This window comes from Budorcas taxicolor, chromosome 8, assembly GCF_023091745.1.
Source record: "Budorcas taxicolor isolate Tak-1 chromosome 8, Takin1.1, whole genome shotgun sequence".
In the NCBI taxonomy this organism is placed as follows: Eukaryota; Metazoa; Chordata; class Mammalia; order Artiodactyla; family Bovidae; genus Budorcas; species Budorcas taxicolor.
Genome location: NC_068917.1, coordinates 65,127,134 through 65,415,491, shown reverse-complemented (window position 1 = coordinate 65,415,491; position 288,358 = coordinate 65,127,134). Strand labels below are relative to the sequence as shown.

Genomic DNA, 288,358 nt, shown 5'->3' with positions numbered 1-288,358 from the left:
TCTAACCTCTACTCTAGATTTTTAAACTTTGCTTTTTTATATTTGTTATCAATTTTGTACCTTTAAGAATCTAATTTTCAGTATCTGTTTTCACTTAGGGGTGTGATTATTGGCTTGATTGCTCTCTGCCCTTTTGACTTTCTGTTTTCTCCCCCAGTCACCTCTGTCTCCTCCTTCCTCTCTGGGTGTTCCAGGATGTGAAGAACACTTAGGGAACTGATGACTGGCTAGATTGCTCTCTCCCCTTTTGATTCTCCCTCTTCTCCTCCTGGTTACTCTATCTCCCTCCTCCCTCTTCTCTTCTCCATGTAACTCTGTGAACCTCTCTGGGTGTCCCTCACTGTGGAGAATTTTTTCACCATTAACCTAGGTTCCTGTAAGAATAAGACCGAAAGCCAGAGGCAGGAGGCTTAAATCCAAAACTTGAGAACACCAGAGAATGCCTCATTCCAGAGAACATTAATAGACAAGAGCTCGTCCAAAAGCCTTCCTACCTACAATGAAACCAAGCTCCACCCAAGAGCCAAAAAGTTCCAGAGCAAGACATACCACGCTAATTCTCCAGCAATGCAGGAACACAAGCCTGAGTATTAAAATACAGGGTGCCCAAAGCCATATCAAGGAGGAAGAGAGACAAAGAATTAACAATAATGATAGTAAAGATGATCCAAAATCTTCTTAAGAAAATGGAGTTACAGATAAACAGACTAGAGACAAAGATTGAGAAGATGCAAGAAATGTTTAACAAGGACCTAGAAGAAATTATTGCCAAATTCAGACTTAAACTGAACAAAGTAGGGAAAGCCATGAGACCATTCAGGTATGACCTAAACCAAATCCCTTATGATTATACAGTGGAAGTGAGAAATAGATTTAAGGGACTAGATCTGATAGAGTGCCTGATGAACTATGGACGGAGGTTCATGACATTGTACAAGAGACAGGGATCAAGACCATCCCATGGAAAAGAAACACAAAAAAGCAAAATGGCTGTCTGAGGAGGCCTTACAAATAGCTATGAAAAGAAGAGAAATGAAAAGCAAAGGAGAAAAGGAAAGATATAAGCATTGGAATACAGAGTTCCAAAGACTAGCAAGAAGAGATAAGAAAGACTTCCTCAGTGATCACTGCAAATTAAACAGAGGAAAACAACAGAATGGGAAAGACTAGTGATCTCTTCAAGAACATTAGAGATACCAAGGGAACATGTCATGCAAAGATGGGCTCGATAAAGGACAGAAATGGTATGGACCTAACAGAAGCAGAAGATATTAAGACGAGGTGGCAAGAATACACAGAAGAACTGTACAAAAAAGATTTTCACGACCCAGATAATCAGGATGGTGTGATCACTCACCTAGAGCCAGAAATCCTGGAATGTGAAGTCAAGTGGGCCTTAGAAAGCATCACTACAAACAAAGCTCGTGGAGGTGATGGAATTCCAGTTGAGCTATTTCAAATCCTGAAAGATGATGCTGTGAAAGTGCTGCACTCAATATGCCAGCAAATTTGGAAAACTCAGCAGTGGCCACAGGACTGGAAAAGGTCAGTTTTCATTCTAATCCCAAAGAAAGACAACGCCAAAGAATGCTCAAACTACCACACAATTGCACTCATCTCACACACTAGTAAAGTAATGCTCAAAATTCTCCAAGCCAGGCTTCAGCAATACGTGAACCGTGAACTTCCAGGTGTTCAAGCTGGTTTTAGAAAAGGCAGAGGAACCAGAGATCAAATTGCCAACATCTGCTGGATCATCGAAAAAGCAAGAGAGTTCCAGAAAAACATCTATTTCTGCTTTATTGACTATGTCAAAGCCTTTGACTGTGTGGATCACAATAAACTGTGGAAAATTCTGAAAGAGATGGGAATACCAGCCCACCTGACCTGCCTCTTGAGAAACCTATATGCAGGTCAGGAAGCAACAGTTAGAACTGGACATGGAACAACAGACTGGTTTCAAATAGGAAAAGGAGTACATCAAGGCTGGATATTTTCACCCAGCTTATTTAACTTATATGCAGAGTACATAATGAGAAACGCTGGGCGGGATGAGGCACAAGCTGGAATCAAGATTATCAAGATAAATATCAAGAAATATCAAGAGAAATATCTGAGAAATAACCTCAGATATGCAGAGGAACTAAAAAGCCTCTTGATGAAAATGAAAGTAGAGAGTGAAAAAGTTGGCTTAAAGCTCAACATTCAGAAAACGAATATCATGGCATCTGGTCCCATCACTTCATGGGAAATAGATGGGGAAACAGTGGAAACAGTGTCAGACTTTATTTTGGGGGGCTCCAAAATCACTGCAGATGGTGACTGCAGCCATGAAATTAAAAGACACTTGTTCCTTGTAAGAAAAGCTATGACAAACCGAGTCAGCATATTCAAAAGCAGAGACATTACTTTGCCAAGAAAAGTCCGTCTAGTCAAGGCTATGGTTTTCCCAGTGGTCATGTATGGATGTGAGAGTTGGACTGTGAAGAAAGCTGAGCACCGAAGAATTGATGCTTTTGAACTGTGGTGTTGGAGAAGACTCTTCAGAGTCCTTTGGACTGCAAGGAGATCCAACCAGTCCATTCTGAAGGAGATCAGTCCTGGGTGTTCATTGGAAGGACTGACGCTAAAGCTGAAACTCCAATACTTGGCCACCTCATGAGAAGAGTTGACTCATTGGAAAAGACTCTGATGCTGGGAGGGGTTGGGGGCAGGAGGAGAAGGGGACAACAGAGGATGAGATGGCTGGATGGCATCACTGACTCGATGGACGTGAGTCTGAGTGAACTCTGGGAGTTGGTGATGGACAGGGAGGCCTGGCAAGCTGCGATTCATGGGGTTGCAAATAGTCCGACACAACTGAGCAACTGAACTGAACTGAACTGAGAAGAAATAAAAAAAAGCCAATCAATAATGAACAGCACAATAACTGAGATCAAGAGTACTCTGAAGGGAACCAACAGGTGAATAACTGAGGCAGAAGATAGGATAAGTGAGGTGGAAGACAGAATGGTGGAAATGAATGAAGCAGAGAGAAAAAAAGAATTAAAAGAAATGAGGACAACCTCAGAGAGCTCTGGGACAATGTTAAATGCCCTAACATTCAAATCATAGGAGTCCCAGAAGAAGAAGACAAAAAGAAAAGGCATGAGAAAATACTTGAGATAATAGTTGAAAACTTCCCTAAAATGGGGAAGGAAATAGTCCAAGAAACCCAGAGTCACAAATAGGATAAACCCAAGGCAAAATACCCCAAGACACATTAATCAAATTAATGAAGATCAAACACAAAAAGCAAATATTAAAAAGCAGCAAGAGAAAAGCAACAAATAACACACAAGGGGATCTCCATAAGGGTAACAGCTAATCTTTCAATAAAAACTCTTCAGGCCAGAAGGGAATGGCAGGACATACTTAAAGTGATGAAAGAGAGACACCTACAACCCACATTACTGTACCCAGCAAGGATCTCATTCAAATATGAAGGAGAAATCAAAAGTTTTACAGACAAGCAAAAGCTGAGAGAATTCAGCCCCACCTAACCAGCTCTTCAACAAATGCTAAAGGATCTTCTCTAGACAGGAAACACACAAAAGGTTTATAAACTTGAACCCAAAACAACGAAGTAAGTGGCAACAGGATAATACTTATCAATAATTACCTTAAATGTAAATGGGTTGAATGCCAAAACCAGAGGACAAAGGCTGTCTGAATGGATAAAAAACAAGACCCCTATATAAGAGACCCACCTCAAACCAAGGGACACATAGAGACTGAAAGTGAAGTGCTAGAAAAAGATATTTCATGCAAATGGTGACCAAAAGAAAGCAGGAGTAGCAATACTCATATCAGATAAAATAGACTTTGAAATAAAGGCCATGAAAAGAGACAAAGAAGGACACTACATAATGATCAAAGGATCAATCCACGAAGAAGATATAACAATTATAAACATACATGCACCCAACATAGGAGCAGCACAACATGTAAGGCAAATGCTGACAAGTATGAAAGAGGAAATTAACAGTAACACAATAATAGTGGGAGACTTTAATACCCCACTCACACCTATGGAGAGATCAACCAAACAGAAAATTAGCAAGGAAACACACACTTTAAATGATACAATGGACCAGTTAGACCTAATTGATATCTACAGGACATTTGACCCCAAAACAATGAATTTCACCTTTTTCTCAAGTGCACATGGAACATTCTCCAGGATAGATCACATCCTGGGCCGTAACTCTAGCCTTGGTAAACTCAAAAAAGTTAAAATCATTTCAAGCATCTTTTCTGATCACAATGTAGTAAGATTAGATATCAAGTACAGGAAAAACAGCTATTAAAAATACAAACATATGGAGGCTAAACAACACATTTCTGAATACAACAAATCACAGAATAAAAAAGAAATCCAGTATCATGCATTGAACCTGGACTGGTGATTCATTTCATATATGATATTATACATGTTTCAATACAATACTGTAAAGTAATTAACCTCCCATTAAAATAAATAAATTTATATTAAAAAATAAAGCAAAAAATAAATAAATAAATTACCCTAAAAAAAAAAAGAAATCAAAATATGCATAAAAACAAGTGAAAATGAAAACACAACAATACAAAACCTATGGGATTCAGTAAAAGCAGTGCTAAGGGGAAGGTTCATAGCAATATAATCTTACCTCAAGAACAAGAGAAAAATCAAATAAATAACCTAACTTTATACATAAAGCAACTAGAAAAAGAAGAAATGAAGAACCCCAGGGTTAGTAGAAGGAAAGAAATCAAAAAAATTAGCGCAGAAATAAATGAAAAAGAAACAAAGGAGACTATAGCTAAAATCAACAAAATTAAAAGCTGGTTCTTTGAGAAGATAAATAAAATAGACAAATTACTAGCCAGACTCATCAAGAAACAAAGGGAGAAAAATCAAATTAACAAAATTTGAAATGAAAATGGAGAAATCACAACAGACAACACAGAAATACAAAGGATCATGACACTACTATCAGCAACTATATGACAATAAAATGGACAACTTGGAAGAAACAGACAAATAGTTAGAAAAGCATAATCTTCCAAAACTGAGCCAGGAAGAAACAGAAAATCTTAACAGACCTATCACAAGCACAGAAATCAAAACTATAATAAAAAATATTCCAACAAACAAAAGCCCAGGATCAGATGGCTTCACAGGTGAATTCCACCAAAAATTTAGAGAAGAGCTAACACGTATCCTGCTCAAACTCTTCCAGAAAAGAAGAGGAAGGTAAACCGCCAAACTCATTCTATGAGGCCATCATCACCTTAATACCAAAACCAGACAAAGATGCCACAAAAAAAGAAAATGACAGGCCAATATCACTGATGAATACAGATGCAAAAATCCTCAACAAAATTCTAGCAAACAGAATCCAACAACATTTTAAAAAGATCATACATCATGACCAAGTGGGCTTTATACCAGGAATTCAGGGATTCTTCAATACTCACAAAACAATCAATGTGATATACCACGTTAACAAATTGAAAGATAAAAACCATATGATTATCTAAATAGATGCAGAGAAAGCCTTGGACAAAATTCAATAACCATTTATGATAAAAAAAAAAACCCCTCCAGAAAGCAGGCATAGAAGGAACACACATCAACATAATAAAAGCCGTATATGATAAACCCACAGCAAACATTATCCTCAATGGTGAAAAACTGAAAGCATTTCCGCTGAAGTCAGGAACAAGACAAGGGTGCCCACTCTCACCACTACTATTCAACACAGTTTGAATAGTAGTTTGGAAGCTCTGGCCACAGCAATCAGAGCAGAAAAAGAAATAAAAGAAATCCAGATTGGAAAAGAAGAAGCAAAACTCACTGTTTGCAGATGACATAATACTCTACATAGAAAACCCTAAAGACTCCACCAGAAAATTACTAGAGCTAATCAATGAATATAGTAAAGTTTCAGGATATAAAATTAACATACAGAAATCCCTTGCATTCCTATACACTAACCATGAGAAAACAGAAAGAGAAATTAAGGAAACAATACCATTCAACACTGTGATGAAAAGAATAAAATACTTAGGTTTAAATCTACCTAAAGTAACAAAAGATCTATGTATAGAAAACTAAAAAACACAGATGAAAGAAATAAAAAATGACACAAATAGATGGAGAAATATACTATGTTCATGGATCAGAATAATCAATATAGTGAAAATGAGTATACTACCCAAAGCAATCTATAGATTCAATGCAATCTCTATCAAGCTACCAACGGTGTTTTTCAGAGAACTAGAACAACTAATTTCAAAATTTGTATGGAAATACAAAAAACCTCAAATAGCCAAAGCAATCTTGAAAAAGAAGAATGGAACTGGAGGAATCAACCTGCCTGATTTCAGACTATACTACAAAGCTACAGTCATCAAGACAGTATGATACTGGCACAAAGACAGAAATATAGATCAATGGAACAAAATAGAAAGCCCACAGATAAATCCACGCATCTATGGGACCTTATCTTTGATAAAGGAGCCAAGAATATACAATGGAGAAAAGGCAATCTCTTTAACAAGTGGTGCTGGGAAAACTGGTCAACCACCTGTAAAAGAATGAAACTAAAACATTAACACTGTACACAAAAATAAACTCAAAATGGATTAAAGATCTAAATGTAAGATCAGAAACTACAACCAGAGGAAAACATAGGCAAAACACTCTCTGACATAAATCACAGTAGGATCCTCTATGACCCACCTCCCAGAGTAACGGAAATAAAAGCAAAAATAAACAAATGGGACCTAATTAAACTTAAAAGCTTCTGTGCAACAAAGGAAACTCTAAGCAAGGTGAAAAGACAGCTTTCAGAATTGGAGAAAATAATAGCAAACGAAGCAACTGACGAAAGAATTCATCTCAAAAATATACAAGCAGCTCATGCAGAGAAGGCAATGGCACCCCACTCCAGTACTCTTGCCTGGAAAGTCCCATGGATGGAGAAGCCTGGTAGGCTGCAGTCCATGGGGTCGCTAAGAGTCAGCACGACTGAGCCACTTCACTTTCGCTTTTCACTTTCATGCATTGGAGAAGGCAATGGCACCCCACTCCAGTATTCTTGCCTGGAGAATCCCAGAGACAGAGGAGCCTAATGGGCTTCCGTCTATGGGTTCGCACAGAGTCGGACACGACTGAAGCGACTTAGGATAGCATGCAGCTCAATACCAAAACAACAAGTGACCCAATCAAAAAATGGACCAAAGAACTAAACAGACATTTCTCCACAGAAAATATACAGATGGCTAACAAACACATGAAAAGATGCTCAACATTATTCATTATTAGAGAAATTCAAATCAAAACCACAATGAGGTACCATCTCATGCTGGTCAGAATGGCTGCTATCAAAAAGTCTACAAACAATAAATGCTGGAGAGGATGTCAAGAAAAGGGAACCCTCTTGCACCGTTGGTGGGAATGCAAACTAGTACAGCCACTATGGAGAACAGTGTGCAAATTCCTTGAAAAACTGTAAATAGAACTTCCATACGACCCAGCAATCCCACTGCTGGGCATACACACCAAGGAAACCAGAATTTAAAGAGTTACGTGTACTACAATGTTCATCACAGCACTGTTTACAATAGCTAGGACATGGAAGCAACCTACATGTCCATTAGCAGACGAATGGATAAGAAAGCTGTAGTACATATACACAATGGAATATTACTCAGCTATTAAACGCATTTGAATCAGTTCTAATGAGGTGGATGAAACTGGAGCCTATTATACAGAGTGAAGTAAGTCAGAAAGAAAAACACCAATATAGTAAATTAACGCATATATATGGAATTTAGAAAGATGGTAATGATGACCCTATATGCAAGACAGCAAAAGAGACACAGATATAAAGAACAGACTTTTGGACTCTTGTGGGAGAAAGCGAGGGTGGGATGATTTGAGAGAACAGCATTGAAACATGTATTTTACCATATGTGAAACAGATCACCAGTCCAAGTTCAATGCATCAAGCAGGGCACTCAAAGCCAATGCACTGGGACAACCCTGAGGGATGGCATGGGATGGAGGTGGGAGGGGGGTCTGGGATGGGGGACACATGTACACCCATAGCTGATTCATGTCAATGTATGGCAAAAACCACTATAATACTGTAAAGTAATGAGCCTCCAATTAAAATAATTTTAAAAATTACAAGGCCTTGAGAAAAAAGAGAACAAATTATACCAAAAGAAAGTAGACAGAAGGAATTAATAAAGATGAGAGCAAAATCAACACTGACACATCAGTAATGAAATAAGAAAAAAGAGTAAAGAAAAAAAATCATGAAGCCGAAATTGGTTTTTGAAAATATCAATAAAGCTGGTAAACTTCCAGGTAGATTAATCAAGGGGATAAAAAGAGAAGATACAAATTACAAATAATATGATCAAAGAGGGGGCCACGACCCAGAGGGATGGTATGGGGAGGGAGGAGGGAGTGGGGTTCAGGATGGGGAACATGTGTATACCTGTGGCAGATACATGTTGATGTATGGCAAAACCCATACAATATTGTTAAGTAATTAACCTCCAATTAAAATAAATAAATTTATATTAAAAAAAAAAAAAAGAATGGCCTGGTTGGATCTCCCTGCAGTCCAAGGGACTCTCAACAGTCTTCTCCAACACCACAGTTCCAAGCATCAATTCTTTGGCACTCAGCTTTCTTCACAATCCAACTCTCACATCCATACATGACCACTGGAAAAACCATAGCCTCGACTAGACAGACCTTTGTTGGCAAAGGAATGTCTCTGCTTTTCAATATGCTATCTATGTTGGTCATAATTTTTCTTCCAAGGAGTAAGCGTCTTTTAATTTCATGGCTGCAGTCACCATCTGCAGTGATTTTGGAGCCCCCCAAAATAAAGTCTGACACTGTTTCCACTGTTTCCCCATCTATTTCCCATGAAGTGATGGGTCTGGCTGCCATGATCTTTGTTTTCTGAATGTTGAGCTTTAAGCCAACTTTTTCACTCTCCACTTTCACTTTCATCAAGAGGCTTTTTAGTTCCTCTTCACTTTAGAATTTTAAATTTGTAGTTAGAAGCCTTCACACAAGGAAAACTCAAACCCAGATGGCTTTACTAGCAAATTCTAACAAACACTTCAGAAGGAATTAATACCACTTCTATACAAACTTCCAAAAATGGAACACTTCTGAATTCATTTTATAAGGCCAACATTATAATGGTACCAAAACCAAGGACATTACAAAAAAAGGCACAGACAGATCAATATCCCTCATGAAACAAAGTGTAAAAATCAAACAAAATATTAATAAATTAAATACAAAAATATGTAAGAGAAATAAGACATCATGATTAACTATGGTTTTACTCTAGGAATGCAAGGTTGGTTCAACATTTATAAGTCAATCAATGTAACTGACTATATAAACAGACTAAAGGCAAAAGGAGAAGGTGCACCAGAGGAGGAGGTAGGTAGACGGAATCACCGACTCAAATGATGTGAATCTGAGAAAACTCCAGGAGACAGTGGAGGACAGAGGAGCCTGGCATGCTGCAGCCCATGAAGTCTCAAAGTCGGACACCAGTTAGTGACTGGACAACAACAACAAAGGAGAAAAATCACAATATCAATAGATGAAGAAAAGACTTTTGATAAAGTTCAAAATCATTTATGTAAATAACTCTCAGAAAATAAGAACAGATGGGAACGTCCCTAACCTGATAAAGAATATCTGTGAAAAACCTTCAGCTAACATCATATGTAATAGTGAAATGAATACTTTCTGCTTAAGAATGGGAACAAGGCAAGAATGTCCATTCTCTTCACACCTATTCATTACCATACTAAGGTCCTAGCTGGTGCAGTCAGGCTGATTTCAACACTTATCATAAAAGCATATTAGTTGAAATAGTGTGATACTAACAAAAGAACAGTCACATCAATGGAACAGAATGGACTCACACATAGTCAACTGACTTTTGACAAAAAATAGCAAGGAAATTCAATGAAGGAAGTTCAATGAACAGTGCTAGAACACTATTCATCTACATACAAAAAAAATAAACCTCATACACAAAATTCAATCAAAGTGAATCATTAGGTCCTACATGTCAAAGTTAATACTATAAAATTTCTAGAGAAAACAGGAATAAGTCATTGTGACTGTGGGATAGGTAAAGAATTTTTAGAGCCATGAAGAAAAAAAACTGACAAATTGGATCTTATTAAAATTTTAAGTTTCTGCCCTTCTAAAGGCCATTAAGAAAATGAAAAGACAAGCCACAAACTAAGTGAAAAGATTTTCATAACACACCTGGTAAAGGTCTCTTAACTTGCACATTTAAACAATACACAAAAATTCAGTAATAAAAAAAAGAATACAAAAATGTGCAAAACATCTGAACACATACTTCACAAGAGTACAGATATAGACAGCCAAAAACACATTAAAAGATGCTCAACAGCATTACTCATTAGGAAAATGCAAATTCAATCCACAATGAGGTATTACTATACATCCATTACAAATTTTTTAAAAAACTAACAATATGAAGTGCTGATGAGAATTCAGAGCCATCTCATACATTTCTGGGGGGCGGGCATGCAAAACAGTACTTTAAAAAACAGTCTGGCAATTTCTTATGAAGTAAAGCATACAATTCTCGTATAATCAAGCAAATCCACTCTTCGGTCAAAATCTGTACTTCAATGTCATAGTAGCATTAGTCATAATTATCCCAAACTTTAAACAATCCAATTGTCTATCAACAGGTGAAGAGATAAGTAAATATACATCGAGACAATGGAATAATACCCAACAATAGAAAGAAGACTGTTGATACATAAAACCATATGAATGACTCTCACAAGCATGCTAAGTGAAAAAATCCAGATAAAAAGGCTATTCACTGTATCATTCTATTAATGTAACATTTTGGAAAGGCATAATCACAGGCACAGAAAAATTTCATCAATGGTTGCCAAGGGCTTGGGGTTACTAGGGCACAAGGCAATTTTGGGGGTGATGGAGATATTCTGCATCTTGACTGTGGTAATAGTTATACCAAGATAATGCTCAAAATCCTTCAAGCTAGGCTTCAACAGTATGAGAAGCAAGAACTTCCAGATGTACAAGCTGGATTTAGAAAAAGCAGTGGAACAAGAGATCAAATTGCCAACATCCATCCATTGGATTATAGAAAAAAGCAAGAAAATTCCAGGAAAACATCTACTTCTGCTTCACTGACTACACTGAAGCCTTTGTGTGAATTACAACAAAATGTGGAAAACTCTTAAAGAAATGGGACTACCAGACCACCCTACCTGCCTCCTAAGGAACCTGTATCTAGGTCAAGAAGCAACAGTTAGAACTGGACATGGAACAATGGGACTAGTTCCAAATTGGGAAAGGAGTATGTTAAGGCTGTATACTGTCACCCTGCTTATTTAACTTTAATGCAGAGTACATCATTTGAAACGTCAGGCTGGATGAATTACAAGCTGGAATCAAGACTGCCAGGAAAAATATCAGTGACCTCAGATATCCAGATGACACCACTCTTATGGCAGAAAGCAAAGAACTAAAGAGCCTCTTGATGAAAGTGAAAGAGGAGAGTGAAAAAGCTGGCTTAAAACTCAACATTCAAAAAACTAAGATCATGGCATCTGGTCCCATCATTTCATGGCATATAGATGGGGAAACAGTGACAGACTTCATTTTCTTGGGCTCCAAAATCACTGCAGATGGTGACTGCAGCCATGAAATTAAAAGACACTTGTTCCTTGTAAGAAAAGCTATGACAAACCGAGTCAGCTTATTAAAAAGCAGAGAAATTACTTTGCCAACAAAGGTCCGTCTAGTCAAAGCTACGGTTTTTCCAGTAGTCATGTATGGATGTGAGAGTTGGATCATAAAAAAGGCTGAGCACTGAAGAAATGATGCTTTCAAATTGTGGTGTTGGAGAAGATTCTTGAGAGTCCCTTGGACTGCAAGGAGATCAAACCAGTCAATCCTAAAGGAAATCAACCATGAATATTCATTGGAAGGACTGGTGTTGAAGCTGAAACTCCAATACTTTGGCCACCCGATACAAAGAGCTGACTCACTGGAAAAGATCCTGATGCTGGGAAAGACTGAGGGAAGGAGAAGGGGATGACAGAGGATGAGATGGTTGCACAGCATCACTGACTGAATGGACATGAGTTTGAGCAAACTCCAGGAGATGGTGAAGGACAGGGAAGCCGGGCATGCTGCAGTCCACCAGATTACAAAGAGTCAGACATTGACTGAGCGACTGAACACCACCACCACCTACAGACCTATAAACTAAAAGTGGTGACTTTTACTTTACATAAAGTAGATCTCAATAAACCCGAAAAAAAAGTTCCTTCAAGCTGTGCCCTTCTGCAGTCAACTTTCTCCTCATCACCCATATATTGTCCTGGTTCCAATCTGTCCAGTGATCTGCTGTTAGTACAGGTTAGGACTGACTAGTGTTCTTGAGTATCATCCATGTTACTACAGCTAGCAGGAGTTTGTTGCTTTTTATTGATGAGTAGTAGTCCACTGTATGGATATACCACAATTTGTTCATCCATTCAAATGTTGATAGACATGTCGGTCTTTTCCAGTTTTGGAGTATTAAAAGTTCAGCAGCTTGCACTGATTACAATATGTAGGACATGGAGGCAACCTAGATGTCCACTGGCAGATGAATGGATAAGAAAGCTGTGGTACATAAACACAGTGGAATATTACTCAGCTATTAAAAAGAACACATCTGAATCAGTTCTAATGAGGTGGATGAAACTGGAGCCTATTATACAGAGTGAGGTAAGTCAGAAAGAAAAACGCCAGAAAAACACCAATATAGTAAATTAACACATATATATGGAATTTAGAAAGATGGTAACGATGACCCTACATGCGAGACAGCAAAAGAGACACAGATATAAAGAACAGACTTTTGGACTCTGTGGGAGAAGGCGAGGGTGGGATGATCTGAGAGAACAACATTGAAACATGTATATTACCATATGTGAAATATATCACCAGTGCAAGTTTGATGCATGAAACAGGGCACTCAAAGCCAGTGCACTGGGACAACCCTGAGGGGTGGGGAGGGACGAGGGAGGGGGTTTCGGGATGGGGGACACATGTACACCCATAGCTGATTCATGTCAATGTATGGCAGAAAGCACTATAATATTATAAAGTAATGAGCCTCCAATTAAAATAAATAAATAAATTTTTTAAAAAGGTCAGGTGCTTTCCACTATGCAAAACAGTAGAGTTTCTTCAGAAAACTAAAATAGAGTTATCATACAATTCAGCAATCCCATTCCTGGGCATATATTGTGACAACTATAATTCAAAAAGATACTTACACCCGATATTCATAGCAGCACTATTCACAATAGCCAAGACATGGAAATAACCTTAATATCCATAGACAGATGAACAGATAAAGAAGACGTGGTACGTATATACTATAGAATACTGCTTAGCCACAAAATCGAATGAAATAATGCCATTTGCAGCAATATGGATACAAGTAGAGATTATCATATAGGTGAAGTAAGTCAGAAAGAGAAAGATAAATATCATATGATATCATTTATATGTGGAATCTAAAATATAGCACAAATGAACATATCTATGAAACAGAAACAGACTCACACACGTACAGAACAGACTTACGGTTGCCAAGGGGGAGAAGGGGTGAGAGAGGAATGAACTGGGAGTTTGGGGTTAGCATTAATAGATGCAAACTATTATGTTTAGAATATATAAACAATAAGGTCCTGCTGTATAACACAGGGAACTATATGCAATCTCCTGAGATAAACCATAATGAAAAAGAATATATAAAAAAGAAGAATGTATATATGTGTATAACTGAGTCACTTTGCTGTACAGCAGAAACAACATAGAACAACATTGTAAATCAACTACAGTTCAGTAAAAGAGTAAATAAAGCTGATCTGCAAAGCTATTTTTCTTTCTCTTGTGTAAATTCAATTTTCTGAAAATTTAATATCCATAATAACTACCCAAGGAAAGCATTATCCTCATTCTGCAGATGAGAAAACCAAATTCAGAGATGTTAAATAATCAACATATTACAGGATATATGGAAGCCAGGATTTTGGTCCTGGTCTATTTGATGCCAAAGCTCAAATTCTTTCTATTATTTTACCCTGACTGGTGCTGAAAAACAGAACTTATGCTTGCCAAGGGGGAGAAAGGTGGGACGACACTAAAGCCTTTGACTATGTGGATCATAACAAACCTGTCTCCTGAGAAATGGGTCAAGAAAGAATAGTTAGAATCCTGTATGGGACAACTGACTGGTTCAGGATTGAGAAAGGAGTATGACAGGGCTGTTGATTGTCACCCTGTTTATTTAACTTATACGCAGAGCACATCACATGAAATACTGGGCTGAATGAGTTACAAGTTGGAATCAAGATTGCAGGATAAATATCAACAACCTCAGATATTCAGATGATACCACTCTAATGGCAAAAAAGATCTTCATGACCCAAATAATCACAATGGTGTGATCACTCACCTAGAGCCAGACATCCTGGAATGTGAAGTCAAGTGGGCCTTAGAAAGCATCGCTACGAACAAAGCTAGTGGAGGTGATGGAATTTCAGCTGAGCTATTTCAAATTCTGAAAGATGATGCTGTGAAAGTGCTGCACTCAATGTCAGCAAACTTGGAAAACTCAGCAGTGGCTACAGGACTGGAAAAGGTCAGTTTTCATTCCAATCTCAAAGAAAGGCAATGCCAAAGAATGCTCAAACTACTACACAATTGCACTCATCTCACACGCTAGTAAAGTAATGCTCAAAATTCTCCAAGCCAGGCTTCAGCAGTATGTGAACCGTGAACTTCCAGATGTTCAAGCTGGATTTAGAAAAGGCAGAGGAACCAGACATCAAATTGCCAACATCTGCTGGATCATGGAAAAAGCAAGAGAGTTCCAGAAAAACATCTATTTCTGCTTTATTGACTATCCCAAAGCCTTTGACTGTGTGGATCACAATAAACTGTGGAAAATTCTGACAGAGATGGGAATACCAGCCCACCTGACCTGCCTCTTGAGAAACCTATATGCAGGTCAGGAAGCAACAGTTAGAACTGGACATGGAACAACAGACTGGTTCCAAATAGGAAAAGGAGTATGTCAAGACTGCTTATTTAACCTATATGCAAAGTACATCATGAGAAACACTGGGCTGGAGGAAGCACAAGCTGGAATCAAGATTGCCGGGAAAAATATCAATAGCCTCAGATATGCAGATAACACCATCTTTATGGCAGAAACTGAAGAAGAACTAAGGAGCCTCTTGATGAAAGTGAAAGAGGAGAGTGAGAAAGTTGGCTTAAAGCTCAACATTCAGAAAACTAAGATCATGGCATCCGGTCCCATCACTTCATGGCAAATAGATGGGAAAATTGTAGAAACAGTGGCTGACTTTATGACTAGACTCTGTCTAGTCAAGGCTATGGTTTTTCCAGTGGTCATGTATGAATGTGAGAGTTGGACTATAAAGAAAGCTGAGTGCCAAAGAATTGATGCTTTTGAACTGTGGTGCTGGAGAAGACTCTTGAGAGTCCCTTGGACTGCAAGGAGATCCAACCAGCCCATCCTAGGAAATCAGTCCTGGGTGTTCACTGGAAGGACTGATAGTGAAGCTGCAACTCCAATATTATCACCACCTAATGCGCCACCAGCTGACTCATTTGAAAAGACCCTGATTTTGGAAAGACTGAAGGCAGGAGGAGAAGGAGACAACAGAGGATGAGATGGTTGGATGGCATCACTGACTCAAAGGACATGAGTTTGGGTAAACTCCGGCAGCTGGTGATGGACAGGGAGGCCTAGTGTGCTGCAGTTCATGGGGTCGCAGAGTCAGACACGACTGAGCAACTGAACTGAATGGCAAAAAGTGAAGAGGAACTAAAAGACTCGATGAGGGTGAAGGAGAAGAGTGAAAAAGCCAGTCCCATCACTTCATACAAATAAAAAGGGAAAAGGTGGAATAAGTGGCAGATTTCCTCTTCTTGGGCTCTAAATCCACTACGGATGGTGACTGCAGCCATGAAATTTGAAGACGATTGCTTCTTGGCAGGAAAGTTATGACAAACCTAGACAGTGTGTTAAAAACCAAAGACATCACTTGGTGGACCAAGGTCCATATAGTCAAATGTATGGTCTTTCCAGTAGTCACGTATGGATATGAGAGCTGGACAATAAAGAAGGCAGTGTTGACTGTTAGCCGCTCAGTCATGTCTGACTCTTTGCAACCCCATGGACTGTAGCCTGTCAGGTTCCCCTGTCCATGGAATTTTCCAGGCGAGAATACTGGAGTGGGTTGCCATTTCCTTCTCTAAATAATTGATGGTTTTGAACTACGGTGCTGGAATTAAGACATTTGGAAAGCAAGGAGATCAAACCAGTCAATCTTAAATGAAATCAACACTGAATACTCTTTGGAAGGACTGATGCTGAAGCTGAAGCTCCAATACTCTGGCAATCTAATGTGAACAGCTGACTCATTGGAAAAGACCCTGATGCTGGGAAAGACTGAGGGAAGGAGGAGAAGGCGACAACAAAGGATGAGATGGTTGGATGACATCACCAAGTTCATCGACATGAACTTGGGCAAACTCCGGGAGATGGTGAGGGACAGGGAAGCCTGGCATGCTGCAGTCCATGGAAAAGTTGGACATGATTTGGGGACTGAATAACAACTTCCTGACTTAAATGTAAGCTCATGGAAGCAGGGATTTGGATGGGTTTTGTTCACTGCTGAATCCCTAGTGCCTAGCCCACAACCAGAGCTCAGTAAATCCTGAGTGGATGAATGAAAAATTCTCCATCTAGCTAACACCACTCCTTTTCTCTCCTATTCACTAAAATAACAGCATAGTGTACGTGGGCAATTAAAGGAATAATCCTCAATTTAATTTAAAAAATTATTTTCAAATTTTAATGGCTGTTGTAAACTGATTGAGACAGTTAATCATGTCAAGCTGTGATTGAGATCCATCACAGAGATTATTTCTGGGCCTTTCCACTCTGAGTCCAAGCTCTCAATGAGCAGGCTCAGGTCTGGGCCGTAGAGTTACTGCAAGAAGTTCACACACGTCGAAGTGTAAGCAAGCACTGCTTGCACACTGGTAAATGTCTCATACTAACATACATTCGTATTCCTCAAACAATATGCAGATACAGCTGAGATTCAAAAACACAACTTTGTGAATGAATTGAAAATTCATTCGTTTCAATTCATTCAGTTCAAAAGCTATGAATTTTCAATAGCTTTTGGTAGTTATATATTTTGTCAACCAATGGATATTAGAAGTACAACTACTTGTGTGTGAAGTTTCACAAAGTTTTTTTTAAAAATTAAAAAAAGCGCCTGACACTTGAGGAGACTGGGAAGCAATACTTGACATGACTAAAATCGAAAGCATTTCTCTCCCTCCCCTTTTTTAGGCATGCTATTTTCATGGAATACTACAATTCTCTATTAGTAAACAAGTCTTTGGAGGGAAGGGCAGTCCACTGGACTATAAGACTGAGGACTTCAAAGCTGGTGAGAAGTGGAAGGGTGAATGTGGTTGTGCATCCTGTCTGGATGAATGTCTTACTCTCAGGTCTGTGTTCTCATGTCTCATGTCTGTCCAGTTTGCAATTTCTCCTACATTAGCAATATCAGTTCAGGCACTGAACAAAAACAATGTTACAACTAACGCTCAAAAAATGTAATGTTATTTTCTAACCTACTATACTGCTGTAGAATGCTTTAACTTTTGTTAATTCCTTGGTTATCATGGCATTTTCTCAGCTTTCCTGAAGATGGCAAGTTATTCTCAAGAACTTTTATAAAAAGTATACACAGAAGAGTACTTTCCTCTAACTATAAAAATCAAGTTTATTATCTTGGATGTCATCCATTAGAAGCGTAGAAGAAAGCTTACTATGGGAATTTCAACTCAGTGCAGAGCCGCAACAGCAATCCCTCCAAAGTGGTTCCCAGACTGCTTAAGCTGCCATTTTGTTCTTTCAATCTTCCTCCTTATTCCTACTCTCTAAAAGTGTTGTGATAAATATAATTTAGAGTTTAAGAGAATTCAATTTATTTTGAGAATGTTATGCAAGCCCTGATGATGGTAAGTTAGGCTAGGCTGGGAGAAATAAGGTTGGTCATCTTTTAAAATCCAGGTTAGAATTCTTAAGGGTTTCCCTGGATAATAAAGGGGCTGCTTGAGCTGAGTAAGAATCCCCTGCTTAAGCAGAGTAAAGTGGAGGTGAATCTGGGGAATTATTTAATCAGAATACTTTAATCTCAAAAACTGACCAAGGTCAGCTAGCAAAGACTTCAGTCAAGGAGGAAGAAACCAGCCACAATGATCACAACAGACTGCACTTGACTTTCATGGCCTTCTTCTCACCCTTTCTCCTCCTTTCCTTGCCTCTCTTTCTGAATGGTAAGTGTCGAAAATAGAGTTATATGTGCTTAGCACAATACTTGGCATTCAGTGGTTATATTTTCCTGGAAGCCTGGTATGGATGGGAAATACCTATGAATATATGCATTACATGGCTAAGAGTGCAAAGATACAGGCATTGGTGTACTGGAGACATTTCTAGTACAGCATCAAATCTGAAACATTATAACCTTCCCAGTTTTCATACTTGACCAGGCAAGCTTAGTAAAACCACCAGATCTCCTCTAAGATTTCTCACCTAACTCGTACACAAAAGTCACTTGACTGCTATGTCAATACAATGTCCCTGAACCAATGAATGGCAGCACAGGGCGGCGGCCTGACCTCAGAGTGGGGAGCTGAGAGAAGCATGGAATGCTTGTGGGCACCTTCTCACCATCTCCAAACTGCTTAGTTTAAAAATGAGGAAACTGAGGTACAAGGTGATTATTCCAGGACTCACATATTTTTATGGCCAGAACCACAACAAGAATCCAGGTCTGGCTCCCAAACCTAGGGCTTGCTTTCAGACAGCTGCTCCAAATGTATAGCACTGGCTTCTGAAAGTAAATTTGACTTGGAGAACATGGAGAGCAACCCTGAGGCGTATTTAGTGACTAGCTGTTAAAGTGGCATGAAATGAGGATCTGTCACATTCTGATTTAAGGGTGTGGCACTCAAATCCAAAATACTTTTCAACTGCTGTAAAAATTCAATCCTTTTACACTATTCCTTTTCTATTTTGCTACACAATTAATCATGAGTACCCCGAAATGCTAACAATGTGCACCAAGTGGGGCAGGGAGTAGGCGAAAGTAATGACAACCTTTTGGAAAGCAAGGTTTAAACAATGTAAACAGCCTAAAATAACTTTCACTTTCAATATTATGTTTTGTAAATTCACAGTTTTTCTGATACACCTGAAAATGGTCTCTGGAGAGTCTTATTCTGAAGAAGCAGGTTTTGGTGTCCTCTGGATACCTGCCTTTACCATTAGCTGACACTCCCTGGCTCAGTCTTTTCACATCTGATCTGCTTTCCGTAGCTTCAGTTTCCTTAGTCCTGCTGCCCAAAGACCTTTGGCCAAGCTGGTCATGCTCCCATCTATGCTTTCTCCTCTCAGTTTCTCTTTTCTCAACTATTTCCAACTATATGATTTGATTCATTGTCCTTGTTGCATTTTTTTGTGTCATAAATTTGAGTAGAAGAGTGGCACTCAACCCTTAAATAAATGTAAAGAATTATTAGGGTAAACTGAAATCACCAATCTCTCTTATCCTCTTTAGTCAGCTACTCAATTTTTAGTGTCTCCTTAGGGCACATCCTTCTGGTAAATGGCTGCCCTTCTCCATGAAGATATTACTTAAGCAATGAGTCAGGCCCCTAAAATCCAAAATGTGTGTGCTGAAAAGACTTTAGGCATCATCTAGTCTATCCCAACCCCCTCATTATGCATCAATAAACTGAGCCTAAAAGAAGGAAGGTTTTTGTTTAAGACTCTTTGGAGGCAATTTCTCATCCGGCAACAGTTTACATGTTATCTTTTATTTCCAATTACAGTCTATTTGTTACTACCTGAGTTACTCCTTTACCAACTCTTTTTTTTTTGAAGATAGTAATTAATGCCCTCAGGTGGTGATATACTTCCTTCAGAGGGCAGTTTTCATTTTTATTACTGTAATTTCAACTTCCAAATTATACATGCATTACTAATTACATAGTATGAATAAATAACAGCTCTCCATAAATCTACATACTGGAGAAAAAGCTCTGAGATCATAAGTGGCTTAGTTAGGAGTTTGGGCCTTAATCCCAGCTCTGCTTCTAATTAGCTATGACCCTTTGAGGAAGTCACTTCAGGTTGTTTTTTCCATATGGAACCTAAGGAAGATGGGCAAGATCTATGGTTCTCAACCTTCCCTGGAGTCCTTCAAGTGCTGAAATAGGGTCCAAAGATCTAATGAAAATGGGTTTGCTTCCTCTGGACAAAGCTGCAGAGCTAAAATACTGAGTTTGCTTTGGAGTCACATTGAGTATTTTGTGCCAATCAGAAGCTTTAACTGCCACATATCCTAACACACACCTTTAGCTAAAAATGATAATTACTTTTAAATAGTTTACTTGAAAGACAAAATTTTTTTAAAAATTGGCCCAATGAAGAAAGAGTGAAAAGAACAAAGCTTTTCAAAGCACAAAGGTGGGAACAGAAGGAGAAAGTCGGTTTTACATAAAGAAAGAAAAATCAGTTCATATAAATATGAAATTAGATTGCACTCCAAGCACCAAGGAACGGTCCTTTCTGTATTTATGTGCTGACCCTGAAAGTGTCCAGAAGCAAAGTGCTCACTCTTCGTAAAATCTTAGACCTTACAAATAGCAACTGATCAAACACAGAGTAGGCACTTAAGAGTTAAAATACATATAAACTGTTTTTTTCTTACATTCATATTAAGTCTCCAGCTGGATTATACTGCACAGAGAATTTAAAGAGAGGTCCTTCAAGAAGTTTAAATCTCTTGGTACAAAATACAATAGTTAATTCAGCCATGTTCAACCGATACACTTACAAGGGTATTAGCAGGGATTACATTTCATTTCCAATCTACAGGGACTGAAATTCGAAGGCACCACCAACTGCTGCTTCACAGTCTCACTGTGTTGAACTAGCAGAGAGGCTGTAGGCCGGCAAAGGGCTCTGCACAAAAGATATGGGTTCTAATCCAACTGGCCCCAGAACAATTTCCTTCCCCGAGCTGGCACTGTGCATGTAACTGATGCTCTACGAAGGTTAGTTGAGTGAAACTGCAAAAATCTCTACTATGGGCCATTTTATCTTATATAGAGATCTTAAAAATGTGTCCCTGCATGCAAGAAAACTGAAATCCAATTATGTAAAATATAGGAAGTTTGGTGGAAGGAAGAGTTAACACTTCTTGGCTGTTATTCTGAGCCAAATGAGTTGCAGTAATTAAATCTAAGAAAAGCCTTGCAGGGTAAGTTAAATATTTCCAATTGATAAAGAAAAAATTGGGCTCAAAGCAGCCGTGTGATTTGTTCAAGAGCATACAATTAGTGCCTGAAGAATCGCAGGGACGGGGGAGCCTGGTGGGCTGCGGTCTATGGGGTCGCAAAGAGTCGGACACTACGGAAGCGATTTAGCAGCAACTGCAGCAGCAGCAGCAGGATACAATTAGTACGTGGAGAAACCCAGTTTCCAACGTGAACCTGCAAAGTCCATGCTATCTGCAGTATGCAACACCTCCACATCAAAGCAGCTAAGAGTTGGTCTAAGTTTCACTTCTGTCGTTAAGTTGTATATCACTTAGGCAGGGCACTTTTCTGCAGTCTTTCCACCTGCACGAAAAGGGTGGCGGGTAGGGAGGGAGGGATGACCCAGGTCAGTGGTGTTTTTGTTTCTGTTTTGTAGGGTGGCTTTCAGAATTCGGCCAAGGCTGTTTCGAACAAAGGTATTTCCTTTTCTGGTTCTTTGAAATTGTTTGGGAGGGAGTGGTCTCTTTGGTTATGTATGGCAATGTACCTATCCCCTCAAGGAAATGGGAGCAGAACAGTTGTGTGGGCTTCAAGCTCCCTCCCATTAAATGAAGACTGAGAACCTGATCCTGTTGGGGGATTTGGTGAAAGTTAAGAGATACTGACTATGGATTCATATTTCCCTCCTAATTTAAAGCTCTGTACCCACCCAGGGTTCAGGGTGCTCACGGTTTAAGAGAAACGGATAGTGTTTGTGTCCTGCATTGCTTAAGCGGCCTGCAGAGGCTAGTCTGTAAAGAGAGGAACTTAAAGAGGACGGTGTAAAATACGCGAGCTCAAACAGCCAGGGGGCTCGGATATCCCTTGCTCCGGGCGGGCCGCCGAGGCCGGTCGCGCCGGTGCCGGGAACCACTTCCTGGTCAGCACCACCCGCCCCTTGTCCACACCCACCGCGCGGTATTTCCCTCTCTGCACTGAGCTTCCCAAGCGTCAGAGGTCCGTCTGACTCCGGGGTGAACACCCAGACGGTCCCGTCAGAGATTTAAAACACAACGCTCTGGAACTCCAACTCCCCTGGCGCCCAGCCTGCTTTGCTTAAGTGGGGACCGGGGCATCCTCTGCGGCTACAGGGAAGAGGCCCCAGCCCGTTGGAGTCCCGTTCGGGCTACTGTCCCGCTAGGAACACAGGTGTGCCGCGCTCCCCGCAAACCTCGTCAGACCTCGCCTGGCACCTGTCGTTCCCGCAGCCAGCAGGACCTGCGCTCACCTCGTCCTGAGGGCTCGCGACCCGTCCCAGCGCCTCTGGGCCCGGCTCCCGCCGCCCTCGTCTTCACGGCCACAGCCGCGGCAGCCGCCCACTTTCGGTTTCCCCGCACAGCCTGAGGCGCCGCCGCGGCTTGGGAAATCACCTCAAGACCCCGCCCCGCCCCGCCCTGCTCGGCCCCGCCCCGCTCCGCCCCGCCCCGAGTGCCGCCGACCTCGGCTCTGCGCACGCGCGGGCGCCCTGGCCGCGTCAGCCCACGCCGGCGTCCGCGCGTGGGAAGGGAAACCGACGCCGTCTAGCGGTTTCTGCGCGTGCCCACGCACGGGCCGACGGAGAAAGGAGACGCGGGGGGCGGCGCTTCCTCGTGGACCATGCAAGGACTGACTGGCTGGGAGGGCCTTGGACCCAGCCAATGTTATTAGCATTTATGCGCTCCGGCTATTGCGTTCACTCGTCTTAAGTTTCATTGAAGTCTTGCTCATTCTTTTCTTCAATTCTAGAGCAGTTACCTTTTATTCTCCTAGACACCCACCTGGCCCATTCATTTCTTTTAGGTCTTTTCTTAGGCGTCACCCTGGGAGAAGGGTGGCCACACTCTCAAAAATGTCAGTCTCCTTCTCTGACAGTCCCGGTGGCCCTTCTCAGCTTTTTCTCGCCTTGGCACTGTCTAGCACACTAATATGTGTTTTACTTGTCTGTTTACTCTCCTCCTCAAATTAAAGCTCTGTGAGCTCTGGGATCTTCGTTTTGGTCCCTAATCCCTGGCAAACAATAGGCTGATTTAAACATTTGTCAAATTCATTCATTTATTATAAAATTATTGAACACCTACTATTTATTCACTTGTTTCTTCTATATATTAATTATACCAACGATTATTGGGCATATTGGTTTGTGTCCCTTAAACCAACGTTGCACATTTCTCTACATTCATTCTATATGCATTTACAGAGGGCCTGCTCTTTATTCAAACTATTTTTCACAGCTTTATTGAGGAATAATTAAACTCTACTTGTTTAAAAATATGTTTTGATATATGTATACAGCTGTGAAACTATCACTCCATAAAAATAATGAACTTATCCATGACTCCAGAAGAGTTTCCCATGTACTTTTATTATTGTCAAACTATGTGCCTTACTGTCCTTTGCCCTCCCAACTGCTGGTTTGCTTTCTGTTGCTATAGATTAGTTCGCTTTTTCTAGAATTTTATATGCATGGACTCATACAGTGTGTGTGTGGGGGGGGGTGTCTTTTTCAGGGGGTGGAGTGGGGCAGTATCCAGCTTCTTTCACTCAGCATAAGCATGTTAAGATTCATCCATGTTGTTGTGTGCACCAATAGTTCATGTCTTTTTATTGCTGAGTAGTATTCCCTTTTATGAATCTACTAAACAGAGTGTTAGTCATTCAGTTGTGTCTGACTCTTTGTAATCCTGTGGACAGTAGCCCACCAGGCTCCTCTGTCCATGGAATTCTCCAGACAAGAATACTGGAGTGGGTTGCCATTCCCGTCTCTAGGGGATCTTCCTTTTGACCCAGGGATCAAAACCAGGTCTCCTGCATTGCTGGCAGATTCTCTACCAACTGAGCCAGTATGACCCAGCAATTCCATTCCCAGGGTTTATCTGAGGAAAATGAAAGCATATGTCCACACAATGACTTGGACAAGAATATTCATAACATACATACATAACATACAAACATATTCTTGTTTGTAATAGCCAAAAAAGAAAACAATACAAATGTCCATCAGTAGGTGAATGGACATTTGTACATATCTATAATACAACCAGTTTATATTGAACAACTGCTGTTAAGTGTTTATGGAGGACTACTTGTTGTGAGGCACAGGCCTGTGCTTGAGGAGCTTCTGCTTTAGTGAAAACGGGTAGTGGGCAATGAAGAGGGAGATAGGAAGTAGATTATGGAAGACCTGATAGCCCATGATCAGGAGTTTGGGCTTCTCCTCAAAGGCAATGAGAAACTGTTCAAAGTCCCCTCTGAACAATGCTTGCTCTCTTTAATACTCCTACATCTAGTCCCTGACAAAGTCTGCTGAAATGTCTTTCCCTGGCACCTGTTTCTATCCCTGCTGCTGTATTTCAGTCTATTTCAGCTCTCTCTCTCTTCCTTCTCTCCCCTTCAGTCAGCTCCAAACACTGCAGTGGATTTAATAGATGTAATATACAAGTAGACACAGCTTGGACTCTGCAGTGCTCATAACATCTTCTGGCTCTACCCTGAAGATGGGAAAGATGAAAACAGCAGCTCCCAATTGAAAGAGTGCCAGTTGGAGTAGGAAATTAGGACAAACTCCAGAGTCCAATATGTAAAATAAATCATAAAATGATGTGCATTGACCCCAAGTCTGAGATCCTTTATCCTTGCAAAAAAGAATTCCATGTTTGAACTGTCCTATATATAAAGTAAATGCTTAGCAGCTAGTTTTTTTTAAATCAGCCATGTTGATGAATAGTTTACATATAATAAATATTTTAAATTAGTTTGATGAATTTTCACAAATATATTTCATCATGTGTTTACCACCACAATCATTTATTGAACAAGTTCATCATTCCAAAAAAAATTCCTTGTGGCCCTTTACAGTTAATTTCTTTCTCCTACCTCCAGGCCCTGGCAGCCACTGATAATGATTTCTGTCACTACAGCTTTGCCTTTTCTAGAATGTCATATGAATGGAATCATACAATTTGTAGTCCCTTTGGCTTCTATCCCTTGGCTAATGCTTTTGAGAATCACCAGGTTGTAACATATCTCAGTAGTCTTTTCCTTTTTATGTCATCAAATGTATAGATGTGTCATAGTGTTTTTATCTATTTACATTTGACATACAATTGTGTTCTTTCCAATATGGAGCGGTTGTAAATAAAACTGCCATACCAATTACATGCAGGTCTTTGTGTGATCATGTGCTTTTCCTGCATGAAGACTTGGGAATAGAATTGCTAGCTGTAAGATAAGTGTATGTCTGACTTTTTAAGAACTGTCAAATTGTTTCTAAGGTGACTATATCATTTTGGGCTCCCCTTCTTCTAACTTTGAATGAGAATTCCAGTTATTCCAAATCCTCTCTAATACTTGGAATTGTCAGTCTTTTTAATTTTAGCCATTTCAGTGGATGTATAAAGATATCACATTGAGATTTTAATTTGCATTTCCCCATAACTAATGATGGGGCTTCCCAGGTGGCGCTAGTGGTAAAAAATCCTCCCACCATTGCAGGAGACATTACAGAGGCCAGCTCAATTCCTGGGTCAGTCAGGAAGATCCCCTGAAGAAAGGCAGGGCAACCCACTCCAGTATTCTTGCCTGGAGAAGCCCATGGACAGAGAAGCCTGACAGGCTACAGTCCATAGGGTCGCAGAGTTGGACATGACTGAAGCAACTTAGCACGTTCGTGTATCTAATGACACTGAGTATCTTTTCATGTGCTTATTGCCCCTTTATATATGTTTTTGGGTGAAAAGTCCATTCTACAGATTTTTGGCTGACACATATCAGGAGATTCTCAGAAGTCCTTGGATAGCTGGCATTGCAAGGGCAGACTAGGAAGTTGTGTGTGTGTGTGTGTTTTAATTTTCTTTGGGACTGGTCCAAGGTCCAGGGAATTTAAACATTAACCTCCATGCCCTGAATATAATTGGATTTCAGGGGAATTAAGGGACATCAGAGATAACACAAATTGATTACTCTTTAAACAACGTTTCTTACCATTTTGTGAGGGGTGGGGTCAGAATATGTGAAAGCAACACATAGATACAAAATATGACATATGGTTTTAGAGGTTTCAGAGTTCTTGAAGTCCTACTATGAACTTGTGTTAAAAACTTCCTTACATGAAAGCCTATGTTATGCAGCTGTGAAGCAGAATTTTCAGGATGAACAAGAGGCATCCATTTTCTGCCTCTTGCAAAGGCATTCTCTCTCAGCAAAAGCTCAAGCTCAAGCTTGGAAGACAGGAGCTGGGGGCAGGAACACCTGGGTCACTCTTTCAGGAAAGGCAGACACACTTCCCAAGGGCTGTCAAGAGGTCCTTAGTGATGTCAAGAGTGCTCAGGTGGCTTTCAGGGGTAGGCAAGATGGATAGTAGGGGGATCAAAAACAGCTGGCTAAGAAACTATAAAACTCCTAGAGGAGAACATAGGCAAAACACTCTCTGACATAAATCACAGTAGGATCCTCTATGACCCACCCACCTCCCAGAATATTGGAAATAAAAGCAAAAATAAACAAATGGGACCTAATTAAAATTAAAAGCTTCTTCACAACAAAGGAAACTATAAGCAAAGTGAAGAGACAGCTTTCAAAACTGGAGAAAATAATAGCAAATGAAGCAACTGACAAAGAATTAATCTCATACAAGCAACTCCTGCAGCTCAATTCCAGAAAAATAAATGACCCAATCAAAATATGGGCCAAAGAACTAAACAGACATTTCTCCAAAGAAGACATACAGAGGGCTAACAAACACACAAAAAAATGCTCAACATCAGTTATTATCAGAGAAATGCAAATCAAAACCACAATGAGGTACCATTTCACGTCAATCAGAATGGCTGCTATCAAAAAGTCTACAAGCAATAAATGCTGGAGAGGGTGTGGAGTACAGGGAACCCTCTTACACTGTTGGTGGGAATGCAAATTAGTATAGCCACTATGGAGAACAGTGTGGAGATTCCTTAAAAAACTGGAAATAGAACTGCTTTATGACCCAGCAATCCCACTGCTGGGCATACACACTGAGGAAACCAGAATTGAAAGAGACACATGTACCCCAATGTTCATCGCAGCACTGTTTATAATAGCCAGGATGTGGAAGCAACCTAGATGTCAATCAGCAGATGAATGGATAAGAAAGCTGTGGTATATATACACAATGGAGTATTACTCAGCCATTAAAAAGAATACATTTGAATCAGTTCTAATGAGGTGGATGAAACTGGACCTTATTATACAGAGTGAAGTAAGCCAGAAAGAAAAACACCAGTAACAGTATACTAATGCATATATATGACATTTAGAAAGATGGTAATGTTAACCCTGTATGCGAGACAGCAAAAGAAACACAGATGTATAGAACAGTCTTTTGGACTCTGTGAGAAAGGACGAGGGTGGGATGATTTGGGAGAATGGCATTGAAACATGTATAAGATCATATGTGAAACGAATTGCCAGTCCAGGTTCGATGCATGATACAGGATGCTCGGGGCTGGTGAACTGGGATGATCCAGAGGGATGGTATGGGGAGGGAGGTGGGAGGGGGGTTCAGGATGGGGAACATGTGTACACCCGTGGCAGATTCATGTTGATCTATAGCAAAACCAATACAATATTGTAAACTAATTAGCCTCCAATTAAAATAAATAAATTTATATTAAAACAAACAAACAAACAGCTGGCCTGTAGGCAGCAGCCTGACAGGCTCATCCAGATAGTTCTCAAGAGAAGTTATCATGGAAAGGGTATGCCCAGGTGAGAGGCCCAAGGATGAGGAAGGAAGATGGATTTGTTGCCAGTTTATCCGGGCTGAGAAAGGTGGAAATATCTCAAGTGTGAAACCTTCATCTAAAGCCCTTCAAGCATTTTTATCTCTCTCTGGGGAGCCTATTCATTTGGAAAGAGCCACCACATTGAACACAAGCCCCAAAACACCTGTAAGAACCAGAGAGAACTAAAGCTGTCAGTGGAGTTGAATCTCTTCCTTTTCTCAGTTCAGCAAGCACCCTTTAGAATCAAGGGGAGATAGTGACGATGTTCCAAGAATACACAAATAGCTCACCTTCTTTTTATCTCACCTGATGGATGTTTTGGTGTTTGCAATACAGCCCAAAATTGAGAGCGGTGACTTCAGATACCCCTGGTTACCCTCATCTCACTTCTAATCTGAACTTACCTGTTTCTTTATACTGTCTCCAAAAAGAAGACCAAAACCAAAACTCTCATTTCTATCACTTTGTTGTTGAGTTGCCCAGTTGTGTTGTACTCTTTGTGACCCCATGAACTGCCGCACACCAGGCCTCTCTTCCTTCATCATCTCCCGGAGTTCGCCCAAGTTCATGTTCATTGCATCATTGATGCCATCCAGCCATCTCATCCTCTGAGGTCCTCTTCTCCTTCTGCCCTCAGTCTTTCCCAGAATCAGGGACTTTTCCAATGAGTCATCTATTCGCATCAGATGACCAAAATACTGGAGCTTCAGCTTCAGCATCAGTCCTTCCAGTGAATATTCAGGGTTGATCTCCCTTAAGATTGACTGGTTTGATCTCCTTGCTGTCCAAGGGACTTTCAGGAGTCTTTTCCAGCACCGCAGTTTGAAGATATCAATTCTTTGGTGTTCTGCCTTCTTTACGGTCCAGCTCTCACAACCGTACATGACCACTGGGAAGACCATAGGCTTGACTAGATGGACCTTTTTCAGGAGAGTAATGTCTCTGCTTTTCAGCACACTGCCTAGGTTTGTCATCACTTTCCTGCCAGGAAGCAACTGTCTTCTGATTTCATGGCTGCAGTTACTGTCCACAGTGATTTTGGAGCCCAAGAAGGGGAAATCTGTCACTGCTCCCACCTTTCCCCCTTCTATTTGCCATGCAGTAAACTCTGGGAGTTGGTGATGGACAGGGAGGCCTGGTGTGCTGTGGTTCATTGGGTCCCAAAGAGTTAGACACGACTGCGCGACTGAACTGAAACTAACTAATGGGGCTGGGTGCTGTGATATTAGGGTTTTTTTTAATATTTAGTCTTAATCCACCTCTTTGACTCTCCTCCTTCACCCTCATCAAGAGGCTCTTTAGTTCCTCTTTGCTTTCTGCCATTAGAATGCTATCCACATATCTGAGGTTGTTGATGTTTCTCCCGCTTATCTTGCTTATAACTTATCCAGCCTGACCTTTCTCATGAAGTGCTCTGCGTATAGCTTAAACAAACAGGGTGATAACAGACAGCCCTGTCATACTCCTTTCTTGATCTTGAACCAATCAGTTGTTCCATACAGGGTTCTAACTGTTGCTTCTTGACCCTCATACAGGTTTCTCAGGAGACAGGTAAGATGGTCTGGTGTTCCCGTCTAAGAGCTTTCCGCAGTTTGTCATGATCCCCACAGTCAAAAGCTTTAGCGTAGTTGATGAAACAGAGATAGATGTTTTTCTGAAATTTCCTTGCTATCTCTATAATCTGGTGAATGTTGGCAACTTGATCTCTAGTTCCTCTTCTTTTTCTAAACCCAGCTTGGACATCTGGAAGTTCTTGGTTCACATAATGCTGAAGCCTATGTATCTATCACTTTATGTACCGCAAAATGAGCCCTAGGGACTTGACTGTGACATTATTCAGTGTCTTATGTAATTATTCTCCCAGGAAATCTTCCTTGAGGCCCCAACCTGAAAATGATGCCTCCTGTGGCTGAGCTCTTGGAGCCCCTTTTTTATCCCTCAAACTTGCTCACTGTGGAGGAGGATGTAGGAAGTGATTCCATGTTTCATCTCCCTGTAGACAACTTGAAAAGACTTTAGATTTAATTCATCTTTCCCCCCTGAGTTATTTAACTGCAAATAATCTTTAGTAATAACAATTTTAACTCCTTCTTGAAACTAAACAACATGTTCAAAGGTATGTATATGGATGAAACCCAGCCTCCTTTTTGCTTTCATAAAAGGTCAGGAAAAATAGATCCATGACAAAAGGAATCTTTAGACAGATCTATTTTTGGTTAATCATTAACATTATGATCATTCCCTCTCCCATCAGGTATTGCTTCATGAACAAATGCAGAGAAATTTCTAGACAACGGCATTCATTTTAACTGAGTAAGGAGAAACAAAACAAAACAAAAAATAAAAGGGACAGATTCCAGGAACCCTGCTAAAATCCCGGCTCTGGTAAAGCTAAGGATGTGCTGATCAAGCAAAACTCCCTAATCTGCCCACAAAGGCCTCCAAGGTGAGTCAGCTGAAAGAGGCTAATCCCTAGAAGAGACTGATAGCTAAAGCTGTAGAGGCCACACAGGCACCGAATACTGGAAAACAGGGGATAATGAAAGCTGTAAGCCATATTGTATAGAGAAAGGTCATAGAACGACAGGGGAGAGTCATGGCTCTCTAAGAGATTGCCTCTATCCCTTCTCAAGCTGTAGGTCATTTACACAGCTTGGCCTTGGACAAGGCCCATATGTAAGGATGATTCCAAGGATGAAACCTGTATGAGGGTCAAGACGCAACAGTTAGAATCCTGTATGAGTTCGCAGCTGGTTAAGGGCCCAGTTTTGGGGTAGGGCATGAAGGTAGGGTAACAAATACTGCAAGCAAGGCAGTTAACTACAACATTACTGACTCTGTAACAGTCCATAAACCAGTTGGTACAAAGATTATACTGTATTAGGTGCTAGGGAGGAGGAAGAGAGGAAGCAGGGAGAAGAAACCACACAAGAGGTGCTCAAGTACAAGTTAGCTGATCCTGAAATCAAAGAAGCAGACAGTATTCACAAAGTGTGGCTTCAGATTAAAAGTATACTATTCAGTGAGGACCTTTGTCCCTGTGCTATATGACTTTGGATAAATCATCTGGGGCTTGATCTTTTGTTAAATCAGGAGCCCTTTGGTCTTGTTCTAGCCTCACCTTCCCTTAAGTGACCAAGTTAACCCAATAAATAGCAAAAGAGCTTCTCTTGGGGCTGTTTGGTCAATTCACATTCATCAGTGGTTCTCTACGGGAGCAACTTCTCCCTTCAGGGGCACTTTGGATTTTCATAAGGTTATTTTTGGTTGTCACAATGATCAGGGGCATTTAACGGGCCAGCTGGATGCTAATTGTCCTGCTGTGTACAAAAGAGTCCCCCACATCAGAAAAGTTTTCTCTAGCCTTGTCTTTGTCCTAGTCAACATGTGAATGTCTTGCCAGTCACTCCGGTAGAGGAGAAAAGCTCTGCTTTCCATATAAACGCAAGTAGCTTTTTTACAATTTCACTATACAACTGATTTTCTAGGTTATTTTACCTGTGAATTTCATTTCAGGAGAGTAGAAGAGGGCAATTACAAAATATTTGTTTTAAAAGAGTCATGTAGGGTTGGGTGCTGCTTTTAGAAACTCCCCAGCAACCAATCCCACCCAAAGAGAAGCTGAACAAGACATTCTTATTTACTCCACAGACACAGGGATGGACACATGTATTGCTTAGGATTCTGCATCTCTGTACTACAAAATCACCTGACATTCCCTACCACTCACCATCAGTTGAGGAAGTTGAAACCACTCTTAGAGGGGTCCTTCCTGGAGTTCACTTTGCACTTAGTCGTATCTCCCCACCTTAAGTAGAGGAGGTGGTCTGCTGCCCAACTGTCTTCTCATCCCCTCACACTTGACTTTTTTCATTTAAAACTGGGTTCCTCACTCTCAGCAGCAACTTCCTTAAAACAGGATGTTTTATATTTGCAATTAGAAGTTTATAGTCCTGGGGACCAGCTATTGGCTAAGAAAGGAGCTAGCAAACTGCTGGCTAGAGTAAACCCCCAAAGGAGATTTCCTCTAGGAAAGTGATACTTAAATCTGAGAGCAGTGCAATATATTAGCATTAACATGGCATTTCCCTCCCTTTGTGCAGTACATGTTGCTGAAAATGTGTTTGAAGGTTGATCTATAAGCCACTTGTAAATATCACTGAAATTATGGGAGCTCTATTTACAAAGCATATATATATATCCCTAGTCATAGTCACCACAGTGTTCCAATACTTGGCATGTATTGGCTTGTAACAAACATTTATTCAAATGTCAAGTCTATCCTCCTCCTACAATGCCATGCCACCTTTTTATATACCTGGTGAATTAAATAAGGGGTTTAAGAAACAAATGAAAGAAAATGTATAAAAAGCATAACGACAGAGTAAAAAGCTTTTTCCCCTATCAAAACCTCTAAGAGGAGCCATAGATCTGTATAATATAGATTAGCAGATAGCTTGCACCAAATCCAGAAACCAATTTCTGGGCTGAAAATTGTTCAGAAAGAGCCTTGAGTTTTACTTTGTTACTCTTTATCCACAGAATATCTCTTTTCAGATAGAGTTCAGAAAGTTTCCAACTCATTTTGATTTTTTTCTCTGCACCTTTTCCTTCCTAGGGAAGTTAGATAGGCTCTTTGTTCACCTCCAGGCCTGGTGGGTCTTGGGTGGTACAATGGAGAACAGGCTGGAGAACTGAGACCTACTTTTTCTCCAGACTCCTGTTGACATTAACGTGTCAATCAACCGGGAGCCCTTCTTGGCTAGTTCCAATATGTCACACCTCTTTATGGACCACCTCTGTGTCACTGGGGAACTTCCCCTTGTGTGTGAGCCCTGTCCTTATTGGGCAGGCAGTTCTGAAGGTTAAAATGCTATGGTGATCTCACAGACCCCTCTCTAGTGTGTCTGCCCATGGGTCCTAATTCCACCTACTGGCTAAAGAGTAGAATCCGTAAGGAGTGGGGCTTGTCTGTTATTTGGGGAATGCTGTCACAATTTTTCTATGTCTTATCTTGGCTATGTGTCACATTTTCCTCTTCTAAGCAAGCTTTAATCAATCAAATGATGTCTTTCTTGAAAATAGCACCCAGACAAAATTCTAAATTCCAGTTGTTTATTTCCTTGCAAATAAACAAGACCCATTAAAAAGATATTTGTAACTTAGACAGTGGCTGGATGTTTTAAATAGCAGAATTAGCAACTACTTGGTCAAGATCTTTCCTTGGAGTTATTTGGAGCCATAATGCTAAGGCTGAGAAAAGCAGGGCTCTGGATGAGGTCAAGTCATCCTCTCTCAGTCCTGATCTTACAATGTGTCTGAGAAGGTCAACTGGTCGTTTTATTGTTCAAGGTGGAAAATAAGGCAAGTTGTAATGACTAACTCAAATGATGGCTCGCTAAGATCAAAATCAAGTTAGACCAACAATAAGTGAAAATGCAGACAGTTTACTTGTTTTGTCGGGTTTTTTGTTTGTTTGCTTAAACAAACTATTACCCATGTAGTTCAATTTTCTGGCTCAACCTCAGCTCTGTGAGGATCACTGTATCTACACACATCTAGTCAATCTCTGGTCCATTTTCCATGTTGTTTTTCATGAGCATATTATCATCTAAAGTTACCTGTTTGTTTCCTGATTCTCCCATTCCTCATCCCCCACCCCCAATACAAATCAGGAAAGGGTAGAAACCTTGTCTATTTCTTCTACAACACTGAACCCCTGGGACACAGAACATGTCGTAAATAATAACTACTTGTTGAATGAAGTAATAAATTTAGTTTGTAAACTTATTTTGCTTTTCAGGGTTGTATAAGGGACATAAGGACATGCTGTCTACACACATTTAAGTAGTAGGATAAATGTAATATGGGAGCTTGAAGCCATGCATGCATGCATGCTAAGTCATTTTAGTTGTGTCCGACTCTGTGTGACCCTATGGACGGCAGCCCACCAGGCTCCCCGTCCACGGGATTCTCCAGGCAAGAATACTGGAGTGGGTTGCCATTTCCTTCTCCCACTTGAAGCCATATGGGAAAATAAAGATCTCCAGTAAAGGTAATTACATAGTTTAATATAAAAGGAAGTATTTTTGTACTTTAGGTTTGTAACTCTTTTTTCTTACATAATTTAAAATACAAACAAGAAATAATTATAAATCTATGTTACTGGGCACATAAAAGGCAAAACTTGTGACAACAGCATGAAGGAGATGGGAGCGAGAAGGAGCTATATAAGGAGCAGAGTGTTGTATACTATTGAAGCCAAGTGAGTCTCAATTCGAACCAGATTGTTATAAATTGAGAATGCCTAGCACTGAGAGCATCTCCAGGCTCTACTGGCAACACCGACTTGCACACGATCACCGTGCCACACAGGCTTACCTCTGAGGCAGTCTGCAGAGAGAGGCAGATGCAGTCACTCAAGGACGTTCCCAACTCAACCCTGCATACCTCTTCCTGCAGTCCATCCTCTAGCCTCCTCACCCAAAGGCCATGCAGTCCCATGTCTGAGAAGACTGGCTTATGTTTTTCCTTCTGCCTGGCAGGACTATCTTTATTCCTGTTGACCTCCTATTCACTGTGCCATGCCCAGTTCAAAGATCAACTCCTCTGGCAAACTTTCATGCTCTGCCCTGGGTGTGGCTAATCACTTCCTCCTCTAGGTTACTACTGCCATTGACATAGTAACTGTTGTCTCAGGACAGGTAATGATGACAACTTATTTAAGTGTGTATTTTTTTTCTTCCATGATGGAGGTTCCCCAAGGGTGGTGGTTAGAGATCATTCTGCCTCAACTTTACTCTGCCTACTCATAGCTAGGATGCTGCAGGTGCCCAAGAAATGTGTGTTGAATTGAGTGGGTCAAGAAATAGCACTAACCACACAGTATATGCTATTAGCCAGCCAGAGTAGCTTGCTGTGGCCATCTGAGACTTAAAAAGAAAAAAGAGAGTTAAGAAATACATATAAGATAGTTTTGAGGAGAACTACAACTCATGAACTTCCAGATGTTCAAGCTGGGTTTAGAAAAGGCAGAGAAACCAGAGATCAAATTGCCAACATCTGCTGGATCATCGAAAAACAAGAGAGTTCCAGAAAGACATCTATTTCTGCTTTATTGACTATGCCAAAGCCTTTGACTGCATGAATCACAACAAACTATGGAAAATTCTTAAAGAGATGGGAATACCAGCTCACCTGACCTGCCTCTTGAGAAGTCTGTATGCAAGGTCAGGAAGCAACAGTTAGAACTGGACATGGAACAACAGACTGGTTCCAAATTGGGAAAGGATTATGTCAAGGCTGTATATTGTCACCCTGCTTATTTAACTTATATGCAGAGTACATCATGAGAAACACTGGGCTGGATAAAGCACAAGCTGGAATCAAGATTGCTGGGAGAAATATCAATAACCTCAGATATGCAGATGACACCACCCTTATGGCAGAAAGTGAAGAGGAACTAAAAAGCCTCTTGATGAAAGTGAAAGAGGGGAGTGAAAAAGTTGGCTTAAAACTCAACATTCAGAAACTAAGATCATGGCATCTGGTCTCATCACTTCATGGAAAATAGATGGGGAAACCGTGGAAACAGTGACAGACTTTATTTTGGGGGCCTCCAAAATCACTGCAGATGGTGACTGAAGCCTTGAAATTAAAAGATGGTTGCTCCTTGGAAGAAAAGTTATGACCAATATAGACAGCATATTCAAAAGCAGAGACATTACTTTGCCAACAAAGGTCCATCTAGTCAAAGCTAAGGTTTTTCCAGTAGTCATGTATGGATGTGAGAGTTGGACTATAAAGAAAGCTGAGCACCAAAGAATTGATGCTTTTGAACTGTGGTGTTGGAGAAGACTCTTGAGAGTCCCTTGGACTGCAAGGGACTGCAACCAGTCCATCTTAAAGGAAATCAGTCCTGAATATTCACTGGAAGGACTGATGCTGAAGCTGAAACTCCAATACTTTGGCCGCTTGAAGCAAAGAACTGACTCCTTGGAAAAGACTCTGATGCTGGGAAAGATTGAAAGCAGGAGGAGAAGGGGACAACAGAGGATGAGATGGTTGGATGGCATCACCAGGTCAATGGACATGAGTTTGAGTAAACTCTGGGAGTTGGTGATGGACAGGGAGGCCTGGCATGCTGCAGTCCATGGGGTTGCGAAGAGTTGGACATGACTGAGAGACTAAACTGAACTGAACTGAACAACTCTGATGAAAGAAACCAAAGAAGAGCTAAAGAAGTGAAGAGATATTTTATGTTCACGAATAGGAAGACTCAAAGTAGTCAAGATGTCATTTCTTCCCGAACTAATCTATAGATAAAATGTAATCTCAATAAAAATCACAGCAAGTAATTTTTTGAATATTGACAAACTGGTTTTGAAGTTTATATGGAAAGATAAAAACCAAACCAAACAACAACAATAAAAAAATAAACCAGAACTAACCCAATACTGAATGAGAAGAACAAAGTTGAAGAACTGATACTACCAGACTTTAAGACTTACGATAAAGTAGAGCTACAATAATCAAGCAGTATGGTATTGGAGAAAGAAAAGACAAAGAAATCAGTGGAATAGAAGAGACACCAGAAATGACCTATACAAATATAGTCAATTGATCTTTAACAAGGAACCAAAGGCAGTTCAGTGGAGAAAGATAGTCTTTTCAACGAAGGATTTTGGAATAACTGAACATCCACATGTACAAAAACACTTTGACATAGACCTTTCACAAAAACTAACCCAACCTGGTTCACAGACTTAGACGTAAAATGGAAAACTATTAACTCGTAGAAGATAACATAGGAGAAAATCTAGGTGACCTTTAGGTTTGTCAATAACTTTTTAGATAAAACACCAACATCTTGATCCATGAGAGAAAAAGTTGGTAAGTTGGAGCTTCATTGGTATTAAAAACTTCTGCTTTGCAAAAAACACTGTTAAGAAAATGAAAAGATAAATCACAGATTGGAAGAAAATATTTGTAAAACATCTATTTGATAAAGGACTATTGTGCAAAATATACAAAGGACTCTTCAAACTCAACAATAAGAAAACAAACAATTATCCAATTTAAAAATGGTTTAAAGATCTGGATACCTCAGCAAAGAAGATATAAAGATGGAAAACAAGGATATCCAAAACATATGAACCCCTAAAACTCAACAAAGAAGGTCTCACAAACCAAAGAAACTCTCAAACTCAAGAAACGAAACTCAAACAATTTTTAAACGGGCAATAGATCTGAACATGGTATCGAATCAAAGAAGATAGGCAGATAGCAATAATCATGTGAAAAGATGTCTAAATCACATGTCATTAAGGAATTTCAAATTAAAACAGCAATGAAATATCACCAATATATACAGCCCTTCTGTCTCTATCAGAAGGGCTAAATGACAACATCCAATGCTAGTGATGGTATGGAACAACATTGTTGGTGGGAAGGCAACAATGGTATGGTCACTTTGGGAGACAGCTTGGCAATTTCTTGCAAAGCTTAACGTAGTCCCACCATATGGTCCAACAATCATGATCCTAGGCATTTATCCAACAAAAGTTGAAAACTTATGTCTACTGAAAAACTGTCACACAAATACGTAACAGCTTTATTCATAATTGTCCTAAACTGGAGGCTACCGAGGTGTCCTTTAATAGGTTGATGTATAAGCAAACAGTGATATGTGCATTCACACACTGGAATATTATTTAGCAATCAAAAGCCACCAAAAGACTTGGAGGAACTTTAAATACATATTGCTTGGTAAAAGCAGCCAGTCTGAAAAGACCACATAATGTGCAATTCCAACAATTTGACACACTGGAAAGAGCAAAACTACACAGAGAGTGAAAAGATCCTAGTTGTCAGTGGTTTGGGGGATGGAGAGAGGAAAGAATAGGTGGAGCACAGGGGAATTTGAGGGGGGAAAACTATTCTGGGTGATACTGCAAGGATGGATACGTGACATTTTGAAATTGTCAAAATGCATACACCCCTAAAACTATGGACTTCAGTTGTTAATAATGTACCAATATTGGCCCATACATTTTAGCAAATTAACTGTATTACTGCAAGATTAAAAATAGAGTAAATTGAGAAGAAGGGTTAATGAGAAGGACTATATGGGAACTCTGTGCTATTTGCTCAGTTTTTCTATAAACTTAAAACTGCTCTAAAATATGAAGTTTATCAAGTATTTAAAAAGTAAACTAATGTGGAATCTAAGAGATGACACAAATAAACCTATCTATGAGACAAAAATAAAATCAGAGACATAGAGAATAGATTGGTGTTTGCCAAAGGGGAGGGAGTGGGAGAGGGTTGGATTGGGAGTTTGGGATTAGAATATGCAAACTGATAAAAACATAGAACAGATAAACAAGGTCCTACTGTATAGCACAGGTAACTACATTCAATATCCTGTGATAAACCATAACGGAAAAGAATTTGAAAAAGAATGTAGGTTTCCTTGGTGGCTCCGTGGTAAAGAATCTGCCTGCCAATGCAGGAGACACAGGTTCAATCCCTAGTCCAGGAAGATCCCACTTGCAACTAAATCTGTGCACCACAACTACTGAGCCTGTGCTCTAGAGCCTGCGAGCTGTAGCTAATGAGCCCACGCCCTGCAACTACTGAAGCCCACGTGCCCTAGAGCCTGCGGTCCGCAGCAAGAGAAGCCACCGCAATAAAAAGCCTGTGCACTGCAACAAGAAAGCAGCGCCTGCTCTCCGAAAATAGAGAAAGGCCCATGTAGCAAAGAAGACCCAGCACAGCCAAAAATAAACAAAGAAAGAAAATAAAGACAAAGAACATATTACTGAGTCACTTTGCTGTACAGCAGTAATTCACACAATATTGTAATTCAACTATACTTCAATAAAATAAAATTTTAAAAGTACATGAGATAATATTATATAAAGCATATAACACAGAAAACCAATTCCAGTTTTCCCACTTTTATTCTTAATTCACTGAAATTATTTTTGTCAGGAGCATTTTTTAAGTGTAAACTACTTGATTTGGGGTCCACATTGCAATTTATTGACTATGGATTCTGCTATTGTAAATGTTAGGGATCATTATTTTTACTAAGTCACTTTTCTGGGGTCAAATTATGCATGCAAAAATGTTTTCAAATATAGTTTTCCTTCTGTTAATTTTTAGTTAATGATACATTCTACCATGAGCAGTTTTAACCACTATCAGTTTTATTTTTTGTGGATTATCCTTCCTATCATATTTACCATGAGCATCAAAAAGGCTGCAGAAAATGTATTTTATTCTTTGATTTACAGAGAAATAATTCTGAATAGAGTTTTAATAAACATGCTGCTTGCTTTTAAATCTCCACAATCCCTACCCCACCCCACTTATGAAATAGAATATAATTTTCTTAGATCTACTTACAAGTGACAAGCAGACGAGCCAATAGTGTGATTTTGATAACCTTTCTGGGAACTAAAAGCAAGAGTCCCACTCATATATCCTGGTTTGGAACCAAGACTTTTTGTTCTGTCTGTGAATGAAAAACACCAAGACAAGACAGGCTGTGGTAGGTAAATGCCCAGTGCCTCCGAAAGTAACCCGTCTCCTACTCTTCATCTTGGAGTTCTATGTAGGAAGAGAGCACTGGTTGTTTCCATAGTTTCCATTCTTCCCTTGCTTAAAAACAGAGATAGTTTGAATATAGGCAGCAATTCACCAAACTAAAAAACTAGAGTTCCCATTCTCTCTTGCAGCTAAGAGTGACCAGACAAAGTTTAGGCCAATGACATGTGAGCAGAAGTTTGGTGTGGGACTCTGGGGAGGTCAGGTGGTCAGATGGAGCTGCCAAAGCTGAGTCAGTCCCCTTTGCCTTCATGCCTTCCTCCCTCCTGTATCTGAAAGGCAGCAATGGTGGCAGGTTCAGGCTGGAACCCCAGCAGCCACTTTAGACCATTTTGATGATAGAAAGTAGGATCTTGGTTCCCCAATCAGGGATTGAACCCGGGCTACAGCAGTGATATCCTGGAATCCTAACCAGTAGGCCACCAGGGAACTCCCAACCAAAAATCTTAGGAAACTACCTCCCTGGTGGCTGAGATGGTAAAGAATCTGCCTGCAATGCAGGCGACCTGGGTTTGATCCCTGGGTGGTAAAGATCCCCTGGAGAAGAGAATGGCTACCCACTCAGGTATTCTTGCCTGGAGAATTCCATGAACAGAGAAACCTTGGGGGCTACAGTCCGTGGGGTCGAAAAGAGTCAAACATGACTGAGCAAGTAAACCACAATACACACACACACAACTCTTAGGCAAGTCTATGATTAACCAGCAGAAAAATTTTTACAATCACATGCTGCGGTACTGGAACAGGACAGATCACCCATCACCTTCCATGAAGAGCAGCCCAGGATGAATACAGACTGCCTGCCTCTAGGGTTCTCTGGTATGAGAAAAATATAAGCCTCTCTCCTTTGTCTATGCCATTATTTTGGGTTTGCTGCTGTATGTAGCCAAGTCTAATCCTGGCTGAAGTATGAGCTTTGCCCTTGGATTACTATGTGACCTTGGGCAAGATAGGTCTCTCCTCTGACATGTATCCCCTTGTCAAAGCGGCACAGGCACCACAAACCAAGTCCAGTGTCCAGGGACAGGGCTAGTCTTTCTTGGACCCTCGGGGCTCTCACTTGGAAAGAGGGTGGGCCTCATCCTGGCTCAATCGAGGATTCTCATGCGTGAAAAGAACACTTGGGGTGGACAGAGAGAGTGGCCAGTGAGGCTCCCAAGGTGGCTGGTGCTTCCTTTGGGGCCTGAAGGTCCTGCTTCTTTGCTTATCTGGGACTCAAGAGCCATTGCCTTGAAAGTTCACACAAGTAAGTATGCTTGTTTGGTTTTGTGATGGTCTTTCCTAGGGCTGCAGTTCTGGTTCTGGACACCAGGGGGCAGGCAGCCTCCTATGTCTGAGGTGCCCCCTGAGCTTTTGTGGGGAGCAACTGGGGCAGAAAGAGTTATGCATAGGTCATTCTGGCTGACCCTCAGCCTCAGAGCTAACTTGATCTCCTGTTACTAGCATTCACCTCCAGACTCAGCTGGTCAAAATCAGGAAAGGGTTTCCTCCCACTTCATCACCGAGCAGTCACTCACCTTGCTCCAGCTGCCCTGTAGGTCGGGTGTGATGCTGAAGACGACTGAGTGGTCTCTGCCTGCCAGGAGCTCACAGTCTGGAGGGATATGGACAAAATCATGAAACCAAGGACATGTGAAAGGAGAGGGCCTTTCAAGTGCCTGGGATGAAGCTGTGAGGAAGGACTTGGGAGGGACTTAGTAGGAGAATCCGAGAGACCTCCCTGGGGTGAAATTGGTAGGGACCAGATGGAACTTCCGTGATAGCTCAGTTGGTAAAGAATCCAGCTGCAATTCAGGAGACCCCAGTTCAATTCCTGGGTCAGGAAGATCCGCTGGAGAAGGGGTAGGCTACCCACTCCAGTATTCTGGCCTGGAAAATTCCATGGATGATATAGTCCATGGGGTTGCAAGAAGTCAGACACAACTGAGCAACTCACTTCACAGAGGACAAGAGGGAGAAGGCACCACTAGGGCAGAGACTGGCAGGCAGAGGTGAGTATGGCCAGAGGGGTAGGAAGGTAGTTGGTACAGCTGGAGTGAGCCCAGGGAGGAGGAGGAGGTCACGAGGAGGAGGGTCGGACTGGATCCCGGAGCCTGTAGACTGTGTTAGCTGTTGGGTCCTCATTGCTCCAAAATTTAGCACCTTAAAACTACAAATATTTAATATCTAACCCAGTGTGGTCTGGGTATCTGTTCATGGCTTAGCTAGATTGCTCTGCTTCTGGGTGTCTCACAGGCAGGTGCTGTGGCTTCAGTTGGCCTCAACTTGGGGGAGGATTTGCTCCCAAGTTCATCCACAGGCTGCAGCACTATGTTTGGACTGAGAGTCTGAGTTCCTGTCTATTGACCTGAGTGCTCCCTCGGTTCTCTCCTTGTGACAACTACTCAGGGCAGCTCATAACATGGGTGCCTGCTTCCCCAGGTCCAGAGATAGAACAGAGAGAGAGAGAGAAGTGGGAAGGGAGGCAGTGAGCAGGAGGGAGGGTCAGAGAGGGAACACAGGAGAGAGCAGGTAAGAGGGAAGGGACAAATTCTTTGTCATTACATTTTGAAAGTGACCTCCCATCATTCTTGCTGCATCTCGTGGGTCACAAGCCAGTCACTAACCACTTAGCTGTTGCACTCTAGAGGAAAAGTTAAAATTTTACATATCCTTCTGCCTCTGTAACTCAGCTTGCTCCTTGCAAAGTCTGGATCACATAGGTCACGTAGTCTCAGAAAGTGGGGACTTACAATACTAGAAACTGAAGCTTATCTCACTCACCCTTGTCCTGCTGTTTGCAACCGCCCAGCCCCTGCAAACCTGCTTAATCATGCCTGTCCATGTATAAAAACTCTGTAGCCCCTTTGTCTGGGGCTCAGAGCTTGGAGTGTTAACTCCTCTGGACCCACCGATGTAATAAACCTGAGTTCGCCAACTCTCCAAGCGTGGTTCTTGTTTCTCGATTACTGGTTTCTGCCACAGCAGAAGGAGTGGTGTGTCTTAGCTAGACAGGGAACATGAACTATGCCCCCTGGAGAGGCCCAGGCGGTCGTGTTCAGCAGGCTCACCCCAGGACTGGGAAAAGTGGCCACATTTTGGAAATGACTCGGTGATGAAAAGTGTACCTTCAGTCATCATTAGAAAAGTAAGACTTTTGAATTACATGTCATTCGTCATCTGCTGAGTCAGCAAAAAGAAAAAAATTTCCCCCAAAGCTGCTGTAACTACACTGCTTGGTGTGGATGAGGATTGTGGCTCTGAGTCCTCAGTGGTGGGAGGGACCCCGAGTCTTCTCCTGGAGGGTGATTTGTGCCGGGTCCCCAGATGCCCTCCCCTTTGACTCAGGGAGTCTGCTTCCAGAAGCCAGAGGCAAGGGTTAGAGATGTGCACAGAGTCCATGTGGGTGGATGGATGCCTTGTACCTAAGAGCCCCACAATGGACACCCCGCCTTGTCCGGGAGGGGACCTGGCTCCTCTGGCAGTGGGACACTGCAGACAAGACCCCTTAGTGGGCCATGAGCTGAGTTAGGGGATTGAGTTAGGGTCCAGAACAAACAAAACTATTGGAGAGCAGTCCTCCCTGTAAGGATGGGTGTTGCTTCCGGACTCGGTCTCAGCTATGGGGGCGTGAAGACACTGACACATGTGAGGTCCACTCCACATGGTGGGCAGAGGTGGCAGAGTATGGAAACCAGGGTGTAAGTGGCTAGATATGGCGACCTTGTACCCAGCTGACATCTCAAAACCGATTTATACAACCAAATGCACATTATGATTCCATTTGGCAAATATCACACACACACGCAAAATGGTGTAGGGAACAGCTGTCTCTGGATGCCAGGGTTCTTCAGTCCAGTTCAGTCCAGTAGCTCAGTCATGTCCGACTCTTTGCGACCCCATGAATCACAGCACGCCAGGCCTCCCTGTCCATCACCAACTCCCAGAGTTCACTCAGATTCACGTCCATCGAGTCAGTGATGCCATCCAGCCATCTCATCCTCTGTCGTCCCCTTCTCCTCCTGCCCCCAATCCCTCCCAGCATCAGAGTCTTTTCCAATGAGTCAACTCTTCACATGAGGAGACCAAAGTATTGGAGTTTCAGCTTCACCATCATTCCCTCCAAAGAAATCCCAGGGCTGATCTCCTTTAGAATGGACTGGTTGGATCTCCTTGCAGTCCAAGAGACTCTGAAGAGTCTTCTCCAACACCACAGTTCAAAAGCATCAATTCTTCGGCACTCAGCTTTCTTCACAGTCCAACTCTCACATCCATACGTGACCACAGGAAAAACCATAGCCTTGACTAGATGGACCTTTGTTGGCAAAGGAATGTCTCTGCTTTTCAATATGCTATCTAGGTTGGTCATAACTTTTCTTCCAAGGAGTAAGCGTCTTTTAATTTCATGGCTGCAGTCACCATCTGCAGTGATTTTGGAGCCCCACAAAATAAAGTCTGACACTGTTTCCACTGTTTCCCCATCTACTACCCATGAAGTGATGGGACCAGATTCCATGATCTTCGTTTTCTGAACGTTGAGCTTTAAGCCAACTTTTTCACTCTCCTCTTTCACTTTCATCAAGAGGCTCTTTAGTTCCTCTTCACTTTCTGCCATAAGGGTGGTGTCATCTGCATATCTGAGGTTATTGATATTTCTCCTGGCAATCTTGATTCCAGCTTGTGTTTCTTCCAGTCCAGCGTTTCTCATGATGTACTCTGCATATAAGTTAAATAAGCAGGGTGACAATATCCAGCCTTGACGTACTCCTTTTCCTATTTGGAACCAGTCTGTTGTTCCATGTCCAGTTCTAACTGTTGCTTCCTGACCTGCATATAGGTTCCTCAAGAGGCAGGTCCCTCCAACTTAAATCCTTGAGTCTGAATCTCTTGCTCAGTTCAGTTCAGTCGCTCAGTTGTGTCCGACTCTTTGCGACCCCATGAATCACAGCATGCCAGGCCTCCCTGTCCATCACCAACTCCCGGAGTTCACTCAGACTCACGTCCATCGAGTCAGTGATGCCATCCAGCCATCTCATCCTCTGTCGTCCCCTTCTCCTCCTGCCCGAATCCCTCCCAGCATCAGAGTCTTTTCCAATGAGTCAACTCTTTGCATGAGGTGGCCAAAGTACTGGAGTTTCAGCTTTAGCATCATTCCTTCCAAAGAAATCCCAGGGCTGATCTCCTTTAGAATGGACTGGTTGGATCTCCTTGCAGTCCAAGGGACTCTCAAGAGTCTTCTCCAATACCACACTTCAAAAGCATCAATTCTATGGCGCTCAGCCTTCTTCACAGTCCAACTCTCACATCCATACATGACCACAGGAAAAACCATAGCCTTGACTAGACAGACCTTAGTCAGCAAAGAATGTCTCTGCTTTTGAATATACTATCTAGGTTGGTCATAACTTTCCTTCCACGGAGTAACCGTCTTTTAATTTCATGGCTGCAGTCACCATCTGCAGTGATTTTGGAGCCCCCCAAAATAAAGTCTGACACTGTTTCCACTGTTTCCCCATCTATTTCCCATTCTTATAGTCTTCTTTTTGCTCCTTTGGTCCTGTATTTCCTATAATGAATGTCTTTTCCTTTTGGAATCATAAGGAAAACAATCAAAGGCAGCACACTAGGTGGGGAATAAGAAGTGGAACGGGCATGGCTTTTGCCTTGACCCCTCAGCTTTGTGGCCTCAGTTCCCAAAGGCTGGCCCAGCTAGGCAAGCTGGGTCTCACTGGGTGCAGTGGGCTGGAAGAGTGGAGCCTGTGTCCCCACTGGACTGGCGAGCAAACTGGACTCAGAGGGGCACACAGTGGGGTTGGCCCAGGCCTCCCAATTCTGCACCCCTTCTGCTCCCTGGCTCCGCCACTGTTTGCAGGCTCTGTCTGGGCTGTGGTGGGCCCCCAATACCCGCCCTAGTCCTTGTGTCCCCCTCCCAGTCCTCCTGCCACAGCAGGCGTGCTTCCTCGAGCCTTCTCTGCCAACTAGGACCTCACCAACATGGAAGTGGAGCCTGACCACAGGCTGTCCTGTACCCACACCTACACCCTGTTCTCCATACATGCTGCCCCATGGCTGGCAGGAGGGGGTGGTGGTACAGAGACTCCAAGGCTGGCAGAGGGGAGAGGGAGCACCCCTCATTTTTCTGGGTCCTTTCTTACTTACAAAGTACCCAGGTGTATTCATTCCAGGCTGAGTTTCAGGGACAGCCAGAGCCAGGCTGGAACACTGGAGATATATTCTTTTTTCCAAGTTTCAGCTTCTTTATTTACAAACTAGGGGTTACATGGTGACTGCCACCCTGTCCACAGTAGGACTGAATTAGAGCATGCACCTGCAGAGCATGCCACAGGCTGGAAGGGGCTGTGCAGACATCATTTGCTACTTTGAGGAGACACGGTGCCATGGCAGAGTGGTACATAGGGGCCTGGCTTCAGGCTTGGAAAACGGGAGGTGGTGATGCTGCACTCACATCCTCTTGGCTTACCTGAGTCCACCTGCAGCTGGGGAGCTCGTTCCAGCCAATGTAACTCGGGACTCCCCTGCCTGAGGACTCTTTCTGGTATCACAGGAGATTCCTGTCCTGCAAGCTGGCACGAAGGTGGCGCTAATACCCAGGTAACTCTCTACCCACATGGACAGAGTCCAATCAGGTGGGAGGCTGTTTTCCAGTCATACAGAGCCTGGTCACCCACAGCAGGGGCCACTCCTGAAAGCCCCTTCCAGTGACTTTTCTGCTTTCAGGCTCCTTTTTCCCATGTCCTCACTCATGCTTCTTGGAATCATCCCCAAAACAATGTGCCTCCAAGTCCTTGGCTTTGACCTTCTGGACTTGAGTCTCCACAACTGTAAAGTGCAGGCTACGCTTACCTCATCAAGTCGAGACAAAGTGCATGGAACTGCAAACTGAAGCCTACAAACCATACCGGCACAGCAGGAGCTCAGGAAGTGGAGGAAGGACCATGAGCCGCCTGCCCACAAGGCGCAGACAGCTGCTGACAACTGCCTCTGGTCATAGTGAGGCTGTGGGGCAATCGAGGAAGAGAAAGGAGACAGGGAAGATGGTGGGAAGCAAGCTTCCAAAGACAGTGATCTGAATGTCACAGGACTAAAGAGACCATTAGTCAAGTTAAGGAGGCCTAGAAGATTTCTGCCAAAAGGCTATCATTGGTCATGCAAATAACCAGATACCCCGTCAACACCGGCTGAAGTCTTTGTTGTGCCTAGGAATCAGCGCACAGTTGCAATGAAAACTCGCATTTTGTTAAATGTGCAATACACTCTTTCCTATAAGTTTTAATTATTTCATTTTCCAAGATGAAGTGCCCATCATGCCTTGTGGAAGTTATCTCCCCTGAACTATGAGTCTCTATTTAGGTTAGCCATCCCTGTTATCCACCATCCTAGCTGACCAGATGGAACACCCCCTTTCACCTCTGTCTGCCTCATTGGAAGTAATCTCCATGTGGGCAGGAACCATGCCATATCCTCGTCACTGTGAGGCTACAGCACTGGGCAGAGACAGATGGATGGAAGGGTGGGTAGAGGGGTGAAGGAATCTACACAAAATAAGCCATTTATTTAAGAAGGGTTGAGAGTGTCACAAGTACAGGCCCTGGATGATGTTCACGGAATGTTTCCAGCTGTCCTTCCAGCGCTGAGCCTCTTTCACCTGCAGTGCGGTGTGCTCCTGGACCTTCTTCAGCTCCTCTTCAAATGATGCTAAATATTTCTGGGAGGAAGCAGCAGGAAGAGGCTGCATGAGGAAGGACTTCTGGACTGTGTCTCCTAGAGGACACTCTGTGCTCTAGAGGGATGCTGTAACCCGCTGGTGGGTGGCTTGCAACCCATTCCAGGCACTGGCAAGAGTTCCACAAGTCATTTCTCATGAACTCTGTCCACTAAAGCTCAGGCAGGCCTCGCTGTTTTCCACATTTTATGGATGGGAAAACTGAGGCTCACAGCCTCGCCTGAGGTTATTTAACTGAGAAGAGACTGAGCGTGACTAGGCTCCTGGTCCACCTGATTCTGGACTCTGCCCTCCTTCCTGACCACCACACTAGTCTCCTTGAAGCTCAGGGGTCCTGGCTTCCTCGAGAGGCTGAGCCCACTAGGCCTTAAGTCCTCACTGAACTCGGCAGGGGAATTGTGCCCACTGCCTGGGGCTTAGCTTGGTGGCTGGGGAAGGGCCTGCCTAGGCACGAAGGGGTCTCCAAATACCAGGGACAGTATATCTCTGGGCAGTACAAGGTTTCTCTCTGGGGTACCAGAACCGTAGGTCCAGACATCCTTGGAGCTGCGAGGTCCGGCAGGCAGCCTCAGGTGCAACTTCCTCTTTGGGCAGCCCCACGGGTCTAACGGGCCTTGGTCCAGTCCTGGCTGTCACTCTTGGTGGCATAAAGGGGACACACTTTATGACTCGGTGTCTTCTGCGCTAACATGGGGACCATTCTACCTTCCTCATGGGCTTGCTACAAGGATCCAGTGGAAGCCTTGTGTTGAGAACAGAAGATGCAGCAGCTGCTCAGTACCTATCCCACCCATCATCACTCACTGCTCCCATGGCCTCCGAGCCTCTGACTACTCTGTGCCCTTGCACAGTCTCGACTGTTCGCTGGAGAGCCTTCCTTTGCCCTCCAGTCTGGGCTCCTGAGGCACTGGGGCTCACGCCATGAGACCTGAACTATTGCTGGAACTGGACAGGAGCTGTGGCCCATGTCCCGGTGCCTGGGAATGTTGGCTGTCACCAGTGCTGTGCCCTGGGGTACTCTGATGTGGGTCATGCGCTCCATCTGACCAGACGCCAGGGCACCTGGTGATGACAAGCTCCCTCCCTCCTTCCCAAGGCAGCACACCAAGCTGCTTGTGCTCCCTGGGGTCACCCCCTCCACCTCGCCTCTTCGCTCACCAGGTAGACAGCATCTCGGGCTTCCACGGATGCCAGGTGGCCCAGTGTTGTTTTGGCGGTTGTGATACATGGTGTTTTCCGGAGGAGAATCTTGTTTTGGATGGTGACTTCAGTAGGTTTGATTCCTGGCCACTTTCTACAAATAAACATGCATGAAAAATCCTGCAGGCTTAGCTTCATCATTTACTGTGCACCCTCCATCTCTGGTGGAAATGGTTAACACTTCTTTAAAAAAAAAACATGCTTTAAATGCCTTAATTAAAAGAAAAACTCTACTGAGCATTTAAGATTAAGCTTCTTCAAGTTCTTTTTGGCATTTTCAAACAGCTTATATCCATGTGTACAGACAGCTGGGTTCTGCATGGGGAAGGGAAATCCCACGCCTCTAGGGGTTTTCCTTTTCTGGATCTCGGTTTCCTTATCACTCGCCCAGCCAGATGCCAGTCACCAGTTCCTGGCTTGCTCTTCCTACCATGATAAAAAACCACTGCTGACAATTTAGCTGGGTAAATCACTGCCTTACTTCTTCCAGAGTCACATTCCTGGGGTACAAGGGACAAGCACTTCTATAGCTCTTGTCATACATGACAGACAGCTGTAGTGAGTCCCAGTACTGCCAGCAATCTGAGAAGGTACCCCACACTAGGACAGGCCTCTCTTTATTGGGGGGGGTCCCTTCATGCGTCCTTATCACACAAACAAACAGCTGCTGAGCTCTTAGTAGGTGCCATGGGCACTTCAAGCACAATTTCATCGAGCTTTCTCTTCATAATATCATGTAAGGGAGGCTGCCATGCCCATTTCACAGATGAGGAAACTGAGGCTTAGGACACAAAGCCTTTCCAAAGTTATCAGGTCTGTCTGACTTCAGAGCTCATGCCCCTCACCATTCCACCACACCACCCCCAGCAAACACTGCCATGTGTGGTATTCACCCCTGCTCTCAGCTCTCACCTGCTCCCCCGTTCAATCAGGGGCTTCTCACTCTCTTCCTCCAGGGACAGCCCGGTGAGTTTCCTCCGTATTAAGATTGAGGTTTTCTGTTTGGGGGGCTCCATCTCTGGCAAGCAAGAGATAGGTTACTGATGGGGGCCTCACCCATAGCCTGATATAAAGGGGACCCCCGACCTTACATTTACAGAAATGAAAACTTGCTCCCCTCTTCCACACTTACTGTGTAACTTATATTGAGTCTCAGGCAGGAGGGTTAAAGCTGGAATATGTGAGGTGTGGTTTGGGTGTGCATCCCAGCTCCAAAATGCTCTTTCTCGCAGCTTCTATGAGCTCCTGAATATGCTCTTTGGAGACTTCTTTGGCTTATACTAGCTCAAAGGGGTCCTGAACTAAGAATTTCTCCTGGAATGAACACATTCAAGGATGTCTGTCTCACGTCTGACTCACTGACCTGCCATTTGACATGGAGAGAAAGGGGCTCTGTTCCTGGTGTGAGACCAGCAGGCCAGAGCAGCTCTCTGCACCCTGGTCTGCAGGCATGGCAGGGCCAGGCCACTGGGCTCAGAAGCCCTAGTTACAGAGCAGGTGAGGACCCCATGGGCCTGATGTAGGGGGTCTTCCTGGCCCAGGGGTTCCCTCCAAGGTGCCGAGGCTGCCTCCCTATAGGCTCCACTGCCTGTTCCTTCTCTAGTCTGAACCCCAGTATCTCTGCAGGCTCCACTTTCCCAAACCAGGCTCACACTCGCCAAAGAGACCTCCACTTCTAGACAGTGGCCAACACCCCAGTATGCATATACATTTTGACCTAGAAAATCCGCTTCTAGGAAGTTGTTGCACCCAAATAGGGAAATATTGAGGCAGATGTTCCTTCCAGCACGATTAGAGGAGTGAAAAGATAGACATGGCCCGTATGCACCAGCAGGGGACTAACTAATAAAATAAGATGCACAGCACCTGGAAGTGCTCACGGAGACGGTGACTGGCTTGGCCAGCATCTGCCCAAGGGGAAATTAGGTTTCAAAGGAGCACACACCTGTGATCCACCCTCCCATCTCCCCACTGACATACACACAGGCCTGTGACCAAAGGGAAATGACCAGGAGGAGGACAGCCAAAGTTACCAGCACCTATTTCTGGGAGGAAGGACCATATTCTTCTCTTTCTTTTTAACTCACATTGAATTTCTTATTTTACTATAAAAATATTCATTGTCTTTGCAATCCAAACTTAAAAAATAGAAATAATATATTTTAATTACTTAATAGAGGAGAGATAAATGGACAATATTTAATATATGATTTGAGTCTTTGCATAGTTATAGAAGCAATTCACACAGTATAAAAAATTTAAACATCATCTAATGGGGAAAAAGACTTTAGAAATCTTTCACAATCCCACTCACCAGAGGTGGTCATCAACAGTCGGGTACCTGTTTCTCAGGCTCTGCTATTCTCATTTTGTCCCTCCTTGCCTCTGTTTCTCTCTCACACAGATTCGTTTATATACAAGTGAGGGTACACGTTTATGTCACCTATGTGTTTTTTAAAATGGTATTACAGGTAAGTATAATTGTCACCTTGCTTTTTCCTGTGACAGTATTCCTTCAGGTGTTTCCAGCTGGCACATAGAGACCTACCACACCCACCTGAACAGTTGCACAGAATTCCCTCCTATATCTGGACCATAATTTATCCAATCCTTTATACACGGATATTAACACTGTTTCCAATTCTTTGCAATTTCAAGCATTGCTGTGAAGAATATGCTTGAAAATATATCTTTGGAAAAGTATGCAAGTATGTCTGCCAGATAAGTTCCCAGGGTTAGAATGGCTAGGTCAAAGCACGCACGTTCAGGACTTTGAAGTCACCGACAGAGGGTTCTCCAAAAGAAGGGGTGGAGGTACACTTTTCCGAGGGGCTCTGCGGTGCTGGGGCCTCCTGCCTCACCAGTGCTGGGTGTCACTGAATTTCAAACCTTTGCCAGGCTCTTGGTGAGAAATGATACCTTAACAATGTTTATATTTGCACTTTTCATCATTGGTGAAGTCAAGCATCTTTCAACATTTATTGACCTTTTGAATTGTATGTGTTTGTCCTTTTTACAAACTTGACCTGTTAAGAATTCTTCATACCACAGGAATATCAGGCCATTCTCTGACCTATTCGTTACTAGAAATATTCTTCCAGTTTGTGGTTTGTCCTTCCATCTTTTGACATTTTCCCTTACTTTTGTTTTGGCCACAGGGATAACACACCATTCCTTTACAGCTTCTAGCTCTCAAACTTGGGAAAGTTGTCCTTACCCCAAGATTATGAAAATATTTAGTATTAGGATTTCATTTTTTATATGTAATCTGACTCATTGGGGACTTGCTTTTTTAGTTAAAAAAGATAATTTTAATTTTAAAAAAAGAAACAAAAAATTCATCAGTCCCCGCAATAGAGTATCTATTTTCATCCTGGTGGAGTTGGGGGAAAGCAGACTCCTCCAGATCCATCACCTATGTCACCAACCCCCTGGAGCCAAGGCACAAAGGCCAGTGGGGAGCATACTTGCAACCTGGACATCATCAATGGTGACCACCTCATCCAACTGCAGCAGGAACTTCTCGGTGAAGGTGGCCAAGCTGGCTATGAAAAACCGGGCGTACTTCCTTGTGGATTCCTGGAAGAAACACGGGGAGCATGGTGCTATAAGGAGAGGACCCTGCCTCCAAAGGCAGGCCGAAGATGGGTTTGGAGAGCAATGCATGAGACAAAACCAGGGCCATGAGTCAACTGTGTCCAAGTTAACAGGCATCTGGTCTTTCTCCAGGAGGCTTCTCCTAAGAGTGACTTGAAGACAGGAAATGATTCTGCAATGGCCAAGGGACACACACAGACAATTTACCAAAGAGGAAAGAAAACTTGACAGTCAGGATCTTGGGAGAAAAAAAATATCTCATTACTAATTAATTAACTTAGAAATTTTAAAATGCAAGTTAAAACAGCCAATAAAGACCATCTCCACCTATAAAACCTGCCCACTTTCATGCCCTGCTTTAGCCAGGGTGCCAGCATAGGGCTGGGCTCAGTGCTGTTGGTGGGCTGTCAGCTGGGGTGACCTTGGGAGGGTAGGGCAGCCCTCAGCACCTAAACACCGGAGTAGAAGGCACTACTGACCTCCAGCTTCTCCTTGGTTACCACAATCAAAGCGTCCAAATCTCCCTGCCTCTTCTCTTCCACTTGACATAGAGACTCCAGATCTTGGAGCTGTGCAGGGTGTCCGAGATTTGGGTGGAGCTTCTGGGCATTTTCATCCTTCAGACAATCCAGAAATCAGTGGGTTTTTTGACCTGGTCTTGAGGACTAAGAAGTCACTGGCCTATGTCCTCTGCCAATTATAGCCATGATGTGTGCGTTGACCTGGGTGTGTGTGAAGGGCTGTGGATATGCAAAGGAGTGGCAGGGTACGCAAGACTGAGGCATGGCTGGAGCCAACTCCGAGGGTTAGGAAGTGGGAGAGCTGAGCATCTTCCCCGGAACAACCAGGGATTCAGTCCAATACAATCAACAGCATGAACGTCCCCTGGTTCCAAGGACCAAGTGGACAATCATTGTTGATCTCAAGGTCCACAGCCCTACAGAACCAGCCAACCTACCTGTTATATCCGAAAAGGAATGTGCCGAATCCTTTCCATGAAGGAGCTGTTGGCTCGGCTCTTATCTCTCCAGGGTCTAGTGTCTCTCATCCCCACCCAATAATCCCAGGCCTGGCCCAACTCCTTCCCTGGGACTCAGTTCTGCTGATGCCCCGCCTCTATGTCTGAACTCCCAGGGTGATCCCGGGGGCCCCACCTTCCTTTTCTCCAGCTCTTCCTGGTGATTCAGGAACTGTCCTTGGATCTCTTTGGTGGAAGTACAACATTTTTTCCAATGGTGCTCCTTGAAATTCTCCATCACCAGCCAACACACCTGGGGCAGAAGCTCCTCAAATCTTCTCATCTGGGCCCGTAATTCTGTAGGAATTGGGGGTGGGGGCCAGGGGAGAGGACTGAGCAGAGCCAAGTTGCTGAGGCCATCTCTCCAACAAAGGCTTAATGCAGTTTCCCAAAGAGAAAGGCTTGGTCTACGGTGCGGTAATAGCTATTCCATCAAAAGGGGTCCTGTGGGCAAACTGGTATTAAACATACTGGACTAAGCAAGATCAAAGGACTCACACTGTAGGGCTTCCCAGCACTTTATAAACCACACTGTGTCTTTCAGCAGTTCTATTTCACCCATTCTCTCTTCACATATTACCTTGACCCAAGTCTCCTCTTCTCCCTCTGGACCTCTGTGTAGCTGCACGCCAGACCTACTTTTTCCTTCACCTCTCTTCATCTCTTTCCTGTATTTCTAGTCCTTTGTTTTTCTGTGTTGCATTTTTGGTTATTTTCTTTGGCACTAAAGCCACTCATAATTTTAAAATATCAACAATTTATTTTTCCAATATACATAAGCTTTATTGGTTCTCTTTTTATTTGGTTTCTCTTTACTTGGTTCATATTTACTTGCTCATTTTAATAGTCTTTTGTGCCTTACCCATATTTCTAATTTCCTCTTTTATTTAACCCAAAATAATTATTATATTTTATATTCTGTGTCTTGATACATTCAATATCTGAAGTCCTTACTGATCTCATTCTGTTGCCTCATGCTGAAGGTACCTTTCTGCTGTGGTGTGTGTGTGTGTGTGTGTGTGTGTGTGTGTGTGTGTGTGTGTATTTTGTTTTATGGTGAGCTCTTATTTGGGGCATTCTTTGTGTGGGAATCCCTAGAGGCCTGAATTGAAGGTAGCCTTCTCTGGAGAGGATCTGTAGTATCTCTACTAAAGAAGCATCTGGGCATGACACACTCAAAATCATTTTAAGCTATCATCTAGAAATCTTTTGGATGATCCACAAACACAAAGTTGAATTCAGGTTTATCTAAGTGCAACTTCAGTTTAAACACCACAAAAGGGCTGACTTATAGTTATAGATTCTCATTAGGGTTTTTCTTCTTTGTCCAGTGCCATGGCTTATAACAAGACACGTTCCTTCTAGTCAGTGGGGGAGGAGGTTTTGGTTTCTGTCTCGTTCCCCTGACTCTGCAGATGGAGCCCGGTGGAGTCCCAGTTTTCTGTGGCTTGTGCCCTTTCAGGCTGCACACCTTGGGTGATCTGGGGCTTGGTCTCTGTTCCCAGTGACCTGGAGGCCATGAAAACATAGGCTCAAGTGGACCTGAGAGTCAGCCAAGCCCTCAAGGCAATAGCCAGAGTTACTGCTCACTTTATCTGTGTTCCTATTCTCACTTAATCTTGAGGCCTTACGTGTTTCTTACTCTATAGCTAGCTCATCCATGCGTTCAAAAGTTTATCACAAGACAGTTATATCCAGGATTTTTACATGTTTTCCGTGGGAGAGTTGCTCAGGATACTTGACTCCCAGTAGGAAATGGAAGTCTTCATTTCACGTGAACTGTCAGCCTTCCTGGGAGGGGCATGATCTGCAGCATTTCCCAAACCCATGTGGCCATGGAACCTTTCTTTTGAGGAAGATCACATAGGATGGAACCCCACAGAGTTCAAGTGGGGAAGCTCTGAGCTAGAGAAACCAAATGCTGCCTGTGGTTTCAATTCCAGTCATTCTACAACTACAGGAATGAAAGCCATTGTTGATTTCCCCTGTATATGGCAAGGCTGTGAGGGGCTTAGTCCTCAAAAAAGCCTTGCATGGTGGTTGTTATCCTTGTCTCCATTTACAGGCAAGGGGAGGTGACTTGGTCAATGTCATACATCTGGGGAATGGCAGTGCTGGGTCTTGATCTCAGGTCTGGCTATCCCCTAATCCTCTCCCTCTTCTACCCCTGCTGCCCCTCAACCCATAGCAGGCCTGTAATGGACCCTTAGGTTCCCTGTCTTACAAGTAGAAATAATTAGGACTTCCAACGACTGCAAAAACACATACGGCTGTGGACATGGAGAATTGGGCAAGGAGAGGGGCAGCTATGGGTGTGTTTTCACAGCTCCTTTTATCTTGTTATAATCAACATAAATGGCAAGATACATCCTGCCTGCCTGTTTTCATGTCCCTGCTCTCTAGGAGGCTGTGTCTATCAAGTTCATCACAGCCCAGGCACACGGTAGACACAGTGGAAGGATTCTTCAAACGATAAAACACAGAGGCACCGTGTGACCCAGCAATTCCACTTCTAGTTTCACACCCAAGAGAGATGAAATCTTACATCCACACACAACATGCACATGAATGTTTAAAGCAGCACCATCCATAACCGCCAAACCGTCGATACAGCCAAATGCCTATCACTGAACAAATAAACAAGCTATGGTATATGCACACTATGGAATATGATTCAGCCATAAAAAGGCTACATGACACACACTAACACTGGATGAACAGAGAGCAGGTTAGTGGTTGCTGAAGGCTAGGATCATGATTGAGGGACAGAGGTTCTGAAATTCACAGTGGCGATGGTTGCACAACTCTGTGAATATATTAAAATCCACTGAACTGCAAAGTAGCTTCCCACTAGCTATGTATCTTACATTTGTGTGTGTGTTCAGTTGCCTGGCCATGTCTGATTCTTTGCGACCCTTTAAATTGTAGCCTGAATTGTAGCAGGCTTCTCTGTCCACAGGATTTCCCAGGCAAGAATACTGGAGTGGGTTGTCATTTCTTCCTCCAGGGGATCTTCCTGACCCAGGGACTGAACCCACATCTCCTGCACTGCAGGCAGATTCTCACATGGTAGTGTATATATGTCAATCCTAATCTCCCAGTTCATCCCACCCTCCCTTTCCTCCCTATTTTGTTGAGTGAATATCTCAATAAAGCTGTAAACAATTTTCGAAGGGTGAAACATTTTTAGTGATACAAATCACCATTTTTCTCAAGAAAAAATCGACTTTTGGTGGGGAGGGCATCGTTTTTTCCCCAGTTAAATCTACCAAGGTTTTTACCTAATTCTAAGATGTCAGTTTCTCACAGGGAGTCTCTCTTCTGCCTCCATGTGACCTCCAGGTCAGGAGGGCATCATTCAGGCTGTGAGTGGCCACCACCTTTCTGTAGCCCCACCTGCCACCTGCCTACTGGGCACACCTACCTATGAGGCAGGAGTTGTAGTAATCGTCTGTCTGGCTGTGGTACTCCAGGATCTTCTTGCAGATGTTCTCTGCGCACTGGTCGAAGGTTTCGTACATGCAGTCGGGCCTGGTGACTGTGCGTTTCTCTTTGCGGTAAAACTCCTACGGGAGAGGGTTGACAGTGTGGGTGCCAGGCCCCTCTCCAGGGGAATCTGGCCCAAGATCCTGGCATCCTCCTCTGTGCTCTCCTCACCCCTTGGTCTTCTCAACTGCTGTCCCCTACACCGGGGTCTCTCCTCCTCTCCCTGTCTGTCCTCGTCACCACTGTTAGTGTCCTAGGGCTACGCGAGGCACAAGTCAATGGTAAAACTCTGTGCATCCCTCAGAACTAAGATGGGTCTTCCACCCATGAGACGAAGAGCTTTCTATGGAGTGCCAAGCTGGGCCACTAACACAGATGACCCAGAGCTCTGCTCCAAAGACTCACACTCAGGGGTGCCATCACATGTCATTCTCTGATGGGTGCTGGCCACTCAGGGGCAGAGACCAGGCTTGTTCCTGGTATCGGGTATGCTAAATATCTGACACACAGGACCCAAGAAATGTTTGGTGGCTGAATAAATGGGTAATGGATGAGCTTTAATTCTATGATGAAAAACACCACACAAGGTGACAGAAGCTGGATAGCTGTGGTCACGGGGGCGGTAGTCCCCTTTATTCAGCTTTACCCAAAGATATTGGCAGAAGGCAGGGGGGAGAGCCCACCGGGGGCATGTGGCCAGCAGATGGCAGAAGGGCAGACAGGGTCCTCACCTCGGCGACCGCCAGCATGTGCTCGTTGCTCTCCCAGAGGAGGCTCAGGACAATGCCTTTAAAATCCCTGCAACACACAGGAGGCACATCCCTGAGAGGGCTTGTCTAATCACACTAATTGGTGTGGACAAGACCAAACGGACACAACATTCCAAGTACTCAGCAGCCCAGCCAGAACTGGACTTGGACAGCTTGGGATGCCCAAGCATGCTCCCACCTCGTATTTCTATTTGTCTAGTTGATTGCCTCTTGCATGCGCCAAGCTGTGTTTGGCCCCTTCCAAGTGTCTCTGTTCTCTTTTGTTCCTCATTACTCCTTGGAATTACTCACTCTTGCCCCAGGGCCACTGCTCACACTGATTCCTCTCCAGGGAACACAAATAACTTTCCTCTTGGTTACATTTGCTTTTCCTCTGGCCCTGGCTCAGTGTTAATCCCTGACTGCCTCGTTCCAATGCCCTGAGCAGCTCTCAGCTTTATAGCCTCCCCAAAAGGGCTCTGGGGATTGATACGTGTGACTGGCTGACTGATTAACCCCATCTCTCCCAGCAGCTGGTAAAGTTCACCAGGACACACACTGTGTCTGTTTTCGTTCACCATGAATCCCCTGACCAGTGCCCGCACCTATCAGTGTCTCTGTCTTGGCTGAGAGAAGAATGATTTCTTATAAATATGAATCAAATGAGCAGGACTGCCTGTAGGACCAAACATCCTCTTTCTGATACATCTGGCCTTTAGGCTGACTACGTACACCAGGTGCTTGACTCAACAAATCTGCCCAGATCTAGCGAATATTCCTGTCAGAAAGGTCAACTGTCTCAATACCAAGAGTGAAATAAGGGACTGACGTGTTAGAACTGCACATACCTGGAGGACAACTATTTTCCCAAAATTTCTGTAAAGTGATGCAGTGACTGTTTTACACACACATCATTTTTGACCGGTTTCTAAAATACATGTATATATATATTTAAATTCCCTCAAATTTAAAAAAAAAATGGAGAAGGAAATGGCAACCCACTCCAGTATTCTTGTGTGGAGAATCCCATGGACAGAGGAGCCTGGCAGGCTACAGTCCATGGGCTTGCAAAGAGTCAGACACAACTTAGAGACTAAACCACCACCAAGTTAAAAAAGGGACTTCTCTGGTGGTCCAGTGGTTAAGACCCCGTTCTTCCACTGCAGGGGGCACAGGTCCAGTTCCCTGCTGGGGAACTAAGATCCTGCATGCCTCTTGGCCAGAAAACGTGTGTGTGTTTGTGTGTGTGATGTGATCTTTCATTTACAAATTCACTCATCATAATTAAAGAAAATTAGAAATAAGCTGAAAAGCAAGATGGAAAAATTAATGCTAACATGTACTGTATTTCCTTCTGCTGATGTTGAAATTGGTTTGGAATTAGGTTCATGTGCTTTTTACATTCCACACCCTTTAAAGTGTTCCCCCTACATTATGCTATCATTTTAAATGGCTGTGTAGCACCATTGGGTATGTATGTACTGTGTTTACAATCCCCTATTTTTGGACTTTAGGGTTTCCCCCCATTTTTAGCTAGGATAAAAAGTATTGCATGGTACGTCTTCATGTAAACGTTTCCTTCCTGAGAGATGGTTTCTTTGGGAGAGGGACCCATGGAGCTGCACAAAAGGTATAACTTCATGGCTTTCGCCACTACTTTTCCCAACCCTTTCTAGAAAGAGAGTTTGCTCTCTGTTGACTTTGACAAAAACTGCCTTTGAGCAAACATCAGGTTCTTCTATATGCGTTCACTATACTTTCCCCAATTTCTGTTGCATGACTCATACTCCCGGCACGGCTTTACTAAGAATAATTTGGAACTTTATTGGCTTCTTGTGTAAACAAGATCTCCCTAAACTGGCTCCTCTAAGACCTCTCCCTCCCTGCCCACAACCCCCCCACCCCCCATCAACACCTCTGCTCCTTCTTCCCCATTTTGCCACCTTCCGCCTTCCCTTCAGTTGCCTGGTTTCCTCTGATATGTCCCCCTCTAAACCGCTACCTCCTCCATCTCTCTGTCCTTCCTGTCAGACCTTTCCCTTCCCACTCCAGCCCTCAACTCCCTACAGCTGCTTGAACTAAGTTTAGGCCCCTGACCCTATCAAGGCTCTCAAGGGACTGAGGGACTCCTGAAAGCAACTGCCTGAGGCTAAAGGGGAAAAGAGGCTAGTGAGAAGCATGCTGGACATTTCACCCACTCATATGTGCTCCAGAATTCAAAAACTCTTATAATTATTTATGTGAGTTCAACAAGAAGTTGTCCTCCTTGCAATGGGACATAATTGGAAACACTGATAGATAGATAAAAGAGGCTTTGACTGAAATGTCATATGGACAACAATGTATAAGATCAGACGTGATCAAACATTTTAAAGAAATTAAGGTTGACTTGATGGAGACAATGCTTTTAAGCCCTCTTTGGAAAATCATCCTGGCACCTGGTTTATGGGGTTCCCAGCTTCATAGGTGGGTAAGGAAAAACCTTACAGTATTGTGGGGACCTTAAGAAGAGAGGATTTCACCCAAATCTATAGGTACTGTGGGTGAAATCTGACTTGTCTTCCTAGTCTCAAGAGGCTTTTAAGAGTCTAATCTGAGATTCTTTATGAAAAGCTCCAGCAATGCAAACATAAAAGTTTTAGTGGTCAGTTACCACTCTTGCTGCATTTATATAAATAATCAGGCCAACTCTAAAGAGACCAGACTTGTTTCATAAACAAGAATCAAAAAGAAAGGCAACAGAAATTTTATGTTTCAATAACTATAGCCCTCTCTTGTGATTAGTAGATCCTAACCCTATTTGTTAAGAAGGCTGAGCGCCGAAGAATTGATGCTTTTGAACTGTGGTGTTGGAGAAGACTCTTGAGAGTCCCTTGGACTGCAAGGAGATCCAACCAGTCCATTCTGAAGGAGATCAGCCCTGGGATTTCTTTGGAAGGAATGATGCTAAAGCTGAAACTCCAGTACTTTGGCAACCTCATGCGAAGAGTTGACTCATTGGAAAAGACTCTGATGCTGGGAGGGATTGGGGGCAGGAGGAGAAGGAGATGACAGAGGATGAGATGGCTGGATGGCATCACGGACTCGATGGACGTGAGTCTGAGTGAACTCCGGGAGTTGGTGATGGACAGGGAGGCCTGGCGTGCTGCGATTCATGGGGTTGCAAAGAGTCGGACACAACTGAGTGACTGAACTGAACTGAACTGAATCCTATTTGTTAGCTTTGAGGATTCATGACTTCCCTGGAAACTGGACCAGATCTTGCCATCACGCACACTTTGTCAATTCTTATCAAATCTCAACTCTTCTGTTGTTGTTTAGTCACTGAGTCATGTCTGACTCTTTTGTGAGCTCATGTACTGTAGCCCACCAGGCACCTCTGTCCATGGGATTTCCCAGGCAAGAATATTGGAGTGGGCTGCCATTCCCTTCTCCAGGCTCAATTCTTCTAGCCTCCTTTATATTAATATTTCTAATTTTTCTCCCACCCTCCTGACTTTATGTCACTGAGAGCTGAACCCTAAATGTCTAGGTCCCTAGTAGGACTCGCAGTTGTTCTATAGCTGGCTTTTCCTCCAGGATCCAAAGAAGCCCTGCCAGGTGGAAGTGGGTGATGGGCAACTGGAATGCCAGGAGCTGCTCCCAAGTGGGCCACTCTGGGGCTTCAGGCCCAATGTCTAGAAAGCTCCTTGACTGGCTGCCCTACGACCAAGCCGCAAGAGATGGAGCAGCTGGCCTTGAATAAACAAAAGGCGACTGAACAGAAATAAACAGATTGTTCAAAGGAAAGAAGAATGTCTTCTTGATGAATGCCTAAATTTGGTGAAAATGTCTCTCAATAAATTTAGGTGAAATAGGCTGAGACAAACAGACCTCGGCCCTTACCAGTCCCCCCGCAGACCTCTCCTGCTCTGTCCCTCTACAGCTTATTTTCCCCTCAGTTGAGTCAGATTTAGCTGCCAAGTGACAAAGATGGCAGGTTAAAATGGAGCTAAAGGAAATGGCATTGACACTTACTCTGCCGGAGGGGGAGGCTTGTCGCCGAGCACCTGGTACTTTCTATCCAGTCGGTTGGGCTTGGTGTACCGCATGATGCTGTGGGGCAAAGGTGGGTTAGCGCTCTGCAAGCTGGGGACAGACACGAGCAGATCTGAGTCTGTGGGAGCCCTACCTGGACTGCCTGTGCAGCCCAGCCCTTCAAGCTGCTGCCCCACCCCTTGACAGCTCTGCACACAGCCTTATAGTAGGGATGGAGCCCTAACCGCTGAAACCCACACAAGGCCGAGGGGGAGGGACGGGGGGGCTCCAGCCCCGAAAGTAGAATCCTTGCTTCCCTGTGGTGAGGACCCAAAGAAACACAGATTGAGAGCCGCAGGTAGGGATGCCAAATTTTCAAATAAAAGCACATATTAAATTTGAATTTCTTAACACATCATAAACCAGCTATACTTCAATTACATAAATTTTTAAATAAACTTGAATTTCATATAAGCAATAAGCAATGTTTTGCATACACACCATGTATTACATGGGACATACTCAAATTAAAAAATATTATATGTTGTTTTTCTAAAATTCAAATGTAACTGGACATCCTGAATTTTCATCTGGCAGCCTTAGCAGCATGTATATTTCACTGGTAACCACTGAGAGATTGATTATACAAATGGACAATGGCTATACCGTATATATATAGAGAACCCTGGCTGATAAGTGGTAACAACCTGCCTAGGACACCAAGCCCTTAGCTACAATAAACAACTCAGGAAGCCGGCCTGCTGGAAGTCCAACTTGCAGGAAGACAATTGTTATCTTTAGTAACGATCCAGGAAGCCAAATAATACCCCCTGTAACAATCAACCCTACAGGGCCAGGACCTGCTCAGTACCTGACAGCTCCCTTAGATTTTGTCCCTGCTTCCAATTTAGGATGAACAAGTCAAAGATGTACCCCTAACCAATCACACAAGATGCCCACTGCACTTGGGCCTCCTCCAGCCTTCCCAGGGCAACCACCACCTCCTCCAGCCTTCCCAGGGCAACCACCACCAACAGGGCACATCTGAAGCCCTCCCTTTTCTCCATTACACCCCTTTCCCACTCCCTCGCCTGCCTTTGTGTCTGTGCTAAAATGCAAGTGATAGTGGCTGATTCCCTGGTTGTAGCAAGCTCTGCATAGTTTTTGCTCTTCCCATTTGGTTGGTCTTTGTTTATTTCCACACTGCAGATGGCATGCCTGTTCAAAAAGACTTTCTGGATGTATGCAAAGTAGGGATCTCTTCAGTGTCACTTCTTCAAAACCAAGAGTTAAACTGGGTCAATAATGGCTCATCAAAGACTCAGAAAGTCAGGTCAGCCATGTGGCTTCTGTCCTCCACCTTCTATAAAATCGGTGTCAGGGGCCATCCAGGGCCCACGTTCACTGAGCCATGAGTCTAACGACCCTGACCGGGCATAGTGGGCAGAACACATGGCCTGGATGCAGAGAGCCAGGGCTCCCAAGACTGTGATGTCATCCAAGGAAAGCCACCTCCAAGGTCACATCCTCTGACAGACACAGTGTGTATGGGAGGTAGCTGTCACTGTGGATGACCACCCAACGCCCTGACAGGTTCTCAGGGTGGAGGGCTGTGAGAGTCAAGCCACTGGGCAAGGATGAGAAGAGACCTGTGTAAAGCTGGCTTTGGAGTTGGCCCCTTGTGGGGTCCCAACTTGAAAGGTCCCTATTTGGAGAGTCTGTGAGCACAGGAGGCGCATTCTGAGGACGTGGGCTGGCAAAGGGTAGCCTCTGGCCTCCATCTGGGGGTCGGGGTTGAGTCTGAGAAGGGGAGACTGCAGGCAGCCTAGCCTCTCTACCTTGCTACCGAGGTGGCACTGGCGATGGACAAGTCTTTCTTCAAGGAGTGCTCTGCTCGGTTCCGGAGTCGCCTCAAGGCTTTGGGTGATGGGTACCCAGGAGAACAACAGAGAATCCAAGGTGAGGAGGGACAAGGTAGCACCCCCAGCTACCCCACTGTCAGCGCCTAAATCCACAGGCCTGTCTGCCCCTACCTGTCTGGGACCGTTCTTTGTCGCACTGATGGGTTGAAGACTTTGAGTCAGGAAACCTGAAACCAAAGGAAAGGATGTGAGCTTTTCCCCAGTGACCAAGAGGATGGCTCAGGCCAGGCACTGGGCACCATCCTGGTTAGCCCACGATGCCACACGAGTCTGCCCAATCGTGAACTCTACTTCAGAGGAGGAAGCTGAGGCTCTGAGGGGAGAAGGAAGCCCCTGCACAAGGTCACAGCTGTTAGGGTGGGCTCACATGGGGACTGCCCCCTGAAGGCTTGGACCCCACTGTTCACACCCGGGCCACTCACTGCAGGATCCTCTTGACCACCTCCACGGCTGGGTCTTCAATCATGGACTTCCCCATGCGGCTTGGCTGGGCAAAGGACTCAGGGGTAACCATGTCTACCTTAGCCTCTTCTTCATAGACTTCTGAAGATAACAAGATGTCACTCTCTACCTCCAGGTCAGTCAAGACGTTGTCCTGCAGGCCAAAGAGCAGGGTCTGATTGTGGGTGTCAGGGAGGCAGGCAGTCTGGGTTCCCATCCCAGAACCACTTGGCCCAGGTGCTGCAGGCTGACCACTTTGAGCCTCTCTTGCCCCTTCTGTGAAGCAGCAGGGATCATATATACCTTAGAGGGCCATTCATTCATTCATTCATGTGTACATGCTGAGACCTTCAAGAGTACTTCTTGAGTGCCTGCTTTCTGCAAGGCTCTCCCTGGGCCTGGGACACAGGGTAAAGGGGCCACATGTGACTCTTATCCTCATGGAGCTTATAGTCTGGTCAGAGAGACAAGACATTGAATATGGACGTCTACAAATAAATGGTCAAACTGGGGCCAGTGCAATGAAAACAAAGTTACAGCATCTTCCCTGAGGCTGAGGGTCATGAACTGGGCTACTCACAAATGTGCCCAGGTGGTGTTTTGGAGCAAAGGACAAGTAAACAAATGAGTGCATGGATAATTGAGTGGCCACCTCCACCTTGAGTTGGACCTTAGAGAAACAGTGAGTGAGGGACCCACCACGAGCACTTGGTTGAGCTATGCCCTGTTTCATTCTGTGTCTTGGCTGCGCTGTAAGCCCTGGAGGGAAGGACTCCAGCAGGACTCCTGAGTTTCATCTCGTAGGGCTCAGTACTGTTGGTGTGATGAAAGCTTAGTGTTGGCAGCACAGCAGGAAGATCCTCCCCACAGAAGGAAGGGCTGGTTCAAAGCATGGCAGTGAGAGGTGGGGCCTGAGGGTGGGCAGAGCACAGCTTGAGGGGCATCCAGTTATGTTGCCATTGGCTCTGTGACAGGTCCTCCTGGAAGCTGGCTGAGACCTCTGGTGAAAGCTTGGTGAGAGAGGGTGAGTGTGGGGTGAGGGTGACAGGCTCTGCCCTCTTGGGGCACACAGTCTAGGGGAGACAGCTCCTAAAAGGGGGACCTCACTGAAAGATCTATGGGTTCACGCAGAAGTAGAACATGCCTCGGGGGTCAGGAGATGCTGGCTCAAACTAGTGGTTGAGTGAGGGCCTGGGGAAAAGTGAGATCTTAGGGGGACCAGAGAAATGAAGGGGTCAAGGAAGGCCTGGTGAGGATCTGGATCTTATCCTGAGGACAGGAAAGGGCCACGGGCAGACTGGCCTTCTCCAAGAGGCCCGGCTGCAGCTCAGGGAATGGGTCACAGGGGGAAGTGAGAGGATCAGGACAGCCATATGCACAAAAGATGGGGGGCTTGGACGGGTAGTGGAAGTGGGATGGGGAGAAGCTGGCGGCTGCTAATGGGAGTGGGTGCGAAGGAAGAGGCTGAGGGGTGAGACTTCCCTGCGAGCTGAGAGCCCTGATGAGGTGGGGAGGTGCTGCCAGGAGGTGATGGATCTCCGAAGGGACCAGTGCATGGAACTGGCCCATATGGGATGTGAACCCAGATCTGATTCCACAGTCTGTGGCCTTTCTAAGGCATCCCTGCAGGCCTGATGTCCAGCAGGGGCCTGGGAGGTCTTCTCTCCCTGGGATCTGCTGAACCCTGTGGGATACCTGGGAGCCCAGCCCAGCCCCCACAGCTCAGATACTCTTCCCCGTGGCTGCCCCATCCCATTCCTTACGGGAAAGACCAGATGAGTCATGGATATCGTGTCCAGCTTGCAGTTGAGATACTCAATCCTTTGGCTCAGTTTTTCTTTCCAAGTTCGAATAAGGCCAAGGAGGTCTTCTGTGCTCACTACCTAGTGAGAACATGGAGGAAAAAAGCCACAGGAAGCAGGCTGCAGGTGGGCAGGCTAACTTCATATGGACTGTGGGAACTGGCTGGCTGGTGAGGACACCTCTTGGATCCAGGGAGGGCCCCCTCTTGCAGGGAGGGCCCTGGAGGAATGAGGAGTCCTGGGCCAGCTCTCTTGGGTGACTCTACTGGGGCAGTGGGTCCTTCCTCGATGGGGCATCAGGAGTTCTATTCCTGGTTCTATGGGTTTGTTCTGAGCTAATGTTTTAAACTTACTTGACTTCCTTGGTGGCTCAGAGGATAGGTAAAGAATCTGCCTGCAGTGCAGGAGACCTGGGTTTCGTCCCTAGGTCAGGAAGATCCCCTGGAGAAGGGCAGGGCAACCCACTCCAGTTTTCTTGCCTGGAGTATTCCATGGACAAAGGAGCCATGGGCTCAGAGGCCATGAGGTCGCAAAAGAGTCATACACAACTGAGCAACTAAACAACAACAAACAATGATAAAACTTCAACTCGGCTACTGAAACGAAAGAGAAAAGATCTTCTGGCCAGGACACCAGGTTTACAAGTGCCTGGCTGGGCTGGGGAGAAAAGTACTCAGAGTGGCCAGGACACGCTGGCCACAGGGGTGTCACAGGGGACAGAGACAGGCGCTAGAGGCAGGAGAACAAGCAAGTCAACGATGTAAACATGCAGAGACCTGCTTTGCTGATCAGGGCCTGGTAGGCACTTCGAACCTCACTTCTCTCAGACTTCATTCCAATTTGGACTTTTCACCATTTATACATAGAAAATGGAAGTAATCAGTTTATGCACACTGGTCAAAACAAAGGGAAAATCAAACAAAAGACGGTTGTTCAGAGGGAAGAGTCCTGCTTCTGTTACTCATCCAGGGCTGCTTTCTAATTATAAGGAGGGAGGCCTCGTGACATCAGAGTGGGAGGGAGGCCAGACTCAAGCCCCCATGCTTGCTGGCCTCGACATGCTTGCCAGGGAGGTGCTGGGGGCCAGGGGCAATAGCTGGTTTCTCTTCTCTTCCTTAATTCCATTGAATAAAATAGAGGTGAAGTAGGAAGGCTCAGAGGCCCTGCTGGTGGTAGAGAATTCTAGACCACAGATGTGAGTTTATTTCCAGTTAACAATTCTAGCATGCATCTTTACTATCCACAGCTTAGCATCTACTGAACACTTACTTGTTTACTCCCTTTTGAGCTTCGGCACATTTGTACCTTGCTTTGAAGTTGTTCTAGAGAAGAATTTAATCCCTCTGTCTGCAAATTGGATTTTGCCACCTAGAAAAACCAGCGGTTCATAGATTAACTTCCAGAATACTTATTTTGATCAAGAAAAAGTTTAGCAAATCATTATCTGAGAGATGGATTAAATATGAGAAAAATGAAATCGGAGGGAAAATGCAAAGCTGTATTAGAAACTAGACCAATGCAAATTTAAAAGATTTTTTTTTCTGCCAAATAAATAAGTTTCAAAAATAAAACTGGTGATCTGCAGTACTGGTTGTGGGTGTTAGGACACACTCAGGCCCTGTTGGTGAGGGGGTATCTGTACAAGCCACCTGGAAAGCACCAAGAGCCTTAAAATACTCCTGCTCTAGCCCAGGAATTCTAGCTCTGGGAGGTACCCTATGAACATCATCAGGGCTTCCAGTAAAGTGAAACCCACTAAGAATTCCTCCAAAAAGGAATGGTCAAATAAAAATGGCAATACATTTGGGAGAGAGAAGCCATCAAAGTGATGTTTTTGAAGAAACTTTTCAGCTTAAAAAAAGTTTTTACTGCAGCTTAAAAAATTGTAATCAATAGCACCCTTATCCCCACTGGCCTGACCCTCACTCCAGTGCCACTAAGCCCAGCTCATGGGACCCTGATGTCAGCCGCATTGCACCCCCAGCGTTTTCTTCTTTGAGCTCTCTCTCTCTCCTTGGCTCCAACTCCCCCAGGGTTTTTTTGATGATCTCTCCAGGACACTGCTCCACACCATCCTGCCCGGCTGGCTCCTCCTTCTCCATCAAGCCTTGGGAAGCACTACTTCCCCAGTCCAGATGAAATCCTCTCCTCTATGTCCCCACGCACCTTGTGCGGCCCTCTTGTCTTCTGTAGCCCAAATAGCCTGGCATTTCCTGAATTTCCGGTGTCACAGACATGGGTTCACATGTTGGCCCCACAATTTAGGAACATTGTGTTCTTAATGACTCTCTGCCTCAATTTCTTTATTTCTAAAACGGGCTAAGAACAGCTCTTGTGAGGACTCATACAATTCATCAAAATAAGCCCACTAAGATGCATGCTGCATGATAACTCAGTGCATGTTAGAAGCTATTATGATTTAACCTCTGACTTCCTGGCCGGAGTGCAAGTCCCAGGGGGCAGAGACCTCGGCTGTATCCCCAGCACCTGGGACAGTGCCTGGGGTGCAGGTGTGTGATAAACATCCAGCAGATGGAGAATGCATCTGTCCTACCTCGCACTTGATGTTTACTTGCAGATTCGTCAGCAAGCGCTGGATTTTCTCTATGAAAATAAGGTCCACGGACAGGTTATGGAATTTACTTTCAAACTTGCTGATGAACTCATTAGCCTTAAAGAAAGAGAAAAAAGTAAAGGAGTGGGGCTTAATTTGGAATTTTTGGAATTTAGGAAGTAGAGGAGAAGGAAATGGCAACCCACTCCAGTGTTCTTGCCTGGAGAACCCCAGGGACGGGGGAGACTGCTGGGCTGCCGTCTTTGGGATCGCACAGAGTCGGACACGACTGAAGTGACTTAGCATGCATTAGCATGCAGGAAGTAGAGGGGGACAAGCCCAATTAATGGGTGGAAAGGGGGCTTAACTGGCCTATTAGGCAGTGAGCAAGGCAACTATGTAACCGGGTGTCACAGGAGTCTGGCTAGGGTGTGGCCTACTCACCTGGTCCAGGTAATCACTCTCCATTTTTTCCATGTTGATCATGATTAAATTTTCAACAAACTCTATCCGGGCAGCTTCCTTCTCTAGTCGATGACACAGTGAGTCAATTTCTTCAGAAGAAAAGTTGCCTCCCTCTGAAAACAATCTGAAAATAATTTGGAAGAAATGAAAGCCATTGATCAGCCCTGAACCATTCCACCCATCCCCACTACTGTGGTAGACAAGGCTTTAGATTAAAAGTACAAGATCATGGAAAAAGTTCAAGGACACAAGCAGGGAAACAACCCAAATGTCTATCAAGGGATGAATGGATAAACACATCATACACAATGGAATATTATTGAGCTTTAAGAAGGAATGAAATTCTGACACACAGATAAGCACTGAAGACATTATGCTAAGTGAAAAAGTCAAGCACACAAAAGAACAAATGTGCTGTGATTTCACTTCTATGAGGCCCCTGGAGTAGTCAAATTCATGGAGACCAAAAATACTAATAGTAATAGTGGTTCCCAGCGGCTGAAGAAAGGCTAAACGGGCAGTTAGTGTTTAGAGCTTCAGTTGTGAGGGTGAAAATGTTCTGGAGATGAATGGTGGTGATGGTTGTACAATAACGTGAACGTACTTAATGCCACTGAACTACACATACAATGGTTAAGATGGACAGATTTATGTTATGGATATTTTGTCATAATTGAAAAATGAAGAGGCAAACAAGACCACCTCTCAACAGAGAGAGCCCAGAGGCCCACAGGGGGCCCGGATGCTGGCTCCCACCTGCAGTGCTTGATGAACTCAATGTTGGTATAGCGCAGCTTGCCCAGGCTCTCTTCCAGGTACTGGCGGAAGCTGCGCAGCGACACCTGGATGACGTCGACATAGCTGAGCAGCTCCCGCTGCAGAGTGCTGCTGAGAGTCACCAGCCTGGGGGACACAGGAGGGCAGGGTGGTGACCTGGGCACGGGAGGGCAGCCTGGGAGATGACTTGAGTACCGTGCCCAGCTGTGCGGTCACCAGAACCATGCCTGTCTTCACTGGGTAGACAAAGAGGCCTTAGAAGGAAGTTCAGAATGCCAGTGTGTGAAGACACAGTGTGGGACTCTCAGTGAGCTGGGTCGGAGGGCACCTCTCTTCAGTCTGGCTCCTGCCACCAAATTGCTAAGAGAATTCTCAGGTCCTCCCCTTACCGCCACCCTCTCTTAACTCCCAGAAATGTGGTTCCTATGCCCTGGGACTTCCGGAAAGAGCAGCCTGTGGGTTTCCTCTTTACATCCCAGTCTACCCTAACCAGCTGCCTCTTGGGTACCTGACCACGGTACAGACACCTCTGAAGTTTCCTCACCTGTGACCAGATGGAGGCCTTCTGGGGCCTCACCCAAACCCCTGAATGGCCTTCCAGGAAACCCTGGTTCTACCCTGAGCACATCCCCACCTGGAGCTGGGCCAGTGCTCCTCTCTGGTGGGAGACTTTTGCCTCCTCCTCACCTCCCTTCACTCCATGCCCTAGGGCCTCCTGCAGGAAGCTCGTTCTGATCTCCCTGGGTCTTTCCCACCATGGACCTGTCAGGGCACATCATTTGCATCCCTGCACTCTTGACATTTGCACCCTTTTCTCTCTCTGGCTGCTCCCCCACCCCCAGAACCAAGCCCCTGGCCAGATGCATCACTGTAGCTGGACTCCTACTCTCATGACGAGATGAAAATCCTTCTGGAAACCCTGACTCTTCTGCTGTCCACAGTGAATGGGAGGACTGCTTCTCTGAGCACAGGCATCTGGCCAGGGTTCTAGGGCTGCCAGGCCATGACTGAGTCCCCCAAGACCCTTACTTCTGGCTCTTGGTGGCGTTCAAGAAGATGTGCTCCATGTCAGAAATCTTGCGGCGGAAGTGTTTGCTCTTCAAGTTTTGCTCTTCTTGGAACTGGCAGAACATCATCCTCTCCTTCCTCAGTGTCTCCATCACCCCTGCACAGTGGCTGTCCAGCCGTTCTTGATGAAGCAAGAGCTCAGCTGAAAGAGGACATAGGGGCGGGGGGTGCTGAGGTCCTCTGGGACCCTGGGTCAGCTCAGGACAGTGTTCTCCTGGATAGTGACCTGCCTCTCCCAGGCTAGCTACAGAAAAAGGACTTTTTAGGCCAACGTCCAGTCCCCACTGCCCTCCCCAGGGCTCAGCCTGGGAGTGGACTCAGATCTCAGGGGAACCAATCTGAGACAGTCCCAGTGTCCTTAATTGGAGAGGAGGCTCTGGTTGGCTGTGAGTGCTGGAAATACCCTGCCTGTAGCAGAAGGGAACAAGGCCTGGGAGCTAGGAGAGCATCTCCCACCCTGGGAGCAGGTGGGATGGATGTTGGGGAGGGCAGGGATTTTGGTGAGAGGGTCTGGGAGCAAAAGACCAACACAAAGTTTGGCAGTTGGCATCTGACTCTTTATATCAGTGGTTACTCATTTCCAATAAGCCTGAATCACGGCGGACTTTAAGAGCTCCATCATAGGCCTTAAGAGCTAGCAGAGAGCCTTGGGTTACCTCATCTGACCTCCTACTGCCTAGATTGGAAGATGTGCTGTGGGCTCAGCTCTGCCAAAAACAAATGGCGGGACTCTGGGGCTTCACTTCTCTGGCCTCCATTTTCACATTGTGCATTGGGCCAGGAGCCAGGGAAGAGAAAGGAAACCGGACTTCAGGGAGCATCTTTGTTTATATTTATATTTAATGCACGCATTTCCCAGATGAGGACAACGAGGTCCCAAAAAGTCAAGCAGGTCTCCTAAGGTGACAGGAAGCTCTCAGGATCTATGATGAAGTTTAAAGTATGACTCAAGTGAAAACCTGATGGGCACCACTGAAGCTTTCAAATAAAAGTGCCCTCCTCCCAAATAATGGAGGCTTCTGCCTTAGAAATGGCATGTCTTTTTAGGTATTACAAATTATGAGCTGAAAATAACGGCTACCACTTTTGGAGACTCTGGCTTATACCAGTTGTTCATGATTCCGCACTGTACCACTTCAAGTGGAGTTAATTACCACCACCAAAATGCCCTCAGGAGGTTAGGAATGGATCAGAGAGGTCATGTAACCTTCTCAGAGTCATACAGCTAGAGAGGTTGAGCCTATTAGCTCTGATTCCTGACCTACAGGCCTGCCTCTAGGGCATCCATCATGAAAGTGTGAATGACAGGTGTGAGAATGTATCTGGGACCCATAAAGCTAAAATAAGACAATACTCTTCATTTCAGCATCTAACATCCCCTTTAAAGAATCTTAGATGAGGATTCTGGATACAACCTTCTCTGCCAGCCTGGGTGGTGTGAACCCTCACACACATCTTCCAGTGTGTGATGACAACGTGCTAAGCAGTGTATGTTGCAAACCGGGGCTGTCTAATGAATGCAGAGCCACAGTACCTGCCCTGACGTTGTGGATGTCCTTCTCAATGTGCTGGGCTCTTGGCTGGTGCAGGTGCAGACACAGCTCCAGTTCTGAATCCAGCTCATCAATCTTGCTGGCCATGATGACCCGAGCATTGACGGAACACTGGTCAAACCATTTCTCCAAGTGTTCAAAAAAGCCAGTTCGAAGCCTGAGGGAGAGACCAGTGAGGGTCAGCAACTGTGACCAGGGAGAGATCTCTCCAGGTTGATATATAAAGTGCTTCCCTCTTCCACTCCTTATTTCTTATTTAACTTCCCACTACATTGTATTTCTTTTTCTGGGTGGGCCATCATTCATTTAGCCAGATCCCCTGGCTGGTGGACATAGCATGGTTTCCATTCATTTGTTCTTATCAAGAAGACTGTAACGTGTAACTTCATACTATGTCAAGTGTAGAATAATTTCTACAGGATAAATTCCCTGAAAGGGAATTGTTGAATCAAAACCTGAAATACATTTGTGGATCTGGTAGATATGGCCAAACTGCTTCTGTTGCAAGACAATGAATAAAAGTTCCTATTTCTCCATTTCTCACTATGGATGGTGACTGCAGCAATGACAATAAAAGATGCCTGCTCCTTGGAAGAAAATCTATGACAAACTCAGACAGTGTATTAAAAAGCAGAGATATCACTGGGCTGACAAAGGTCTGTATAGTCAAAGATTTTTCCAGTAGTCATGTACAGGTGTGAGTTGGACCATAAACAAGGCTGAGTGCTAAAGAATTGATGCTTTCAAATTATGGTGCTGGAAAAGACTCTTAAAGAGTCCCTTGGACAGCAAGGAGATCAAACCAGTCAATCTTAAAGGAAATCAACCCTGAATACTCATTGGAAGGACTGATGCTGAAGCTGAAGCTCCAATACTTTGGCCTCCCTGGTGCAAATAGCGACTCATCAAAAAGATCTGATGCTGGGAAAGACTGAAGGTAAAAGAAGGGGGAGGAAGAGGCTGAGATGGTTAGATAGCATCATTGACTCACTGGACATGAATTTGAGTAAATTCTGGGAGATAGTGGAGGACAGAGGAGCCTGGCATGCTGCAGTCCACGGGTTTGTAAAGTCAGACACGATATAGTGACTGAACAACAATTTCTCCATAGCTTTAGACTGTATTGTCAAACTCTTGAATCTGACAATTTTGTCATATTATGACTGAGATTGAGCATATTTTTTATGAGTTCAAGACTATTAAATGTCTTTTCCTGTCTACCATCCACTAATATCTTTTGCCCGTCATTCTAGTATGTAGTTGTACTTTTTCTTATTAATTTCTGGGAGCACTTTATTTATTGGGAACACAAGGTCCTTGTGAACTGCAAATATTTTTGCCAGTTGATCATTTCATCCTGTTAGAAATGCAGCATGATTTTCTTGGCTATGTATTAAGATGTTGGTTCTCTCCAAATGCATTTATAGATTCAATACAATAACAATTAAAAGCTCAGCAGATGTTTTCTTACAGAAACTAATGAGTTGATTTCAAATTTATATAGAAATACAAAGGGCCAAGGATAGTCAAGACAATTCTGGAGAAATCAAGTCTGGAAGACTTACACAACCAGATAATAAGACTTAGTATAAAGCTATGGTAATCAGTCGGGGTCCCTGCATCAGGAAGATCCTCTGGAGTAGGAAATGGCAACCTATTCCCAGGCAAATATTCTTGCCTGGAAAATTCCAGGGACAGGGAAGCCTGGTGGGCTACAGTCCATGGGGCAGCAGAGAGTTGGACATGACTGAGTACATGGCACACACACCATCAGTCAGGGGAGGCCTAGCAGAGCAGTGGAGAGAGGAGAGGCTTCCCAAATCGCCTGGCCTTAGCTGGCTATTCATACAGGATGGAAATGAGTTTGATTCCCACCACGCACATAAGCAAAAATCAATTCCAGTTGAATTTTACAAATAACTATGAAAGTTTATTACATTAGATAACACAGGAGAGTATCTTCACGACCTTGGGGCAAGCAAAGATTTCTTAGAGAAGGCAGAAATCACACTAACCCTAGTGGAAAAATTGATGACTAAGACCTTACTAAAAAGATATATTTTCACCAAAAGATATCTTTACAAGAGTGAAAAAAAGACAAGCACAGAGAGGGTACGAACATTCACCACATATTTAACTGACAAAAAAACTCCAGTCTAACATAGACAACTAACTCACATAAATTAGTAAGAAAAAAGGTAATCTACCACAAAATAAATTGGCAAAGAATTTGATGAGGCATTTCACAGAAAGATGATTAAATGGCCAATAAGTATATAACAAGGTGCACAACATTGTTACTCATCAGGAAAATGCTAATTAAAACCACAATGAAGCACACACCAGAATGGCTAAAATAAAAACCACTGACAATACCAAGTGAGGATATGGAGCAACTGGAATTCTCAAATATTGCTGCAAACTGTTAAACCACTTTTGAAAACTCTTTGGTAGTATCTTTTGGTCATATCTCCTCAAGATGGACACACATATAAGTCAATTTCCCAATAACCCACTCTTAGTTACATATCTAACAGAAATATATACACATGTTCACCAGGAGAACCTGGATATAAAGTAATACACTCTGTGTGATTCCATTTAAATAAAATTCACAAACAAGCAAAACTAATTCAGAAGTTAGAATGCTTGCTGCCCCCTGCAAAAAGGTACATCAGTACTGTCTTTCTAGATTTCATATATATGTGTTAACATATGGTATTTGCTTTCTTTTCCATCTGAAACTAGTCCAACCTTTCATTATTATATTTCACCTTGTTAATAAAACTTAAATGAGAATGAAAGGGATTTTCACTCACTGTTTCTTAATCTCTAAAACTAGTCTGGATGGAATGATCACTTCTTCTAAGACCCTGGCACTGGAAATGTCCTTGAAGAGAATGGCAGAAAGGTTGGCATGGGGTGTCTTGCTGTTTTCTTCTTGTTTCAGGGGTAGGAAAACAAAGTAAGTGTTCCCACTGGAGGTTGTGAAGAACTCCATCTCGTCCTGGGAGATCTCCCCTAGACTCTCCTCCTGGGCTTTGACCTAAGCAGAAAACAAGACTTTACACTTGCCGTCATTGAACAGACTTGGTAATAGGTCCTCTGACATCAGAGGTTGTAAACCTGTGGGATGAAACTTGTCTATGGTTATATTTTGCCCATATAATGCTTTTAAAATAGGGAATTGCCTCCTAAAAATCTGGATTTCTGATTTTTCTTAAAAATCAAAAAATCTGGCAATTCTGAGCCTACATTCCCATATGGCATCATTGGCTGGAACTGAATAATGGCTGCATGGTCGCCATAGACTGAACGTTGGCGTCTCTCCAAAATCCACATCCGCATTGTGCTGGTATTTGGAGGTGGACTTTGGGAGGTTATCAGGGCAAGTAGGCAGAGCCCTCCCTCCTGAATGGGGGTAGTGCCCTTAAAAACGAAATCTCAGAGAGCTTGTCCCTTCCACCATGTAAGGACACAGAAAAAAAAAAGAGCTGTTTATTGCCAAGAAGTAGGCCCTCATCAGACACTGAAGCTGCCAGTGCCTGGATCTTGAATTCCCAGCCTCCATAACTGTGAGAAATACATCTCTGGTGCTTATAAGCCACCCAGTCTATGGTATTCCATTACAGCAGCCTGAACAGACTAAGACAGTAGTCTTCACCACGTCACTATTTTATACTTGGTGTCCAGCCCTCTTTGCTATTACCTGCCTGTGGTCCCTGTTCAGAGGTCTCATATGCCAATTCTTCCACAGCACTATAGGAAAAGAGTCTTTGCAATTTCATGATTATGGAATTCAACTTACTGTTCTGTGAGTCTGAATGTGTTTTGAGGATGAGATTTATTCATATGAGAGTCATTTCCCTGCACTCTAAGGAGAGCTGTCTGCCAACCTGGATATGGATCTTTGTTCTTACACAATCAGAGAATGGGAAGAGAGAAGGGATGGAGCAGCTAAGTTGGTCTCTACAATAAAGAGGAGCTGGGAGAAGAGAGAGGACCTGGGAGGGATGAGGAAGAGTCAAAGGGGGAATACAGAGTAGGTTGCAAGATGGGATGTGAGGACAGGAAGGTGAAGTTTAAAAAGTATTGCCGGGACATGAGAACGGGATCTCTGTTGACAGCAATGAAAAGTGTACATATGTTTGTTATTCTTTAGACAGAGCCTAATGGAGACTGCGCCACTGGGGACCCTGGCTTGTGCTAGGGACACAGACAGTGAATACAGCACATTTTCCAAACCCAAGAGTGAGCCTTTGCTGGCCTACCTCATCCACAGACGAGCTCCTCCGCTCCTCCTCCTCCTCTTCCTCCTTTTCCTCCTCCTCCTCCTCCTCTTCCTCTTCCTCCTCCTCCTCCCTCTCCTCCTCCACCTTTTCCTTCTTCTCCTCCTCTTCTTCTTCGTGAGCCATCACACTGGCCTGGTTTGGGGGTGATCTCAAGGAGCTGTCTCTTTCAACCTGTATTTCTTCCAGTCCTGAAATCGATTCCTCCCTGGACTCCTCCGTCTCTTCACTCAGTACGGACTTCTGCGGGCTCAGGGCCACCTCTTGCGTGGTGGAGGACTCGACCTCTTGATCTTCTTCTTCTTCTATCTCTTCTGCTGGCTTGAGGGCACTCGTCCTCCTACTGTCGCTTTCGTCACCTCTGCGCGTGTTTGCTTTGGACTTTCGTTTTCCTCTCGGCCTTCTCATTCTCTTCTGGAATTGCTTTTCATGTGGTTCTGTTGATGATCAGCCCCAAAGCACAGGAAGAGACAGGTTGCCAGTGCAGCCTGATTGGGCCTCCCTAGCCCCCAGATATACAAGCGTGAAGTTGGGGAGACTCAGACTTGAATTGTAAAAATGTTACCTGGTTCCCTCCACTGGAAAACGACTTCTCCCTCCAAGTTCTACAAGGCAAAAACACAGACACTGAATATGCAGTGCTGCCTTCCTCATGTGCTACTTCTGAGGGCGTCTCTTTTCTTTAAGGAAAAGCCCCCTCCTCCCTGCCTTCTACATCTGATGCAGGCCCTGACCACTTATTTCACAGGGGTGAGCAGGGTGTTCCTGATCAGCTTTCCTTAATCCCAAGCACATTAGCAAAGTTTTTTTTTTTTTTATCATACAATGAAAATCACAGAATAAACCCTCTTTCTGACATTTTTTGTAGTGATCTGGAGCAAAGAACAAGAAAGTATATAGGGAGAGAGGCGTCCAAGGGGCAGGAATCTGCTGCACCCGTTGCTGGATGTAAACATACACAGCGATCATGATGTACATGACCTGGGAGTCCCCTCTTCACTCTACACATTCCCTGTTTCATTGGCTGTGGGTGAAGTTGTGGAAATAGTGTGTCACTGATAGCAGTGGACTGGAACTCTAGCTCACAAGCTGGGTGACCTTGGACAAGCCCGTGAAACCCTATGGACCCAGGTCCTTCCTGTGTTACTGTCAACACAGTGGCATCTCCATTTTAACCCAGGTAACCGGACTGATCTCAAAGCTCCACCTCTGGACAGCTTGAGCTTCACTTCAACCCAGGTGCCACACAATGCATTTACGAGCAACTGGGACAGGGACCTCTGCTAACAGGAGGCTTCTCTGAGGAGTTGGGAACCCCACATCTGTTGGAAACCCGAGCCCGGTTCAGCGTCCACCACAAGTACCTTCCGCCCTGGCCGTGCAAAACTCTGGGTGCATGTGTGCGAGAAGAGCCACCTCTGGGAGTCAGAGCAGGGCACTCCAGGTGTTCCTGCATTTACCGGGAAGCACTCGGTGTGTCTGAATTATGTGCAGGACACTGTGTTGAGGGCAATCAAAGCTGGATGAAAGACAGGAGGCCACACCTGCCTCACAGGAAACACCTTCCAGCAGGGTGCCCTTCACTCCTGCATCTGACAATAACCAACATACAAGCACATTCAGAGAGGAGAGGTGGCGGGGTAAAGAAGGGGACAGAAGGCCAGATTGGGTGGGTGGGGTCTTGTCACTGGTGGTGGCTGGAGGTCTGTGGGGGTTTGGGGTGTGTAGAGGCAGAGGAATCCCAGCAGAGGAGCAGGGTGAGGGCAGGGCAGGGGGCAGCGGCACATAAAGGAAGGGTGAGGAGTTCGCTGAAGCAGGAAGAGTCGGGCGGGAGTCAGATGTGGGGCCTCCACAGTCATCCAGGGACTGTGGGCTGGGTTTGGTTGGGGCCGCAGACTGGGTGCAGGCTTTCTGAGCAGGAGAATGGGTAGGTCAGAGCTGTACTTTAGGATGGTTATGCGGCATGGTGAGTTGGATGACTAGTACTCGGAGTCCTATAAAATCAGCCTTTTAATTATGATTCTATTCAAGACTTGAGGCCTGGATTCTGAGCCTTTGACCTCTTTGAGTCTAAGAAAAAGATAGTCTCTTCAGGAGATGCTTTTAGTTTCTCACTCCTTGATATCCTGGCATAGACTCTAACTTCGCCTGTGTTTTGAGGCAAATATGAACTAGAAGTCATCCTCTCCTCTTCGCTTCTCGGAGAGCAGCTGGGATTTTTAAATATCCCTTTCCATACCTGTTCAAAGATTTCACGAACACAGAAGTGTCGGCTGAGGTGGGAGCTGTAGGAGTTGAGTTCCTTCAGTATGATCACTGGGTACTCCATCACTTCCTTTGTCAGGAGGCCATGAAAAGCCTCATACCTGGAAGGAAGGGAGATGAAAGTACTGTCAGTGGGAGGGGCAGCTGGGTGTGAGGGACCCCAGCCAAAAGCCATGCCTCGGACCTCATGGAGGTAGGCTAGTACCTGGCCTTGAGTTCTGTGCAGAGCTGCTGTGGAGGTTTCCTTTTATACTAACAGTCCTTGGTTTGTTTTGCTATTTTTCTGATCATACAAAGAGTACATACTCTTTGTAGAACATTTAGAAAACACCTACAGAGAGAGTTCTTTGCATATGGTAACATAGGTTCCCACTTTCTGTCTACTGTCCTAACCCTGTCCTAGAACTTTACCTACCTCATCCCATCAAACACTCCAAAACCAAGGCCCCAGATTTCATCTGTCCCTGAGGTAAGAAGACCAAGGTTCAGGGGGTTATTTATTTGCCTTAAAATGTACTTCTGAATCTAAGTACTGCAATCAATTGGCAGTGCAATCCCATTTCTGTGAATAGCCCTTATAATATTAGTTGTACAAGGGCACAAAGATGCAAGATAGTTCACAGCGAACTGTCTTTAATATGGAGAAATTGGCACCAATCTTAAAAAGCTTATCAATTAGAGAATGGTTAAATCATTATGAAGCATCCATATTAATGAATGGATGGTCATTTAAAAATGAAACAAAGTTACAGAATGATTCTTATTTTAAAGACACTTTACATGTGTACATATACCAATATTTATAAATGTCTATGTCCACAAAATGGATGAACTGGGCAGAAATGAGGGGAATTTCCTATATGTTTGTACTGGTTAATTTTTTTTTCTTTAACAAAGCATGTTATGTTTTAAAATTTAAGCAGGGAGGACCCATGCTCTTGACTTTTAAACTACATGACCCAGAAACATCCCTCCACAAATTTTTCTGATCAAAATTCTCCTTGAAAACTTTTGTGTTGACCGAGGGCAGAGCTGCAAACACCACAATGTTCTCTAAAGCTGGAGGCAACCTTAGGCTAGGCTCCTAGGCAGCCAGCCTCTGACCTTAAATATGAATTCTAGGCCATCCTCTTCTAGAGTCTGGTCTGCCTACCTGCATTTCATATTCTTCAGAAAATCCTTGGCCTTTTCCAGGTGTGACTTCAGGTTATTCTCAAAGCTTTGCTGCCTCAGTTGGTCCAAGAGCTTGTCAAGATGAGCCTCCTGGGCCTGGCAGCCACACCAGGGATAGAAGCAGATGTGAGTCACTGGAGCACCAAGAAAGGATGTGACATGCAGAGACCCTGCCCCTGGAGATGAGGTCCAGGTGCCCCAGGCAGGCTTTTCTACATAAGAAGCACCATTCTTACTCTCACTGCTCTGGGCCTATGGGCTCTTCTCCCTGCCTGGCATGTTCTTCTCTATTTTAAATCCCTGATGACCCTACTTAGATAGGACTCCTCAGGGACATGTCCCTTATCCTCACCCTTCCTGGGCCGGCCCCCTCACACCTTCCAGAGACACTTACTCCTCACTCTCCTTCTCAGTGCTGTGCTTGATGTCAGATGCTGAGGGCGTCCCTTCCACCCCTAGACTATGTGAAGGCAGGTGGGTGGGGGCCAGCTCCTGTCCTAGGGGTCAGGATGACTGCCAGAGGGAGATGTTCCATGCCCCCAAGTCTGTCTCTCAGGCAAGCCCCATCACAGACATGTCTGGATCTGGGACTCACTGCACAGTCCAGACTTAATTCCAGCAGAACTTTACTGCCACCCAGCCCCATGACCAAGGTGAGCCTCACTTTCTCATCTGCTCAAGTTTTATAGCTTGAGGTTTTATGTTTGAGTCTAAGATACACTGGGGATTTATTTTTGCACAAAAATAAAGTATGGTATGAAATATGTATTGAATTTCTTTCTCTTTTCTTTTGCATCTGAATGCTAGCTGAATTCATGGGCCCCCAGGCAGAGCCATGGGCAGCTGACAATCTGGGTGTGGCCCTTCGCTCCTGTCCTGTTGGGGTTACCTGGATGCTGGGGCCACACCTGGTTCTCTCGCCTGTGCTTCTGCCGCTGCTGCTCCATCCTTTTCTCGAGCTCCATCTCCTGCATCAACAGCGCACTCTGATGTGTCTCCCATAGGTTCACGGCCTCCTGGAAGTAGCTGAAGAGGTCTGAGCTCTGCTGCTCTGTCTGCTTCGCCATGGTCTCGAAGGATTTCTGTGGTGGCAGAACCCAGAGGAGAGGCCTTTAAGTGTCAACCAGCCCCCGGGGGAAGGAGAAGGGCCCGTTGAGCGGGGCTCCCTCACCAGCCCGTGGAGGCCCAGATCTCCAGGGACTGGTGTCTGGACACCATCCCTCAAGGTTATCTTCACATCCGGCCTTCCCTTCTCTGGGACAGCATTTCTGGTCTGTCCACGGCCATACCCTCAGACTGGCTGACATGCAGTCCCATCTCTAGACCTGTATCCCTGTCCACTGAAGAGGGAGTTCGGGGCCTGGAAGGAGAAAGGCACCACTCTGGCATCAAGTGGGCCATGCCCATCTTGACCTGGGCATCTCTCCTTCCTTGGGGCTCCCTGACACAGCACTTGAGCCAAACACCAGAGCCTACTGTTCAAGTCTCACCTCTCCCTCTTTCATATGTGTCTCTTATACTCTCAGAGGGTCTGGGGTTGGCAAACTATGGCCCATGAGCTACATGTAGCCCTCTGCCTTTTTTGTTTAACCTTGGGAGCTAAGCACAGATTTTACATTTTTAAATGGCTGGGAAAAAAACAAAAACAACCTAAAGGAGATAATCAATCATGTAATAATTAGGTGAAATTCAGACTTCAGTGTCCAGAAATAAAGTTTTATTGAAAAATAGCCATACCCATTTATTTCTGTGTTGCCTAGGGCTGCTTCTATGTGATAAGAGTAGAGTGAGAATTTGTGTCAGAAACCTGACACCCCACAGGGCTTAAAATATTTACCACCTGGCCCTCTATAGGAAACATTTGCTGAATCCTGCTCTAGACTCTAGGCAGCTGTGACTCAGGCTAATTGCTCCTTGTGATCTCTAGCACCCAGACTTGGCAAGGGCCTGGGGAGGCACTCTGCCTGAGAGTGTTTGACTGGAGTCTGGGGGTGGCTGGGGAGCCAGGGGTGAGCCTGGAGCGCCTGGCGGTGCAGGGGAATTGCTCCAGAAGGGCTGGCCATGACAAGGCAGAGGCACTCACCAGTGACAAGAAAGTTGTAAGCCACTGGACTCCCACTCCTCTCACAGCCCAGCATCCCGGGCGACCCCCACCCTGCTCCCCAGCAGCACAGATCCCCAGTTACGCACGTCCAAGACCTCCAGCTCCTCCTCCACCTTGCTCTGGAGACATCCCACCATCTGGAAGAAGGACGGGCTCACCAGGCTCTCTGCCTCCTCCTCAGTGAAGGCCTTCCAGTCCAGCAGCTGCTTCTGGAGGGGGACGAGGCAGAGCCCGGCTTAGGCTGATGGGGGCTTCACCTCAGGACTGGTCCTGCCCCAAGACCAACCTCTCACCCATCTCCACGAACCTTAGCAAAAACCCCCACAGTGGCCCAGTCAGGCCAGCTTCATCTGCCCTCTGTGTCCAGGTGCTGAGTGCTGCCCCTGGTCACTGACTCCACCAAAGGTGTTCTCATTAGCCCCTTTTGGCAGATAAGGAAACTAAAGCTTGGGGAGAAGTGAAGGGACTTGCTGGAGGGCACACACCTGGCACGTGGTGGGCCTGGGATCTGAACTCTCCTACTTCCGACCGTACAGGCATAAACTGCCATCCTACACATCCTCAGCATTGCTGTAAGCCAGACACGGCTCTCATTTCCTGTCTGGAGTTATGCCAACTGGAAAGCCAGTTCTCTATATTAATAAAGACTTGATTTATGCACAAAACCTAGAATAAATCAACCTCCCCCAATTATTATAAAACATGAAATGTGTCTCCAGTTGTACACGTCCAATGCTGCTGCCCAGGAACATCAGGCACCCTCTGTCAGGCTCAAAGTGCTCCTAGGGTACGTGGTGACCTTAGCACTCACACCCTGCATGTGCCCAGCAGAGGGCCGTGAGCAGGGGCACAAGGAACTGACACTAGGGCCACAGGGCCGTGGAGCCCCAGGGGCAGGGGTGAGTGAGGAGGTGAGTGCTGGGGGCGTGGTCTTGGGGAGGCTCTCTAGAGCACAAGGCTTCCCTCCAGGCTTTACTCCTAAGGTCTGATGTCCCTAAAGGGCTGACTAGGAGGCATGTGATGGCCCCTAAGGCCCCAGAGCAAGCAGGCAGAGCCCTGTGGGCTGGGACACCCCCTGGATTTGCAAACTGGTCTTCTCATCTTCAGATGGGGCCAGCGACACCCACTCTGTAGGACCTTGCAGGATCTGATGAGAGTGGTGCAAGAGAGTGGCACAGCCCCCAGGGACCACAGCTCTACATGGTGCAGTGCACTGGAAAGCCCTCTGCTCCCCTGAACTCTGTTCAGAGTCCTGATGGCAGAGCCAAAGCTTGACAGACACACGTGCGAGGGGTGGGGCAGCAGGAGTGTCTTGGGACCTACAGGCAGGACCGTCATGGCCTGGGGACTCCTACAGCCACAGCCGGCATGTTGGACCACCTTCAAAATGATTAGGTGTGGGGGATTTTCATCTAAACAGTCTTACAAAGGAGGCAGGCAAGGGGCCTTTTGATATAATATGTCCTCATACCTCAGGAAACCAGGCCTTGTCATTGAAGGGGGTTGTGGGAGGTCTCACTGTCACACTCTAACAGAGGCGGGTGGCTGAAGAACAGAGGCTGACGGGTAGAGAGTAAAGTTGGGTGTGATAGCAGTGGCAACGCTGTTTATAAAAGGGAACTGGCGGAATAACTCCCATGACATAACCTCTGCTGAATAAATAAAGTCAAGTGATACAGAGGGTAAAGTGAAGGGTGAGGTGATCAGAGTGCTAAATTTTGTCTGTAGGGTCAAGGAAGGCTCCCTGGAGGCGGTCAGGTTGGGGGCCACGGAGGGGTAAGTGGGAACAGCTGGGAAGGGGGGAGTCCAGGCTGAGGGAGCAGCTTCAGAATGTCCAGACAGCAATGCGGAGGGAAAGCGGGGGCTGCAGGGTGGAGAGGGGCAGGGCCGGGAGGGCCGGGAGGGCTGGGAGGACCGGAGGGACACCCACCCTGCACTTCTGCACTTGGGCTAGGCACTCCTGCCAGATCCTCTCGTACTGCAGGCGAATCCGCGTCATGCAGTCCATGTGGTAGGTGTCTCCATGGGTAGGAAAAAAAACACATCAGCAGCTCTTCCAGAAGAGGCAAGGTCGGGAGGAGGGGTTGCCCATCTCTCAGGAAGCGGCTTCTCCCCAGCAAAGCGCCTCCAGAGCGGGGATCATTTACATCAGGGGGTGCTGTCTCCCTCACCTCAATGTCCTCAATACCCCAAGATAAGGACCTCAAACGAGGAACCACTTTTTTCTGTTCTGATCCTGACCCCTGACTCAGTTTCAAGGCTGATGAAACTCTTTCGGGGTAGTTGTACTGAGTGACAAAACAGTAACCAGGTACAAATTGAGAGCATTTACAGATCATGTCTGGGATGAATCCCTTAAGAAGTGACTGAACCAGCAGAACATTTGGAATGTGACTGACTGATCTTTCTCCTCTTCTTCCTCCCTACTGTTTCTGGTTTATAGTCACCTCAGTGTGACTCTTGGTTTCCAAGGTAAGGAACTGAGGTTTAGTGTTCCTGTCACTTCCAGAAACTGAAAGATGACCCAGAGATGGTGTGGTGGCTGTTCCTTGACAAGGGCTGGGGAGGAGGGAGCTTAGGGGGCAGTGAGGATGCTGGGGAGGGTGGATGTGCAGTGGAACTGGTGACGAGAGGCTGTAAAGCTGGTTTCTGCCATCTCCAGGGCCACCGCCTAGGCCAGCACGTCCCCACCCCTCCTAGGAAGTCACTGTGATGAAGCCCCCCTCTCCAGGGTTTCTGTGCTTCTGTTCCTGTTCCCCTCTGATCTGCCCCCAGTCAACCTTATCACTCCCAGCTCAGAACCTTCCGCTGGGTTCCCACTGCCTTCAGGATGAAGTTCAGCCTCCCACACGCAGCCATGTGGCCAGCACAGCCTGGCCCTTTGGCCTCTTCTCTTTTTCCCCAAAGGTCCCAGCTCTGTCTGGCCTCTCAGCCTCCCCACATACTAGTCTTCTGCCTTGGAAAGCTACCCTGACCCCTGGACGTGTCTAACTCGTATTCGCCTTGCAGGTTTCAACTAGATGGTCACTTCCACGGCAAGGTCTCACATAACCCTCAACCAGCCTATGTCTCAAATCCAAATTAAAGTAGCTGGTCTTCTGTTCACTCCCTGCTGTAATATCCTGCGTGGTCTGGACTGGAGGCACCCGAGAGAGATCCACTCCGCTGGTTACCAGGACCCAGCAACTTGCTTACTCCTAGGTGGTGCCCAGTGAATGGCAGCCATTGCTATTATTTAGGGTCTCAGGGCTCTTACCTTTGGTGTTATAATACAATTATAATATCTTTAGGATTATAAGCCTGAGAGTCTTGGGAGCAGTGGTGGGTACTACTAACCAAAGCAGTCGGGTCAAGTTCAGCTGTGACATTTCCTTAGCTGTGTGACCCTGAGCAGGATGCTTCACCTCTCTGTGCCTCTGAATCTTTCTCCATCATAGGGGGCAATGACACCACTGACTTCACTGGGTTATCTCAAAGGAGATGAAAGTATTATATATATTCTACAGTAAGACTTGGAAAACTCTGCTAGATAGTAAATATTTCCAGCTTGGAGAGCCGTACAGTCTCTGCCACAACCACTCATTTCTGCTGTTACAGAGCAGAAGCAGCCAGAGACAGCATGGAAAATAGAGCAGAGCTGTGATCCAGTGAAACTTATTTACTGATGATGGGCTGGAGTTTGAGGACCCTGGTTATAGAGAATTTCTAAATATTACCATTTATTCTTGAGCACCTAATAAGCCAGGCACTGAACTACGACTGGACCACAGGACTGTATGTGTTTCTTATGTTAACCTCACAAGGCAGGTATCTTTATTACTGAGATCCCTACTTTATGGAAGAGGAATGTGAGACTGAGAGAGGCCATGACTTCCCCAAGGTCACACAGCAGGGGCAGCGCACCTCACACACGCAGGATCTGGCCTTGGAGTCACCCCTCTAGCTCATGCTGTGGTCAGGGGTCAGAGCATGGGGCTGCCATGGCTGTGGGCTGGGCAGGGATGTGAGAGGTGGTGGGAGGAGGGGGACTTAAGGTCTTGGGATCCGATATGAACCCCCAGAGCTTACTCTTCCCTCCACTCCCCCACCCATCTTCCCCAGGAGTGACTTGCCACCTATTTCTGAGTTTGTAATAGACCCTGACATAAACAATTGGCTGACAGACTGAAATGGCTCCAAAGCTACTGCTTGAACAGAGCTCTGGAGAGACCCGAGTGGGATCCCACAAACCTCACTCACCGAGGTGCTTGTTCAACGAGTTGAGAGAAGAATGCCATTCCATCAGCTGAGCTTTGCTGTAATTGGGGGGCAGGAGGTCGCTGGGGAAGGAAGGTGTGACACGTAAGCCATGCTTGAGTAAAACACTCAGTGAGCAAGACTGGTAGCATCTTCAAGGAACAATGGTCCAGGGGAGTGTCTACACAGATGCTGAAGAAACACGTGACTTGTTGGGGATTTTCTGGTGCCGAACACATGTCATGAAAAGGTCTATTAAAACCAGTGAGCCTGTTACTTAGAAAATAAAACTGAATTTCCCTAATGGGGAAAAAAATGGTTTATATCACACAACCCAGGAATCCACTTCAAGGAACCCAATCAGAGACAATATAAAACATATACAAAGTTTATACATTAAGACAGTTGCTTAACAGTTCTGTTTATAAACACTCAAAAAATAAAAAACAACATTCATATCCAACAAAAGGGAATTTCTTAAATAAAATACATGAATTCTTTACTGTAGTCACTAAAAAGAATGTGGTGGATTGAAAAATTGTCAATATTGTTAGGCCTCCCACTGGTAGGTCGAGTTTATTTCCCCATTCCAGGTTCTGGGCTTGGCCATGCGATTTGCTTTGGCCAATGAGACACCAGTAAATATGTCTCAGCAGAGGCTTGAGACTTCTGCTTGCCCTCTCTTGTTGCAGGGAGCTCTTTCCCCAGCACCAGCACCACCACCATGCCTACAAGCCTGGATTAGCCTCCTGGAGGGCGAGAGAGCAAGTGGAGAGAGGCCCCAGCTGTCCCACCCAAGGCTCCAGACACAGAAGCAAGGCCATCCTGGACCATCTAGCCCCAGCCAAGGGAAACTGCCCAGCTGGCTCACAGAATCATGAGAAGCAAAAACTGATTGTTGCTTTAAGTCACTAAGTTTCAGGTGGTGTTTAGTGGTGTGAAAAAAATGAAGATGACATATTATTTATTGTCCACATTAGGATATTTTGACAGTGAAAGGGGGATGCTAAGAACAATTATGCCAAGACAAGACATGTAGTCCAAGATGGTCTTGGGCAGCCTACTTATAGTGGGATAGTAAAGAGCAAAAAACGAAGATCATGGCATCTGGTCCCATCACTCCATGGCAAATAGATGGGGAAACAATGGAAACAGTGACAGACTTTATTTTCCTGGGCTCCAAAATCACTGCAGATGGTAACTGCAGCCATGAAATTAAAAGACACTTGCTCCTTGGAAGAAAAGCTATGACAAACCTAGGCAGTGTATTAAAAATCAGAGACATTACTTTGCCAACAAAGGTTCATCTAGTCAAAGCTATGGTTTTTCTAGTAGTCATGTATGGATGTGAGAACTGGACCATAAAGAAAGCTGAGCACCGAAGAACTGATGCTTTTGAACTGTGGTGTTGGAAGACTCTTGAGAGTCCCTTGGACTGCAAGGAGATCAAACCAGTCCATCCTAAAGGAATCAGTCCTGAATATTCACTGGAAGGAGTGATGCTGAAGTTGAAGCTCCAATACTTTCGCCACCTGATGTAAAGAGCTGACTCGTTGGAAAAGACCCTGATGCTTGGAAAGATTGAAGGCAGGAGGAGAAGGGGATGACAGAGGATAAGATGGTTGGATGGCATCACCAACTCAATGGACATGAGTTTGGGTGAACTCCAGGAGGTGGTGATGGACAGGGAAGCCTGGAGTGCTGCAGTCCATGGGGCTGCAAAGAGTCAGACATGACTGAGTGACTGACCTGAACTGAAAGAGCAAAAGGGAAAATACAAGAGTGTGCAGGGCATGATCTCAAGTCTAAACATTGTACTAAATGCAATGTGGTGTCCTAGATTGGGTCTTGGAACAGAAAAAGGACATTAATGGAAAAATTGGTGAAATTCAAAACAGTGTGTTGTATAGGTAATGAAAAATGCATCTAAGTTAATTTTAGTGTTAACAAGCATCCAGAGGCAGGGTAAGATGACAATACTAGGGAAACTGGATTAGGAATATAGAAGAATTCTGTGTGTTATCTTTGTAACTTTTCTATAAATCTAACATTACTCCAAAATGAAATTTTCATTTAAAAAAATTATATGCATATGTATTTATTGGGTCCAAGAAAATCCATGGAAATTCTCCTGGGAGAGACCCTGGGAATCTTAATAATTAACTCCCAACCCTTCTGCCATCACTACCCACAAGCCTACAGAGGGCCTGGCATGAGCCAGAACAAAGGTTCTTACCGGGTGTCTGGGACTCTGGGGTTTCCAGAGGAAGGCCTGTAGCCATGGGTTGGGATGGGATGTGGGGCCTGCTTGAGGTCCCACGTGAGGCAGTTAGTTCCCTGGACAGCTCCTCAGGCTTGATTAGAAGGCTCCCTAGCTACTGATAGGCGAAGGAGAAATAAGTGGGGTCTACACGGTGTGCTTTGTGGGAGCTGTCCAGACCTGCTTGCACAAACACCACAAACCCAAACCTTCGCTTGACACTCACTGGATTTCTGAGATCAAGGTTTTGCAACTTAACCTTTAAGTTGTATGTGTTTGCAATGCTTTCAGATACTGGAATTATGTCCTGACTTCATCTTTTTATATATCCCCACTGCTGAGTCCTATGTCCTATAAATGTGCTCTTGCTTCTGATATCTTAGAACTGCTCACGACTTCCTCCAAGCCAGGTCATATCACACACCCAGCTCCACACGCTGCCTGAAGACACTGCCACTATACAGTATGTCCCAGCTGTGGCCAGAAGCATCAAAGGAGGCGTTTTTCTCCATGTGCTTGGCCCCAGCTTTCCACTCCACTTGGGCAGCAGCCAGCTCCACATTCACAGCCTGTATGAAGGATGTGCTGGGGCAGAAAAGACATCAGCCTAGAACTCTTTCTGTATTTGGTTTGCAAAGTCTAAGTGCTTAGGGGAATCGAGAGCATTGGTGAGGAGCAGGCATTTGAGGGACTGGGCAGAGAGCCCTGGGGAGGAAGAGGATGCTGTGGGCCAGCACTCTCTCTTCACCCATAGAAAGCGGCTTGGGAAGGGGTGGACAGGGCAGGGTGGCGGGTGCCTGGCAGTGCCAGCAGGTGGGTCCTGCTTCCTGGTGGCACTGCTGGAGCAACTACAACACCCAGGCCTCTGGAAGAAATGGCTGCCTGGATGGGAGAACTCAGGGGCTCAGAGAAGTCTCCTCAAGATTCCTGCGTCCAGCTGTGTGGAGGCAGCAGCAGTTGCCCAGTAGCATGTGTGATGCTTTTGAAGTGTGGTGTTGAAGAAGACTTTTGAGAGTCCCTTGAACTGCAAGGAGATCAAACCAGTCAGTCCTAAAGGAAATCAACCCTGAAAATTCATTGGAAGGACTGATGCTGAAGTTGAAGCTCCAACACTTTGGCCACCTGATGTGAAGAAAAAGACCCTGATGCTGGGAAAGACTGAAGGCAGGAGGAGAAGGGGGTGACAGAGGATAAGATGGTTGGATGGCATCACTGATTCAATGGACGTGAGTTTGAGCAAACTCCAGGTGATAATGAAGGACAGGGAAGCCTGGCGTGCTACAGTCCATGGGGTCACAAAGAATCAGACACAACTGAGTGACTGAACAACAATGTGTGTGGACCAAACACTGACGACCAGACTCCCCAGGCTTGGCTCTGGGCGGGATTCCCTGGCTTTCTGTTGATGGGCAAGATCCCCAAGAAAGACTAAGTTTTGCCCAGCTTTATGAACAGGGACTCAATGTCAGAAATAAGTGAAGTCATGCGTGTGTGTGCTAAGTTGCTTCAGTCATGTCCAACTCTTTGCAACCCCATGGACTATAGCCTGCCAGCTTCCTGTCCATGGGATTCTCCAGGGAAGAATATTGGAATGTGTTACCACACCCTCTTCCAGGGGATCTTCCTGACCAATGAATCAAACCTGTGTTTCTTATGTCTCCTGCATTGGCAGGAGGGTTCTTTACCACTAGCGTCACCTGGGGAAGCCCAAGTGGAGTCATAGAAAACAACAAAAGCACTTTTCCTTGTGTTGAGATTTTTATCCACCTTGTGAATTTCATGCTTGCATGAAGATGTGGCTGCACCTGGGCATCTCCTGCCCATCCTGGTGGAGTATCTCTGGCTCGAGTTGTGTAGGGTCCTAACAGTCATTAACATCCTAGGAGAACTTGGGCTCTGTGGTGAGGTGATGGGAAGAACCTGTATCCCAGAGTGACCGGGATGAAAGGGACCAATGAGGTGCATGGCTCCCAGCACGTGAAATGTCTCTGCCTCGCAGGACCATGTAGGCTCCATCCTGCTGCTGAGGGTGGACGCTGCAGACTCCCAGGGCTGTGGGCTTCCAGGATCTAGAACATTCAGCATGCCCCACCATGCAGCTTATTATCATGGGATCAGAGCTGGTGAACACAGGTCTAAGCAAAGCAGAGGGTGTCCACATCCTCTCACAGGGCCCTTGTCTGATGACAGCAGCCTCCTTACCAACCTCTGGGCCTTCAGCTTCACATCCCTCCATCCATGCTCCAAACTGCAGAGCTGATGGAACCACTCCATTCCTCACTGCCCTCAGGAAAAAGTCCACCCCCTGACCTGGCTCCCCTCTAACTCCCCTACTCTCCTCTGACCTCACCCCTCACCACTGACTCCTTCCAAGCTCTTTGGCACAGTCACACTAAACTTCTTTCTGTAGCAAATGTGTCGCGTTCCCTGTCGCTACTGGGGCTGGGACACCCCAGAACGTGGACCCAGGTGACTAGCCCAGGGCCAGAGAACTGGGAGATGGCCTGGTCTGGAGGACAACACCTCAAGAGCAAAGTCAACAGTAAGGACTCTGCCTGCCTCCCCCATGGATCCCCAAAGGTGCTCCTCCCCAGAGGGCCCTCCCCTCCTGCTGTACCAGATGGTGCACAGATGGTCCAGTCGCTTTTGCTGCAGGATGCTCTGGTTCTTCATCATGGTCTCAAGCTCTTTCTTCACAGCTGGAGGAGTCTGGATCCTCTCACTGGCCATGAACTCACTGGGTGTCCAGACACATTGGACCATGGACAGGAGAGGAGGGGCAGGGTGGGTGGGAGAAAAGGCATGAGACTCACAGTAAGAACATTCTGCACCCTGACACCACTCCCAACCCCTTCCCCACATCCAGGCCTCAGGGACACAGGAAAGGAGGGAAGAACGGAGGGGTCGGCAGGCACAGCTCAGGTGTGGGTCCTGACTGCTGCCTCCAGCTCTGTGACCTTGGACAAGTCACCTTCCCTGAAACTTGGTTTCCTCTTCTGTCAAGGTAATGACAATACCTTCCTCAAGTGGTACTTGTGAGGACTCTGCCAGATAATGTGAGCAAAACCATTAGCACCATGCCTCACTCCTGGGAAATGCCCAGTAAATGTCACCTCTTCCCATCACTGTCCATGATGGTTACTGATGTCTGAACCTCCCAGATCCAAGCCCAGGCCTGGACCAGGTACTTTCCATAGAGCATCTTGTTGATCATCACTGAAACCCTGTCACCAGTCCATCATGGTATCTGCAGACAAAGCCTGCAAATGTTTAAGCCCTTGACCAAGGTCACAGAGAAAGTACAGGGGCAGTCAGAGCTCGGAACACTTCTCCATCCAGCCTAGAGTCAGACTCCGGTGGTCTCTGTTTAGAAATGCGGGTGGACAGCGGGCCTCCCACCACCATACCTACAGCACAGACAGACACTCTCTGGTGACCTTAGACATCTTGGTTCCAAGTGTCCCTTTCTTAGCAAAAGAAAGCCTTCTTTGCTGGCCAAAACCTCCATGGCCTTTGCGTCAGTATTAACAAGAGTGCCACCTGATGGGGGAAGCTTGGAGATGGGCCCTCTCTTCACCCTCCCTCCCAGGAGTGAAGCTTGCTACCACAGGGTGGGAAGTGGCCCAAGCCTGAGGGGTGGCCATTATCCTTGGCCCAGTAACAGTAAAGAGTGGACAGTGGGCAGGTAATCAGGCTAACATTTTCAAACCACTTGTACAGTGGGCTTCAGCTAGTAAAGAATCCACCTGCAGTGCGGGAGACCTGGGTTTGATCTCTGGATTGGGAAGATCTCCTGGAGAAGGGTAAGGCTACCCACTCCACTATTCTTGCCTGAAGAATTCCATGGACTGTATAGTCCATGGGGCCACAAAGAGTCGGACACAACTGAGCAAATTTCACTTTCACTTTTGGGCTTCCCTTGTGGCTCAGATGGTAAAGAATCTACCTGTAATGCAGGAGACCCAGGTTTGATCCCCAGGTTGGGAAGACCCCGGAGAAGGCAATGACAACTCACTCCAGTATTCCTGCCTAGAGAATCCCATGGACAGAGGAGCCTGGTGGGCTATAGTCCATGGGGTCACAAAGAGTCGGACACGACTGAGTGAGTAACACTTTCACTGTCAAGAAGATGCGTATGAGAAAGTGTGTACGAAGAAAGCAAGATACAAATCTACACACGCAGTATGGGCCTAAAAAAGCCTGGGAGAAAATAATACCAAAGTATCAGCTGTGCTTCTCACTGTGATGAGAAATTAGTGGTGACTTTTAATTTCTCCTTATACTTCTATTTTGACTCTAAGGGAAAAAAAAGCGCCTATTACTTTTACCATCAGAAAAAGCAAGCGCATTTTAAAGTGATGATAAAGGGAGGGAGAACGCACTCTGCTCACTGACCCACGCCGGCGGGGGCGCAGGTTGGGGGTTGCGGGGGGAGAGCCTCCGCAGTGCGGGCAGCCACTGACCTGAAACCCTGCACTAGGTCCTCCTTCTTGAGAGCCTTCCAGGCATCCATCAGGCCCTGCCAGCGGCGGTGGCTATCAAGCTCCTGCTGCAGCCTGGCCTCCATCAGGTTGACGAACAGCTGGGCGAGGGCCCTCCGGTTGCCCAGCAGGGCGTGATTTATGATCTGCGGTCACAGGTGGGCAGGTTCTAGATGGAGTGGGGGCTCTCCAAGGTCAGAACAAGGCTCAGTAGGAGAGGGGTGGTGGGCAGCTGGAGAGAGGCCGGGTGAGCTGTGGGCTGGGTGCTGAGCAGGGTGGTGGCAGCATCTGAGGAGTACTGGGCAGGGGAGATCACTGGGCACTCAAAGAAGCTGCCTGGGGTTCAGCAGCTACAGACAGTGACAAGGGTCTATCCTGAAGGCTTAACAGTGAATCCTGGTCAGGTGAGTTTCAACCCAGCTCCTAAGGCCATCTCAAACTGTTTAAAAAGGTGATTCTAAATTCACTAGAGTTAAGCACTTCAGCAGGCTCTCAGTGTCTGTTCTTTTTATAAATTTGCTCCAACAGCAGAAGGCTCATGCTACCAGGGACCAGTCACACATGGTTGTGATGAGAACCAGTACCCAATGACCAAATGAGGTCAGTGCTAGAACACTCTTTAGCAGTCCTCCCAGCATGGCAGTGGAGATGATTCTTCACTGGGTGGTACTCATCTGCCATCCAGCCTCCCCAGCCCCTTCAATTGGAGTAGCCTCTCCCATGTCCCCAAGGACTGGAACAGCCAAAAATGTTCCATACATGTCCCAGAGCCCTCTATGCACCGCCCTAGAGCAGGGCTGAGAACTGCTACACGCAGCCGGCAGAAATTCCAGTAATGAAATTCCACTGGAAGCTGAGGTTTAATGCCAGCTGTTCCTAGCTGGGGGGCATCGGCAAGTATTTTCTGAACCTCCAAATCTGTAGCCATATTGTGAAGATGAAGCTCTTCACAGCACATGATGCTGCTGGAGTTAAAAGAGATCGATGCACACAGAGCAAGGAGAAAGCACCAGCTGTTCCGTGGACGATAGGCCTAGCGAAGCCAAACGCTGAAATGTAACTGGGAGACTGCTAACTCTGGCACACCTAGTCGAGCAAGTGGTTAATTCAAAGTGAGGAACTCTTGCATGTCTCAAATGAGAGAGGTCACTGCTGAGCCCTCTCATGCAGCCCTCCCAACAAGTACCGGTGCCTGAGTATCACTGTCCTCATTTTACGGACACGGAGTTCCAGGTGCAGCAATTTCGGGAACATTCCTGTCTGGACCGTGGAGGAGGGGGTCTGTGCTTACTCCAGGTCCACGCTTTGTCCAGGACCCCGAGGCACACACCTGGGCTGGTGCCCATCTGTGTTTCTGAACACTGTGCTGCTTCTACTCTGCGTGCTGCCAGGAGGCCCGTTACCTGGCAAGCCCAGCTTTCTGCACCAGACCCAGAAACCCACATAAGAAAATGTGCCTCTGAGTAGCCAGAAGAAGCGGCCTGTCATGAATAGCATTGATTTTCCTGTGTTTTTTCAATTTCAAAGGAAGCATTTGGGGGAGGCTGGGGTGTGGACAGGGAAGCAGTGGGAGCAGAGCCAGAGGGGCAGGCATGGTTCAGCAACAGGCACTGACAGACAGCAGGAGGACAGACAAGAACCACTGGAGAGACTAGACATACAGAGCATCCTGAGGTCACTTATAAGTACACACACCACCCTGAGTCCACGACAGCTGGCAGATCATGCTTCTGTCACGGACACACTGCACTGCACATGGTAGCTGAGACACAGCCCCGAAGGGGCTCGCAGGATCAGCATCGGTCAAACTGCTGACACTGTATTAGGTTCACTGGGATGAACATGGCAGGGAAGTACAAAATGTACTGGAGGGATTTCCATTGGAAGTACTTAACAAAGACTCTGGCTCTGAACTCACGTGGCCAACCTGAGTTATTTGGAAATGTTACCTATGAGAAGCCCATCGTTGCTGAGACCCAGGCTCTAGGGCATCTTGTGGTCCTGCTCTTGCAGGCTGATCCCGTTCACGTGAAAACCACTCACCATGGCTTCTTTATTGATCAGCCTATACACGTCGGGCTGCATGAGGTAGGAAGTTTTCTCTATGATTTCCACATATTTCTTCAACACGCTTTTTAGCTAGAAATGACAAAGCACCACAGTGAGCGACTCTCTTCTCCTAGAGGACTGAAAACAGGTGGTGCCCCATAAATGGCACAAGTGAGAGTCGCCCAGAGCCCATCTGGAGGCAAGCTCACTTTCTCTACCCGGGAGAACTCAAGTGAGTGCAGTGTCTCATCCAGCTCCTTGATCTGCTGCTTCTGCAGCAGGAACTTCTTGGCCACCTGATCCCTCAGCTCCAACAGGGTCTGTGCAGAGAAGTTTGGGTGGGACTGTGAGAACGGGTGGGACAGAGGGAAGGAGGAGCAGGAACGGACACAGGCGGGCCAGGCCCCACCATGAGGGAGACGCCTACTTGGATGGAGTAGTCTTCGAGGTTGCTATCGTTTTCCACCTTTTTAAAGAGATTGTTCACATCCTCATCAGACTCAGCCAGCTTTTTTAAAAGAAGTGCTCCTGGTTCCAAGATGAGAGGTTCCATTTCCTAAAACAGGCCAGGGAGGGCGAGGGCTATGGTATCAGCACCCCTGGGACAGAAAGGACTCCTCCCCAACCCTATAGTAGGGAAGCGCCAGCTGTGGTCCCCGCTCAAAAATAGTAACTCGTAACTAGACCTAAGAGTTAAGGTTTACTCATTGTTGCCAGCCATAGCACGAGGGCAGCACCATTTGGGACACATATCATGTGTGAGGCCTTGTCCTCAGACTCACTTGGTCCTCATCACAGCCTGTGAAGTAGGTGCTGACCTTATGCCTGGCCCCTGGTTGGAGCTCCACAAGTATTCATTAAAGAAGTGGCCAAAGAAATAATTCCAAGAGTACTTCAGATCGGGAAACTGAGGCTCAGTTAGGTTGTGTGACCACAGGCACAGAGCTCATGGTGAGAGCAGAGCTCACGTCCAACTGGGATGTATTAGGGAAGTGAGGAGCAGGCTGGAAGAGTGCCTTCTTGGTGCTTTGGGTCTACAGCCATCTCCCACAGGGAATTCACACAGAAGTGGAGAGTGTGATTTAGGGCCTAGAGATATGGACCCAAAAGGGCAAAAAAAGGTCTCTTTAGGGAATATTGCAGGGATCAGTCTGGTTACAGACAAAGTCTCCGGAAAGGAATGGGGAGCCAAGTAAGGGTAGTGCCTAAGGGCAGAATGTTTGGCCCCTTGTTAGCAGGACTGAGCAGGGTGATCAAAGACTTGGCTTAAGCATCAGACCCAGAGTCCAGTTCCTACTTGGCCCTTACATGCCAAATCAGGCAGGACTTTCTGGGTCTCACCTGTAAAAGGGGGGTTGTAACAGTACCTGACATATAGGGCTGTGCTCACCATCAGCACTTGCCATGAGCCATCCAAACATGACTCCTGCAATTCTGTCTACACCATTCCGTCTACACTGTGGTGAGCCACTGAGGACCTGGGGGGAGGGGCAGTGGGTGCTGTACAAAGCCCACCCTCCCATTGGAATGGCCCAGGAACAGAAGGGGAGTGAGAGGGAAAATTCTCACCATCCCAATCTGAGCGATCTCCTCCTTAAAGCTCACCAGGGCACTCTCGTAGCCCCTTCTCTTGGAATCTCCTTGCTTTTGAAAGGTGGTGGTACTGATCCTCTCAGGAACTAGAGAACAACAGAGGTGATGAGGTTGCCCTCAGAGCGTCAAGGTGAGGTCAGAGCACCCAGGGGAAGACAGCAAGACAGCAAGTGCCTGAGTTCAGGAGATGCCCACCCCCAAAGCAGGCCAGCAGTATCAGAGTCTTAAGGAAAAGGAAGGTGATCCTTAAGTGCTATAGGGAATTAAGTCTTGCATATACAACTGAATGCTGGAAAAATGTTCCAAATGGTATGTATAGAATAGGGCCATCGAGTACTCTTGCTTGGAAAATCCCATGGACAGAGGAGCCTGGTAGGCTGCAGTCCATGGGGTCGCTAGGGGTCAGACACGACTGGGAGACTTCATTTTCACTTTTCACTTTCATGCATTGGAGAAGGAAATGGCAACCCACTCCAGTGTTCTTGCCTGGAGAATCCCAGGGACCGGGGAGCCTGGTGGGCTGCTGTCTATGGGGTTGCACAGAGTCAGACACGACTGAAGTGACTTAGCAGCAGCAGCAGCAGCAGCAGCAGCAGCAGGTTTTAATTAGAAGTTTTAAAGAAGAAAATACATACACAGATACGAATTACTGACACTTAAAAGCACTTACCACTCGCTAGGTATTGTTCTAAGTCAATTACTCCTTGGGATGAAGCCGAGAGGCAGGTTCTATTACCCTGTGCCCTGCTGTGCCCTGAATACATGTGGGACCCTGGACACTATGTGGTCTCTTGGGTAGTGGGCACTCTTAGGAAGAGAATGCGTGCTACTGTGGAAGTGGACTTTTCACTTTCTGCTTTATCTCTTTCCTTTGTTTTTCTATATTGAGCAAGTACTACTTTTTTAATCACAAGGAAAAAGAGCTTCTATATCGGGATAAAGTCAAACTAGGGTAATGTGGTATGAAGGAAAAGAAAGAAAGTGAAGTCACTCAGTCATGTCTGACTCTTTGCAACCCCATGGACTATAGCCCACTAGGCTCCTCCATCCATGGAATTTTCCAGGCAAGAGTACTGATGTAGATTGCCATTTCCTTCTCCAGGGGATCTTCCTGACCCAGAGATCAAACCCGGGTCTCCTGCATTGCAGGCAGACACTTTACCATCTGAGCCACCAGGGAAGCACGATGTGTGTGTGAAGGTGTGAAGGGAAGCAATGTCAATTGAAAGATCCTTCCATGAAGTCACAGAAAATCGAGCTACAGTACACCCTTTACCAATTGGTCTCATCAGTCAGTGCTGACTGTGCAGGCGACCCCCTTCCTCCCCCAGCTCCCTGCACTGAGAAGAAGGTCCAGGGGAAGGGGTGACAAGGGTTCAAGGGACAAGGGTTCAGGGGTCAATGCTGAGGAGAGGAGGTTCAGGGGAAAGACCCAGAGGACAAGGCTGAGGGGAGGAAGTTCAGGGGACAGGCTGAGGGGAGGAGGTACGGGGAAAGATTCAGGGGAGAGGGTCCAGGGGGATGGCCTCCTATGAGGCTGAGCAGAGGGACAGTGGGACCTGCAGGTGCTTCTACATTAGAGCTCCCAGGAGCTCCCCACGGAGCACTCTCCGCACTCACAGCTGAACACAGGCTCACCAATGGTATCCGTGAGGCCCCGGACTTCTCTGGCGGCGATGGTGTTCTCACTCTCTTGAGCTTTTTCCTTTTTGGCTATTTCCTTTTCCCTGAGGCGCAAGCAGAGAAAAACACTGACCCCCACAGCCCCCGCACCAGCCCCTCCAGGGTAGCTCTCGGGGTTCACAGAGACCCGGGGAATTGGCAATAGCCTGGGGCCACCCAATTCCAGAATGCCCCAAGGACGTGCCCCCAGCAAACACTGCCAGGGTATCTGCTGCCAGCAGACACACCACAGTCCTCAGATGAGAACAGGGGCCTGCCTCAGGGAGCTTGCTCCATTCTGGCTGCACACCAAGTGTGGGTGGTGGGCATGAGCCATCTTTCACATGTGGAAACTGAGGGCCACTGGGGGCTTGGCCAGCCTGGGAATGCCAGACCGAGGCTCAGCGTTCAGCAGGCCCTCATCTGCTTCTTCAACAACCCATCAGATGAGGCACCTGGGGTGACCCCATTGTCCAGAGTGGGGAATGTGGGAGGGAAGTCCCTGGACAAACTGGCCCTGGGACTCCCAGATCCCTCCCTGTGATGCCCAGGTCCATGGTCCACAAAGTCTGGATGAGGGAGGAGAAAGCTGGGACCCCAGGACAAACTGTCTCAGCAGGGAGGACCAGGGTGGGTGAGCACAATCTCAGCTTTGGAATGAAAATCCTGGAATGTGCTGTTCACAGGACAAGTACCCCAGAAATGCAGTTCTCAGCAACACCTGCTGTGCCTGGGGCCCCAACACGTGAAGCACTTCTCAGACATTGTCTGATGCAGTCCTCATGTACACCTACCACCAAGGGAGACTGCAAGGCGGCAGCTGATGGGGCCCAGGCTGACCCTCCAGAGGCAAATCTCTCAACTTTGTCAACCAAATGCCCCTGGACCAAGGCAGCTGCCAGAGTACCCCAACTATGGGAGCTGCTTATGGCTCTGGCGTCTCGGTCACTTGCCCTGTGCAAGTCTGTGCTAGTTTATGCTAGTGGTGATCTACCCGTACCCCAAGTTCCTCTTCTACTCACCCAGATGTCCTGCCCTGGGTGAACGAATGCACAAGTTGACTGGTTTAGCTAGCTGAATTTTCAAGAAGGGGACAAGGCCCTCAGAGAGGTGCTGATGCTGAGTTAGTGACCTCAGTCACTTTGAGGGTAGCAGGGCCTGGTTGGTTATAAACACATCTCTCTTCCTGGACAGGGAGGTGTGCTCTGGATTCGCATCCATGGCAGAGCGGACCTAGTCTGCACCAAGAAGCTGGCACAATGCCAGCACCCTCCATGAGACGTGCCTTTCCCCAAATACTGTCCTGTGGGTGCCAAGAGTTCCTAACTGATGTCATATCCAGTTACGCGGATGATGGGTGGTTCAAGCCAAAACTCAGGGGGAAAGGGGACCCTCGGGAAGCACAAGGAGACTTCAGAAGACCCTGGGCCTAACAGAAAAGAGGTCAGCGGAGAGGAGCCTGTCCTTTAAAGGATCCGGAGTTACAGGCAGGCTGCGAGACTGTCACTTTGGGAGATGGGGGGGATCATGGTCAGGTCCCAGTTGTCTGTGCCTCTGGATCCTTGCATTGGGCATCAGGGACATGAGCTGGAGAGTGCTGACCTCCTGTCTGTGCCTGGGTGGCTAATGGGTCTGCCCAACAGTTCAGGGTGCTGAGTCTCAGGAGCTGTAGGGGAACTTTGCCTGGGGAGACTCGAAGGGCAGGGCAGGGGAGAGACCTTCACCCAGCAGTGGGTCAATCCCTGCTCCAACAAGGTTAAAGGGAACACAAAGGCAGATAGAGCTGGACTGACTCCCTGTCCCAGAGTCCTACACCTGAGAAGCATTTATGGTTGGTGGAGAGATGAAAGAACCTAGGGGGAGCCCAGCTCCTGCTGCATTCTCCAAAGTGCCCCCCACCAAGGAAAATGCAACCCCTCCTTTTCCTTTCTTCCTACTTGAGGAGTGTGAGCTCAGGGAGCTGACATGGCATGTTTGGGAATCTCAAGTTCAGTTCCCTGCTCCCACCCCACTGGCTCCCATCTCAGAGAATGGCTGTCCATCCAAGGACTCAGGCCAGAGACCTAGGACTCTCAGGAGCCCTCTCCTCCTACACAATCTGTAACCTGGTTTCTGCCTCCAAAATAAATCCAAAGTGCCCTGCTGACCCTCTCACAGCCCTACAGAGCTGACATGGACTACCCTGGCCTCCTCCCTGGCCTCTCTGCCTCTCCTTGCAGCCCCCCACATTCTGCGCACCACTGCTTGAAAATCTTAAAAAAAAACCAACCCTGAGGGAAAGGGTCGGGAGAGAGGTGGGAAGAGGGTTCAGGATGAGAGGACACATGTAAACCTGTGGCCAATTCATGTTGGTGTATGGATAAACTATCACAATATTTAAAGCAATTATCTTCCAATTAAAATAAGTTAATTAAAAAAAGAATAAAAGAAACCCTGTACCCATTAAAAAAACACACACACACACACAAACGCAAGTCACTGCTCACTCTAGTCACTCCAGTGAAGTTCAAAATACTGACTACGGCCAGCAAGCCTCTCCTGGACTCATCTCCCACTCCTCTCCCCAGACCCACTGATTTCTCCAGTCTTCTGGAGAAGATCAAACTGGTACTGCCTCAGAGCCTTGCCCTGTGGTTCCCTGCTCTCATCCTCTGGTCTCAGTGGAGGTTTCCTGACTCCTGTCCCCCACCATGCTGTCCTTGGTGTCAGACAGATTTCCTGACTCCTGTCCCACTGTCCCGCTGTCCTCAGTGTCAGAACCTTTCCATCTTTGGGGAGACCTGCTTATTTATTTACTGTTGAGTTCAAGTTCCAGGAGGTTGGGATCTGCATGCCTGGTGCCTGTCAAGGGAGAGGGAGGGAGAGAAGGAGAAGGAAACAGCCCTGCAAAGCAGACATTATTATTATTTCCATCTCTCAGAGGAGGTACCTGGATTTCATTCCCATCTGGTACTCATCTTGTGGGAGCTCTTCTTGAGTTTTTGAAAATCCTGACCACCTCTGGTGTGTGTGGGGTTATGGCCTGGAAAGCAGGACCTACCTGTAAAGAACAGGGTTTTCTGTGGTCCAGTCATTGGGTAGGCTGCGCATCCACTTCCGCTGCCGAGGAGACAGTATCTCACCTTCACGAACATCCACCTTCTTCATCAAGGGCTTCTTGCCATCCTTTGGGATCATGGAACGCTCCACAGCTCGCTTCCTAGAGGATGCCAGGGAGCGGACCAGCTGCACCTGAATCCATGGAAGAACCAGGTGAAGGCAGCTGGAACTGTAGACTCCCTAGCACCCAGGCTGCCTGTGCCACCTTAGAAGCTCAAGTGTGAGCCTGCCAGCAAGAAGGCACTTTGAGGGAAGCCCTCAACCCCAGGGCATACCCCATGAAGGAGGGCTCTCTACTCCCCATATTGGTCATTCAGACACTTCTGGGAGGGTATCTTTTAAGAAATTTTAATGAGAACCACGATGTGCATCCCATCATTTTTTATAATCACAAAGAACTGGAAAAATGGAACTGTCCAACTTAGGGGATTGGTTAAATAAACCCAGTATCTCCATTCAATGGAATGTTAGGAATTTATTAAAAATGAGACTTACAAAGGATTTTTTATGACATGAGGAAATGCTTATGATATGCTATTCAACAAAACCTAGTAATTAATAGCATAAAAGAAAATTATGATGAAAATTATACATTATGATTTCAAAATTTTAAACGCATGGAGAAGCAATGAGGAGAAAATATGCCAAAGGTTAAGAATGGTTGCTTCCAGGGAGCAGGATCATGTGAGTAATTTCTACGGTCTCTTTATACTATTATAATTTCCAAGCCCTCCACAAAGAGCATTACTTAGGACTCAAAGTAGGAATAAAAATCCCCTTTAAATAAGCAGTACAGAACTTCAAAAGAAGGGTTTGAGTATGTTTTTCTTTTAAGATGTCATCTGTGCAGTTTTTTACAGATGACAAGGCAATGCCAACAACTTATATAATTATCAAGAGGGCATTACTTTAATAAATTACAGGAAGTCCTATATCAAAAACTATGCAGCCACTAAACATTGTGAAGTACAGGAATTTGCACTGACACGGAAAGCTCTCTGAGATACTGCAGACAGGGAAAAAGGAGGTTTTAAGGCACTGCTATAGAATCACACCAATTTTTTAAACAGAAAAATCAGAGATGCTTTCATGCATAGAAAAAACATCCAGGACACTCAAAGGTAAGTTTTGGCTATTTCTGAGGGATTTAAATTAAATTTTAATATAGACTTTGCAATTTTCAGGAACAGACATTCTAATTTTGTATTCCTACATTTTAGGAAACAATAAGAATTATTTTTCATCAACACAATTTCAAAGCCCTTATTTCATTAGGTTCCCAGGCAAGGAAGTCTTCTAAGGGAGGGAAGCTGAGGGAAGCAGGGGACCAGGGAAAGGGGAAATAGAAGGACAGGCCTACCTCAGCCTCGAAGATCTGCTGGTAGACCTTCCCGCTGGGAATCTGGGTCACCTTCCCCACGGAAGACATCTTGGCCTCGAGCTGGACAACCCTGCAGGGAAGCCGTTGTCTACGGGTTGGTCTCAGACCAGGCGGATACTAAGAAGTCTCTCCGCCCGCCTCCAAGGAAAAGTCCTCCCTGGAGAACAAGTGTCTCCAGGCAGGCAGACAGGCTGGGCGAGTCCACCGGGGCTGAGGCACTCCAGCTCTAGCAGAAAGCATCAGAGCCCCTCTCAGGCCTCGGGGTTTATACTTTAAAAGAAGAATCGGAGGTGGGGGCTGGGGGAGGGATGCGAAGAAGCAAAAAGGAAACAAATCTCAGGCACGAACCTAACTGGAACTCAAGAAGAGGCTGGTCTCCCAGCACCGCCAGGCGCAAATTCGAGATTGACTCTGAGGGCAAAGAATGACGGTTACTGTTTTGTACTTCACTCTTTCGAACTTTTCCGGGGAAAAGTCAACGTACCTAAAAGGTGTCAGCGCAGATTGCAACCTGGCCTTGAACTCCTGACTGGAGCTGAAAGCTGTTCGAGGACCTCCCCCGCAGCACCCTCCTCCCCAAAACGGACACTTGGGTAGAGGGAGGAGGAGGAGGGAGCTGTCTGATTCTGGCTACGCCAATTCCGTACCTACTGACTGCTGGGAAGCACAGCCCCCTCCTCTCACGCCTGCCCCCCAGGCCCACCAAGGAGCGGCGGCGGTCTCGGGACAGGCCCTCTAAGCCCCACCAAGTGGAGCGAGGCCCTGCGTTCAGGGGCCCGGCTGCGGCCACACCTGCAGAAAGTACCACTCAAGCCAGCCGGGGCAAGTCCAACCTCCACTGCAACGAAACACATTTGGTCTCCAAGGCAACACAGAGGGGCGGGAGCTCCGCTGGCCCCGCCCTCACTTCCTTTCCAGGGAAGCGGCTTGGTTGCCCTTAGGGACCTGAACCCCCACGTGGAGTAGTGAAACTCCAGCCAGTTTCTCTGGCAGAGGGATACCTCAGGGCTGGCAAGAGCATCCAGAGCAGCACACTGAATGTTCTGAAAACAGAACAAGAAAAACCTCCCTATCTTCTTTGTCTTGGTTAAAACCAGTCTCTGCTGGGAAGTAGCATAGAGTGGTGCTTGGCTACAAATAAGAACTGGAAAGCATCTCTAAAAGAGACCATCTCTTTCTCATAAGGGCTTAGAATCCAGGCCTCAAGAGTTGAATGGAATTCTAATGTGAAAAGGCTAATTTATAAGACCCTGAGTTCCATTCACCCAACTCACCATGCCACATAACTCTCCTTAAATACAGCTCTCATCTATTCACTCTCCTGCTCAAAAGGCCCTCACTGCAGCCCCCACCAAACCCAGCCACAGTCCCTAGATGACCACGGAGGCCCCCGCATCTGGCTCCCACCCTGCGTCTCCTACTTCAGCAAACTCCTCACCCGTCCTCACCTGCCCTTCCTCACCCTGCTCCTCTGCTGGGATCCCTCTGTCTCTACACACCCCAACCCCCCACATACTTTCAGCCACTAACAGTGACAAGATCCTATCCACTCAATCTGACCTCCTCTTCCCTTCTTCACCTTGCCCCCTCTCCTCTGAACATGCTTGTACATTCAGTTCACTCGCTCAGTCGTGTCTGACTCTTTGCGACCCCATGAATTGCAGCATGCCAGGCCTCCCTGTCCATCACCATCTCCCGGAGTTCACTCAAACTCATGTCCAGGGAGTAGGTGATGCCATCCAACCATTGTATCCTCTGTCATCCCTTCTCCTCCTGCCTTTAATCTTTCCCAGCATCAGGGTCTTTTCCAATGAGTCAGTTCTTTGCATAAGGTGGCCAAAGTATTGGAGTTTCAGCTTCCGCATCAGTCCTTCCAATGAATATTCAGGACTGATTTCCTTTAGGATGGACTGGTTTGATCTCTTTGCAGTCCAAGGGACTCGCAAGAGTCTTGTCCAACACCACAGTTCAAAAGCATCAATTCTTCGGCGCTCAGCTTTCTTTATAGTCCAACTCTCAAATCCATACATGACAGCAGGAAAAACCATAGCTTCGACTAGACAGATCTTTGGTGGCAAAGTAATGTCTCTGCTTTTTAATATGCTGTCTAGGTTGGTCATAACTTTTCTTCCAAGGAGCAAGTGTCTTTTAATTTCATGGCTGCAGTCACCATCTGCAGTGATTTTGGAGCCCAAAAAAATAGTCTGTCACTGTTTCCACTGTTTCCCTAGCTATTTGCCATGAAATGATGGGGCCAGATGCCATGATCTTAGTTTTCTGAATGTTGAGTTTTAAGCCAATATTTTCACTCTCTCTCACTTTCATCAAGAGGCTTTTTAGCTCCTCTTCACTTTCTGCCATAAGGATGGTGTCATCTGCATATCTAAGGTTATTGATATTTCTCCCAGCAATCTTGATTCCAGCTTGTGCTTCATCCAGCCCAGTTTCTCATGATGTACTCTGCATATAAGTTAAATAAGCAGGGTGATAATATAAAACTTCGACGTACTCCTCTCCCTATTTGGAACCAGTCTGTTGTTCCATGTCCAGTTCTAACTGTTGCTTCCTGACCTGCATATAGATTTCTCAAGAAGCAGGTCAAGTGGTCTGGTATTCCCATCTCTTTCAGAATTTTCCATAGTTTGTTGTGGTCCACACAATCAAAGGCTTCAGCATAGTCAATAAAGCAGAAGTAGATGTTTTTCTGGAACTCTCTTGCTTTTTCCATGATCCAACAGATGTTGGTAATCTCTGGTCTCTGGTTTCATTGCCTTTTCTAAATCCAGCTTGAACATCTGGAAGTTCACATATTGCTGAAGCCTGGCTTGGAGAATTTTGAGCACTACTTTACTAGCGTGTGTGATGAGTGCAAGTCCGGTAGATTGAGCATTGTTTGGCATTGCCTTTTTTGGGGATTGGAATGAAAACTACCTTTTCCAGTCCTGTGGCCATTGCTGCATTTTCCAAATTTGCTGGCATACTGAGTGCAGCACTTTCACAGCATTATCTTTTAGGATTTGAAATAGCTGAGCTGGAATTCCATCACCTCCACTAGCTTTGTTTGTAGTGATGTTTCCTAAGGCTCACTTGACTTCACATTCCAGGATGTCTGGCTCTAGGTGAGTGATCACACCATTGTGATTATCTGGGTCATGAAGATCTTTTTTGTATAGTTCTTCTGTGTATTCTTGCCACCTCTTCTTAATATCCTCTGCTTCTGTTAGGTCCCTACCATTTCTGTCCTTTATTGTGCCCATCTTTGCATGAAATGTTATCTTGGTATCTCTAACTTTCTTGAAGAGATCTCTAGTCTTTCCCGTTCTATTGTTTCCCTCTATTTCTTTGCATCGATCGCTTGTACATTGGTTGTTGTCAGATGCAGGAGTTAAGGGAATCCTGTTGGAGGGTGTTTCCTGTGAGGCAGGTGTGGCCTCCTATCTTTCATCCAGCTTTGATTGCCCTCAGCACAGTGTCCTGCACATAATTCAGACACACTGAATGCTTCCTGGTAAATGCAGGAACACCTGGAGTGTCCTGGTCTGACTCCCAGAGGTGGCTCTTTCCCACACAAGCACCCAGAGTTCTGCACGGCCAGGGTGGAAGGTACTTGTGGTGGACGCTGAACCTGGCACAGGTTTCCTACAGACCTGGGGTTCCTGACTCCTCTCAGAGGGATCCCTGTCCCAATTGCTCATAAATGCTACCTATGACAACTTCCTTAAACAAGTGGTCATTCTGTCCAGACTACTTTCAGAACTTAAGAAACAGCGAGCAGAAAGCCCTTTTATTCCCATTCTTTGGTCCCAGGTTTTATTAACAAGGTGAAATATTATAACAAGTGATTGGACTAATTTTATCTGGAAACAGAGAAAGTATGTTTACCTGAGGTTATAGATGAAAAACACGGTAAAAAATCAGAAATGTTCAGGAATTATTTGCAGTTAGCAAGATCTCTTTTGTCGAGGAGGTCCTATTGGCTTGGCACTTGTGCATCAGAAGCCATGTTTTCCCTGCCCAGATGCTTTCTGGCACATCTATAATGTGCGGGTTTTTAATTTTTTAATGCATAGATATAAATATGTAGGCACGGATATATCAGGTATGATGTTTTATTCAGAGTAAGCAACACACATTGTTTAAAATAAAAAAAAAATTGAATGGAGAAAATAAAAATAACCCATAATATCACTGCTGAGAATTTGCTTTCCTTAATTCCCAAGTTTCTGGGCCTTTGTGTTTGGGTTTGGATCAAACATGAAAATTTGTGTTTGGCTTTTGGATGACATTTGTATTACCCCTCTAACTCAAAAGTGTTATAGTTGGAAAGAGTAACCAGTTAGAGATCACCTGGTGAGTCCACCTCCTGTGTTAGAGAGGCACAGGAGGTGAGAGACAGGGAATGGAAGGAGTGAAGCCAAGCCTTTGGACTCTCTTTGCCTGCACCTTAACATCATATCTTCCCCCATTTGAAAATGTCTCTTGACTCGAACCTCATCCTTTTCCTTCCTCTTCCATAGGCCATCATCCATCTTCTCCATAGTCCATAGAAAGAAAACCAAGAAGGACCACTCAAGAGCTAATATTTATTGAGAGGGTTTAATAGTCTCAATAACTATGAGAGGGGTACCACAATTAGCCCATATTACAGATGAAGAAACTGAAACTCAGAGAGTTGGTAACTTGGCCAAGATCTCCAAGATAGGAAATGGTTAAATCCAGGATATGAATCTAGACCATGTAATTCAGAGTCTTGAACCAAACACTATATCATCTGACTTTGGGACTTGCCAGAAAAAAAGTTCTGGATCCAATCGATAGGCTTTGTGTGTTGAATCATAGCACACGTACTGAAAAGTATGGAAATCATAAATGTATAGCTTAATAAATTATCCAGGGGGAAACACACCCAGTAACCAGTACCACAAGAAATAGAACATCACCAGCTCTCCAGGAGCCCCGCATATGTACCCATCCTAAGTCACTGCCCTCTCCTCCCCAAGTGTAGCAGATATTCTACCTCCTGAATTAGTTTTGCTTGTTTTTGAACTTCAATGGAATCATACAGAATGTTGGACTTTTATGTTGGACTACTTTCATTATATTTCTAAGTTTCAAATATCTTTTTTAATGTGACTGTAGTTCACTTCTATTTCTGTATAGCATTCCATTACAAAAATACATAACCCATTGCATAATATTTATCCTTTCTATTATTGATGTACATTCCAGGTTAGAGAATTACCAAATAATGCTGTTCTGAACATTCTTTTGCATGGTGAACACATGTAGGCATTTCTATTCTATTTCTGTTCATATTTTCATATATTTAAGGCTATTTTTACTTCTTTTTGTGTGAACTCTGGGTTCGTGTCTTTTGCCAGTTTTTCTACTGTGTGTCTGTTCTTTTTCTTATCAGTTTCTAGGAGCTGCTTGCATATTTGGCATCTGAGCCCCTTTTTAATATGAATTGCAAATATTCACAGTTTATAATTTATTCCTTTTTATAATGAAGGTTGGTTTGGGGGCTTTTTTGTGTGTTTTTGTTCATTTGTTTTGCTATGTATTGTTAAGATGTTGAGTGAGTGAAGTGAAGTCACTCAGTCATGTCCGACTCTTTGCGATTTCGTGGACTGTAGCCCACCAGGCTCCTCCGTCCATGGGATTCTCCAGGCAGGAATACTGGAGTGGGTTGCCATTTCCTTCTCCAGGGGATCTTCTCGACCCAGGGATCGAACCCAGGTCTCCCACATTGCAGGCAGACGCTTTAACCTCTGAGCCACCAGGGAAGTCCTGTTAAGATGTTACTTCTCCCCAAATTGACCCATAGATTTATATAATCACAATAAAGTATCTAAGCAGATTTCTAGTGAAAGTGAAAGTTGCTCAGTTTTGTCCGACTCTTTGCCACCCCATGGATTATACAGTCCATGGAATTTTCCAGGCCAGAATACTGGAGTGGGTAGTCTTTTCTCTCTCCAGGGAATCTTCCCAACCCAGGGATCGAACCCAGGTCTCCCATACTGCAGGTGATTCTTTACCACCCAGGTCTCCCACATTGCAGGTGATTCTTTACCAGCTGAGCCACAAGGGAAGCGCAAGAATATTAGAGTGGGTAGCCTATCCCTTCTCCATATCCTGACCCAGGAATTGAACTGGGGTCTCCTCCATTGCAGGTGGATTCTTTACAAACTGAGCTATCAGGGGAGCCCATATCTGTCCAGATATCTGGTGGACACCAACTATTCAATTTCAAATTTTTCATAGAAATACCAATTACCAAGAATAGTCAAGACAATGTCAAAGAAGAATAAACTTGGATGGCTTACACAACTGGATATGAAGCCTTTGTATAAAGCTATAGTCAACAGGGCAAAATGCCATAGTAGTACAAGGGAAAACACTAGGAGAAACAGAGTCCAGCCCAGACCCACACATGTGCACATTTATGTCACATATACTAAAGTGACCCAGCAGAACAATCGGGAGAAGATAGTTTTAGTAAACAGCCCAGGGTCACTGGTTATTCATATGGGAAAGAAATTAATCTTGACTTCCATTTCACACCATAGACAAAAATCATTTCCAGGTGGATTTTAAATCTAAATGGGGAAGTTTAAAATAATAGCATTTGTAGTAGATATCATAGGAGAATATTTTCATGACCTTGGAGCATAAAGACAAAAATTAATAAACTTGACCTTATTAAAATTAAGAACTTCACTTCATCAAAAAAAAACACCCTCAAGAGAGAAAGAAAGCAAGAACAGAATGAGAATAAACATGTGTTATATGGGAAAAGCCTCATAAAGGATATATAACTGACTTCCATGAATTAATAAGATGAAAGAGACAATATACCTGAAAAAAAATGGGCAAAAGATTTGACTAGATATTTCACAGAAGGATAACCAACTGGCTGAAAAGGACATGAAAAGCTGCACATCATTACTCATCAGGAAAATGCAAATGAAAACCACAATGAAACACCACTACACCTATACCAGAATGACTGAAAAATGCTGACAATACCAAGTGTTGGTGAAGATCCGAGCAACTGGAACGCTCATACACTGCTGTGTGTGTAAACTCCTACAACCCCTTTCGAAAACTCTTTGGTAGTATTTCCTAAAAATGAACTTACACATACTCAAGGACCCAAAAATTCCACTCTTGGGTAAATACTTCAGCTCAGTCATAATATGACAAAATTATGAAATTTTAAAGTGTGACAATACATTTTAAAGTTGAGGGAGAAATACAAAAGTGATACCGCCTCTCCAGACTTTCCAGACTCACCAGATCCAGCACCACATAGACTCCCCCCCAAGTGCTTTTGGGTGCCTGTGCAGTTCCAGAGACTTGGGGACTCAGAGGTGGCATGTGGTGGTGGTGGGTGGGGGTGGGGGGAGGATGGCAAAGAACACACATCCTGAGAGGAGCTGCTGGTTCAGTGAGCAGTGTGCTCAGTAAGGCTCAGAGAGCGCAAGCCAGGCTACAGCTCCCCACCTCATAGCTCACTCTCTTACCGTCCCCAGGAGTGCCAAACCTCAGGAACTTCCCCTCAGTGCATGACATCCTTTCTTCTGGGCAGAGCACCTCCACGCAGCATCTAAAGAAGACATGGGGAAAAGTTTCCAGGTGTAGGCTTCTCTCCCTAGGAGCATCAGGTGGATGAGGAATCTCCCTTAGGGCTGGCACTGCCCTCTCCCTCAATAATCCTGACCTCCTGGGAGGCAGCAAACCCTGGGGACAGGGACTGAGGGGGCTGGGTGGAATCTCTAAGCCTCCCTAGGACCTTAGGCCACCAGTCCTGCTTCAAAACTCAGTTTCCTTAAATGTCAGAGCCTAGGTTGAGCCAAATCAGAGGTTCTCAAGTGCTTCCTTGATAGCAACAAACTCTATGTTCATTTGAAACTGAATCTGGTCAAAATGAAACTGCTCAGAAGAAACTGGACTGGAGGCCCAAGGCGACTGACACAAGGGCTTCCTCTGAGGCCCACAGAGCCTTCTGAGCTCAGAGGAACCCTCTGGCATCTGGACAGTTTGGATCATTTGAGTTCTCAAATAGAAGGGATTTGCTCTCATACCACTCCCATTATTGACAAATTTCTCCTTCCTTCTATTTTTTCCCCTCCCTTAAGGAAGAGTTCCTTAAATTTTCAAAAGCTGGTTGCAAAGACGACTCACAAAGCCAGGAAAAGCTCATCAGGGCCGAGTGGAGGCTGGAGGTCTAGAAAGAGATGAGGGGGTGGGGCAAGAAGGAAAGGGGCACCAGATAAGGCGCAGTTTCTCACTTAAAGTCTGAGAAAAAGCTACAGGAGGTTTTGGTCTGAAGCTGGAGTCAGCCTCCCCGTCAGATGGTACCACGGAGGAGAAAGAGATCTAGGTTCCTTCAAGTCCCTTTTTGCCTGAGTTTCAGCTCCCTTGTCTGCCACCGATGTCCTGCATTGAGGCCCCGCCCAGGTCCACGTCCTATTTTGTGGTTGTGCACTGCCCCCCTGAGGTCCCTTGTGGTAGTGCAACATAAGGGAGGGTGGTTGAGGGTGCTAGTGATGGGCTAGAGGACTCTTTCTGAACATTGGCTGTCTTCCTCCTAGGGGAATCAGATCAACCTCCAGAAAAGGAATATTCCTCTATGAAAAGAATAAGGTGAACAGTTGTGGCACTCACTGGTGGGAAGTGGCAGAGGAGTGGAAATCAGAGACCCTCCGGGCAGGACACTCTCTGCTCTGTCCTCGGCATCTTACATTTACTCAAACAGTTTGGTAACAGAGAAGTGGGAGACGCGTTGACTGGACATACGGGGGAAGGGGGTTGGCATCCAGGACAACTTCCCAGAGTAGGGGCTATTTACACCCATCTCTGAGAATAGGTAGGACCTGGAAGGAGCGAGGACGGAGGGGTCCCTTGGGTGCCTGTTAAATGTTTCAACTGAAGGACTGAAACCTACGACATTTTCAAAGGTGTGTGTGTTTCCAGTCACTCAGTCCTGTCTGACTCCTTGTGGCTCCATGGACTGTAGCCTGCCAGGCTCCTCTGCCCACAGAACTTTCCAGGCAAGAATACCAGAGTGGGGTGCCATTTCCTATTTCAGGGGATCTTCCCGACCCAGGGATGGAACCCGCGTCTCTTGCATCTCCTGTGTTGGCAGGCAGATTCTTTAGCACTAGTGTTACCATATATCTTCTAAAGTCAGCTGATTATAGATGTGTTTGATTAAATAACCAGCAACTATAATCTCACCAACCTGACATGTGGGACCATCACAAGTTGTAATAATTCTTTTGTACATATTGTAAATATAAGATGCTAAGCTGGTCTAATATTTTCTTCCATTCCATGGGTTCTTTCACTTTCCTGATAGTGTCATCTGACGCACAAGTTTATCATATTTACTAAGTCTTAATAGATTATCTTATAACTTACGTATTCTTTTTCTTTTTTTTGCTTGTGCTTTGGATGTTATATCTAAGAATCCTTTCAGTTTAGTTCAGTCTACTGTTGCTACTTTGCCAGGAGCCAGCATGGGGAATCCCGCCCATGGCAAAGGTCATGAGGAAGAGGCCTGATAGGCAAAGGCGAGATCAGGCCTCAAGGAAACCCCCCTGGGCCTTCTCGAGCATCTACCCCAAAACAAGAATCTGTCTGTCTTATTATTTTATGACTTTCACCAACGTTTCTGACATTAACAGGGGCTATCCCCAACCACCTTTCTCTGGAAAAAGTTAACTTAGAGCTGCAGTTAACAGTCTCCTGCATATAAAAGGAGTGTCTCAGCTCAAACCCCTCTGATGGGTCTCTAAATTGCCTGACAGGTTTACCTGGATTTTTACAACTACGCATGTGATTGTTTATAGCCCCCCAACTGTGAGAGGCACGAAGCGTAAAAAAAAAAAATCTTAAAGATACAGAGCCCTTTTTAAGAAGCTAAGAATTATATTGGTGGAGGGTTTTCATTGTTGAGTTAATGACTGCCGCCAGGCCTCCATATCCTTTATCTTTTAGGCACCTGGAGGATATTAATCAATGTAATTTGGATGTAGAAAAGGAATATAGCAGTTTTGATGCCAGCAATACTAGACTTTTGGGTTAATGAATTTTCTCTTTGTTATAAATTACTGTACTCCTCTTTCTTTGTTATAGATTGTTGTGTCCTTGCTATGTAAGAATGTAACCTAATCAGTGCTTTCTGAGAGTGGCGCCAGACTTTAGTAAGAACAACACTTTTAGGGAAAATAAGTTTTCTGGTTGACGGAACCTTATCAGAAAAGGGCCACAAAATACTAATAGGCCTCCTGGCCAGAAGATGACGTAAATCACCTGAGACCTGTGTATAAGGCTAGGTATGCAGAGAGAAAGCCTGGTCTCGATAAGGGTCAGGGCTGCTGACTCTGCATGACTTTGTATTATCCATTGATCTCTATGTACAAAAAAAAGTATAAAAGCTTTCCTGGAAAATAAAGGGCGAGCCAGTTTCTTGGAAATCTGGCTTCTCCCGTGTCTTCTTTTCTTTCTTACTCTATGTTCTGGCTGATTCCCATCTGGAGCATAGAGGCTCATCGTGTCTACTTATTTGCCTGGGCTTCTAAGACCCACGCAAGAGCAAGACCAAGGCGGGGCACCCTCCGCTATTCAAGCGGGTGCCTGTGGCCTTACACAGATGGTGTAAGTCTCTTGTCTGAGGCTTTATGGCTTTCTATGTAAACCAAGGAATACAGCCTCTTTCTCTCCTCTATTCTCTTAACTGCAAACTCTTTCCTTCTCTCTCTCTAAATCTATATATCCATCTCGCCACGCCGTCCCCGCTTTGAATTACCCTGGATCCACCAGGGCTGGACCCCGGCAAGTTGGCTGTTCTTCAAATGGGTACTGGTTGAGGAAGAATAATATATTAGTTCTAAGTAGATTAATGAGTCTTAATATTTGTTAAATGTTCAAAATAACTATTTTGGAAGAAAATATTTCTAACAGTTTTAAAAACTGGAATGATGATATGGTCTGAACATGAAAAAAATCTATGTCAAAAGGATAATGGTAACTATATATTAATATATCAAAAGCAATACCTAGTCCATAGTCAAAGCAGCCACCCACTATGTAGGAAATACTGTTTAATCTGGAGTTATATAGCATTTATGAAAAGTCAGAATAGCCAATCACCACCTTCCTAGTGTAACACATCAGATTGCTGCTAAGTCACTTCAGTCGTGTCCGACTCTGTGCAACCCCAGAGACAGCAGCCCACCATGCTCCCCCGTCCCTGGGATTCTCCAGGCAAGAACACTGGAGTGGGTTGCCATTTCCTTCTCCAATGCATGAAAGTGAAAAGTGAAAGTGAAGTCACTCAGTCGTGTCCAACTCTGTGCAACCCCATGGACTGCAGCCTACCAGGCTCCTCCGTCCAAGGAATTTTCCAGGCAAGAGTGCTGGAGTGGGGTGCCATTGCTTTCTCCAAACACATCAGATTAGCCCTCTGGTTTCTTGAGCCTTTTGATATTATTGCCTGAGAGAAGGAATTATTGCCTAAGTGGCTAATGATTACTGAAATTATAAACAAACAGTCCAGCTCCAAGTACTTGCTGTGGACTTTTGGAGAAAATGTAGACTCAGTTCAGTTCAGTTGCTCAGTCATGTCTGACTTTGTGACCTGATGGACTGCAGCACACCAGGCTTCCCTGTACATCACCAGTTCCAGGAGCTTGCTCAAACTCATGCCCATTGAGTTGGTAATGCCACCCAACCGTCTCATCCTCTGTTGACCCCTTCTCCTCCTGCTTTCAATTTTCCCCAACATCAGGGTCTTTCCAAATGAGCCAGTTCTTTGCATTATGTGGCCAAAGTATTGGAACTTCAGCTTCAGCATCTGTCTTTCTGATGAATATTCAGGACTAATTTCCTTTAGGATGGACTAGTTTGATCTCCTTGAAGTCCAAGGGGCTCCCAAGAGTCTTCTCCAACACCACACAGTTCAGAAGCATCAATTCTTTGGCACTCACCCTTCTTTATGGTCCAACTCTCACATCCATACATGACTACTGGAAAAAACCATAGCTTTGACTATACAGACCTTTGTCGATAAAGTAACATCTCTGCTTTTTAATATGCTGTCTAGGTTGGTCACAGTTTTTCTTACAAGGAGCAAGCATCTTTTGATTTCATGGCTGCAGTCACCATCTGCAGTGATTTTGGAGTTCAAGAAAATAGTCTGTGACTGTTTCCATTGTTTCTGCATTTATTTTCCATGAATTGATGGGACTGGATGCCATCACTTCGTTTTCTGAATGTTGAGTTTTAAGCCAGCTTTTTCACCCTCCTCTTTCACCTTCATCAAGAGGCTCTTTAGTTCCTCTTCACTTTCTGCCATAAGGATGGTGTCATCCGCATATCTGAAGTTATTGATACTTCTCCCAGCAATCTTGATTCCAGCTTATGCTTTATCCAGTCCAGCATTTCACATGATGTACTCTGCATATAAATTAAATAAGCAGGTGACAATATACAGCTTTGACATACTCCTTTCCCAGTTTGAAACAGTCCATTGTTTCATGTCCGGTTCTAATTGTTGCTTCTTGACCTGCATATAGGTTTCTCAAGAGGCAGGTCAGGTGGGCTGGTATTCCCATCTCTTTAAGAATTTTCCACAGTTTGTTGTGGTCTACACAATCAAAAGCTTTAGCATAGTCAATGAAGCAGAAATAGATGTTCTTTGGGAATTCTCTTGCTTTTTCTATGATCCAACAGATGTTGGCAGTTTGATTTCTGGTTCCTCTGCCTTTTCTAAATCCAGCTTGAACATCTGAAAGTTCACGGTTCACATACTGTTGAAGCCTAGCTTGGAGAATTTTGAGCATTACTTTGGTAGCATGTGAGATGAGTGCAATTGTGCAGTAGTTTGAATATTCTTTGGCATTGCCTTTCTTTGGGATTGGAATGAACATCGACCTTTACCAGTCCTGTGGCCACTGTTGAGTTTTCCAAATTTATGGGCACACTGAGTGCAGCACTTTCACAGCATCATCTTTTAGGATTTGAAATAGCTCAGCTGGAATTCTATCACTTCCACTAGCTTTGTTCGTAGTGACGTTTCCTAAGGCTCACTTGACTTTGCATTCCAGGATGTCTGGCTTTAGGTGAGTGATCACACCATTGTGGTTATCTGGGTTGTGAAGATCTTTTTTGTACAGTTCTTCTGTGTATTCTTGCCACCTCTTCTTACTATCTTCTACTTCTGTTAGGTCCATACCATTTCTGTCCTTTATTGAGCCTATCTTTGCATGAAAAGTTCCATTGGTATCTCTAATTTTCTTGAAAGATCTCTAGTGTTTCTCATTCTATTGTTTACCTCTATTTCTTTGCATTGATCACTTAGGGAGGCTTTCTTATCTCTCCTTGCTATTCTTTGGAACTCTGCATTCAGATGGGTTATCTTTTCTCCTTTGCCTTTTTCTTCTCTTCTTTTCTCAGCTATTTGTAAGGCCTCCCCAGACAACCATTTTGCCTTTTTGTATTTCTTTTTCTTGAGTCCTCCAAGAATCCTTTACCAAATCCAAATCGTGATATTTACCCCTTTAAGAACTTTATAGTTCTAGCTCTTAAATTTAGGTTTGCTCCATTTTGAATTAAGTTTTGTATATGATGTAAGGTAAGGATCCAAACTGATTCTTCTGCATGTGGACATTTTATTTTCCTCGCACCATTTGCTGAAAACAGTTTTCCACATTCCAGGTTCCCTTTGTTGAACTTCAACATCTGTTGACAATCATATGACCATAGATATACGGTTCATTTCTGGGTTCTCAGTCTATTTCATTGGTCTATATGTCTATCTTCAGGCCAGTGATGTGTTGTTTGATTACTACTGCTTTGTAGTAAAGCTAAAAATCAGGCAGTGTGTCTTCTAACTTTGTTCACCCCATCCAATATTGTTTTGGCTTAGTTGCAACTCCAAATGAATTTTAGGATCAGCTTTTCGATTTCTGCAACAAAGATTTATTGCAATTTTATAAGGACTGTATTGGATATATAAAGTGCTGTATTTTTATCATAAGTCCTCTAATCCATAAATATGGGATATCTTTTCATTTATTTATAATTTCTTTAGCCTTTATTTCCAGAAATATTTTGTGGTTTTCAGAGTATGAGTCTAGTGTATCTCCTGATTAAATATATTTTAAAGTATTTTAATATTTTTAATGCTCTTGCAAATAGAATAATTTTCCTCAGGAGGCTCATTTCTATAGACTTGTAACAATTTTTCATTTGTATAGTTGTATTGAATGGCAGTTGATATATGAATGTTAATCTGTATCCTGTAACATTGCTGAAATCATTTATTAGCTTTCCAGTTCCTTTTTGCTTCTATTTTTTATTGCTTCAGAATTTATACATATGAAATTATGATATCTGCATGTAGAAATGCTTTTACCTTAGTATAATCTTGAGGATTTTCACATCTGTTTTCATAAGAGATATTTGTCTGTGGTTCTCTTTGCTTTGGAAGTTTTAGTCTGCTTGTCTATCAACATTAAGCTCGCAGAATGAGACAGGAAACACTTCCTTCTCTTCCATTTTTTAGGGAGCATTTGAAAAGAATGTATTTTCATACTTGAAAATGTTTTGTAGAATTCAGTCATGAAGCCACCTGGTTTGGGGCTTGTCTTTGTTGCAATTTTGTGTTTGTTTTCTAAAGAATTCAATCTCTTTGCTTGTTATAGGTCTATCAGCAGTTCCTACTTCTTGAGTCAACTTTGTGTCTTTGTAGGAATTTATCCATTTCGTGTGGGTTATCCAATTTTTTGGCGTACAGATGTTCACAACATACTTTTATAATCATTTTTATTCCTGTAGAGTTAGTAGTAGTATTCAACTTTCATTTCTGTTTTCAATAATTTGGTCTATTCTCTTTTTTTCTTAGTAATTCTAGCTTAAAAGTTTGTCAATTTTGTTGATCTCACAGAACCCGTTTTTGGGTGGGCTCACTTTCTCCATTGTTTTCCTGTTCTTTATTTTGTGTGTCTACGATCTTACATTTATTCATATTATTACCTTCTTGGTGTTCAGGTTTAGTTCACTCTTCATTTTCTAGCCCTCAAGGTGTAAAGTTAGGTTTTGGGATCTTTCTTCTTTTTAATGTAGACATTTACAGCTATAAATTTTTCTGTGAGCATTGTTTTTTCTGTGTGTCATAAGTTTTGATATGTTCATGTTCATTTTCATTTGATTCAAGTCATTTTCAGTATCCCTTGTTTTCAACTTTTACCTGCTGGGTGTTTCATGGTGTATTGTTTAATTTCCACATATTTGTTATTCTCCCCCAGCTTCCTCCTGCTGTTGATATCTAGTTTGATTCTGTTGTGGTGAGAAATGACAATTTTCATGATTTTAATTTTTAATAATTTACTAAGACAAAGGTTCATCTAGTTAAAGCTATGGTTTTTCCAGTAGTCATGTATGGATGTGAGAGTTGGACTATAAAGAAAGCTGAGTGTTGAAGAATTGATGCTTTTGAACTGTGGTGTTGGAGAAGACTCTTGAGAGTCCCTTGGACTGCAAGGAGATCCAATCAGTCCATCCTAAAGGAAATCAGTCCTGAATATTCATTGGAAGGACTGATGCTGAAGCTGAGACTCCAATACTTTGGCCACCTGATGCAAAGAACTGACTCATTGGAAAAGACCCTGATGCTGGGAAAGATTAAAGGCAGGAGGACAGGGGACGACAGAGAATGAGATGGTTGAATGGCATCACCGACTCCATGGACATGACTTTGAGTAAGCTCCAGGAGCTGGTGATGGACAGGGAGGCCTATCGTGCTGTGGTCCATGGGATTGCAAAGAGTCGGATGCTCTCAGCCTTCTTTATGGTCCAACTCTCAGAAACATACACAATTACTGGAAAAACCATAGCTTTTACTATATGGACCTCTGTCGGCCAAGTGAGGTCTCTGCTTCTTAATATGCTGTCCAGGTTTGTCATAGCTTTTCTTCCAAGGAGCAAGCCCTTGAGGAGCTCACAAACCATTCCAGGGAAGGGGCTGGGAGACAATTGTAGCAAGAGCTGCAGGAGAGGCCTGGGCCACATGCTGGCAAGACTTTGTCTTCTTAGGTGTCCTGGGTCCCGAAGTGGTGACTGCACATAGCAAGTACTTGGTCAGCACCAGCTGGGTGCACATCAGGAGCACTGGCTGTGAGGGCAGCATGAACTCTCATTTAGGAAAAATGAGACTCATGCTAGCGGCAGAGCTGGGACCAAACCCCCCTGCTCCTGACCTTCTGTTTAGTGGCCACTTGACCATGATGTCAGGGTTGATTTCAGTATCAAATTCAGGGCTGCAAGATTCATTCATCATGGCCTCACTACTTTAGTCAAGATCCTATAGTGTTACAGTATGGACTTGGTAATGGTGAATAAAACCTGAGGCCTCTTCCTTTGTGGAGCAGAGTATAATGAGAGGTAGGCAGACATTAACCATATCACCACAAAGTGTAACATCACCAACAATAATGACTGATATTTTTTTGAATTTAGGATGTGTCCGGGACTAGCTTAGGAGTGTTTGTATATATAAACTCATTTTTTCCTCAAAGTAATTTTTGGTGTTATAGGTATTACTCCCCTTTTATAAATAAAGAAAGCACAGAATGGTGAGGTAATTTAGTCAATGTCACCCAGCTAGAAAGTGGTGTGGGGATCCCAGTACTCTTGAGCTCCAGTTTTCTTAGTTTCAAAAAGCAAAATGACAAAACTTGGTTGCAGAGAGTAAGTTAAAAGAGATGAATCTGGCAGATACATTGAGCCAATAGGACTGGGTTCACAGTACCTGCTCAATAATGATGATGAGTTTCAAAGGCTCTGGGACATGTGAGGTGGACAGGGAGTTCCCTCACTCTGTGGGTGAATCCTCCTGGCACGTGCACAGGCTTCATAGAGTGACAGTCTCCAGGTGAGCAGACACTTTATGATTGGGCATGAAAAATTTGGGTAAGTACTCAGCCCTCTGCACAAAGAGAAATGTCCTGGCATCTGGGCTTTCTTGGATGGCCTAACCAGCCCCCCAACACCATGCCCTGCATACACTGGAGGGCTCATCTTCTTCAAAGCTGCCCAGAGCTTTCTTGTTCCCACATCTTTGCTTTTGTTGTCCCCCAATTTAAATGACATGGGGCTTTTCTGATGGCTCAGTAGTAAAGAATCCACCTGCCAATGCAAGAGATGCAAGAGTTACAGGTTCGATCCCTGGGTCAGGAAGATCCCCTGGAGGAGGAAATGGCAACCCACTCCAGTATTTTTGCCCAAGAAATCTCATGGGCAGAGGAGCCTGGCAGGCTGCAGTCCATGGGGTAGCAAAGAGTCAGACACAACTGAATGATTAAACAACGACAACAGACTTAAATGCAGATCTCATCTCTATGTCTTCAGACACGTGGCTTTCTCAGGGGATCCCCTGTATGTCAGAGAGAATCTACACATCTTATCTGTGACCAGGGCACACGTCAGTTCTGATCTGTTCCCCACCCCAGTGGCCGTGGGAGAGAGCTCAGTGTGTACCTGCTCACCCACCAGATTGTAGGCTAGGGTCATGGGCTCCTTGTCTCCCACCACCATACAATCTAGAAAGGAGGAAACAACAAGGACCCTAGGATTAAGGCCATACTTTGTTCCAGAGAAGAATTGCATCAGACAGTTAAACTCTCCTGATATAGACTTTTATACCACCTTTGTCAGTGACATGAAGTTCTCCCCAGTGTGTCTCAACATAGAACTCCCCAAGGCTGCCTTCTAACCAGGGATAGTGGACATCATTATTGGGTAAAGTTTGTTCAACAGAAACTCTCTTTTGTTCTTGATCTTTTTCCCAAGGGAGCGAATTAGACCTGAGACATCACTGTCCAGCCCAAGTGCCACCCCAAGAATGGCCAGTCTGCAATGGACAGTGGCCGTGCAGCCTATTCCATTGCAGGGGACAGCTGCTGAGTAGCCTGGGCCTTCTCAGGGGCGGTCGTCCTGGAACAACCTTGCAGCAGTGTGGGAGGTCACTGTCAGCTCTCTGAGCACGTCAACAGAATCTGGGTAAACTCCTGGGAGCCAAGACCTGGCCTGGATTTTCTGAGTCTGACCAGTTCGGGGTTGTTGATCAGGGTCTGCAGCAGGAGCCACCTTGTTCTGGACCTTGCTGAGAGGCGGGGACCTAGAAAGAATCAGAGCCAGTATACTGGGAGGAGAGGGCAGCTTGTCTGTGTCCTGCTCGGAGGCCACAGGGAAAGCTGCCCAGAAGGAGTGAGGTGTGGAGGAAGGAGCTGGACCAGGATTCCTGAGGACATGAGGGCAGCTGGAGGGATGAGAGTTTGTTCCACAGATCTGGGTATCTGCAATGTTGGGATCAGCAATGAAAATTTCCAGATCAGTGCTGAGTGTCCACAGGCAGAACATGGCTAACTGGAGGGCTTCCCAGGGGAAGGCAGAGCAGAATGATACAGGTGGCAGCCAAGAGAGAGCTTGTGGAATGGGGTAGTTTAAGCAAAACTGCACAGAATCTTGGAGGGCATCTGGCTTGCAGCGTGAGTTATGGAGGAGTCTCAGACAAATGGCTCATTGAAGGACTCAGGTAGCAGAGTTCATTTCCAGAAACAATGGAGAAGCTGAATTAGCAGGAACAAGGCCTTGGGGGCCCACAGCCAGACTGACTGGGGTGAAGACTCCTAATCTCCTGAGTAGAAGGGCTCCCAGGGCACAGAAAGTGGAGGAAGAGGGGCAGCGAAGGAGGAACATGGGATACCTCAGGGATCCCAGGGAAGACTGAAGGCAATTGTTTCCTGGTGTGCAACCCCAGTATAGATTCAAACAGGAGACTTACCTGCTGACTGATTTAGGTACCAATATTTGATGGTCTGCTGTAGCCTCCTCTCCCTGTGGCCGGTGATCAGGATATGACAAAAGCTGACGAGCACAGGGTTGGTGTGATAATGATCTGTGTAGAGCATGCCAATCCATGCACTGAACCCTGAAATCCAGGAGGGAAGTCAGACTATGCAATATACATCCCTGGATGACTAGGTTTTGCTTCTTATTACATAACTATAGCAACACTTTGTTCCCAAATGGTGTCTGTGTCTTTGCTGTGAATCTGGAAAATGAGGTATAAAGAGCTGGAAAGGTTTTTAGAGATCATACTCTAATCTGTTCATTTTATGGGAATTTGAAGTTCACAGTGACGGGAGCCTCTGTGGTTTATATGGAGAAGCCAGCTGCCCTTGCATGAATCAATGAGTGAATGAAAAGACACGGTCCAGAAATAGGACAAAAACTGTTTTTCTCCACAAAAAAATGGTTTGATTTTGGAGCAAAATGAACAGACCATTTTTTAAACTAAGTAAGCTTGCAACTAACACCACAAGTAATTCTGAGATATGTTTTCTCAAAAATTTCAGAGCTGTGCATTCACAAATTACCTTGTAACTGTTTAGATAGAATTCCACTATCCCTTACTGTTCTTCATTATACCTCAAAGATCTGTTAAATATGCAATCTGACCATTGGGCTGAAAAGTTGTTTTTTTTTTTTCTATTCAGCATTATAGCCCCCATGGGAAGATAAGATCTGAGTACAAGAGAAGAGTATGAACTGTGGGCCTCTGGTACCTGACTTGCAGGCAGCTTCTGCAAAGGTGCGAGAGCAGCGCTCCCCAGATGCACGGCTACGTACCCATGTCTGCTCTCTCATAGCCACTCTGTAGGATGGTCCTGTCGATGCGGGCGATCAGCCACGTGCCCAGGACACAGCTGATGAAAAGCCTGGAGAGGCAGGCGCCCAGGCCCAGCAGCACATTGTAGAAGAACAGAAAGTAGTTGAAGTTGTGGAACGCTCTCCTGCGAGGGGAAGCAGGCAGAGGGGAAGCACCCTTCAGTATGAGAAGGTGGCTAGGCAGGTGGGCTCAGGGACCTCCCAGACCTGTGGTCACATCCTACCTCTCTTACCTCCTAGCTGTGCGACCTCGTGCCGTTAGTGGAAGCTGACTGTCCCCACTTCATAGCTGGTGTAAAGACTGGCTCAGAAACAGTGGAGAGGACATTGAGCACCAGGCAGGCTGAATGTGAGTGGGGACTGTAAACCCCACGTGGCTACTGCTGGGTTCACGGTTACAGCAGAGGATGTGCCTTTCCCACTATCTGTTGCAACAGCGACCTGGACCCAGCTAGAACTGCTCCAAGTCCTCCAGATAAAATTTTTCAAGTTAATCACATGGTTCCTGTTGCCTATGGGATAAAGCCCAAATACTGCATATGAATTTTGAGGTCCTGTCTGAGAGGGACTTTTCTGGTATTGCCACTTTGTGCTCGCTTCCTGTCCCTCACCATCTAAGGCCACTGCATGGCCACCATACTGGATTTTCACTCTTCTCCCAACACATCCTGCCCTTTCATGGCTTCCTGCCTGCATCCACACAGTGGGGGCTGCAGCCACACCATCTGCTCATCTCTGCCTGTAGGAATCCTACCATCCTACCTACTTTAGCTCAAACATCCCACCTGCAGCTGAAAGAACACCCCTGCCTCTCCGCCACTCCCTTCCTGTCCTCTTTGCTTTCTCTTGTAATGCTTTCATGCCCTCTAGACTCTACTGTCCCTAAATATCTGTGCCTGTCAACTCCAGTGGACCATGAGTAGATCACAGGCAGATCGTGAGGAGTATGTCATTATCCTCAGGGCCCATGTTGCTTCCTCCATGATGAACAGCTTTGAATGAATGAACTAGAAAGGATTACCATGGGACAGGCACTGCTGTTCTAAGTTCATATTTTAATACCTTTCATCCTTGGAACACCTCTCTGAGATATGCAAACTTATTTGTAAAGTGAGGAAGTAGAGGTTCATAGATGTTCAGTAAGGTCACATAGCTCATAAGGGGTGGAGCCAAGATCTGGCTCCAGGCAGTCTGGTTCCTGGCAGTTTGGTCCCCGTTCTGAACCACTGCCCCTCACCCTCTCAGAGTGTAGAGTGCACCCAGGAACCTGCCAAGGGTGAAGAGAAAGGAGCGAGACTGCTGAGGCCAGAGCCCTGTGATGCCCCACTACTTTCTCTACTCTCACCTGTTGTTGAGAGCCAAGGGCTTCTGCTTGTCATCTGTCCCCATCTTTGGTTGCAGGAAGAAGCTGGTGGCGATCCATACCTGCAGGACCATGAGACCCAGGACGATGGATACGGTGAGGCTAAAACACAAGGCGAGACCATGCTGAGGTGGCCTTGTCCACTCTTCCCAAACTCTTTTGGAATGCCCAGTGATAGAGAGGAAAGAGATGCTGACTGCCCACCAGACCCACAGTAGCTTGAGCTCTGTCCTTTATGCCTACAGAGAATTTTGTCCACTGTGCAGATGAGAAAGATGAGGCTTACAAAGGGGAGATGACTTTCTCAAAGCTGCATCATCAGGCCTTCTGGCTCCAGACCAGAACGCCAGGATTAAATCAGGTCCTTTTGTTGAGGGGTAGCAGCTGGGCTGAGTGGTTTAGCATCATAGGAATCAAAGAAAGGAATGGGATTTTCAGAAGAGCTCATGAAGGCCATGGAAGAGTGGACAGGGCAGGCTCTGCCCTAGATTCGTAGGAGGCTCTAGGTCAGCCTGGAACCAAGGAGGTCAGAGCAGCAAGGCCCCCAGAGGGCACACACCCTGTGTTTGCATCTCTCCCTGGCACCAGCATGGGGTGATGGTTGAACGAGGTTTTGGTTTCAGATTGCCCAGCTCCCCATCCTGCCTCCTCCCCTCCTGGAACAAATTGTTCAGCCTCTCTGTGCCTCTGTTCCTCATCTGGAAAAAGGGAGCTAATGTAAGTCCCAACCTCAAAAGGTCCTCAAGAAAACAGCTGCAAAGTGAATTTTCAGTAATGTCAGCATTTGCTTACTTTCCATATGGGTAAACTGAGGCTTGGAGAGGCAGTTTACAAGTCACACAGTTGATCTAAAGCCTAAACTCAGATTCCCTCTCTCTTTCCACTATACTGTCCTTTCTCTCACTTTACCTGCCTGAACCTCAGTCTTCCCAGCAATACAATGGACACACATATACCTCCCACAGACACAATTGTGAGGACCCAGCTGAACAGTACAAGTGGAAACATTTTATAAACTGTGAGTCTCCCATCACAGTGACAGCATGGGTCCAGGGCCTGGTGAGAGCCCAGCAGGGAAGGGGCATTTTGAACAGCAGCTTGGAAGGCCCAGGAGGAGCTCCCAGGCCCTGGGCAATGTCAGGAAGCCCACCCAGCACTTACATCCCGATGCCTAGTCCTCGGAGCATCTCCAGCGCCTGATGGTGGATGATGGGAAGCACCAGGCTGTACATGATTGCCAGGCCACACAGGCTCTGCATCACATGAATGATGAGGTATCCTGTGGGCCAAGGGAGCCAGTGGTCACTAAAGGCCCTTCAGCATCCAGTCACACAAGTCCCTCCCTCCAGCCCTCCCCACCACTCTTGCTTATGCTGTTTCTTCTGCCTGGCATGACCACCAACCTTCTGCTCACCCTGCCAGGTCAGTTCAAATGTCAAATCCATTAGAAAGGCTTGGCTCCCTGCCCTAGGTGTGGAGAGCCACTTCCTCCCCTGGGTCACCATCACCCTTAGCATACACGCCCCATGGGCACAGGACAGCTGGTAATGATGACCGATATGAATGTGTACTTCTCACTCCTTGCTGACCTTCCTGTAGGTCCCTTGAGGAAGAGCTGGGGCTGCTTCTGCCCTGTGTCCCTCCTCCCTGCCCACAGCCGGGACTCTGCAGGTGCCCAGGGAATGTGTGTCAAATTGAATGGGTCACGTAATGGCACTTACCCCACAGAATATAGGCTATCTGCCAGCCAGAGTACCTTGCAATGGCCACCTGAGATTTATATAGAAAAAAAGGTCTGAGAGGAGAGACACCTTGATGACCTCTAACACATCTGTCCAGCATCCCTATCTCATTTGAGGGTCACCCACCAAGCTACCAAGGCAGGTGTCATGAATGTCCTCATTTTACAGATGAAGCCAGATGGGGACAGTGGCGGTCCCAAGTCACCCAGCAGCAGAACATACTAAAATTGAGGGCTCTGGACCACCCCACCCCACCCCACCCCACCTCCCTGAGCCCAGGGCTCTTCCTTCCCCAGCACGCCAACCCTGTCTGAGGTGCAGGACAGCAGGCTCTAGCCTGGGAGCAGAGAGAGACTGCTGCGGACTTACCACACTCTCAGATGAGGAAGGATTATGAAACTTCAGAGGAAGAAAGTGTTTATCCCCTGCCCACAACCTCTTGATGTGCTTTCTAGAGAGAGAGAGGGAGATCAGTAATGCTCATCACCCGGGCTCCTTACGCACTTAGAGCTCAACAGATGTAAATAGAAAGGCTTGTGGAGGGAGATGGCAGGCAGCTCAGCTCCCCCGTATTGACCACAGCTCTTGAAATGGTTCTAATCAGTCTTTAAATATTTTTAAAATACTTTTTAAAAGTTGAGATACAGTTGACATATTAACATAACATCATTTCAGGTGTACAATATAGTTGATATTTGTATATATTGTGAAATGATGATAATGTCTTGTTAACATCTGTCACTGCACACAGTTACAAAAAATTTTTCCTTGTGATGAGAACTTTTAATCTACTCTCTCAGCAACTTTCAAATATTCACTATTTTAAAACTATAGTCAACGGTTCAAGGCAGGGCTTGGATGGAGAGCTGGGGCCTCTTTGTGCCAGGAGAGTCTTAACTTAGATGCCATCTGCAAGAGACTCAGTCTTTGGGCAGCCAGATGGGGAGGATGAAAAGACAGGATGCTCTGGAGGGGTGAGAATTGGCCCTGGGCTTCCAGTGAGTGAGTGAGTGACTGTGAATTAGAGACTGAGACAGACAGTGAGAGAGAGAGGCAGAGACAAAGGCTGAGAAATGGAGAGAAAGAGAAGCAGTAGATACCTAAATTCAACTTCTATCGGCATGCAAATGCTGACTCCATACTGAAGGCCATCCCCTTCTCCTGCATTGCTGTTCTTGAGACTGATGCACCTGGTCCCCTTGACCCAACCTCCTGTGGGGTCCCCTTGAGCCAGATTCACCTGCTGGGAACCCACTGTGGTTAGTTCCAGAGAGCAGGGCAGGTCTGACACCCAGCAGAGACACGAAGTGTACAAGAAATGATAAGGTTAGAAGAGGCCAGAAGACATGGTCATATGCTAACAGACTGGCTAAAGAACTGCGGTGCTGGAGAAGACTTCTGAGAGTCCCTTGGACAGCAAAGAGATCAAACCAGTCAATCCTAAAGGAAATCAACGCTGACTATTCATTGGAAGAACTGATGCTGAAGTTGAAGCCACCTGTAAAGAGCTGACTCATTGGAAAAGACCCTGATACTAGGAAAGATTGAGGGAAGGAGGAGAAGGGGCCAACAGAGGATGAGATGGTTGGATAGCACCATCAACTCAATGGACGTAAATTTGAGCAAACTCCGGGAGATGGTAATGGACAGGGAAGCCTGGCCAGCCACAGTCCTTGGAGTTGCAAAGGACTTAGCAAGTGAATAACAACAACAAAGTTATTTTGTTGAGTCTTGCCTGCCGGAAAAGTTGACTTAAAGCTCAACATTCAGAAAACGAAGATCATGGCATCCAGCCCCATCACTTCATGGGAAATAGATGGGGAAACAGTGGAAACAGTGTCAGACTTTATTTTGGGGGGCTCCAAAATCACTGCAGTTCATGACTGAAGCCATAAAATTAAAAGACGCTTACTCCTTGGAAGAAAAGTTATGACCAACCTAGACAGCATATTCAAAAGCAGAGACATTACTTTGCCGACTAAGGTCTGTCTAGTCAAGGCTATGGTTTTTCCTGTGGTCATGTATGGGTGTGAGAGTTGGACTGTGAAGAAAGCTGAGTGCTGAAGAATTGATACTTTTGAACTGTGGTGTTGGAAAAGACTCTTGAGAGACCCTTGGACTGCAAGGAGATCTAGCCAGTCCATTCTGAAGGAGATCAGCCTGGGATTTCTTTGGAAGGAATGATGCTAAAGCTGAAACTCCAGTACTTTGGCCACCTCATGCGAAGAATTGACTCATTGGAAAAGACTCTGATGCTGGGAGGGGTTGGGGGCAGGAGGAGAAGGGGAAGACCGAGCATGAGATGGCTGGATGGCATCACTGACTCAATGGACGTGAGTTTGAGTGATCTCCAGGAGTTGGTGATGGACAGGGAGGCCTGGCGTGCTGCAGTTCATGGGGTCACAAAAAGTCAGACATGACTGAGCAACTGAACTGAACTGAACTGCCTGCTCAGCAGTGAACATGGCGATGAAAGTACTGCTTAGGGTTTTGCTGAAGACCAAAAGAAAACTCTAATCACAATGTCAAATTGATAGTGGAAGCTCAAATCAAGCTATTTTGTTTGTTTTTGTCTTTTACCAATAGGTGTGGTTGTCCCCAAACCCTGTGTACACTGCCGTTGCCAATTTAGGAACGACTGGCACTGCTTGGGAATTCTGAGAAAAAAATCTGTCAGCCAATTTCCTGCTTGAAGATACACAAATGCCTCCCAGAACCCCCTTACCTGTAACAAGCCAAGATGTGGAACAGGTAGCTCACACATGTAAGGGAGGCAGGCAAAATGGTCACCACCCAGACTTCTGAAATAGAAGAGGTGACACAAGCGACCTCAGAAGATGAACCAGAAATAATTTTTAAAATGCAGAAAGTCACAACAGAAAAGTTGGGCAAAATGTATTTCCTTTAATATACCTCTTGGGCAAATTAAGTTCTGCTTATTTCTGTTTCATTTTAGCTATCTGCCCTCAATATCCTTTATTTCCTGTGTGTTTATAAACTTTTCCTTTGGTATTAATATTTTACATCTACAATGCATAATAGAAACAGAAAATTATAGAATGTACACATGGTAGGTAGCCTCCAGCCTTGTAAAACATCATTTATACTCAAACTTCTAATCACCACTTTTGGGGGAGGGGGTTATCCACCCCCAGTTCACAGCCACCACATGCAACAGTAACTGAAATGAAGGTCTTGACTATTCCATTCATTCACCTTTTAGTAAGTTTTTAATATTTCGTATCCAACTTGCTTTCAGAATGACTCTGGGTGCTTGTGAGAGAGGGATGGAGGAAGACAGAAGGAAGTAAAAGCTTCTGTACAAGCGGATTCTCAGTAGGTGCAGAAAAAGCATTTGAAAGAATCCAATACCTCTTTATAATTAAAATCACTGAATAAACTAGAAATGGAAGGGCATTTCCTCAATTGGATAAAAAGCATCTGTAAAACCCCCACAGCTGATATCATACTTAATTGTGAAAAACTGCTTTCCCCTTAGGTTCAAGAATGAGAAAATCAGTCTCTGCTCTCGCCAATTATATCCAACGTTGTACTGAAGGGTCTAGTCAGGGCAATTAGGCAAGAAAATGCAGCTAGACTGCAAAAGAAGACATAAAACTATCTCTATTCACCAATGACATGTTCTTAGGTATAGAAAATCCTAGGGAATAAGCAAACAAAAGTAAAATGATTAATAAATGAGCGTGTAAATTTGTAAGGCACAAGACCAATATATAAAAATCAATTCATCACTGTACCTAGCGATGTGTAATCTGAAAAATTGCATTTGAAATAGTATCACAAAGAATAAAATACTTACAACTTATACACTGAAAACTACAAAAGATTATTGAAATTAAAGACCTAAATTAATGGAAAAACATATCACTTTTATATATAGGATTTTCTATGTGAACATGACAATACTCTTAAATTGACCTACAAATTCAAACCAATCCTCCAAAACTTCCAAAGCCACTTCTATATGAATTGACAAGCTAATCCTAAAATTCATATAAAAATGAAGGGACCCAGAATAGGCTATACAATCTTGAAAAAGAAGAACAAAATTGCATGACTCATATTTCTTGATTTCAATCTTACTATAAATCTACAGTAATAAGACTGTGGTATTTCTGTAAAGATAGACAAATAGTTGAATGGAATAAACTGAGAATCCGTAAGTAAATCCCCATTGTCAATAAATTTTCAGCAGGTATGAAAAGTATTCATTGTCTTGACAGTTTAATGGGGAAGAAATATGCCTTCAATAAATATGTGTCCCTCCACCCAAAAGGATTCATGTGTTGAAATTCTAACCCACGATGTGATGGTATTTGGAGATGGAGCCTTTGGGAGGTGATTAGATTGTGAGGGTGCAGCCCTCATGATGGAATTAGTGCCCTTAAAAGAAGAGACATGAGGGAGTTTGCTTCCTCTCCCTATTCTCCACCCAGTATGTGACGACACAAAGAGAAGGTGCCCATGTGCAAGTCAGGAAGCAGCTCTCCCAAGACACCAGATCTGCTAGCACCTTCAACTTCCCAGTCTCCAGAACTGTGAGAAATAAGCGTTGGTTGTTTATACCACACAGTCTATAGTAACTTGTTACAGTAACCTGAACTAAGCAGAAATTAAATTTGAATGATATGAGTGAACTTTTCATATAATAATAAAGTCAAAACCTACTATTTTATCTTTTCCAAAGTGAAAAATATATGATTTTAGTTGTTTCCACTGACACCAAAAAAAGATAAGCTATTTAAGATGAGAACATTCTCAAGGCATGTTCAATGCAGCCCCAAATAAGTTATAATAAAATGGCCTGTGTCTTGACCCCTTTTTCCTTCAAGTCAATCCAGGGAGGCATAGAATAAGTGAAACACAGATAAATGAAGACTAGCAGCAATAGTTACTATAGGTGTGCACCCACCACCAGTCACAAGTCCCTCCCTGTTCCATATAGAAGTGGCAGGAACAAAGGTGGAATATGGTTTTACCTTTGGTGATGTTAATCAGCTCTTTCACCTGCAGGAGGACTTGGGTCCCTGTCTGGTTCATGGAGGTGATGTAGCTCTCCAATTCCCCTTCAAACACATCCAGCTCATCTCTCACATACACGAACACGCAGAACTCAATAACAATGAACTGAGGACACAGAGTAAGTATTTCAAGGTCTCACCTGAGTCCAGCTCATTAAATGAAAACATGGGGGGTCATTCTTTGGTTTTGAGGTCAAAACTCTTTGAAGCTCGAAATTCAACTGAAATAGACTCTAGACACTTGCTTTACTGACATGAATGGGACTGTGACTCCTTTGGAAACAGGATTCAGCCCAAACTCTCTTCTTCACAAAATAGCATACAAGAGTAAATCCCAAAAGGGCTCAAGAAACTCTTCAGACATTAATTCAATCAGAGTGACATGAATGCCTAACTTTGAATAAGGGGTGACTTTATGGACAATTCCAGACATTTCTCACTGTTCTCCTTCTTGCATTTTGGCAATGACCAAATTGGAGGAGGTGCTGCTTCCTGTATGCATGTCATGCTTGCTCCTCTCCTATCACCCTGCCATCCTGCCATCCTGCCCCTGAACATCACGCCATTGCTTCTGCAGTTCCTGGTGCCATTTTACTTCATCAGCTGAATCCTGTGTATCTCTGCATGTGGAGCTCAAATGCTACTATCATCAGGCAGCTTCCCTACCCAGAGTAATTCACTAAATTTCTAGAACACTTTCACCTTTTCTTTTCCTCTGTTTAGATGGCAGTACTGCATACCATATCTTATCTTCTTCTCTTAGACCATGGGCTACTCCCACACCAAGAGCTGCTGAATCAGCCCTCTTTTCTCTTCCAGGTCTTAACAAGGCACTTGGTAGGGAGTAGATGCCTAATAAAGATTTAACGAACACAAAAACATCAAGTGATTTACTCACTGCTGCAGAGAACTCTAGTTAGTGGTCCATTAAAATCCATTCTTCCCTTCTTTGGGCACAAGGCTGGACTACATTTCCCAGCATCCCTTAGTTAGGTATGGCCACATGACAAGGACCTCACCAATGGAAAAAGAGTGGAAGGAACGTGTGCTGGGTCCGCATGGCCTTTGAAGCCTCCCATATGCATTTCTCCACATACTTTCTCCTTCTGCTGACTGGATGCAGAGGGTGAGGATTCTCAGGGATGATGAAGGTACACAGTGGAGAAACTAGTTACGGGACAACATAAAAGACCGCTTCCTCCCAAACCTGAACACCCACTCAACATTGTTAAGCAGGGAGGGGGGGGAAATATATATGTATATGTATATGTATATATATATATACACACACACACATACACATACAGTGTTTTCACTGAAGTCTGGGGGTTTATGCAGTACCTCATCATAACCTTATGATGTTAAGTCACTTCAGTCATGTCCGATTCTGTGCGGCCCCGTAGACGGCAGCCCACCAGGCTCCCCCATCCCTGGGATTCTCCAGGCAAGAACACTGGAGTGGGTTACCATCTCCTTCTCCAATGCATGAAAGTGAAAAGTGAAAGTGAAGTCGCTCAGTTGTGTCCGACTCTTCGCAACCCCATGGACTGCAGCCTACCAGGCTCCTTGGTCCATGGGATTTTCCAGGCAAGAGTACTGGAGTGGGGTGCCATTGCCTTCTCTGCATCATAACCTAATACATTCACCTAAAAGTTATCACAAGACTAGTTCATATAGGTATCATCCTCATACATTTAAAATGAACAGAAGACAATTTGGCCATTTTTGTCTCTCCACTTTGACCCTGCTTTTGACTTGGACATTTTACCTCACTTAGCTCTGACCACATGAAATGCTTTGATTTTGTACTTTATTGATTTCTTGTTTTCAGTTTCATAAGTTTCTGCTCTACTTTTTATTATAATCCATCTATTTTTCTACTTACTTTGTATTTAATGTGCTCTTTTTTGTTTGTTTCCTAATGTGAAAGCTTAGATGATTGATTTTAGATTTTTCTTCGTTTCTAATATATACATTCAATGCTACAAATTTCTTTTTAACCACTGCTTTTGCTGGGCTTCCCTGGTGGCTCAGCAGTAAAGAATCCACTGGCTAATGCAGGAGACCCATGTTCAGTTCCTGCGTTGGGAAGATCCCCTGGAGAAGGAAATAGCAACCCACTCCAGTCTTGTCTGAGAAATCCCATGGACAGAGGAGCCTCGCAGGCTACAGTCCTGGAGTCACAAGAGTCAGACATGACTGAGCAATTTAACAACAATAACAACAACAACGGCTTTTGCCACCTGCCACAAATTTTGATAACTTGTGTTCTCCTTTTTCAAAATATTTCTAACTTGCCTTGATTTTTTTCTTTTGCTCATATGTTATTTAAAAGTGTGTTGCTTTGATATCTACTCCTGGGGGATTTTCCGGTTATCTTTCTGTTATTGGTTTTTAATTTAATTCCATTTTGATTTGAGAGCAGACATTATGTGATTTTATTCTTTTACATTTATTAAATGTGTTTGATGGTTCAAGATATAGTCTATCTTGTTGAATTTTCCATTTATTCTTGAGAAGAATATGCATTCTGCTGTTGTTGATGAAGTAATGTTTGGATTTCCAAAATATCCAATTGATTGATGGCATCAACTACAATTCAGATTTTCTTACTTTGGCACTGGTTGCCATGGGGTTTCTGCTCCATTCTGCCATGATCTTGTCTGTCTCTTCAATTTTAGGGGCAAAGCTTTGCCCCATGACCTCCCTGCTCTTAGAGAGCTAAGAAGAGCTGTTGATTCTTCAGTTTGTTCAGATTTGTACTTGTTTCTAAGATGGAGTGGCATTTTGCAAGCTCTTTACAAGTGGAATTGTCAACCAGAAGTCTCTATAAATAATTCAATTATATTTATTACTAATATTCACTACATGAGTAAAAGTGTCCTTAGAGTCAAAATGGTGGGGTCAAAGAACTGTACTTCTTTGATTTACAGATACCCAGTTTTGACCCAGCTTTTAAAGAACAACCCTATCCTATCCCCACCCCATTTATACAATACAAAGGGATTTACTTAGCTCTACTTACAAGGTACAGGCAGATGAAAGCCAACACAATGGTTCCAATCATCCTGCTTGGGAACTGAAAGTAGGGGTCCCACTCATATATCCTGGTTTGGAACCAAGACTTATTTCTTTCTCTGTGAATGAATAAACATCAAGAGAAGATGGGTTGTGATTGGTAAACAAATGCCTGATTCTTCTGAAAATAATGGCATTTCCTCTTGATCTTAGAGTTTAGTGAAGAGAAAGGGCACTGGAAGATTCCACAGTTGTCATCCTCCCCTTATTCTTCAGAACAGAGACTTTTATTCGGTACAGCAATTTACTAGATAAAAGGCTATAGTTCTTGACCTTTCTTACAGCTAAGAGTGACCAAGACTAAACAGGCCAATGAGACATGAACAGAGGTGTGGGTGGGACTTGGAGAGGCTGGTCAGATGGAAGTGACACAGCTGGGAGGGCTTCCTTTGTCATTACTCATTTCTCGTGCCTGCCATTTGAAGGGCAGACATGGTGGCTGGTCCAGGTTGGAGCTCCAGCATCTATTCTGGACCAGCCTCCATGATAGCAACCCACTAAGTTATCAGAGGAGAAAGACAGATCATGGGTAAACTGCCATGATGGGCAGTCCAGGGTAAGTATAGACTGCCTGCTTCCAGAATTCTTTTATATGAGAAAGAAATAAATCTCTCTCTTGTTCGTGCCATGATTTTTTTCATTTTCTGCTACATGTTGCCAACTATATTTCTAACCAAAGAATTAACTTTGTAACTGTGTGACCCTGAATTAGACATATGCCTTCTCTGGGAAATATCTCCTTGTATACAGCGGCAGTGGCAGGGGTAGTTAACCTGAATGATCACTGAAGATAGGTGCTTTTTCCTGGCCAAGAGCTATGTCATCTTATATTGGTAACAGCACCTCAGTTCTTCCCTGGGTCTATACTCTTCCCTACCAGCAGTCCTGGCGGCTAAGTGAGGCTGAATCACTTCTTAGGTCCAGTGGTGAACATGTGACCCCGGTTTGCATGCATGCATGCTAAGTCACTTCAGTCAAATCTAACTCTGGAACCCCATGGACTGTAGCCCACCAGGCTCCCCTGTCCATGGGATTCTCCAGGCAAGAATACTGGAGTGGGTTGCTGTGCCCTCCTTCAGGGGATCTTCCTGGCCCAGGGATTGAACCTGGGTCTTTTATGTCTCCTACATTTGCAGGCAGGCTCCTTACCACTGGTGCTACCTGGGAAGCTCCTGACTCTGGTTTAACAATCTGTTTACTCCAATCACCTACACATAGTAATTGTTTCTGGTATGGCATGTGGTCCAACTTGATCCAATGAAACACATTCATGGGAATTTTGTTAGAATTACTTAGAAGAAAACACTCTTTTCTGTGAGCTTAAGCCAGAAGGGTAAAAGCTTAGAGATTCTGGTCTCTTGATTAAGGTGAAAGAGAAGAGTGAAAAGCTGGCTTAAAACTCAATATTCAAAAAATGAAGATCAAGTCCCATCACTCCATGGCAAATAGATGGGGAAAAAGTGGAAATAGTGACAGATTTTATTTTCTTGGGCTCCAAAATCACTATAGATGGTGATTGCAGCCATGAAATTAAAAGACACTTCCTCTTTGAAATAAAAGCTTTGACAAAACAAAACAGAGTATTAAAAAGCAGAAATATCATTCTGCCAACAAAGGACCATATAGCCAAGCTATGGTTTTTCTAGTAGTCATGTGTGGATGTGAGAGTTGGATCATAAAGAAGGCTGAGCGCTGAAGAATTCATGCTTTTGAACTGTGGTGTTGGAGAATACTCTTGAGAGTCCCTTGGACTGCAAGGAGATCAAACCAGTCAATCCTAAAGGAGATCAGTCCTGAATATTCATCGGAAGGACTGATGCTGAAGTGGAAGCTCCAATACTTTGGCCACCTGATATGAAGAGCCAACTCACTGGAAAAGACCCTGATGCTGGGAAAAATTGAGGGCAGGAGAAGGGGATGACAGAGGATGAGATGGTTGGATGGCATCAACAGCTCAACAGACATGAGTTTGAGTAAGCTCCTGAAGGTAGTAAAGGACAGGGAAGCCTGGCGTGCTGCAGTCCGTGGGGGTCACAAAGAGTCAGACATGACTATGACTGAACAATAAAAGCAGAGAAATGAGGCAAAGAGGCCTAGTTCTGATAACATCAATCAAACCCCTGGATCCATCTGTGTCTGAAACTGATGACCTCTAGACTTTTTAATTATGTAAGGCCATAACTTTTCTTTTTCTCTTTACACCTATTTGAATTGAGTTTCTGTTATTAACAAACAAGTGGCCCCTAAAATAGTGCTGTTCCAGTCATCTCCAGGTGTCTGACATGTCAGAATTCATCAATATTTGTGCAAACACAGCGGGGCAAATAGAACTGTGCTTACTGAAGGGGGCACTTCCTCAGGAGCTGCTTGACGTGCTCTGCCTGGTGAACTTCCAGGAAAGGTTTTTCTTCCTGTGAGAAAAGAAAGAGGTTGATACTTTGGCTCAGAAAGTCTTATTAGAGTTTTTGTCTCTCTGAAGGACTGTTGCCTTCAGGCCAGGATTTGGGATAAAACTTGGCTATTTTCAACTGAACCATTCCCAGACACCTGTCATTTATTGAAGAGACAATAGTGTCCCATTTCCTGTTTACCTAATACTTGCTTTCAAGAAATGCTAGAGGCCTGACCTTCCCTGACTCTTCTGTTTCCTGTTTATAGCAGCTTTTGTTTTGTGAAGTTGATTTCCTTCTGAGATTTGGTGATTTCTCATCATAGTTCAAAATACTATTTTAGGAATGAAATGCTCCACATCCCAGCGTTTTATTTTTTATGAAAAGAACTCTCTCTTGCTTATTTCAGCAACATAATAATAGTAAGGGACTTCTATACCACACTTTCAACAATGGATAGATAATCCAGTCAGAAAATCAATAAGGTAACAACGGACTTGAACAACGCTATAGACCAAATGGAGCACGCACACACTTACAGAACATTCCGTATAACACCAACAGAATACATATTCTTTTCACAAACATTTTCTAGGCTTGAGCACATGTCTGGCCACAAACAAGACTTAAATTTAAGAAGATTGTAATCATACCAGGCATAATTTCTGACCACAAAAAGGTGGACACTAATAATAGGAGGAAAATTCACAAACAGTACATTCTTGAGCAACCAATGGATCAAATAAAAAAGTCAAAAGGGAAATTAAAAATTACCTTGAAGCACATGAAAATAGAAATGCAACATATAAAAACTTATGGGATGCAGCAAAAGCAGTTCTAAGAGGAACTGCTTGGCAGGTATTTATAACAGTAAATACCTACATGAAGAAAAGAAGAAAGATCTCATATAAACAACCTAACTTTTTACCTCAAGGGACTAGAAGAAGGAGCACAAGGGGTAAGATAGAGCCTCAATGACCAAACTCTCTGGGTTCCAGTTCTGTCTCTGCTACAGACTAGCTATTGACCTTGGGCAATGCAATCGATGTCTCCAGGTCCAAGTTTCCTAATACAGAGAGGGAAAAGTAATAGTAGTACCTACCTCACAGGGCTGTTAGGGAAACAGCCTGCCAGGGCACACATGGTATTTTTACTTAGTACTCACCATCTGGAGCTCCCAGCCCAGGTGGACCCTCAGAGATTTGACAAATATGTGCAGGAAGCGGCCCAGCAGGAAGGCTAGGCAGAGCAACGAGGGCCAGTAGAACATGACAGTCTCGTAATTCCCCACGAACTGCAACAGAAGCAGAGCAGGGGGCAGGGGCTCTAGAGAGGGCTGGGCTAGGCCACTGGGGAGGCTGTGCACAGGAATCTGCCTGTCCCAGCCTGCTCCCACCGGGGCCCACTCTCTCAGAGCTTGGAGGTCAGCAGCCAATCCCCTCCCACCCCACCCCCCACCCCGCAAACCCAATTCATCAGAACAAGCAGCAGATTTGGAGTCCAGCAGCCCTGGACTTGAGTCTTAGGCCCCCACTTAATTTTCTACAAAGGGTTTCCATGGGTTTTTTTCTGATTGCATATCTTTTTGGTGGCATGGCATGGCTTGCAGGGATCTTAGTTCCCCAAAGGGATTGAACCTGTGCCCCCTACAGTGCAAGCACAGAGCCCTAACCACAGGACTGCCAGGGAATTCCCCTGATTACGTATTAAATGTTCCTTTTGGAAAACACACACGAGAGAGAGGAAGGGTGAGAGGGGGGGAAAAAGAGACAGAGACAGAAAGATAAAGGGGAGGAAGAAGGAGGGGCGCGGAGCAGAAGAGGGAGCGGGAAAAGAAGAAAAGGAAGGAAAGAAGGGAGGAAGGGCCTGTGAGTGTCATCATGCTGGGAGCATCACAAGCTCCCCAAAGTAACAGGTCTCTCAGAATGGTGCTCATAGTTTTTATGTTATTAGCTTCATTTTGATAAAAACATTTTTTTCACTCTTTTAAGATAAATAATATTGTTACTTATCTTTCATAATTTATAGGTTAGTTTCCTTTTTTTTATGTTTCCAGAGTATTCTTCCCACCCTTGGGAAATCAGAGTTTTGATGCAGGGATGTTAGGGCGGGGTTAGACACATTCTGAGATGCAGGGGCTGATGTCTTCATCTTCCAATGTATGCTTATATCTGAGACTTAGTCTTTGTAGTATTAATATTTCATTGTGTTTTTTAATTATCTATATCCATATAGCTATATCTGGGCTTCCCTGGTGGCTCAGATGGTAAAGAATCTGCCTGCAATGCAAGAGACCCAGGTTCAATCCCTGGGTTGGGAAGATCCCCGATGGCTACCCACTCCAGTATTCTGGCCCAGAGAATTCCATGGACAGAGGAGCCTGGTGAGCGACAGTCCATGGGGTCACAAAAAGTCAGACACGACTGAAGCGACTTAGCACATAGAACACAAATTTTATCTAAATTTCCCCTTAGAATTTGACATTTTAGACCCTTTCCAATGTCTCATTTTTATAAACAATGTCTCCATAAATACATTTGAAAACATGAGAACAGGTCTTCATTACTTCCTTAGTCTGGATTTCAGTCCCATGATTGTTAATTATTAAGTCATGTCAGCCCCTAGCCTTACTTTCCTATCAACGAACCGGGTATGAATGGCACTAACACACTGGCTGCCTCGTATCCTGGGAATTCTCCAGTTAGTGATGGGAATGAGCCTAGAACCATGCCTGACACATAGCAGTTCTCACTGTTAGAGATTCTGAGCACAGAAGTAAGACCCTGCTGTCTCATCCAATTAACCATGAACATTTTGAATTACAAGAGAACTTACAGAAGACTGAAAGTTCTCCAAGACTCCAAAGAAAGTACCTGTGCTCTGGAACCTCAGGCACTGTGAGCAATGGGAAGAAGGGCTTCTTTTGGGACAGAGATCCACCAGAATGCCCTCAATCCTGTGGCAGAGATGCAGAGGGAAGGTCTGACCTACACACCTCATTTTCTAATCTGGTTCCCCCAGACTCTCTTTGCCACACTCCTTAATCCTCCATAGTTACTAAAGCCCAGGAAAGGCTTTGGCAAGGCTCCCATGGGCTCCTGGCCCAGGTGGCCTCCTTAAACTCCTCTCACCCACCTAGTAAGCCTCCTGGCTGCAACATGATACCTCTCTTTCATCTTGCTTACTTTCCTGGGTATAGGGCTGAACAGATAAACCAGCTTCCTATAATTCTGGGGTAGACAATGCATAGCAAAGCAACAAAGGGTATATTGAGTCCATTGTCTCATTTTATAGACCAGAGAAACTGAGGCTACATACAGGAATGGAAAAAAAAAAGGAGCTTTGAAGTCAGCCAGATTTGGTCTTAACTCTCAAATCTATTGCTTCTCAAGAGTTACATAATATACTTGTGCCTCAGTTTCCTCACCTATAAAATGGGTTTGCTGAGAGCTTCCCTCCCTTGAGGGCCCACTATGGGCATCAACTATGAGTACATATCCTGTGAATGACACCTGATCAACACAAGATGCTCTGCTAATGGAGGCATCAGGAATGGCTCCAACTCCCTTGTGTCCACATGAGGAAGCTGGGGCCCAGAGTGGCAAAGCCTTGTCCCAGGTCACATAGCGAGCTGGCCATAGTGATAGGGCTAACTACTTAAATACAATTCAGTGGGGACTCACCTGCCCATGGGGACACTGTATGATGTAAAGGGTGGTGACCACAAACCTGCAGGACAGAAACAGGGTTGGAGTCCTGGGGTCCTTCCCAGCACAGCCCCTGTGAAAACAGCTCAGATTCCACCTGCCTGGAGGCCTCTCCCCATCCTTCTGGGAGGACTGGTTCCCAGGACTCCGTGTGCATCTCACCCAGATCAGGCACCTAGCTCATGCCTAGCTACCTGCACGCTACATTCATTTAATGCATCCTCACACAGTCCTGGAGTCCACAATAGCAGAGCAGGGAGACAGAGAGTTCTCCTCCTCTCTCCCTTCATCACTCGGGAGACTGAAGCCCAGAGAGGGAAAAGGATCCATCTAGAGTCACACTCAGAGCCAAGACCATGTCTCCCAACCCTGGGGCTGAGGCTTTTCCTGCCTGGCCTTGTCTGTAAACACCCCTCTGAGGAATAAGCCTCAAGGGTTCCCCCCAACTGGTCATGTTCAATCTTGGTGCCCATACTCCTACAGCACACAAGCTGCTAAATGCTTCTAGCCACCTTTTCCTCACCAGCTCAGAGGCTGTTAAGATGGTGTTACTCCATGTCTAACCCTTAATACCCTGTCTTCTAATTTTTTAAAATCAAGCCACTAATTAGCAAGCCATTTAACAAACTCTGGAATTGTAGCTATCAGGGTATCATTTGCTTGAGAGTTCCCTCCACTTGTTTTCACACAAGGTCCGGGACCCCCGCTCCACAGGAAATGCTGTGGGGTAAACAAGCCCACTAAGGGGGTTGCGGGCAATGAAATGAGCTTGAGGGCTGGAGAGTAGAAGTGTTCATGGGATTACTCAGCCAGAAATATTCTCCAGGGCCAGCTCTGTGCTGGTTCGGCATCAGAGCTGAGGGCACAGAGCTCAAGAGGAGGGTGAGAAAGTGCCCACGTCTAGGGGCGATGATACATAAAGGATGAGCATATGCCCATCACCGGGCCAAGGGGGGAGGACACTCCACACAGGGAAGAGCAACACGCAGACGGAGAGGCCAGAACGTACGGTCCGTGAGGGTCTGTTTTGTCTTCCAGTGTATTCCCTGGATCACAGTGGGATATTTGCTGAATGAAGAAGTGGATGGATGAAGAAATGAATTCAGGAGCCTTGCATGACTGGAGGTGTATGTTAGAGACCATCAGGCATGGAGAGACAGGGATAGGCCAGACTGCGATGGCCCCAAATACCCCGTTAAGGCCCCTGCACTTTCTCCTGGGCTCCCAGGGAAGTGACAACAGCAAGAAGTCACATCCAAATGGGAATCCTGCTTCTACCTGTGGGTCTACTGACGGCAGTTGACAGAAGTGAGTTTTTCTACAACCCTGACTTCTGGGAATATTCTAATCATGGGCAGGCTCTTGTGGAGCTGACAGAATGCAGATTGACCTTCTGAAGCCTCAAGTGCAGTCCCAAGGAGGGGCCACGGTGGGCCTGGGACCAATCATTCCACCCACCCACCCACCCACCCTGAGCCTCAGTTCTGGGCAAGGTGTCCTCTAAGAGAGTTCTCAGGAGTTTAGCCATGGCCAAACAAACTGTTGGGGGGGAGGCAGGCAGAGTCCATCTTACCAGACAAGAGAGTAGCTGAAGCCCAGGACGGAGCTGACCAGCCCGAACTCCGATGAGAGGCAGGCGAAAAAGGGGAAGTGGGACAGGCCAACTTCGATGCCGCCGATCAGAAGCACAAAGGCTGGGAGAGAAGGGCCAGAGACTGTGTGAGTTCCTCTTCTCACAAACTCAGGGGAGACTCAGGTCAGCTATGGGGCTTCATGTGACTTGCAGTCACAGATCTCAGGACTCAGGGAGATGAGTGAATAAGTCCCAGATTAGCCCAAGGAGGAATGCAGGGATGTCTGTCATGTATTCATGTTACAGAGCCTTCCTGGTACCTCTCCCATGCCAGGCACTGGGCTAACTATTGAGATGAAGACGACTTGGTCCCTGGCCTTCATTAGCTCACAGTATGATGGGCAGAAACAGACAACATAAATGAACAATCACTGCAAGTAGAGCGCCATAATGTATACCATAGCAACACAGAGAGCAGGGATGAGCTGTGTTTTAAAACGTCTTGTAAAGTATTATATTTATACACTGTACCCTTAAGGCAATGATAATATTAATGCTGTCACTGACTAGTCCTGAGACGATCTAACAAATCCAGTAAAATGTAAATGGGCAAGGTGTCCTTTCTAAGTGTCTGCTTTGGGCTGGGGCACAGAACAGGCATCAAGGATACAGGAGGAATAAACAAAGTTCTTGCTTTAAGATACTTACAATACAATAGAGAAGACAAGGAGGAAAGTAAGTGATGTGATATGTATGATAGTAGAGGCATATTCAGCGTGCTATGAGGGCAAGAAGAGGAAATCATGGACCTCACCTAGGGTCTGAGCATGAGGGAAGGCATCCTGGAGGTGATGACATTTAGCAAGGCCATTAAATATAAGAAGGAGTTTGTAGGATGGCGAGAAGGAGGAAAGTAAGGACATTCCTCACTCAAAGGATGGGAGATGGTTGGTTGGGGTGGTCCGTATTTCTGTGAACGTGAGTGGTGGAAGATGGGCAGGTAAGGGACAATATAAAAGGAATAACTGCTGTGAGGTTAGAAGCTGCAAGAGCATAATTTTTAAATTTACCCGAATTCACCCACCAGGAAAGCAGAGTGAATAAGATAGCAAAATCATAAGCCCACAAACATCTACAACAAATCTAAGTGACAAGACCCATTTGATATCAACATCAGATTAAGAGGAAGCAGACAGCAGACAATAGGGTCTTCGAAAGCCCAAGAACAGAACCAAAGTTGCCAACAGATATTCACAGGAAATTGAAGCTGAAATAACAGCAGAAAATGGGCAAGGTGCTGAAGGTCATGATTCACAGGTGAGAATCAGCAGACCTTGGTGTTAGTAAGTCTGAAGATGCTGGATCTATTTCAACCCATGAACTCACTATACTAAATATCCAAGTCCCCTCCCAGGACAAGTCCAGGGTGACAGAGAAACTGTTGGCAGTAGGAATTCAAAATGAAAAGAATAAGAACATTAGGAGCTGGGAAGTAGTGAGTCCAAACAAAAGTGGAGGTAAGAAGTCAACTCAGAAAACGTACGGTTATAATGAGGATACATATATAAAATCATTTTGTGAGAACAGAAGAGGGAACCCTTGAGCCGTGAAGCAAGAAACAATGTTCTGGCCCAGCCAGATGTTCAACATATTCGTTTTCAAGGAAACACAGGTCAAGACAACAGTCAGATAATACTTCACACCTACTCAAATGCCTGTATCTTTTAAAAATGAAAATAGCAAGTATTGGATAGGATGTGGAGAAATTAGAACCTTCACACCTTGCAGGTCAATGGAACCAAATGGAGAGCCCAGAAACAGACCCATACACATGTGTAGTCAATCAATTCTCAACAAAGCTGCAAAGGCAGTGTAATGGGCAAAGAGTAGGTTTTTGCAACAAAGAGTGTTGCAAATAAATGGATAGTCAAAGGCAAAAAAAAAAAAAAAGAGAGAAATTCATTCCACACCTTACACTATAAGCAAAAAATTAATATGTATTATAGACTTAAATGCAAGATAACATAAGACTAAAACCTCGAGAAAGAACAAATAAGAAAATCTAAGTGATCTTAGATTAGGCAAAGATTTCTTATATGATACCATAAAAAGAAAAATGAAAATATTAAACTTCCTCAAAATTGTAAATGGAAGCTCTTCAAAAGACACTGTCGATAGAATGAAAACACAAGTCACAGATTGGGTGAAAATACTTGCAATTCATACATCTGATAAAGCACTTATATACAGAGTATATTAAAAAGAAAACTCTCAAAACTCAACAATAAGAAAACAAAAAACACCCCAATTTTTTAAAGTAGGTGAATGATTGAACAGACAATTCATCAAAGAAGGTAGAGGGATAGCAAATAAGCATGAAAATATGCTAAACATCATTAGTCATTACAAAAGTGCAAATTAAAACCACAATAAGATACCACTACATGCTTCTTAGAATGGCTAAAATTAAAAAGACTGACCATGTGTTGTCAAAAACAAAGAGAAACTGAAACTCTCATACACTGAGGAAGGTAATCAAAACTGGAAAAAATCACTTTGAAAAATAGTCTGACAGTTTCTTTAAAAATATAATCTACTTCATGGTCTTAATAATCCAGACATCCACTCATAGGTATTTATCCAAGAAAAGTGGAAACATACAAGGACTTGTAATCCTTTTAGCAGCTCTATTTGTAATAGCCAAAAACTGAAAATAAATCAAATGTCTGTCAACTGGTGAATGGGTAAACAAACTGCGGTCTCTCCGTATAGTGGAACACTACTCAGAAATGAAAAAGGAATGATTTCTGATATATGCTAAACATGTATGGATCTCAAAATAATGATGCTGGAGGGTGAAAGAAAACAGATCACTCCCCTAAGGAGAGGGGGAAAGTGCATTACATGTGATTCCATTTATATAATTGCCTGAGGCTGGGGGTGATGACAAGATACAGGTGGGAAGAAGACAGTACAAAGGGGAAAAAGTTAACTCTGGGGTTCATCATGATGATTGTGGTAATGATTTCATAGATGCAAATATTTGCCATGGGCTTTCCAGGTGGCTGAGTGGTAAAGAATCCGCCTGCCAATGCAGGAGACTCAGGTTCAATCTCTGGATTGGGAAGATCCTCTGGAGAAGGAAATGGCAACCCCCTCCAGTATTCTTGCCTGAGAAATCCCATGGATAAAGGAGCCTGGTAGGCTGCAGTCCATGGGGTTGCAAAAGACATGACTGAGTGACCAAACAACAAATCTTAGCTTATATACCTCTAAGAGATACATCATTTTGGTTTTAATTTTCATCAAAAACTCTTAAAAACTAAGGAGATATTACATGTATAATATCATATAAGAAACGAATCACCAGTCTAGGTTCGATGCATGATACAGGATGCTTGGGGCTGGTGCATTGGGATGACCCAGAGGAATGGTATGGGGAGGGAGGTGGGAGGGGGGTTCAGGACTGGGAACACGTGTACACCTGTGGCAGATTCATGTTGATGTATGGCAAAACCAATACAATATTATAAAGTAAAAATAAAAATAATAATAATAATAATAAAATTTTAAAAAATTAAAAAAATAATAAGAATTTAAAAAATTTTAAAAAGAAGTAGAAATAAAAAACTAAGGAGATACTGTAGGCGTTTGCTCATAGAGGACTGGAACTCAGGAGAGAGAACTGAACAGGACAGGAGAGGTTTGGGAGTCATTAGATTAGGGATGATTGAACTGTCAGAGAGCCCAGGGCATGGGGAACAAAGAGGCCTCAGATCAATGGCCAGAGAAGTAAGCACAGTTCTTTGAGGAAGCATCTGAATGCTTACTGATAGCAAGAAGGCAGTCATAGCTATCACTCAGGAGAGATGTTTACTGCAGGTGACAGAGAAGCTACCTTCTGAGCCTTCTATGTCTAAAGAACCTCTGAATCTAACTGGGAGAAAACGCCTGCAAATGAGCTTTGAAACCCTGTGGGCTCAACATTGACCTTGGGTAAGTAATAAGCTGAAAAGAATGCTGACAGTCCACAAAGTGTGTCCCCTGACCCCAGAGAACCCCTGCCATGCGGTCTCTGAGCAAGAATTTCCATGGTGAAATTCCCAGCAGGTGTGAGGCAGCGCATGTACCTTGGGCCCACTGCGGGACCAGCAGGGGCTGGTAACCTTCTGAGAACAAGAACATGACCTTATTGGCTGTGGCCCCAAAGGCGACTCCATAGGACCATCGATTACTGAAAGTGCCCACGAAGTCCAGAGGTCTGTGAATAAGAGAAGCAAGTCATGAAGCCAGAAGTGACTCACTCCCACAGTTCATCTCCAAAGTTAACTGCCCCGCGCTGGGGAGGAATTATTGATTAGTGAATTATTCATTTCCTCGGTGGCTCAGCAGGAAAGAATCCGCTTGCAATGCAGGAGATGTGGGTTCTGGAAGATCCCCTGGAGAAGGAAATGGCAACCAACTCCAGTATTTTGGCCTGGGAAATCCCATGGACAGAAGAGCCTGGTGGGCTACAGTCCATGGGGTCATAAAAGAGTTGGACACGACTTAGAGACGAAACAACAACATATCCTGAGGCCCTCTGTGCTGATCTTGGGGCTAGATGTGGATTCAGGGTACTGACATGAGGGAGACAAAATCCTTGCCCTGGAGAAGTTCCAAGTCTGGGGAGCAAAAGCAAGGACGTCAGCAGCCATGACAGCAAGCAAAATGGGCAAGCGACTCACTTCTCTGAGCCTGAGCTTATTCATCCATCACATGAGGATAACCACCTCTACCTTGTTGGGGTTCATCAGAGTAATGTAGTTAAAGCAGATGGTTCAGCGCCTGGGTCACAGTCAGTGTGCAATAAATGTTAACTATATCACCAATATTATTATTACTTACAGGGTGATGAGGCAGAGATGTGAAAATTAGAACTCAAGGAAAAATGTGGTAAAGGCAGCAGAGATTCAGAATGGCAGAGCCAGAAAGGCCCTGAAATCTGCCTGGACCACCCAGCTCTCCTGGGACGTGGCTCATGCCTCCATCCCAACAAGGAAGCTTGCTGCCGCCAGTGACAGGGAACTCTCTCCCCTCTGCTTTCTGGAATAGCCATGGTGCTGAGCATGGGAAGGCCTTTCCCACAATGAGCTGAGCCTCCTTGAGATGTTTTAAGCATACCTGGGCAGCCCTGGGTGCTGAGGGCACAATGGCTTGGAACTGCATTCTGAATTCTCTGGGCAATGGGTGGGTTGGGGAATGGGGAGGGGCAAGGCTATTCTTGGTGGGGAGGTAACTAGGAGTTAGCCTGGCCTTACAAATGGTGTTGGTCCCAAACACAGAGTATCCCCAAGCTGTAGTTAGGAACCTTGGCTCAACTCACATGATCATTCCGAAGCGGTTCCGCAGAAGGTAAGTGTCATCTCTCTCTCTGTGTTGCTCTCTTCTTTGGAGAAAGGACAAGACCAAAATGATGAAAAACTACAGGAAGAGAAGATGAGTTTGGCATCAGGGAGTGTTCATCCTCAGACCCTCTGTGCTCTTACTGAAGGAGAGTGTGTGGGTGAGCAGGGCACTCAGAATGTCTAGGACTCAAACTCCAGACTCAGGGAGCTGGCTGTGTGCACCCCTAAGCTTCCAGAATGTTTTGTACTGAGCTTCCTTTTGTGTTGCCCTGAATGGATATGGGTTCAACTCTTTCTTTCCCACTCACTGGCTTGAAGGGAGACTTAACTTCTCTGAATCTCAGTGTCCTCTTCTGTAAAACAAACAAACAAACAGATAATTGTTAGGTGGCAAATCCTTCTTTGCTTTTTATACCTGTGATTCAGTCATCTCTCCGATACTTGATGCCCCTTTCCTGTTTTCCTTTTACTAGAAGTATCCCAAGAATTATCAACACTTGCCATCTCCATTTCCTGACCTCTCACTTGCTCTTCAACCCCCTAACCTGGCTTCTGCCACCATCATTCCACGGAAGCAGTGCTGGTCAAAGTCACTAATTACCACCTTGTTGCTCAACCCAAACGTAAACATTAAGCCAGGTCTGCTTGGCCTCTCAGCAGCATCACTGTTGACCTTTTCCTCCTCTTTGAAATACTCTCCTCTCTATGCTTCTGTCAGCCACACTTTTCTGGTTTTCTTTCAGTACTTCTCAGTCTCCTTTGCTGGATCATTCTTTACCCAGCCACTGGATGTGGAGGTCCTCAGGGTTCACCCAAGGACCGCTCCTCTCACTCCCTGACTCTCTCTTCCTCAGTGATCCTACCCGTGTCCATGCTTTCCATGGCCACCAAATACATAGAAGACTCACAAACTTAAGTTTCCAGCCCAGACTTGGTCCAGAATTGTATGTCCAACTGCACAGCTAGTATTTCTTTTTGATGTGTTGAATGCTTCTTAAATTCAGTTTGTCTTAAACGGAACTCATGAGTTTCCTCCCTGTCCTGTTCCTTTACCCACACCAAACTTGGATCTCTTCTAATTTTCCTTAACAAGCGGATGGCAAATACCACCATCCTTCCAACTGTGCAAATCAGAAACCGAAGAGTCATTCTCTCCCTGACCTCTCTAAACAACCTGTTAGTAGGTCCTACTGATTTCACCTTCTGAACATCTCGAGTTGACCACCATCATCTAGGATGATGTAAAATTACCTCAGCTGGACCTCTGCAACCATCCCCTCATTGGTCTTCCTCCCTCCTGTCTTGCTTGCCTCCAACCAGATCCCCAATTGCAACCAAAGTGATCGTTTCAACACATAAATCTGATCCCACCAGACTCATGCCAGAAATCCTCCAATTACTCCCCATCGTATTCAGAACAAAGACAAATCTCCTGCACACAGAACCTGGCCCTGCCCCACCTCCCCAGACACTTCTACCTCATTCTCCACTCCAGCCACACTTGCCTTCTCAGCTCCTCACAATCTCCATGTTCCCTGCCCCCATGGAGCCTTTGCACAACCTCTCCTCTTTGCTTGAAATGTTCTTACTCCATCTTCCAACAGACCTTAGCTCCAGCATTGTGCCCTCAGAAAAACCTATTTTGACTTCCCTACAAGTCAGTGTTCCTGACTCTTGGGACCTTCAAAGCCTTCTTCTGCCTGTGTTTTTGGTGCATAATGTAAGTCAGCAAGTCTCTGCTGACCTATTCAGACCCCTGTGGAAGCCTGTGTACGGGGGGTGGCTCCCCTTCTCTCCCCTCACTGACCCTCCTCTGCCTTCACTTACTGATGGGATGAGGGAGTAATGGAGGAAGAGCTCCATGTGCACTGAGCTGTCACAAGTGCCGTTTAGATGCCTGGTCCTGAAAAACAGCCAAAATACTCATTCACATCATCAGTCACTGTTGTGGTCATTGACCCTTAAGCCTTGAGCATCACTGTCAGGAATTTGATTTTGTAGCCCACTGAGATCATCTGATCTTTTTTAATGTCACTTTCTGAGTCAGTGCTGCTCACCTGTGATGTGTCTTCCCTAAGTGGATTAATCTTCTTTCACAACTCTTTCTCCAGCCTAATTATCTATACAACTGTCCTACTAACTGGCCCTAACTCCTTCTTTTCTTGGTGACAGTCCAGGACAGATTCAGGTTTCCTTGGAGCCCAAAGCTTATCATTTGGATGTCCTTTTCAAATAAAACTACAAAAATATCTTACCTGCTCATATTTTAAAGAAAACACATCACCATGTAAACAGTTAACCAAGGTGCCTCCCACCCTCCCAGAACCTTGGTAGGGTCCTGCAAGTGAGAGGTCCTGAGATTTAAGCTCCAGAAACTTCACAGGAAAGCAGTCTTTCAACATGGTTTTTTGTAATCAGAGGTCAAGAAGCATCTGCTCACTCTGATTCACTGCTGGGCTACTGGGGCAGGACAGCAGTCATCTGGATGGCAGGCTATGGACTTTGTCCTCTCCAGACCTCACAGCCTGCAGGACAGGGCTGCTGGGTCTCCTGTCTGAAACACATGACAGCAGGCTTGTGGCCTCTCTTTGAGAGGGACCTGCTCCTCTTGGGGTCCCAGCACACTTCTTCTCACCACTCTGACTTGCACTGCACCACCTCAGCACATGCTCACCTTCCAGATCCTTGCTCACTCTGTGCCCTACTCCTGCAGCTTCCATCTGGCCATTCCCCAGACTTCCCTTCTGGCCAGCTTTCCCCTCAGAAGTCTCAGGGAAACCCATGAACATAACGTGTGTGTGGGTGCTAAGTCACTTCAGTCATGTCCGACTCTTTGCAACCCTATAGACTGTATACAGCCTGACAGACCCAAGTGTCCAGGCAAGAATACTGGAGCAGGTTGTCATGCCCTCCTCTGGGGAATCTTTTCCACCTAGAGATCAAACCCGCATCTCTTGTCTCCTGCATTGGCAAGCGGGTTCTTTACCACTACTGCCACCTGGGAAGCCAGAGCATAACATATTCCCTTGAAATTCTTTGCGATTCCAGTACTCCATGGTGATGTCTAAACCATAGGACTGAAATATCCTAGAAGTGTTGGGGTAGTGGCGATGGGAACTCATGCTGTTAGAAATGTGATAGAACTGTAAAAGTCAGAACTCCATTTTTTGGAAGGTAAATTGAGTACATACATCAATCTCCCCATCCTATACAAAAGCCTCAAAATTTAAAAGAAAGGAAAAAGTAGCCCTATTTGAAAGCAGGAACGAAGTCTATTAGAAGACGCTGAATGATGGAGTGCAATTAGGACAAGATCAAAGAGAAGAAGCATCAGCCAGCATGGCTGCAGACTGGGACCACGAAGAAAGTGCTCTGCATCCACATGCAAGAGGCTGACACAGGTGGGGGCTGCTGACAGACCACAGAATGAAGAGTCGGGGGCGACAGACCCAAGTGTCCTCTCACCATGCTGATCAGCCAGGGGCAAGGAGTTTATCTCTCTGGGAATAGTATGCATGCGTCCGAGAGAAAAGGCAGTGCCCAGATCACAGGTGGCACCTGGGAGGAACCAGGCTCTTTGGAAGAAGATCGGCTGCTGAGGCACCCCATCTATCGGCACTTCCCACCTCTGCCCTGTGGCACGGAAAGCACACTTTAGTATTAGCTGCTACAGCAGCTGCCACACACACCCCAATAAATATCCCAGTGGAAAGCTCTATCACAAAGATAAGCACTCAATCCAGAGCCATTAAACATGAAGAAAGATTACACTATGAAAGGGAGCCAAAAATTCAACAGACAGGGGTGCTTACTCCTGAGGAAATGAAGCTAATACAGAACTTTTTTGAGACACAGTGTAGAGGAAATTGTCCACAAGAAGAATGAGCATAGGAGGAAGTTATTGTTGTTGTTTAGTCGCTAAGCCATGTTCAATTCTTGGTGACTCCAATGGGCTGTAGCCCGCCAGACTCTTGTCCATTGGATTCCCCAGGCAAGAATACTGGAGTGGGTTGTCATTTCCTTCTCCAGGGATTTTCTTGACCCAGGGATCAGACCTGTATCTCCTGCATTGCAGGCAGATTCTTTACCACTGAGCCACCAGGGAAGCCCCCTAGGAAGAAGCAGAGGGATGCAAAAAGTCACAATAAGCAAAGAAATTAGCAAAACTTCCCATTATTCCCGAGCACAGAATTTTAAACACACACACATATATATTAACACACACATTGTTAGAAACACAAGGACTTGAAAAGACCCGTTCTAAAAGAAATACTGGAGAAAATTCTCAATTAAGAAGAAAAACAAATCTAGGAGGAAGGGGAAGGATTTAAAAGCAACAACAAATGGGGGAATTAGGGGGGAAATATCTAGATAAGTAATTATTGCAAAATAAAATGTTTGAAATGTCAATTTGGAGTTGAAATACCAGATGATACTTCACATGGAAGGGTAGGAACATGTGTAGATTTAAAGGGAAGTGAAATGAGGACCAAGTTGTTGTCATGTTTAGGAGGATGGTGTAGAAATATGTTTTATTTTTCTGGGATTTATAAGTAAAATATAATTCTAAGTAAGTATGTTAAAAGTCCAGTTAGCTACCAGAAGGATATAAATGGAAAGCAAATCAATGTACTAAAAAGTGAATATGAAGAAATAAAAATTCAATCACTCCAGTAAAGCACAGGAAAAGAAAAAAATGAAATAAAGACCCAAATTGAAACACCACAAGAACAAAACTGTCCAAAGAGTAGTAAGCCACCAGCAAGGGAAGAAATACAAACATTCAATAAATTCTTAAAATTTCAACTAGTAATAAAAGGAGAAATTAAGATGAAATGCTGCCTTATCTATTTTTAGTGTTTAGCTATTTGCATGGCTGCACGGGGTGTTAGCTGCTGCATGCAGGGTCTTTAGTCTCTGTTGCGGCATGTGGGATCTTCAGTTGCAGCATGTCAACTCTAAGTTGGGACATGTGGGATTTTGTTCCCTCACCAGGGATTGAACCTGGGTCCCCTGCATTGGGAGCATGGAATATTAGCCACCGGGCTGTTGCCCTAATGGGCCGGGAGCGAGTGACGAGAATGAAGACAGAACAGGAAATCTGGTGCAATGGGTCAGGGGACCTGACCTCTATTGGACTGAGGGAGTAATTTTGATTAATGGTTCCTACGCAATTGTATGGGACTGGTCCCCTAAGGGGTATGCAGTCTCTAATTGCTCTCATCAAAATCAGTCCTGCAGTCCTCACAGAAGGCTGCATTGGCAGGTGCATAAAGTCTTAGACCATACTAATATTACCACTCATTCAGATCATCCAATTATATGGCATGTTAGTGGCATGTCACCCCCCTTCCCACAGTTGGATAAAGGAAGAGGGCAAGGAGAGATTTGGAGATTGGCTTTAAGTCTTAAAAAATTCCAAATTTGGGATGGACATTATTCCGATAAAACTCATTATTTATTGACATTTAATACCAGTACCAACTGGACATTTTATATTCAGTCTTGCATGAGAAATTCTTATGTGCTCTTGAAAGGAACAATTTCTATCAATGAAAGTGTACAAGAACTTTCTTGCCAGGATTGCAAATTATATACTTGCTTAAATTCTTCACTTTATAATTCTAATCACTCATTTGTTATATTAAGAAGGAGATTGGGAATATGGCTTCCAGTAAATCAAACCAGACCTTGGGAAGGCTCTCCTAAAACACACACGCTCTTTTAAAGTTTATGAAGAAAGTACTACAACATTCCAAAAAGTTTATTGGACTTCTTATAGCAGCTATTGTGGAAATTATTGCTATAGCCCTGACCGCAGCAGTAGCTGGAGTGACATTGCATCCAACTATACAAACGACTACATTTGTACAGCGGTGGCACCAAGAGGCAAGTTCTGCCTGGAGAAGTGAAACCCACATAGGCCAAGAAATTAACGAACCATTGATTCATTTAGAAAATGCCGTTCTCCTACTAGGGGACGAAGTACAAAATTTTAAATCACAAATTCATCTTAAGTGTGATTGGAATATCTCTTTATTTTGTGTCACACCTCATAAATATAATCAAAGTGCATATACTTGGGGTCAATTATTTAAACATTTGAGGGGACATGTTTGTAATAATTTATCCTTAGATATTTCCCAATTATGGCTACTATTTCTAATATGCAGAATGTTCGCTTACAATTACTCCCAGAAACTGATTTATTTGAAGAAATTGAGGAAAGCTTACATAAACTTAACCCCATGATGTGGATTAAAACTTCAGGAGGGAGGATTGCTTGGTACTATAATATCAGGATGTATGTTTTTAACTGTTTTGTGTCTAGTCCTCAGATGCATGAGAATTGATGAAGAAAAAGTTGCTCAGATGGCGTCTGTACTCCTGAAAAAACAAAAGGGGGGAAGATGTAGTGGGAATTCCTAACAATGTACTTTCACAGCCTTGAGAAATTCCATAGAAATAGCACCTGGAAAAACAGCATATATTAAGAAACTGTGTTAATGATTATCTTTCATGTTTTTCTTAAGCATAATCTTGATACAAACCCCCAAGGCCAGACCCAGAAGGGAGTATGACTGGGATCATGAAAGCATGGACCTTGTAACTTTAGGTCAGTGTCAGGCATGAACGCTGCCTATGCACTTGCTGATTGTTTCCGAGACTAGCCCAAAAGTGAGAGGCCTGGGGTAAAAACAAGGAGATCTGCACTATGTCAGTGCAGTGTCTTGGGAAAGATAAGATAAAAAAAGTCTTGTAGTCTGCAATTCGGAATAAAAGCAGGACTCAGAGTGGACTCTGCACCTCAGTCCAATAGAGGCTGCAGGTCCCCTGACCCATTGCATCAGATTTTGTGTTCTGTCTTCATTCTCGTCACTCGCTTCCGGACCATTAGGACAACACTGGACCTCCAGGGAAGACCCTGTCTTATCTATTAGAGTGGGAGTTATTGACAGTACTACTCAGAATTACTGAAGGTCAAGACAAGTTGGTATTCATTTACTGATAATCAAAGTGCAAGGAGATATAGCCATTCTGAGGATTAATTTTGCAATATATACTGAGCGCTATTAAAATACAGCAATTCCACTTCTAGGAATTCTAATTCTAAAAAATATACACTAAGGAAATAATCAGAGAAATGACTGGGGACATGTACTAGAATGCTAAAAATTTCATTCTTCCTCCCTCCCTCCTACGTGTGCTTAACATTTTAAATGTAATATATGCTTATTGTAAAATATTCAGAATATTTACAAATGTAAAAAGTACTAATAAAAGCCCTTTTCCCTTCCATAATTATGTTTTTGTAACCTGTAGTTTCAAGCAAAAATGGGATCAGACTAAAGTTGTCTGATTTGATTGATTTCTTCATTTAATCAATAAAAGAAAGGGAAAGATTTTTATTATTAAGAAGGGCAATTTCTCATGTCAGAATATACAGACCCACAGATCTCTTTCTGTGGGGTGACTCTGCCTGCACATATTCACTGCTGGACCTGCCTCCTGCTTGGAGGGCTGAGACGAGGGTTAATCTGGCAGTGGCTGGAAGCAGGTGAGCTCAGAGAGAGTAGAGAGAGGAGCTCTCTAAATAAGGGCTCTATCTATGCATCCACTCCAGCATGAACAGGGGACCTTGACTTGGGGTCAACCCAAGTTAGAAGGCCACTGAGACCCCCTTCTTGGTCTCTGAGACTCACACTACTTCCTAATGGGTCCAGGGCTGTTGGGGCAGATCTGTTGAGGGGTGAACCACAAAACAGCACCCCCAAATGTAGAAAATCTAATTTCCACAGATGACAGCTTGGAACTGTGTTTGTGATATATTGTTAAGGGAAGCATATTATAAAACAACATGATCCCAAGTTGTGAAGAATGGTTATCTCTGTGTAGTGGGATTTGAGTCCATTCTACTTTTTAAAAGTGATTTTCCCGAATTGTCCAAGGGTACTGCATAGATGTAGTGCTTGGCAACTGCTTAGAACAGTGCTTAACACAAAATAGGCAGCAATGAACATACGCTGGATGAATGACTGGGTTTTGTAATCAGGGAAAAGACTGGAGGTTTTTTGCTTGGATCCCAGAGCAATAAAACACCATTCTGAAGGGAAGCTGCCCAAGAATCAGCATAAAGTGAAAATATGCAAGATTTGTTCTATGATGGGGTATAAATTATAAATCTTTCATTAATTGAAAAGACAGAAAATTTAAAAATTGTTTAATAAATAAAAAAAAAGATTTAAAATTAAAAGTAATGAGGATGAGTCCAAGCAATGACACAAAACTGGTACATCTAGAGCACAGGTCATCTGCATTCCTAACTTCTTTCTCTGACACTCCTGTGCTGATCACCTGCTGGGGGCAGTACGGTGTCTCTGTGCCCCACAGTCCTGCTTCCTTTGGTCCTAATGTTATCACTCTACAGTCATCAAACATATGATAATAGCTTTTATTGATTGATGTCACTTTATTATGTATCACTATCTCCTTAGGAATTCTATCTTATGTTATCTTATGTAGTCTTTACAAGTAGCAGATTGTAATAACTCCTTTTCAAAATGAGAAACTGGAGCCAGGAGAGGTTTCCTAACTGGCCCAGGAGGAGGTGAGGCTGGGGGCCAGGCACTGCTGTATGACACCATCCTCCCAGCCTCTGCTGCTAGCTCACGTGGCTCCTCAGAGCTCCGAGAGTTCGCTGACCTTCCGGGCTGTGGCTGACTCATCTCTGATCCTAAATCCAGTCCAGCACCTGGCACAGACAGGATTAGGGCATGTTTGTTAAATTCCATGGGAACTTCCCTCAGGAAGTTGAGGCCCAAAGAGGGCCAGTGAGCAGAAAACGTCACAAAGGCCAGGTTATTTCAAGTCCAGCTCAAGGTGCTCAGTGAGTGTGGCACTGGCCACCCTGGGGGCAGAAAAAAGGGAACTGGTTCCCACTGCTGAGTGCAGAGAAGAGATGAGAAGGAGAAAGAGGTGTGTGCACTGTGTGTGTGTGCATGTGTGTGCATGAGCATACCTGTCCGTGTGATGCCTCCAGCAATGAGGCAGCCTGTGTGCCAGGGTCTCTGGGGTCAGCCCAGCCCCGCCTTTGTGAATCCCTTCAATCCCCTAACACACAGGCTCCTCCTAGTCCTGCCTGGAGCTGGAGGCAGATGTGATAGTATGCTCAAACTGGCTTGTATCAGCTTAGGACTGTCACATTATCAGGAATTTTGCAAGCCAGTTTGTAAACACCACCACTGGTAAAAATTGAAATATACAAATGCATAATTAAATAAATTATTAAAAAGGAAAGTAGTAAAGCCTGAAAACCCATCACCTCCTAATTACTTTGCTACCTGTTGCTGTGATTTATCTCTGGAGGTTATACGTGCAGGATGAAAACTCTGTGTTATGGATTGTGCTAATTCCGTGCCTCCCTTCACACCTCCATTCAGCGACATCACATCATTAGCTTGAAATCAGCCAGGCTGGGAGTATTTAAACCAGGGAGATGGGGGAGCACTGCAAATCAGGCTCTGATTTGTGTTCTGAGACTGTCTAGAAAGTGACAGAGAAAATGTTAACAAGGCAGATTAAATTTAAACCTGTTTGTAGCCATTACATTATGAATAGCAAAAAAAAAAAAAGGAAATATTCTTCTAGAATTTAAAATTCTTATCTCATTCATCCAAAAAGGAGTTTCTGGCAAATGGAATTCTGACTCACACCTTGTTTCCACTGTTGCACGTTTGCCTTACTCATTAATGTCAATAAATGTATCAACCAACACTCATGTCAGAAATAAACTCATGGGTCAATGGCAGGTTGACTACATATACAAGAGTTCTGGCAAAAATCAATGAAAGCATTCTGTGAGATTTAATTGGGTCTGTGCAGTTTGCAAGAAAGATCATTGTATATTTGTTATCTGTAAATTGTCTGTGATACCCTATTCTATCAGTACAATTCCCTGCTTTGGGACCAAAGAAAAGTTTTCTTTCTTGGGTTGGAGAGGGACACTCATTGGCTGTTTCTACCTCCTCATATGCCAGACCCCATCTGCTCCTCTGTCCTCAGAGCATCTGGGGTCAGCCCTCTCCAGACTGAGTGGCCCCTCAGCTCCAATCCAGTGCACGTCCATGGGCAGCTGCCCTGGTGTCCCTGGCCTCCTGCTAGGTGAAGGAGTGTCTGGGACTCCCCTGCCCTGGGTTCCTGATCACACAGTGGACTGAAGTCCTTCACCTGGTTAACCAGTAGCCTGAGTGCTCTGCACACCTGGCCCCATGATCAGTGTCCCGCTCCACACTACAGGTTGGGGGGGCGGGGCGGGCAGAACACAGCCATCTTGCCCAGAATGGCCCCTCTGTCCTCCGGAGCCGCCAGCCTCCTCTGAGGCCCTCATGTAAAGGCACCTGGCCAGGAAATACCACTTTGAGCCCACCCAGCCCTGCTCCTAAAAGTGCCGTGGCTTCCTAGTCTCAGATGAGCCCAGGGTCTCAGTTTGGTTACTTGTGAACTGAGATAGTTGGACTGCTTGGGACTCAGTCCACAATCACAGCAGGGAGCCCACTCGGTGGAAGTCTTCATACATCTGTGTCCCCCACTGGAGGAGGTGCTCCCTAGGGGCAGGGACCTTCCTCATTCTTCTTATGTGTTCGGCTCCTGACCCAGCATGTGGCAACAACAGGTGCCCACTATGCTTAGTCATTCAGTCGTGTCCAACCCTTTTCGACCTCATGGACTATAGCCCACCAGGCTCCTCTTTCCATGGGATTCTTCTCCAGGCAAGAATACTGGAATGGGTTGCCATGCCTTCCTCCAGGGGATCTTCCCAATCCAGGGGTCAAACCCAGGTCTCCCAAGTTGCAGGCAGATTCTTTACTGTCTGAGCCACCAGGGAAACCCTGGTGCCCACTAATGCTTCCTAAATGGATAGATGGAAAGTTAACCTTTCTCAAGGGCCTACAGTATGCCAAGCTATCCCTCAAGGGTATGCTTTTATTCACTAATTTCAGCTTCATGATAGCCCTGTGAGAGGTACCATCATCACCCCATTTCACCTATGAGAAAACTGAAGCACCAGAAGGTAAGAAACACATCCAAGCTTCCCCAGCCAGTAAGCAGCTGAGTCTGCATCCCCCTCAGCTTGCCTCTGACAGCTTCCCCAGAAAGTCAGTCCCATGTGCCTTTCTGTCTGTTTCTCTCCCCAGTGCCTGCTGCTCTGTCCCTGTCTGTCACTTTCAGTGACTCTCTGAGAATCAGGGAGAGACACACTTATACCCTGTTTTGATTCCATTTGTTTCCCCAGGGCCGTTGTCTGTCTTCTCTGTGTGTCCAAAATCAGTATTTTTCTCCTTTGCCGTGACTACTCCCATTCATCTGGACCTTGCTGTACAGCTAGGCCAGGGCTTCCCAGGTGACTTAGTAGGTAAAGAATCTGCCTGCAGTGCAGGAGATGCAAGAGATTCGGGTTCGATCCCTGGGTCAGGAAGATTCCTTGGAAGAGGGCATGGCAACCCACTCCTGTCTTCTTGCCTAGAGAAGCCCATGGACAGAGGAGCCTGGTGAGCTACAGTCCATGCGGTAGCAAATAGTAAGACACGACTGAAGTGACTGAACACGCACGCATGTACAGCTGGGAATGATCAGCTCTGGTTGGTAACCTCCATCAGAGGGTGTGTATGGGCTGTTTTCATGCATGTGTGAGTCCTCAGATCTACCCAGAGGAAAAGCCTGGGATTTGGAGTTAGAAACCTCGTGAGCTTGGGTGAATCATTTCTCCTGTTGAATCCTTGGTTGCTTTTTCTGTAGAATGGATGGGATGCCAGCACTTTCCTAGATCCTTAGAGGATGGATAGGAATGGTGATTTGTTAACTGACAAGTACCATGCTTGCTGGGCCTCAGGCCTGCTTCCACCTTCCCTATGACTGCCTCCCACAGATGCTATTTCATGAGGTGGGAGTGGAGTATTCCAGGCAGCAGCCTGGCTCCCAGCAGACCCTGCGGTCCCTCCTGGATATGGGGCCTGACATTATCAAGAGACACAGGAGCCACAGAACCAAGGAGCTGGACTCCTGGCTGGGTGTTTTGGCTCCACTGTTTAACCAGCTGGTCAACTGACTCAGAGAGACAGAATCAGCTCAGCCAAGTTGGGAACAGAGCTCTTTCCCAGGGCAGAAGGACTGCAAGAATTTTCCTGTCTTGAGCAGGGCACTGTAGTAAACAACAGAGCTTTACAGTTTATAAAGAACCCTCATCACCAAGGTCTCACTGGATCCTCAGAGAACACCAGTCAGAAGGAAACTATCACTTGTTCTTGGTGGGACTCAAACACACGTGATAACTTTAAGATGAGCTATTGATTGGCCTTTCATCTCTGGCCTGGCTCTTTGTTCCATCTTCTCCCGGGGCCTCCCTGTTTCCTCCTCTGGGTGTACAGATCTCTGTTTATTCTCCTTTGCCTTGGCCTTACCCTTTCAATTGGAGCTTACTGTTCAGAGAAGAATGGTCTGCATCTGGTAGCTACCTTCCTTTAGAGAGAGTGTATGGAAATGTTTTCACCCATATCTGGCAAGTTCAGGCAGAGTTACCATGCAAAAAATGTGTGATTGAAGAAGACAAAGCCCCCCCCCCCCGCTTTTTTTTTTGCTCCCTTCCATTCTTAACTATTCTAAAAAGCACCATTCATTTTTATTTCTTTTATAACCTTACCCTTGTTTACTGTGCTTTTCCTAATAACTTCTTATACCTGACTCCTCACCCTAACATCTTTTTTTGTCTTTAGCTGCAGATGGTATTTAGGGTGACAACCTCAGTCATTGGGAGAGTTAACTCAGTTTTCCTAGGTCTCCCACATATTCAGGAGGTATACACGTGCATGTGTGCTAAGTTGCCCCAGTTGTGTCCAACTCGGTGCAACTCTATGGACTCTAGCCTGCCGGGCTCCTCTGTCCATGGGATTCTCCAGGCAAGAATACTGGAGTGGGTTCCCATGCCCTCCTCCAGGGGATCTTTCCGACCCAGTAATCAAACTTGCGCCTCTTACATCTCCTGCATCGGCTGGCAGGTTCTTTACCACTAGCACCACCAGGGGAGCCCATACAGAAGGTATACATGTTATTAAACGTTTGTTTATCTCCTGTTAATCTTTTTTTTATTATAGGAGTATCTTGGTCAAGAACCTAGAATAGAGGAAATATTTTTTCCTTCCCCACGATAACATCTTGCAACAATCTAAACAGAGAATCCCCTGATACCAGGAAGCAATGGTTCTCCTTTTTGAGTAGTCTTTTTAGTTTTAGAATCATTTAAGATGAAATGTTTAAGTGTTTGAATGAGAATTCTTAATTCATGACATCTAGACATGACTTTACAGCTCTCAAATGCCTTTCATATTCTTTTCTCATATGATCTTTACAAAGCTGTGGGTTAGGACAGGGGTTAATAGGTGAGGAAACTGACTAATAGATGAGAAAACGGAGGCCTTAAGATCTACTAGAAACTACAGAGCCAGGTTCCAAACCCAGATCTTCTGGGCTCTTCCCATTCTGTAACTTCAGAATGAAAACAAACTGAAATCTGTTCACTGACCCAAGAACCTATCTGTGGTTCTCTGCTCAGTGCCCCCTGCCAAATTACATAGACCATGCCTTCTTCCCGGTTCCATGAATCACCAATAGCAAAGATAGTCACCAGGTTTCTCAAAAAACTAAAAATAGACTACCATATGACCTAGCAATTTCACCTTTGGGAATATATCTGAAAACAACAAACACACTAAGTTGAAAGGATACATGCACCACAATGTTTGTAGTAGTACTATTCACAACAGCCAAGATATGGAAGCAGCTCAAGTGTCCGTCAACAGACGAATGGATAAAGAAGATATCCTTTTTAGCCACAAAAAGGACAAGATGCTTGCCATTTGCAACAATATGGGTGGACTTGGAAGTTATGCTAAGTGAAATAAGTCAGACAGAGAAAGACAAATATCAATTGATATCATGTATATGTAGAATCTGAAAAATACAACAAACTAATGAACATAACAACAACAGCAGAATATAACAACAAAAATGAATATAACAACAACAGAAAACCAGACCCATAGACATAGAGAACAAATTAGTGGTTACCAGTGGTGAGAGGGAGGGCTCCACAGGTGGCACTAGGCATAAAGAACCTGTCTGCCAATGCAGCAGACGTAAAAGATGTGGCTTTGATCCCCAGGTGGAGGAGGTCCCCTGGAGAAGGGCATGGCGACCCACTCTGGTATTCTTGCCTAGAGAATCCCACGGACAGAGGAGCCTAGCTGGCTATGATCCATAGCGTTGCAAAGAGCTGGACACGACTGAAATGACTTGACGCCTGCATGCATGCAGTGGCGAGAAGGAAGTAGAGAGGGGCAAAACAGGGGTAGGAAATTAAGAGGTACAAACTACTATGCATAAAATAAACTACCAGGATATATTGTACAATATAAGGAATATAGGGCTTCCCTAGTAGCTCAGACAGTAAAGCGTCTGCCTGCAATGCAGGAGACCTGGGTTCAATCCCTGGGTCAGGAAGATCCCCCAGAGAAGGCAATGGCAACCCACTCCAGTACTCTTGCCTGGAAAAGCCCATGGATGGAGGAGCCTGGTAGGCTATAGTCCATGGGGTCACAAAGAGCTGGATATGACTGAGCAACTTTACTTTCATATGGAATATAGTCTATATTCTATAACTACAAATAGAGTACAACCTTTAAAAATTATGAATCACTACATTGTGCATCTGTAACTAATGTTGTACATCAACTGTACTTCAATTAAAGTACTTCTTTTAATTAAAAAATTACTTGTCTCAAGCTGGGCCCTGATAACTCACCTTGCATTTGGGGGAAACATCTTGGTGGAAAAGCACTGCTTGCCACCCTGCTGAGCAATCTGCTTCTCTGAATTGTTCTTTGGGCTTCTCTGGCCTCTCGTTGAGTGCTTCTGGTATTCTGATGTTCTGCCCAGTTTCTGTCACATCATCCAAAATTCCTCAGACAAAAACAAACATCTAGTCAAATATTTACTAGAGAAATGACAGTATGTGGTGGCCTCCTTCCTTGTTTGGGAACACTACTGGCTATTCTTTGGCTCTTCCACCCTTCCCATGATTTCTCATTCAAAATCAGGAACTGCCCTCCTATTTTCTCTTTCTGAGACTCCTGCAATCTCTTTTAGTCCCTGCTGGCGGTGGGCACTGGCTCCTTGAGATACTGAAACTTTGTTCAGCAGTTGAGGCCTCTTTAGCTAGCTGTAAAAATTATTACAGGCAATAAAGTAGGACTCTGCCTACTCTGCCTCAAGGCAATAAACTAGGAAATTAGGGCCACTGCCTTCAAGATTCTCTCTAGAAACAAGACCATTTGCTGGGAGGAGGGGCTAGAGACAAATTCAAAACAGAACCCTAGTCCTGTAGCAGAACCAGGGCTAGCTGTCCACCAGGAATTCCTACTCCCTTTCCATAAAGTGAAGCTGCTGCTGGCAAGGACCTGCCCAACCAAGGGGCATATTTCCCAGCCCACCCCAGCATCTAGGAACAAACATGGGACCAAGGCTACCAATGGAATGTGAGCAGAAGTGATGTGTATTACTTCCGGGCTAAGACAGTTAAGAAGCAAGTATGTTTTTCTACCCTCTCCTTCCCCACCTGCTGGTTTAGGATTCAAAGGCCTGAAAGGAATGGGAGGGAAGGAGCCTAGGTCCCTGGATCACCATGTAGAGGAAACTGTCCTCTATACCAGGGGTCCCCAATGCCTGAGTCACAGACTGGTACTGGGCCATGGCCTGTTAGGACCCGGGCCACACAGCAGGAGGTGAGCAACAGGCAGGCAAGCAAAGCTTCACCTGTATTTACAGGCGCTCCCCATCACCTGCATTACTGCCTGAGCTCCATCTCCTGCCAGATCAGCAGGGGTATCTGATCCTCATAGTAGTGCAACTGGACATGTGAGGGATCTAGGTTGTGCACTCCTTGTGAGACCTGAACACCTAGTGATCTGAGGAGGAGCTGAGGTGGTGACGCTAGCACTGGGGAGTGGCTGCAAATACAGGTTATCATTAGACAGGCTTGACTGCACAGAGACCATAATAAATCAATTGATTGCAGACTCATATCAAAACCTATCAGACAGAGGCAAGTGACAAGTTGCAACTGGTGCAGGCTTTAAGTCAGAATCTGACTTATTTTAGTCTGTGCATGGCCCACACATTATTTTATTTACCACTCCCATCCATGCCTCCTTCCTGCACTGAACAGTTGTCTCAGCCACAGTTTTGGTAAGCCTGCAAGCTGCTGCTGCTGCTGCTGCTGCTAAGTCGCTTCAGTCATGTCCGACTCTGTGCGACCCCATAGACGGCAGCTCACCAGGCTCCCCCATCCCTGGGATTCTCCAGGCAAGAACACTGGAGTGGGTTGCCATTTCCTTCTCCAATGCATGAAAGTGAAAAGTGAAAGTGAAGTCACTCAGTCGTGTCCAACTCTTCGTGACCCCATGGACTGCAGCCTACCAGGCTCTCCGTCCATGGGATTTTCCAGGCAAGAGTACTGGAGTGGGGTGCCATTGCCTTCTCCAAAGCCTGAAAGCTAACCCTAGCCAAAATGAGAAAAAAACAAATGTTGCTAGAGAGCTTGGGGAAAGACCCAATGCTGAGACAGCAGAAGCCTCTAAGACTGCAAACAAAAAGAAAACTGCATTTAATAGAAAATATCAAGAGTCCAACCTAAATTATGGGTTTGTTGCAACAGGTGATTCACATTCTTCAACCCTGGTTTGTATAATATGTGGTGACTGGCTGCACAACAAAGCCCTGAAACCTTCAAAACTACTCCACATGGAGACCGAGCACCCTGCATTAAAAGACAAGACTTTGGAGTCTTTTAAAAGAAAAAAAAAACCTGTGAACATGAAGAACAGAAACAATTATTGAAGGCCACCACTTCGTCCAATGTGTCTGCACTGAGAGCATCATTCTTAGTGGCTAACCGCATTGGTAAAGCTAAGAAGCACTTTACTCTTGCTAAACAGTTCATTGTGCCTGCTGCTAAGGACATTTGTTATGAACTTTTAGGAGAGGCTGCAGTTCAAATGGTGGCACATGTTCCTCTTTCATAACTGGCACCATAACTAGACGAACTGATGAAACAGCAGGGGATGTTGAGGCTCAGTTGTTAGAAAGGATTAATGAGTCACTGTGGCATGCCAGTGCTGACACTGACGAGCTTACCAGTGTTGACGTCAAGGCAACTGTGCTTGTTTTGAGGGTGTGCTTGAGGATATATTATGTGCACTTCCGTTGCTGACCAACACCACAGCTGCAGAACTATTCAAGCCTTTGGATGATTCAGTTCAGTTCAGTCCAGTCACTCAGTCATGTCCGACTCTTTGCGACCCCATGGACTGCAGCACGCCAGGCCTCCCTGTCCATCACCAATTTCCAGAGTTTACTCAAACTCATGTCCATTGAGTTGGTGATGCCATCCAACCACCTCATCCTCTGTCATCCCCTTCTCCTCCCGCCTTCAATCTTTTCCAGGATCAGGGTCTTTTCCAGTGAGTCAGTACTTCACATCAGGTGGCCAAAGTATTCGAGTTTCAGCTTCAGCATGAGTCCTTCCAACGAATATTCAGGACCGATCTCCTTTAGGATTGACTGGTTGGATCACCTTGCAGTCCAAGGGACTCTCAAGAGTCTTCTCCAACACCACAGTTCAAAACCATCAATTCTTCAGCACTAAGGTTTCTTTATAGTCCAACTCTCACATCCATGCATGACTACTGGAAAAACCATAGCCTTGACGAGACAGACCTTTGTCAGCAAAGTAATGTCTTGGCTTTTTAATATGCTGTCTAGGTTGGTCATAACTTTTCTTCCAAGAAACAAGCGTCTTTTAATTTTATGGCAGCAGTCACCATCTGCAGTGATTTTGGAGCCCCCAAAACTAAAGTCTGTCACTGTTTTCACTATTTCTCTATTTGCCATGAGGTGATGGGACCAGACGCCATGATCTTAGTTTTCTTAATGTTGAGTTTTAAGCCAACTTTTTCACTCTCCTCTTTCACTTTCATCAAGAGGCTCTTTAGTTCTTCACTTTCTGCCATAAGGGTGGTGTCATCTGCATATCTGAGGTTATCGATATTTCTTCCAGCAATCTTGATTTCAGCTTGTGCTTCTTCCAGCCCAGCGTTTCTCATGATGTACTCTGCATATAAGTTAAATAAGCAGGGTGACAATATATAGCTTTGACATACTCCTTTTCCTATTTGGAAACAGTCTGTTGTTCCATGTCCAGTTCTAACGGTTGCTTCCTGATCTGAATACAGATTTCTCAAGAGGCAGGTCAGGTGGTCTGGTATTCCCATCTCTTTCAGAATTTTCCACAGTTTGTGGTGATCCACACAGTCAAAGGCTTTGGCATAGTCAATAAAGCATAAGTAGATGTTTTTCTGGAACTCTCTTGCTCTTTTGATGATCCAACAGAAGTTGACAATTTGAGCTCTGGTTCCTCTGCCTTTTCTAAAACCAGCTTGAATGTCTGAAAGCTCACGGTTCATATACTGTTGAAGCCTGTCTTGGAGAATTTTGAGCATTATTTGAATGATTACATATCAGGAAAACTGAATCAGTCATTTTGTGCTGTTACATGCACAGATGAAGTGGCTGTCATGACCGGATGACTTTCTGGTTTCACTTCTCAGGTCAAAGAATTCCCTTCTGAATATGCATCTATGCACTGTGTTAATCATAGAGAAATACTGGCTAGCTGAAAAAAGTCACCTGAATTTAACAATGCTTTGCAGGATGTGATTAAAATTATCAACCACATTAAAGTACATGCCCTTAACTCAGATCTCTTCATGCAGCTCTATGAGGAGATAGACACAAAGCATCCATTTGAACCCAAAGAATCTCATCTGATAAGAGCAGACTTATACAGAGAGATGAGATGTCTTTCTAAAAGTAGGTCGCTGGCCAGAGTTTTTGAGTTGTGAGAGCAGTTATAGAGATTTCTTTTAGAAAAACAGTCACCATTGGCAGCATATTTCAGTGACGCAGAATGAGTCAATACACCTGTTCAACCTGTTCGAGGAACTCAGTCCATCATCTCAGGAGAGAACAACAACTGTGTTCACTTGGCAGATAAAGTAGCTACATTCAAAGCCAAACTGGAATTATGAGGGTGATGAGCGAACATCAGGATTGTTGACATGTTTCAAACATTAGTAGAGATTTTGAAAGAGACTGAGCCAGGGTCTTCTTTCTCCAGGCTGATGCGTGATCACCTATCTCAACTTTCAAAAGAATTTAAACATTACTTCTCCACCACAAAAGACCCCCAAACTGGGAGGGAATGGATCCATGACCCATTTGTGAATAAGGCAGCTGAATCGACCTTGTTCATGCTACAAGAGGATCAATGGCTTGAGACGGCAAATGACAGTGGCCTTAAAAGTATGTTTGAGACAACTTGAAATCTCCATATATTCTGGATTAAAGTCGAGGAGGAATGTTCTGAGATTGCTGCAAAAGCACTGGAGAGCCTGCTTCTGTTTTCAATACCTCGTCTTTGTGAAGCAGGCTTTTCTGCAGTGATAGCAATGAAAATGAGATTATGGAGTAGACTGGACATAAGTATCACACTTCGGGTGTCACTGTCTCCCATCACCCCCAGATAGAACCATATGGTTGCCGGAAAACAAGCTCAGAGCTCCCACCAATTCTGCATTATGATGACTTGTGTAATTATTTCATCATACATCACAAAGTTATAATAGAAATAAAGTGCCCACCCCAAAACCATTCCCTTCCACAGTCCATGGAAAAATTGTCTCCCATGAAACCAGTCCCTGGTATAAAAAAGGCTGGGGACTACTGCTCTACACCTGTCCACGAGCAAGAAATAAAGGTCTATTATAATAAATCAGTCGAGGGCTGGCCTATTTGTTACAGCAGCTAGTGTTGCCCTAGCTAACACAGCACAGAATGTGGAGGACTTGTAAACATCATGTGGTCCAAGTTCTTGATTTTAAGGATAAGAAGACATGGGCTTAAGGAAGGGAAGTACACTAACAGGACTGGCCAGGCCTGAGAAAGTCTGCTATGCCCACAGAACTGTGCCAACGGTGTGAGCATTCACCTGGTGCTGTGAGAGTCTGTGTCCCAGAGCACTGCTCATTGAACTAAGGCTGAGCACCTGACCCAAGAACAGCCAGTCATCAGTCACATCAATCTGTCATCTATGATGGACATCCTGTCCAGCAGGTCATCACTTTCAGGAGTCTGACCTTGAGACACAAAACAAGAGCCTAGCACTGGTCAGTGGGACCAAGAACCAAATGACCCCCAGAGAGATGCAGGAAGCTAACAAGTGATCAAATTCTGATCACGGCAGATCATGACTCTTGCTCCTAAGAAGTATTAAGATCTCCTAGCATGGCCTATAGATTTTAAATGGCCACCCTGTTTCCATGATGACTTTCCAGAGCCAAATGGGAGCTAGACCCGAGGTGTCCTTGTGGTCCACTCACCAAATCCATTGGCTCCCAGGCCAGTTAATGGCACCTTCACACTCTTATCACCCACAAATTGTGGCTCCTCCCCTTCTCTCACCTCACTCATTCGGCCTCCTGGCTCTTATCCATCCCTTTACTTTTGTCAGAGGGCTCATTCCTCTTTTCCCTTCTGCCAGCTTGGATATCCACTTGAGTTGCCTTGAATTAAAGGGGTTTCCAGTTACTCCCCTGCAGGAGGTAGGGCCCAACCAGGGAAGATGATGGAACTGAAGTACTCTTGGGCAAGGTTCCTTCCCTTCCTGCCAAGTGGTCTCTCTTTATCGTGTCTCTCTCCTTTCTGGCCTTTTCTTTAATCTTTCTTCTCTCTGGCTTAGTCCCCTTTGCTTCTTAGGGTTTCTCGGGGCTCTCTTGGGGCTTCAACTCACCACCATCCTGATTCTAGTTCCTGGTACCCCTTCATCCTCTATCCCTGGCTCCTTTTCTAGTTCCTGGTGTCCCTTCATCCTCGATCCCTGGCTCCTTTTCTAGTTCCTGGTATCCTTTCATCCTCGATCCCTGGCTCCTTCCCCAGACCTGCTAAGAGAAAAGCTCCTCCCCCGTTCATCTTCCGCTCAGTGCGTCACAGCCAGTCTATGCCTTCCTGTCTTTGGCTCAGTCCTACACCCCTCATATCAGTTTCCTAGGGCCCCCCACAGCAGAAATCGAAAACCCAGAAGTCTTATTTTCTCACAGTTCCAGAAGGCGGAAATCCCAGATCAAAGTTTCAGCAGGTGTGCTTTCTCCTGAGGCCTCTCCTTGGCTTGCAGAGAGCTGCCCTCTCCCTCTGTCCTCGTGTGGCCTTTCCTCTGTGTGCCTGCATCTAGCGTCTCTATGTCTTTAGCTCCTTTTCTTAAGGAGACACCAGTCAGATTGCATCAGGCCTACCTCTTAAATGTCCCGTCTCCCAATAAAGTCACATTCTAGAAAGCTGGATGCTAGGGCTTCAACATATGAATTTGGGGCAGGGGGACAATTCAGTCATAAACAGCCCTGGTCTGATCCATTCTGATGGAGCAGAAGGGGGTCCTGGAAGCACTGAATAGGCACCATAACTGACAATTCAGACCATCTGTGTTTACCCACTTGCTCCCTCTACTCATGCCTAGAATGACACCTCCGACCTCTGCTATCACCAGTGCTTGTTTATCAGGTCCCACCTTAAGCATGAGCTTCCCAGGTGGCTCAGTGGTAAAGAATCTGCCTTCAATGCAGGAGATGTGAGCTTGATCCCAGGGTCGGGAAGATCTTCTGGAGAAGGAAATGGCAACCCACTCCAGTATTCTTGCCTGGAGAATTCCATGGACAGAGGAGCCTGGTGGGCTACAGTAAATGGGGTCACTCAAGAGTTGGACATGACTGAGTGATTAAACCTCAAACATAATATCTGGCATAATATTCTGATGACTATGGCGTAATCTTGTTTCTCTTGGCTTGGTCGACGTCTCTTTTATGGCATGTATTTATGTCTTCTTTATTTGTCCATTTAGCACATATTTATGGAGAAGCAGCCTGGGGCAATGGCTCAGAGTGTGGACTTTGAGGACAACTCAACAATTCACCAGCTGTAATTTTGGCCACGTTATGTTGTAATCCCCTCTGATCCCCAGTATTATCTGAGACAAGCTGCCCCTACCCTATGACAGATGAGGTTGAAGTGAACTAACATAAGATGCTCAGGAGGGTGCCTGACATGCAACAAGCCCTCAGTGAACATGAGTGATTAGAGGGTGTGCCCAGACTGGGATGTGGAGCACATGGTCATGTCCAAGATCTCAGATCCTCAATTAGATCACAGTGGCTTGGAAGCTACGACTTGATCCAATTCAACATGACATCTGGGATATAGGGGAGGCCTCATAAATGCTTGTTTCCTGAAATTGGGTCATTTGTAGTGATATGGATGGGCCTAGAGTCTGTCATTGGAGAAGGCAATGGCACCCTACTCCAGTACTCTTGCCTGGAAAATCCCATGGACAGAGGAGCCTGGCAGGCTGCAATCCATGGGGTCGCTACTAGTTGGACATGACTGAGCGACATCACTTTCACTTTTCACTTTCATGCATTGGAGAAGGAAATGGCAACCCACTCCAGTGTTCTTGCCTGGAGAATCCCAGGGACGGAGGAGCCTGGTGGGCTGCCGTCTATGGGGTTGCACAGAGTCGGACATGACTGAAGTGACTTAGCAGCAGCAGCAGCAGAGGGGTGGGGTGAGGGGATGGGAGGGAGGTCCGGGAGGGACATGTAGCTGATTCACTTTGTTTTACAGCAGAAACTAATGCAACATCATAAAGCAATTGTGTGCATGTCACGTCGCTTTTAGTTGTGTCCAACTCTGTGTGATCCTATGAACTGTATCCCACCAGGCTCCTCTGTCCATGGGATTCTCCAGGCAAGAATACCGGAGTGGGTTGCCATGCCCTCCTCCAGGGGATCTTCCTGACCAAGGGATTGAACCAGTGTCTCTTATGTCTCCTGCACTGGCAGGCGGGTTCTTTACCACTAGCGCCACATGCTAACATACTTCCCTTTATCAAATTTATATGAGGATATATTTTCCAAAAATAATGGATCTTCCCGACCCAGGGATCAAACCTCTTATCTCCTAAGTCTCCTGCATTGGCAGCTGGGTTCTTTACCACTAGCACCACCTGGGAAGCCCTGTAAAGCAATTACACTCCAATTAAAAAAAAAAAAATTGAAAGAGAAATTCCTCTGTTAGAAAATCCAATAAATAAATAAATGCTTGTTCTCAAAATTTTAAATGATAAAAGAAAAATAAAAAGACAGAAATACAAGGATCAGTAAAATGTAACTCTCTTACTGGTCGCCTGGAAACAAAAAAAAAAACACATATAAATGTGTTTCCTCTGAAACCAGGCCCTCCTTTTCCCAGAAGAAGCAATCCTTAGTGCATCCATGCCATACCATTCAGAGAAAGGAATTGCAAAGCTCTTTATCAGGCACATGCAGATGCTGTCTCTTCTGGGAGTGCCACCTGCTAGGTGCTTCCTGGCTCCACTGCCCAGGCTTCAAATGGATATTTTACATTCTTGGATTCACATGGTGGTATCCCTCACAATTCTATAACTGCTCTCTCCACAGCATCAAGGGAGAGTCATTACTGAATTGCCACCAACTGTCCTGGGGAGTTGGGAATGCAACCACAATAAAGCGGGAGGAAAGCTTCAGCATAATTTCATCCTCAGTAATAAGGACCCATTTCTAAGCAACCACCATGCTCCAGACATGACCCCTTTGAACCTAGAGATAACCCTGTGTGATATATATTTCACCCGCCCCTCCCACCATACTTTCTCATTTTAGTGTTGAATGTAAATGGAGAACTCGACAAATATCTGTGGAACATTTCAACATTTGATTTATCTCCACCATTCTAACCTCTGCAAGACTTTGGACAATTGCTTCTTTAAAGAAGAAAAATTACTTATTTGGCTGCACTGGTTTCAGTTGTGACACATGGGACCTCTGATGTTCAGTTGAGCCATGTGGCACCTTTCAGTTGCAGCATGTGGGATCTGGTTCCCCGAGTAGGGATAGAATCCAGGTCCCTGCACTGGGAGCATGGAGTCTTAGCCACCGGACCACCAGGGAAGTCCCTGAACATTGCTCACTCTGTCCAACGGACACGAAGTTCTTTTTGAAACTTTGGAGCATTTGAATACTTTTGATGAGTTCATCCAGGATATTGACAAAACACATTGGGAGCCCTCCCACTACAGACCTCTTTCTAGGAGCTGTGTTTAATAGCGCTGCAGTTGGCAGAACGTGAGGAAAGAAATGACCAACTACACCAGAACCCAGGTGAGGAAGACACACTTTGCCTGAGGCCTGTGTTTGGGAGGGTCCAGAGTTCTGGAGCCACAACAGAAGGAAACTCAGCAGGGCGTCACAAAGGCCATGCTTGTTTCCAGAATGTTGGAAGGTTATCACAGGACAGCATTTATTTATAAACATATGGCTTAATTATTTAATTAATTTAAAAACAAAGAATTATTTAAAAACAAAGAATCTAAAGATATCTGGAAGATATCTTAATTATTTAAAAACAAAGAATCTAAAGATATCTGGAAGACCTAGCGCAATTTCTTCCTCAAGCAATATCGATGGCTGTCTGGAACGGGTATGATCCTTGACTAGGGACTGCTACTGCTGAGTCACTTCAGTCGTGTCCGACTCTATGTGACCCCATAGATGGCAGCCCACCAGGCTCCTCCGTCCATGGGATTTTCCAGGCAAGAGTACTGGAGTGGGGTGCCATTGACTAGGGACAGTATTTCTCAAAACTTCGGATAAGAATGAAACTATCTTATACTCGGGTCCTATTCCCTCTCTGGCTCCCCCTGCTGGCAGAAGAAAGACAAACTCCTTGGCTGAGCTAAATCCAGGGACCTTTGTGACGTGGCTCTAACTTATATTCTCAGACTAGACTCAACTCTGGAAAAGTCCACAGGACAGAACTGATCTCTCCAGTGCCACCCAACCCCTCTCCTCTGCCCTTGGCCATCTATCCAGGTTACAGAATTTACAAAGCAGCCTGTGTACTAGGAAGTATGGTGGTCCCTGATGGTAGATGCCCTAGAGATGCACTCTGCCCTCTTCCCAGGTCGGCCAAGATCCTGCCCTAAGGACAGTGTCCTCCCTGGGGAGGGTTTCAGTGCTTTGCTGTTGATCACAGGTGGAGTGCAGACAAAGGGAAGCGATTGCTGCAGCAGGAGGCAGGCTGGACAAACTGCTGGGATGGGACTGCCCCGGCACAGAGAGGACCAGCAGATTAGACCCCAGAGTGAGGAGCTCATTTTAATCGCAGGCCAACCATGCCCAGGCAAGGGGCACCTGGCCTGGAACACCCACCTGAAAGACTCTGTGACTTTGAGCAAGTCCTTTCCTACTCTGGGCTGCAGTCACCCTCTCTGTAAAGTGAGGATATTAGAGGTGGTCTCTAAAGGCCCTTGTTTCCTACCTGACCCAGCTCAGGTGTCCCCTCTGTGACACTTCCTCTGATCAACTCACTGACCCTACTGCTTCAGGAAGACTTGCATATTGGAGCACTTGGTGATCATCTGTATTTATTTCTGTTCTTCCCTCCAAACCAAAGGTGCCTTATCCCAGCATTCTGGCTCATTTGAATTATTCAGTTCAGTTCAGTCGCTCGGTCATGTCCGACTCTTTGCGACCCCATGAATTACAGCACGCCAGGCCTCCCTGTCTATCACCAACTCCTGGAGTTCACTCAGACTCGTGGCCATCGAGTCAGTGATGCCATCCAGCCATCTCATCCTCTGTCATCCCCTTCTCCTCCTGCCCTCAATCCCTCCCAGCATCAGAGTCTTTTCTAATGAGTCAACTCTTCACATGAGGTGGCCAAAGTACTGGAGTTTCAGCTTTAGCATCATTCCTTTCAAAGAACACCCAGGACTGATCTCCTTTAGAAGGGACTGGTTGGATCTCCTTACAGTCCAAGGGACTCTTCAAGAGTCTTCTCCAACACCACAGTTCAAAAGCATCAATTCTTCGGTGCTCAGCTTTCTTCACAGTCCAACTCTCACATCCATACATGACTACTGGAAAAACCACAGCCTTAACGAGAAGGCCCTTTTTTGGCAAAGTAATGTCTCTGCTTTTGAATATGCTATCTAGTTTGGTCATAACTTTCCTTCCAAGGAGTAAGCATCTTTTAATTTCATGGCCGCAGTTACCATCTGCAGTGATTTTGGAGCCCAAAAAAATGAAGTCTGACACTGTTTCTACTATTTCCCATGAAGTGATGGGACCAGATGCCATGATCTTAGTTTTCTGAGTGTTGAACTTTAAGCCAATGTTTTCACTCTCCTCTTTCACTTTCATCAAAAGGCTTTTTAGTTCCTCTTCACTTTCTGCCATAAGAGTGGTGTCATCTGCATATCTGAGGTTATTGATATTTCTCCCAGCAATCTTGATTTCAGCTTGTGCTTCTTCCACCCCAGTGTTTCTCATGATGTACTCTACATATAAGTTAAATAAGCTGGGTGACAATATACAGCCTTGATGTACTCCTTTTCCTATTTGGAACCAGTCTGTTGTTCCATGTCCAGTTCTAACTGTTGCTTCTTGACCTGCATATAGGTTTCTCAAGAGGCAGGTCAGGTGGTCTGGTATTCCCATCTCTTTCAGAATTTTCCACAGTTTATTGTGATCCACACAGTCAAAGGCTTTGACATAGTCAATAAAGCAGAAATAGATTTTTTCTGGAATCTTCTTGCTTTTTCAATGATCCAGTGGATGTTGGCAATTTGATCTCTGGTTCCTCTGCCTTTTCTAAAACCAGCTTGAACATCTGGAAGTTCACGGTTCATGTATTGCTGAAGCCTGGCTTGGAGAATTTTGAGCATTACTTTACTAGCATGTGAGATGAGTGCAACTGTGCAGTAGTTTGAGCATTCTTTGGCATTGCCTTTCTTTGGGATTGGAATGAAAACTGACCTTTTCCAGTCCTGTGGCCACTGCTGAGTTTTCCAAATTTGCTGGCTTATTGAGTGCAGCACTTTCACAGCATCATCTTTCAGGATTTGAAATAGCTCCACTGGAATTCCATCACCTCCACTAGCTTTGTTCATAGTGATGCTTTCTAAGTCCCACTTGACTTCACATTCCAGGATGTCTGGCTCTAGGTGAGTGATCACACCATCATGATATCTGGGTCATGAAGATCTTTTTGTACAGTTCTTTTGTGTATTCTTGCCACCTCTTCTTAATATCTTCTGCTTCTGTTTGGGCCATACCATTTCTGTCCTTTATCGAGCCCATCTTTGCATGAAATGTTCCCTTGGTATCTCTAATTTTCTTGAAGAGATCGCTAGTCTTTCCCATTCTGTTGTTTTCCTTTATGTCTTTGCATTGATCACTGAGGAAGGCTTTCTTATCTCTTCTTGCTATTCTTTGGAACTCTGCATTCAGGTGCTTATATCTTTCCTTTTCTCCTTTGCTTTTTGCTTCTCTTCTTTTCACAGCTATTTCTAAGGCCTCCTCAGACAGCCATTTTGCTTTTTTGCATTTCTTTTCCATGAGGATGGTCTTGATCCCTGTCTCCTGTACAATGTCACGAACCTCCATCCATACATCATCAGGCACTCTATCAGATCTAGTCCCTTAAATCTATTTCTCACTTCCACTGTATAATCATAAGGGATTTGATTTAGGTCATACCTGAATAGTCTAGCGGTTTTCCCTACTTTCTTCAATTTAAGTCTGAATTTGGCAATAAGGAGTTCATGATCTGAGCCACAGTCAGCTCCTGGCCTTGTTTTTGCTGACACTATAGAGCTTCTCCATCTTTGGCTGCAAAGAATATAATCAGTCTGTTTTCATTGTTGACCATCTGGTGATGTCCATGTGTAGAGTCTTCTTTTGTGTTGTTGGAAGAGGGTGTTTGCTATGACCAGTGCATTCTCTTGGCAAAACTCTATTAGCCTTTGCCCTGCTTCATTCTGTATTCCAAGGCCAAATTTGCCTGTTACTCCAGGTATCTCTTGACTTCCTATTTTTGCATTCCAGTCTCCTATAATGAAAAGGACATCTTTTGTGGGTGTTAGTTCTAAAAGGTCTTGTAGGTCTTCATAGAACCATTCAACTTCAGTTTCTTCAGCATTACTGGTTGGGGCATAGACTTGGATTACTGTGATGTTGAATGGTTTGCCTTGGAAACGAACAGAGAGCATTCTGTCGTTTTTGAGATTGCATTCAAGTACTGCATTTCAGACTCTTTTGTTGACCATGATGGCTACTCCATTTCTTCTAAGGGATTCTTGCCCACAGTAGTAGATATAATGGTCATCTGAGTTAAATTCACCCATTCCAGTCCATTTTAGTTCGCTGATTCCTAGAATGTTGACGTTCACTCTTGCCATCTCCTGTTTGACCACTTCCAATTTGCCTTGATTCATGGACCTGACATTCCAGGTTCCTATGCAATATTGCTCTTTACAGCATCAGACCTTGCTTCTATCACCAGTCACATCCACAGCTGGGTATTGTTTTTGCTTTGGTTCCATCCCTTCATTCTTTCTGGAGTTATTTCTCCACTGATCTCCAGTAGCACATTGGAATTATTAGGTAATACTATATACTGAATATACATTTGAATTATTCAGTTCAGTTCAGTTCAGTCACTCAGTTGTGCCCTACTCTTTGCGACCCCATGAATCGCAGCACGCCAGGCCTCCCTGTCCATCACCATCTCCCGGAGTTCACTCAAACTCATGTCCATCGAGTCGGTGATGCCATCCAGGCATCTCATCCTCTGTCGTCCCCTCTTCCTCTTGCCCACAATCCTTCCCAGAATCAGAGACTTTTCCAATGAGTCAACTCTTCGCATGAGGTGGCCAAAGTACTGGAGTTTCAGCTTTAGCATCATTCCTTCCAAAGAACACCCAGGGCTGACCTCCTTCAGAGTGGACTGGTTGGATCTCCTTACAGTCCAAGGGACTCTCAAGAGTCTGCTCCAACATCACAGTTCAAATGCATCAATTCTTCGGCGCTCAGCTTTCTTCACAGGTAATACTATATACTGAACTAAAGACAGGAACATTTCTAGGTCTGTAATCCCTGAATTGTCCACAAGGTGGCAGTCTGCACAGGTGGCTGCTATACAGACCTTGCATGTTGGTTGAAGCCCTGGGAGATGTTGAAGGAAAAAGAGAGAGCAGGGAAGGAGGACTCTCCTAAAAGACTTTTCCTCTGGCTCCTCAGTAGGTATATGCTGTACTCTCCCCTCCACCTTTAAAGTGTCCATTTCAGTCAGCCATGCAGGCCTGAGCCACAGCGGCCAAGCCTGGATTTCATGTTTCCAGGCTTCTCAGCTGGCTGGGCAAGGCTGGTGATCCGGCCCTCACTGCCCTGTCCAGCCTCGTCCGTCAGCAGCTGCACCCCTCCGCCACCCCACTCAGCTCTGCAAACTGCCTGAGCTCTCTTCTGCTCCTGACTCTGCCCTGTTCTCTCTGATCTCATGCCTTCAGACTCACTGTGCCTTCTCTTCGCTGTCCTCCCAAGCAGCACCTACTGGTTCTTCCAGACCCAGACGGCTGTTGGTGAGGATGTGGACAAAAAGAAACCCTTATGCACTGTTGGTGAGAGTGTGACTTGGTGCAGCCACTGTGGAAAACCATATGGAGTTTCCTCAAAAAACTAAAAATAGAACTACAATATGACCTAATAAAGATGTGTGTGTATAATATATAGAAGTATATATATATATATATAGGCTTCCCAGGTGGCATTAGCGGTAAAGAACCCGTCTACCAATGCAGGAGGCTTAAAGACTCAGGTTCCATCCCTGGGTTGGGAAGATTCCCTGGAGGAGGGCATGGCATTCCACTCTAGTATTCTTGCCTGGAGAATCCCATGGACGGAGGAGTCTGGCGGGCTACAGTCCATAGGGTTGCAAATAGTTGGACATGACTGAAACGACTTGGCACATATGCACACACGTGTGTGTGTGTGTGTAACAGAATATTATGCAGCCATAAAAAGGACAAAATTTTGCCATTTGCAACAACATGGATGAACTTGGAGAGCATTAGGCTAAGTGAAATAAGTCAGGCATATAAAGACAAATTCCATATGATATATCACTTATATGTGGAATCTAAAAAAGACAACAAATTAGTGGATATAACGAAAAAGAAGCAGACAGACATAGGAAACAAACTAGTGGCTACAGTGGGGAGAAGGAAGCGAGCAGGGGCAAAACAGAGCGGGGACAGAGACACAAACCATCAGGTATAAAGTAAGCTGCAGAGATATATTGTACAGCACAGGGAATATGGCCAACATTTTGTAACAATTGTAAATGGAGTATGACCTTTAAAAATTGTATATATATTTTAAAAAGATCCAGTTCACAAAGCACCTTTTCCAGAAAGCCTCCTTGATTCCTTTTCCCCCAAGTTTGTTTCTGTAGCAGCATTTATCATACTGAAATTGCTTCCTCTCTGCCTGCCTTCTTAAGCACTCGCTTGCTCATCTATCCCCCAGCCCCTCCGTGTCCTGCATAGGCCTGGCGGGCAGGGCTAGGTCCTCTGAGAGCTTGCTGAATGAACAATGAAGCAATGAATCTATGAATTAGGGATATGCTGTAGCGAGATGAATAGAGAAACTCCTTCTTCCCAAAGGGGGATTCATTTAAGAGAAAAATCTTATTTTTCTGCTGACCCTGGTTCAGGAAGAGACCAAGTGCTCCTTAGCACAATAAAGGCACATTATTGCTTTGAAAGGAGCAGGGCCAAAGGCTTGTTAAAAGAAGCCAACACTTGCCTCACGTGAGACTAGGCTGTGTCGTCTTCTAAAAATGAATATATTTTAGTCTCCCTTTGGCAAGGTGACTTCTCTTTCAATTATTTATAAGGAAACTGAGGGAGCTGGCTTACTCTCCTGGCAGAAAAGGAAAGTTCCAGGGGCTTCCTACCTCTAACAACAGCACTTATTCTATGTTCACAGAACTGATGCTGGGGTTCTTCTGCCAGTTGCCAAGTGTGCCTAGTTGTTCAGGACCTGGAGAAGTAACCACAGGTGGGTTCACTGTGATTGGAACACGGGCCCTGATGGCCGTAAGCCCCCACTTTGACTGCGCAACAGTGGACCACTCTAATAAGTGATCACAGGTTCCTTTGGAAGGGCTTAGAGGAAGATTTACAGAATTTCTACAGAATCCTTCAAGAGGGTATAGCCTCCTCTTCCAACCAGCAGTTCCACAGCTAGATGAAATCTGATTCTGGATAAGAGACCATGGCTTACAGTGATTCTAATTGGCTTTTGAACACAAGATCCACAGTTTTTCCTACTGTAATAGAGTGAGTCACCTTTTAGTAGGATTCCTAGAGACAATGAGGGTTAGGGGGTGAAGGCATGAAAAGCCACTAATAAAGCCTGGTCAGCAAGTCCTTCCTTCCATCCAGTGTCTTCATGTGGCCACACAGCGAACTCCAGCAATCAAGACTCTCTTGGGTCTCTTGTTTGGCACCCCTCCCAGGACTGGGCCATGGACATGGTGCAGAGTCTGACTCTGAGTAAGCACAGGGCCACAGGAATAACAGTATAAATGAATGAAAGAACCTGTTCCACTGCATCTTTCCAACACGCACACCCCACTAAGCCACAGATGCGTTGACATGTGCTCCAGGACATCAAAGCATTATTTGTAGTAACAAAAGTACTGAAAACAACTGGTTAAATAATTACAGTTTTCTGCATTTAAACACTCTGCAAAGTTAAAAAGTCCAAGGACAATCCAAAATGTATCACCATCTGATCACAGCCCAAGTCACTGTTGACTGTGAGATGCACCATGCCTTTATGAAGCCTGTGTGCTCAATCATGTCCAACTCTTTGGGACCCCGTGAACTGTAGCCCACCAGGCTCCTCTGTCCACAGAATTTTCCAGGCAAGAATACTGAAAGGGTTTGTCCTTTCCTCCTCCAGGCGATCTGCCGCACCCAGGGATTGAACCTCTGTCCCTTGCATCTCCTGCATTAGCAGGTGAATTCTTTACCACTGTGCCACCTGGGAAGCTGTTATGCAGCATCAAGTTGGGGGGGGCGGGGGGGGTGCAGGGGCGCGGGGGGAGGGGGGAATGAGCCAATAAAACTCCACTCCATTGATTGTACAAGAGGTTGATTTCAGAGATGGTAAGAGGCGGGGGAACTATGGGAAAGACTGTGGGTAGAAAAACCAAGCACAAAGTAATGTGTAGGGTATTCGTGTGTGTCTGTGTGTGTATTTAAAGGGAGGGCCTATGCAATCATACGTACTTTTATAAAGATTAGAATTCCTGGGAAGATACCCAAGAACCTGATTTACAGGTGTGCCCTCTTGACACTAGGTTGGGGCATTGGGATATCAGGTGGAAGGGAGGTCCTCTTTTCATAGTTACATTCATTTGTTAACTTTGACATTTTAAGCCATATATTCCTTTTTTTAAAAATAAAATTTGGGAAACTACTAAATGCAAAGTAAAATAGAAGAGAGCATCCTTCTGGATTAAGGGGCACAGTACTTAGAGCCAGCCTTGGATCCGGAGATTGTATATCCAATCCTTGCTCTACTAGAGCGACCTTGGGCAAGTTCCCGCCCCTACGGGATCTCCAAGAGCCCACTGGTTGTCGAAGAGCGGATCTCAGAACATCCCTCCATCCCAGAGCCCAGGCCAGGCCAGCAGCCCACCCCGCTGCGCTAGTCTCAGCTGGGCAGCCGACTGCTGGCGCCCGGCGGTGCAGGCCCGGCCAATCAGCGGTCGCGGGGCGGGCGGGGTGGCGGCGCAGCGCGCGCAGAGAGAAGCGCGAAGCAGAGGCACCAGTGCCGTCCGGGAGCGGACCATGCCACGCTCACCCGGGCTCTTCCTGATGCTGCTTGTGCTGCAGCCGCTGCCAGCCCTGGGCCTCGGGCTCCGCAGCGCAGGCGGACGAAAGCCGGAGTGCGGTCCGTGCCGACCCGAGCGCTGTCCCGAGCCCGTGGGCTGCCCGGTGCCTGGCATCGTGGCGCGCGACGAGTGCGGCTGCTGCGCGCGCTGCCTGGGCGCCGAGGGCGCGAGCTGCGGGGGCCGGGCCGGCGCGCGTTGCGGCCCAGGGCTCGTGTGTGCGAGCCGCGCCGCGGGGGCCGCGCCCGAGGGCACCGGGCTGTGCGTGTGCGCGCAGCGCGGCTCGGTCTGCGGCTCCGACGGCCGGTCGTACCCCAGCGTTTGCGCGCTGCGCCTGCGCGCCCGCCAGGCGCCCCGCGCGCTCCCTGGCCACCTGCACAAGGCGCGCGACGGCCCCTGCGAATTTGGTGAGTCTAGCTTCTGCCCTGCGGTGCTGGGGCGTGTGAAAAAGAGGGACCCTGGCCCTCTGGGGCGTGGGGTGAAGGATCTCTTGCTGCACAGCGATGGACAGCTCTGCCCAGGCCTCAGTTTTCCCTATGGGGTCAGTTTACTCACCTGGCCAGTTACTCAAGGAGACGGGGGTGAGGGGTGTGTCTGTGGGCGGGGGGGCAGGAATCCACGTCCTGAACCCTCTCTTACCAAGCCCTTGGAGTCACCAGTCACCTAGCTGATCGTAATTTTGGTGAGCCTTCTGTCCCTTTTGGTACTTAAGTACTTACTGATACAATTGTTTGCAGGTCTGGCATATTTGCCTCGGAAAGACTGAGAGTGTGGGAAGCAGGGTGTTCCCACTGGGTCCAGCTCCCTGGGGTCCCACCTTGGACCTGATGGGGGTGGGTTGTGTGAATGAAGAGGGAGAGCAGATGGAGATGCTGGAGGAGGAGGAGGAGCTGGAGCTGCAGATTGGGACTCTGGAGTCTGGGGATCAGGGCACGGAGGTTCAGTGAGTGTGGAGTCCAGCCCTGCAGGGAATCTTGAGGAAGCTCTCACCCAGGACAGGTAAAACCTTGGGAGACCTAAACTCTGAGAGATTGTGGTGCCATCAGAGGCAGACCCCAGGTTTCATAAGACTGAAGTTTACAGAATTTGGAGGGTCCCACTTTAAGTAAGTGGTTCCACTTTAAGTAAGGGCTTCCCTGTGGCTCAGAGGGTAAAGAATCTGCCTGCAAAATGGGAGACCTGGGTTCGATCCCAAGATCCCTGGGATGGGAAGATCCCCTGGAGAAGGGAATGGCTACCCACTCCAATATTCTTGCCTGGAGAATTCCATGTACCGTATAGTCCCTGGGGCCACAGAGTCAGACAGGACTGAGCGACTTTCACTTTTACTTCACTCTAAGTAAAGTAATAGAAAATGATTAATTGCTTGGGACCTAAAAACACAAGTTTCATTAACATCACAATAAAGCCATTTATGGGTGCCATATTTGCTCACTTTCTACATGTAATGTTTCAAAACCAAACAGAAATAAACCAAAATATTCGTATAGGGATGCCCAGTCAAGCACCCTGCTGGGCCATTAGATTTTGGAGAAATGCCCCTTGTCTAGGCGGCCTGGAGGGGGAAGTGGAGAGTATAGGTGGGCTTGTGCCAGGGGAGTCCCAAGGAGGCCCACCTTTGGGGTTCTGGCCTGGGCCTGGAGACCCAAGAGCAGATCTAAATGCTTCATTCAGTGTCAGGACTTCAGCTGCAACAAGGAAGCCTTGGGGATGGGGGACGGCCTTTGGAAATTTCTAGTAAGTATTATCTTTCACCAAGAATCCCAGTTAGATGCCCTCAAGTCCAGGAGACCCAGTGGGTTGTTGGAGATGAGGCAAGAAGGCCCCTGTCTCTGGAAACTTGGAAATAATGCGCTGCCCACTGAGGGGTCTGAGGCAGCCCGGGGAGCACAGGCAAATGACTGCTGGCTGTTCCGCACTGGGGCTCCCCGTGGAGGGGAGAGCTGGCTGCTGCTTCCGTGGCCGCGGCTTTGGGCTGGGCCCTTCCAGGGGCCGTGTCAGCCCCTGTAGAGTCACTGTTGAGCTCCCTCCACTTCGAACCTTTGTTTCTGCCCTGTGGCATTTAAACAGCCCTGTCTCCTTCCTTCTCCTTTCTGTCATGTTTTTACAATCTACTTTCCTCAGCAGTTAATTCTGCTGAGGCAAGTCTCTTTGTTTCCAGACAGGTAACACTTCCACTCCACATGCAGGAGACATGAGAAATGCTGACCAGGTCTCCAGACTAACCGGTGCTGATGTTCTCAAATGATTCCTCCCTGGACTGGTACTCTGTTTCTAAGAGAGAGCTGCCTTGAAGGCATTTAGACCCAATCTACTATTACACGGAGGAGACCGAGATGCTCGGGGCAGGGGACTCGTCCAGGGTGACCAGGGTGACCAATAAAACCTGACTGGCTTTCAGGTCCCCAGCACCCTGTTCAGCACTGTTTCAGGATAGGACTTGAGAGTATTAAGTCAGGCAGGTGGCGGTTGCCATGGTTACCAGAGTGTGGGCAGATGGAGGTCCCGTACCCCTAATTCATTGAAAATTACCAAATGACAAGTAAATGTGACAGCCCCTTCACTCTGATCTGTGGGCTCTGAGCCCACCACAGGCACAGGCCCCGGGAGTAAAGATGTTTATGGAGCCAAACACAAGTAATTCAGAAGCTGCTTTTAATGATCCCAGGAGTGACAGGAATCAGGCCTCCGCACAATTTAGCCTTTCTTCCCTACCAGCGGCTGTGTCATTGGCCACTACGCAGACCCCAGCACTATCATCCCATTGCGTTCTGTCCTGAAGTGTTTGTGCAGCCCCTGCTCTTGGGCCCTGGTAAAGCAGGAAGGTGTGGACCAGGGATCTTTTCAGCTAGGGAAAATGGCACCTCATTCTGTGCTGCCCTCGAGCCAGCCTTTATTCAGACAACACGATGGGAGCACTTTTTAACAATGTCCCTGGGGACCTCGCTGCTTGACGGGAAACAGATCGAGTCAGAGGAGCAGCTGTTCTGCTTCAGTATTGGCAATAAAGTCACCCCTCCCCTGTCCTCTCCTGTGCCTTCAATAAGCCAGCACCTGACTTTAAGGGAATGAAGCCTCCGTAAATATTAGGTTTCGCAGTGTGGGACGTGTTCGTACCCAAGTACCTCTGGTGTGATTTCAGGCTTAAATTCTGACCTTTCCTCCTATGCTCTGAAATGCCCCCAAATTCGAATTATGAGAGTAATCCTGTGATCAACACACATGTATTGAAGACTCACTGGGCTCCGACATAAAAATAATTTTTGGCTATTGGAAATCGCTTTTGCATTCCATCTTCTTTCTTGATTTTTTATAACTACCCTGGCCAGGTCTCACTCCCACTTAATAGAAGGACAAACTAAGGCCGTTAGAAGAGAGTTTCCTGGAGTCACATGACTGGTCGAGGTGGGGCTCCAGTTCCTGACTCTTTTCAGATGGAGTCATGTATCTATAACCTGCTGGCAACTTGATGAGGAAGGTGCTGCAAACTGGCTACCTTTGAATCTTTAGTTTCTCAGTCTGAATTCACCTTCCTTTTCCCCTCCAAGTCTCGCTGCTGGTGCCTCTGTTTCAGTACTTGGTGATGGCTCCTCAGAGGAACAGGGATAGCTTCACATAAGGGGAAGCAGCTGAGTGGCGCTTGAAAGATGGGTAGAAAATCCCTGGGCTGAGAAGCGGGGGCAGAGAGGCACCGCATAAACCAAGGCAAGGAGGTAGGAGCTCCTGGGGCAAGTGTTAACAGTGGACCCATAGGCAGTTCCCAGTGGGCTGGTTGGCGGAGGAGATGAGACCCAGAGTCATCTGGGGCGGGCTCGTTGCGGGACTGGCGTGCCATGCTGCGGGGTGAACCTTCATTCTGTACTGAGGTATTGGTTCTGTTTCTCAACAGTAAGGTGGTGGTGTCGTTAGTGTTTTGTTATCATTACTTTAAAAAGCTGCTTTATTCCATGTACCCTGATTGTTTGCTAGCACTGGGAGGAGGTTGGGGTCTTGCAGACAGCAGGTTGAGGTCGTGTTTTGAGTGCTGCATTAGATAGGAACGGGGTACCATGCCAACCAAGCCCCTGAAGCGTCAGTGAGCTATTGAGATCCTAAATCTTAGAAAATTCGCCTTGGTTGAAATTCCAGTTCCACTTAGAAATCTCAGTCTGTGCAAGGCCTGTGTTACCAGGTAACCAGGAGATGCAGCAAATGCCACTTTGTGAGAGGGACAAAGAAGGGGGGCCTCGTGCTCAAAAGCCTTTCATACCGAGGGAGGGGGCTTGAGGCGCACACTGCAGGGAGCCGGATTAGGCTGTTGCTGGTTCCACATGTAACGTGACTATTAGCATAAATTACCAGGGCTGTTCAGGGCGCTGATTATTAAACCCTTTGGTTGTGTGCTTTTCCATATGAGCAGATGGGTTCCTGGGAGATGACTTTTGATATTCTTTCTTTCCCAAGCACCATAAACTTTAGACAAATCTTGGAGACATTAGGGAAGATCTTTTATTCCAGCCATCAAGGACTTACTCAGTCCATGGGGTGGGGGGACAGCTCCCCACACACTATAGTAATAATATCGATCCTTTTCATTTCTATAGATCCACAAGTTTAATAACACAGTCACATCCATTCTTTCCCTTCAGCCCAGAGGATGTGGGGCTGTGGTCATTATCCTCATTTGCAGATAAGGAGAAAATTGTTAGCAACTTGCCCGGTGGTTGGCGGCCAGACCCCCAGGCATTTTGGGTTTCCCTTGGTAGTGTTTGAGCTTCTCAGGTGGCTCAGTGGGTAAAGAATCCACCTACAATGCAGGAAAGATCCAAGTTCGGGCCCCAGTTTGGGAAGATCCCCCTGAGGAGGGCATGGCAACCTACTCCAGTATTCTTGCCTGGAGAATCCCCTGGACAGAGAAGCCTGGTGGGCTGCAGTTCACAGGGTCGCAAAGACTCGGACATGACTCAAGCGACTGAGCACACAGGCACAGTCCTGTTTTGCCCACCCTCTGTGCTGCCTCTGAGGGTGTACACCTCGGTGACTGTTCTGTTCCCTGATGGGTGGGCTTGTGCCATCCCAGCATTTCCAGGGCTGTAGCTGACATGAGCAGAAGGAAGCAAGTATTTAGCAAGGAAGAGCTAGGGAGACAAAACCAGCAGATTCCCAGGCAGGGCTGACCAGGCACCATCCTCTCCTGAAAGCCACGTGACTCTTGCCAAGGGCCAGTGGAGAGGAGAGCCCTGGCTCTTCCAGGAGAGTGGCAGCTCAGGCAGCAGTGGGCCGGGGTCTCCAGAGAGAGGGCTGCAGGCCACGGCCTCTGGAGCCTCCTGGGAAAGGCCCACCGATAGCCCGCTCCCCAGAGGCCCGTGGAGGGTCTCAGCTCTTCGCAGAGACTACCCTTGGGGTGGCGCACCCTGTGGAGTCTGCAGGTCCCTCCGTGCAAGCTGGAATCCTTGTGATTGTCCTCACAGGAGCCCACGCGGAGGGCAGCGGGGGGAGAATGGACTCCTGTGCCCATTTTAAAGAAGAAGAGACTGGGGTATGGGTGAGACAGGACTGAGCCTGAGTTCCCAGGGTAGTCACGAGTTGCAGGGCCTCAGTGCCACACTTCAGTGAGCTCTTGGGAGCAGTAAGACTGGGAGCATCCTGCCGGGATTATGGACACACCACCCATTTAATGGTATCATCACAAGAGCTGCTCCCTGGGGTGATGCTGGGAGGGTTTCATTTCTGTGCAGAAGAGTAAATGTGGCGGGCCTGAGATTGCTGTCCTTGGAAAGGCCCACTGAGAATTTGGATGTGCGGAGGCGTCCCACCATCTCCAGAATTGAGAAGAGTCACTCACTGCATGTGAACTGTACAATCAGCATGGTTTATGCTACACACCTGCCTTCCTCTTGGGAGTCTGGAGTTTTGGTATGTAGTAGGCAGAGGGTGCCTAGGGGACTGGCTCCCAATATAAACCCTAGGCACTGAGTGTCTAGCGAGCTTCCTTGGTAGGGGCCTGTCATATGTGTTGTCACAGGTTGTGCTGGAGAATTAAGTGGCTCGTCCTCTGCGACTCCGCTGGGAGAGGCTTCTGAAAGCGTGCTCCTGGTTTCCTGATCCTTTGCGCCATGAATCTCTTTTCCCTTTGCTGGTTTGCTTTGTCTCCTTTGTTGTAGTAAATCCCACTGTGAATAAACTGTGCCAAGTCCCGTGAGTCCTTGTAGCAAGTCATTGATCCTGGGACTTGTCTTGGGACCCCCAAGACGATACCTTAGGAACTCATTCTTATTCTGGGATGGAGTCCATAAGGCTAACGTATGTTTCACCCTTAACATTCATGTGGAATGAATGAAATCAGAGTGCCTAGGTTTGCATCCTTGCTCCCCCAGGTGCTTCACCTTTCTGAGCTTTGGATTTCTTATCTGTTAAGTGGAGCTAAAAGCACCTACTTCCCATGACTGGTGTGAAGATGAGAGGGTGTCGGACATGGAAGTGTCATCTCAGGAGAAGGCAGGATGTTATGGGACTGAGCCCCCTGGGCTCATGATCTTACCCTGCTGTGTAAGGCTGGGTAACCCTGGCTAGCTCCCTCAGATGGCAGCTGGGGAGATTGCTGGAAAGATCAAATGGCTTAACCCTGTAAGCAGAAGGGTGGCATTATTACTATCATGGTGGGATTCCCAGGTGGCTCAGTGGTAGAGAATCCGCCCGCCAATGCAGGAGACACAGGCTCGATCCCTGGGTTGTGACGATCCCCCTGGAGCAGGAAATGGCAACCCACTTCAGTGTTCTTGCCAGGAAAATCCCATGGACAGAGGAGCCTGGTGGGCTACAGTCATGGGGTCACAAAGAGTTGGCCACGACTAAGCATACACATACACACACACACACACACACACACAATCACAATCATGATAATGATGGCTGATTTTAAAGAGCTATTATGGATAAAAATCTTTACATTTAAAATCAGATATGTTTAAATTAAAACTAGATTAAGCTACAGGAGGAAATTTTTTGACATAACTGAACACTGCTATATCTTGAGTTATGGTAGTGGTTACACGGTGTATGCATTGTCAAAACTTAGAACTGTACACTAGAAAGAATGAATGTACTGTGTATACATTTAAAAATAAATCAAAGCTTGAATGTCACTTTATTGCCGAAAGCAGTGGGCTCTTTTGGAAAAGAAATGCTATTTTCTGGCTTGAAACTAGTGGCAAAAGGCAGTATTTCCAGGACGGTCTTTAACTGTAGTTACGGAAAAAGAGGGAAATGCAAGGAGAGAGAGAGAAAGATGAAATGTGATTTACTGGCTTATTCATTTAGGCTTGAAAGGGACTGATGAAATCTCATTTAAAATTTATGGCTCTACATGAACGGAAGTAACACATGCTGATTGAGTGTCCCTTTGGAATCTACTGAGGGCTTTAGAATAAGCTGCAGTTCTGAGTGTCCCCACAGCGAGCCATTTGAGGACTGGTTGGGCTCCGGGGGAGGCGGTGCTGGCAGGAGGATGTGAATAAATTAGACTGTCTCTGTTGTCCACTGCAGATGGGGCTCTGCCATAGAGCAGGGGTGCTGTGGTTCTTTGTGCTGGTTGGCCGGTGGCTGGGGCGTCCCGGGTGACGTTAGAAGCCTGGAACCTTGGTTTATTCGGGGGACTGGCTACACTCGGGGTTGTGGGTAGAGGTGTGGTGCTTAGAGGGCATTCAGTTGGTCACAGCTGAAGGAGTGAGCTGATCGGCTGGAGGGGGAAGAAAACAGCCTGGGGTGAGGAGAGCAGGGTTTCTGTTCAACTTACTGGAGGCCACTTGAGGTAACCAGGGCTCTTATAGGGCTCCTGGGAGCCCCGGGATCAATAGGTGGGAGTTACAGGATGCAGGTTTTAACTCCAGGTGAGGACAACCTTTCTTACTAGAAGAGTCAAGGATGGAAGGGCCTGGCTTTATAAGTAGTGAGCTCTCCATCACTGGGGGCATGCAAGTGGAGGCTAGATGAGTCCATCACAGACCGTCAGGCACATGCTTTGGGGAGTTGGGCCTCTCCAGTTTGAAATAAGAAGCTCTAAGACAATTTCTCAGAGACCTTTTGGCGTCAGTTTGACAGGGTCTGCTTCCTAGTCTGTCTAGAGGGTCCAGATCTGTCCCATTTCTGCACCCTTTCATTCTTTCCCTCCGTGCTCTTCATCCAGCCTTCTGTCTCTCTCCCTTTGTTCTCCTTTTTCACTGCAGCCTCACCTTGGCTGGGAAAGGCCCTTTCCTTCTCCAAGGCTGGCCTGTGGAGGGCAGAGGGCATGTCCATCAGTCACCAGGCAAAGTGCCAAGAGTCGTGGACTCTGCAGTTTGATGCCCAGGGATGAATGTGTTTACTCTTTAATTGGTCATGTGTTTCTTTGCGGAGTCATCTGTTTGACAGGCCTACCCTGCCCCGCACTTGCACACTGTGCTACCTTAAACCCTCCCTTTCACACTCAACACGTACTAAAATCAGCTCAGGGGCTATTATCCTCATCTCAGAAAGATCCCCTGGAGGAGGGCATGGGGACCCACTCCAGTGTTCTTCCCTGGAGAATCCCATGGACAGAGAAGCCTGGCAGGCTACAGTCCATAGTATTGCAGAGTCGGACACAAGTGAAGCAACTTAGCACACACACATCCCCATCTTAAAGACAGCAAACCTGAGCAGAGAGCGTTCCCTTGGCCAGGCCTCCACATTGCACCTCCCCAAGACACTGGCCTCAGCTGCGAGGGTAGGCTGGGGAGACCAGATGAAGCACCTGCACTGTGAGGCAGGCCGAGATTCAGCAGGTCAAAGTGGGCAGATCCCTGGCACTGCACTGGGACACACCCCCAGGCCCTCAGGATGGGCAGCTGCGGTGCATCCCAAATAGAGGACAGGCAGGGCTGGGCGGGCAAGCATGCTGAGGGCCAGATGGAGGGCCTGAAGGCCAAGGCAGCTGGGCTTCTTTTAGGCCCAGTGTAAGCAGAGTAGGGGCTGGATTCAGGGAGAAGGATGAACGAGTGCGGAGTATCAGCTAAGAACATCTAACTCAGGACTTCCCTGGCGGTCCAGTGACTTTCCCAATGCAGGGCGCTGGGGGTTTGATCCCTGTTCAGGGAACTGATCCCACGTGCCGTGACTAAATATCCAGTGCCACAACTAGGACCCAAATAAATGATAAAATAAGCATTTAAAAAAGAATGTCTAACTCAAACGCCATGTGCTTTCCCGTCCCGCCTGGCAAGCCCATTCCCTCCGTCTTTCTGTAAAGTCCTGGCAGCCTAGCACCACATTGCCCAATTCCCTGATTTACTTTCCTCTGGCAGCAGCAGAGGCTCAGCATCCATGCCTGCAGTTTTGCCCTTGAGGATGGGGATGGGAAGGTTGGTGGAGCCTGTGATATGCAAATGAGCATCTTGAACCGCAGGGGGTCTCAGCAGGGGGTGAGGGCAGCTGTGCTTTGTGGCATTATTCTTTGAACGCCCTGGATGCGGAAGGAGAAAAGCCCATCTGTTAGAAGACATCAGCCCCTCCCAGAGCCTGCCACCCTGTCGTGTAGTTGAGCTGTAAGCAGATGGCAGCTGGGAGGGATCCTGGGAGGGCTCCTGGGAGGGAGTGTGATGAGACCACAGACAGAAGTCATCTTTCCTCTCTGGATCCCTGTTTTCCTGTTGGTAGAAGAGAGGCAGTAAAGGAGGAGATGAAGCCATCCTTTCAGGTCTAAGGAGAGCTCCCTTCTAGGATGCCTTACCTCTGAGTGTGTCCTTTCCGTGTGGGGAGGTCTCACCTGCCCCAGCATGCTATGTGCAGGCAGGGGATCTTAGAGGTGAAGGGCTTGGCCAGGGTCAAGGTTGTCTTCCCTTGTCTTTTTCTCCCAGCTCCTGTGGTCATCACCCCACCCGAGAGTGTTCACAATGTCACCGGGGCACAAGTGTACCTGTCCTGTGAGGTGAGGGCTGTGCCCACCCCAGTTGTCACTTGGAGGAAGGTATTTATACCCAAGAACTTCTCTGCATGTGTGTGTGTGTGTGTGTGTGGCTGGGGGAAAGTATAAATGTTTTTAAGTGTGCGTGTGTGTTTATCTCTTATGTGAATTGGAGGATTACAAAAAATATGTTTCATTCCTCTACCTCCAGATTTATGATTTAAAACTTTTACCCCAGAGAAGGGGTGTGGCCGTTTGCTCTCTTTGCCACTCAGCTGTCCAGGAAGTTCTGCTGTTTATCTAGCCTAGGTCAGCTGAGATGAAGTTAGAGCCTCATCTACTGGATCTGGGTTTTAGAAAGACTTTGTTGGTGGTAGGTGACCCGATCCTATCCTAAAACTAGATCTTCCTGCAGCGCAGTTTTTGAGAGATGGAGATGAGTACAGCCTATGTTGTTTCCTTATCTCAACAGCCCTGAGAAGGGCCATGAAATTCTGGTGGTGGTGATGTCTGTATCTCTGCTGTCCAGCAGGGGGTGCTGTCTGCACATATATTCAGGCTTAAGAAGAAACTGATGTTTACTAGGAATGAGATACTAGGGTCTCAGCCTTCAAGTCAGCGGGAAGGTGAAGACAGTGAGGATGTCTGTGGGGTGGTCCTTTTTCAGAAATGATTTTTCTAAATCACTCCTGGTTTTTCTGTCTTCTGTAGGTCACACGGTCTCCTGAGGGCACCCAGGTAATGGAGGACCTGCCTGGGGACCACATCAACATAGCTGTCCAGGTGCGAGGGGGCCCTTCTGACCATGAGGCCACGGCCTGGGTTTTGGTGAGTATCTCATTTGTTGATACTCATGGGCTTCCCTGGTAGCTCAGCTAGTAAAGAATCCACTTGCAATGCAGGAGACCCCGGTTCAATTCCTGGGTCAGGAAGATCTGCTGGAGAAGGGATAGGTTACCAACTGCAGTGTTCTTGGGCTTCCCTGGTGGCTCAGCTGGTAAAGAATCTGCCTGTAATGTGGGAGACCTGGGTTCAATCCCTGGGTTGGGAAGATCCCCTGGAGAAGGGAAAGGCTACCCACTCCAGTATTCTGGCTTGGAGAATTTCATGGGCTGTATAGTCCGTGGGGTCGCAAAGAGTTGGACATGACTGAGTGACTTTCACTTCACTGGCTGTTATTGACTGGCCCTTATAAAGCACCTTTTATATTTCTGAGATATGTTACACCTTTCAAATGTTCTTATCCATTTCTCCCTGGGCTCTACAGTAACTGTGAGGAAAGCAGGGCAAGTAGCATAATGCCTGAGAGCAGAAGTGATCTCACTGGTAGGCAGAATATGGCCTCAGAAAGATGTCCAGGTCCTAATCCCTGGAACTGGTGGATGTGTTATATGGCAAGAGGGGAATAAGGTTGCAGATGGAATTAAGGTTATTAATCAACTGACTTTAATAAAGTTATCCTGCGCCATCTGGGTGGCCCTGATACAATCACAGGAGTCTTTTAAATGTAGAAAAGAGAGGCAGGGGAGAGAGCCAGAGACGGCAGTGTCGGAAGACATGAACTACTGTTGCTGGCTTTGAGGATGCAGGAAGGAGCCACAGGCTAAGGACTACAGGCAGCCTCTAGAATGCTTCTCTTAGGGCATCTGGAAAGAAGGCAACCCTGCCGATACTCTGACTTTAGCCCACTGAGACCCATTTGGACGTCTGACTTCAAGAGGTGTACATAGTAAGTTTGTGTTGTCTTAAGCTGTTGAGCATGTGGTCATTTGTAACAGAGCCATAGAAAACTAATACACTTGACTAAGACCACACGGCTGGTAAGGGGAGTAGCAAGGGTGGGGGGCGGGGGGGTGGACAGCACGTTCCCATCCTCCTCCAGGGCTCTCCCATGCCACATGCAGCAGTGTGGCTGAGAAGAGGGAATGCCCTGTGATTGAAAGGGCAACGGAGTAAGGAGGTAAGGGCCCCCGTGGGGCTAGTCACTCTATCTCCCTGAGCTTCAGCATCCACAGCCTAAAAAGGGGGCTTTGGACTGGACCATGTCTGGTGACCCTAACAGCCTGTGACTTACCGGTGAGTCTCCTGTAATGTGAGGATAATGATGCTCCGCTTCAGCCATGATGGGATCAAAATGAGACAGGGTGCATAAACACTCTCAGGTCTGAAGTGACTCACAGTTGAGAGACGCTGTTCTGATGAGAGAAAGCAAGAAAGGAGGGCGCTGCTGTGCATCTGCTCTGCAGGGGTGTGAGATGGGCTCTCCAGAGTGCCCTTCTGATTCCGTCCCCACCTCTGCCAGGTTTGGCAACTTCTCCACCCAGCTCAGAGGCTCAGGATGCAACTGGGTCTGTGGCTTTTTCAAATCTAACATACTCCCCTGCTTTGTTACAAGGAGAGGCAGGGAAAGGTGTTATTTTGTTCATGGGGTCACAAAGAGTCAGACCTGACTGAGTGACTGAGCAGAGACACATTTTCCTTAGAATCTATACCTGTCACCTTCAATAAGAAGACCAGGTTGCTCTCAGTAAAAGGCAGGATGCAGGAAACATTAAAATGAGAGCCAGGATACAGAGGGTACTGAGAAGGAAGTTTAACTGTCTCAGCAGCCAAGACAAGAAGACAAATAAGAGGGTGAACTTGGTCTTATTCCAAAAAGCTGTAAGTGTTCACGATCATTATGAACTAAGTAAGTGATTTTGCTGTGTCATCATGTATGACTGTATAAACTTGCCTGTGTAACTTCTAGATCAACCCTCTGAGGAAGGAAGACGAGGGGGTGTACCAGTGCCATTCAGCCAACGCAGTCGGGGAGGCCCAGTCGCATGGCACGGTGACCGTGGTGGATCGGAGTCAGTACCGAGCACCCCGCTTCCCCGCTCCAGATGACCGCCTGTGATGGGGGCACGTGCGTGTTTCAAGTCATCTGAGTTTGTACACCTCTGTCACAGAGGTTGAGATGAGTTATAAGATGCATAATAAATAAGAAGAAAAATACTGAATTGAGGGAAACAGAGGAAGGCAAACCAAGAGCAGAACATATCACAGTTGGCAGGTAGACTCTGGTGTGTTCTACACACATGTCACGCTGGGCTTCCCACTAGCATGCCAAGTCAAGAGCTGTGAACGTTAGGGGTGTCCAGGTGGAAGAGACCACTAATTTTTTTTTTATTTTTTTCTGTTTCTGAGGCTGAATGGAATATTTCCTCCAAGTCTGCGCTGTGAGGGTGCTGAGAGGGCAGACATGGTCACTGTGACGGTGCCCGGGTGAAAACACGCACAAAGAAGACAGTCTGAGCTGCATGGTTCTGTTCCCTTATGCGTAGCTCTGCAAGTAGTTAGAGCTTCTAGAAACAGGGAGGAAAATGTAAGGTGTAAAATCGTCCAAGAGAAATGCAGTTAGGAGATGGCTCTTACAGTTGCCCTCCTGATACTTTAAGTTTTTATATATGTGTATTGTTATTTATATGGCTCAGCAGTAAGGAATCTGCCTACCAATGCAGGAGATGCAGGTTCGATCCCTGGGTCAGAAAGATCCCCTGGAGAAGGAAATGGCAACCCACTCCAATATTCTTGCCTGGGAAATCCCATGGACAGAGGAGCCTGGAGGGTTACAGTCCATGGGGTCGCAGAATTGGATAAGACTTAGTGACAAAACAACAACAACAAATAGAAACATTTATGTATCAAAAGCCAGGTATCAGGATTTTTTTCCCTTTATGTATACTTATGTATATACACGTGTATATATATATATATGTTTCATATTTTAAATATATGTATAAGTATATAATTATGTTTTAAAAACAGAAATAATACCAGGCTATGAATATAGTCTATTATAGTTGAGTTTTCAAAAGAAGTCACAAAGAGTCATGGAATTTTAAGCCACTGCCACTGCCCAGCTCTTGAGTTTTCTCTGCAGCCTTCAGAATAGGCCGGCTCTTGCTTACATAACTCCGGGGACACAGAGCTCTGTACCACCAAAAAACCATCGGTGGATTTTTCCAGTAATTGAAAGTTCTTCCTCATATTACGCTGGAATCTGCCTCTCTGAAATGCCCACCCATAGGTCTTATATGTAATTCTGGTATCCCCATAGGCACCTCTGCTCCCACCAGCACCCCTTCTGGTTGGGGAGAGATTTAAAGTTAGGGTCATTATCCCCACCTTCTGTCTAACATGTAGTTGAGTATGACAGAGCAGGCTTCTTTTCTCTAATTTTTTTTTTTCCCTCTTTTCTTCTAGGGTCTTAGAAACTTGATCACAGGATGATGGAAAAGTCAAGTCATGGATCATTTCACTTTGTGAAGAATTAGAAAAACTGTGTTTGTAGATGACCCCTTTTGTATGTTTTTAAATATTAGATGCAAACTAGATTCGTATGCAGATGTAGTTTTTAGCAGGGCAAACAAACCTTGGGAAAACAGACTGCATGTAGCCTTTTTATACTTTTGAAATGAACAGCTCTGTGAGAATTCTTTTTTAGCTTCTCCCTCCGAGGGAAGGTCACATTTAAGTCCATGTAATTCTACAGGGCTGGACCGAAGTGTCTGTCCGCTGTGACTCTGCCTCATTTGTCTATGGTTGATTACTGGAGCTCTGTGATAGACAGTGTGTGTTTCAGGAGGAGGAGGAAGGTCTTGCTGTCCTCTGCCTGACCTCTGATTTGCTGTGTGATCTGGATAGTTCCCTCCCTCTCTGGGCCTTGATCTCTTCAGCTGTGAATGTGCTATTTAGACTGTATGTAACCTATGTCCTTTCAAACACTGCCATCCTGGAGTAAGATGGTCCTACAGAAAAAATATGAGAAGTGTAGTCTCAGCATTCTTTTAAAAATAATATTCCCTCAAAAACAAATGCATTGCTTCACATGAGGGTATGGAGAGCTGGCTATAGCTTATCTATTCCTGCTATTTTCCCATTTTAAAGAGATTTAGTCCTACATGGAACACTTAACCAGGTTCAGAGGCTGGGTATTTGGGGACTAAGATATCCACTTATTAACAAGCCCAGTATTCTCTAACCAAGCAGGCAGTGGAGACCTGGCTTTTGGACATCAGATTGTAAAAAAAAGGAGTCAACTGCTCTCTCTGAGCTGTAGATTAGAGTGTAGTAAAGTATATTTTACTTAGAGATGTTCTGAGTTCACCCAGAAACAAAACTTGCTTGTTTTTTTCTTAAGAAAGAAAGACGGAGAGTATTTAATATCTGGCTAAAGAAATAGATCCCCTGGGTGACGAGTAAAATTCTTTAAAATCAAAATTGGGATTTCACATGTGGATAGTTGTAAAATTTCACGAAACACTTCTCTGTCTGTGGTCACTTCCCATCTCTGGGATGGCAGGTGGGATGCGCATTAATGCCCCTCCCCCTTTACAGATGAAGAAACCAAGCTCTGAGAGCACAGTGCTTGCCTGAGGTCTGAAGCCTCTGAGGACTGGAGCTGGAGGGCGCCTGGTCCCCTGGCACCCTTTCCACTCCATGGTGCTACTTCTCAGAACAATTTGTATCCTTGGGAAGGAAGATGCTGCCAGTTCCATGGGTTTCAGGGATTCTCCTCAAGGTCTGTCTCAACTTTTAAACCAACACTCTCATGACGCTCACTTTGAGCATCGCATTTTAGAGTCTTTTTGGAATTGCATTTTCTTCCTTTAAGCCTGGCTATTCCACATCTGAAATGTTGGGGTGGCATCACCCTAATGAACACAGCAGGGGACTGTCCCAAGACTCGCGGAAACATGAGGTTCATTTGGGAATGCGTCCGTATCTTGCTGGGTGACCCTGAGCAAGTCCCCTTCACTTACTAAAGAAGGGAATGAAACTAGATCAGTGGCTTTCAAACTTTAAAACAGTGGAACCCCTTCTTTGAATAAAGTCAGAACTGAAACTGATCACAAATGGGAAGCTGTGCTTGTCTGTTGGAGGCTAGGCTTTCTAGGGGACCGGCTCACATCCCCTTCCTACACAGCACACCAGCCCACCCCCATGACAATGAGTTCTGTGTCCAAGTCTGTGGTTACTTCCTCTGTGATTTGAGTGATTGGGAGATGGCTTGGGAGGACACTTAGTGAAACTATGTCAGAGGAAAAGGGAACTGTGGCTGGGGAGAACAGCATCATGCATTTGCTGATAAGCGCATTCAGCAAAATCAGTTGAATCACCTCTAATTTGCCCGGTGAGAGCTGGATGTGGACCCAGAGAGCAGGATGGATGGAGCCTTTGGGTGACAGGGCCGAGCCTCAAGGCTGCAGGAGGCTGGGTTCAGCATTGTCATGATGTACAAAAGTAATCATGTTACACTGTGTGAAGTTTCCACCAAAACCAAAAACGTAGATTAATATGATTGTTCCACTATGAGAGGAGGAGGCTCTGAGGCTAAACAGATATGTGCTGTGAGTTACCATTCAGAAACAGGACTCCCTCAGAGCCTGAGTTTTCTACCCTATTTTGATACATGTGATGATGTCACATAACCCCTGCACTCCAAAAATAACTGTTTTTAGGGACAATCTTTGTGGTCTCTGTACTTGAAACTGCTGTAGGTGGGTCCAGGCCCCACTGATACTTCTCCATCATTCCTTATGTATCATGCCCTTTCTTTTTTTTTTCCTGCTTGCCCACATCAGCTGCTTTCATCAGAATCTTCCTTACCTCTCACATCTGGGCTGTGGTTACAGTCCTGCCTGGTCATCTTGCTTGCAATTCTTAGCAAGCCCTAACTAATCATCTACTGCCAGACCAAACTTTCTCACTGCCTCTGAACTGGTGTCTCCCACTGTATAAGGCTCAGATGGTAAAGAATCTGCCTGCAATGTGAGAGACCCAGGTTCAGTCCCTGGATTAGGAAGATCCCCTGGAGAAGGGAATGGCAACACACTCCACTATGGAGAATTCTGTGGACAGAAGAGCCTAGCGGGCTACAGTTCATGGGATTGCAAAGAGTCGGACACAGCTGAGCTACTAACACTTTCACTTTTCACTGTTTAACTCATTCACTTAGATTTGCCTTCTGTTACCTCCCACATGCACCCAGAATAGCATTCTCCAGAGAACAGGAGAGTGCAAACACTGGCAATATGAAGGTGTGTGCGACCTGGGCCTTGCATTCAGGTGAGACTGAAGTGGGGATGAGTGGGACAAGGTTGCCATCCTGCCACACAGCACAAGGTGTCTGCTTTGTGATCAAAGTAGGAGGAGATCAAGAACACTTCCTGGAAGAGGTGCCATCTGAGCGGGGGATGGAAGTGAGTGTGGGAGACTCCAGGCTAGGCAAGGAGCACACAAAAGGAAGAGGGCTGGGGAAGCGAATGTAGTTTGTGCATGGGGACCAGTGGCCGGTGGTGGAGCTCTAGAGGCAGGTGGATTTTGGGCCACACCCCTAAGTGTCATCAGAAGAGGTTGGAATTATACTATAAGAAGTGGGCCTGAGGAAGAAGTCAAAAAGCTAGTGTTCAATCCCAAAGGTATTCACTTTCCATCTTAAACAAAAAAGGGTGGTTTTCTAAGTCAAAATGATTTTTGTTCTTCAAGTTTTAGGGTGAAATGAATCCTGTCTGAAAAAAATTGCCTTCCCCTCTCCCCTAGAGAAGCATGATGCAAAAAAAATTAATAAGAGTGAGCAAATCAGTTGACAGTGAACAGTCTCCCTCTAATGAATTTCCTCATCCCCAGCCTTCACCAGAGCCTCTTGAACATTAAATCAGAGAATCATTATTATATGATATTTTAATTAATTAAGGGAAACGAAAGTGCCGTGGTGTCTGCAGCTGAATAATGAATTTAGAACTGAATACACTTGCCCACTCTCACCTCAAGTCAACACCTCTCTCCTGGGGCGTGAATGTTTCTACAGTCAGGGCTGCCTCTGAGTTCAGCCTTGACTGTGCCTGTGTCTCCTTTCATTGTGGCTGCTTCTTCCTTATCCTGATTTCCCCCATGATATTAGGGAATGGTTGGATGTCAGGGGAAAGGGTAAAAATCATTAGTATCAATACTAGAGAGTGGGGTGGGGGTGGGGAACAGAAGCCTCTCTCATCTCCATTGGTTAATCCACCCACCACACACATCTGCAGAGGACCAACTGGGACCCAGGCCCTGCTTGGTGGTGAGGGATCTACTGTTGCTCACACCCCCAGAGTCGCAGCTCTGGCTCAGAGAGCAGGACCTGTCTCTTGCTTCTGAAGGTGCCCCACTCATTCCTCAGGAAGAATGGGCATTAGCTTTGAAGCTGAAAGACCCAGAACCAAGGTCAAACCCTCCTGTGGTCTGTGGGTCTGGGGCACTTCCCTGTACTCTAGGAGCCTTCATCTCCTCATCAGTTCAGGGAGGTCAGCATCACTGCCCTGTGCTGCTGCCCTGAAAGTCCCAAGTGGGAACAGATGGGCACTGTCCACTCTTAGGGCTGTGTGCCTGGTGGTGAGGATGCAGGGAGAGAGGTCAGACATGCTGGAGGTCTATGGGAGACATAATGGGACAGAAAATCAAATCCATTTCATTATATACTCACTAACAAACAGCTACCACAAGGCAAGACTAAAAGTATGATGGTGCTATGAGTTCAAAGAGGCCAGAGATGGCTTGATTTAGATGGTCAGAGAAAGCATCCTGGAGGAGGAGGGTACCTCCAGAATGGTCCCCCGGCAGGTGGGTCCCCAGCAGGGCTCCGAGACAATGAGCTGACTTTGGGAGAGGGAGGAAGGAGAAATAGCATAAGCAAAGTTGGAAGGTAGGCGTGAACAGCCCCAAGGAGGATTAAACTCCGAAAGCATCTTTGTAAGAAACTCTCTAACCGCTGTGCACGCCTGCAAGGAGGTGCTGTGTGTGGTGTGCCAGAGTGAGCTGTCCTCTGTCTGAAACCTGAGGACATGAAGTGTTCCCATAATTAAGTAGCCTTCAAATTAATTAACAAAGTAGCCACCAGAGGTCAGTCTCACACCCATAATACAACCAACCCAAACAAGTTCGTAAATGGCCTGGAATATGGGTGATGGAGCGGCAGCCCCGATGGCTCCAGCAAAGAAGCTGGGTGTTTGGGATTGTTTGGCATGGCTGTGGGCGCTACAGACTTTGGCATTTCATGAGCTGTACTCTGTGTGTGACTCCCTCTCCTCTATCTCCTGGACCCAATGCTAACGTCTGTGTTACTCAGAAGGGGGGTTGCCCACACCAACAAGCAATTCTGACACCAGCAGGGAGTGGAATTCAACTCAGTTCTGACACTGTCTACCCAGAGATGGGGACAGGGCCACTGGATGTCTCCCCACCCTACACACCCCGAACTTCAGATGCCAGTCGCAAGTCCAGGTTGTCACCTGTACTTCTGACTGACAAGCTTGGATTGGAGATTCCCATGAACCCCTCTTTCCTTGGGTTCAGTTAATTTGCTAGAGCATGGACTTCAGGAATCATTTTACTTACTAGAGCTCTAGTTTATTCATAAGAGAATGTAACTCAGGAAGTCAGCCAGACAAGATGCACATGGACAAGGCATGGAGCTCCCACATCCTCTCCCAAGCTCCCCTCTCTCCCTGGAGTCTCCACATGTTCACCAAAACTTCCTGAAGCCAGTCCTTTGCGGTTTTATGGAGGCTTTGGGACAGACATAACTGATTAAATCATTGGCCATTGGCAATTGATTCAACCTCCAGCCCTTCTCCCCTCCTGAGAAGTCATAGGGGTGGGACTGAAAGCTCCAGACCTCTGATTCCAAGGTTGGTTCTCCTGGCAATTAGCCCTCATGCTTATGGCCCAAGAGACACTTCATTAACATAACAAAAGATGCCAGTAATCCCACTCCTGGGCACATACTCTGAAGTGAAGTGAAGTCACTCAGTCGTGTCCGACTCTTTGCGACCCCATGGACTGTAGCCTGCCAGGCTCCTCTGTCCATGGGATTTTCCAGGCAAGAATACTCTGCTGCTGCTGCTAAGTCGCTCAGTCATGTCCGACTCTGTGAGACCCCATAGACGGCAGCCCACCAGGCTCCCCCATCCCTGGGATTCTCCAGGCAAGAACATTGGAGTGGGTTGCCATTTCCTTCTCCAATGCATGAAAGTGAAAAGTGAAAGTGAAGTCACTCAGCTGTGTCTGACTCTTAGCGACCCCATGGTCTGCAGCTACCAGGCTCCTCCATCCATGGGATTTCCCAGGCAAGAGTACTGGAGTGAGGTGCCATTGCCTTCTCCAGAATACCCTGAGAAAACCATAATTCAAAAAGACACAAGCACCTCAAAGTTCATAGCAGCACTGTTTACAATAGCCAGCACATGGAAGCAACCTAAATGTCCATCGACAGATGAGTGGATCTTGATGTGGTGCACATATACAATGGAATATTATCCAATCATAAAAAGGTAAGAAACTGGGTCATTTGTAGAGATATGGGTGGACCTAGAGTCTGTCATACAGAGTGAAATAAGTTAGAAAGAATAAAACAAATATTGTATATTAACACATATATGTGGAATCTAGAAAAACGGTACAGATGAACCTATTTGCAGGGCAGGAATAGAGATGCAGTCATAGAGAATGAACCCGTGGACACGGGTGGAAGAAGGTGGGATGAACTGGGAAATGGGAATTGACGTACGTGCACTGCCAGTTGTAAAACAGAGAGCTGGGGGAATCTGCTGTATAGTGTAGGAAGCTCAGTGAGGGGAAGATGGCGGGTGGGGGGGTCCAAGAGGAAGGGGCATGCGTGTATACATACAGCTGATGCACTTCGTTGTACAGCAGAAACTAACCCAACACTGTAAAGCAACTATACCCCAATAAATTTTTTGTTTTTTAATTACGAAGTAAAGGCAACTTTATCACTCTGGTCACATAGGTAAATTCCAAAGGTTTTAGGAGTTGTGCCAGAAATGGATGAAGACTGAATACATACTTATAATTGATAGTATCACAACTCCCTTCTGGCTCATAGCATAGGCACGTGGGAAAATGATTCCAAATGAGTTGTATACAAAATTTCTCAGCTTCCTTTTCCTTATCTGATAAAAGGGATAACCCTACTGCCTACTTGATAGGATTATTGGAAGACTTCAAAAGCACCATAAGGCATAGTGATTGACAAGGCACTTGTTTTACGTTTTTTGAGTTGGTGGAGGTCCTGGAACTGCAGTGTTTATGACCAAGTGAAGTCATGCAGGCAGTGTCTACATTTGGCATTGATGCCTGATTCAACCTCCCTGCTCACACCTGTCTGCATTCAGAGCAATGGTGATGAGTGCTGAGAGTCTGCAGAGGCTGCGCTGATTGGGAATCTGACCTATGTGACTCCTCACTCTCAGAATTTCAGGGTGAAGTGAGGGGCTACAGTCCATAGGGTAGCAAAGAGTCAGACACGACTGAAGTGACTTAGCACACACACACGAGGGACCTAGAAGATTATCCTTTCCCAGTCCCACTCTGCACTGGGATGCCTTCTATCAAACTCTTCTTTGGTTTAGAAGTATTGAGAAGCAAGTGAGGGATGGATCTTTTAACCTATTGAGATGTTGCACATTAGTGATTAGAGGCCCCACCAACCCAGCCACCCAAGCACTCGTTTCCCTACTTCACAAGAAACTTTCGCTATTGTGCAAAGTGTCAACAGCCTCCAAGAGAAATAGGTAAAAGGTGCACTTCAGGGGGCAGTAAGAGTCACTCCAGCCTTAGTCAAATGGAAAAAGGGGACCCTAGGAAGCAGAGATGAAGGGGCAAATCAGACACTGAATCCATAGGAAGCAATTTCAGGCCAACTCCAAGGTAAGACACTGAACAAAATCACCTTGATGCCTAGGTGAGACATGGGGTATTAAAGAGATGATGAGGGTGCGTTCACAAGGCTGAGTGGACCTAAAAGTATGGTGAGCCATGGGCAGCAAGGTCTAGAAAGATGGAAGACAAGGAGAGGGGGATCGGCATTGTTTGTGTATCATGCTGTAGCTGACTTTGGCTCACTCCCATCAGTTGGGGAATGGAGTTGTGAGACTAACAACAACAAACATACTGAACTCTCAGGTCTGAAATTCCTCAAACCCCAGCGTGTCAGGATGGCCTTGATGTTGAGTTTGGCTTGAGGGCTTGTATGTTTGGGTGAGAGCTGGAGGGACAATGCCAGTGGAAGCTTTAAAATGAGACCTCGAATAGATTTGCTCTAGGCAGAAGCCACCACTTTTATCTCAAGGTCTTAAAGTTGCACTTTGTCACCCAGGTGAGAAAAAACAAAATCAAAACTAGAAATATTATGCAGGGGATTATTGACTATTGGGGTCCCTTCCATCCCTAAGACTCTGTAAAATGTTCATCAGCAAGAGACTATTGATACAAAATTGATTTGCAAGCAGAATGTGTGAGCTTGTTTTAATTTTTAACTAATGAATTCACTCTTTTAAAGTATATAATTCAGTGCATTTTAGTATATTCACAAAGTTGTACAACCATCATCACTAATTCCAGAAATTTCAAACTTCCCCAAAAGAAATCCTATACCCATTAACAGTTATCTCCATTCCCTCCCCACCCCGACTCCTGCCCCCTGGCAACCACTAATATACTTTCTGTCTTATGGACTTGCTTATTCTGGATATTTCCTATAAATGGAATCATACAACACGTGGTCTTATACGTCTGATTTCTTTCACTTAGAATAATAGTTTCAAGGTTCATCGATATTGTAGCATGTGTCAGTACTTCCTTCCTTTTTAAGGCTGAACAGTTTAAGAGACATTCCATGGAAACATTTAGTTTATCAACTCATTAGTTGATTGACATTAGGGCTGTCTGAGATTATTTTAAAGGAATGGTTATATATGCATTTTCTGTCCACCCTCTTTCAAATTAAGGAAAATCAGTAGCAAAATGAAGTAATGCAAGCAAGTAAACCAGCCAGCAACTGGTACTTAGAAGAACGGCTTCCTTGATTTTTAGGGTATGTCACTGGAGAATGGGACCAAGATTATGGGGTTGAGTTTAAAACTCCTGATGACTTCCAATCCCCTGGAAGAGTCTACCCACTAAGACATCAGTTAATTCACTGGGAAGTCCTTGGACCAGCAGGAAGAACTAAGAGCCATGGTCTGGATCAGGGATTTTTTTATCTGTCTTTCAAAGACTCCTAAGGTTTCGTAGAAGTAACACAGGCCCACCAAGGGCGCTGGGGTACAGGTGGATAGGACTTGGAGTCCAGCCCCCATCCCAGCTTTAACTACAGCAGCTTTCATTTTAATTGCTTTCTTTGTTGTGGTTGCCCCTAAGAGTTCATCTGGCACAAATAAAGGGAAATGGCTAAATAAATGTTTGGCAACCACAGGTAGGCGACTGTGGTGGCATCCTTGGCCTAGAGCTGGGTCTCCCTGGTAGCTGTTCTTCTGAGTTCTTCTGCAGAACCTTCACGCTGGGGTTTGAGGAATTTCAGACCTCTGTGTAGGCCTTAAGCCCATCTTCCCCCAGCTCCCTCCCATTGCCAGATTCCTTAAACCCTCCGAATGGCGTGTGGCAGGTGACAATGTTTACCCACACTGTTCCAGTTTGGAGTGCCTGCGTGAAATACATGGCTTTGTCCAGATCCTGGGTGAACACAGCAGCAGCCAAGCCATACCTGGTGTTGCTGGCCCTCTCAATCACCGCCTCGATCTTCTTGAACTTAAACAGTGGCTGCATGGGCCCAAAGATCTTCTTCCTAGCGATCCTCATGTCATCTTGCACACCACCAAAGACGGTGGGCTTGATGAAGAAACCTTGTTCTCCAAAACGCTCCCCACCACAGAGAAGTTTTGCCCCTCCTTCTGGCCAAGATAGATATAGCCCAGGATTCATTCAAACTGTTCCCTGCCCACCTGGGTGTCCAGCTCAAATGGGTTTCCGACTCTCCTCTGCCTAGCTTTCTCCATGGTTCTCTCCAGAAACTCATCATAGATGGATTCTTCAATGAAGGTCTGGGAACCCGCACAGCAGCGCTGGCCCATGTTGAAGAATAGGGCCTCGTGGCACTGCTCCACGGCATGGTCCATGTCGGCATCAACCAAAACGATGCTCGGGCTCTTCCTGCCCAGCTCCAGTGTTACTCTCTTGAGGCTGAAATTGCCGGCCACCTTCTGGATCAGGTGGCCCATCTCGGTGGAGCCGGTGAAGGCAAGTTTGATGATAGCCTTGTGATGGGCAATGGCTGCTCCTGCTGTTGGGCCATAGCCTGTGATGATGTTCACCACCCCGGGGGTAAAGCCCGCCTCCTTGCTGAGGGAGGCCAAGTACAGGGCAGAAAGGGGTGTCTGCTCTGCCACCTTCATGACCACAGCGTTGCCCGTGGCAAGTGCCGGGGTGAGCTCCAGGTCTGCATGACCAAGGGGAAGTTCCATGGGATTATCTGGCCACACACTCCAACAGCTCGTGCCGGGTGAAGCAGAAATGCTCACCATCCATGGGGACGGTCTTGCTGTGCCACTTGTCCGCCCAGCCAGCAACATACCGGTACCCCTTGATGACCGCACCCAGCTCCAAGACATGAGACTCTTGGAAAGGCTTCCCATTGTCCAGCGTCTCCAGTGAGGCTAAGTAGACGCAATCCCTTTCCACTAGGTCAGCCAGGTGGTTCAGCAGCTGGCCTCGCTCTGAGGCATCCATCTGGCGCCATGGAGACCCCAGTTAGAAGGCTGCACGGGCTGCCTTCACTGCCAGATCCACGTCAGCCCAGTCCCCTTCAGCCACGTGGCCGATGACCTCTCCCGTGGCAGGATTGACTGCTCATTGCTGATGAGCAGCTGGTTGTAGTGGATGTCTGGGTTTGGGATGGGGCTGGGAGGGCTGCTGCTGAGAAGTACCAGGTGGCAGAGTGGTGCAGGGCAAACAGCCAGGGCACCAGGAAGCGCAGCATGCTGAGTACTCTATAGAGGGACAGAAGCCAGGGTGAACAGGCAGAATGAAGCAGGGGCCCCCAAAGGCCCACCAGCTAAGATGTTCCAAGAATCTGGAGTAACAGGGTGCCCCTCCTAAAACATGGATCCAAAGGGCTACAAAAGCCCTGAAGAACACTTTGGTCCAAGTCTGCTGTGTCCCATCTAGCCTCTGGCTCACTCCTTCACCTCTTCTGGGTCTCGGCTCAAATGTTACCCTCTCAATAAGGCCTTCCCTGTGCTCTGCTGTGCTTAGTCACTCAGCTGTGTCTGACTTCTTGGGACCCATGGACTGTAGTCTGCCAGGATCCTCTGTCCATGGGATTCTCCAGGCAAGAATACTAGAGTGTGTTGCCATGCCCTCCTCCAGGGGATCTTCCCAACCCAGGAATCGAACCTAGGTCTCCCCCATTGCAGGCAGATTCTTTACCATTTGCGCCAGTAGGGAAGCCCAAGAATACTAGAGTGGTAGCCTATCCCTTCTCCAGGGGATCTTCCTGGCCCAGGAATTGAACCAGGATCTCTTGCATTGCAGGCAGATTCTTTACCAGCTGAGCTATATAGGGAAGCCCGAGGCCTTCCCTAACCGCCCTTTACAAAATTGCCACTTTCTTCAGCCCCAGGACGGTCTCTCCCCCATGTTGTGCTCTATTTCCCCCCATCTAACATACCAAATAGTATATGTATATGCTTACATGTTTATTGCCTGCCTCTCCCCAATAAAATGTCAGCTCGATAAGAGCGGGTATTTTTTTTCCTGTTTCATTCATTGCTATGTTGTTGATGCCTCGAATTATGCTGGCTACAGAGCAGCTGCTCAGTAGGTAGTTATTAAATGATACACCAAGGAAACTAAACATCAAAATATCCACTGAGGCTGTTTAATTGACCTAGTGAAGTGAAAGTGAAGTCGCTCAGTCGTGTCCGACTCTTTGTGACCCCATGGACAGTAGCCTAACAGGCTCCGCCGTCCATGGGATTTTCCAGGCAAGAATACTGGAGTGGGCTGCCATTTCCTTCTCCAGGGGATCCTCCCAACCCAGGGATTAAACCCGGGTCTCCTGCATTGCAGACAGACACTCTACCGTCTGAGCCACCAGGGAAGCCCCTTAATTGACCGAAGGGTAGAGTAAAAACCAGAGGGACTCAGAGCCAGAGCCGTTCTCTGAGAGAGGGGCTTGCTTCACTTCACCTCTGTGCCTGTTTCTTCACATGTGAAATGCCTCATGGGGCTACACTGAATGGCGTTGTGCATATAAAAAGCCTGGCACAACTACCCAGGTCATCAGAGCTTGGCACCCTCAGAAACCAGCCCAGCTCAGCCCTTCAGGCACTGCTTCAGCTTTCCCAGGAGTGCAGTGAGTCCGGCAGCTGGAAAGAAGGCTCTGTTTACTTTGGCCTACAACTCTGAAAACAGTGTAGACTTTATTAAAATGACACCTATAACATTTAAGGGCTTCCCAGGAGGCTCTAGAGGTAAAGAACCCTCCTGCCAATACAGGAGACACGAGACTAGGGTTTGATTCCTGGGTCCGGAAGATTCCCTGGAGGAGAATATGGCAACCAACCCCAGCAGTGTTGCTGGGAGAATCCCATGGATAGAGGAGCCTGGCGGGCTACAGTCCATAGCGTCACAAAGAGCTGGACACGACGGAAGCAACCTAACACACATACACATACACAACATTTAAACAGTCTATAAAATTTATTCAATTAAATTTAAACAGTATATAAATTTCCTAGATTCACTGAAGCAGTTAACCCTTGCCATCTCTTGTTTGACCACTTCCAATTTGCCTTCATTCATGGACCTGACATTCCAGGTTCGTATGCAATATTGCTCTTTACAGCATCGGATCTTGCTTCTATCACCAGTCACATCCGCAACTGGGTATTGTTTTTGCTTTGGCTCCATCCCTTCATTCTTTCTGGAGTTATTTCTCCACTGATCTCCAGTAGCATATTGGGCACCTAATGACCTCGGGAGTTCCTCTTTTGGTATCTTATCATTTTGCCTTTTCATACTGTTCATGGGGTTCTCAAGGCAAGAATACTGAAGTGGCTTGCCATTCCCTTCTCCAGTAGACCACATTCTGTTGACATTCTAGGAATCAGCGAACTAAAATGGACTGGAGTAGGTGAATTTAACTCAGATGACCATTACATCTACTACTGCGGGCAGGAATCCCTCAGAAGAAATGGAGTAGCCATCATGGTCAACAAAAGAGTCTGAAATGCAGTACTTGGATGCAATCTCAAAAATGACAGAATGATCTCTGTTTGTCTCCAAGGCAAACCATTCAATATCACAGTAATCCAAGTCTATGCCCCAACCAGTAATGGGGAAGAAACTGAAGTTGAACGGTTTTATGAAGACTTACAAGACCTTTTAGAGCTAACACCCAAAAAAGATGTCCTTTTCATTATAGGGGACTGGAATGCAAAAGTAGGAAGTCAAGAAATACCTGGAGTAACAGGCAAATTTGGCCTTGGAATGTGGAATGAAACAGGGCAAAGACTAATAGAGTTTTGCCAAGAAAATGCACTGGTCATAGCAAACACCCTCTTCCAACAACACAAGAGAAGACTCTACACATGGACATCACCAGATGGTCAACACCGAAATCAGACTGATTATATTCTTTGCAGCCAAAGATGGAGAAGCTCTATACAGTCAACAAAAATAAGACCGGGAGCTGACTGTGGCTCAGATCATGAACTCCTTATTGCCAAATTCAGACTTAAATTGAAGAAAGTAGGGAAAACCGCTAGACCATTCAGGTATGACCTAAATCAAATTCCTTATGATTATACAGTGGAAGTGAGAAATAGATTTAAGGGTCTAGATCTGATAGATAGAGTGCCTGATGAACTACGGAATGAGGTTCGTGACATTGTACAGGAGACAGGGATCAAGACCATCCCCATGGAAAGGAAATGCAAAAAAGCAAAATGGCTGTCTGGGGAGGCCTTACAAATAGCTGTGAAAAGATGAGAGCAAAAAGCAAAGGAGAAAAGGAAAGATATAAGCACCTGAATGCAGAGTTCCAAAGAATAGCAAGAAGACATAAGAAAGCCTTCTTCAGCGATCAATGGAAAGAAATAGAGAAAAACAACAGAATGGGAAAGACTAGGGATTTCTTCAAGAAAATTAGAGATACCAAGGGAACGTTTCATGCAAAGATGGGCTCGATAAAGGACAGAAATGGTATGGACCTAACAGAAGCAGAAGATATTAAGAAGAGGTGGCAAGAATACACAGAAGAACTGTACAAAAAAGATCTTCACGACCCACATAATCATGATGATGTGATCACTAATCTAGAGCCAGACATCTTGGAATGTGAAGTCAAGTGGGAGTTAGAAAGCATAACTATGAACAAAGCTAGTGGAGGTGATGGAATTCCAGTTGAGCTGTTTCAAATCCTGAAAGATGATGCTGTGAAAGTGCTGCACTCAATATGCCAGCAAGTTTGGAAAACTCAGCAGTGGCCACAGGACTGGAAAAGGTCAGTGTTCATTCCAATTCCAAAGAAAGGCAATGCAAACAAATGCTCAAACTACCATACAATTGCACTCATCTCACATGCTAGTAAAGTAATGCTCAAAATTCTCCAAGCCAGACTTCAGCAATATGTGAACCGTGAACTCCCTGATGTTCAAGCTGGTTTTAGAAAAGGCAGAGGAACCAGAGATCAAATTGCCAACATTCACTGGATCATGGAAAAAGCAAGAGAGTTCCAGAAAACCATCTATTTCTGCTTTATTGACTATGCCAAAGCCTTTGACTGTGTGGATCACAATAAACTGTGGAAAATTCTGAAAGAGATGGGAATACCAGACCACCTAACCAGTCTCTTGAGAAATCTGTATGCAGGTCAGGAAGCAACAGTTAGAATTGGACATGGAACAACAGACTGGTTCCAAATAGGCAAAGGAGTATGTCAAGGCTGTATATTGTCACCCTGCTTATTTAACTTCTATGCAGAGTACATCATGAGAAACGCTGGACTGGAAGAAGCACAAGCTGGAATCAAGATTGCCGGGAGAAATATCAATAACCTCAGATATGCAGATGACACTACCCTTATGGCAGAAAGTGAAGAGGAGCTAAAAAGCCTCTTGATGAAAGTGAAAGAGGAGAGTGAAAAAGTTGGCTTAAAGCTCAACATTCAGAAAACGAAGATCATGGCATCTGGTCCCATCACTTCATGGGAAATAGATGGGGAAACAGTAGAAACAGTGTCAGACTTTATTTTTTTGGGCTCCAAAATCACTGCAGATGGTGACCGCAGCCATGAAATTAAAAGACGCTTACTCCTTGGAAGAAAAGTTATGAGAAACCTAGATAGTATATTCAAAAGCAGAGACGTTACTTTGCCAACTAAGGTCTGTCTAGTCAAGGCTATGGTTTTTCCTGTGGTCATGTATGGATGAGAGAGTTGGACTGTGAAGAAGGCTGAGCGCCAAAGAATTGATGCGTTTGAACTGTGGTGTTGGAGAAGACTCCTGAGAGTCCCTTGGACTGCAAGGAGATCCACTCAGACCATTCTGAAGGAGATCAGCCCTGGGATTTCTTTGGAAGGAATGATGCTAAAGCTGAAGCTCCAGTACTTTGGCCACCTCATGCGAAGAGTTGACTCCTTGGAAAAGACTCTGATGCTGTGAGGGATTGGGGGCAGGAGAAGGGGATGACCGAGGATGAGATGGCTGGATGGCATCACTGACTCGATGGACATGAGTCTGAGTGAACTCTGGGAGAGGTGATGGACAGGGAGGCATGGTATGCTGCGATTCATGGGGTCGCAAAGAGTCGGACACGACTGAGCGACTGAACTGAACTGAACTGATTGAAGCAGTTACTCTCCAGCTGGGACATCAATCCCTCCACTTTTACTGGCTCACTTAAGCCTCACCTCACCAGCCCCCAAAATGAATTGCACCTGCCTTACCCCAGCACCCCCCACTCTCTGCCACTGGGGAGGGTGATGAGGAAAGAACTCATCCAGGAAAACAAAGCTTCAACCAGATCCCTGTGAAAGTCGCAGTCCGGTCTGACTCTTTGTGACTCCATGGACTGTCCATGGAATTCTGCAGGTCAGAATACTGGAGTGGGTAGCCGTTCCCGTCTCAGGGGATCTTCCCAACCCAGGGATTGAACCCAGGTCTCCCGCATTGCTGGCGGATTCTTTACCAGCTGAGCCAGATCCCTGGCCCCACACAAACCAGTGCTGCCCAGGAAGCCATCTCTTGGAAAGACACTGAGCCAGCAGACCATCAGGGGTGGATAAAGGTCCACTCAGAACTCTGCCCCATGCTGGGACAGAAGCATCCTTGGGTGCAACAGGCCCGTGTCTATAGAGGGAGGAGTCCCAGGGGAGGTCAAGATAAGGGGAATGGGAGGTTACCAGTCCTTGGGGTGGGGGCGGAGGGGCTAAGCAGCAGGGAGGGGTTTTCACAGACTAAGGCTGGTGAGGCTGCTTTCCTGTCCAGCCAAGGCTGCTACTTCTCTAGAGGCCCATTTGGGGTGTGCACTGCTGCCGCCTCCTCCCGACGGCAAGAGGACAGCTCACAGCACACCAAGCTTTACAGTTTGCTGGCCCGTCTTCTCAGCAGTCAACTCCCCAAGTGGCCAACAGCCCTGAAGGGATTTGAGCATATGATAACCTCTGTTCTGGAAGATCGTTGGGGATCAGAGGTTCTGGGATTCACTGGAGACACAGGGCAAGTAAGAACAGGAGTCTCGGCCTGGATCCTGCAGCCCTAGTTTTGTGTTTCCTCCCTACTATGGACAATTTCTCACCATTGCCTGCATTCGTGACCACTGCCAAGGACCGGGCCTTTTGGGTCATCCAGGACCAGGTGGCTCCCACTTTACCCCTTACACGGGGAGGGTGTGTGTGTCCTGAACACTCGATAAAGTCAGGGGCTCTCTGCTGGAGTAGGCCGGGTGGACAGGGCGGGATGGGGTCCAGCTACTCGGAAGGTTTTGAGGGTGTGAGTCTCCAGGCCGGATCAAGGGCCAACCAGGAACCCGGGTGGGGGAGGAGCGGTGGGAAACGTGAAGAGGTTCCCTCAGTGCACGCTGTGGATAGAAAGGCCGGCCCCCACATGGGGAAGCCGAGACCCTAAGAGGAAGATTCCACTCTGCAGAGATGGGAGCTGCGGCCTGCCCCGGGGGCCTGGGGGCGGGGCGAGGGGGGCGGGGAGGGTGCCAGTTACCTGCGCAGACTGGGGCTCGCGTTGGCGCGCAGGTTCGGACTCTCTCAGGTGTCTAGCCCGGCCTCTCCTGGGATGCTCGCCGCAAGCCCCGCCTCCGCGCTGTTGCTCAGCAGCCAATGAGGTTCCGCCTACGCCTGGGGAGCCACTGACCTCGCGCCCCGCGGCCAATGCTCCTCCCTTCGGGCGCCAGCGGGCCGGGCCTTCTGGGACTGAGAGTGGGATGTCGGGTATCGCTGTACCTTCCGTGAGTCCCAGCGTCACCCCTCCACGCCTACCCCCACCTCTGGTTGTATCCCGCACCACGCAAGCTCTCTCCTCTCGAGTCAAGACGCTGAGTGGGCCGGACTTCCCAGGTCGCAGGAAAGTGGGAGACTGGACTCCGATTGTATTTTTCCTTTCTCCCTCACACACGAGGCGCCTTGTTAGGTTGCCATCATTTGAACCGCTCCAATGGCACCCCACTCCAGTACTCTACCCTGGAAAATCCCACGGATGGAGGAGCCTGGAAGGCTGCAGTCCATGGGGTCGTTGAGGATTGGACACGACTGAGCGACTTCACATTTACTTTTCACTTTCATGCATTGGAGAAGGAAATGGCAACCCACTCCAGTGTTCTTGCCTGGAGATTCCCAGGGACGGGGGAGCCTGGTGAGCTGCTGTCCTTGGGGTCACATAGAGTCGGACACGACTGAAGTGACTTAGCAGCAGCAGCTTAACCTCTTCTGTCTCTCCCAGCTCTCTCATTTTTTCCCTTGACTCGTTTGTCTTCCGCTCTCATTTCTCTTTCTCCCAGTTGATTTTATATTTGTATTTGTATTTTTTTATTTTTTTTATATTTGTATTTTTAAAAGCTTCATTTTTCTTACGGACATAAAGAAGATAGGCACAGGGGGGTGGTCCTAAGATGGCGGAGGAATAGGACGGGGAGACCACTTTCTCCCCCGCAAATTCATCAAAAGAAAATTTCAACGCTGAGTAAATTCCACAAAACAACTTCTGAATCCAGGCAGAGGACATTAGGCACCCAGAAAAGTAGCTCATTGTCTTCAAAAACAGGTAGGAAAAAATATAAAAGACAAAAAAGAGACAAAAGAGGTAGGGAGGGAGCTCTGTCCCGGGAAGGGAGTCTTAAAAAGAGAGAAGTTTCCAAACACCAGGAAACACTCTCACTGCCGAGTCTGTGGCGAGCCTTGGAAGCACAGAGGGCAACATAACAGGGAGGAAAAATAAATAAATAATTAAAACCCACAGATTACGAGCCCAATGGTAACTCCCCCAGCGGAGAAGCAGTGCAGACGCCTGCCTCCGCCACTAGCAAACAGGGGCTGGGCAGGGAGGCGCGGGCTGCATTGCCTTTTAAGGATCAGGCCCGAATGCCCTGAGTCTAACCAGAGCGAACTAACCTGGGCTAGCAAACCAGACTGTGGGATAGCTACCACGCGAAAAGCTCTAACATAAGATACCGCCAGGACCACGCACAGAACAAAGGACGGAACAGAATTAGCCGGCTGCAGACCATCCCCCTCTGGTGACAGGCAGCCAGAGCTGGAAGGGCCAGAAGGGGGCAATAGCAGCCCCAGAGAGACATTAACTACCAAATTGCAAACAGGCTTCTTTGCTAACTAAGACTTCTTGGGGTTCTGGACAGTCATCATCCACATGAGAAGGTGCACCAGTTGTACACCCAGAAAACTGAGCAGCAGGGATGGGAGAGGCGATAAGTCACAGCGACCATGCTCGCCAAACACCCGAGCTACTCGGACCTGGGAAGGGCACAAAATGCAGGCCCAACCAAGTCTGCACCTCTGAGGACTACCTGAGCACCTGAGCCTGAGCGGCTTAGACCTGGGAGGTGCATGCAGCCCAGGGCCGGCCTCAGACAGTTCCCAGTGGAGCAACCTAGAGCCTGAACTGTGCACCGCGAGCAGGGGCAGGCCCAGTGTGGCTGAGACACTGCGAGCACACGCCAGTGTTATTTGTTTGCAGTGTTCCTCCCTCCCCACAGCGCGACTGAACAAGTGAGCCTAAAAAAAGTGCCCACCACCGCCCCCCTTGTGTCAGGGCGGAAATCAGACAGTGAAGAGACCAGCAAACAGAAGAAGATAAAACAGTGGGAACTGCCTTGGAAGTGACAGGTGCAATAGATTAAAACCCTGTTGTTAGTACCAACTACATAGGAAGGGGCCTATAGATCTCTTGAGAAATATAAGCTGGACCAAGGAACTATCCGAAAATGAACTGACCCCACACTGCCCACAACAACACCAGAGAAAGTCCTAGATATATCTTTACTATTTTTACAATCATTCTTTTTTGTTTTGTTTTGTTTTTTCTTCTTTTTTTAAACATTTTTAAATTTTAAGTCCTCTATTTCTCCTTTAATTTTCATTTTTATAACTTACTATTACTTTTCAAAAAAATACCCTATTTTTAAAGCAAACTTCATATATATATATTTTAATAATTCTTGTGACTTTGTTTTTTTTCTTCTTCTTCTTTTCTTTAATATTGTATTTTTGAAAATCCAACCTCTACTCTAGATTTTTAATCTTTGCTTTTTGGTATTTGTTATCAATTTTGTACCTTCAAAAACCCAATCTTCAGTACCCATTTTTACTTGAGAGCGAGATTACTGGCTTGACTGCTCTCTCCTCCTTTGGAGTGTCCACAAGGAGGACCTTTTCTCCACAAGGTCACCTCTGTCTCCTCCCTACCCCTTCTCTTCTCTACCCAACTCTGTGAATCTCTGTGTGTTCCAGATGGTGGAGAACACTTAGGGAACTGATTACTGGCTGGATCTGTCTCTGTCCTTTTCATTCCCCTCTTTTATCCTCCTGGCCACCTCTGTCTCCTTCCTCCCTCTCCTCTTCTCTGTATAACTCTGTGAACATCTTTGAGTGGTCCAGACTGTGGAGCGCACTTAAGGAAGTGATTACTGGCTAGCTCGCTCTCTCCTCTTTTGATTCCACCTCATCTCATTCAGGTCACCTCTAACTCCCCCTGCCCTCCTTCTCTTCTCCATGTAACTCTGTGAACCTCTCTGGGTGTCCCTCAAGTGGAGCAGCTTTTCATCTTTAACCTAGATGTTTTATCACCGGTGCTGTATAGATGGAGAAGACTAGAGACTACTGTAAAAATAAAACTGAAAATCAGAAGCAGGAGGCTTAAGTCCAAATCCTGAGAACATCAGAGAACTCCTGACTCCAGGGAACATTAATTGATAGGAGGTCATCAAATGCCTCCATACCTACACTGAAACCAAGCACCACCCAAGGGCCAACAAGTTCCAGAGCAAGACATACCAAGCAAATTTTCCAGCAACACAGGAACACAGCCCTGAGCTTCAATATACAGGCAGCTCAAAGTTACTCCAAAACCACTGACATCTCATAACTCATTACTGGACACTTCATTGCACTCCAGAGAGAAGAAATCCAGCTCCACCCACCAGAACACTGACACAAGCTTCCCTAACCAAGAAAACTTGACAAGCCACTGATACAACCCCACCCACAGTGAGGAAACTCCATAATAAAGAGAACTCCACAAACTGCCAGAATACAGAAAGGCCACCCCAAACGCAGCAATATAAACAAGATGAAGAGACAGAGGAATACTCAGCAGGTAAAGGAACAGGATAAATGCCCACCAAACCAAACAAAAGAGGAAAAGATAGGGAATCTACCTGATAAAGAATTCTGAATAATGATAGTGAAAATGATCCAAAATCTTGAAATCAAAATGGAATCACAGATAAATATAGCCTGGAGACAAGGATTGAGAAGATGCAAGAAAGTTTTAACAAGGACCTAGAAGAAATGAAAAAGAGTCAATATATAATGAATAATGCAATAAATGAGATCAGAAACACTTTGGAGGCAACAAATAGTAGAATAATGGAGACTGAAGATAGGATTAGTGAAATAGAAGATAGAATGGTAGAAATAAATGAATCAGAGAGGAAAAAAGAAAAACGAATTTAAAGAAATGAGGACAATCTCAGAGACCTCCAGGACAATATGAAACACTCCAACATTCGAATTATAGGAGTCTCAGAAGAAGAAGACAAAAAGAAAGACCATGAGAAAATACTTGAGGAGATAATAGTTGAAAACTTCCCTAAAATGGGGAGGGAAATAATCACCCAAGTCCAAGAAACCCAGAGAGTCCCTAACAGGATAAACCCAAGGCAAAATACCCCAAGACATATACTAATCAAATTAACCAAGATCAAACACAAAGAACAAATATTAAAAGCAGGAAGGAAAAACAACAACACACAAGGGGATTCCCATAAGGATAACAGCTGATCTTTCAATAGGAACTCTTCAGGCCAGGAGGGAATGGCAAGACATACTTAAAGTGATGATAGAAAATAACCTACAGCCCAGATTACTGTACCCAGCAAGGATCTCATTCAAATATGAAGGAGAAATCAAAAGCTTTACAGACAAGCAAAATCTGAGAGAATTCAGCACCACCAAACCAGCTCTCCAACAAACGCTAAACGATATTCTCTAGACAGGAAACACAAAAAGGGTGTATAAACTCAAACCCAAAACAATAAAGTAAATGGCAACAGGATCATATTTAACAATAATTACCTTAAACATAAATGGGTTGAATGCCCCAACCAAAAGACAAAGACTAGCTGAATGAATACAAAAACAAGACCCCTATATATGTTGTCTACAAGAGACCCACCTCAAAACAAGGGACACATACAGACTGAAAGTAAAGGGCTGGAAAAAGATATTCCACACAAATAGAGACCAAAAGAAAGCAGGAGTAGCAATACTCATATTAGATAAAATAGACTTTAAAACAAGGGCTGTGAAAAGAGACAAAGAAGGACACTACATAATAATCAAAGGATCAATCCAAGAAGAAGATATAACCATTATAAATATATATGCACCCAACATAGGAACACCGCAATATGTAAGACAAATGCTAACAACTATGAAAGGGGAAATTAACAATAACACAATAATAGTGGGAGACTTTAATACCCCACTCACACCTATGGATAGATCAACTAAACAGAAAATTAACAAAGAAACACAAACTTTAAATGATGCAATAGACCAGTTAGATCTAATTGATATCTATAGGACATTTCACCCTAAAATAATGAATTTCACGTTTTTCTCAAGTGCTCAAGGAAACTTCTCCAGGATAGATCACATCCTGGGCCATAAATCTAGCCTTGATAAATTCAAAAAAATTGAGATCATTCCAAGCATCTTTTCTGACCATAATGCAGTAAGATTAGATCTCAGTTACAGGAGAAAAACTATTAAAAATTCCAACATATGGAGGCTGAACAACACGCTTCTGAATAACCAACAAATCACAGAAGAAATCAAAAAAGAAATCAAAATATGCATAGAAACGAATGAAAATGAAAACACAACAACCCAAAACCTGTGGGACACTATAAAAGCAAGTGCTAAGGGGAAAGTTCATAGCAATACAGGCATACCTCAAGAAACAAGAAAAAAGTCAAATAAATAACCTAACTCTACACCTAAAGCAACTAGAAAAGGAAGAAATGGATAACCCCAGGGTTAGTAGAAGGAAAGAAATCTTAAAAATTAGGGCAGAAATAAATGCAAAAGAAACAAAAGAGACCATAGCAAAAATCAACAAAGCCAAAAGCTGGTTCTTTGAAAGGATAAATAAAATTGACAAACCATTAGCCAGACTCATCAAGAAACAAAGGGAGAAAAATCAAATCAATAAAATTAGAAATGAAAATGGAGCGATCACAACAGACAACACAGAAATACAAAGGATCATAAGAGACTACTATCAGCAATTATATGCTAATAACATGGACAACGTGGAAGAAATGGACAAATTCTTAGAAAAGTACAACTTTCCAAAACTGAACCAGGAAGAAATAGAAAATCTTAACAGACACATCACAAGCACGGAAATTGAAACTGTAATCAGAAATCTTCCAGCAAACAAAAGCCCAGGTCCAGATGGCTTCACAGCTGAATTCTACCAAAAATTTAGAGAAGAGCTAACACCTATCCTACTCAAACTCTTCCAGAAAATTGCCGAGGAAGGTAAACTTCCAAACTCATTCTATGAGGCCACCATCACCCTAATACCAAAACCTGACAAAGATGCCACAAAAAAAGAAAACTACAGGCCAATATCATTGATAAACATAGATGCAAAAATCCTTAACAAAATTCTAGCAATCAGAATCCAACAACACATTAAAAAAACCATACACCATGACCAAGTGGGCTTTATCCCAGGGATGCAAAGATTCAATATCAGCAAATCAATCAATGTAATTCACCACATTAATAAATTGAAAAATAAAAGCCATCTGATTATCTCAATAGATGCAGAAAAAGCCTTTGACAAAATTCAACATCCATTTATGATAAAAACCCTCCAGAAAGCAGGAATAGAAGGAACATACCTCAACATAATAAAAGCTATATATGACAAACCCACAGCAAACATTATCCTCAGTGGTGAAAAATTGAAAGCATTTCCCCTAAAGTCAGGAACAAGATAAGAGTGCCCACTTTCACCACTACTATTCAACATAGTTCTGGAAGTTTTGGCCACAGCAATCAGAGCAGAAAAAGAAATAAAAGGAATCCAGGTTGGAAAAGAAGAAGTAAAACTCTCACTGTTTGCAGATGACATGATCCTCTACATAGAAAACCCTAAAGACTCTACCAGAAAATTACTAGAGCTAATCAATGAATATAGTAAAGTTGCAGGATATAAAATCAACACACAGAAATCCCTTGCATTCCTATACACTAATAATGAGAAAGTAGAAAAAGAAATTAAGGAAACAATTCCATTCACCATTGCAATGAAAAGAATAAAATACTTAGGAATATATCTACCTAAAGAAACTAAAGACCTATATATAGAAAACTATAAAACACTGATGAAAGAAATCAAAGAGGACACTAATAGATGGAGAAATATACCATGTTCATGGATCAGAAGAATCAATATAGTGAAAATGAGTATACTACCCAAAGCAATTTACAAATTCAATGCAATCCCTATCGAGCTACCAGCGGTATTTTTCACAGAACTAGAACAAATAATTTCACAATTTGTATGGAAATACAAAAAACCTCGAATAGCCAAAGCAATCTTGAGAAAGAAGAATGGAACTGGAGGAATCAACCTGCCTGACTTTGGGCTCTACTACAAAGCCACAGTCATCAAGACAGTATGGTACTGGCACAAAGACAGAAATATAGATCAATGGAACAAAATAGAAAGCCCAGAGATAAATCCACACAGCTATGGACACCTTATCTTCTACAAAGGAGGCAAGAATATACAATGGAGTAAAGACAATTTCTTTAACAAGTGGTGCTGGGAAAACTGGTCAACCACTTGTAAAAGAATGAAACTAGATCACTTTCTAACACCGCACACAAAAATAAACTCAAAATGGATTAATGATCTAAACGTAAGACCAGAAACTATAAAACGCCTAGAGGAGAACATAGGCAAAACACTCTCTGACATAAATCACAGCAGGATCCTCTATGACCCACCTCCAAGAATACTGGAAATAAAAGCAAAAATAAACAAATGGGATCTAATTAAAATTAAAAGCTTCTGGACAACCAAGGAAACTATAAGCAAGATGAAAAGACAGCCTTCAGAATGGGAGAAAATAATAGCAAATGAAGCAACTGACAAACAACTAATCTCAAAACATACAAGCAACACATGCAGCTCAATTCCAGAAAAATAAACGACCCAATCAAAAAATGGGCCAAAGAACTAAATAGACATTTCTCCAAAGAAGACATACAGATGGCTAACAAACACATGAAAAGATGCTCAACATCACTCATTATCAGAGAAATGCAAATCAAGACCACAATGAGATTCCATTTCACACCAGTCAGAATAGCTGTGATCCAAAAATAAATGCTGGAGAGGGTGTGGAGAAAAGGGAACCCTCTTACACTGTTGGTGGGAATGAAAACTAGTACAGGCACTATGGAGAACAGTGTGGAGATTCCTTTAAAAACTGGAAATAGAACTGCTTTATGACCCAGCAATCCCACTGCTGGGCATACACACTGAGGAAACCAGAATTGAAAGAGACACGTGTACCCCAATGTTCATTGCAGCACTGTTTATAATAGCCAGGACATGGAAGCAACCTAGATGTCCATCAGCAGATGAATGGATAAGAAAGCTGTGGTACATATACACAATGGAGTATTACTCAGCCATTAAAAAGAATACATTTGAATCAGTTCTAATGAGGTGGATGAAACTGGACCCTATTATACAGAGTGAAGTAAGCCAGAAAAACACCAATACCTTATATTAACACATATATATGGATTTTAGAAATATGATAATGATAATCCTGTATGCAAGACAGCAAAAGAGACACAGATGTATAGAACAGATTTTGGACTCTGTGGGAGAGGGAGAGGGTGGGATGATTTGGGAAAATGGCATTGAAACATGAATAATATCATGTGAGAAACGAATCGCCAGTCTTGGTTCAATGCAGGATACAGGATGCTTGGGGCTGGTGCACTGGGATGACCCAGAGAGATGGTATAGGGAGGGAGGTGGGAGGGGAGTTCAGGATTGGGAACTCACGTACACCCGTGGCGGATTCATGTTGAGGTATGGCAAAACCGATACAGTACTGTAAAGTAAAATAAAGTAAAAAATTAAAAAAAGAAAAGAAAATACCTGAATGAAAATAAATAAATAAATATGTCCTGCCCCCCCCCCCCCAAAAGATATGCACAATGTAGAAAGCTTGGAAAATGCAGAAAGATACACAAGAAGAAAACATACTACCTTCAATCCTTCACTCAAAATTTGCCATTCACCTTGCTGATAGTTTTCCCTCTGCATTTTTCAAAAATTCTTTTAAAAGCAGTGTCCAATATGAATTATATGATGACCTCTATTTAGCTACCTTTTTTTAAAAAATTGTTTAAAAAAATGAACTTTTCCTCACGTCACTAATTAAGGCAAGGATACTGGAGTGGGTTGCCATTTCTTCTCCAGGGTATCTTCCTGACCCAGGGATCAAACCTGCAACTTCTGTGTCTCCTGCATTGCAGACAGATTCTTTACCACTAACCCACCAAGGGAAAATTAATTAAAAACAATATTATCCTCTGTAGTGTGGTGCAGATTTCTGCAGCAGGGTGGATTGTTGATGAACATTTAAATTTTGTCTCCATCTTGTTGCTGTAAAGGATGCCATGTATGTTAAGTCACTTCAGTTGTATCCAACTCTTTGCGACCCCATGGACTGTAGACCAGCAGGCTCCTTTGTACATGGAGTTCTCCAGGCAAAGATACTGTAGTAGATTGCCATGCCCTCCTCCAGGGGATTTTCTGGACCAGGGGATCAAACCTGAGTTTCCTGTGGCTCCTGAATTGCAGGTGAATTCTTTACTACTGAGTCATGGGGAAGCCCCATAAAGGATGCTAAATCCTGAACTTGCATCTGTCAATCACTTCATCTCCACTACACCCTCCTGCTTGTTGTATAGTTTGGAAAGCTACGAGGTTGTTTATTAACAAGGCTGGTAGGCCATATCCATCTCATTCTGGCAGTCAGTCTGGAAGGTCAAGTACTCCCTGATTCTCCCTCCCTCCGGCCAGTTCAGCAATTTTTGCCAGCACCCAATATCTGTATTAAATCTCAACCTCTCCACATATTTAGAGTCTTCACACTTTCTTGTTTGAACCTAATTCACATAATTCTTTCCTTAAGCTACATCTCTGTGAACTCTCTTTTTACCATGTCATCCTTAGGATGTTCTCAGTCCTTGCTGCAAAATTTGGTTCTTCACTAAAAGCATTATATCTTGTGTCTTGCCACATCTGTGTTCATATTTTCCCAACAACCATGTGGCCCCTTGCAAAAACCCTTCTGCCTCCCCTTATAGGTTTGGCCAGCCTAGCACCCCTTGGGTACTTGACATGGCACTCACTCCATGGTGTATTGACTTAAGGATTATTTGATCAATTAGTAACAGGCTTCATTAATAGAGGCAGGGAGTCCATGACAAAACAAGTATCAGTCTTCATGTGGTCAGACTGCTTGGAAAGCTGTGGTAGGTTTGAGAGTCTAGTAGCAAAGAAGAAGTGGCCCCCTGGGGAGAGGTTGAAGGCTGTGTCCTGCGAGAAGCAGCTGAAGGAACTGGGAGTGTCCACCCCTTAAAGCTCAAGGAACAGGACTGCACCCTCCAAATCTCCAAAGGGCAAAAGCAGACATAGTCTGAGGGGTCCTAGAAGATGGAGCCAGACCTGTGAGGGTAAGTTACCTGGGACAGAGGAAGAGCCTCAAGACAAAGCAGAGCTGGCCAAGGTTGGGTGGGAAGGGCTGCCTTGAAAGGTAGTGAGCCCCTCATCACTGGAGAAGAAAAAAAGGGTAATAAAACCACTTGGCAAGATGGTTTATTCTGTAGAGAATACCAAATAAGGACTGAACTAGACAGGTGGTTCCCAAACTTAGCTGTGCATCAGAATTGCCTGGGGACTGTAATAAAAAAAATAACAACAAAAAACTTTATAATCTCCCTGGGTTTGCCTTTAAGAGATTCTAAATTATTAGATATTGGCTGCAACCCAAGATTTTTTTAAGTTTCCCATATGCTTCTGACACACAACTATATTTAGGAAGCATCAGCCTAAGTGGTCTTTGGGATTCTATGACTCCATCACGGATGGTTTTCATAAAGAGACTTATTGAGGGAATGTTTTATCTGCATCTAGATTCCATTCAGCAGATCCATGCCTGACATTTCATAAGCTGTGGCTGGCATCGGAAGTCACCAAAGTAGTCAGTCCTGCGGAAAGGCGTTTGTAAAAACATGCAAAAATTTAAAAAAACAAAAAATTTCCACAATGCTTGACATTTATGATTTGGAGAGAAGGATGAATGTGCAATAACTCAGGGTAAAATGCACAGATAACTTTTGCAGAAGGAATAGTTTAGATTCAGCTTTTTAATTAACAAAAAAATCCAGGCCTCTTAGATGAATATTGAGCCTGGAGCTCCTGTAAGTGTTCGGACTAAAAGAATTGAAGGGAAATGGTGAGATAACACAAGCCGCAGTCAAGTCATTGTCAGCAAGGAATGTCATTCAGGGATGTGTTTACACTGCCCTGATGTGGGAAGAGAAGCTGTTTCTTTCCTTCAAGGTTTTGAAGCCTTGGATCCCTAGGAAGTTACTGGAGAAGATTCCAGGCTTAGAGATAACGAACAGATTTCAAACAAAAAGACATGTAAGCTGCCCTGAACATTGATTCTACACTGAACATAGCAGGTTCCTCTGTTCTCAGCATTTGAACTGCAGATGGAAGACCCGGTCAAGACCCCGAGAGAGTTGTGGGGAATGGAAGTTTAAAAATAAAGGTTCATGTAAAAGCAAACCAAAATATACCCCACTTTTTCTCCTAACTGATGCTCCACACTCTACTAAATTTACACTCTGTGTACATGAACTAAATCTGAATGTTGCCAAACCAAGCCAGGCCTAAGTCTTTACCACAAACTCAGTTTCCCTCTCACCTGCCTGACTTCCTTGCTCACTCCTCCCACACAAGCATGCAACCAACATTGGGATGGAAGACATGGCAGCACTGGGCATCTGCAGTTAAGGATCCTGAGGTAGGGAGGATTGGGAGGTGGGGAGGTGATCCTGGATTATATGGGAGCTCCAGTGTAATCACAAGGGTCCTCATCAAAGAGAGACAGGAATGTCCACATCAGAGAAGGTGTGATGATGGAAGCAGAGGTTGGGGTGATGCAGCCACAAGGCAAAGAATTCAAGCAGCTGGGAAAGACAAGGGAAGGGTTTCCCCTTAGTGTCTCTAGAAGGGTTTGCCAACACCTTGATTTTGCACAGTGATACTTATTTCAGACTTCTGAGTCCCCAGAAGAGTAAGATAAAGTGTGTGTTGCTTTTAAGACACTAAATTTGTAATAATTTGTTACAGCTAACAAATGGAAAACTAATACATTGATTTACTCATTGATAGTCCTTGTAAGCATTTGGGTTTATGGCCACTGGCCTAGCTGGAGCAGGTCAGGTGGCCAAAAGTATTCTGTTGTGTAGACACACCATAATTATGGTGGACATCATTTCTTTTGCCTGCCCAGCATTCCTTTTAAAAACAGCACCCCCTCTCCTCCCTCTCCTGTGAAGAACTAAAAAGCCTCTTGACGAAAGTGAAAGAGGAGAGTGAAAAAGTTGGCTTAAAGCTCAGTGGTCAGAAAACTAAGATCATGGCATCCAGTCCCTTCACATCATGGCAAATAGATGGGGAAACAATGGAAACAGTGAGAGACTATTTTCTTAGGCTCCAAAATCATTGAAGACGGTGACTACAGCCGTAAAATTAAAACATGCTTGCTTCTTGGAAGAAAAGTTATGACCAACCTAGACAGTATATTAAAAAGCAGAGACATTACTTTGCCAACAAAAGTCCGTCTAGTCAAGGCTATGGTTTTTGCAGTAGTCATGTATGGATGTGAGAGTTGGACTATAAAGAAAGCTGAGCGCTGAAGAATTGATGATTTTGAATTGTGTTGGAGAAGACTCTTGAGAGTCCCTTGGGCTGCAACGAGATCCAACCAGTCCATCCTAAAGGAAATCAGTTCTGAATATTCATTGGAAGGACTGATGTTGAGGCTGAAGCTCTAATACTTTGGCCACGTGATGTGAAGTACTGATGCTGGGAACGGTTGAAGGTGGGAGGAGAAGGGTTCGACAGAGGATGAGGTGGTTGGGTGGCATCACCGACTCAATGGACATGAGTATGAGTAAACTCCAGGAGTTGGTGATGGACAGGAAGGCCTGGCATGCTGCAGTCCATGGGGTTGCAAAGAGTCACACGTAACTGAGTGACTGAAGTGAACTGAACTGAGCTCTCCTGCCTTCACCAACAATATTTTTGAGTCAGAACTACCCATTGTAGCATTCTGTAAAATAAGAGAGATCTCGTTACACCTTGTTAAGTATAAATGCCTTCTTTTCTGTGTGTCTAACAAGCCACCCAGTGATGCCAGTGCTGCTAGTGCCAAGCCCGTGCACTGCATAGCGAGAGTGGAGAATGAGGTCTGAAAGACTAGTAAAGCCCCACTGAATGAAGAGGCAAGTTCGAGTTGCAGGAGATAGGGATAGGCATGTGCTCACTCCTGGAGGTGAGAGGGGTCAGAGTGTATTCAAAGAACTGGGAGAAGACAAGTGGAACAGAAGCAAGAAGCACAAAGGGATGGATGGTTCTGGAAGAGGCTGGAGGCATGGACAGGGACCAGACTACATAGAATTTTGGAGGCCTGGGTAAGAACACTGACTCCTGGGCCAGACTCATTGGATTAATTGAACACGTTCCCACCTGGAGGAGCTGAGAAGACAGCAGAGAGACTGACCCAAACAAAATGAACACAATAAATTGTCATATACCTCTAACAGGTATTAGCATCTGGCTCTGTGGAAGCACAAGGGGTCTTCCCAGGTAGCACAGTGGTAAAGAATTTGCCTGCCAAGCAGGAGACACAAGTTTGATTCCTAAGTCAGGAAGATCCCCTGGAGAAAGAAATGGCAACTCACTCCAGTATTGTTGCCTGGGAAATCCCATGGACAGAGCAGCCTGGCAGGCTACAGTCCATGGGACTGCAAAGAGTCGGACATGAATTCGTGACTAAACCACCACCACCACCAGTGCGTGTGAAGTGATATCTCACTGAAGTCTGTGGAAGCACAAGGAGAGAGCCCAGATTCCCTCCTCCTGGGACTTCTTGGGAGAAGATGACCTTTCAGCTGAGCCATGTATTAGAATCAGTTCAGACACACATGATAAAACAGAGGTTTTCAACTGTGGCTGTGTGTCAGCATCACCGGGAAAGCTTTCTGAAACACTTCTGCCTGAGAAACACTCCAGACCGATAGAATTGGAATTCCCTCAGTATCGTACTGCGTTGTCTGGTTTTTGCTGTTGTTTCATTTTGTTTTGAAGTTCCTCTATTGATTCTAATATGTAGCCACACTCATGAGCTACTAACTTAAGAGAAAATTCAAAATAAAAGTGGCTTAAAGGAAGAGAAGTATATCTTTCCCTCACTTGAAAAAGTCTGGAAACAGACTGTCTAGAGTAGGGCAGGGGGCCCCAGCTCTGTCTTCTTTTCAACAGTAGAGGATCCTACTAGACTTTTGAGGAAAAGGAGGCCAGTTAACATGATCCCAATCCCATTTGCGATTTGAAAAGATCATACTGGTTGAAGCATGTGTCTCCTCTAGTTTCCTGGGAAAATTTATGTTACCAAGTTATGTTACCAAGAACAGCAGGTGTTGATAATTATTAAGCTGGCTGCTGATGGGCACAGGGGATTCATTATACTCTTTCTCCCTGCGTTGTGTATTTAAACTTGCTGATAATAAAAAGTTTAAAAAAAATTAAGAAAAGGTTATGTTACCACATCAATTGGATGTGTTCTCCTGGTTCAAAGCCTCTGTAATGGATCTGTCCCTTCGTGACCCTTATGAATGGTCCCAAGGGGTCCATGTCTTTCTAAATCCACAGTTAATTATTGGACAGCAATCACAGAACCAGACAGGAGTTGAGCAAAGGGCATGGGGGCTGGACTGAGAGCCTGGCTCCTGGTCCCCACACCAGCCTCTCTATGTGACCTTGGGCAACTTCCTCTCTCTTAGCCTTGACCTTCTCCACTATAAAAGGAGGGGCTATGAGATGGACAAAAGAGCTATTAGGTGATCAGGGCCCCAGAAAGTTCTAGTAAAGCTGCTAATTGTTAGCAGGGTCCTTGGACCACAAAGTTTGGACTCCAAATACATGCTTTCTTATGAAACCCGGTCAGCTGACTTTCCCATCCAGTTGTCTTCGCTGGATCTGGGCCATGATGAGGCAATGGTTGAAGCACAAAGGGTTGGCAGGGACCAAATGTACCCTCACACACTTGCTTGTTGGGTGAACCTGGTGTGCTGCCCCACTGTTAATGACACACAGTGTGGTTTGCCAACAGACTTACCAGGGCCTCTTGGATCCAGCAGCATCCAACTCCTAGGCGACCAGAGGAGGACAGCAGGGATGAAGAGCTGCTCAGGAGGCCCTTGACTTTCACCTCTGTCTCCAGTCAGTTCTCTCTGCTTCAAAGACTATTTCCTCAGCACAGCCCTCACCAGGCCCAGCAGTTCCCACACTGACAAGCATCCAGCATCCATTATCCCTCACTCACTCAGCTTCTCTTATTGACAACTCTGTCACAGAGGCCCTGGCCATGCAGAGATGAACCAGCCACCATCCCCATCCTCAGGTCACTCACGGGCTGGGGAGGCAGAAACTGGCATGCTTCTCTCACGTGGCAGAACACAAAGAAACAAGAGATGGAGCAAAACAAATCTGGGAAAGTTTGGGGAGGCTTCCTGGAAGAGATGATACTTGGGCTGAGTCTTGAAACTTGAAAAGGGCTGGGGGAGAGATGCCATTTCTGGAAGACACAGTTGCATATGCTAAAGGCCAGAGTAAGTGGCAGCTTGGTGGCTCAGGGAGCTATGTGTAGCTCCTGCTGGCTGGTACCTGTAGTGTGATGGGCAGGGAGGGGAGCAGTGAGAAAGCCAAGGCTGGAGCACTTAGAGGGAACAGATCACAAAGGGCCTGAAGTGTCATGCTAAAGGTCTCAATGTCATTCTGAGGAGGCACAGAAGGACTCTAAGGCAGGAGAGTTAGAGAGAGAACCTTTTAATTTCATCAGATCCCATGGCAGTGAGTGAAGATTAGGTTTAGCTCTGAGTGACAGAAACTCTAATAACAGTGGCAAGAGTTGATTTCTCTAAATAAGTAAAAGAATCCCAGAGGTAAGCAGTCTAGGAAGGTGATAAATGATCCTCAAGGATACTTGCCCCTTCTGATTCATCATTTGGTCATCCTTAGCAGTGAGCATTATCTTCATGGTTCAAGAAGGCAGCTACTGCATCCGTACTTCAGGTGGCAGAAAGGAGGGAAGAAGGGAAAACAAAAAGGCAAAGAATGCATGCCAGCTGCTTTTAAAGAAGGGTCTCTGTGGAGAAATGAACTGACAACATGGCATCAGTCAGGCACTCCTGCCCCACTCTCTCATGGCCTCTTAACTAAGGCTCTGTAAAGAACGATGTTGCTGGCCTTGGTAGCACTGTGCCTGTGTGCCCACTTGGCCATGAGTCACTTTTGTCCTGTCTTAGTATATCAGTAGCCTTTGAAGACTCCCAGGTGCTGCTGCCCAGAGAGAATAAACATGTCCACAGTCCCCACGGCTCCTCAAGTCTTCTTCCAGCTTTCCTGGTCGTACCTTAACTACCCTGGGTTCAGTGAAGCATGTGGTCAGCAAGATAGTCTCCAAAGCTGCCCTGAAACACGTATACTTTCATCCCATTGGCAAGAACTTAGTTACATGGTACAGCTAGCTGCAGTGGAGGCTGCACTTCATTTTGGGTGGTCATTTTGAGGGCTTCCATTTCTGTGACTGCAGAAAGACAAACATGGTGGATAACTAGGAGTCTACAGACCCTTCTGCTGTGAAGACAAGTGTTAGCCATTTCACTGACAAATGAGGACACTGAGGCTGAGAGAGAGAAAATGACTGACTAGAAGTGGGACATCAGGAATTGCAAAGCTTGACTGGGAATGCCACACTCTTAAGTACCAGGCAAGTGACTGTAGGTGACTAGCCCAGGCTGAGTCTCTCCTTTCCAAATCTGGTTCCAAAGATCCTGCCAGGCATCTGCCTCTGTGTGTCATCCGGCAGGAGCAGCCCCTACCAGAGAGGATTCCCAGGACGGCTAATCCTGCCCCTGGCCTCACAGCATCAGGGACAGATCAAGGAACAAGGGAACTGTTAGAGCTTCAGGTCCAACCTCACCATAGTACAGAGGGGGAGACTGCGGCTCAGAGGGGCAAAAGTATTTCTCCATGTCCTACAGGGAATCCATGGGGAGGAGGGGGTTGGACGAGCATCTGTAATAAGGACCCACAGGTGGCACACACAGTCTTACCTATTGTTCACCTGGTGTGCCAGGTGTGATACTTAAACAACCTTTCAGATAGGCTGCATCCTAATTAAGGCATCAGCTGCAGGTTGGTGAAATTGCCTCAGGGTTGGAATAAGAAAGGTGTTTCCCGCTGCACGTCTATTCATATGGATTACGTATGGGTCATGGAATAGTCCTTCCCCAGAAGAGAGTGATGTGTCTCCACAATGAGGACAATGGAACCACAGAGGAGAGAGGGCATGAGGGTAGTGGGCAGAGCCCCAGGCTGGAGGGCCAGAGGCCTGGATTCCAGGCTGCCTGCCTCACTGTGCTCGTTGGATCTAACTGTCCATGGAGTGAGAGGATTAGGCTAGATCACTGACCCAAATGAAATCTTACGCAGAAGGCCAATGTCAAGCCAGATAAAAAGAAGCAGCTTGGCAGACCCCATCCCTGGTGACCCCGAGACAGTTCCAGGAGCCTATGGCTCCATGGTCCTTCCAAGCTATGCCCCTGGGCTGAGGGGGCCTAGGAATATTCATGAGGAAGGGACAGCATAAAGTGACAGTGGGCAGGAGCCAGGGAGTGTGGCCTCCACCTGTCCTGGTGAGAGTCCTCCTTGGGGTTGCAGGACAGTTGATCTGTCCTTATAGGGCCGAACTTTTGGACAAGATGACCTGCTAGAAAGGAGAGTCAGAAGACAGACCAGGGGTCCCTGGCTGGGAGGGGGCCTCATTCCCAGCTGCACAGTGAGTGCTGCCACAAGCTGGGCTCTACTCTGGGGTATAAAGTTTGGGGAGGCTCCTCAGAGCCAGTGTCAAGACTGGGAAGTACTTGAACCCATGCAGGGGCCTAGGCACACTTTTCAAAACACTGACTGACATGATATCCAGCACTGACACCGTACATGAGCCTGGCTCTAATTCTTCTGTGGCTTGTTCTTATGTCCCCCTCGCTTGGCCAGGCATTGCTCCTCTGGATGCTGAATCATGGGAAGATTTGTTGAGGGGGGCGGGGTCCTAGGGCAGGGATTTGGAGGCTAGAGTGGAGGTGAGCTACTGGGGGCTTAGGTAGCAGCTGCTTACAAACTGGGAAGTGATCATTTCATTTTAAAACACCTATATGGCAGTCCTGGGGCTTCCCGGGTGGTGCTAGTGGTAAAGAACCCGCCTGCCAACTCAGGAGACATGAGACGAGGGTTCAATCCCTGGTTTGGGAAGATCCCCTGGAGGAGGGCATGGCAACCCACTCCAGTATTCTTGCCTGGAGAATCCCATGGACAGAGGAGCCTGGCGGGCTACAGTCCATGGGGTCACACAGAGTTGGACACGACTGAAGTGATTCAGTGTGCACACACGTGGCAGTACTAGTCCTTTTCAGCTGAAAATGAGTCCTGCCTTTTCATTCAGGACTTGAGTCAAAGGGGTTCATCACTGGGATGGGAGGACTATGAATTGGTAGTATTGTCACCCTGACTATACGGGACAGGAGACTGGATCACCTCCAGCCAGGCAAAGCGACACTAGCAGACCAGGTAATACATGGCAGAGCCGGAAAAGAGGCAGTCTCCACGTCCAGAAGCCACTACATCTGTGGCCTCGGACTGGCAATTAACTGCCTGCTGGGGACAGATCAGCGCCTGTAATAGGCATGTTTATTTAACAGGCTTCCTGACTCGAAATACCCAGAGGGAAAAAGGATAATTCAATCTCGTTTTCAAGCAAAAACAAAACAAAGTGGGGAGGGCGGGTAATGAGGGGGCTGAACCATCCTCCTGCTACAAGGCCGAGGCTGGAATCTCAGACTGCCTTCCACCTAGTCCATTTCAGACCTCAAGCAGGGACAAAGGAATGGCTATACTGAGGCCGGTGGTTTATTCACCAAGTAACCTTTGCAAACCTGTTTCATCATTATCTCTTCAAAATCACCACCGTCATTTTCTGCTTCCCAGACCAGCGGTTGTGGCAGAGAGTACCCCATCCTACCCCTAAGGTACAGGCTTCGGGCCCCCAAAACCTGGGTCTGCTCCTGCTCATCTCCTGATTCCTGCTCCCAGGGCTTACAGCCCCTGGGTTCCCTTCCCAAAGCTCTCTCCAGCTAGGAAACGGTTTCCTCCCTCTGCCTGAAGAGCACTGAGGAGCACAGACGAGGAAAGGCCGTTATTTTCGAAAACTCAAGGTCACCCCTTCAAGGCAGCTCTTGAGTCCATAGTAAATCAAGCTCTTGGTCTTAAAACTGGAAGGATTTTTTAAAAATTCTGATCTGCCTCCCAGAGAGGCCCTTTCCTTCTGGAATATGTATAAATGGGTCATTTCTTGCAACCTTAAGGCAATGCTAGGAGCAAGACACTTGCTTAGCGACATTTCCCTCTGCTTTGAGTGTGGCACTGGATCCTCGCAAAGCCAGAGAGACCTCTGGTTACACCTCATCTGCTTAGCCCCAGAGTGTGAAGGCTTGTGTACCTGAAAATGTCACCGTGTCATTGATCAACTGAGCCTTCCTATTTTCCCTCAAAATTTTGGAAGGGGATAGAAGGGGACACTGAAAGATGGTAATGATTTAAGATGATCCATCTGCCTAGATTGAAATAATAATTAATATTTACTGAGGGCTTACTGTGTGCTGAGTACTTTATGTGGATTACCTGATTTGGGGCTCCTCACACCCATGTGATGGATACCTAACTACAATTTCTATCTCAGAGGAGGAACAGATTTAGAGAGGGGTTGCTCAGCCTGGCTGCCAGTTAGAATCACCAGGGGGCTTATAAAAATACTCATGCCCAGACCCTACCCCAGACGACCTAAATCAGAGTCTAAACATGGGGATTGGCCACAAGTATGATTTTAACTCCAGGTGATTCTAAAGCATATCAGAGTCAGAAGAAAAGAGGGAACTATTGATTTGCTCAAAGTCACCCAACTACTGAGTGGTGGATTCTAACCCAGGATGTCCGATTCACCTGGCCTCACTTGAACATGCTGGAAATCAGGGTTGGTCAATGCTCTCCCAGAGGAACTGGGGGTTTGAAGTTCCTTCTCACCTTAACAACAAAGGTATATGTGAGCCTGAAACCTCCAGCACTTACAGCTCTGGAACCAGAGGTGATATTTATTTTCTGCTCTAAACTTTCCTGATTATTTACACAATGGATATGACACTGTGTCTTGTTTGCTATTGCTGCTGTAACAAATTACCACCAGCTTGTGGTTGGAAATAATAACACATTTGCTGTCTTATGACTCTGGAAGTCAGAAGCCTGAATCAGTTTCACTGACCACAATCAAGTTCTTTAGGGCCATATTCCTTCCTGAGTATGGGGAGGCTCTAGGAGAGAACTCATTTCCTTCTCTTTTTCAGTTTCTAGAGCTACTTTTCTTGCATTCCTTGGCTCATGGTCCCTTCCTCCATCCTCAAAACCAGCAGAATATTATATGCTTTCTTTTTATAAGCACACCAATGGTTGCATTTAGGTCTTACCTGGACAATCCAAGATAATCTCCTTATTTTAAGATCTTTAATCACATCTACAAAGACCCTCTTCCCATCTAAGACCTGCTCACTTGAAATCCTGGGCATGGGGGTTGATCTGGGAGTCTGCCTTGACCTTAAGCACCTCTGAGGAGTCTCATGAATACCCTAACCCCTGCTTCAGGCCCACTCTCCTTCTCTGTTGAAGCTGTCTCTCACTTTTCTTGGGCTGCCATAACAAAACACCACAGATTGGATGGATAAATTAATAGAAATTTATTTTCTCACATTTCTGGAAGTTAGAGGCCAAGAGTTAGTTTCTGGTAAGAATGCTCTTCCTGGCTTCTAAACAGCCACTTCCTTGCTCTGACTACATGATGGGGAGAGAAAGAGAGAGAAAGATCTCTTATAAGGACACTAACCCCAATGGATCAAGGTCCCACCCTTATGACCTCGAAAGTGAAAGTGAAAATTGTTCAGTCCTGTCTGACTCTTTGTGAACCCCTGCACTGTAGCCCACCAGGCTTCTCTGTCCACAGAATTCCCCAGGCAAATACTGGAGTGGGTTGCCCTTCCCTTCTCCAGGGGATCTGTTAGTCCCAGAGATGGAACCTGGGTCTCCTGCTTTGCAGGCAGATTCTTTACAGTCTGAGCCAGCAGGGAAGCCCCTTTTATGACCTTATTTAACCTTATTTTAACCACCTGTAGACCCTATCTCCAAACACAGTCTTACTGGGAATTAGGGCTTGAACACATGCATTTTAGGTGGACACAATTCAGTTCATAGCAAGGGGACTGCAGGACAAAACTACTAAGGTTTAATGGAGAAGGAAATGGCAACCCTCTCCAGTACTCTTGCCTTGGGAATCCCATGGACGGAGGAGCCTGGTAGGCTACAGTCCATGGGGTCGCAAAGAGTCGGACACGACTGAGCAACTTCACTTTCACTTTCACTTAGAGGACAGAGCTGCTAATCTCTAGGAAGTTCTCCTTCTAAACTGAGCTGGACTTTGGAAAGATGGGAAGGATTTAACTTCTAATGCTTATTTTTTGCTTCTGATGATAGGGAAAAAATTCATGGTCATTGTAAAAAAAAAAATTGAGGACTGTAAAAAAAAAAAATTGGTCCAGTGATTAAGAATCTACCTCCCAGTGTAGGGGACACAAGTTCGATCTTTAGTCTGGGAAGATTCCACATGCTAAGGGCAACTAAGCCCATGCCCTAGAGCCCTTGCTCTGCAGCAAATACCAGCCACTACAATAAGAAGCCTGGACAGTGCAGCTAGAGAGTAACCTCTGCTCCTCACAACCAGAGAAAGCCCACAGCCAGCAAAAAATAAATAAAAATTTGTAAAAATTGATTGAAAATATTGGACTGAAAAGGATAAAAATCACCCAGTGATAACCACTATTCCCATTTTTTGATGTTTCCATCCAGTTTTGTTTTCTATGAATATACATGAGATCCTATGGTTTTCACATGAAAAGCAGGATGGTGAAGTGTATTCAAAAGAACATTGAACTTGAAGCCTAAAGACCTGGGGTCTCAGTTTCACTTCCCCACATAATATGTTGTGCTCCTAAAAGTTTTAAACATCTTCTGTTCCTAAGCCTCAGTTTTCTTGCCTGTCAGTTGGAAATAGCTGTATTCAATCTGCAGGGCCATTGTGAGGACTAAGAGAGCCACAACTGAGGAGGGTGACCAGCACACCAGAGGGCACAACCAAGTCCAGCATGTGCTGGTTGGTGACCCATCAGAGCCTCAGAAGAGAGATGGGGGAACAGCCCAAGGACCATTAGGACCAAAGGCCTGGAGGTGGGAAGAGCGTGGAGGGGAGGAAGTGTTCAGGAACAGTTGGCAAGAGCTCAGAGCGCATGAGGGAGCAGGAAGTTTGGGTCAATAAACTTGTGATGGACTCTGCCATCTATTCATATGCCCACTTAGCTCCTCCAGCCTGTGCCCCCACTTCCACTGCCCTGTACCCAGGGCACTCAGCCTCCCTCCTGGCATTCTCTGCCCTGAAGAGAGGCACTGACCTCCTTGGATTCCCTTTTGTGTCATTCCCCTTTTTACCACCAAAGTTTACCCCTCTGTCTCTTTGCCATTTCCCTCTTCTCTCTGCTAGGGTCAGGCTGGATGAAAACATCCCCAGGGACCAGGTAGGGCTTGGATGTCTGGTCAGGGAGCTATGTCTGGCCAGGGAGCTGTATCTGCTAAGGCATTCTCACAATGCTTCCTTGGGCATGTTTCTTCTCCTCTTTGGACATTTGCTATTTACCTGCAAAGCCCGAGAGCTAGACTAGACCAGCGGTTCCCAGTCAAAGGCCTTTCAGAGTTAAAACACTCCAGAGAATACTGTCTCTTGGATATACATCCTCTTAGGTGAGTTCACTCCCCTGGAGAGGCGGACACAGTTAGATCCCAGCAAAGAGCCAGGGGGGCTCTGGGGACTAAAAGGCTGAGGACTTCTGGCTAGGACACCCCCCAAGTCCCATCCAGGCATCACAGTCTGAGACTCTCAGATCACGTCAGCTTGAGAAAGCAGTTTCCAACCAGCAGAACTGCCGCACGATGAAAAGCGTGATAGGGAATGAGTTCTTCGTCATCAGGGTGTGCGAACAGAGGCCAGACGCTGGCAGGGACATTGTAGAGCAAGGGATATAAACTGAGAGGCCTCCAGAGGCCAGGCAGATGACCTGCCAAGACGGAAGTGGGTTTGCATATTAAACGTGTAAAGGGCCAAACAAGAATTGTCTCTTCCATTTTTTCTGGGATCACATGGCCCTCTTGGTTTTATTTTGTTGTTGTTCTACTTTGGTAAATTGACCATTCAAAGACCCCTCAACTTAAAAAAAAATAATGCTGCAGCTGGGTTGATAAACAGTAACTAGTCCTTGGCCTCAGTCACAGGGGGCAAGAATGATGAGGACTGTGGTCAGTGGACATCTCACGCCCTCTCAATGGGACAGCCAGGCTGGATCACTGGCCAGACATGGCCACAGGCCAGAGTGGTCAGAGCGTCCTACTTTCCAGAGAGGCAGAAAATCTGGGTAGTTATAAAGAAACTCCCACTCTCTCTTTCCCCTTTTCTTTAGTTGTACTGCCTTTTTTGTTTGTTTTGGCTACACCATATGACTTGCTGGATCTTAAGATTCCTGACCAAGGATTGAACCTGGGCCATGGCAGTGGAAGTACAGAGTCTTAACCAGTGGGTTGCCAGGGAATTTCCCAAAACAAACTTATTATGAAGTATAACTTAAGTTATAAGTATAACTTATACTGAAGTATAAGGAATTACTTATAAGTGTACAGCTTGAGGAATCTTCACAAAATGAGTGTACTTGTGAGAGAAGCATCAAAATCAAGAAACAAATCACTGTGAGTGCCCAGAACTCCCCATCCCAGTGCCCCCTCCAGTGGCCTTCCTTAATAATGGTAACCATTGTCCTGACTTCTGATGCCATAAAACAGTGTAGCCTGTTTCTGAACTTTATACGCATGGAACACAGGACACTGCATCTAGTTTCTGACCCTTAATGTCATGACAGATTTATTCATGTAGCTGTTATTTCTTCCTCATTGCTGCATAATATTCTTTGGGTGAGTCTACCACAATTTATTCATTCACTCTATTGTTGGTGGGCTTTTGGTTTGTTTCCAGTATGGGTCAATTACACACTGTGCTGCCTTGCACATTTTATATGTGCCTTTTGGTGCCCTGATGCAACTGGAGAAGGAATTACTGGGCCACTGGGCATGTAGGTAGGTATTCAGCTCTTAGCAGATAATGACAAACAGTTTTCCAAAGAGGTTGTTTACACTTAGTAGTGCTGTGGATGCGAGTTCCAGTCATCCCACTTCTCCCTGTTTTAAAATACTAACTACAAAGTGTTAACACCCTTTGCAAGCCGACAAATACAGATTTGACTGGTGGCACCTGTTTTCATCCTTTCTGATGGAGAGAATTCAAGCAACAGAGCAGCTGAGGGTTATGACAGGAGGATTTCCTGTCTTTTGCTGAGGAGTCCAGGATTAGCTCTAACAAATGGCCCAAATCTTTCTAAATTGTCTGCTCCCACCCAATACCCACCTCTAAAGTTTGCGAAACAGGTATCACCGCCCCCATTACCCTCCCCAGATTATCATGAGGATGTGTTGATAAACATCTGCAGTTCGCACAGGGAAAGAGAAAGTGAAGTCGCTCAGTCATGTCCGACTCTTTGCGACGCCATGGACTGTAGCCTGCCAGGCTCCTCTGTCCATGGGATTCTCCAGGCAAGAGTACTGGAGTGGGTTGCCATTTTCTTCTCCAGGGGATCTTCCCAACCCACGGATCGAACCCGGGTCTCCTGCATTGCAAGCAGATGCTTTACCGCGCAGGGAAGAGAGCTGGAAATATACAGTAATCATGGGATAGATCAGCATTATACCCAAGGCCATGATTCCTATGTCAGCCTTTGGCACAACACAAATCCTCTGCCATCCAGGAGTTCTAACTTCAGCCCAGAGCTCCTTCCTGTACCCATGAGGCCCCCCAGACTTTCCAAGGGTCACCCTCTGCTTCTGACCATAGTCTTGGCTCTGGCCCAGTTCCCCTCACTGCCTCCAGTCCTCACCAGCTCCTCCCCTTGCAGCTGCCTTGATGAGTCAGGCATTCCCCCACCCCCTCCCAGCATCCCAGTCTTGTGCCTTGTTAAATCTGTCACAGGCTCACAAGCCTGTCTGGAACCCACCATGCTCACCATCTGCCTCAGCGCTCCTCTAAGGTCCTCCAGGATGACCGAAGTCAAAGAGACCTGACTGCATCCTGACTGCCTCTTACTAGATGAATAACCTGAGGCATATCACTGAACCTCTCTGTGCCCTGATTTCCACATCAGTGAAAGGGGAATATTGTGAATTCTTATCACCTGAGGTAGGGATAAGGGGTAAATGAAATAAAGCACTTGGGGACTGTTAAGCTCACTACCAGATGGGAGATTTAAGGCCCAAAGAAGTGAAGGCACCAGTCCATGTTCACACAGCAAGTCTGTAGAAGAGGTGGGAACTGAATTCGCTTTTCCTGGGTCCCAGGCCTGGCCTCCGCACACTGCCTGGGAGGGGTTTCTGCTGGGTTGTGCAGACCAGTTAGTGAGAGATCTCAGGTCAGGCCCCAGGAGGAATTAGAGAGAGGACCAAGTGAGAGGTCCATTTCTAGTCCTAACAAAAGGTAGCAGTTCTCTTTTTAATGAAAGCCAATCATATACTAGGGGTGTGTATGTGTGTGTGTTTGGTCGCCAATCCTGCCCAACTCTTTTGCAACCTCGTGGACTATAGCCTGCTAGACTCCTCTGTCCATGAATTTCTCAGGCAAGAATATTGGACTCGGTTGCCATTTCCTTCTCCAGGGGATCTTCCTAGCCCAGGGATTGAACTCACATCTTCAGCACTGCAGGCAGGAAGATTCTTTACCACAGAGCCACCAGGGAAGCCCCATGCTAGGGTTACTATATGCTTTATAGTCATGAACTCTTCCCTCAAAAGGAAGCAGTCATTTTACAGGAGAGGACACCGAGGCTCGGAGGGATCCACAAGCCTTGTGAGTGGTGGAGCAGGAGCTCCAGGTAGATGCTAGGCTATCGCCTGCTATGGGGTTAGGTTCCTTGCACCTTCTTAAACCAATGTCTAAGTATGTGGGTGCTGGTGGGGTAGGAGTGTCTGGGCCTCCTTTTCTAGGACAAGCAACTGTATCCCAGTGGCCCCTTTCAGAAAAACACTCTCTGAAAACCTCCATCTTTCCTTCCACACCCTTCCCCTACCTTCACCTTTGCTTTTCCTTCACCTCCACCAGGGAGCGCTGCTAGGTAGAGCTTGCCCTGGTGTCGGGACTCTCCTTTCCTGTTCCTGAACTGGGGTCTCACTCTACCTACTTTCCTAACCTGGCTTTGGGCATTTCTCTTCTTTGCTCTTGACCTCAGTTTCCTGATCTGCACACGGATTACAGTGAAGGCTGTTAAGGGACCCTATCTCTTCCTAGCATTTCCTTCTGCTCCAAGCAAGGAAGACTCAGCTGGGGGTAGAATCAAAAGGAATGCAAATGAACACAATATTGTAAATCAATTATACTTCAATAAAATAAAAATTTTAAAAGAGGAAAGCAAATGGATTGGAGTAATTCACCAGGGATTGAATGGCTAATAGCTACACCTCTGCCCCCCCATTACTTATATTAGCCTTAAAAACAAAACCAAAATAAACAAGGGGGTGAATCATCCTGGTGGCATTTCATCTGGACTGAAGAGAAAAGGGAATTACTCTGGCACTGAGGAAGACAAGAGAGTTTGGGACCAGAAACCTCTTCTCCACAGCCTGAGGCAAGACTTCAGGCTCTGGAATCAGACTGAGCTGAGGTTCTATCCGCTCTGCCGCAGATGGGACTTTGCGGCTTTGGCAAGTTAGTAACCTCTCTGAGCCTCCTTTTCCACATCTGTAAAATGCAGTGACAGCCCCTGCCTCTGACTGGTAATGAGCTGTGAACTACTGGCCTGGATGGGGTACCCAGCACCTAGCAGAGCTCCCAGTGGGTGCCCAGATGTAGGCTCTCCTATCTTCTTTTCTTCTTTCCACTCCTGAATATAGATCTCCCCTTTCTACCCCCAGGATCTGGGTGTGTTGGCTGGGAGTGGGGTAGACTAGGGGAAAAGAGGCAGTCTTCCCTGGCCGTACAGGATAGGAAGATGGTGGGGGACCTCCCTTGCAGAAGCCCCTAGCCCTACATTCTCTGACTGGGTGCAGATATTGGAAGCTGAGGGTTGGCAGTGGGACAGGCCTGGCTGCAGGCTCTGGGGTGCCAGGCAGGGTGGAGGGGGAAGCAGCTTGCCTCTAGGAAAATTGGCTTAGCTCACTGCTTTGTTTAGCTTCAAACATTCAGCTTCTCACTTCTATTTGAAAACCTGCGTCTGATGTGATGGCCTGGCAGCTGGTGAGAAATGGAAGCTGCATCTGGGCCTCTAGAAGACTTGGCTGTGTGTGTGTGTGTGTGACAGCCCAGTCTTCTCTGTGCCTGGGACCTCATTCATTCACCCACTCACTCACTCATCCATCAAACATCTTTTCTAAATGCTGACATCCATCTGGTAAGCTAGAGCCACATGGCCCCTGCCCCCAGAGTATAGGTTCTTGTAGGGGAGGGACCCTTGATAAGTCTTTAGTCAAACCACTGGTATAAAGGCCGAGGTCGTTAAGTGTTCTCAAGGCATGGAATATGCTACCATCAAGGTGGGTGACAGGCCTTAACCAGATGGAAGGGGCTGGTGAATTTAAAGTGTTTCTGCTAGTCCATTCATCCAACAACTATTTACATTTACTGTGTCAGCATGTACTACTCAGTGGAACTGTCACCCTGCTTGCCAAGAACTTGAGGGCTGTGTGGATGTATTAGTATGATTATCCTTCTCAGGACCCTCCCAGCTGGTTGTAGAACAGGAACTCAGATACTGAGACTGGAATGGGAAGCCATGCAGAAAAGCAGAGTACCCTTCTTGACGGAATAGGAGTTTGGAGAAGGAGGGTCCCAGATCACAACTAACATTACTGCAAACCCTGGGAAAGTGAAGCAACCAAGTTCCAGTTCTGGTTCTGCTACTCAAGAGCTGTGTGACTTTAGGCAAGCCCTCTCCCTCTCTGGTCTGCAGTTTTGCCTACTGTATAAGACAGGGGTTGGAGGAGCTCAACTCCATGGTCCAAGCCACAGAGTCCAAGACCGCAGCTAGTACAGAGCAGGTGCCTGGGAACAACTATGTCATTTGTCATAGGGGGCCAGATACAACCAGGATTGGAGATGTGAACAGGACTTATGACAAACAGCACTAATTAGTTCCACTAACACTCCCATCCTACCTTTTCATAGTTAGGGTTATTTTGTAATCTGAGTAACACAGCATAGCATGTTTATAGTAATTCTCAGATATTGGGTCTCCACTTAACAGTTATAACATGGCGATAGGTTCTGGGACACATGAGATAAAATTCTAGATCCTAGCTTTGCTTCCAAAGAATAAAGCATGGAAAGGAAAAGAAATAGTACCTCTCCAGTGGAGACTCCTAGCAAACACTGCCTCAACCAAGCGATCAAGGAGAACCTTACCAGTGACATCGTGTCACCTGGAATGATGAGATGATAAAGGCACTTCCCCTCTGTGCCAGTCTTTCCATCAACCTGTAATCCCAATCTAAGCATTAGAAGAACATGAGATAAACCAGAGTGGGGGACATTTTAAAGGATACCCAGGACTTGAGATTATCAAGCTCATGAAAAACAAACAAAAAAAACTGTCACAGACCAGAGCAGACCATGAGGAGACACAATAACTCAGTGTATCATGATGCCTGGCATTTGCTGATGGAGTAGAAAGAAGACATTAATGGGAAACCAATGAAATCCAGAGTTTACCTAATAATCATGTACCAATCTCAAATTTCTTTGCTTTGACACATAACGAAAAGTGCTGTTTGTGGAGGAAAGTCTCTCTTATCTACACAACTTTAAATCTAAGTTTATTCCAAAATTAAAAGTTTACCTTAAAAGAAAACAGAAACATTTTAGGACTAAAAGAAAGGCAAAAAAGGAGGCAAGGCTGATTAATAGATAAAATACCTTCTGTCTTAGAAAACACCATAGAATCATTTGTTTTGTTCTAGTTGACGGGGTTAGGCATTTTGATAGTTACCAAATTCCTAAGGAAAAATTTGAAACTAAACTAAGCTGCGAGGATTTATATAAGGTGCTGCCTATAGTCTCCTGCTTTGGCTCTGTGCTAATACCAAGTAAAATAAAAGCACTGTGGAAGGGTTGCAGAAGCCTTCCTAGAGGAGCGACATTTTCTATAGGATCTTGAGGGATGTATACAAGCTATCAAGCTCATGGGAAAGATTAAAGCTAGGAATTGCTAGATTTATATTTAATAAATATTTATTTGTTACCCACTAAGTACTAGGTTCTAAGGATATAGCTGTAAATAAAACTAATATTTGCATTTTAAAAATCTGTTAATAAATGTTAAATAGCAAATTTCAAGGAAACAAAAAAGAAGAAAAAGGAAAAAAAAAAAGGACCCCACAGACTGAAAGGGCTTCCCTCACAGCTCAGTTGGTAAAGAATCCGCCTGCAATGCAGGAGACTCTGGTTAGATTCCTGGGTTGGGAAGATCTGCTGGAGAAGGGATAGGCTACCCACGCCAGTATTCTTGGGCTTCCCTTGTGATTCAACTGGTAAAGAACCTACCCAAAATATGGGAGACTTGGATTCAATCCCTGGGTTGGGAATATCCCCTGGAGAAGGGAAAGGCTACCCACTCCACTATTCTGGCCTGGAGAATTCCATGGACTGTATAGTCCACGGGGTCACAAAGAGTCAGACACGACTGGGTGACTTTCACTTTCATAGACTCAAAACCTCAACAAATAGCTATTAACATTTTGGTGTTTTTCTTTCTAGACTTTGCTATGCATATTTTTACATGATTTAAATGACATATACATTCTATCAAGTGAGTATACTCTATAAACTTTCTTTGGTGTTTATACGGTTTCTAATTTTTTGGTAAGACTTTGCTTTACATCTTTGTGCATAACTGTACTTTTTAATACACTGACTTGTTTCAAAAGAGCATTAAGTTTTTCATAAATTTCAGATTATTTCCTAACCTAGAATTCCTGTTCTTTGTTTGCTGTGGTCTCCTTAGGTGACTCATTCACTTCTGTGTTTGGTTATTTCGGCACTTTCTCCCCAGATTTATAATAATAAATTTAATAACTCAGATGAAATGGACAAATATCTTGGAAGACACAAACTATCAAAGCTTCACTCAGAAAGAAATAGATAACAAGAATAGCCCTGTATCTGTTAAACAAATTGAATTCATAATTGAAAACCTTCCAACAAAGGAAACTCCAGGCTCAGATGGCTTCACTGGTGAATTCTAATACCATGTCATTTAAGGAAGAAATTATACTAATTCTACACAATAATACTAATTCTACTAATTCTTTCTTAGAGAAACTAAAGAGGAGGAAATACTTCCCAATCATTTTATAAGGCCAGAACTTCCCTGGTCCTAAAAGCAGACAAAGACATCCCCCCAAAAGAAAAACAGCTATAGTCCAATATTCCTTATGAATATAAATACAAACAGTGTCAGTGAAATTTTATCAAAGCAAAGCCAGCAGAAACTACAAAGGAAAATTCGTATCCGCCACATTGGGAAAAAACCTAAATATCTTTCAACTGGTAAATGTATAAACAAACAGTTACCTTCATTCAATAGAATACTGATCAGCAATGAAAAGGAATGAACTACTGATGTGGATAAATCTCAGATGCATTATCGCTACTGAAAGAAGAAATACTCAATGGCTACATACTGTATGATTCTATTTATATGCCGTTCTGGAAAAGACAAAATTAGGGAACAGAAAATAGATCCCTGACTGTGAGGGTGTGGAGAAAAGACGACCACAGAAGTGTAGCACAGGGGGATATGGGGGAGTGATAGAACTGTTCTGTGTCTCGACTGTGGCACTCGTTACACGTCTGTGGGCATTTTTGTTGAAACTCTGTAGTAGAACTCTATGCCCAGAAACATACATTTTACAACATGTAAATAATATCCCAGTAAAAAAGAGAATTAAAAAGCCACCTATGCTTCAATTTATGACATCCTGGAAAAGGCAAATACCAAAGGGACATAAAGATATGTCGGTGGTTGGAGGGGCTGGGATTGAAGGAGGGGTTTAACTATATATGCTATTTCTTGATTGTGATAGTGGTTATAAAACTACATACACTTGTCAAAATTCATAGAGCTGTACAGCAAAAAATGGGCAGATTTTACGGTATGTTAATTATACCTTAATACATCTGTCTTTAAAACAACTTTTATGCCCTGAATCGCCCATGACTGCTTGGTATAGCAGTTCCTAAATTGACAGATGTTTACATTTCTCTTAAGGCATTGATTGATGTCAAACTACTATCAAATGCTCTACCTCTGGGTTTCAGTTTTCTCATCTATAAAATGGAAGTTTGCCCCTTGTGATATCTTTTAATGGTGAGGAATATGGTTTTGAAGTTGAAAACTTCTGGATTAAATATATGTCCCCACAACTTCCAGCTGTGTGACTTTGGGCAAATTATTTAGCCTTGCTGGGTCTCAGTTTAACTGTAACAATAGTGCTTACCTCATAAATGTGTTGAAAGGATTCAGTGAGACAGTCCATAGCGACTTTAGTGCAATGTCAGACATAGGGTGGGCATCCCACAAATGAATTTAGGTGCTCAAGTCCTGTCTGTCTGGACCTATACAGAATTGCAGAGAGAGATGAGGGACTCTGGAGATGAGTATCTGAAGTAGGTTGAGCAATGGGTCCCCGAAGTTACCCACATCCTGATACCCAGAACCTGAGAATATTATCTCAGGTAGTAAGAGACTTTGGAGATGTGATTCAGGATCTATGAGACTGGAAGAGTATTCTGTAATATCCAGGTGAGTCCAATGTAATCACAAGGGTCCAGGAAAGAGGGAGGCAAGAGAGTTGGAATTAAGAGTCAGAGATATGAAACAGAAACAGGTGTTAGAGTGACGCAGGGCCAGGAGCCAAGGGTGGCAGTTAGCCTCCAGAAGCTGGAAAAGGCAAGGAAACAGATTCTTCTTGAGAGCCCCCAGAAGGTATGAAATCCTGCCCACTCAGACTTCTGACCTCTAGAACTCTAAAATAATACATTTGGGTTGTTTTAAGCCCCTAAGTTTGTAGTAATTTGTTACATCAGCAAGAGGAAATCTATACAGCCTCTCAGGTGAAGAGATCCTATTTCCTGGGACATGGAAGTTGGTACATTGGTACATAAAGGCATGGAGCTGAACATGTCCTTATTATTGGGGCTGAGTCGGACAGTGGATAAGGCAGGGCCCCACCAAATATGGAAGCTCTGAGTAAAGCTCTTCTGTGCTTTGGTCTTATGGTGTGCTGGTCCTCTTCCTCCTGGCCCAGTGACTCACCAAGTGGAAGTTCAGTGACCTAGCTGCTATATCAGAGCATGAGTCCTTTCTCCCCACACTATGAAGCAGCTGCCAGTGGGATGGACCCTGCAGGGAGTTCCCTGTTAAGTGGGAGCCTTACCTTCCCCTGCCTCTCAAGGACCATCCTAGAAACTTTGCCCTGCAGGTAACAATGGACTAGTGGGAAACTGGAGGTAATTCACATCCTGCCTCTTTTGCAGGGTTTGGGGATGCTTTCTTTTGATGTCCACTAGATGGTACTGTGTACATGTATATAGGAGATTGAACCCTAATCCGAACATTTCCATCCTGCAAACACTCAAGCAGAAAAACACGGACAAAGACATCCCCACACAAGTGCCTGTAATCAGACACATGGACATATAAACCCCAAATCATCACATGCACAGCACCCATTTACTCACATGGATTGATGTGTATATATATATATATGTGTATATATATATATATATATATATATATATATATACACAAGCCAGCACATGTGCATGAAAACATCTACTCATGAACATAGTCACATGGCCATAAGACACACAATGCACATACATTCAAATTCACACAGATTCACACACACACACACACACACACACACCACCAACAACCACCACCACCTAGACATACACGTGGCCATTACACCCTGGCAGACAAATATCACATGCCTCATCAATACACATTTAGACACAGATAAGCATGGAAACACAGACACACGTTCATGTCTAAATACCAACACATGTGCACATAAAAGCACACGACCCTGGGCCTTTGTTACTTTACTTTTGTAAAAATGAAGTCCCTTGAGGGATGATTAACATCATGGTGTTTTCTAAGGAAAACAATGGAAATGTCAACTTCCACCTCCCAGTGGAACTGTTTTATTCGTTAAATGTTAATGAAAGGCAGTTCACTGAGTTTTTAAAGACAAATAGCCACTATGCTCTGACAAAGCAGAAAACTCCAGTCACAATTTTGCAAACAATTTATTAACATATAGAGTTCTCTCAGAAACCCTAACACAGAAACTGGTTTAAAAAAATACTGAAGAAACTTCAACAGTAAAATCAATACAAGCCATAATACTATGTAAAGATAAACAATAAGTCCAAATAAATCCTTCCTTCTCATAAAGGATGATAAAGAAGCATGGAGCCTTTGCAAATGATTATCAGATGGCCAGGCCTGGAAATTTGCCTTTGATAAGACAAAGGCATTAAAATAAAGGAAACAATAAAAGAAGGAGAAAGGAAAAAGGGCCTGTGAAAATAGCTGATTTGATAACAGCATTGTGTAGCTGAGAAGAGGCAGCTGTCAGAAACACATCACATTCAGGCAGCCAAACCCTGGCGTGAAACAGGTGAGTGTTCCCTGGCAACAGGCTGAGGATCAAGTCACCGGCATTAGTGACAAGGACTCACACTGTCCATTGCTGTTTTCTCCGTTGGAGTCCTGTAGGCAGAAAGGAGAGGCTTGCCTTCTGGGTCGGAACCTCCAGGTTAAAGTCCCACCTCTGCCATCTGTCTCCCTGCAACGTGGTACTGGCTGGTTCTGCCCCTCCCTGGGCCTCGGTCTCCCCCAGGGAAACAATGAAGAAGTTGCCTTTTCTGATCTATCTCTAAAGTTCTTTCTTTCACTGACGTCTTATCATTACAACCCCCGACAGCATCTTTCTGAGACCCCATGGCATCCCATGGCCAGAAATCATTGCAAGTAGCTCTGTTTGTGTGGTTAACAAAGTGCCCGTTCCAGCCCATCAGCTCGATCCCAAGGAACAATAGCTCAGGAATAGATAAAAGGCATTCATCAGACAGCCAGGCCCAATTATCATGTCACACTGAATGAATGTATTTTAAAATCTTTTCTGACAAGAAAATGTTCCAAGTAGGTACCTTCAAATTAGCTGGAAAATCCAGAGAATTCACTATTAGGTCTTCTTTGAAGGATCTTTATTCCCCCCTACTGTTCCAGAGGAATTCCTTGGATATTATTAATTCCTTCTAAGAGTCTGACCTTGTGCCCCCCGCTGGGATAGAAACATTTTGTCTGTCTGCCCGACTCCCCAGGAGCCACTGGAGATGATACACACCACAGAGCCCTGACAAGGGATCACCTGTCCATCAATTTCCAGCTTCAGGTGGGCTTCCGTGGAAATTCAGTTCAGTTCAGTTCAACTCCTCCCACACTTACTGAGCGTCTTTTCTGTGTTTGAGAGTCTCTTGTCACTGGAGGGACACTGCAAATGGGGACGTGCTTATAACAGGTCAGTGTGAGCGGGAAAGAGGTCATGCAGCCCAGTGAGACCACCTTTTGATGCTTGACTTGGCCACTGGCTGTGTGACCTTGGGCAGGCAACTTGACCTCTCTGAGCTGTGATTTCCTTACCTCTAAAATGGGGGAAATGAAACCTAACTCCTGAGGCTATTGTGAGGAGGGTCAGTTTTCATGGGACACAGACTGTCCTTCCAAGGCCTAGCATTCCAATGTCATCTCTGCCTCCCGAGACTGAGGGGTCATTTTTGACCTCTTCTCCACTCACAACAACACAGCAGTTTTTTGTTTTTGTTTTTTTTTTGCTTCTGCTTTATTCTCAGTTCCGTGTTGTAGATGGCTCCTCTTGGTTGTGGTCTGGGAGGAAAGATTTCTTTAGCCTAATGAGAAACTGCATCGAATATGGAGATATACCTGAAACTTGTGGTTCTGATGCCAAGGTCCAGAAAGGCTATAGCAAGCATTTGGGAGGAGAGGAGACTGATTCAGGGAGTTTCCAGAAGAATAGAACAAGCTGCTTTGGCTTCTTTCATATTGTGGGTTTGTGCAGGAGCAGTCTGCTAACTGAGGGAGATTTTTCATTGACTCACTGAATTTCAGGGGACTTAGAGGCCACCTTGTTCTTATTTTATAAGTAAGGAGACTAAGGCCCAGAGAGACGAACAGACTTGCCTCAAAGCACATAGCAAATCTGTGGTGGAGCGGGCCTAGATCTAGGACGTTCTATGTCCCTGGCCTTTGTCCCTCCTTTTGTTGTAGGAAGAGGGAGGCCCCCGTACAGGGCCCCAAGAGCAGGCTCTTGTCTAACACTCAGAAAAGAATTGTCCGAGGAGACACATGTGCTAACAAAGCAAGAGATTTTATTGGGAAAGGGCACCCGGGTGGAGAACAGTAGGGTAAGGGAACCCAGAGAACTGCTCTGACATGTGGCTCGCAACGTCGGGTTTTATGGTGATGGGATTCGTTTCCGGGTGGTCTTTGGCCAATCATTCTAATTCAGTCTTTCCTGGTGGCACCCAGCCAAGATGGATGCCAGTGAGAGGGATTCTGGGAAGTGGACGGACACGCAGTGTCTCCTTTAGACCTTTCCCTAACTCTTTCAGTTGGTGGTGGCTTATTAGTTCCGTATTCCTTATCAGGATCTCCTGTCATAAAACAACTCATGCAAATGGTTACTATGGCGCCTGGCCAGGGTGGGCGGTTTCAATCAGTGTGCTTCCCCTAACACTTTTATCTCACTAGGTCATAGATAACCACCCAGAGGACTGGGAATGGGTCCCTCTGTCCAGCTTCTCTTCCCTGATACCAGAGCCCTGGCCCTGGACCCTCTGACTCTGCCCTGCTGCAAGCTCACATACCCTTCCTGTTCTCAGCTGTGGGCATTCAAGGCTCCTGTGTGCAGTAAGTCCTGCCTCCACCAGCCCTGTGTACCTCCAGGTCTCAGGAAGAGTTCAACTGGCGTCTTTCTGTGGGATCCCTCCTAGCTACCCTGAGTTTGTATGATGAAATCACTCACTGCTTGCAGGCTGTTCAGGTGGTGTCTTTGGTCCAGGGGGACAGAAATCAGATGCCACCAGGTACTTGGGATCTCCCGCTGGGTTCACTTCACAATCTAAAAGCACTTCCACCTCCATGAGTTGGAGGGGGGGTATCATCCATCCTATTTTATATATGGACAAACTAAGGCTCTGAGGGTGCAAGCATTGTGACCCTAGAGACTGAACCACAGACTTACAATTTGAGTCCAAGTAAAGCCTTCCATGGAAGAGAGGAGCACCGCGTTAACAGTGAGCTTGTTTGCACTTACTTTGTAGTCACCCTTCTTGTGGAGTTGATTCAGCTGGCCTCTGGGAAAAGCAAAGCACCTGCGTGCATTCTCACTAGTCCCTTAACTGATAGTGTGTTGCCTGATACTGTTCCCAAATTGCTCCTTGTGCATTTTACTCTGACCAGGGGGATGTGCAGAGGAAACATTCAGAGCATTCTGCTACAGGGACTGCCTCAACACCCAGGGAAGTGGAACACACTCAAAGAGAGGCCAATCTTATCATCCTGATGGGGAGAAGGAGGGGTCTTCATGGACAGGAGCAAAGGCCTGGGGCTAGGTGTGCCCACCAGAGGGGACAGATGGTAAGGGCACAGGCTTACAGGAAAGAAGGTGCTTGCTTTGGAATGAGAACTTTGATCTGGGTTCAGCATGGGATGTGGGCATATTTGGGGAGGAGAGACAAATCTGGCACAGGGAGCTGCAGTAAAGGCCTTGACTATGAAGATAAGGAGCTCAATACAATCTAGGAGATGAGAAACAGCAGGATTAAGAGATGTTTTGATCTCTGTGTGAGCTGAGTGTTGGATGAAAAAAGGTAGAGATGAAATGAAGTTCATCCATCAAACAACCACTCAGTGACAAGCAAGTTCAGACGTGGGCTCCGGCCAGGGTCTCCCACCAAGATGGGAGACCAGAGGGAGGAAACTGGCATCCGTGGCTCAGGCCAGGCTCTGGCTGCCGCCTCCGGATGTCTCCAGCTCGGACTGTGTCTTTGGAAGCAATACCTTCATGAGGCCCTCGGCTGCCAGATTCCTCCTTATCGGACTTATAAACACAGATGTTTTACTATCTTGTCAAAGGAACGCTCCTACAGGTTGCCTTGGGGAAAAAAGAAACTTCAACCCCTTTGGCCTCCTGAAAAAAATGCCACAGTGAGGTCTCTGGCTCGAATGCAAAATTGTGCAAACCTCTTCTTTGAAAACAGAGGAGGGCCTCCCCCATCTCTAGGTCTCAGCTCCTTCGTACGGTAAAGGCAGGAGTTGGCTAAGAAAATCTCATACGCTTACCCGTCTAGCTCCCCACTAGACTAAAGCCCCCAAGGCCACATCTCCACCTGTGGGAATGCCTTGCTCCTGCCACAATGCAGGTCTCAAGAAATGTTTGTGGAATGAATGAATGAGCAGATAACTGAACAGGTAACTATGATTTCAAATCAGTCGGTGAAACACAACTTGAGGGTATGGAGCATCTGACTTGCAGTCCAGGGTTATAGCTCTTCTCTTTGCCACTGGGTTCAGGGTTGGACGTGAATTTCTCATTAGTCACCTCAGATTGGGGGGACAGAAAGGGCTGGGAGTCACTCCCAGAAGACAAACATTTCTCAAGGACGACTGGGTCACTCAATTCACACGACAGCTGTTGTCTGGTTAAATGCTCACTTCCCATCACATTCTAAATAATGATCTGGAAGACCCTGTTCCCGGAACCTGACGATGAATGACTGCCAAGGTCAAAGGGTAACTTCAACTTGGTCTCTTTACAGCTGCCACAGAAAGACAGCTGGGATGTGGGCATTGAGCTGGATAGAATGGGGATCTCTCTAGTCCCACTACTCAGTAGCTTTGCGATATCAGCAAGTTCCTTGGCCCCTCTGTGCCCCAGCTTCCTCTTTTGTAGGATAAGAGATATAATACCTGAGATCTTGGAAATCGTTGAGCCAGACTGCACCATGTACTCAAGGAAGCTGGTTCCTGTCTTGGGTTCCAGTTCTGCCTCCAGGCAGTCACCTGGCTGAGCCTCTGGCTTCTCACCTGTAGAATACGCATAATAATGTCCATCAGGGAGTTGGTTGAGTCCATCAGGGTTAAATGAGATAATTTACATGAAAAGGCTGGTAAATTGAGATGTGCTATGCAAAGCTAGGATTCTATTTCTAAGAATTCTTTAAACAAACAAAAAAGAATTCTTCAAACCAGATGACTACAGGTTCTACGAAATCTGAAGTGTACTGGCCTAGGACTGCGTTTTGAGCCCAGCCCTGTGAAGTGAGGTTGCTTTCTCCTAGTAAGTCAATGGCTGGAGTGTAAGTGTAAGGTGTGTGACAGTGGTGGAAATTGGGGTGGTGATGATTAGGGGCATGGTGAGAGGAGCTTATGCTAGAACGATGATGAATGAAGATGAACAGGTTCAGGTTTTATCCAGTGGGCAACATGGAACACGGAAGGTCTTTAAACAGAATCAGAATGGTATATTGGAAAGAACATTCTGGTAGCCTGTGCAGAGGATGACCTGTGATGGCAAGGCTGGAGCAGGGAATTGACCCACAGCTGTCCTGAGACCCACGTGAGGGATGGCAAGGCTGGAACAAGGTGGGTTCGACTCCAAGATCTAGGCCCAAGGCCACAGCACTTTGGTGTCTCATTAATTAATTGAAAATATGATGAGAGGTCTTTTGCTAAGAGCAAGGCTGAAAACACAGCATTAACCTTTTGAAGGAGGGGTTAAATGTCACAAGCAGGAGGAGAGAATTGGTTGAACATAGCTTCAACCACAGCTTCCCAAATGACCCACTTTAGCTAAGTAATGATTTGTTTGAAGTCATTAAACTAGCAAAAAAAAAAAAAATTCCATGAACAGATTTGTACTTTACTATACTTGCTTGAGCAGATGTTTTTACTCAGGCCTTTAGAGACCACCTTCTTCCATTTTTTTCTCAAGTTCTTCCATTTAAGAGAGACAATAATCTAGGTAATAGGAGTGGCTCAACTCCTTTCAGTCACTCACTTGTGTCCGACTTTTTGTGACCCCACGGACTGCAGCACGTCAGGATTCTCTGTCCATCACCATCTCCTAGAGCTTGCTCAAACTCATGCTCGTTGAGTTGGTGATGCCATCCAACCACCTCATCCTCTGTCATCCCCTTCTCCTGCCTTCAATCTCTCCCAGGATCAGGGTCTTTTCCAATGAGTCAGTTCTTTGCATCAGGTGGCCAAAGTGTTGGAGCTTCAGCTTCAGCATCAGTCCTTCCAGTGAATATTCAGGACTGATTTCCTTTAGGACTGACTGGTTTGATCAATGGGAGTGGTACTTTTCCATGAACAAGTGAGTTTACCCTGTTTCTGCTTGGGGGATACTTGGCCAGATGTGCTGTTATGAGCAGGCGGGAGATTAGCCTCATTTAACCACCTGAACAAGTGATGTCCCATCCAGCTGCCCACCTGCTCCAATCTTTGCTTGCACACCTCCAGCCCTTGGGAGCTCACTGCCAGAGGACCCAATCCATGTCTCCATTAGAAGGCTCTGGCTGCAAGAAAGTTCCTCCCAGAGCTGAACTGCCAGCAACTCCTGGAAAGAGTTTCCCTTCACACCCCAGGTCTGCTTTTCAGGGCCAGCAAACCTGTCCACTGATGCTACAGCTACCCTGGGACCACCTTTGGTGACCTAGAGACAGAACTTGCATGCTGCATTTGCATGGCACCCTTTGTGCAGGCATCCCCTTTTCTCAAGGGCTCCTCCTTCCCGTAATGGCCATCCTTGCTGCACACGGGCACATGTGCTTGCAGTTTCAATAATGCTGTGCATAGCCTTTTGTTCTCTGTCTTTAAATTAAAAATATGCCATAAACATTATTCCACATGGTATGCCCACTCTTCAAAACATTCCCCTTTTAAGCACATCAGAGTATTCCATGTGGAAGCATCATGGTTTGATTCAGCATCAACCTCTAATGGATGCATACTCTGCCTTTTAAAATTTTTTCACAGCATCTTTGTTCACTCGGCTTTTTTCTTCCATTGGATAATTTCCTCAGGAGAAACACACATTAGTGAGACTCCAGGGTCATCTGCCTTGTTGTGACTTTTGGTACACACTGTTAGATCACCTTGTAAAATGTCCCTGCCCAGGGAGGCTGCCACCTCAACAGCTGGGTGTTTCACTCTCACTAGAAACTTCACCTGGATCGAATTCCTCTTATGAATAATTTTCCTGTTTTATAGGAATAAAGCCATCTCACTACTTTCTAAAGAAGAAAAGAAAAAGAAGGATATATTGTTCCTTGTGTTTGATCCCTATTTGTCTTTCTCTGGAGGGAACGGCTGTACCCTTTCATTTACATTATTGGGGTATTGACGTTTTCCCTACAAATTCCAGTGAGCTCTTACATTGTAAAGGTATTAAACCTTAGTCTGTCCTCAGTCACACATTGCCCTACAGCACTTTTCGTGTTTATTTTAATCATCTGGTTCTTGTTGTTTTCTGCCTGGGGATCTCATTACTGGGGACCAGGGAATATCCCTAGGCACTGGCTGCTCAACCTCCACCACTGGCAACTTTAAGGACCAGAAAAATAATATTACTAAAAGCACTGTACTAGGTGCTCTGAGTATATCTTCTCTACTCTTCAAAGCAACCCTGGCAGATATCATGCCTATTTTACAGATGAGGAAACTGAGGCCCTGAGAGGTAAACTTGCTCATTCCAGTCCACACAGCCCTCATGCAGGAGGTAGCAAAGGCAGGTACTGTCTCCAGATCTGTTTGCCCTCTTCCACAATACCAGCAGCCTGCAGAGAAATAAGAAAACATCTGCTGCCAACATCTCCAGGTTTGTGACTTCAAACTCCCCTGGTAGAAGAGAGAATTACCATATTTGGGGGCAATTTACATCAAATTACCATGCACCAGCCAACAGCTGCCGCCTGGAGCGGAAGGCTGGCTGCACGGAGAGACATCACATTTGTACACACGATAATGAAAACCCACGCTCGGGCCTCCACATTCTCCCATAAATATGGTCATTATGATCTTGTTGGCATTGCTTGTTGAATTCCATCTTGTAAATTGTTTCCTGGTTGCCTGGGGGAGCTGACTCGGGCTCTTCTCATTCTCTTTTTCTCTAAGATGTGACAGTGCTTCGGCTCACCCATTCAGACTGTCCTCTGCCTTGAGACTAGGGATTCTCAGGATGGCTTCAACTCAGTCTTGTGCACATTGTCAAGTGCCTATGGCATGATGCTGTGGGGAGATGACAGGGCTCCTAGCCAGGCCCTTTCCTTCATTGTGCAGAAAGACAATGCTGCCCAGAGGGTAACAGACAGGAGTTAAAGCCAAAGATAAAAAGAAGGACCCTTTAAATTCCCTGCACTGGACCTCCCCGGGCACCTGGGTAGGGGACAGGCAGGCCGTGGGGCTCAGAGTCCTGACAGGCTCCATTTTTAGCAGTGAGGGCTTCCTGACTGTAAATAAGAGAAATCCTCTTCGGTTAGCTGGAGGTTAAGGGGATGGGGAGGAAGAGGATTTTTGTGCCAGGACAGAAAGGATATTATGAAATCCAAGGGCTAGGTCAGGCCACACCCTAGAGGGATTAGAAATAGGAAAGAAAAGAAAGAAAGTGAGGTCGCTCAGTTGTGTCTGACTCTTTGCAACCCCATGAACTGTAGCTTGCCAGGCTCCTCCATCCATGGGATTTTCCAGGCAAGAGTACTGGAGTGGGGTGCCATTTTGGAAAGCTAATCAGAAAGCTAACCAGGGTGCCCTCTTCTCCAGCTCAAGTCAGCTCCTCTCTGCAGAGGCTCTGGTCATCTCTGCCTGCGAGTGTGGTCCCCTGCTCCTCCCACTATGTTGTGGAACATGACACACAAATCACATGTTTATGCATTACAAGTCCAGCCTTCCAAAGAGGAACTCTCTGGTGTCCCAATTCTAAATTGTCCCAGAGAATTGAGGAGTGGCTATAAGTGCGTCAGGTGCCCGCTCCTGGCCTGATCACTTGTAGCCAAGAGGGCAAGCTCACCTCATAGCACATGGCTGCTAAGAGCCCACCTTGTGGGCAGGGCTGGTGCTTCCAGGAAAGAGGCACACAGAAGATAACCAAATTAGCTTCTGCCATACCTTCGGTCTAGCACTTTTTAATTGATTGAAATTTTTATTGAAATAATTATAGATTCACATGCAATTGTAAGAAATAGTGCAGAGAGAGCTCTTGAGCATGTTGCCTAGCATGCCAAACTATGGTATTATCACAGCCAGGACACTGACATTGACACAATCTCCTGAGCTTCTTCAGACCTCAGTAACTTTTACTTGTACTCAGCTGTGTCTGACTCTTTGCAAGCCCATGGACTGCAGCCTGCCAGGCTCTTCTGTCCATGGGGATTCTCCAGGCAAGAATACTGGAGTGGACTGCCATGCCCTCCTCCAGGGGATCTTCCCAACCCAAGGATCAAACCCAGGTCTCCTACATTGCAGCCGGATTCTTTACCAGCTGATCAACCAGGGAAGCCCTCTCCAAGTGTCAAGTTCTATACAATTTTGTCCCTTTTGTAGGTCTGTGTATCCAACACCACAGGATCCCTGTAAGGCTAAAGAATGCCACCACCCCTTGCCCCAAAGATAGCCACAGTCTGATCCCTGGAACTTGTAAATGTTATCTTATATGGAAAAAGGGACTTTGCAGACGTGACTAAGGATTTTGAGATGGGGGAGATTATCCTGGATTGCCCAGGTGGGCCCTAAATGTGATCACAAGAGTTCTCATAGGAGATAGGCAAGAAGCTCAAAGAAAGACGTAGACAATGTGATGATGGATACAAGAGGGGATCTGATGCAAGGAAGGGGTCATGCAGCAAAGCCTCCCAAAACTTTAGAAAAGGCAAGGAGATGGATTGTCCCCTAGAGCCTCCAGCAGGAACACAGCCCTGTCAGCATCTCGACTTTAGCCTGCATGTGTGTGTGCTCAGGCGCTCAGTCATGTCCAGCTCTTTGTGACCCTGTGGACTATAGCCCGCCAGTCTCCTCTGCCCATGGGATTTCCTGGCAAGAATACTGGAGTGGGTTGCCATTTCCTACTCCAGGGGATTTCCCCAGCCTAGTGATGATGATTTCAGACTTCTGGTTTCCAGAACTGTGAGTGAATAAATTTCTGTTGTTATAAGCCACTAAATTTGTGTCATAAGCTGCTAAATTTATTACAGCAGTCTTAGGAAACAAATAACAAGCTTTTATAACTACATTCGCCTTTGTTCCAGCCATCTACCCCAACCCCCTCTGCCACTGGCAACCACAAATGTGTCCTCCACTTCTAAAATTTTGTCATTTCAAAAATGTCACATGAACAGAATCATTCAGTATGTAACCATTTGAAATTGGTTCCCCCATCACCTCCCTTCCACTCAGCATAATTCCTTGGAGATGCATCCAAGTGGTTGCATATATCAATAAAAAAGTTCATTTTCATTTCCTTTTATTTCTGAGTAGTATTCTACCATATGAATTTAAGTCTAGCACTTTTTAATGCCTGTATATTTTATCTTCATTACAAGGTTTAATTAGGAATATTTTGACAATAGTCTCTTGGATCAGGATGCAGGAAGGAAACATTTAAGATTAAACATTAAAGATCATTTCATTCCCTCTATCTCCATGTCAGATACACGAGTCTCCTCTAGAGCCCGCTAGCCAAGCGCCCACCAGCTTCTTCTTGCATACCTTCTCTGACAAGCTGCTCACTACCTCCCGAGGCAGCCTAATGCACACTACAGTTCTGCTGCAAGTTCTGGTCTTGAGTTCCATGAGATGCCCCTCTGATTTTAATATGCTAGGAAGGGGATGGTGTAGGACCCAGAGGATCCCTCGAGTGGGAGCTCGTATGGCTGGAAAGGACCTGAGAGGGAGTCATATCTGGGCACTAACCTGGGCCCCGTTAGCATGTCCCGGACATCTCCCTGCCCCATGCCAGCTCTTCCTTCCTAGGAGCCTTGTTCCTCGTGGCCTGCAGACAGTCCTCTGTCGGGAGTCCCCTGCTCCATGAACCCCTCCTGCTCCTCATCTGGCTCCATCCTCCCCGTCTTCTTCTATGGTCTGTGGGCATCATCCTACCTTTTTCCCAAGCCAATCCAGAGAGACAGTTACTGTTAGATTAAGAAGAGGGCACCTCTACTAATCGTAATAATAACAATAGGATTTTTTTTTCTTTTTAGTCACTTAGTCGTGTCTGACTCTTTCCAACTCCATGGGCTGTAACCCACCAGGCTCCTCTGTCCATGGGGATTCTCCAGGCAAGAATACTGGAGTGGGTTGCCACGCCCTTCTCCAAGGGATCTTCCCTACCCAGGGTTTGAACCCAGGTCTCCTGCATTGCAGGCAGATTCTTTACCCTCTGAGCCACCAGGGAATAGTTTTTAGGCCATACCATGTACTATGCTGCCATCCTGAGTGAAGGAGGCTGTTTAATCTTCTCACAACTTCTAGGCTATTATTCCATTTTGTAGATGAGGAAACTGAGGCCCCAAGTCATACAGCTTGAAAGTGACAGAGCTGTCACTGAACCTGGGCTGCCTGGAGGGATGGATGATGGGGCCACTCCCTGAGTTGGGGAACTCATGAGGAGGAGCAGGTGTGATGGAGAAGACACATTTTGGGGACTGTTGAGTTTGAGGCACCTAAAGGAAGGCCAAGAAGGGCCCCTGGAGCTCAGGAGAGAGAGACTGGGCTGGAGAGGCAGGTTTGGGGGCTGATGGTACCCTCGTGGCTGCAGAAGCCGCGGGGTGGCTGTGCTTGCCCAGGAAGAGCAGGAGGAGGGCAGAGGGGAGGGGTGGGTGGAGAGAGAAGGTCCTGAGAAGGATTGCTTGGAAAGATGGTGTCACCAGGAAAGACCTGTGGAGCAGACACCATGGCACTGTGTCACTGGTAAGGACAGGACAGTCCTGGTGATGTGGGTCAGTCCCGCGTGCCTAGTCCGCTCTGAGGACTGGGTCCCCAGTGCAGTGCCTGTGAGGCAGGTACTGATCTTTTCATTTTAGGTGAGGAATCTGAGGCTCTGAGTGGTGCAGGGACCTGACCCGGGGCACCTGGGAATAAGGGGCAGAGATGAGATGGAAACCTGGGTTGTCCCTTGAACTTTACTTCAGAGGACAAGGATGAAAGAAAATGGATTAGCTAGATTGGCTCAGACAAGTAAGTGGGCTGGGATGCCCAGGAAGAGGAGGGTGTGAGCTTTGAATCCTGACCCACAGTATCCTTGGTGAGAACACCCCTAGAAAAGGGGGCCAGGTGGCTAGAGGGAGGGGAGGCCAACGTGGGTCAGGGAGGGCTGTCTGAAGAGAAGGAGCCAGCCTAGAGGGAGAGGCCAGAGACTCTGGACAGACAGGACAGCCTGAAGGAGAAGGAATCAGACCCTATGGAACTGAAGGGACCCATGCCCTTTAAAAAAAGGGCTCCTCTTTTTTCTCAGGTCTGCCCTAGAAGGAGGGGGCTGGCCCTGCTCCCTCTCTGGGTCTTTTGTACCCCACCCCTCAGCCCGGTTAGGAGTGCCCTGGGGATTCTGAACAAAGACATCAGGGAAGTAGAACAAGAGCAGATCGCAACCAACCAGGGTGGCTGCCAAGTCCCCCTCCCCCATCCGCACACCCCTGCACGCCTGCAAACACTCCTTGGCTCCGGCCCAGCACTGGGCCTTCTGGTGAGAACCCCTCCCGCGGAGCACAGCCTTCTGGGCCGCTTTCTTCTCCGGGACTGAGCTGTCAGGAGAATCCAAGAGATTTCAAGGCAGCTCCCCTCCCCCAGGGGAAGTCTTTGTCTCCACAAGGGAGGTAGCAGCAGCAGGGGGGTTTGGCAGAGAGGGAGCCGAGGCTAGTCTTTGCCCCCTGGGAGCTCAAGACCTGGGGTGAAAAGTGGTAAGAAAAGAATGTCTTCTAACCTTTGATGTGAAACCTTTGGGAGCTCAGAGGACTGAGAGTTAGTTCACTGCCTTCTGGAAGGAAGGTGGTCAGAGAAGGCTTCAAGGAGGAGGCAGCATTTGTGCTATCCTGGAAGGACTGTAAGGCTACCGGGTGGAAATGAGGAGGAAGAGCGGTCCAAGAGGAGGTGGGAAAGCACCAGGAGCCCTGGGGAATGGGAGGTGGCCCAATGTGCACTGGAGATGATGAGGCAATGGGAGATAAGGCCAGAGGAGCCCCACGCAGCTTGGTAATGAGGGCTGTTCCCAGGCACTGTGCGAAACCACGGAGTTTTTGAGCCAGGGAATGATGGCTCTGGCCACCTGAGTGGAGGATAGATGAGCAGGGTGAAGCAGAGGCAGGGAGAGCAACAGGAGGGATCCTTGGTGGCCTGGATGGGGCAGTGGCAGCTGGGTTGGAGAAGAGGGTCCACATGGGAAGAGCACTTTCAATAGATGGTAGAACCCATGGAACATGGGACTGATTGGAGCGTGCAGAAGAAGCAGCAGTCAGAGGTGACTCCCAGGCCACACATTTGGCCCTTGGCTGGGCAACTGAGTCAGGCAGAAAGCAGGAGAGGGTGAGGTGGTATTTTCTGAGCACAACTGTCCATGTCCCTCGGGATATTTGTGGCCCCACACATGTATCTAGGGAAGTGACTTTGCTCTGGGCAAAGAAGACCTTGTGGTCCTCTGTTCCCACCCATAGTCTCCCCAACCTGTGTGGGAGTCGCAGAATAGGTTCTTGGACCATGTGACACGTGGCAGGGTTGGGGAGATACCCAGCAGGCCTGACCCAGGAGAGCACCCCAGGGAAGAGAGAAGGTGCAGGGGGCTGACCACTGACCACACATGGAGTGGGTAAAGGGAAAGCACTGTTTGCTCAAAGATGATTATTCTTTGCTTTTCCATTTAAAAAAAAAGTGTAGAAACTTATGATATATTAGTTTCAGGTATACAACATAGTGCCTCAATATTTTTACAGATTACGCAGCATATAAAGTAATTACAAAATATTGACTATATTTCTTATGCTGTACATTACATCTCTGTGACCTGTTTGTTTATAACTGATCGTTTGCACCTCTTAATCCCCTTCACATATTTCACCCTTCCCCTGTTCCCCTCTGGTAACCACTAGTTTTTTTTCTCTGTATCTGTGAGTCTATTTGCTTTGTTATATTTGTTCAGTTTTTTAGGTTCCACATATAAGTGAAAACATACAGTATTTGTCTTTCTCTGTCCCACTTATTTCACTTAGCATAATACCCTTCAAGTCCCTCCATGTTGCTACAAATGGCAAGACTTCGGTCTTTTCTTATGGTCAAATAATATTCCATTGTGTATACGTGTGTGTGTGTGTGTGTGTGTGTGTGTATACGCCACATCATCTTTATCCGTTCTTTTGTCAGTGGGCACCTATGGTACTTCCATATCTTGGCAACTGCAAATAATGCTGCAATGAATATTGAGGCACATGTATCTTTCTTTCATTTTTCTGATGCTGACTCTTTCCATTATTCCGACATTGGCTGACCACCTCCCATGAGCCCAGTAGTGGTAGAACCCTGGTGGGTCCCAGACCCAGCCTTTACCCTTATGGAAGTCTCAGTCTAATTCATGGAGGATGATGTGGACATAACTGACTCTTAAGACTCACAGTCCTCAGTGCCTTGAGAGAGGGACAGAGAGTGACAGGTCAAGGAAGGCATCCTAAAGGAGGTTTCACCTCCAGGACTTGGGGAAGAGGATAATTACAGGAGAGGAAACAGCCTGCACAAAGGCATGGAAATAGAAGTCTATTCCTGTAGACTGGAGCCTAGAAGGATTTGAGAAGGGAGGCAGGAGCGGGAGGACAGCAGAAGCATGTCTAGAACGGTAGGCTGAAGCAAGCGCAGGTGCCCTGAGTTCTGGCTGTGGGTGGGAGGCTGCAGCGCAGGCAGTAAGAAGGGGCAGTAGGGGTAGGCAGAAAGGAAGGCTGAATGATGGAAGAGTTTCATAAAGGGGAGGCTGGGATGGTTGCTGAGCCTAAGAGGTCACTGCGCCCTGGTCACCCGCCTCTCCAGGACCTCTCAGTTTACATTACTGTCTGGGTCCTGACTCCTTTATATTACATTTCCGGATCACCCACTCATAAATCCTCATCCTGCCTGGGGCCGGGAGCCCTTGAACAGAGAGCGGCTTTGATTTAGAGACAGGAATAGCAGTAAAGGGGGAGCAAACTATCTGGAGAAGAGCGCAGGCTTCCCTGGGGGCGACAATGTAATTAAAATGGAGCCGGCTCTCTTCCTGGGATGCAGAAGGCTGGCCCAGGCGCTGCATGGCCCCGAGAGCCTCCCTAGAGCACGGACAAAGGGAAGATAGCCACCTGCCACCTCCGTCCACCGTGCCAGCACATCTCCAAGTCCAGGAAGAAGGGCCAGACTCAGAGCTGCACACCCCGGGCTCCAGCCCAGGCCCTGCTGGGATAAGCAGACTTCTAAGACAGCCTCCAATAGTCTCCACCTGCTAGCAATCATGCCCTGCGCAATTCCCTCCCCTATAGTGGGAGTCTCGAGTGGAAGTAGTGACTTGTTTCTGAAGGATAGAATGCAGCAAATGTGTGCGATGTCACTTCCATGATTAGGTTACAAGATCATGACTTCCTTCTTGTTTACAGACTCTAGTGCCTTCTTGGCTTGTGCACTTTGATAAAACAAGCTGTCATATTGGAGAGGCCCCTACAACAAGGAACTGAGGCTGGTATTTGGTCCACAGCCAGCAAGGAAGTTAGGCCCTCACTCCAACACACAACTAATGAAATCCTGCCAACAATCACATGAATGAGATTGGAAGCAGATTCTTCTCCAGTTAAGCCTTCAGATGAGACCACAGACCCTAGGCTGATGTTTTGATTGCAGCCTCATGGGAGACCATGAAGCAGATTTAGCTAAGTCATGCTTGGATCCCTGACCATACAAACTATGAGATAATAAATATGTACTGTCCTAAGCTGCCAAGTTTGGAGGTTATTTGTTATACACCTGGTAATAGATAATTCATACACTGTCTGATTTGAGCCAGTTGATTCCTTACTCTAAATCTCAGTGTTCTCATCTGAATAAATGGGCTGATGATACACAACCCAGTGGGTTACTGCAAAGGTCAGAGACAATGGCAGATGGGAAAGAACTCCATGGACTATAAAATGCTATGGACATGGACTGCATTTTTTGTGAATATGACTGTCTCAATCAGAGATTAGGGAGAACTTGATTCTCATTTCAGCTTCCCAACTCAAAGCCCAGGCGGCCTCGTGTAAATCAGTTAAGCTCTCTGTCCATATTTTCATCTGTAATATGTGCTTCTTGGGAGAAGAAGAATAGAATAGAAGAAAATGCAGATAATACACCCAGTCCACACCTATCATGCAGTAGGCACTCCAAAAAAAAAAAAAAAAAATCATGACCTTCTGACTCATCATTGTGACTCTAAATGAGATGACGAGGAAGGGCACTTGTTCAGCCATCTTCAGAGAGGCCCGTGCCTGTCACTCTTCAGAGCTCTGGACCACCAGCCTGATCTCATCTGCAGGCCAAGTGTGTCTCTCTGGAGGAACTGAGGGCAGAGGGCAGAGAGAAGGAGTCAGCTAGTGGAGAAGCATCTGAGATGCAGAAGTGGACCCTGGGCCCACAGCCATTCTCAGTGGACTGGCTCCTGTTCAGCCTGGGTGTCTGAGACCAATCCTAGAGTATTCTGAGGAAACCTTTGAAATCCTTAATGGGAAAGTCGGGTCTTCTGAGCAGTGCTCATGAAGCTGCCGGACTGATTCTGGCAGCATATATCCTGTCCAGAGGATGCAGAATGCTAAGGGCATATAGGAGACGAGGAAGTCAGAAAGGGCATTCCAGGGACAATGTGCATCTTTTCTCATCTCTATTCAGGGTCAGATTCTGTCTAGGTGGCCTCTGGCCTTCTTGTGGCCTGCAGATGAGAGGATTTCTCCACCCTCCTGGGCCAGAGTCAGCTAGGCAGAGCTATTGGCCCAGAAAGAAACAGGGACTTACTTGCTCAGAGGAACACAGCCAGTTGGTGGAGGGGCAGGGAGAAGAAAGGGGTCTGCCTGACCTCAAAGTCCATGAAAAAAATCACTCTGCAGGTGCTGAGTTTCTACGGCTGGACTCATTCTTGTTCCTTGAAAAGAGAAGACAAAATTGCAGAGTTTAGAATATTTTAATCCTAATGATTTTGGTGAAAACAGTGACCTTCTTGCAGTCACAGAGTTTGAGTGTACACTGTCCTGCACATGACAGAGAAAATGACATAGATGCTGTGAAGTAAAAGAGTCAGGTTCTGGAAGAGAGAGACAAGGATATGGGGAGCTTAATTAAAAGAGGTGAGAGGTATCAGAGAAGGCTTCTCTGAAAAGGGCTGAGATGTAAGGAATGAGCGGGAGTCAGCCAGAGGAAAGGCAGATAAAGAGTCACAGGAAGAGGAAACAGCATGTGCAAAGGCCCCGAGACAGGAAGGTGAGGGAAGAGAGGCCTGTCTTCTTGGAGTTCAGTGAAAGTGGGGATAGTATCTTGAGGTTAGAGTGTGTAGGACTTTGGAAGCCTTGGTAAGAACTTCGGATTTTATTCTAACTGATCCAATCCTCATTGTAAACAGGCCAGGTCTCTGAGTGTGTGGTGGGTTGAGAGCGGTAGTAGGAGTTTGGTTGGAGGTACTGCCTTGTCCTGATATTAGGTTAGCAGTACGCATAAGTGGTGGATGAGAGATTAATAAAATGTGGGAAGCTTGTTAAATGCCAATGAGGGTAGCCTCAGTTTCCCTGAGCCACTTGGTACTAGGGGGCTTGCTCCAGGTTTTAAAGGACTAGACTGTCACTAGCATAGCACTCATCCATGAACTCTCCAAGGTCCTGCAGAACTGCATCCCATGACAGGTCACTGAAGCTCTGGCATGTGTGGTCCAAGCCCGAGTCACCTACTCTGCCAAGTAACCCACTGCTGGATTCTGTGGGCAGGGATCTTCTCTTTGCCCTGTGATAGGCAGAATAATGCCCCCGAAGATGTCTACGCCCTAATCTCTGAAGGCTGTATGTTAGGTTCCATGATAAAGGGAAATTTACATTGCAGATGGAATTTAGGTTGATAATCAGGTGATCCAAAAAGGGGGAGGAAAGTATCCTGGATTCTGGATGGGTCCAGTGTAGTCAAAAGTATCCTTAAGAGTAGAAGGGGGAGGTAAGAGTGAAGGTCAGAGAGGTGCAACTTGAGAAAGACTTGACCAGCTTTCTTTGTGGTGCTAAAGACGGAGGAAGGATCCACGTGCCAAAAAATACAAGTGGCTTCAAGAAGGTAGGAAAAAGCAAGAAACAGATTCTCCCCCAGAGCCTCCAGAAAGGAGTGCAGCCCTCTTGGAGCCTTCCACAATACCTGGACTGTAGCCTAGCAAGACTTGAGTTAGACTTCCTCCAGAAAGGAGTGCAGCCCTCTTGGAGCCTTCCACAATACCTGGACTTTAGCCTAGCAAGACCTGAGTTCGACTTCAGTCCTAAAGAACTGTAAGATCATCATCCTTTGGAAGTGTTTGAGCCACTAGTGTGCTTAGTCACTCAGTTGTTTCTGACTCTTTGTAACCCCATGGACTGTAGCCCACTAGGCTCCTCTGTCCATGGGGATTCTCCAAGCAAGAATGCTGGAGTGGGTTGCCATGCCCTCCTCCAGCGGGTCTTCCCAACCCAGGGATCAGACTGAGGTCTCCCACATTGCAGGTGGATTCTTTACCGTCTGAATCACTAGGGAAGGCCTTGTGCCACTAAGTGCGTGGTGATTTGTTACAGCAACAACAAGAAACTGATAGAGTCCACTTTCTCCCCAAGGGTAACCCTGAGGCACATGGGCACCACCTCTTTGTGGATGGCAGCAGCTTGTTCTTCAGTAAATAAAGTCCCCTTCCCCATACTGGGGCACAGTGGGAAGAGACTGGAGCTGGACTCTGGAAACCTGGGTTCAGTCACTGTGACCTTGCTGATCAGGTGTCCTGTCCCTTCTCTGGCCTCAGTCTGGAAATGGGGTTGACGCGCTTTTGTCATCTTGCAGGGGAATGGCACTCTGGGAACTATAAGCTGGTATGCATATATGAGGGTTTCCCTGGCAGCTCAACTGGTAAAGAAAGTACCTAGAATATGGGAGATCCTGGTTTAATTCCTGGGTCAGGAAGGTCCCCTGAAGGAGGGCATGGCAACCCACTCCAGTATCCTTGCCTAGAGAATCCCCATGGACAGAGGAGCCTGGAGGGCTACAGTCTGCGGGATGGCAGAGTCGAACACAGCTGCGTGACTATGCACAGCCCAGAATGCACATATGAAGGATGTTTGTTATGGTGTAGGGATGAGCAGTGAGGAGAGGGAGGTGATAGTCTTGGAAGACCAGACATTTAAATGAGAGAAAAGATAACAAAGTAGAAATGCCATGGGGAAATGTGGCCAGAAGGCACCAAAGCCAAGACTAGAGGCCGGGCAGTGAAGAGTGCCTTCAGGAAATGGCAAGTTGCCGGGCTGGACCCAAGCTTGGGGCCACGTGGGGCGGGGTGGGGGGCAAGGCTAGGGAGGCAGGCTGGAACCTGGCCTCACAGGACCTCAGATGCCAGGCAGAGCAGCCAGACTTTATTCTGAAGACAGAAAATGGGGAGTCCTATTGAGAACCCAGCAGCTGGGGCACAGGACCACCTAGGAGACTGGTACAAGGAGTATGGTATTGGGCACCAGGGGTAGGGGGAATCCGTGGATGTGTGTGGATGTCCCATTTGTTCTTCCTCATTCACAACTCTGCCCTCACCAGCTGGGAGACCTTGACAAATCACCCTCTAAAATCTCAGTCTTCCCTCTTATAAAATGGGGATGGTAATGCTAACCCTCTTACAGTGTTGTGAGGATCACACAGGAAAACACATGTAAAAAACTTGTTACGGACTTTGTAAATGCTACCCAAACCATCAGGCGCCCTTCTCACCATCCACTGACATCCACCCCACTCAAGGGGCACATTTTGCAGCTCCCCCCTCTTCCCTCCACCCCCACTGCCGCCAGCAAAAGCAACTTTTCTTTCCTGTTGTCTGCATATCTGTGCAGAGCATCCCTGGGTTCTTCAAAAGACGTGTTTGGAAACAAGAAATTGCTAGAGAGATGATTCAGTCTTTGGCCTCAGATTGTGTCTGGACATAAGTAAGCCCATCTGCAGAGCCTGCACTGCCAAATTCTGTCACTCTTGCTCCATATGGTCTGTGCTCCCCCCCCCCACCTCCCGTCTTCCCTCCCAGAAGCTGCAGTCTGTGCCCGTCTCTCACTCTCCTTTGGTTGCTACACAGCAAATTCAGTGAGGGGCATCTTGGCTCCTCTCCTTGCCTGGCCTGGGACTGCGACAGGGCCAGAAGCCCGGGGCAGTCAGGACCCAGAGAGGTGCAGGCAGCGGGCTGCTTTGGATCCTCTCAAGTCTTGTGCGCATAGAGCCACAGCATGGAGTCCTAGTCCTAAGACGGGTCCTGAGAGAGGCTGTCAGCTTCCATTTAGGAGGCAGAGCTCTCTCCTGCAGAAAAGTAACTTCCTGTAATGCTAGCTCAGTTGTTTACCAGTCCAATCGCCTTGTCCTAAAGCAGAATGATGTTGGATGGCCTCTTTTGACCACATCCTTATCCTCAGGCTGCCTAACCTGGCATTGGAAGACTAATTCACATCAAGCTATATGACCTAGGGTCATCGGTTAACCTCTCTGAGTCTCCCTTTCCTCATTTGTGGTCTGTGAGTAGTGATTCCTGCCCCAGTCACACCATAGGTTGGTTGTCAGGGTCCAATAAGATAATAGTTGTGAGAGAGGTTTGTAGACAGTCGAGTAGTAGATTTCTAAGTGTGGTCTCGGGGCCACCAACCACAGCATCATCTGGGAATTTGTTAGGAATGCAAATTCTTGGCCCCGTGGATGACCCACTAACCCAGAAGCTCTAGAGGTGGACCTGGCTAAAGGGCTTTCACAAACTCTCCCAAGCTTGAGGATCACCTTTGTGGGGAAACAGCACATGGACCACGCCGTCCCCATCGTATCATCGGTTTGGCTCAGGGAGTTGCCTGAAGTGTATGAGGGCCTGTGCCACGTTGGGCTCTATAGCTCTTTCATTGTAGAGGGTCTAAAGTTTAAAGATCTGTATGATTTCTCACCTAGGAATATCCTTTTCAAAATAAACCTGTGATGTTCATGGAAAGATTGAAAAAGTGACTTCGCAGGGAGATTTAAACCGAGATGGCAAACTCAAACATTTCAGGAGCTCTCAGGTGACAAGGCTGTGGGAAGAGGCTGGGGTGAGACAGGAAGAGGCAGAACCTGGCTGTGCTGCAGGGTTCAGACTCTACCTGAGGCATTAAAAAAGCCAGTTTTGTTTGCTGGCCAAACAAAACTCATATGTTAGACAGATTTGGTTCAAGGCCCGCCAGTTTGTAGTTGGTGTAAATGTTGGAGAATAAAAATGCTTGGTCTTAACCAAGCTATGCATTGGTCATAGGGTTAATTGCCCTGGAAGTGAGTTTGACACACAGTGATAACTCCTAGGTTCACCTGATTTCATTCATTCACTCATATATTCATTCCACAAACACTCTTTTCTAAGTCCTGTGCTAGGCTTTGTGGACCCAAAAGTGGATCAGAGATTATCTCTATTCTTCAGGGGGCTGGACACAGCTAAGAGTGGCTCCAGGGCATTGTTTTCCAGCATTTCATGGAGTGCTTCTCAGTGAGATAACGGGCCTTCTAAAATAAGAAAGGTGGTGCAGGGTTAGTTAAGCATGAAATGTACTTACTTAAAGCTAAATGTATTACTTCACTGCAGGACTTCTCAGAACCATTACTATGTCAATGTGCATTGCGTATTAGATGACTTTCAAGTGTCTGGGTCTGTCTGGGGTCTCTGATGGGCATGGATGTCCTGCCTTGTACTGGGGAGTGGTGAGTGAGCAGATGTGGGACTCCCCCCGAGGTGTGGCTGGGTTAGTCCCTTCCTGCGGTTAGGCCTTGGGGGCCCCCGAATGAGGGGTGGGCTGCAGAGATGCCTGCTCCTCTCAGGGTTCTGCAGAGGAGTGCTAAGGCGACAGCCCTCAACGAGTGGACTTCAATTTCTGTGGCAACAGGAGAGCCTTGAAGACTGGGGGTCCAGGTGCCATGTGCATCTGAGGAATATGACTCTGCTGTGCTGGGGAGGAGAGACCCACACCAGAGAACTCAGTGTCCTGCACCTGGAATGCTGAAACCCACTCCCACGTGGTTTTGGTTTTTAGTACCAAGAAACGGGGAGAACACACATATACAAACAGGGCCTGATCTCCCTCTTTCAGCATAAGCAGCTGCCCTGCTGAAGATTATGAGGAAGTGGCTGGCAGAACCTACAGTTACATTAACTGCTGCTTTCCAATCAAGGCTGGCTGTGACTTCTATGAATAAAATTGAGAGGCTCAGGACAGATCTGAAAACCAACCTCCCCGTCTCCTCAACCCTCCCCACTCATTGTGGCATTCTCACTCTCTCCCTCTCTCCGCCCCACCCTCCCTCTGCAGTATATGAAGTCACTCCACTTTGGGACTGGGTATCTCTTTGTTCTGGAAATCCCCACAACAAAGGGAGAATGAATTGCACCTGGTCCAGGATAATCTTTCACAGATTTAAGACTGGAAGCACATTCATGGAAAAACAGAAGACAAAATAAAACCAAGTTCCCCTGAAAACAGAATTCATGGAGATCATCTCCAAGAATCAACCTCTCAAACCAATCAACATTTATTCTAAAATTGCCTCCAATGGGTCTGCTGTGACTCCCTTCACTTTTGGTTTCAGGTATAGTAAAGTCTTGTACCCAAAGTGGAAAAGCTGAGAAAAATCCCACTTTAAGGCAGATTCTATGTAAGAAAGACTTGGGGTAGGAAAGCTCATGTTGGAAGAATCAGGAAAAGCAGCAAGCAAATATATGTATGTATATATATATATACATATACATATATATATATATGTGTGTATATATATATATATATATATATATATATATATATATATCACTTGGAGCATGCTCAATACTCTGCCAGGCATAGTACTGAACCAGTTAGTACAGAATCAGGTGGTTCTCTCACTCATCATTTCTTCCCATATTCTCTCTGCTACAGAGAGCCAAAGGGACTTTCCCAAGGCCACATGGGCGATAAAGGGCAGCTCATGGAGTTCAAATCTATTAGTTTCAAGGTCAGTCTCTTCTGTGTCTGGGATGAACCCCAAAAGAACTGGATATGTGGAGAGGGTGGCAGGAGAGAGAGGTTTCAATTCGAAGGAACAGCAGGAGGTGCCTGCTGCTGCCTGTCTTTGTGACAGAAGGGAGGATTCTCCCCACAGACGTGCCGGGGGGTTTCTTTCCCTCACTTTGTCCTCAGTCCTTCTCCTTGGCAGTCCCTGGTCTCTCAGTTTGTACGGGATACGTCAACCAACAATCCACAGCTGTGTTCCCAGACCAGGAAAAATAGGACTGAAAAATTCCTCCCAAACAGCCTGCAGGACAGGTAGCCCAGCCTTCAGCAGACTGTCAGGGGTCTGCTTGTACAGATCCATCATAAGCAGCAACAAACAGCCTGCTTGGTTTCTCGATTCAAGAGCAGGACTCACACTCTTCAGAGAGCTGGAAGAGCTTTTAATCTACAGGAGGCTTTGGCTTCGATTTGGCCAAGACTGCAGAGAACTTTCCTTCCCAGCTTAGGTGAATGTCTCTTGCTTTAATTTTCATCCTGTTTTTGATCTGTATTGAAGGCAAGTTTCTACCTATGGAGCCTTCAGCAAACAACCTTTCTCTTCTCTGGGGTTTAAACAGATCGCTGATCTCACCAAAACCAGACCCAGAGCTATCTGCAACCTCCTTGTGAAATAGACACAGGAAATGGACTTTGAAACATTGGGTCTGGAGCAAGCAAGGTCACAGTCCCACCATGGCCACAACTAGGACATCATGATCCAGGAACCACCAGCACCAAGCAGGACCTCATGGCTGGTGCGTGACCTATTCACCCAGGCACTTTCCAAGGTCATGGAAATACTAATTTTACTATTATGTAACCTAATCAAACATGTCCTCAAAGCATCTTTCCCCGTGAGATATTAATAGGTGCTATATAGGCAGAAAGGAAATTTCTGCAATAAAGTTGGGGAAAAGCTGAATTAAAGAAAATTAATCGGGTTTCTTTAACTGAAGAACATTTCAGATCCTTTATCATGCTAATATGTTTTGTGAATCTTCTGACCATGGGTCCATTTTCCTCCAAGCACCTCAGGGGATGAATGTTTCATGGGGCACACTGTTGAGAAGGAGGTTTTCATGTTAAACTCTGCCTACACTTACAAGATTGGCATTAACCAATGCACGGAAAAGGAGGACACTGCAGGCTGAGACTAAAGGGAGCATGAAGAGTGGACAACTCCAGACAGCTAAAAGGCTCCTAAAGTCCAAAGCAGGAGGGAGACAGTGAGCCACTCCAACAGTTATTGTTTTGGGTTTCTTGGGATGTTTTCTCTCTAGCCCCTTCTTCTATCAGTTGATGTTCTCTCCTCAACTTGAGTTGTGTATTGTTTAGTCCAGTTCCAGTTCACTCGCTCAGTCGTGTCCGGCTCTTTACAACTGCATGGACTGCAGCATGCCAGGCTTCCCTGTCCATCACCAACTCCCAGAGCTCACTCAAACTCATGTCCATTGAGTCGGTGATGCCATCCAACCATCTTATCCTCTGTTGCTCCTTCTTCTCCTGCCTTCAGTCTTTCTCAGCATCAAGGTCTTTTCAAATGAGTTAGTTCTTTGCATTGGGTAGCCAAAGTATTGGAGTTTCAGCTTCAGCGTCTGTCCTTCCAATGAACACCCAGGACCGATCTCCTTTAGAATGGACTGGTTGGATCTCCTTGCGGTCCAAGGGACTCTCAAGAGTCTTCTCCAACACCACAGTTCAAAAGCATCAATTCTTCTGTGCTCAGCTTTCTTTATAGACCAACGCTCACATCCATACATGACTACTGGAAAAACCAAAGCTTTGACTAGACAGACCTTTGTTAGCAAAGTCTCTGCTTTTTAATATGCTGTCTAAATTGGTCATAGCTTTTCTTCCAAGGAGCAAGCGTCTTTTAATTTCATGGCTGCAGTTACCATCTGCAGGGATTTTGGAGCCCCCCCAAAATAAAGTCTGTCACTGTTTCCATTAGGATTAAGTTAGGCTGCAAATAACAAAGATGCCACAACAACAGCTTAAACAAGATAGACTACTACTACTACTACTACTAAGTTGCTTCAGTCATGTCCGACTCTGTGTGACCCCACAGATGGCAGCCCACCAGGCTCTCCCGTCCCTGGGATTCTCCAGGCAAGAACACTAAAGTATATATTTTTTATCACACATAAAAATGAAAAGAGGAGGCAGTTTAAGGGTGGTAGGAAAGAAACATGGTAACAGAGAGCAAAGCTCTTTCTATCTTATTCCTCTACTATATGTAGCTTCCATGCCTAAAGCCTCTTCATGATACAGGGTGGCTGCTGGAGCTCTAGCCATTGCATCCACATTCCAAGTTATAGAAAGGAGAAAAGAGCAGCGTCTTCCTTTAAAGTTTTCCAGAAGTAACTCAGAATACTTCCACTCATACCTCATTGAACAGAACTTGGAACACATGGCCATGCCTAATTTCAAAGGAGGCCAGGAAATGAACTGGGCAGAAATATGCTCAGCTCAAAAATGGAACTTCTAGCAAGAAGAGCAGAATGGGTATTGGGAGAAAATGCTCTGCTATACATCAAATATTACTTCCCTGGCTAAAAATTTTGGTCAGGCTGATAAATCTGAGTTTAGCCTTCTAATCTGAAGCTGACGGGGAAGATTTGTTTCATATGGTTACTGAGCTGATAAGAGTCTGAAGGTTTGAAGACCCCAGCACATGGAGAAATAATGTGCAGATAGAACAAAGCCAACCAATAGGCAGAGAGACATGAAGGTAAAAGAATGGAGAGCAGATTGAAAGAGATGCCAGTTGATTGATGGATCCCTGCTTCAAGCCATCTCTGTGTTTTGCCTCACTCCTGTCTCTCCTTCTTAATGACCCAATAACTCCTCTTTTGATTTAAAGTATTTCAACTTGGGTTTCCATCACTTGCCACAAAAGAGTGCTGGTTACTAAAGTTCTCTCTCATTTCAGAGAGCAGGGACCACCTGGATCAATCTTTAGGCAGAGATGGTTTTTTCCTAGCACTAAATCACAGAAGGACTTTATTGCCTTGTTTCCTACTGAAAGACATCAAGTAACAGAATTATACTCCTGCATGTCTGTGCAGTGCTTTACAAAATTCTTTTAAATTCATTAACTCATCTGAGTCTCACAGGTTCTCTGGGATGTTGGTTTTGTTACATCCAGTCTAAAGATGAGAACAGTGAGGCTCTATGAAATTATCTGGTTCATCTACATAACTGGCCAACAGCTGCCCCATTAGCTGTTCAAGCAGCACTTTGTGTGCAAGCTCTGTAAAGGTGGAGACAGTATGACTCTATCATAGCTTGGAGGAGAACACATTTTATAGGGTGGAGGAGTTAAGAAAACCTAGGCCACATACCGAATTCAGAGACAGACCTCAGAGCCGAGGACTAGAGCATACACCTGGCCATTGGATTGCCCCAGATATCTGTGGTCTGCATCAAGGCTCAGGCAGGTGCAGTTTTGCCACTGATTCATGACTCATGCCTGGAAGTTTGCAACAGGATTCTCTGACAAGGGCTTGTAGCCCAGGCCTTCCATGCAGCTAGTTAAAGGGACAGCTCTTGTTGCTAGCCTTGGTCTGAGAATTATGTCTCTGGATTTATGAGATGGCTTCCCAGGTGGCGCTAGTGGTAAGGAACCCACCTGCCAATGCAGGAGACATAAGAGATCCAGGTTTGATCCCTGGGTTGGGATTATCCTCCAAAGAAGGGCATGGCAACCCACTCCAGTATTCTTGCCTAGAGAATCCCGTCGACAGAGAAGCCTGGCAGACTATGGTCCATAGGGTTGCGTAGAGTCAGGCACGACTGAAGGGACAGCGCATACTACACAGAGGTCAGTTTGCATTCTCATGCAGAGAGAAGGCAAATTGCCTTTGGTGGGGTGCCCGTGTCCTTCACAAAAACATTTAAACCTTTGAGGAACCTGAGGTTCTGCCTTATGTAGCATGAAAGAGACACCTTGGGTTGAGCAAGGGCTTATAGCAAGAGTTACTGACTCGATCAGGGTTGCCAGTTGCAAGCAAAATAAACAGTCTTTAGCAAACATTTGTAAAAAGAATCTATCAGGAGGATGTTGCAAAGTTTATAAAATCAATGGAAAGCTGGAGGATCAGACTTGGCATATGGGCAGGAATCGAAGCAGTTGCAGAAGGAAATGAGGAGGAGGCAGAACAGTCATCTTTCAATCTAGCTGGGAATGACCGTCCCACTAATGGACACTGCTTCCATGAGGCAGTTCTAAACATGCTTCATTTTTACGTCACTCACTCTTATAATCAGATCACCAGGCAGCAGTCCTTACTTAGCCAAGTGCCCTAGCTGCCAGGGGGCAAGAAGCAGGGGAGCTGGTTCCCTTCACCTCTATAGAAGAGGGGTGAACTGGGCATCTCCCCAGACAGTGCCCTACTCTGCTTACTCATTGCTGTCTCCTTCATCAAAAAAGCCATCCAGGTGGCTCCTGAGGATATTGGTTTTAAGATCTAAAGAGAGAAAATAAGGGGCTTCCCAGGTGTCACTAGTGGTAAAGCGCAAATGCAGGAGACATAAGAGATGCGGGTTTGATCGCTGGGTCTGGAAGATCCCCTGGAGGAGGGCATGGCAACCCTCTCCAGTGTTCTTGTCTGGAGAATCCCATGGACAGAGGAGCCTGGTGGGCTACAGTCCATGGGGTCAAAAAGAGCTGGACACGACTGAAGTGACTTAGCATGCACGCATGAGGGAAAATAAAGGGGCAGAAATTGACATGTTACCCGGTTTGCCCTAGCTTCCCAGCTCTTCAGAGCCAAACTTGGTGGGTTTATATGTGTCTCAAGGCCACTGTGGCTACTTTCCCATCTGTCTGCTACAATGCTAACTTTTAAGGTATATAGACACTTCTCTTCTGCTCACGGCCTTCACATGGAGAGCAAACACCTCAGCCTTGTACTCAAGACCTTTGTGATCCAAACCATCTTACTCATCATCCCTCACTTCCACCTCCATGGTCTGTTCTCCCACTACTGAAGTGTTGACAGTCTTCAAACACCCTCCCTCAAACATGTGGTTCTTGTCTTCCCTCTTCCTCTTCCATCTGGGGAACCCCTGTACCATCTCCTCCACCAGTCTTGAGGTCTTTATTTTGACTTACTCCTTGGTGGCCTGGAATACTTCCTGAGGTTGGCAGGATAATCCCCCTACCCCTCAAAAGATATGCACCTTTTTATCCCCGGAATTTGGGGATACATTACCTTACTTGGCACAAGGGACTTTGCAGAGGTGATTAGAGTCAGGTCATTAGCATAGGAAGTGTAGCCTGGATTATTCAGGTAAGTACAATCTAAACACAGAAATCTTTAGAAGCAGATGATAACCTATTGGCTGTGATCAGAGACAGACCTAACTATGGAAGCAGGTAAGAGAGAGGGGAGCCTGAGAAGGACTTGGCCCACCCTTGTTGGCTTTGAATATGAACCCAGGTTGTCACTAGAAGCTGGAAAAGGCAAGGAAAGAAACTGTCCACTAGAGTCTCTAGAAGGACCCTTGTTTTACTGATACCTTAGTTTTTGCTCATGAGACACCCATGTTGGACTTCTGACCTCTAGGGCTGTAAGATAATAAATTTCTGTTGTTTTAAACCATGAAACGTGTAGTAATTTGTTACAGCATCATTAGAAAACTAATACACTTACTCAAGTAATTTTTCAGGAAGGGTATGAAGTGCATTTCTGAGACCTTGCATATCTGAGAAGGTCTATCTCTTGCTATGGCCCCTGAACAACAATTCAGCTAAGTCTAAAACTACTGGGTCAAACACAAAACGATCTATAGATTTAATGCAATATTTAACTTATATGCAGAGTACATCATGAGAAACGCTGGGCTGGAAGAAGCACAAGCTGGAATCAAGATTGCCGGGAGAAATATCAATCACCTCAGATATGCAGATGACACCACCTTTATGGCAGAAAGTGAAGAGGAACTAAAAAGCCTCTTGATGAAAAAGAAAGAGGAGAGCAAAAAAGTTGGCTTAAAGCTCAACATTCAGAAAACGAAGATCATGGCATCCAGTCCCATCACTTCATGGGAAATAGATGGGGAAACAGTGGAAACAGCGTCAGACTTTATTTTGGGGGGCTCCAAAATCACTGCAGATGGTGATTGCAGCCATGAAGTTAAAAGACACTTACTCCTTGGAAGAAAAGTTATGACCAACCTAGATAGTATATTCAAAAGCAGAGACATTACTTTGCCGACTAAGGTCCGTCTAGTCAAGGCTATGGTTTTTCCTGTGGTCATGTACGGATGCGAGAGTTGGACTGTGAAGAAGGCTGAGCGCCAAAGAATTGATGCTTTTGAACTGTGGTGTTGGAGAAGACTCTTGAGCGTCCCTTGTACTGCAAGGAGATCCAACCAGTCTATTCTGAAGGAAATCAACTCTGGGATTTCTTTGGAAGGAATGATGCTAAAGCTGAAGCTCCAGTACTTTGGCCACCTCGTGCAAAGAGTTGAGTCATTGGAAAAGACTCTGATGCTGGGAGGGATTGGGGGTGGGAGGAGAAGGGGACGACCAAGGATGAGATGGCTGGATGGCATCACGGACTCGATGGACATAAGTTTGAGTAGACTCCAGGAGTTGGTGATGGACAGGGAGGCCTGGCGTGCTGCAGTTCATGGGGTTGCAAACAGTCAGACACAACTGAGCAACTGAATTGAACTGAACTGAAACTTATATGCTTTTGCAAGGAAAAGAAAACCTATGTAACGGGAGAAAATATTTGTAAATAATGTGACTGATAAGGGATTAATATCCAAGATATATAAACAGTTCATACAACTCAATATAAAAAATGTGATAAAAAATGGTCAGAAGACCTGAATAGATATTTTTCCAAAGATGGCATACAGATGTCTAACAGGCACATGAAAAGATACTCAACATCATTAATTATTAGAGAAATGCAAATCAAAACAACAACGAAATATAACCTCACACCTGTCAGAATGGCTATCATCAAAAAGTCTACAAGTCACAAGTTGGAGAGGATGTGGAGAAAAGAGAACCATGATACACTGTTGGTGGGAATGTAAATTGGTGCAGCCACTATGGAAAACATTATGGAGATTCTTCAAACAACTAAAAACAGAACTACAATTCTGCTCCTAGGTATATATTTAGAAAAAATGGGAACACAAATTGGAAAAGATACACGCACTCATAGCAGCACTACTTACAATAGCCAAGACAGGAATACAACCCTGGTGCCCATTAACTAACGAATGGATAAAGAAGATACGGTATAAATATAACAGAATATTACTCAGTCACAAAAAAGAATGAAATTCTGCTGTTTGCAGCAATGTGGATGAATATTGCTCTTAGTAAAATATGTCAAAGAGTGACAAATATTATATGATATTACTTACATATGGAATCTAAAAAATAATACAAATGAATGTATATGAAAAATAGAAACAGGCTCACAGATACAGAAAACAAACTTCTGGTTTCCAAAGGGGAGATGGAAGGTGGGGGACAAATTAGGGGCATGGGATTAACACATACAAAATACTGTGTATAAAATAGATAAGCAACAAGAATACATATACCCTATAGTAGAGGGAATTATAGCCATTATCTTGCAATAACTTACAATGGAGTATAATTTGCAAAAAAACTAAATCACTATGTGGTAGTGATAGTTTAATCATTAAGTCTTCTCCTACTCATGACCCTATGGACTGCAGCCCACCAGGCTCCTCTGCCCATGGGATTTCCCAGGCAAGAGTACTGGTGTGGGTTGCCATTTCCTTCTCAGGGATCTTCCCATCCCAGAGATCAAACCTGGGTCTCCTGCGATGCAGGCAGATACTTTACCGACTGAGCCATAGGGCAGCTTGTATACACTTAAAACTAACATAATATCTAAAATCAACTATTTTAGATTTTTAAAAAATATTGGGCCATATTTTAAATTAAAAATCTGCAGATGTTGTCTCATTGTGCAGAAAAGAGTTAATAGAGCAGACCTGAGACTGTTATGCTTAGAAAGGTCTGCTGGCTAGGTTGACCCTTGGCTGGTATCTGGGAACTTGAATTTGGGAAGGGTTCCCATAGCTTCCGGAACTTATAAGGGTGAATCACTGTGTCCAAATTGTACAAACCACATGGTTGATGCTGCACATCCTCTTTCCTTCTAGTTGTCTGGAATCCTGGTACATGGTAGGCAGACGGTGCCTAGAGGACCAGCCCCCAGTAAAACTATCAGGCCCTGAGTGTCTAGTCAGGGCCTGTCACACGTGTTATCACAGTTCACTGCCTGGGAAGAAGCGTGTCCTCTGTGGCTCCCCTGGGAGAGGCTCTTGAAAGTGTGTGCCTGGTTTCCCTGGTGTTCGTTCCATGCATTTCCCCCTGCCCCCCTGTTGACTTGCTTTGTCTCCTCTCTGTAATGAATCACAGTCATGAATATAACTCTCTCTATGTAGAGTTATACTGTGGTCCTCCCAGTGCATCAAACTGGGGGAGTGAGGGGACTCCCTGCACAATTGTCTAGTGGTATTTAGTGTTTCAGAGGAGAGATTTGAGCCATACAACTCCATTCACCAGCTTATAGATATCCTTTTTAATTTTTCTGTCTGAATATTTGTACAATTTTTTCCTTATCCTTGAAATTTAAAAAAAAATCACAAAGTAGGTCTAGATATGCATCTCCTTTCATTACTTTTCTCTGATGGCCAATGAACCCTTTTTATCAAAAGATGCAATTCTTTAGGTTAGGGCAATTTTCATCCAGTGCAGTAGGTAGGTATCACTGTCAAAATTAAGCTTTTTTCTCCCCCTCAGAGTAGAGGGAAGTGGCACAAAGGGTGACTTCTATGTCACCTACCATAGTTTGATTTCTCTCTGAGGCAGGGAAACCCTTTTTGCTAAAGTCCCCCTCCCAACACCACTGAGACCATTGTATATATTACCCAGGTAGGTGAGCACCAGGCTTTTGAGGACAAGGAAGATCATCAAGATTTGAGCTCTTCCTGACCCAGGTCACAGCCCCAGTTGTTGGTGCAGATGAATGTAGAAAGTGGAGAGCCATGTGTGGCCTGTGCCATGCAAAGCCAGAACAGAGGACTCAGGGTTACCTCCAAGTCAGGCTGATCCTCATTCATCATCACTTGACCCCCTGCCCCCAGTGTTATACAGTCATTGTGCCGGTTAGAGACAGGGCCAAAGATGATGCTTGAGAATCCCCTCTGGCTATTGTGTGAGTCAGGTGTCTCCTAAGTTTTTGAGATGACCCACCAAAGCCAAGCCACCAAGTCAGTGCTACCCTCACTCCACTGGCCACAGCCAGGGATTTCCTGTAATAACCTTTCTGGGCATTATGTGAATTAGGGACAAGACTGAGCTCCTCATTGTGGTGATGGACTGATGTATACTAGAGAAGATTCAGTGGGAGATAAGAGGACTCTGGACACTCTTATGGTTCTTTCTTTTTCTTTTTTAAAATTGAAGCACAGTTGATTTATATTAGTTTAGGTATACCACATAGTAATTCAATATTTTTATAGATTGTATTCCAAACTACATTTAAATTTATATTTAATTTATCATTAAATTTAAAGTTATCATGATAATTTCCCTAATTATTATTATTCTGTTTTCATTGCGTAACAATGAAAGCCCAAGACCCAGTGGCTTACAACACTCATGATTTATTTATTATTGCCTACAATGCTGTGAATTAGTAACCTGAAGGATTCTTCTGCTGTAGTTTTCATCTCTAAACCTATGTATGTACAAATGGTTTTTATTTTTTATTTTTTTATTTATTTTTGGCTGCAATGCATGGCATTTGGGATCTTAGTTGTCTCATCAGGGACTGACAGTAGAAGAACAGTCTTAACCACTGGGCTGCCAGAGAAGTCCCTCAAAAAAATGTTTTTAATCATTTGTTTGTGTGACTGCAATCATCTGAAACAGCTCAAATGGGGCCAAAACAACCTCACTCAGATGCCTGACAGTTGGTGCTGGTTGTTTTGCATGAGCCTCTCATGTTCCCATAGACTTCAGTGGACCGAGTTTCTTCACTACACAACGGTCTCAGGGTTCCAAGAGTTAAAGTGGAAGCTACAAGGCTTGAGCTCAGAAGTCACAGAATGTCACTTCTGCTGCACTCAGTTGGTCAAAGCAAATCACAAGGTCAACCTGGATTCAACAGGGAAATGGACTCCATCTCTTGACAGGAGGAATGTCAAGGTCGCATTTCAGAGGAGTATGGACACAGGGAGGCAAGACTCATTAGAGGCCATTTTTAATAATCTGTAACACTCTCTTTTGAGGATTTCTATAATCTGTAGAAGTACAATAGACCCTAGATCTTTCTCCCACAATTCTTATCTTTTTAAAAATTTGAGTATAATTGCTTTAAAATGTTGCCTTCGTTTTTGCTGTACAACAAAGTAAATCAGCTTATGTATACATATATCCCCTCCTTTCAAGGTCCCCTCCCATCCCTCTAGGTCATCATAGAATTTGCATCTTTTTACTGTGCTTCACTTCATTTTTATTTGCTTTCTCTGGGTTCTTGGAGAATATATCAAGCACAAATTATATATATATAATTTGCTCATTTGATTTTCCACAGTATCCAACCTGAGTTTTATGGACTTTGTAACCTTTTCATTTCGCAATTATGCTTTTCTTTTGAAAACAAATTTATATTATTTCAGACCAATCTTTTCCATAGATGCAACGTCTTCCTGAAGGCAACTGAAAATGCATATTAGATTTTTATCTAAGTTTCCTTCTATTTCTTGCAGTAAGTCTAATTTGAGGGAGCAATTTTCTCTTAATGCCTCAGATGGAGTCTTTTTCTTTTGAACTATTGAATCTCTTTTCATATCTGATGAATTTTCTCTATTTGCTCATCCTAACAGATGGGGAAGCTAAGTTTTGTTCAGAATTGGGAGCTGAGATGAGTTTGATCAGAGATTGTGTGAGTATTTGGTTAAATCTTTCAGTTCCAGATGAACTAAAAAGGAAGAAGATTAGATTTGCTATGTTTTTACCTTTCCAGGGTATAATTTCCATAGGATTTGAGAGAAACAGCAAAAAAGAGCCACATGGCAACAAATCTTTTCTGATCTGCTGTGGCTGCTGCTGCTAAGTCGCTTCAGTCGTGTCCGACTCTGTGCAACCCCAGAGACGGCAGCCCACCAGGCTCCCCTGTCCCTGGGATTCTCCAGGCAAAAACACTGGAGTGGGTTGCCATTTCCTTCTCCAATACATGAAAGTGAAAAGTGAAAGTGAAATCGCTCAGTCGTGTCCAACTCCTAGCGACCCCATGGACCGCAGTCTACCAGGCTCCTCTGTCCATGGGATTTGCCAGGCAAGAGTACTGGAGTGGGTTGCCATTGCCTTCTCTGGATCTGCTGTGGCAGCCTGAAGCAAATGCGTAACAACTTGCACAATGGCCCTCATGAGACCATTGGGCGCACCTGCCCTGTTTGTTGAGCTGGCTGGGCCAACTGTAGGCTAAGCATAAGCTGTGGCCCCAGTCGACCTTCAGAGTTGCCTGCAGGACTGAGAAGTCAATTCCTCTCCTTTCCTTTTCTCTCTTTGGGAAGTTATCACACTAACTTCAAGGGGGTCAGTGAAATACACCCAGGGTCTTTATTCCTCAGGTGAGATTTGGGGTTTCATATAGAGATTTCTCAGAGAAGGCAATGGCACCCCACTCCAGTACTCTTGCCTGGAAGTCCCATGGATGGAGGAGCCTGGTAGGCTGCAGTCCATGGGGTCGCTAAGAGTCGGACACAACTGAGCGATTTCCCTTTCACTTTTCACTTTTATGCATTGGAGAAGGAAATGGCAACCCACTCCCTTCAGTATTTTTGCCTGGAAAATCTCAGGGATGGGAGAGCCTGGTGGGCTGCCATCTATGGGGTCACACAGAGTTGGACACAACTGAAGCAACTTAGCAGCAGCAGCAGCATAGAGATTTCCACCCCAGTTAGCCTTTCCCTGTTGCAATTTTTCTCATATAAACATCTCAAAAGTCTGGCAAGTGCCAACCTTTGTCAGTATTCATCCCTCATGCAGATTGTTCTCTACTTTATATCCCTTTGGTCAATTAAATGGGAATTAGGAAGATGGTGGGAGGGAGGTTCAACCTCAGGTTCAGGTGACCCTGTTGCTCTATTTGGAGACAGGAAACAAGATTTTGATTTCAGATGTGGTAGAAAGTTAGATCTATAACTCCCTTGCCTTCCCACTCACTAAACATGGGACTCAACGGGCCAAACCCTTGATGAAAAGTGGACAAGAAACAATTCACTTATTTGTTTGTCTTGGTCTGTGCCTTTAATTCCCACAGATGAAGCTAACAGATGTATGTATAGCGCAAATTACAGAAAAAAATAGATTATCAGTCCTCAATAAGTGATATTCAGGCAAGACAACAAAAAGTAAGAATTACCATTTCCATCAGGGTCTCAGGCACCTGCCACTCAGCTTACCCAAAGTCATGCTCATTCCCTCCTTCTCCACAAATATTCTCTTCTTCTTGTGTTCCCCAACTATGTGAGCCTGTCATAATCAACCCATCACTCAAGTTATAAAACCAAGAGTCTTGAAGTGAACCATAGTCCAATGTCCGCAAGTCTTTGCATGGGAAACAAACATGGCAAGGTGAGTGCTGTCTGGGGAGTAGCTTAGAGGACAGGAATCAGCAGGAGGAGTTAGCACATATTCTTTTACATTTTTGTTATTTTTCTAACTGTAAGTAATCCAAACAAAAAGAAATGTATATATTAAATCTTAAAAGTCAAGATCCCAGTTCCTCAAAGACAATTACTGTAACAGTATACATCCTTTCAGACCCTTTAAATGTATATAATCTTAGGCATATGTGTATTTATTTTAGACATTTATACAGTTGTGAATATATTATATATTCTTGCTTTCTTCACTCCATGCATATTGTGTCTTTTCCTATGATTTCTTTTTTTAACATGTGCATAGTATTACATTTTATAACTGTATCTTAATTCATTTAATATATCTCCTGATGGACACATAAGATGTCTCAGATTTCCTACTTGTACAAGCAGCTGCAGTGAACCACTTTGGATGTGAATCTCTGTGCGTTTCAGTGAGCAAATCTGAAGAATAAATTTCTAGAAGTGGTGTGTCTGGGTCAATGGATATTCACATTTTAATCTTTGATGGATTCTGCCAATTTGACTTTAAAATATTCTCTCAATTTACCCCCTTCCCAACTGGGTATGTATTTTTCTACCATTTTGCTAGCACTAAGCATCATCAATTTTTTAAAGTGCTTTTCCAATCTGATGGGTGAAAAAATATTTTTGTTATTTTAATCTGTATTTCTTTGAGCACTATGTTTCTCTATTTCTCCTTAAGTGAATTATTGGTCTAAGTCTTCTGCACATTTACTGTTGGGTTGTTTTTCTTTTTTATTGGGTTGTGAAAAGTTCTTTATCCATTAACACTATTAACCTTTAGTATGTAATAAATGTTGAAAATGCTTTTACTTGATTTGTCATTTGTACTTCAGTTTTATTTATGATGTCATTTGCCTTACAGAAATTTTAAATATTTATGTAGTTAAATCTTTTCTGCCATGATTTCTGGCCTTATTTTAATTTTACCACCTTGTTTTCAATTGATGTTAATAATTTTATACTCAGTATTGTCCAACTCTTTGCAGCCCCGTGGACTGTAGCCTGCCAGGCTCCCCTGCCCATGGGATTTTCTAGGCAAGAATACTGGAGTGGGTTGCCCTTTCCTCCTTCAAGGAATCTTCCCAACCCAGAGATCAAATTTGTGTCTTCTGTGTCTCCTCCATTAGCAGGCAGATTCTTTACCACTAGCACCACCTAGGAAGTCTCCGTTAATGATTTTACTCTCTAGTTAATCATGAGTTCCTTGAGGGCAGAGGCTACCTCTTATTCATATCTGTGGATCTTGTTCCAGAAGTCACTACTCCTAGCCTCGATCGTGATGAGTGCTTAATAAACACATTTTAAAATGTTATCAAATTGACAGAGGTCAGTCGAGTTCAGTTCAGTTGCTCAGTTATGTCTGACTCTTTTCCACTGCATGGACTGCAGCCTGCCAGGCCTCCCTGTCCATCACCAACTCCTGGAGCTTACTCAGACTCACGTCCATTGAGTCGGTGATGCCATCCAACCATCTCACCATCTGTCGTCCCCTTCTCCTCCTGCCCTCAATCTTTCCCAGCATCAGGGTCTTTCCCAATGAGTCAGTTCTTTGCATTAGGTGGCCAAAGTATTGGAGTTTCAGCTTCAACATCGGTCCTTCCAATGAATACTCAGGATTGATCTCCTTTAGGATGGACATGTTGGATCTCCGTGCAGTCCAAGTTGCTCTCAAGAGTTTTCTCCAACACTACAGTTCAAAAGCATCAGTTCTTTGGTGCTCAGCTTTCATTACAGTCCAACTCTCACATCCATACCTGACTACTGGAAAAACCATAGCCTTGACTAGATAGACCTTTGTTAACAGAGTAATGTCTCTGCTTTTTAATATGCTGTCTAGGTTGGTCATAATTTTCCTTCCAAGGAGGAAGCGTCTTTTAATTTCATGGCTGCAATCACCATCTGCAGTGATTTTGAACGTGAAGTTGCTCAGTCGTGTCCAATTCTCTGCGACCCCATGGACTATAGCCTACCAGGCTCCTCTGTCCATGGGATTTTCCAGGCAATAATACTGGAGTGGATTGCCATTTCCTTCTTCCAGTGATTTTGGAGCCCCACCCCCAATAAAGTCAGCCTCTCTTTCCACTGTTTCCCCATCTATTTCCCATGAAGTGATTGGACTGGATGCCATGATATTTGTTTTCTGAATGTTGAACTTCAAGTCAATTTTTCACTCTCCTCTTCCACTTTCACCAAGAAGCTCTTTTCATCTTCACTTTCTGCCATAAGGGTGGCATCATCTGCATATCTGAGGTTATTGATATTTCTCCCAGCAATCTTGATTCCAGCTGTGCTTCATCCAGCCCAGCATTTCTCATGATGTACTCTGCATATAAGTTAAATAAGCAGGGTGACAATATACAGCCTTGACATACTCCTTTTCCTATTTAGAAACAGTCTATTTTTCCATGTCCAGTTCTTTCTGTTGTTTCTTGACCTGCATACAGATTTCTCAAGAGACAGGTCAGGTGTTCTGGTATTCCAATCTCTTTCAGAATTTTCCAATGTTTATTGTGATCCACACAGTCAAAGGCTTTGACATAGTCAATAAAGCATACGTAGATTTTTTTTTTTTTGCACTCTCTTGCTTTTTCGATGATCCAGCAGATGTTGGCAATTTGATCTCTGGTTCCTCTGCCTTTTCTAAATCCAGCTTGAACAGCTGGAATTTCACAGTTCACATACTGTTGAAGCCTGGCTTGGAGAATTTTGAGCATTACTTTGCTAGTGTGTAAGATGAGTGCAATTGTGCAGTAGTTTGAGGATTCTTTGGCATTGCCTTTCTTAGGGATTGGAATGAAAACTGACCTTTTCCAGTCCTGTGGCCACTGCTGAGTTTTCCAGATTTGTTGGTATATTGAGTGCCACACTTTCACAGCATCATCTTTTAGGATTTGAAATAGCTCAACGTGAATTCCATCACCGCCTCTAGCTTTGTTCGTAGTGATGCTTCCTCTAAGACTCACTTGACTTCACATTCCAGGATGTCTGGCTCTATGGGAGTGATCACACCATCATGATTATCTTGGACATGAAGATCTTTTTTGTATAGTTCTGTGTATTCTTGCCACCTCTTCTTAATATCTTCTGCTTCTGGTAGGTCCATACCATTTCTGCCCTTTATAGAGCCCATCTTTGCACGAAATGTTCCCTTGGTATCTCTAATTTTCTTGAAAAGATCTCTAGTCTTTCCCATTCTGTTGTTTTCCTCTATTTCTTTGCATTGATCGCTAAGGCTTTCTTATATCTCTTTGGAACTCTGCATTCAAATGGATATAAATTTCCTTTTCTCCTTTGCCTTTTCCTTCTGTTCTTTTCTCAGCTATTTGTAAGGCCTCCTCAGACAGCCATTTTGCCTTTTTGCATTTGTTTTTCTTGGGGATGGTCTGGATCACTGTTTCCTGTACAATGTCACAAACTTCTGTCCATAGTTCTTCAGGCACTCTATCAGATCTAATCCCTTGAATCTATTTGTCACTTCCAATGTATAAGTGTAAAGGATTTGATTTAGGTCATACCTGAATGGTCTAGTGGTTTTTCCTACTTTCTTCAATTTAAGTCTGAATTTGGCAATAGAGAGTTCATGATCTGAGCCAAAGTCAGCTCCCGATCTTGTTTTTGCTGACTGTATAGAGCTTCTTCATCTTTGGCTGCAAAGAATATAATCAGTCTGATTTCAGTGTTGACCATCTTGTGATGTCCATGTGTAGAGTCTTCTCTTGTGTTTTTGGAAGAGGGTGTTTGCTGTGACCAGTGCATCCTCTTAGCAAAACTCTATTAGCCTTTGCTTTGTTTCATTCTGTACTCCAAGGCCAAATTTGCCTGTTACTCCGGGTGTTTCTTGACTTCCTACTTTTGCATTCCAGTCCCCTATAATGAAAAGGACATCTTTTTTGGGTGTTAGTTCTAGAAGGTCTTGTGGTCTTCACAGAACCGTTCAACTTCAGTTTCTTCAGCTTTACTGGCTGGGTTGTAGACTTGGATTACTGTGATATTGAATGGTTTGCCTTGGAAACAAACAGAGATCATTCTGTCATTTTTGAGATTGCATCCAAGTACTGCATTTCGGACTCTTTTGTTGACCATGATGGCTACTCCATTTCTTCTAAGGGATTCTTGCCCATAGTAGTAGATGTAATGGTCGTCTGAGTTAAATTCACCCATTCCAGTCCATTTTAGTTCACCGATTCCTAAAATGTCAATGATCACGCTTGCCATCTCCTATTTGACCACTTCCAATTTGCCTTGATTCATGGACCTAACAGTCCAGGTTCCTATGCAATATTGCTCTTTACAGCATCGGATTTTACTTCCATCACCAGTCACATCCACAACTGGGTGTGGTTTTTGCTTTGGCTCCATCGCTTCATTCTTTGTGAAATTATTTCTCCACTGATCTCCAGTAGCCTATTGGGCACCTGTCAACCTGGGGAGTTCATCTTTCAGTGTCCTATCATTTTGCCTTTTTGACAGAGTTCTGCTGCTGCTGCTACTAAGTTGCTTCAGTCGTGTCTGACTCTATGCGACCCCATAGACGGCAGCCCACCAGGCTCCCCTGTCCCTGGGATTCTCCAGGCAAGAACACTGGAGTGGGTTGCCATTTCCTTCTCCAATGCATGAAAGTGAAAATTGAAAGTGAAGTCGCTCAGTCGTGTCTGATTGTTAGCGATCCCATGGACAGAGTTGAGTGTGCTATAAAATAAATAGGCATAGAAAATTTAATTCTATGATTAAGGTTGAAGGAACACCTTGAAGGTAAGTTAGCCTCCAAACCAAAATGCATGGCAAGTTAGAAAGCGTAATTTCAATCAATATGTGGAATAAGATCAGGGTTAAATTAAGCTGGTGATATAAAATTATTAAAAGGATCACAACAAATGTGTTCTATATTTGTTCCATTTTTAAAGCTGGTTTTGTCACCAAGTTATCTGCTCTCAGAATCAGAGTTTAATAGGAAAGAGTCATAGTTCAGTACAAGAATAGTCACAGCTTAATATAGAAAGTCAGAATTTAATATAAAAATAACAAAGTGGGGAGTTCAGATGATAATCCGGACCCCGTGTAAACCACATGCCTGATGAGCAACTTTTACCTGTGCTAATTACTCCGTGTCTGCCCCCGCTGGTGGTGGTGGTGTAACCACTAACCGCGGGATACATGGGAAAGAGTGCAAAAAGCAGCATCTTAAGCACAGGAACCACACACTTGAAGGTATAAGGTGCTGTAGTTGTTTACATGGTTAAGGTTGCTTCATCCAAACCTGGGAAAGCCATGTGACTGGGGAAATCCCTTGGCCTTGGTTTGGCTCTTTTAAAAATAAAGGGGTCACAGTGAACTTGGCAGCTCCTTCTGAAACAGAGGTCCTGGGAGTCAATGAGTATCTTTCTCTAAAATGGTTTCCAGGGCCCTGTCTCCCTGGGATTCCCTTGTGATTCAATGATTCAATTGGAGGTGTGAAGGCAAACAGCTGTTACCAGCTGTTCTCTGCGGCTTCTCTGGGAGCCCCCAAGAGTGTCAACACTGATGTCTGTATGAGTTAAATTAAATTCAAGGGGCTGGTGTGAAGCTGGAACAGGCCTTGATATTTTTATCTGTCTGCACCAGGTTCCTGCGGGTCCTATGGCTTCAGCTGAGAAAACAGGAGAGAAGGGAATGGAGTGGAAGGGGCAGTCTTCTCTCTGTAATTTATGTATCATTCATAATCATTTTATTATGTAAATGATACCCTGGTCACTTTCTAAAAAGACTCAAGATGATTCATTAATTCACTGGAATAATAGGTGGTCTGCGTCTGCTCCATGTCAGACCCAACGCTGGGGGCCAGAGCAGATGGAAACAGATGAAAATAACTAATTCTCTCTCTTCCTCAGCATCATAAAGTCACTGCATGTATAAGGGCTCCGAGGACACAGAGGAAGAGAGCAATTTTGATAGTCCAGAGGTGAGCATGGCAGGGAAGAGAAAGAAGAAAGAGAGCGGCAATTTCTTGAGTACCTTCTAGAAGGTACTGTGTCATAATGGGGGCTTTTCTGGTGGCGCAGCAGTAGAGAATCCACCTGCAATGCAGGAGATGTGGGTTTGATCCTTGGGTTGGGAGGATCCCCTGGAGGAGCGCATGGTAACCCACTCAAGTATTTTTGCCTGGAGAATCCCATGGAGAGAGGAGCCTGGTGAGCTGTGGTCCATGGGATTGCAAAGAGTCAGACACAACTGAAGGGACTGAGCACGCACGCAGGCGCATGCATGCAGGCGCATGCACGCAGGCGCATGCACGAAGGTGCATGCACACAGGCGTGTCATAATTACTAAGAGCCTGTGCTTTTAGACAGAAAAGACTGAGCTCAACCTCTCTAAACCTCAGTTTCCTTATCTGCAAAATGGAATAACAGAACTTCCTTTGTTGGGTTGCTTGGGAGATTAAATGAAAAATGCTTTAAAAGCCCCTGGAGCAATGTCCAACAAGTGACAAGCAAGGAATACGTGGTCACTGTTCTTATTATTATTCTGTGACCAGTCACTAAGATGAGCTTTATCATCAAAGATTACACTGTGCTCAACCAATACAACATAGTAAAGCAATTATCCTCCAATTAAAGAATGTTTAAGAAAGATTACACTGTGCTCATTTTATAGATAAAAGCTCAGAGAGCTTATACAATTTTACCAAGGTCACACAGGTTGGAAGGGAGAGAAGCAAAATTCTAACTAAATTCAAAGCCTACTTTCTTTCCACTGCTGTGATGCCTCTGAAGGAAGTTTTCACAGAAGACCTGATATTTGAGTTGAAAGTTAAAAATTGAAAGGAAGTTTCCTTGTGGAGTTTTGGGAGAGGGAGGAAATGCCAAGCAAGGGGGAAAGCATATTCTAAGGTACAGAGGCAATGATGTAATGAGCTGTCTGGGGTTGTGGTTGGGGGAGAAGCCTGTGAAGCTCCAGGTTGCTGAAGTTTTCTCCAGTAGAGGAGGACGTGGTGGAAGCCATGAAGGTAGACCAGATGGAACATGCGGGGATTCTGTCTTGTTCTCTGCCTTCCCTGAAGCTGAACCGTCACAGCAAATAGGAATCAGAACCATCCCTGTTCCATCTTCTGGGGACCTGGTCTGATGGCCCACATGAGTCCCTTGTTCCCATTTGACCAATTCTATGTTAATGCTGGAGACTCTCTACATCCCTTTCTCCACTGCACCCTACTCCCAGACCCAAGAGGAGTTTGGGTGTTAGAGTTGTTTGGTTTTTAAATCAACAAAAGCAAGAATCAAGATAGGGAAGAAAATCTCTCCCATCTTGACCCCAAACCACTTGTCAGGGCTTGCTTTATGGGCCACAGATTAGGTAAGACCTGGGGAGGACTGTATTTTGGTTTGGGAGGAGTTTCCTGTCTGGCTGGGAAGACAGTTCAGTTCAGTTCAGTCGCTCAGTCGTGTCTGACTCTGTGACCCCATGAACCGCAGCACACCAGCCTTCCCTGTCCATCTCCAACTCCTGGAGTTCACCCAAACTCATGTCCACTGAGTTGGTGATACCATCCAACCATCTCATCATCTGTCGTCCCCTTCTTCTGCCTTCAATCTTTTCCAACATCAGGGTTTTTTCAAATGAGTCAGCTCTTTGCATCAGGTGGCCAAAATATTGGAGTTTCAGCTTCAACATCAGTCCTCCAACAAACACCCAGGACTGATTTCCTTTAGGATGGACTGGTTGGGTCTCCTTGCAGTCCAAGGGACTCTCAAGAATCTTCTGCAATACCACATTTCAAAAGCATCAATTCTTTGGCACTCAGCTTTCATTATAGTTCAACTCTCACATCCCTACCTGACTATTGGAAAAACCATAGTCATGACTAGATGGACCTTTGTTGACAAAGCAATGTCTCTGGTTTTTAATATGCTGTCTAGGTTGGTCATAACTTTTCTTCCAAGGAGCAAGTGTCTTTTAATTTCATGGCTGCAATCACCATCTGCAGTGATTTTGGAGCCCCCCAAAATAAAGTCAGCCACTCTTTCCACAGTTTCCCCATCTATTTGCCATGAAGTGATGGGACTGGATGCCATGATCTTCGTTTTCTGAATGTTGAACTTTAAGCCAACTTTTCCACTCTCCTCTTTCACTTTCATCAAGAGGCTCTTTACTTCTTCACTTTCTGCCATAAGGGTGGTATCAGCTGCATAT

General features: G+C 45.4%; 4 protein-coding genes across 4 annotated transcripts; 1 reads left to right on the top strand and 3 right to left on the bottom strand.

Annotated features, from left to right (window-relative positions):
• Positions 1–47,503: 47,503 nt before the first annotated feature.
• On the bottom strand, positions 47,504–102,942 carry CCDC180 (coiled-coil domain containing 180). Its single transcript, XM_052645308.1, has 37 exons — positions 102,874–102,942; positions 101,455–101,645; positions 98,391–98,479; positions 96,729–96,838; positions 95,587–95,715; positions 95,369–95,479; positions 95,154–95,249; positions 93,093–93,256; positions 91,247–91,366; positions 86,373–86,452; positions 84,064–84,152; positions 82,220–82,342; positions 80,938–81,111; positions 80,010–80,125; positions 78,831–78,957; positions 77,157–77,196; positions 76,574–77,028; positions 75,122–75,348; positions 72,284–72,459; positions 70,711–70,891; positions 69,661–69,807; positions 68,884–69,028; positions 68,440–68,556; positions 67,155–67,253; positions 65,847–65,966; positions 64,065–64,237; positions 63,754–63,809; positions 63,559–63,637; positions 61,721–61,798; positions 57,686–57,752; positions 56,893–57,034; positions 53,605–53,765; positions 52,930–53,067; positions 52,321–52,432; positions 49,766–49,871; positions 48,812–48,947; positions 47,504–47,635 (listed from the first exon to the last, which is right to left on the bottom strand). The coding sequence occupies exons 1-37, from the start codon at positions 102,940–102,942 to the stop codon at positions 47,504–47,506; spliced, it is 4,875 nt and encodes a 1,624-aa protein (XP_052501268.1).
• A 17,990-nt stretch (positions 102,943–120,932) lies between these two features.
• Positions 120,933–149,179, bottom strand: LOC128052071 (stimulated by retinoic acid gene 6 protein-like). Its single transcript, XM_052644535.1, has 18 exons — positions 149,172–149,179; positions 148,744–148,819; positions 146,895–146,992; positions 145,660–145,790; positions 141,530–141,650; positions 139,933–139,978; positions 137,415–137,543; positions 136,200–136,270; positions 133,807–133,918; positions 130,740–130,887; positions 128,465–128,540; positions 126,109–126,190; positions 125,719–125,767; positions 125,159–125,276; positions 123,980–124,099; positions 122,596–122,759; positions 121,748–121,894; positions 120,933–121,081 (listed from the first exon to the last, which is right to left on the bottom strand). The coding sequence occupies exons 1-18, from the start codon at positions 149,177–149,179 to the stop codon at positions 120,933–120,935; spliced, it is 1,845 nt and encodes a 614-aa protein (XP_052500495.1).
• Positions 149,180–179,851: 30,672 nt separating this feature from the next.
• On the top strand, positions 179,852–192,689 carry IGFBPL1 (insulin like growth factor binding protein like 1). The gene is made up of 4 exons (XM_052645424.1): positions 179,852–180,299; positions 189,744–189,853; positions 190,502–190,618; positions 192,540–192,689. The coding sequence occupies exons 1-4, from the start codon at positions 179,852–179,854 to the stop codon at positions 192,687–192,689; spliced, it is 825 nt and encodes a 274-aa protein (XP_052501384.1).
• Positions 192,690–203,188: 10,499 nt separating this feature from the next.
• ALDH1B1 (aldehyde dehydrogenase 1 family member B1) lies at positions 203,189–204,647 on the bottom strand. Its single transcript, XM_052645195.1, is given in 6 exon segments — positions 203,189–203,553; positions 203,556–204,101; positions 204,104–204,160; positions 204,163–204,516; positions 204,519–204,575; positions 204,578–204,647. Coding segments are annotated over 6 exon segments (1,449 nt in total).
• Between the last annotated feature and the right edge of the window lie 83,711 nt (positions 204,648–288,358).

Excerpts from the sequence above, each read along its gene's own strand:
- LOC128052071 (XM_052644535.1), bottom strand. Across the intron at positions 145,791-146,894 it reads AACCGCTTCGGAATGATCAT|ACCTCTGGACTTCGTGGGCA; the intron begins GTGAGTTGAGCC and ends TCTTATTCACAG. Across the intron at positions 124,100-125,158 it reads CGAGGACTAGGCATCGGGAT|CCTCACCGTATCCATCGTCC; the intron begins GTAAGTGCTGGG and ends CTTGTGTTTTAG.
- IGFBPL1 (XM_052645424.1), top strand. The coding sequence starts at position 179,852 with ATGCCACGCTCACCCGGGCTCTTCCTGATGCTGCTTGTGCTGCAGCCG. Across the intron at positions 180,300-189,743 it reads CGACGGCCCCTGCGAATTTG|CTCCTGTGGTCATCACCCCA; the intron begins GTGAGTCTAGCT and ends TTTTTCTCCCAG. Across the intron at positions 190,619-192,539 it reads AGGCCACGGCCTGGGTTTTG|ATCAACCCTCTGAGGAAGGA; the intron begins GTGAGTATCTCA and ends TGTAACTTCTAG.
- CCDC180 (XM_052645308.1), bottom strand. The coding sequence starts at position 102,942 with ATGTCTTCCGTGGGGAAGGTGACCCAGATTCCCAGCGGGAAGGTCTAC. Across the intron at positions 93,257-95,153 it reads TGATCAATAAAGAAGCCATG|ATCATAAATCACGCCCTGCT; the intron begins GTGAGTGGTTTT and ends CTGTGACCGCAG. Across the intron at positions 67,254-68,439 it reads AAGTAAACATCAAGTGCGAG|GTGGCAAAATCCAATTTGCA; the intron begins GTAGGACAGATG and ends TGGTTTTTCTAG.